We start from the raw sequence: 261,789 nt of genomic DNA, 5'->3' as shown, positions 1-261,789 counted from the left end.
GCTTAATCACGTAGGACAAAGACTCCATCCTCTGTTGCTAGCCACAGGGCATGCCAAGCCTCCCCCTGACATGAGGGGACTGCACTTGTAGTTTCTGGAGCCGTTGCTGACTGATTAAAGTGCAAACAAATATTCTTCCTGCAAGCATACTCTTCCACTGGTGGGAAAGCCTGGCGGTGACCATGTTTACACGATGCCATGCTAACACAACCTCAGGACCTCTTAGAGCTTGTGAGTCTAAGTGTCACAATACTGTGTTTAGGATGAGCATACTTCTCTGTCTTTGATTACTCCACCAAGTTTGGTTGATGTTGTAAAAGACAGTGTTAGACTCCGGAGGCTTAAACTTGTCAATATCACATTGGGAGCTTCCCGGGAGAAGCGTAAAACTATTCTGCCATTGGCTCTGTTATCCCACAAGACCTTGAAGCCATGAAGATATGTCTGTGTGTCGATAGGATGGATTCACTACAGCCACCCTACCTCTTTGTTCAACGGGAGCTGTGGGGAAGAACACCACGGAGACGTGAATCTATTAGGAATGCCACGGTTCCGGCATTCAGCGTGGACTCTAAATCGTCTCGGTTCTTTCCCATGAGGAACTCTTACCCAGATTCTCCAGTTAAAAGGAAGACGAACTATTGAGACTCAGCCTATAGACCTCCACTCCACAGCTTCTTAAAATAGAAGGGAAAGGCTCACAGATCAAAGAACCTTGAATTAGCAAGATGAAAAGACACCGTTGGTTCTTCCCCCGTTTTCTTATCTTCCGTTTTGCCTTTACTTAGAGGGACTTTTGATCCGTCCTCGGACATCTCTGAACTTTCAGAATGGCGAGAGCAGCTAAACAATGACTAAAGATTGAGCCACCAAGGACTTGTATTTTATCAGTTTTTGTCTTTGAGGTCTTCCTTACTGCAATAACTCGTGAGCCTCTTTTCTGTGAATATTTCTAGATTTTGCTGGGACAGGCCTTTCTGTTTTATTACGGACATTAAATATTTGTGTACGGCTTTCTCCCAGTGCCTATTTTTTTTCCCCTTTGCCTACTTTTTGTGTTTCTCCTCTTCTACCACAACTCATTTCCTCCATGGTTTTTAAGTTCTGTCTTAGTGAGTAAAACTGATCTATTCAAAAGACGATTAAAGTGGCGTTTCCAACCAGCCAGCACAGAATGACCAATTTTATAAATGATGTTGGGGAAATGTTGCTACCCATCTGGAAAACATAAAGTGGTATTTTTATCTCATGAAATCTATAGAAATAAATTCCAGATGGATTAAATCTCATCGTTGTAAAATGAAAACTATAAATATTGGATGGAAATACGGAATGGGTCTTGAGCATGTAGGGGATGGGCAGCATTCTCTGAAGTAAGACCTGGAACCTAGAAGCAACTGACTGGCAGCCATTTCTACGCCAACGTCTCACATTTGTGGTAAAATGTGTCATGGACATACCTCTTAGGAAACTATAAAGACCTAGCGTAGTCAAGAAATAGAAAGGGGGATGAGCCAAAGGTGTATTTATTCATAAAAGGTTGAACATTTGAAAAATGCTAAAGGCTATATAACAATTTAATATCTACCTTGAAAGTAAATAAACTTAATAGCATGTACAGGCAATCAGAATGCAACAAATTTTTGAACAAATTTTCTTTACAGTATGAATTAAGGCATCAAAATGAGTAAATCTAAACTTCAGAAGTATAAGAAAAATTTCAAATAATGTTGAGTCACAAATGAGTAAATTACCATATATATATTTATTATATATTCCTCTATAGATCTAACATCATCTCCATGTTAATAATGACTCTGTTTTTGCATGTGTATATGTGTGTGCTCCACATGCATGCATGTGTTCTAATGTATAAGCATGTGTGAAAGCCTTCAGCCACTTTTCACCTATTATTGGCTAAGCTAGGGTCCCTCCGTGAGCCCAGCACTCATTAACTAACTCAGTCTAGTTAACCAGCTTCCCTGCCTCAGGATCGCCTGCGATCCACCGTACCGGAAAGCGAGTACACGAATCCTGGGGATTCAGACTCTGCTCCTAGTACTCAGAGGGCCAGTGCCTTACCCACTGGGCAATGTCTGACATCCAAGTCTCTAATTTACAGTGACAAGTACTGATTTTAACAACAGGTTTCCTGTTTTAGCAACTACTTCTAATTCTAAAATGTCTCATAATGAAATAAGCACAGAAGAATAGCTGGATTATGTTTTAAAACAGACAAATGAGGCACCGCGTTCAGTATATCTAACTACATTGCGAGTTACAATAGACCAGAGAATTTTACTCTGACATCTGACTAAGGCAAGCCAAAAATTTGAATGGAATGAAGTCAATAAATATACTGAACTACCCAAGGGATTCGGCTACATGATAAATCACAGGCCAGGAGTAGAATAGTACGAATAGTTTAGGTTTTGTAAAATATTAAATTGGATCTCTACTTCAATCCATATGTCGAAAACGCTTCCAGATGGGATCAAGCGATTAAAGATTAAAATTTTTTTTAAAAAAAGAAAGAAAATGTTGCTTTTGTACTTCAAATGGCAAGAATGACTTTTTAATAAGACATAAAACAAGGATGCAGAAGGGATTCACACAGCAGCTCACGGAAAATTACACATCATAAGAACATCACAGGCAAAGAGCTGTACATAAAGCAATAATCCAGGTGGATGGGCTCGCCATAAGTATACCTAAGCAAGAGGTTTCCTAAGGAACCAACAGCTCCCATAAATAAAAAAATAATAATAATAAAATAAGTAAAAAGAAAGCTAAATGTCATTAAAAACTCAAAACGTAAGCAAAAGTCTAATGCATATGTGTCAATACAGAGTTAATAAAATAATCAAATAGACCACAAGGAATAATAAAATAAATAAACAAGTAAAAAAATAAACTACGAGTAATCACTCCTCACTCGTTGTGTAGAAAACGTTTAGCCCATGTTTTATTTGAAGATGCTACGGTATCGGAAGCTAAGAGAAGTTAGGTACCACTGTCCGTGGGTAGTGACGGCACACACTGGTAGAATTTTACAATAGAACTCGGAGATGAAAACGAACGTTTGTCATCTGACCTAGCAAATTCAACATGGAAGAAACCATCCTGAAGAGTATGTGTTGGAGTTTGCTGCGATTTCGTTTTTCTGTTCCTCGTTATCTACCCAAGGCATTCTCTGATTGCCTTTCATAAAAATGTGATGGCCAATTAGCTGAGCAGGAAGTGGATGGCAGGACTTCCTGGGAGGGAGACAGGAACTCTGGGAAAAAGAAAGAGGAAGAGGCTTTCACCAGGCGTTGTCAGAGGAGATGGATGTGACTATGGACCTGGAAGGTATAGCCGGCCATGAGGCTGGATGGGCTTGGTGGTCCAGTTAACTTAGATGAGCTAGCTGATAGTCTGCCCACACAAGACCCGAGGTTTGGAATATGAAAAGGTCTCTGTGCGATTATTTAGGGGAACTAATTGATTAAGGAATAATTGGCATCGTATTAATTTCTAGCCTTAACTAGATTAATTAATATTAATTAATTTTTAATATGTAAATAGTTTTAATTACCATCCTTTTTGTATGAATGTATGACAGACCCTGGAATAATGAATAAATGATGGGAGCATGATTGCCTATCAATTTTAGAAAGATTGGTTGATCTAAAATCATTGATAGGATCAGTTACTTAGAGCAGCACTTCTCAGCCTGTGGCTGTGACCTCTTTGGAGGTCAAAGAACCTGTTCAGAGGGGTTGCCTAAGACCATCGGGAATATCAGATATTTACATTATGATCAGGTAGCAGAATTACAGTTATAAAGTAGCATTGAAAATAATTTCATGATTGGGGGTCAGCACAACATGAGGAACTGTATTAAAGGGTCGCAGCACTAGGAAGGTTGAGAACCGCTGGTTCTCTGGAATTTGTTAAAATTAAGGATGAAAGCAGCCTAGCATGTTGTTCTCTTTGTGTTGTTGGCACTTTCATAAGAAGCTAATACACGGGGTTGGGGATTTAGCTCAGTGGTAGAGCGCTTGCTTAGCAACCGCAAGGCCCTGGGTTCGGTCCCCAGCTCCGAAAAAAAAAAGAAGCTAATACACATGAAACAATTATTATTTTTAAAGATGATGGGTTTTCTGACTCTAATTTGTTTTTAATGTTTTTTTGTTTCTTTGCAATATATTAAAATATATTTATCTTCATTAAATTATGATTTTCATTTTTACCTGCATGTATTTATGTGCATGATGTGCATGTAGTGCCTATGGAAGCCAGAAGAAGGTGTCAGATCCTATGGAACTAGAATTCTAGATGGGCTCTGGGAACCAAATCTGATCTTCTGCAAGAGCACTAAGGCTCTTGATGGATGAGCCATCTCTTCAGCCTTGTGTTTATGGGTTTGTGTGCGCGCGTGTGTGTGTACATATATGTATGTATATATACATATACACATGTATATATACATATATGCGTGTGCATACATATACATATATGTGTATATATTATATATACACACATACATATATATGTTGGGTTTTACAAATTGGCAAATTACATTCAATACTTAAAAGAAACTCTTGTTTTCTTGCAAGCTTTTCATGAGTCTGCTCTCTTGTACAGACACTCTGATATCATCTTATCGATAAAGTAGCTATCATTTCTTTTCAATGCAAGAAAATAAAGATCTTACCATTGTAACGGAGAAAATATCCCACAAAACCCTTGATAAATCAAGGGCTTAGACCATGTCTAATTCTGTTTGCCTGGTGAAGAATTGAACACATGGGAAAGGAAATCATAAGTAGATCTATAATAGCCTAGAAAATCAAGCTGACTAAAGGGTTCGCTGGGTTCTGATTGATAAGCACCACAAAGATTAAATTATGATTGCCAGTCTGACAAACCCTTACTGTGGGAGATTTATGGAGCTACCAAAACTAACCGTACAGAAATTTAGCTTTGAATCACATACCCAAGCTTATTTTCTGGAGAGAGACTGGGTATTGAATGGAGCCTTAGGCGGTAGACGGGGGATGTATATGTCTGAAATAATCAACGTGTTGGTTTCCAAGTCCATTTCACAGCCCATCTAATTTGAGTATGTGGCCATTTGATTTTGTCAAATATTTACCAAATGTACAATGGGTTGTGGTGCACTTCTAATGGGTCATATGTAAATCTGATCAAATCATGGAGCAAAACAAAAACTCGTAAGCCAACCATATGTCAGATCTCACATATAGACTTTGTATCCAATGAAGAATCTGGGCCAAGGAAAATTGGATCTGTAAAGCAGATATGTTTTCCCTGTGGAGAACATTGGCTCCTGCCAATAGTGTGGCTGGAAAAATACTGATGGCTGTGGTCCTGGTATCTTGGGGGGTTGTTCCTTCCTTCTGGTAATGATTGCTGCTTCCTATTATGTAAGAGGTCCCATGTGACCTGTATGACAGCTAGCAGCTGCATCGAAAGCTGAAATTATGTCATCAGATCTTTTTGGTTTCAAATGGTTCAGGTGACTGGTGGGTTTTACCAGTCTATCTTGATCAAAGGACTTTGTAGATGCTGGCTTTGCTGTCTCTCCTGTTGTCCCTCTATGTATCACAGCTGCAGCATGTACACACTATAAGAAGAGCACACCGGTTCTCCTGCTCAGGTACCCACGACAGACTCGGATGTATCCTTTAACCCTGCTCTTTGTTCTCGAAAGTCTTTCCTAAAGAGCCCTCGGTTCTGCACGATGTTTTGGTTGCTGTTTTCTTAGTATGCTCCTCTCCCATCTTTAGCCAGCCATGGATAAACCCAGAGTTCTGGAGAAGAACAAAACAGAGAGAATGAACATAGATTGCAAGAGAATGAACATGGATTGCAAGAGGGATTTATTTGATTGGTTTACATAACACAGGCTGGGGGCTGGGCCATCCAGTCATGGTCATCTGCACACCGGGGAGAATGACATGAGGTTGGGTGTCTGGGCAGTCACAAAGGCGTTGCTGAAAGCCAAAGGGTTTCGTGGGGAATCCACAGTCTTCAGTCTAGTTTGGAAGGATGAAGAAGCTGGCTTTCAGTGTTGGTGAGGTTTGGTGCCAACACTAACAGCAACACAGCAGATGTGCTTACCAGCAAAGAATGCAGGCGAGTAGGCAAAAACAGCCCTGCCTTGTGCTCAGATGTATTTATATCTGGGATCCTACCCACTAAAGGTATTGCTTACTCTAGGGGAGATCTTAGATCAGGAAGTAGCTTCACAGAAAGATCCTGCTTAGTTGATTCCAGATCCAGTCACACATCTCTGACCCAAGTACTTTGGTTTAATTTAGCATTTCAACCTTTCTTCTCGCCAAATTGCTACCCTTCTCTAATCAGTCTAATCTGTCTGCCCGATTTCAGTCTACAGAATAATTTCCTAAGCTGCTTTCATATTCATGTACCTCCTCTATTTAAAACACTCTTAAAAAGCCCACTGCCAATCAAATCAAACTTAATGTCCTAAGACATTCCCAAAGACCTGCTAGTCTTGATCCTATGATTCATCTCCATTCTCTACAGTGCAGTCCATAAAGAACTTTCCTGTATCTCTCATCGTCTTCCAACACCATGTGCTTGGAAGCAAAGCTTTTTGTGTTTTTGTTTTGCTTTTTTATTGCAATTTCCCTACAAGTCCCATCTTACTCAGTCGGTTCGTGTCTAGTTGTCATCTCCTCTCATGAGCAGCCCTTGACAGAACCTTGACAGCCATTCATCCATGCTGGAGCAGAGCACCCAGTTGTATCTATTGATTTCTAGAGTTTCCAATGGATCAATAATGCCAGGGAAGATCAGGTGGACACAAGGCCATGGCTGCTTATTTATCATAGACCTCAGCTATAGATTCAGAAGCAACAAGTCCAAGTTTGCTCTTTCTGAGTCTGAATCAGCTGTGTATTTCCTCCAGTGTTCACCAATCCATTACTTCTATTTAGTCTGCCTTGATATTGCCTTCCCACTGATTCCTGGTCCCCACAAAGATGCCGATTACCACTTCCTGTGGTGTTTCTCAGTTACAGTTCACCAGCTTGTGGGCACCACCCTTTACAAGAGCTTCGGAAGGCTTAGATCGTGTACTGCACTTTTCTGCTTCCCAGCTGAGGGGCTCTCCTCTTTCCCCGAGGTTTATAGCTCGCTGGACTTGTCTTTATCCGACTGTCATCATCTGTACTGTGACAGTGTAATTACAATTCTTATCTCTGCTGTCGGGCTTGCAGTGCCTGGAGACCTCAGGTTGTGTTTTATACTCCCTTACAATAAGGGAGTTATGTTCCCAGAATACACTGGGAATTTTTTTTCTTTAACTTTCTGGTACTACTTGGCACACCCCTGCCTCAGAGCCAGGTATTTCTCATTTGACAACAGTTTACATTGCAAGATCCTTGGGGGAGACTATCACATTTCTCTTTCCCCAGTAGTCTCGCTTACATTTGTGTTATACATTTATTCTAATATACATACACACACATACATATATATAGAGAGATTGATGAAGAGATGATTGATATATATGTGATAGACAGATGATAGAAGTTAGATGATTACAAGATATAGAGATAGATTATAGATCGATAAATAGGTGATAGATGGATAAATGATGATGATAAATTATTATAAATAAATCATTATAGATAGATGACAAGTAGATGTTAAATAGATGATAAATAAATGATAGACTGATACATTATAGGCAGATAAATGATAGATGATTGGTAGATGACATAAATGATTGATATATAGATAAATAAGTGATGGATGGATAGAGGATAGATAACAGATAGATGATTGATTGATAGATGACAGATTGATAGATAGATAGATTTGTCACATTAGCTCCCCATTACTGTCTCTCTTACCATGCTCAGCTTTCATTCTGTATAACCTCTTTCTTCTTCCCAACAAGCCCCAATTGTGTGTGTGCATACACACATGTATGTATATGTATGCATGTACGTGTGTGTGTGTGTGTGTGTGTGTGTGTGTGTGTGTGTACACTTGTGTGTTTGGTAAGGCCACTTGTATGACCACAGATGAGATTAATTTGCTGAAGGCAAGAGCCACTTGTTAGTGGTCACACCACTGAGGAATTGCAGTCTCACCTCCATTAACCTTCATTAACTGTCTGCAGCCCCCTGGGCACAGAAGAAGCCTTGGGATCTTCCTATGAGACACAGCTGATGGCCTGGTTTTATGAAGACAACCATAGCTGAAGTGAGTCCATGGCTATGGCAGCCATGCCCCAAACAGCTTTGCCTTGCATTCTTCCTCATCCTCCACCCTCCCACTCTTCCCATGCTCTTTCCTTCAGCATTTCCTGATCTTTGCGGAGGGATGTGATACAAACACCTTGTTTAGGACTAAGCACTGAACAGTTCTTTATTCTTATCATCTTGACCCATGATTAGCCACTGCATTTTTCCTCCATCCACCTCAAACCGAAGCTTCTCTCACCAAGGCTGAGAACAGTGCTTATTTGTGTACAGACAAACATTTAGAAGGCAATTTGACACCATGTCCATTAAACAAAACTGCCTATGACTTCCTCAGTCATAGGGTTTCGATTTTGTTGTTGTTGCTGTTGCTGTTATTGTTTTATTTTGTTTTGCTTTTTAATAGTACAAGACAAAATCTCCTTGCTGTAAATCAGGCTTGAGAGGTCATTGGAAAGTGGTTGATTATACCCCTAACAGTTTTGCCTCTAATACATCTATGGGTGATATACCCTTATTCCCTATGGGCACCATAGTTCTAGGGGGGGCAGTCAAAAGCAATGGCAGAACCTTGTATTGCTTGGGGGCGTTCTAAAGTCTCCTGATTAGCAGCCCATTAAGGAGGCATCCCTTACCACGCACTGGGATTTTCATAGGTTTCATTTAATAACCCCCTTCATCTTTATTTCCTTGTTAGCATTTTGACAAGTCAAAGTTTCTTGTTGAATTTATTCATAGTGTCTCACTTACCTACAATAAAAATGTGGATTTCAAGACTGTCTGACTTGTTCATCTCTGTCTGTTGGCAAACAGTAGTGGCCCACACACTCGTGTTTCATGTGCGTGCGTGCATGCGTGTGTGTGTGTGTGTGTGTGTGTGTGTGTGTGTGTGTGTGTAGACAAAATCTCCTTGCTGCAAAACAGGTTTTAAATGTCATCAGAAAGTGGTCGCTTACACCCATAACTGTACCTCTAATGCATCTATTGTTACCGTTATTGTAGCCCATGGGTAAGTTTATTGTTAACTGCTCCCTTTCAGCAGCCTAGCTAACACCATGAAGTCTATTCAGCAGGGAGGGAGCTTCCAACCAAGTTCTAGTTTGGTTTCTTTATGTTTTGCAACATGTGGCAACTTCAGCAAAGGAGACTTGCCATAGTTACGGTGGGTGCTTATTCCCTGACATTACTATTACTGTTACTATTATTGTAGCCCATGGGTAAGTTCGTTGTTAACCTCTCCCTCTCAGCAGCCTACCTGGTACCTTCAAACACGGTGAAGTCTAGTCAGTAGGGAGGAAGCTTCCAACTAAGTTCTAGTTTGGTTTCATGATCTCATGTGTATAGTAATTCTTTTACAGTATGAGAATCACACTTTACAGTTATATGTGTGAGTATATTAATGTGGCATCATTGCTTGTGCATTTCCTGATGTGAACTGTTTTTCCCCCTTAAGGGCATTCATTCCCATCTACTCTCTACTCCTGAGTATGAACTTAGAAAAGATCCAGTCAGAAAAAGCACAGACTTTCCCACCTGAGTCCTCCCCAGGTCTCTGCTGTTTCTTTGTGGCCTCCTTGTATTTCCCATGGTGAGATGGGAGCACCACTCACCACTCCTCACATTTCCCATGGTGAGATGGGAGCACCACCCACCACTCCTCACATTTCCCATGGTGAGATAGGAGCACCACTCACCACTCCTCACATTTTCTCAGCATCACCGTCATTCCCTTCTGCTCTGATGGGGCTGGTTGGTTCTTCATACTCAGAATAGCAAGACCCATCTTCGTGACCTGGTCCTGCCTCTCCTCTCACCATCTCATTGAGAAGCCGTTTATCATCACCACAAGTTTTCTCATAGATTTCTATATTTACACACACACACACCTGAGCTCACAGCATACACAGACTCAAATCGTCTCTTGAATCCATCTTTTCTTGCCTTCCCTGCTTATCAACAGAAATTCCCTCCTTCTAGTCATTCCAACTCAGTGTTGGGGCGCCTCTTTGGTCAGCTTTCTTCCTGCACTTATTGAATTCTAGCAATCCTGATTTTGTTTTACAGTTAACACAGCTGTATTACTTTCTTGGATTTTGTAGGTCACACGCTCACAGCCACGATGTCAGGTGTACAAGCATAAAGAAGAGGGCAAAATGACCTCAGATCCCACCTTGGTGTCATGTTCATTATCAGCAGTTTGTCAGAAATCATCTTGTGAACTAGTAAAGATAAATAATGGTTGCTGGAAAGATAGATGGAAATGAGATGATACATCGCTATTAAAGACAAAACCGCATCATGCTGCAAGAGTTGGAGAAAGTTATGCCTTAAATTTGTAGTCTGAAAAACTTCAGCTCTCAACGTTCTTATTATGGCTTCTCTGAAGACCAGCATAGCCTCATTGGGAAAAAAGAAAAATGCCTTAGAACTGTGTGATTTTTTTTTTCAGAGTTGGGGACCGAACCCAGGGCCTTGCGCTTGCTAGGCAAGCGCTCTACCATTGAGCTAAATCCCCAACCAGAACTGTGTGATTTTGAAGCTGGGCCTAAATGCTTTTACCCTGCGGTAAATGGAAGAATTGGGACTTTATTTTATTCACGATCTATTCCCCTGTGCACACTGTTGTGTTACATGGAGTATATATACATATATGTGCACGCGCGCGCGCGCACACACACACACACACACACATATGAATGGTCAATAGTATCATCAGAAATTTTTTGAAGACAGATCCTGTATGAGCCATTGACCATCCTGTGAGGAATGCACAGGTAAGTTAGACACTGCCCATGGTTTGCAGAGATATATGTCAGCGCTATTTAAAAACACCCACTGTAACCCGTAACCCTGTAAGCTTTACTCTGAGCTGCCCACCTTCATTCCCGGAAATATGTCCTTTGGTCCTCGGGTTTTGTATGGATTCTGAAGTTCCCGGCCTTGCCTCTGCACTTTGAAACATGAGAGGCCAGGCACATGGGAAAGGAGATCTGAGGAAGATGGTTTGAAGGGCATGAGAGTTGTTTGTGTTTTGAAAACACATTTTTTTTGTAGGCTGATGGCCATTGAGTTCTGTGCTATGGCCGCTGTCGGATCCCCAAACGTTGCAACATCTCGTCTTGAGCCTTATACGATGTTGACAATAATCTACCGTCTTCCTTTCACAGGCGAGTCCTCTCTTCTGGCAAAGGCTTCTTTCTGAACTCAGCCGTGTTTCCACATTCAAAAGTCAAAAGCCCATTCATGTGCAAACACGGCGGGGTATACTTAAAAGCATCATGAGCACCTTCAGAAGAGTCCAAAGTGAGTTCCTGGGAGCTTTCCAGGCCAGGAGATACCATTTTGTCACAGACAAGTGAGCAGCAAAATTTATTTTTACAGAAGAGGGCTAAGAACATCGCAGAGAACACCACCACCACCATCAGAATCCAACAATCTCAATCGTAGCAAAACTATTGTATTTGAAAATGACAATTTCTCTAATAAGAACGCTCTCTTATCACTTTGCACAATGCTCGCAATGATATTTAGGAAACGTGGGCTGGAAAGCCTTAAAAGAAAACGCAACCTGAGGGCGATTGTCAGTCTACATAAGAGCAGGCGTCCACCCACGCTCTTTAGGTAAGCACTTTTCAACTGCATGATGCTAATTTGGATACGAGAAAACAAGTAAGCGGACGCTGTCAATTTTGCCTGGGAGTCAACAGCAGGAAAAAAAGCAACAGTTGGTGTTTCTGAGTTCCCCTTTGATTCTTGACAAATTTTCAAAAATAGACGGGTGGAGCTCACAAACATCGCTGCCTCTGAGGTGCTCCTGACTCTGCAGACTGGACATGTGCCACCCATTCCCTCACAGTAATTTGGATTTTAAACTCTTATACCTGCCCGTGAAGTGGCCCCGGCAAAACAACCTGGCGATGGGCTCTGTGTTCACTGCGCTTCCCTAGAAGACTGCACATCCAGGAGCGGATCCATTTATTATACTGTATGTGGCATCTCCTGGGTGACAGCCACATTCATCAAAGCTCCGTTCCCGGAGAAGGGATAATGTTCAGGAAATATTTGAGCAGCTATCTTTCTTGCCCCGTGGCTCTTCGCAAAGTTAATTTTAAAAAACCTCCTTTCTACCAGTCTTCCGAAGAATACAAATTTTGTGTCTCCAACTTCTTGGAGAAGCCAAAGCAAACAACTATTAAAACTTTTTTTTTTACGGTACAGATCCATCAAAAGAGCTCTTTGTTTTAGCATCCTGCTTTGATGTCCTATCAGGGGCAGCCTGCTACTGACTTACCATCACAGACGACTCTATTTTCCAGGTATATTTTGAGTCATGGGCTCTCCAAATATTGAGCTCAGAGTACAGTATTCTCTTTCCTTAGCTTTCAAAAAGCCGAGAACAGGGTAGGTAAAAGACAGTCACTGGGTTGGCAGTCACAACCCAACCAAGGGCAAATTAAAGATCAAAATGGCCTGTATACAAAGGCAATGTAAAAGAATAGAACAAAATTAAGCACCTTCAGTTTTTACTGTCACATCCTGAGTCCTTGAAATAGTCTTACCTGCTGCAATGTGAGAGTTCAATTTCGCATTTTTAACTTTATTTCTGCAACCACTTTGGAAGCAAGTTTTAGATAGATTCCTTCAGCGAGAAGGAATGAGCACGTGTCAAAATTAAGTATTTTCTTCTCTACTGATTTGAGGTTTTCTAGGCTTAAGTCTAACCAGAAAATTTCATCTGTTGTTTTAATAACGGCATCCAAATGCACCCCACAATAGAGACAACTCCAGGAGCTAGGAGATTGTTCAGTCAGTAAAATGCTATTCTGCAAGCACAGACTTGAGTCTGTATTACCAGCATCATGGAAAAGCAGGTAAAAAACCTACATATCTGTAGTCCCGAGGACCAGGAGTGAAGGCAGGTAGCTCCTGGGAGTTCATTGGTTAGCCAGCCTAGCTGGATACGGTAACAGGAAGGAAGTTCTGTGAGAAACCCTGTCTCAAAATAGAGAGCAATCAAGAAAGGCACCTGATTTTCACACATTCACACGTGCACACACACACACACACACACACACACACACACACCACCATACCACATGTGCGCGCGCAAAAATCCACACTAAGGTATACCATGAGGGTGTACACACACCTCTTCATGCACGAGCACAAATCCACACTAATGTACACCATGAACATGTACACACACACACACACACACACACACACACACACACGATGGCATACAGGTGACAACTATGCCCGTAGGTGTGATGAAAGTGGAATTATAGTGTAAATTCTTAAGCCATTAACTAGTTTGCTATCAACAGCTTCCACCTCAGAAGCAAGGCTCGACCGGCCCTTTCCAACGAAATGTTCAAATTGCCCACGTTTGTTTGGAGAAAACGCTTGCTATTGTCTCTTCGGCACTGGGACTAATTAGGTCAGAGCATTTTCTTTTGATTGTCTCCCTTTTCTGAATTTAATGAAGGTGGAAAAAGAAATAAAGCTAATTTTTCCACCACATGCTAGAGCCCTCACCACATCTGTAGGACAATTAAGAGCATCCAGAGCACTTGAAATGGACAGGGTGGTGGCAGGAAGTAGGCGGGGCTCTGGAACAGAGCTTGGGAGTTTCCAGGACACAGAAGCCCCGCTTCCCTTGCAGCCCAGCCCCTCCACGTATGGGCTTGAAGAGACCCTCACGGTGAGTCTGCGCATCAGGACTCTCCATCAGGAAACAGAAGGTCCCCTTCTCAAACCTCATCTGCATAAATTGAAACTTATTCCAACTGGCTTGTCTTTGCCATGATGTTCCTCAGCTCTTCTGTCCTGGCGTCCGCCCCACTCTACCTTCTCCTTCCCCTCAACTCTTTTCCCCTCAACTTCCCCAGGCTTTCTCAAATCAAATTGGCATAATTTCCCTCTGTGAAAGCTCAATTGGTGACCTTGGGAAGTCAGAGCGGCTTCCAAAAGGAATTCATTACTGCGCTGAGGTGACATTGGCTTTCATGAAAAAAACGAACGTTCTGAAACAAACTATCAGCTTTGGAAAAATAATTCATCACATTTTCTTTTGGTGGGGAGGGGGATAAAATGTCTCGCACTAAAAAGGACCTCTCGCGTCGGTATCCTGGGTGACCTGTCTTGTCATGAAAGCGTTGTTGGGACAGTCCGCTGTTCGGAAGCCTGGAACATGGAAGCTTTCATGCCGACTTTCAGGAGAACAAGGTGAATCATGAAAAAACTCAAAATTATTCTCCGGTGGTTCTATTGAAATGATTCTAATTGTTTCTGAGGGTGCACCTGGGAGACGCAGTACACGGGACAGAGACGGGAAGTGGAGTAACTGGGCTCTGTCCAGTTCGGTGAGTGATGGGGACGGCGCTTCTGTGTCCCTGTCCGTGGACTCCTCTCACTGGGCAGGGACTGCCACAGTTTGCTTCTTCTCAAGGTGACAGAATACATACCACTTGCTCCAGGATTTAAAGGCTAACAAAATACCTTCCATGATTTTTTTTTCTCAATTTTGAAAGATTACCTTGAAAAGCTATTTAAGTCTAAGATTAATGTCTAGTCCGCAAGGAAGCTTACTGGGTAAAGTCTCATGCTGCCAGGTCTGACCACCTGAGTTCGATCCCCAGAATCCACATGGTAAGAAGTGACACCTGCAACTTGTTCTCTGGCCTCCACATGCTTACTATGGTACCATATGTGCATGTGCATACACACGCGCACACACATGCACACACACATGCACACAGGCTAAATCAGACTTAGGAAAACATCCACGTGTCGACTAGCTTAAACCTTACGATCGTGCCATGTTTGCTTTAGACGTTTACTTATTTCAAAGAAGGTGGGGGTGTCGTTTTAATATTTTTAAAAATTATGTATATGTCTGTGTGCCTGCGGTGGCACATGTGTTTGGATCTAGGAGCCAGCAGTGATGGAAGATGGCCTCGGATGCTTTGGACATGGGTTTACAGGCGGTTGTGAGCTGCCCAATACAGGTGCTGGGGATTGAACCCGCAAGAGTAGGAAGTGAATGAGCCATCGCTCCAGCCCCATTTTTCTCTTCTTTCCTCTTCTTCTTCCTTCCTTCTCTCCTTCCTTCCATTCATTGATTCATTCTTTCTTTCCTTCCTTCCTTTCGTTCATTCTTTTTTCCTTCCTTTCATCCATTCTTTTTTCCTTCCTTTCATTCATTCTTTTTTCCTTCCTTTCATTCATTCTTTTTTCCTTTCATTCATTCTCTTTTTATTCATCCTTTCCTTCCTTCCATCTATTCTTTCTTTCCTTCCTTCCTTTCTTCTTCCCATTCATTCTTTTCTTCCTTCCATTCATTTATTCTTTCTTTCTTTTTATCTCTTTCCTTCCTTCCTTTCATTCATTCATTCTTGTCTGTCTTCTTTCTTATGACTGCATTTAAGTCTGAGTGATGTGCATGTGCACACACTTACTCGGGTGGACTCACGGAGGTCAGAGGACAGCTCTGCAGAGTCATTTGTCTTCTTCCACCTTTATTTGGTCCCAGGAATCAAACTGAGATCACGAGACTCGTGTTGCAAGTACCATGAGGCCGTCTTGCCCATACCCGACCTCCTCTTCACAGGAATATATAAATTAGGCAAGGATGGAGTGAAAACCTTTTTATCCTTTTTCAGTCACACTCCCCTCTCTCCTACCCTAGAGACAAACACTCTCATAAATCAGGTGTGTATCAGTCTTCAGCTATAGAGTTTTATTGCCTATCTTTTTTTTTTTATTCTTTTTTTCGGAGCTGGGGACCGAACCCAGGGCCTTGTGCTTGCTAGGCAAGTGCTCTACCACTGAGCTAAATTCCCAACCCTTTTATTGCCTATCTTAATATGTCATATCTGAAACACACAGTTCTACTCCTGTGTAATGGCACAATTCCAGTTTGCATCCTGTCAGAGTCCTGGCACACTCATGAAAGCCCCGTTCACTTCCCCTCTTCAGCTTGGTGGTCTCCAGGTAAAGGGCAAAGTAATGGGTAAGAAAAACACAACTTAGTTTGGAACAGGGACCTATAAGCAGAAGTGTAAAAGCTGGACTTCCAAGAAAGCCTGTGTTTCTTGATATGAGGACATGAGTTCAGATTCATCCTTGCTTTTTATCCTCTGACTCTGGGCCTAAACAAACATGCCTTGTCTGGCACAAGGACTATTAGTTATCTTATAATCTTAAAAATGAAAGATACCAGAGAAGAAACAGAATAAACCATGAACCCTGTGGAAGGGGTCCTGGCTGCTCATTGGAGTCTGTATGAAAGACAAACCAATTAAACATTTCTACACATATTCTGCCCCATTCCCCTTGGACCCCAGGCCGAGTTAGTTGCCTGAGTCTCCAGTCCCTCCCTCTGTGGGCTCACACTGATCTGTGCCATCTACAAAGCCACCTTCAGCTACACTGTAACAGAACAACTGGAACTATTGGATTTTAGAACAATGCCATTAATACAATCCTATTGGGTTAGGACTGCAGCCAAGTAGTCCTAACTCACAAAGCCTTACTTTGGAGAATTTTACACAAATGCCAATATCCTACCAAGTCGTTCTGAAACTTACTTTCTCCACTACATAATTTGTTTGTCCCCTGTCTACCATGACACTGTGTAGTTTTGTGTGTGTGTGTGTGTGTGTGTTTGTGAGAGAGAGAGACAGAGACAGAGACAGAGAGACAGAGACAGACACAAACACACAGAAAAAGAGAGAGAGAGAGAGAGAGAGAGAGAGAGAGAGAGAGAGAGAGAGAGAGAGAGAGAGAGAATGGCTGGTCACAGCACTTCATGAATGCTGGAAAGTTACCTCTGAGCTCTATCCCCAGACCTCTGTTTGCCTTTCAAGACAAGATCTCACCAAGTTGCCTTGGCTGCCTTGACTAGAGTTCAGAACTGTCTTACCTGCGTTACATTCCTTCTGCTTCAATTGTTCCAGTCGCGGTGATTAAAACCCACATCAACAGGCCTGGCTATATCTTGTTTCACTATACATGTTCTTATAACCAACTCATTTCTTATGGGTATTTAGGTCATATTTGACTTTTTAGTTGCATTTGTTTATATTGTCACAGAATCCTGTCCACCTGCACAGGCAAGGGTTTCTTTGGACAGACAGACAGACACACACACACACACACACACACACACACACACACACACACACGAGGGCTCTGGCTGACAGCTTGGAGGCTCTTATTAACTACCAGGTGGCTTTACGTTGACAGTAACTGAACATCTTCATGAAGTCCGCTCTGATGTTTGAGGATGTATTTGTGTTATACACCAAAAAACTCCATATACTTAGGATTTCCTTTACCTTAAACATGGATCACTTCTTTGCAATGAGAATATTCCGGATCCTCTTTCCTGGCTCTTTTGGATTACTGACTAAAACACCATTGACTGAGTCATCCCCCACTTTTAATCAGGGTTCAGGTATTCTGCATGTCTCTCTGTTATGTGGTTCCCAATAGTCGTTCTCGTCAAGTAGATTCTTAAAAGTCAAATTATTTGTGAATGATTATTTGTCTGTAGTTATATATAAATGTTTATAGTGGCAATTTGGGGACATCCATATTGGGTCAAAAGTTCTTGCTTCTGTTATTTCATTTGTAAAGGTTTTTTTTGGGGGGGGACTCTAGAATGAGAAGTAGCTAAAAACGATTCTGATTCCCACAAACTTCATGTTTCCTTCTTTCCTTCTCCCTTTAGAGGTAAGACCCTCAAATGGGGACTTTTGACCTCTGGGGCCAGGTCTTTCTTGCTGTTGGATTGTCCTGTGTATCACAGGACATGGAGTGATTGATGTCAGTGGCACAAGCCTACTCAGCCACGAACACCAAAAGTGACCCTGCATTGCCAAGTGTTCTTGTGGGAAATGTCATAAAATAACCCTAGGTTTATCACTCTAAATGAATACATTGAAATGGAGTCTGAAACTCACTGTCCTCCGGCTGAGATCGGGGAGCACCACAGAGCTGCGGTGGTGTTAAATTGGGTGACAGCAGTCAGTTTGAATGTACACAGATCAGTCTATGACCACGATGTAAATCGAGATCGGCATTTACTCATCGAAGCTATTTTGCACTGCAGTCAATTAATTTTAAGCAGAATATAATTGCCTCTTAAAAGATAAATGGGGGAGAATTAGATTCTATAATTTGTTGTAGAAATTGTTTATGCCTGAGCTGACAAATTTCAATTTTCCTTCCACTTTTTCTTGTCCCCCTACCCCCTTCCTCTTATAGAAAAGACAGGGAGGCGGCCGGGCAGATGTGTAGAGATAACCAAATGCAATAACAGCTGGTGCTGAGACAGAGGAGATTCAGGGGTGATGAGAAAACCGCTTACTGGACCCACACGCTGCAGAGGGAATGCTGTAAATTAGCCCTCCGTACTTTTCATGACCATGAGGAAATAGGAAACCTGGTTGGTCACAATCCCCGGGGAGCATCTGTCAGGGACAATGCTGCTGGTACAGAGACCTAGGTCAGACAGGAAGTCATCCCACGGGGCCTGACAAAGGCACTCTGTGTACCCTGCATCAATCAGCATCCTCAACAAACACTGTAATAAGTTGCCCAAGCTTGGAAGAGGATGTAATTGCCTTTGAAAATAAATACTGATTGTAATTTACAACTCTCGTGAATACTCCCAAAATCACCAAAACGGTGTGTGTTTAAGAATATTCTATATAATACTTTAAAAATAACTCTTGGGGGGTGTCTGTTTGACATTCTGCAGGTTTTTTTTTTTGATGAATTTATGTCTTTTTGACTCTCCTCTTACAGGCCTTTAAGATTCCATGATTTGTGCCTTGACTTCCTCCACCCCCACCCCAAATACTCAATGGAGCCATTGTGGGGTCACTGTGGCTTGTGCTACTAACTTAATAGCGATTTATGTAACTTCATTTCCCCAGTCAGCTCAGTCGCTCACACACTGTAAGTCTCAGGGGCACCTTATAAATTAATAATTGTTAAAAGTCTGTAAGAATAGCTGTGAAACCAGCAGAACCCACACCGGGCAGGTTTCACTTCCTGTTCCAAATTGCTAGCACGGGTCTGTTAGCCAGCAGGGCAAGACAAAGCCTAGGACGTCTTTGCCGACAATACATCCTTAAAAGAAGATTCTACAGACTGAGTCCAGGCGAGATAGCTAAAAATTTCATTTTCCTGTAGTAATCCAGAAAACACTGATATTCATCATCTCGTCATTATTTCACTATCGTCACAAATAGTGAAAAGTTGGGGATGCATAAATAAAACCCTGCCCCAGGGGCAGCCTGGAGCTATATCCCAGCAAGTTACCATGTGACTGTATTAGGAGAATTTTAACCATCATCAATAAAAAATGAGCATTACCGTTGTTACGGCAGTTTCCACAGTGACGGCTGTTTCCGCTATTACATCTCTTAATAAAAGGGTGATTCTCTCCCCCCATTATACGGTGTCAACCCCTCCACCTTTCCGACATGAAAATATAATGCACAATCTTACATGGACTCTTCCCTAGTGGAGACGCATTCCCATGGAGACAGAGGCATGGCCATAAGGATACTAAACTGTGGACAGAAAGGACAAGCAAATTACATTAAAAAAAAAGCAATAACAACCCCGAAATACTTCCATCCCTTTATCCAGAAAGGAATGGAGCTGAATTAAATTGGATGAAAATACGTATTTTACAGAGTGAGCCTGTGATCTTTAGTGGCAGAATTAGGCCAGACCAATGCCCTTGATGCTACGCTGGACATACTGTCTGCTACCCCGATAGAAGCAAATCCCTCATTATGCTCCAGGCTTGCTGGGTCAGGCCTGTGCATAGAGAATGAAAGCAAGATATCTTCCTCCCTAGCAGTGTGGTGGGTAGAGGCCCCTTCCTCTACAGTTCATTGTATTTCCTCCCACTAAACATTTATATTTCTGTTATTATAATTATCATTACCATCATCACCATCACCACCACCACCACCACCACCACCACCATCATCATCATCATCATCATCATCATCATCATCATTACTATAACCCAATGGGCACAAAGGTATAGACAATACTGAAGGGTAACTCCTTAAAGAGTATGCACAGGAAAGTTCCAGAAGACAAGATCTGGAAGAGCATTTCTGAGTTACGATCCAACCCCACCCCTCCTTAGCTATCTCCATTTTTGATGGCCTTCCACTCTTAGTACAAGGGCATCTGACCAGCTGCCATGATTCCCTACTCTTAAGAAACAGTGGGTGCCATGTCTGCACACACTCTGTTTATAGCCAATCGGACTTTAGGAATCAGATTCCTTTTCCCTCCCGATGGATTTAGCAGGTCAGTGGTGGAAAAGCTTCATTCTTTTACGGACAAAGAATCAGAAAAAGCTAACCTGCCCAGAGAAAAGAATGTGAGAAAATCAAATACAAGAGACAAAGGAGGGCTGCTGACTTGTTGCAGGGGATACAGAGACTTTCAGGGAAGGTCAAGAGATTGAGGTCAGGACCTGGAACCCAGACAAGGAAGGAGAGAACCAGTTTCTACAAAACTGTCTTCTGATCCTCGCATGTGTGTAATGGCATTCAGAGGCCTACACACATCTACACCAAATACAAAAATGAATGAATGAATGAATGAATGAATGACATTTGGAAATGGGAGCTGAGATTTAGTATTTTAATAAGCTTCCTGAGGGGAGGGGAGAAATCATCATTGTGGATCCCCCCTTTACAGTCCCCATGAGGTCCCACTGAGCAGCATACTTCTCCTCAGATGTGGTGAGAGTCCAAGGTCTTGGTGCCAGGGTCCTGTCATGCTTCTGAATCTGTATAGGGTCTAAAGCTGCAGGTATGTGTCTTAGGGTTTTCCTGCTGTGAACAGACACCGTGACCAAGGCAAGTCTTACAAATGACATCATTTAATTGGGGCTGGCTTACAGGTTCCCAGGTTCAGTCCATTACCATCAAGGCAGGAACATGACAGCATCCAGGCAGGCATGGTGCAGGATGAGCTGAGAGTTCCACATCTTCATCTGAAGGCTGCTAACAGAATACTGTCTTCCAGGCAACTGGGATGAGGGTCTTAAAGCCCATACCCATAGTGACACATTTACTCTAACAAAGCCATGCCTACTCCAAAAAGGCCACAGCTTCTAACAATGCCACTCCCTGGGTCAAGCATATACAAACCATCATAGTATGAAAAGCCCTAAAACCGTTTGAAACCTTGACTTGCCAAGAAATGACTTCCTAACCCAGGACCTTCTCAGGGTCATCCATAGGAGAAAAGGGACTCCATATGTGGATTCTGGCAACCATGTGTGAACCGTGGCATGTTGGTGCACACATGTACACACACTAAAATAAATACATAAATGAAAGTTATAAAAATTAAAGTATAATCTTTAAGATTAAAGATTTGGAAAAGAAACAAAAGGTTTTGTTTGTTTGTTTTTTTAAGGCCTGATGGATGTTCTTGGTTTTCTGCAATCAGTTTGGGTCGACGTTATCTTTTATCTTCGAAGAAAATGCAATCAGTGGCGAAACATCACTTATCTATAAATGAATTCTTACAAACACATGGGAACTTCTAAGACAGAAAAATACAGAGATTATAGTGATAATAATTAACAAATTATGCTTTGATGTATGAATGGGAAATAAGCATATCAAAGATAGAGCATTTATTAAGGTAGAGCATTTATTAAAATAGAGCATTTATTAAGTGCTGCTTTTTGCTGTTGCCAGAGCTTAAAAAAGGCTAAGATTAATAAGAAATAAATCCTTGACAAATGCATTTCAAGAGATAAATGGATGTAGAAATAATAATTACATTGAAATTTAAGGAAACACAAATGCTTACCATCAGGAAATATAAGAAAGAACTTGGAATCTGTCATATTTCCAAGGATACTTTTCAGTAACTAGTAAATTTGGACCAAAAAAAAAAATCTCTCTTTGACAGTTTTCTACTACTCTTTTTGAAAATTTAACTAATCCTATAGTCTGTCTGTTTGGCTAAGCAACAAATTAGACAAGGAGATGGTGTTGCAGGACATGCTTTGACAATCCAGCACATCCCAAGGGTGAGGCCACAGTTGAGAACCATGAAGGCCATGAAGTGTGGTGTAAAGAAAGCAGGACATGTAATTTCCAACAATCCTTCCTATTATTTTCCCTGCACATAGCTGTGAAGTCTTCCCTTACTGACAATAGTCTCAACTTCTGTGGGCTAAGTAGCAAACATCTGTACTTAGCCCACATAGTCTTAAAAAAGTAAAAGCCTTTCCTGTTTGCATTAGGGTTCTCTAGAGTCACAGAATGTATGGAATGTCTCTATATAGTAAGGGAGTGACTTACACTCTGTAGTCTAACTCCCCAACCACAGTCATCAGCAGCTGTGAATGGAAGCCCAAGGATCTAGCAGTTGTTCCAGCCCACAAGTCAAGCAGGCAAAGAAGAGAAACTCTTCCTTCTTCCAATGTCCTTACGTAGGTCTCCAGCAGAAGGTGTGTCCCAGATTAAAAATGTGTATCCCCATGCCTGGATCTGGCACTTGTTTTATCCCAGATGACCTTGAACTCAGAGATCTCCTTGCCTTAATCTCCTGGGATTCATAACCACTGTGCCTCAAGATCTCCATGCCAAGATCCAGGTCAGAAACTTGTATCTCCCGGCCTCAAGATATGGATTACAGGTGAGCCTTCCTGTTCTGGACTGCAGTTCATTCCAGATAGAGTCAAGTTGACAACCAGGAATAGCCACTACACCGTTTAAAAAGAGAAGGAAAGAAACAACTGTCATGTGTCCCAGTAAAATCAGTTCCAATGGTAACTAATTTATACCATGCTCTTATACTAGGTAAAATTTTTTTCATTTATACTAAAAAAATACCATCAGAGCCAAGATGCATAACAATGGTCTTATCTACGATCACTGTCTATGTGTTTGTACTTAATCCCATTAGGCCCTGAAGACAGTGAGTCTCTATCTTTTCTCTTCATATAAATGGGATAATAGACGCATAGCCTTCTTGCTCCTGCCTTCTTCCATTTTGGTGACTCAACAAATGTTTGTCTAAATTGCAAGTGTATGACTTTTGCCTTTGCTGACTTATTCCATTGTACGGCGCTGTGACAACTTTTGTATTGTTTCATTAGTTTGAAGGCACGTGATAGTTTTAACGCCTGGGGAAATTCCAAGCAAAAGTGCTTTGCCTATTTGCAGGAGGTTAGTGTATAATTATATCTAATTCTCTTCGATAAATACCATTGGTTAAGAAAAAAAGCATAAAAGAAAGAAGAACAAAGCAGACTTCAGTCCTCTTGTCTTGTCAGTGATGAACCATACTCTATTGACAAATGCACTCACACGCCCCTGAGACCAGAGATGCTCTGATAATCCCATAGTCACATCCCAAACATCTGTCTCTAAAGCCTTCAAACCATCCTTGCCTTCCAACGGCTGTATTCTTTAGCCCTTAAGCAGGGTTTACAAAGGAACTTAAAATCATGTCAGTGCTTAACGAGTGCAGATGGCACTTGTAAACTCAACCCACATGAAACCTCACCTACCAGCGTTACACTTGCACATCAAGCTTAACAAAGAAATAAAGAACAAAAGAGGCCATTCCCTTCCAGGAAGGAGAAACCACCCAAAGAGGATCCAACAGGGAAACTTCAGAAGGTTCTGGTTTCTCTGCCTGGCGTGTTATGAAAGTTCCCTAAAAACAATCGTAACTTCATAGGATCCAGCAGGGACTTCCCAGGTAAGTCTTAGATGATAGGCTAGTCAAGAGGAGATGGAAAGTTATAAAAACTAAAGATTTTAAAAAATACAGAGGTGCGCCAATGTTTACGTGGCTAAGAAATGGGAGGCCATATGTGGGAAGAAAAGCTATTTCTACATAGAACCATCAAATATTCAGTCCGTTGAATATGGTCATGGGATGTTGGATATATAAACTCAAGATGACACGTCATGAAAGACGCAGCTAGGGGGACAATTAAGAGAGAAATCTGGAGACAGAATCCCCAGACTCGGCTCTCGCCCTGAGGAGTTACCGTCTTCTAAGATAACTGAAATCTTTTAGAGAGTCTGGGAGGGTACTGTGTGTGTTAAATTACTAAGAACTAAATAAATGGTTTTTATAGATCTGTAGGCATTTCTTCTTTTATGTTATCCAGATGCCTGGGGATAAATGGAGCAAACAGCACGCAAATACATTCAAAGGACATTAATTAATCAGCAAAACGCTTGTAGTTCAACATCAGAATTAATGAAACTTGCTACGGACACCTTTTAAATTGATTGTTACAGATTATAACCAGAAAGCATAAATGTTGAGTCAATGACCTTGGGAGTCTATTTTAACAGTTTTAAATTTTTATTGTTAGGGCCTGGCTGTTTTCTGAGTCCAAGAGGCTACCGGAAAGGATAGCACTTTTCAAGGCTAAAAAACTCGGCCTCAGCCTGCATTCCTCTGATTTTGAAACTTACTCATTTTGAAATCGCAAACCAAGCGGGTGCTTGCTAAGGGTATCTCGGAGGTGACCTCAGATTCCAAGTGGGTATGGTAATATGTGGTTGTGGTCCCAGATCTAGGTCGATGGAGGCAGGAGGATCAGAAGTTCAAGGTTACCCTCAGATACAGGGAATCTGAGGCTAGCCTGGGCTATAGGAGACCCTGTATCAAACATTCAAAATGAAATAAAACCTACATTTGTGGAAAACGCATTAGAGGAGCCAGGAAATTAGACAGAGATAAAAGACAATGAGAAAAATGTAGCACAAAAATATTAGTTTAAAAATGCAAAACAACAACAACAAAAAAACAAAAACCCCAGGGCTTATTAAAGGTATACAAGAGCACAGAGAGATGTATAACAATGCAATGGTAGCTCATTAGAGTGTGGTACGGTGCACATTTGATTCTATGACTGAAAATACAGCCCACAGACACAGACTGGGGACTCTGGAACATTTCAATTTAAAAAAAAAAAGAGTGATTGCTGCAGTCTTGTAATTATTGGGACTGCTGACCAGTGCTGTTTAAAACTCTCTGTAGTTCACGTTCATCATCCTCTTGTATAAAAATAGGGAAATGGCATGTACTGCCGTTCACAAAGCAGGGTTCCTTGTATCATCCAGCCTAATTAACTGGTTAGAATAGACATCCATAAAAAAACGCAGGCTAGCACTTCAGGGTCCATTATCATCACCCTGTGAAGTTGCTCTCCTGAGCTGACTGATTTCTCTCCATCTGAGACGGAGGACCCATGCTACACTGAAAGAAGCCTCTGCCCTAGTTCTCCTTCTCTCTTCAGTCCCCTCAGTGGCTGTGACAGGCTGCTAATGGGTCATGTAATGAGCTAAACTCCCCAGAAGGTTGTGTCATATGGTTGGACTTTGGGTTTACAGCTTAACACAGTTTGTTCCATCGAAATTCATCAGTGCGTGATCCGGTGTGTGTGCTCTTCTAGAGAGCACACTGTAATTAAAGCTGGTGAACTTTAAAACATTTGCTCCATAAGGCAACCAACCCCCCAAATCATATCAAAAAAGAAAAAGAACAGTGGATCCAAGGAGAAACGTTTTCAGGTAGATGTGTAACTCAGAGCTTTCCTACTTGTGCATAAGCTCCCTGAATTAACAACTCTAAGAGTCAAATATACTTATTAATACCTAGACCACATAGCTAGGCATGTTCTCTGACTAGCGCATCACCTAATATCTTGTTTATTTTAATCAAACTTCTTCCACATGTTTGGTTAACTCTGCTCAAGTTCTCCCCTCCTCCTCCTCCTCCTCCTTCTCCTCCTCTTCCTCCTCCTCCTCTTTTTCTTCCTCCTCCTCCTCTTCCTCCTCCTCCTCTTCCTCCTCCTCTTCCTCCTCCTCTTCCTCCTCCTCTTCCTCCTTCTCTTCCTCCTCCCTCTCCTCCTCCTCTTCTTTCTCCTCCTCTTCCTCCTCCTCTTCCTCCTCTTCTTTCTCCTCCTCTTCCTCCTCCTCTTCCTCCTCTTCTTTCTCCTCCTCTTCCTCCTCCTCTTCCTCTTCCTCCTCCTCCTCTTCCTCCTCTTTTTCTTCCTCCTCCTCCTCTTCCTCCTCCTCCTCATCTTCCTCCTCCTCTTCTTCCTTCTCCTCCTCTTCCTCCTCCTCCTCCTCCTCTTCCTCCTCTTCTTTCTCCTCCTCTTCCTCCTCTTCCTCCTCCTCCTCCTTGGTGAAATATGAGCTTCTTTCTCTCCCAACAATCAATCTTCCTACCAGATCTTCCACCTTCTATTTCCTGCCTAAGCTTATAGGCCAATGGGCATTTAATTGACAGGTGCTGCATCCATACAGTACACAAGAGATTCTCTCTACATGTTTGCATGATGCACGCTGAAATGTATTTCAGGATAAGCATTTCCAGTGTCCACTGGTCCTTTCAGGAAGACTGTCAATATTGTTTGGAAGCTTGCAATAGAAATAAGCCATTTTTCTCTTTCCTCCTTAAAGAGGATTTTTATTTTACTTGCAGAATATATTAATATGCCATGGAATTTCACTATTTTAAGATATGTTATCAAAAAAGATACTAAATGAGAGTCTTGGAATTCACCACGCTGATTTTTTTTATTTGTTTTGCAACAAATCCCTTTTGGCAGGCAACTTGGGGGTCTTGGATATCATTCCAAGTCTGGCTTTCCCCAGCCGTAGGGCTGGGGGTGGCAGGAACAACTCCTTATTTTTATTCCAATATGTCTCGTTGTGAGCAAACAATTTTTGTTCAGTTGCCAAAGAGATATTAGCTACTACTTTATTTAGAGAATTAACAAACTTCCTGCCGGGCCTAGGAGTAAAAACAAATACATATATATATATATATATATATATATATATATATATATATATATTCATATGTTTTCAATTGAAATGGCAACTAATTGTCAAAGATAGCCAAGATAATGCAGAATTTATACTAGGCCCTTATAAATAATACCTGTATCATAGAGATAAGGGACAAAATATATTGGCTATTCAAACATTAGTATAAGGCTTACCAAGACAAATTCTTGTTAAAACCAAAATCCAAAATCAAACCAAACCAAAAATCAAAAGCTAAATGATGGGCAAAGAAGAACCCATTCAGCCTTATTCACGGTCTCACATGAACAACTAATTCACATACAAGAATAAGAGTCCATGGAAACCACTCCACATAACTGTGCATAAAGGAAGCAGACCATATCAGAGGCGAGACAGTCTGACCCCCAATATTTTGGAAATTAAAAAAAGTAGTCACTAAACAATAAAGCATAAATTCAATGAGTCAGCACACACAAAGATGAGACAGCATTACAGGAGAATGCATGTTAGAGCTGGTTCCGCTGATGACGTCATACAGAACGCATCCCATAAACCAGGAAAGATTTCTACCGGATCACGAGAGCAGCCGTTGTGAAGGAAACACCAGACGATCTGAGAGACTCCGGGAAGAATGGAAAGACGAAGGAAAGTACTACAAGACTCAAGCATATCAGCTTGTTGTGAACAGTGACGTCTTTAAATCTGGCGCGACTCGATCAGATGTGCTGGGTAGCATGCAGAATAATAACGAATCAAATCAGAAGCAAAATAATCTTAGAACCTACAAGAAAATCATTAGCTACAGAAGAAGAAAAAAATGATAGAAACTTCCAGGAAACTCTCTTTAGCAGTAGACATCCCAGAAGTCTGTGAAGTTGTATAGTAGAGGCACTGGGCACAATGGCTGTCGGGCAAGATTCTATGTCCGGCTAAATTTTAAATATGAAAGAAAAGGAGTTTCAACCACATACCCAGTGAGAGTGTTCATACACTCAGCTCAAAGAATAATTAATTTGAAAAAATAAGAAACAACTCAGATGTTGACAGAATGTAATTGTTTATTGACTGCTAAAACAATGTGCTATTTTGCACATTTTTACAAGTAAAAGTATAACTTTAATTGAAAATAAGAGAACATATTGAAGAAGTATTTTTAAAAAATAAGCTCTATATTGTACAGGACAGAAAAATGTCATACACATGAGAATTTGTTAGGTAATGTTAGTAACTGCACTGCTTGTTTTAATTCAGAGTATCTACTGATATGATATGATATGATATGATATGATATGACATGACATGATATGATGACAACTTCTAAGCCAATAGAGGAAAATATTAGACACCATTAAAATTTTTTATTATCTTGAATCAGAATAGGTGAAGAAATTAAAAAAGGGAAATGGAATGAACAGAAAACCCAAAGTCTGATGAGAAAATAAATGTAAATACATTCCTCAGGCTGGGTGGCACTTGCTTGTATTGCTAACACTCAGGATATAGAATATATACCCAGGGGGATAGCTGCACATATGAGACTAGCTAGTCTAATCATGATATAGCATTTTTCCAAGCCAGCTATATTGGAAAAGACTAAACAGATCCATAAAGGTAAGAGATCAGGCTTCCGACAATTGCTCTCTTATATTTATTAATCAACATCCAAGCTAAAACTACCTTAGCAAACTAGAAGTGGATGGATAGGTAGGTAGATAGGTAGGTATGTAGATATATAGATAGATGATAGACAGATCAATAATATATAGATAGATAGTACATAGACAGACAGACAGACAGATAGATAGATGATAGATAGATAGATAGATAGATAGATGATAGATAGATAGATGACAGACAGACAGACAGACAGATAGATGATAGATAGATAGACAGACAGACAGATAGATAGACAGACAGATGATAGATAGATAGATGATAGACAGACAGACAGACAGACAGACAGACAGACAGATAGATAGATGGACTCCAAATGTACAAACAATAGGAGAAAAATTCAGATTACTTTCGTAAAGTGCTGGTCTGATGTAAAATCCTGACTAATAATTATGTGAGCATGAAATTGAAACAAAGGGTAATAAAAAGGAATATAATTCTTAAGCCATGCACCAGAATCATGACTCTGTATCATGACTACAGGAAGCCGGCCTGCATCTTTACAGAGTCTTTTTCTAAGTTAAACTCCAGCAGAACTGAAAGGTCAAACTTTGCAAACAGCAGATCATAATGAAACAGCTTCACTCAATTGTCAGAAGCTGCATGGGCCGAGCAGGCAGAAGGAAGACCGCTAAGATGTGAATATTTTGAATGAAGTACAAACCCAGAAAAAGTTTTAGAGACAGGGAAGGGGGTGGAGGGAGCAGAGAGAGGGGGAGAGAGAAAGAGAGGGAGAAGAGGAGGAGGAAGGGAAGGAGGAAGAGGGAGGGAGGGACAGATGGATTTACAACAAAGGAATATAAAACATGCTTTCATTCCAAGCGCTCAGGAAACATTACTTGCATTAATATATTCCACATTGTCTGACTCTCCAAAATTAAATTAAATTAGTAATCCAAGGGTAAATAGATGCTTTCTATTAGAATGTTTGAAATTTAGAAAGCGTGTCTAAATTGCTTGTAGAAATTTTGAAATATTTAGAGCTGAATAATACAAAATGCATTAAGCAGTGATGAAAAATGTTTAGTGGGCCTTTTATTTAGAAGGAGATTTGAGCCTTGCATGCCTTCGTTAAAAAGGAAAAAAAAAAAACAAGAATATTTTGAAAGTAATGGATTCAGCTTTCAAATCAAGCAAGAACCAACGACAAGCTCTTAAATACTAGAGAGGAGAAATCTTCATAAATAAGGAAAATTTTAATTCAAAACGAATAAGAAAAACAAATCAAATTAACCAAACTAAACATTCTTGTTCAAGGAACTAATAAATAATCGCACTCCCAAAAGGAATGAGTAAGAAAAACAGAGGAGTTGAAAACATTATGAACAAACATGATAAAATCACAGATATATTTATTTTTTGAGGTCATAAAGGAGCATTGTAACAAAAAGTAAGAGATACTTGAAAACTTGATGAAATACAGTATTAATGTTTTATTATTTATTATCTTTATTTTTGAGACAGAGTCTCACTCTGTAGCCTTGGCTGGCCTGGAGATCACTAGAAATACAATATTTGTAAAGAAAATGGCCAAATCAAAACCAAGAAACTGTAACAAATGGCCATTAAAGGAACTTAATCTAGAATCAAAATTATTGACTTCCTATCTTATTTTCCAACAAAATGAATTCCAGGGCATGACTACCCTTAAGACCCATTTTGTTCAAACATAAAAGCCAGTAAATACAAAATATTTACCCAAACAGAAAAAAAGGAGGAAACTGCCAACTTTTTTTTTAACAAGGCAAGAAATAACCTTAAAATCAGAATCAGACAAGAACACATATAAAAGCATTAAAATTATGAGTGTAGACAGAAAGTTCCTAAATAAAACCAAAAAGTAACATGAGCAGTCAATCCACAGAGGAAAAGGCTTACAAGCATTTAACTCAGAATTTACTAGCATTTGTGCAAAAACACATAATTACAACACAAAGACAAAAACATAGGCTTGGTAGATGGCTCACTGGTTAAGAGTGAGCACACCACATGCTGAGGGCCTGGAGCTCAGTGCCTGTGCCGTACCCCACAACTGTATCTCAGGCTTAGGGAATCTGACGCCCCCTTCTGGCCTCGACAGGCACCTGCAGTCATGTGCACATACACATGAACCACACTGGCATACAAAAAGACTATTTACATAAACGGTTACAAATATCTAGGAGGTCTGACAATACGAAATATTGGCAGAAACAGAAAGAAACAGGATATCTATCTTTTGGTGGGAAAGTTGTAAATTGCCACGAATGAAAATATTTTGTTCAGCAGTTGGGTAATATCCAATACAACTGAAAACCAATGCACCTTTGTGAACTGAAGCATTACACCCGTGTGTGTGTGTGTGTTTGTGTGTGTGTGACTCTGTGTGTGTGTTTAACTGTGTGTGTACTGAATCACTATATGTGTGTACATGTGAATGTGCAAATGACAGCACTGTTGATTTGTGTGTGTGAACTGAAGGACTGTGTGTGTGTGTGTGTGTGTGTGTGTGTGTGTGTGTGTGTGTGTGAACTAAAGCACTGTTTCTAATAACAACAAAATACCAAATTATATCGACAGGAATCTACAAGATCGCTGAAGATGAGGGGACAGAAAGATTGTAAGGTGGTAGATGGCCACAAGGAAACGGCCTCCCAGACACAACAGAGCAGTAGTGTATGAACTCAGAGCAGTTGCATGCACAAAATTCATGCACAAGCCCAAACCAGACCTAATTCCTTCTTGGAGGAGGGAGGTGGCCATGAAGTGTCATCTCTAACTCAGGAACAAATAGTACCTAATGGCTGCTGGGACGGAGAGAGTCAGTCCTGTTTTGAAGAGTAAACTCCCTGGAAAGTTAACCACACTCTAGTCAGAGACCACACATGTAAGGATATAAGAATAATATACATTTCACATAATGAGCTTAAAAAAAAAAGAGGACACAAAGTTGGATGGATGGGGAAGGGGGTGGATCTGAAACAAAGCTGGGGAAGGTGGTGGCTATGGACAAACAGATAGTATAAAACTCTCAAAGAACTGATGAAAATGCAAGTCCCAGGAAGTAAAGACTACAGAGTAAGAACTTTAATGAGCTTGGTTAAAAAGAAGAAAAAAGCAAAATTTTCAACTCATTAGTTGAGAATATTGCAAGAGCAAAATAAATACATAAATAAGTGGATAAATAACAGGTCAATTTACTTAGACAAATAGGGCCCCAAACAGCCCCCCCAGTACCAGTTGTGCAATCATTCGGCTTACAGCCATTTAATTTCATGAGGGTGCAGAAGTACAGAAGGAACTTAGCAGAGACTAGATTTGCAGCTGTACATGACGGCTCAAGCCTGTGATGCAGAATCGTGGAAACTGAGGTAGGAAGATGGGAGTGAGGTGGAGATAAACCTGACCTAGACCTTTGCTTCTAGTCAAGCCTGGGTTATGGTTTAAGAGCCTATCTAAAGAAAACAAGAAAGGAAGAAGGGAGAGAGGGAGGAAGTGGAGAGGGATGAGGGGAGGAAGGGAAGGAAGAGTGGGGAAAGGAACAAATCATATTTTGATCCTTTCCTAAGGTATGAGAAGACAAAACTCTATCCGTTCTGATACCCCATCATCCACATAGTAAGACAATCTTAAAATACTGCATGGCAAGCATACATTGCATGTGTGTATGCACTATCATAAAATAGGATGGATACAGGTCCCATTATTTCTCCCTACTGTAGAGTAGTGAATGTAGGTAGGCAGTGTAGTTCATGTAGACTATACTAAGCCAAGGGCAGTAAGTTGAAGACATCAAACGAACCTTAGCCTGCAACGTTTTCCATTTGTAATGTGTTTCTCAGTATGCAACCCCCATGTGAGGTGAAGAAATGAAACCTCTCTGTGTTCGCGTGGGCTGAAATGGCTTTAGAAACAAACATAAGGCATTAAAAATGAACCTACTGTGTATAGAGAATAGAGGGGATCTGTGAGCATCTCAAAAGGCATTGGCTGGTTTTTAATAATGTTTTCTTTCTGTGATGGGCTAAAGGAGACCCATGGATGATGTGCGGAGTTATCCCACAGCCTACGAATACGATCCATTCTGTAGCTCGAGGATCTTGCAGGGATGGTGACATTATAAAGGGCGGGACATCACCCTTTAGCATCCTGGTTGGGTCAACGTTACCACAATGGTCTTCATATGGAGAGACACGGGTGTCCATGTCAGGATAGGACAACAAAGATAGAGCCTGAAGGGGCCTAGTTACAAGCTAAGGCATGCTGATAACCTCTCACACATGGAAAAAGGGAGGAAGCCTCTCCCATAGATCATCCAGAAGAAGAACATCTCTTCAATGGCTTGATTTGGACTTCTGACACCCAACCCTATAGGACGCCAAACCTACACCACTTTAAACTACAAACTTGGAAAATTGTTTTCCAATTTTTCACACTAGAATAGCAACATTACAACATTAATGATAATAATAATAATAATAGTAATAGTAATAGTAATTGCTAGAATCAGAACCATCCATGGACAGCTAGAAGAAGCTGTTTACATCCAGCTTCTGAACCCAGCAATGACATCATCCCTGGGTAACTGCTACCCTCCTGCGTCTGTTGCCATGGCATCCTTCGCACATACCCTGTGTATGCATTACCTGCATCACCTGTGTGTCACTTGCATTACCTATATCATGGCCTGGATAAAAGGCAGGGACCCTGACCCATAGCTCTCTCTCACTCTTCCTCACTTCTTGCCCTCAGCTCTCACTCTCCTCCATCGGGGGCTCCAGTATCAGTAAAGGCCTCTCACATGAGATCTGACAATAATAATAATAATAATAATAATAATAATAATAATAATAAATTATCTTGACAAGCAGAGCCAAGATGGCTGTTCCTTAATGTTAAAAGACATCTGAGTAATACACTGTGAACATCCTCATGGCCAAGTGTGGATTATGTTCCTCTGAAATCATATGTGAAACAGAGACAGAGACATCCATTATCCCTTATTTTACTTAATGCCACATTGGAAATTCTTCCAAATGCTGGGATGCAGGAGAAATGGACGCTGAAAATCTTGAGGGGGAAGAAAGGAAATCTCCAAGATTTGCAGACGGCATGTTGAAGAAAGAAGATCCTGAAGAATCTGTAATGAATGCTGAGGTGGAGTTGTGAATTTAGCAAATCAAAAGGGCATGGGGCTCTTTGAAGACCTGGCTAATTTCATAGCCATTACAGTCAAAGATGAGTCTGGTACATTCTGTTATGTCAAAACTTAGAGCAGTGCCCACAAGTAGGAGAGGGCGTGTCCCGATGCTAACCAAGACAATCCGAGGAGGCGCCCTACTGTCTCTATAAAAGAAAATGTATTCTCGGAATCAGTAGAAGCAGGCTTTGACATTGGATAAAATAATCATAAGCCAGTCACGACAGCAAGCAAATAAAGAGGAGAAAGCCATTTTGTTTGATACAAGCTTATATTAATCAATTCACACAAGTGTCACAAATGCTTCCTTAAACTATTGGACGGATAGCTGAGAAGGACAGAGCCTTTGGATTTAAAAGTATCTCATCACACTTCATTGCGAGTTATTAATTGAAGAGATATAAATGTCATTGAGCAATTAATGGCCATTTTACAGTGAACATGATGGTCATTAAATGATCAAACTTAACTCCATTTACAGAGGACAGATTTATACCTTCAGACATGTGTAAGGGAACGTCTAGATAAACTGAAAGTTGGTGGAGGGAGGGAGGTAAATTAGGTAGAATATGGTAGAGAATTCATAGACAGATAAATAGATTAGGTCTATAGATGATAAATAGATTATAGATACCTTATCAATAGGCGGTAGATGAATGTATCCAGAGATAGATAATATCTGATAAAGACTATACACAACTGCCTGACCACCTCCCCAGTGTGATGCTGGCAAACTGTGAAAATTAATTCACATCAAATGTATTAATTTAGTGAAATTGGTGAATAATCTCTACATGGAAAATTTAGAAAAATAAAAGGCTATAAATTTTATGTATATATATACATATACATTACCACATTCATGAATTAGAACATACACTCGTGTACAAATCAGTATTAGTCCTAAGTATACCTACTATCTAAAAGCAAGAAAATAAAAAGAAGTCATTCACTCAAAAGAGAATTTCATATGTATTATCAAAAATGTGTGCAGAAATGCCATGTTAAGAGTGACCAAAAGTGAATCTGGGCATGATGGAGGGCCTGAGTTCAATTCCAAGCAACCACATGGTGGCTCAATACCATCTCTAATGAGATCTGTTGCTCTCTTCTGGCATGCAGTCTCATATGCAGGCAGAACGCTTTATACATAATTAATAAATAAATAAATAAATAAATAAATAAATAAATAAATAAATCTAAAAAAGAAATGGGTGGAGAGAAACAAAAGTGAGAGGAATTAAAACACTTAATAATGTGTGATATCGCTCTCACTTTCTGTTGATCAAAACTATGAAATGAGTCCATCAGAGACGAAGGTCTGATTGGGTACTACACCAGTAAGTGAAGTATTATGGGATCTATACAAAGATAAGCAAATTGGTCAGGGAAACACGCTCTCATGTATGACTTGTTATCAATCTGTACTAAGGAGCTCTGGGTGAAAACATAGTTTTGAGTAACCGTTGCTTAGTCAGTTGAATTGTCTTACATGGTAAAAGCAGAATTGCTTTCACTAACATCAGCTATTAGCCTGACGATTTTGGAGACCAGACAGCACAGTGAACGTCCATATTAACATCAGAATTCTGTCACGTGACTGACAGGCTGAGGCCATTCTTTAGTGGACAGAGACGTTTCCCCATTTTAGAAAAAATGTGAGAGAGGGAGGGAAAATAAGCAGAGCATTGTAGATAATTCATAGGCAGGCAGATGAATAGAATAGAATAGAATAGAATAGAATAGAATAGAATAGAATAGAATAGAATAGAATAGAATCAATGGATGGATGGATGGATGGATAGGAAGATATTTGTCAAGTAGAAATAAAAACTTAAAAGGTAGACCAGGCTATGCAATCATAATATTTACAATTTGAAAAAGAGGTATGAGTACATATCAGGAATCATTTCCAAGTAAGAAAGAAGTGAACATTTGATTGGAGCACTTAGATACAACCCTCCATCCCAACAGACCAGTAAGCATATCAGATAAGGATATGGCTTCATGGGTCAGTAGGGAAAGAGGCACGATTATCAGTGACTTCCATACCCAGGAAGAAAACAAGGCATTACGTAACACACCGTTCTACCAAGTGCACTGGTAGCTCTAATAGGTAGCTGGTAGAGGTGCGATTCTTAATGTCTGGATTTACGTGTGAAGAAACAGAAGTGATACAAGACCTGGTTGAAAAACACATGTAACCATGCCTGTCTTACCAAGTCCATTTTTCCGTTTTCTGTGACATAACATGGACTAAAAGCAACTTGACATGAGAAAGACTTTAGCAAGAAATAGTTTAGTTGGAAGAAAGACTTTAGTTGGCTTACAGGTTACAGCCTACTAGCAAGGGAAGCCAAGGCAGGAACTGGAGGCAGAGACATAAGCAGCGATCAGGAAGGAGCACTGCAGGCTGGCTTGCCCCCTCTGACTTGCCCAGCAACATTCTCATACAGCCCAGTCTGCCTGCCTAGGATTGGCGCCACCCGTAGTGGGCTGTACCTTTTTCTACTGATAGCTGTAGAGAAAATGGCGCACAAACTTGATCGCAGGTCAGTCTGTTAGAAGCAATTTCTCAGTTAGGATTCCCTCTTGCCAAATGACTACAGTTTGTGTCAAATGGACAAAAACAAAAACAAAAACAAAAACAAAACAAAAAAACTAGGATAGTTGTCGGGTTGTTTGTTGTAAAAACTGTGAACTGTGAGAGATTGCTGCCAGACTATCAACTTTGTGTACTCTTAACTGTCAAGCTCTTCTGCAAGGAGTGGTGGGGAAAGAAAAGCTGGTTCTCTGAGTCTCTGACTCAGTCTCTTCTAGTGCATGGGTGCTGCTTCCAGTTTTATTATATTTAAGTTATTATAGCATGATGGCTCTTGGTGGTATCATCATCATCATCTTATTATTATTATAACTGTTCATGTACACGTGTGTGCCCATGTGTATGTATAGGCACCTTCATGCTGAGGTCAGAGAACAACTTTCAGGAGTGGGGACTTTCTAAACGTCATTGATCCAGGATCCCTCCCATTTTAGCTGTGCCCTAGAGTAGCCTGCCTGTGAGCTTCTTTTGAGTCTCCTGTCTCTACTTCCCATCTCGCTGTGGAAAGAGCTAGGAGTGCAGACGTGTGCCTCTCCCTATGGCTTTTTTGAGAGTTCTGAGGTGCAAACTCAGATTATCATGTATGTGCTGCAAATACTTTTACACACTGAGCCATCTGACCAATTCTCCATGTCACCTTTTTAATATGATAAAGCCATTGTCATTGTACTTTGTTGCACTTCTTTGTCCTAGCTGACTTTGACAAGTGTTCTCTTTTCTCCTATCTGCCCCTCTTCCTTGCATTTGCATATACCCAGACACACCCAAACTTCTCAAACAGTTATGAATAGCTGAAAAAATGGTTTCTTACCCCGTTTCCCAAGACCCATTAGAGAGTTTAAGTTTTCCCAAAGACCAAGACACATGCCATTCATCACTGGGGGTGCTACTCGGCCCATAAGGAGCCAATTTAAATTTCTTCCCACTAAGTAATATGGCAGGTCACGTCCTGATGTCAACATTTGCTCTGAGTTCTTTCCACTCAGTGGGGTTTATAACATGTGTAAAGTATTTTCTTTCTTGGCTCTTCGAGAGTGGGTTACATATGTATGTAAAAGCAAGAAGGAAATGACTGTATACTTTTCCAGAAAAAAATAAAAGCCTTTTCAAAAATGAATGATCGCTTTATTACTTTCTCAGATAAAATTAACTCCATCACTTGAAAGAAATGCAACACTCATATTTAATGCAAAGTATTGAGATGAGAGAATGAAATATGTCTATATTTATAATTCATCACAACATTTTATATTCAATTTTCACTTTGCTAAGATGCATCCATCACTGTAATTTAGAAAAATAGAAGAATCATTAATACTTTACGGAGAAATGTCAGGGGATAGGCGGAAATCCTTCTAGCCCAGGTTTTATTTCAACACGTCATATTTTCAGTTCTTTGATGAAGACAAAAATCCCAAGGGGGAAAAGTAAATGTTGCAATATGTCCTCTTAATACGTAAGACATAAAGAATTAACCATCTAAGTTTATAAATGTAGTCGAAAGCAGCATCTGCCCTCTGATCCTGCCCTCTCTGGGGACTGGCCGCAGGAGCTGACCACTGGAAGAATGAGAGTTCATTTTTCCTTTTGAGTCCTGTTTCCATGAAGAGACAGCATCATGTCTCTAGGGATTGGCCTCAGAGCAGTGTTTCACAAATCACTTCCCATATATCAGTCTCTGCTCAATAGGCTATAAGTCGTTGGTACTTTCTGTTGGCAAAACCTCGGGATATCTATAAAGTGGAAGGAAGTGGTTTCCAGCAGGACAGCCTACACAGACGAAGGCGCATGCGTGCACAGTGAAAATGGTCCACGTCTTCCTACCGAACTCTCTTTCCTTCTTGACTTTTCAACCCTGCCGAGGAAAACTTAGGTTGTAAACATAATCTCAACTGAAACCTACTTTACTTGACTCAAATAATTCATCAACAATATCACAAGATTTCTTGGCTTTTAAGCCTTCGTTTTCTGCTCACTGCCTGGCTGCCTTTCTAGTAAATCTTTAATTCTCCACTTGGGCCCTCTCAGAGCCTGATTCCAACTTGTCTCGTATTAGAGATGAGAGAACTGGATCCACACACACACAACTTGCTCTACATTAAAGTCTTTGAAGCTGGTCCTTCTGGAGATTTGGTTTCTGTAACGGCTAAGAAACCACAAAGAGCATAGTGCAGGGACCATCTATGCAAAGAGAAGGGGCCGTGCCCCCGTCATTCACCATTGTAAATTAGATTTCCCTAAAATGATGTTGCAAATATGGGATTTATTACTTCATGTACAAGCTTAGATCTAAAATGAAATAATCCAAATGTAAAAGTAGCTTTACCCTTTAGGGAAAAGGTAGCATACCTCCGTGTTCACAGGCAGCCAGAATCCAAACAGGTTCAACAAACAGCCATTTAGTGGGGGGTTTTTCTGATGAGTGACACGTAAAGATCCAGCCTGGAAGTTTAAAAACCATGGTAATGAGGTTTGGGGATGAAAATATGTTGGAAAAACTTCACCATGGAAGGGTCATGCTGCTGAACAGAAAAGGTTAGCCTCTGACTCAGTTTCCCATTGCCTTAGCTTCCTAAATACAAAGGACAGAGAGAGTCACACAGAAATCAATAAGATACAGATGACTCTGAGGACCAAAGGCTGAGACAAAGGTGAGGAAATAAAACTCAAAACCAAATAAGGCCAATGTTCAAGCAGACAAAGCTACTAACTATTGTCTTTCTTTTAAACCAGAGTTCAGGAAATACACGGCCTCCAGCTGTTAAAATACATGGTGAAGCAAAAAAGACAGGGAGCTTCTTCACTTACATAAAACCCAGCACCTATTGTGGTAAAATAACACCAGTGGTTGTGGAAAATCCCCAACAAACCCAATCCCCTCATTGGAAGAGAGTGCTGAAGGCCAGAGGGATCAGAGTGCATAGCCATGCTCTCCCAGCATTCATGGAGGATGCTAGGACCAGAAATGGTGTCTCCCAGAAGCCGATGTTCCTGTCCACCAAGATGCTCCAAAGAGCGTGCTTAACTTCTTAATTTGCTGGCATCCATTACACAGTTATTTTAAGCATCATATGGATGTGCCAAGGATCTCGTTTTGTTATGAGGATGCCAGATACTGAGGCGTTACACAAGAGAAAGAAAATGATATTCTTGGAGGTTAATTTTTTTTGAAAACCCAGTATCAAACATTATTTACAAAATTAATGACAATAGCTAATTCCCATGAAGTTAACATGAGTGAAAACTTTGGAAGTGTGACTTGTTTTTCGTAGGTTCACTTTCTTTCAGTGCCTTAATTCCTCCCTCTGGAGTCCCCAACATAACCTCTTCTATCATTTTGCTTCAACCAACCTACTTGAATTTTCAACATGGCTGACTGTTTTGATTTGTAGGTTCTGGTGGGTGTCCCATCATCTCTCTAAACAAGAGCTTGGGTCACAGAGGATACAAACTCTCCCACAAGATAGGCACCAAAACCCAGCCTTGGGGATCCGGTGTCGATGGAATCAAGTGAATGGTGACATTAATGCCCAACACACGGGAGGAATTTTCATGAATGAAGTCTGGGTAGAGCAAGTAACTTGGAGAACAGAATGGAGGACACATTGACTCTGTTGACATTTCCTTAGAAATGACTGCTTGTCCAGATGTTTGAAGAATGCATGTAAGTTTTCGTACATTATAAAACCTTCTAAAGCAAGCACAGCATAGTCACTTAAACTACTATTACTTAATTATTATTGTTTTCAACTAGAAAATTGTGGGGTTTTTTTTGACATAGGATACCATTAGATATGAAGGAAATACAATACAAATTTAAAATCTGAAATGGCCGTCTCCACTCCATTCTAGATCTGACTTCTTTGTACCCTGCCTGACATATGACTTTCAGACAAAGGGCAAAGCCTGTACCCTGGGAAAGACAGTGCGAAGGAGATGAAAAATAAGAGTTATAGAGCAGCAGGAGATATCTACAAAGGGCAATCTGATAAAGATCAATTACAAAAAATATACAGTGAACTCACTAAACAAAATTTAGAAAACAAATCATTAGATTAAAAAAAATGGCCAAAGGCTTTCAGCCATAAATATGTGACCAGTGAGTATTTAAGAGCAGACTTTCCTCTCTATCTCACCAGGAGATATGAACAGAAACGCCAGTGAAAGATTAATGAAGTTTAATCTTGGTTGTGGTTAGTCTGACCACATTGAGAATTAACTAAAACCCAAGATGCAGGGCACTCCCATAAGGGATTTTCCTCACCTGGTTATTTGAAGCAGGAAGACCCACACTAAATGTAGGCAGCACCTTCTGGTGGCAGCCTGGGATAAAGAACCTGGAATGAGGAAGTTTTGTTCTTTGCCTACCTGTTTTCATTCTTGCTGGCAAGTTCATCTATGCTGTTGCTGCAGCAGTACTTCCCTCAGATTCTTCATGATTCTAACAAACACTGATGTGTAACATTTCTCAAGTGTTGGGCCCTGATAAATAATGTGAACGTCTACTGCTGTCCAATGAACTCTCTTGAGCTCTGTGCAAAATGGCGGACTCCCTTTACCAGCAGGGCTTCTCCTTCTCTGTGTCCAGGGAGCCCAAAACCCCCACACTCTCTACCTATGAAATTTCTCTTAGCCTTGGTTAGATTACAAGTTCAGCTTCTTTTCCATCTTTCCTGATAAGAACCTGTCCAACAAGCACCTTGAATTCCTGGAATGCCCCCCCCATGCCAATGAGGTCCCCTAAGTTGTAGCCAATGATACATAACCACCCTTGAAATCCCTACCCCTCTCCCCAAAATCTATATAGCCCTTGATTCGCTCCCATGAGCGTTAAGCTGCTTCTTTGAAGCTGATCCTGGTAGTCATTTCCATTGTACTCACGGGCAATCAGAATCCTGTTCTTAACTCTGTTTCCTTTGTCCTTGGGGAGAAGGGAGGATCACACTCATAGCGTCTTCTAAGAGTTGGGTGCCAGATTGGGAATGCTAGGATATCCAACATCCCTAATTATGGGAGATGGAGGACCACAAAGGTGATTTTCTCAAGACCAAGACCAACCATTGCACCTTGAGATTTCCATGAAGGTAAAAAAATATAGCTTCACATTTTATTCCAGTGGAAGACCTATATTGACCCTTTCCCCCTTGGGTAGAAAAATGAGCATAAGAAAAATGATCAAACGCAATGTACACATGAAGTTTGTACGACTTCCATTTATGATAGCCGAAAAGTGCAGGCAAGTCAAGTTCCCATCAAGACATAAATAGGTAATGCCTAAAATGAATACACAATGGAGTATTACTCACCCATTAAAAATGTATATGTATTGGCACATGTTATTGTAGAAAACATGTTTAGTGAAAGAAACCAGACACACACACACAAAAAAACATATATTTTTATTTGTAGGAAATCCATAGATTCAGAAATGCATATTGGTAGTCATCAAGAAGAAAGAAATGAGGAGTGGTTACTAGTTAGTAATATGGCTTTTCCCTGCTGTGATAGAAAGATGTGGTACTCAAGAGATGATGACTGTAAAACTGTACAAAAACACTGTGAAACTCTTTGTCGTTTATTTTGCATTTAAAAGTGGGATATGCAGTAATTTTTATCATATATATTTTACTAATAATGATAAAACCAGAAACAGAATCATTTAATTTACCACAATTTGGGTGTTGAGTGTCTCCCAAAGGTTTCTGGGTTAAAGGCTCACTTCCTGTTGTGGCAATCTGTTGGAAGATGGTGGGTATTTTAAGAGCTGTATCTTTGTGAAGGAGCTTAGTTCACTGGGGATAAGTGAAGAAGTTCGTGGGTCTGGTATATCCCCCTTTCTCTCTGCCTTCTGTCCAAGTTTGCTCCAGCATAGGACCCCACAATGATGTGAACCAGAGACTCAGAGCCATGACCCAACTAAACATGTCAACACAGTGAAATGAGCAAACCAAAATAAAGCTTTTCTCTTTATAAGCTGATTAAAGGATTTGTCATCGTGATGAAAAGCTGACTAGCAACAAGTCACCAGGATGATTGTGAACTCTGTAGTGGAATCTTCAACAAGGTTTAAGTATGACGAAGAAAATAATTGAATTCCAAGTAAGTACTTCCCTACTTAGCACCAACCCTGAAGGGCTACAAGTGATTCAGACATAGACCACAAAATGAGGTACCTGGATCCCCCTCTCCAACTACCTTTGAGAGAAGCAGCTGTTTGGGACAGAAAGAAATGGAGCTCATGGGAACTTAATAATTTTGACAAGAGACTGTTCAAGCTAAAAGAGACAATTATTGTCAACTAAAAGGCCCATAGATACTGTAATTGGCAAAGTTTTGGGGTGTTGAGTATTTCATTTTGTTTTTGCTACAGAAATGGCTGTTCCAGAGTGAGACGAACAGCTGTGGGAAATCAAAGGATAATTACATTGAGCATTGAGCATCTGTATAGTGTATGTCTGAGACCAATTCATATGGCAATAACACAGAACATAATACACTGGACACCATAGATTATTTTCCACTCTTAACACCTCACAGTGGGAATTAATCCAATGCTAGTTTTGGAAGGAACTATTTATATTAAAAAAAAAGATTGGTTCTTGCCTGTGCACTACCATGCATAGACATGTGGAATCAAGAGCCACCACTGAGCAAGGCAAGGTCTTGTGACCTTTCTGTTTCGGTTAAATGACATCATGATTTACATTAAGAGCGACCCCTCCCCTCAAGGTCCAGGGGCGTCCTCAGAAGAGGAGCCAAAAAGAGCGTAAGGATGGATGCCTTTAGGGTGTTGTGATATAACAGACATGAGCACATAAGAACTCGCAGCTGCTGGGACAGCATACAAAGGATCCAGCACAAACTCAAACAACACAAAACCACAACACTATGGAGAAGACACAGACGTGAAGTCTCACCCCTAACTGAGGACTGGTTGCCATTTGGCTGCTACTGGGAGAGGAAAAGTCAGGGCTTTGTGTTTTAATGGTATGATACTTGATATATGGACCACACTCCAAGGAGGACCCCATGCCCAGAAATTGTCAGCCTCCACAAACCAAACACAGTGAAGAGAGAAGGAGAGGGAGGGAGGAAGGGAGAGAGAGAGAGAGAGAGAGAAAGAGAGAGAGAGAGAGAGAGAGAGAGATTGATTTACTTTCCTCTGAAAAATGAGTTTTGTAATTAATTTCTTGGTAATCTGAGACGCCTAATAATAGAGTGTTATCCCATCACAGTGATGCCAAATGGCAGGATTTTGTGGCATGGAGCCCATAGAGATGAGACTGGGCCATGTATTAAAACAGAAGGGCAAAGTCTACTCTACTTGAGTAGAGTAGCAGAAGAGAGTTAACACCTGTCAGAGTGAAAGTCCAGCTAAGGATCTATTAGTAGAAAGAGCAGCAGACTTTTATTTGACATTTCGTGGGGAGCTAAATTATAGTAATTGCCCATTATTCATGGTCATGGTTTCAAAAATGTTCTACTTTTTTCATCTAAGCACACTGGACTGGCACTTGGTGGGCTGATGGACAGTCAGCTTAGGAACTGCTGAGTCCTACATCCGACTTATGAGAGGACAGAAGGAAGAGCTGTGCTCAATTTGCAAAGAATACATTTGTATCCATATCCATATATATGTAGAGAGATAGAGATAGAGATGATAGAGAATGACAGCATAGAAGAAAACCATCCCTTTTGATGGGAAATAGCCTAAGTTAACCCGCATGCCTGGGCTGAGCATGTCTCAAGCAGATCGAGTATCTACACACGGAGCTTAGAGGAGTCTGCCTCTGGGGTTCTAAGGCAGCCACAGGGACTGAATGATAAGAAACCATCTGCTGTTCTGTTTAGGTCACCACTGCAAACTCTGATGAAAGATTTAGCATATGTGACCTTCAGGTTTCTCCCAGGCAGCTGTTATGACACCACGCACATCAGATGTGTCGTCTTAAGGAAAGCTGATGGCTCAATTTCAGGACCTCCAAAATGACTACTTTTTAAACTCTGAGCAAATGAGGAGGGGAGACTTTAGGTTGATTCAGTAGCAGGTCCGCCCCACACCCCGCCCTTTAATATTTGTTTTACTTTGCTCAGGCATTAGAGTCTCCTGGTTTGCAAACATTCTGGCCTTGTAGCCTAATCTGTTGTCTTATGACAGAGCTGTTCAAAGTATGCTTTAACAGAAAATAGGTTAAAACATCCATGTCTCCTTACATGGGAAATAGAAACAGGCAAATCACTGGGGGTTGCTAGCCAGTCAGATGAGTCCATTTGGTGAGTTCCAAGCCAATTAAAGGTTCTGCCTTAAAAAGAAAAGCCAGAGGCAGCTCCTACAGAACTCTGCCTGAAGTTGTCTTCTAGCCTCCATATATAAATATAAATTATAAATAATAAACATAAATCTTATACATACATGTATATATGTGTATATGTATATATGTCTGTGTATGTGCACACATGTGGACCAACATGTATTCCCATACACATAAATCCACATCAAAACACATTGAAAAGAACACAAACAAGCCATTTTCCACATATATGGAGGTTTCATCATTTTTTTTATTTAAATTTTTGCAAAGATATTTTCTCTCTGGCTCACCTTTCTTAGAAGACCAGTATCGGTCACAGTTCCCTGCTCACCGACAATCTCTCCAAAACTGAATTTTACTCTGCAAAATTTTAAATTCCTTGCTTTTTTTTAGTTTCCATGACTGTGCATATTCTTTTTTTAAAAACAGTTGTGTGTGTGTGTGACTGTATGTGACTATGTGTGACTGTGTGTGTGTCTTTGTGTGTGTGTGACTGTGTGTGTGTGACTCTGTGTGTGTGTGTGTGTGTATGTGTGTGCATGTGCGCACACGCACAGTTACCCATGGAGACCAGAAAGGAGTGTCAGATTTTCTGAAGCTCACATGTGGGCTGTGTGGAGCTGTTCAACATGAGTGCTGGGAATTGAACCTGGATCTTCCATGAGCAGTGCATTCTCTTAACCTCTGAGCCCTGTCTCGAGCCCTTATCTTGGGTGTACTCTATGTTGTGAGCATCTCTCCATCCCCCCCATTGCCCTTCTATGGAGCACAACTCCCCATCAGCCTCATTTCCCTTCTTCCCACTCTACTCCTGGTAATCCTCTTTGTCTCCACTTCTCCATTCAGGTCACATAAGCCTCCATGTATACGATTTTTGTGTCTGTATAAAACCTAGGACTCACGAATGAGAAGAAAACACATTTACCTTTCTGAGGATGACCTAACTCACTCAACGTGATTACCCCCAGTTTCATTCATTTTCCCAGAAATGATCTTCTTTGTGGCTGAAAAGAGTTCCATTATATAGGTAGCTCGTAGTTTTCTGTTGCTTGATGCCTAGGTTGCGTCCTCATGGCTACGGTGAATAGTGCTGTAATGAGCAGCAGATGCTGAAGTATGCAAACATTTCTCTGAAATGTCAACATGGAGTCCCTTGAATAGCTACCAGGAGTGATTTGACTGGATGGCATTGGGGGAGGGGAGACTGATCTCTATAGCAGTTCTACCAATCTTCAGTCCCACCAACAGTGTATAAGTGATCCCATTGGTCCATATTTTCCTTGTTGTAGCTTTCTTTCATATTCTTCTCATGGCTAATGAATGAATATATATATTCACATATATATATTCACCTGCACCAACAATGCATCCAGCACAACAATCATCTCCAAATGATTAAATCTTAATATAAGACCTAGAACTCTGACTGTCATGGGGAAAATAGAAAAAAAAAATTCAGGATATAGGCAAAGCCTGGAACTTTCTCAATAAGATTCTGAATTATCAGAACATAAGGCCAATAATCAAAGAGGACCTCATGAAATTCAAAAACTCTATGTAGCAAATGAAGCAACTGACTGAACATAAAGAAAGCCCGAAGGATGGGAGAAAGTCTTTGCAAGGTTTATATCCAAGAGATTATTAATATCTGGAATCTACAAACGGATCAAAAAAAGAGATCACAAAAAAATCCTCCAGCATCCCAGTGGATAAACTGGGCTGATGAGATGAACACACAATTCTCAAAAGATGAAATTTAACTTATGTTAGGTTGGAGACTGCACACCTCCTCCTCTAGGGTCCAACTTGGTAAGTCTCCCTGAACTCCTCATCCACATCTTCTCTCTAATCTGCCACATCTAGCATGAACTCCATACCCAATGATCCAACCTAGTCTGCCCTCCCCTGCTTGTACCACAGCTCATCTCTAAGCTTATTCCTGAACCCTCCCTAAACATCCCCCAACTCATAGACTCTCCCACATCAGGTCTAACATTCCCACCCGATCATAACTACCCTACAGAACACAGGCTTGGCCCAGGAAGCCATCCTATATACCAACCTAGTTCCCTTTGTCTACCTGGCTTCATTCCAGCATTGCCATTTCCAGCTTTAGGACCCAATCATCTCGTATACCCTCTCTTCTGCTCTGACCTGTTCTTTCTAGATTAGACACAGAACTAACAAAAGAAGCCCATATGTCCAGATATCATAGGAAAACTACCAACCATATGAAAGGTGAAGCAAGTATCTTCTTTCTAAAATTTACCAGCCAGGCTACAAGTCATCCAGAAATGTTTTTCAATGAGAACTTTCTAGACGAAGCCCAGAGCACATATTTTAAAAGAATGATCATAAACCTGAAATCAAGGGGTTTAAAGAAGACATAAAGAATGACTCACTAGGATTAAAGAGAAAGAATTTAAAAAGAGTAAGTGCTTGAGCGATGCCCAGGAAGAAACATAAAACTATTGTGGATGATAAAGACAACCTAGGAATTGAAAATGGAATCCAATAAGAAGATAGAAACACTTAAAAGGACTCAAGCTGAAATGAAGAAGAAATTGAAAAGTCCAATAACTCAACTAGAAAACTCAAAAGAAAGTCTTAAAGGTAAAGGACTCAAGCAGAAAATAGAATACTACTACTTGAAGATAAAAAAAAAAGCTGGACCAAATAAGTGAGAAATACAAAACATTAACAAAATAAAAATGCAGGAAATGAACTTTCAGGAAATATTGGACACCATGAAAAATATAAACCTTTGATTTATACATAGTTAAGGGAGAAAAATCCCAAGTAAATGGCATAAATCAGATCTTTAAAAAGATTATATAAGGAAATACAAAGCCATTAACATATAAGAAGCACGCAAAACAACAAATAGATAAGACCAGAAAAGAAAATTTTCATTACGTCTCATAGTTACTACATTAAGCATACAAACAAAGTAAGTATCTTGTAAGCAGCAAGAGATAAAAATGCAAGTCACATAAAAGAAGACTCATCAAAGTGACAGCTGATTTCTCAATGGAAATTTTAAAAGTTAGAAGAGTCCTCAAAGAATATGACAGCCAACCTAGAATTATACACCCAGCAAAATTCTGCGCCATGATAAAAACACCCCCAAAATTATAGACTACAAATCAAACTTAAAGAAAACATAAGAAGTAAATTTCAAAATAGAGAGAGAAATGAGCATAGCAGAGAGACTATGGTGAAAAATACAAGGCCACAATTATTAAAACACAAAACACCATTAAGAATGCAAAAAAATACCCAAATCAACAACACAATAACAGTTAACACATTTAAATAATCACTTTTAAGTCATAAATTTAAGCAGTTCAGTTCTTCAGTGAAAAGACATGGGTTGACTGAATGGATTTTAAAACATAATCTATCTACTGTTGTCTACAAGAAACAAAGCCTGCTTTAAAGATAGGTGCTATCTTGGAATAAAAGGTCCAATCAAATGGGATCAGAAAACAAGCAAGCAGTGCTCTTCTGGTTCCTAACAAAATAGACTTCAAACTAACACTACTCAGAAGAGATAAAGAGGTAAACTTCACGCTGATCAAGGGGAACGCTTAACCAAGAATACATCACTACCCCAAATACCAAATATCTCTCTCTCTCTCTCTCTCTCTCTCTCTCTCTCTCTCTCTCTCTCTCTCTCTCTCTCTCTCTATTCTCTCTCTTTTCTCTCTCTCTCTTCTCTCTCTCTCTCTCTTTCTCTCTCTCTCTCTCTCTCTCTCTCTCTCTCACACACACACACACACACACACACACACGGAGCATTCACAAACTCTCTGAAGCTTTTAAATGAGGGTTTTATGAGTAGAGGGAGAAGAGGGAAAGAGGAAGAAGACAAAGGTGGAGGAAGCCATCATGGACCAGGACTACATGGCCAGGAGAAGCAACAATAACAGGGGCTTTATAGCTGGAGAATAAATTGATATAGCTCTAAGCCTGCCTGATCTAGGCTTATGGCTTGTAAATAAAATATATGGTTTGTGTGTCTTTTATACATGCTTGTTAGGATAATAAATTCCTTACACACACACACACACACACACACACACACAAACACACACACACATAGGGAGGTGGAGAAGAGGAGGAGGAGGAGGAAGAGGAGGAGGAAGAGGAGGAAGAAGAGGAGCTGAGGACGATGGCAATGGCTCGATGACTATAGGCCACTATTCCTAATGGACGTAGACTCAAAAATGTGAAGAAAAATGTTTGCAAACAGAATACAGACATATATCAAAAAGATTACTCACCTTGACCAAGTTGGCTTTGTCCTTGAAATGCAAGGATGATTCAACATATTGGAAGTCAATAAGCCACATAAATGGGTGAAAAGACAAAAACCTCACGATCATCTCAATAGATACAGAAAAATCCTTTTGCAAAATTCAATATTCCTTCCTGATAAAATTATTAAAGAATGTAGGGCTGGAAGAAACATGCCTCAACATAATTCCATGTATACTTGAGAAACCCACAGCCAACAACATTCTAAATGAAAAGGATTGAAGCAATCCCAATGACGTCAGAGAGGAGCCAGGGGTGTCTACTAGCACCACTCCTTTTCTGTATTGTGCTAGAAGTACTAACTAAAGCAATAAGACAAGGGAATAAAACTAAAGAGATACAAATAAGGAGAGAAGTCAAACTAAACCTATTTTCAGGTGACATTATTCTACACAATAGAGACACCAAAAAGTCTACGAGTAAACTTCTAGAAATGATAAATTTAGCAACGTGGCAGCATATAGAGTCAACTTGAACAAATAATATTTAAAAAAAAAAACACCAACAGCGTATTTGTAATATGCTGAGAAGGAGATCATGGACATGCTCACATTCATAACAGACTCAAAGAAAGTAAAATATCGAGGAATAAAGCTAAAACACACACACACACACACACACCACAGAGAGAGAGAGAGAGAGAGAGAGAGAGAGAGAGAGAGAGAGAGAGAGAGATGGAGGGAGGGAGAGAGAGAAAGAGAGAAATGGAAAAAAATACCATGATCATTGGTAAAAAAAAAATATTGTGATAATGATCACTTTACTGAAAGTGATTTACAGATTCAACGCAAAAACTCCCTCTCATTATTTGCAGAAATAGGAAAAACCTGTTTTTAAATTTAAATGGAACCACAAAAGACTCGAGGTAAACAAAAGCAATCCTGAACAAAACAAACACACTGGAGGGGTCACAACTCAAGATCTTAAAGGATATTGCAGAGCCAAAGTGATACAACCTGGAGATTTCATCTTACCTCAATCATGTTGGCAAAGATTAAGAAAACAGCCATCAACAAATATCCCTCATTCACTGTTGGTGGAAGTGCAGACTCGTACAACCATTATAGAAACTAGTATGAAGAATTCGCGAAAGCCAAAAACAGAACATACGTCCTACTCCGTGGATGGTCATGCTTTAACATTAGCCATGTTGTTGCTGCTCTAGTCCTGGTATTTAGGGAATTGAAACAACCTAAATGTCTTGATAGTGAAAATATGGTACATACCCACTATAGAACACTGCTCAACTGTAAAGAAGCGTGAAATCAAGAAACGTTTTAGGTCAGTGGATGGAGCTAAAATATATCATCCTTAGTAAGTAACTCAGACCCATGAAGACAAATATCACGTAGCCTCTCTTACTGGGGATTCTAGCTCCAAAGCTTCAGACATGAGGAAATACTCTGGAGTAAACATCAGCTTCTGGGAGACACCATTTCTGGTCATAGCATCCTCCATGGAAGCTGGGAGAGCATGGCCACACACTCTGATCCCTCTGGCCTTCAGCACTCTCTTCCAATGAGGGGATTGGGTTTGCTGGGGATTTTCCACAACCACTGGTGTTATTTTATCAAAATAGGTGCTGGGTTTTATGTAAGTGAAGAAGCTCCCTGTCTTTTTTTTGCTTCACCATATATTTTAACAGCTGGAGGCCATGTATTTCCTGAACTCTGGTTTGAAAGGAAGACAATAGTTAGTAGCTTTGTCTGCTTGAACATTGGCCTTATTTGGTTTTGAGTTTTATTTCCTCACCTCTGTCTCAGCCTTTGGTCTTCAGAGTCATCTGTATCTTATTGACTTCTGTGTGACTCTCTCTGTCCTTTGTATTTAGGAAGCTAAGACAATGGGAGACTGAGTCACAACTATGAAATTTGATTGGTTTTCTTGCCCCTTTTGACTTTCTGTTTTCTGTGGTTACTCAGCGTTGTGGAGCCCAGTCCCAGTGGATAGGTCTACAAAACACTCCCTCAGCTAAGGCTCAGGAAATGTTGTAGAAGAGGAGGCAGAAAAATTGTAAGAGCCAGCGTATCGTGGAGTTGGGTGTGAGGCTGTGTCTCTTTGTGTCTTAGTTAGGGTTTCCGTCGCTGTGAGAAAACACCATGACCAAAAAGCAAGCTTAAAACTGCTTTCCAAGTCCAAAGTCCCTAACTCTATATTCTTCTGAACAAATGGTCAAGCCTATCACAGCAATACCCAACTTCTGGTACCAACTTCTGTCTTAGGTTTTATTGCTGAGAACAGACACCATGACCAAGCCAACTCTTATAAGGACATTTAATTGGGACTGACTTACAGGATCAGAGGTTCAGTCCATTATCATCAAGGCAGCAACATGGCAGCATCCAGGAAGGCATGGTGCAGGAGGAGCTGAGAATTCTACATCTTCATCTGAAGACTACTAGTGGAAGTCTTGCTTCCAGCCCGCTGGGATGAGGGTCTTAAAGCCCATGCCCACAGTGACACTCCTATTCCAACAAGGCCATACCTACTCCAATAAGGCCACACCTCCTTGTCCCTGGGCTAAGCACATACAAACCATCACACTTTGTAATGCCAAAAGATGCACCCATAATGTCTAAGCAACATGACTTCCCAAACATGAGCGGAATAACACAAGAACAGTAGACATGTCAAAGTGGTCAGGGGAAAGCCTATGTGTCCTTAACACTACATAACAAACTACAGGCAACTAATTAATGCTGGACGGGGAAGTACTCTTCCTCAGGGATCAGCACACTAATTGGAGGTCTAACACCAAATGGTCAGCCCTGAAAACATATAACATTATACAGACTCTGCATTGTATTTATGTATTTATGAGTGCATATGTAAATACATGTGTGTATGTATGTATGTATGTATGTATCTATGTATGTAAAAATAATAAGAAAAGAAGCCATGCATTAGAAAGAGCAAAGGGGAGGGGACTATATGGGACGATTTGTGGGAAGAAAATGGAAAGAAGAAATTATGTAATTATAATTTAATTATAATTTGTGGGCATCAGAATTCACACATTCACTATTGCTGAATGTGTTGGTATTCTGTGCCATGAAGATTTTTCTACTTCTGAGCCACACAGTTTGATTTACATGGCAAAATCCACCTTGTGGGGACCCTGAAGGCCAATCCCCCCCATTCCAGAACCCCACCACATAGGACTGCTCTCACCACAGGTGAACTGCCACTCTTCCAAGAGGATCATTCTAACCTAAAGCACATTATGCAAATCAGATGGGAGAAAAGGAAATGGATATCTAGTGTTTCTACTAATATCCTAGGGGGCCGACCAAGCGGCTAGGTGCTATTTGGTGAGTAAGATCAATTTGATCAATAGATACAGATGAGTTCCTAGATTAGCTCACGGCCACCCCGGAGGACCTGACCAGGCCTCCAAATAATCGTTAAAAATAGCATTTGAAATCTTGCCATCACATTAGAAAGCTTGGTGCCTTCCAACACAGAGAGAAGTATAACTTTTAACTTAAAATGAGAAGTTTTGTGGTTCTGAGGTATGAATGAATGGATACTTCTCAGTAACTGCCAGTGGGATTTGGTTTTTGTTTTGTTTTGTTTTAGGAAAAAAATAATGACAGCAGTTTTCTGGTACCTCTGCTTTAGTAATCTTATTTTTCACAGAAATTAAAAAGAAATCAGATTACGGCCTTCAGGTAGCACAGTGACTCATCCATGGAGGGAGAAAAATACGCTATTGACTTCCCAAATTAGTCTCTCATTGTGGTCTAATCCTCCACAGACTCTGAGACCTAGTTAAATAAGCTTTTTTTTCTCTCTCCTTTTTTTTTTTTCATTTTATAAGAATTGATGGAGCAATTCGTCAAGACGATCATTGAGCTTTTGTTATTTTAATTGTGTGGCTGTCGATATTTTTGTAGGGATTCATTGGACATTGCTCTTGATACAATATTAAGATTGATTTTTTTCCCTCCCTCTCAACCCACGGTCATTCAGTTTAGAGGGTGGAATTCTTAGAGCAGTAGTCTGCTGCTTCACGGGATTATATCTCGCCTCTTGGTGAAGGCTAACACTGAATGCTTTAGCCCCGCCTATATGCTCTGAATAATGCATTTCGTTGCAACCTGTTACTCTTTGTGCCCTGTCCCCTCACCACCACATCAATACATACGAATATTCTATATTCCAACGATCTCTCGCTGGCCTGCTGTGTCCTGGAAAAGTGTTACTGAAAATAACATGAAAATGGAGAAGAAGCTCCATCTCGTGTAAAATAAATTCACCCTCAAAGATAATAAAGGGATGATATGCAATATTGACTTGAAAAAAAATCCATTTTCCCAGGCCCTTTTGCCCAGGGGTGGGCTATGTGGTCGTTTATAATCTCACTGTCCTATGTGTCATTTGCAAATTTCTTGTAGAGAGGGGTGGGGGGAGGGGCCCTGAGAAGCAGTAATTGAGACAATGCTAAAAACTTTAATTTGGCGTTGCCTCCTGCCTTTGTTTCGATTGAGACATTGCTGAGGTTTCCTGAAGAAAAAAAAGAAGAAGAAGAAGAAAAAAAAAAGAACTATTGGGAAATAGGGGAAATGAATTATTGCCAGAAACACAAACACAATGACGGCTGAATGTATACATTAAATTATCCTCCTAGGGGCTTTTTGTGAAAAGCCCGTCTGATAATGCACTTCATGCATTTACATCTTGGAATTTTAAAAGGCCCGTCTGTTAGTGGGCCTTCTGAATGGGTTCTCAATTGCACAAATGCTCTCCGTCGCGCGCAAAGCAATCTCGTGTTTTGTAAGGCCGCACACTTATTGCGCTGCCCACATGGGACTATCGGGGCCTATTGGTTAGCAACAATTGCCTTTGTAATGAAAAATATTGTTTTGTATCAAAGAACTGTTTGAGTCTAAAGGAGAAGCTTTTGCAGCCCGCCAATCATCCGCCATATCCGGAGGATTATATTGTTGGGAGTTTTATACAATTTACATGCAGAATATCACAGTGACTGTGGTGGGTTACAGAAGCCCACGGGTGTTTTCACTCCGCTCGGGTTGCGTTTCCCGACACTGCTGACATCAGAATCTTTCTGCAGTGGGAGGAACTGGCCCCCTCCTATTTTTAGAAAACTGAAGTCTGTCCAGCAATTGTTACTCTCTGTGTTGACTTGAAATAAGCCTTCCTTCCTGATTTCAGGGAGGGAAAAAAATCCTTCTCAGTTCAGCGGGGCATTAAGAAAAACAGTTATTACAAATGTCTGCCCTTATTATAGGTTTGGAAAAGCAGCAAAATGGAATGGCGTCCTAGATCCTCAGAGCAAGTCACTACTGAGTTGCGAGGAACAGGATGCCGCTGAGATATCTGTAAGACAGTAGTGATAGATGTTGGGTTTTTTTCCTATGGTGTTAAGATCTGCTTTCTCATCCGTTTTTAAAATCACGAAGTTGAGCTGGGATGTAGGTCAAAAACGTATTCCTTATTTCAAATATAACAACAACGAACAAGCAAACAAAACCCGGCGTCTATAACTTCCTTATAATACGCTTATGCCATAGCAGAAACTAGTCAGGCGGCCCAGAGAATGCCAGTTTCATCCGACAATGTATTCGTCTAGCTAGTGTGTGAGAGTAACTTATTTCGAAGCCTGATATGGGCAGATGTATTATTTGATAATAGGATATTTAATGAAGGGTTAAGTGTTACCAGACACTCTTGGGATCTCTGAGGCCCATTTCTAAAGGAATTCTTATCTTTGCCTTGCTCGAGATTAATTCTGGTTATTAACAGAAAGAGACATTTCATGTTAATCCAAAACATACAGACTTGATAGTTCAAAAACTGAAGAGTAAAAGGCACAGATGGAAAAGGCCTTAGGATGGTGCAGAGAATATTACTAGTCTCATTCATAAAATAAAACACGTGATACCGGGAGTGTTCACTAGAGAAACAGCGCTAAGCATCAAAAATATATGTGGGTATATTTTAGAACATACAGGGCAGCTATGCAACATGTAGCATACAGTATAAATAGATGTTTTATTATAATCTATTATTAATATATTAATATGATCAACATATTAACAATATCATTAATATATTAATATTGTTAATATGTTAATAATAGTAATATTATTGATAGATTAATATTATTATTAATATGGATATTAATATATTAATCATATTTTCAGGTTTCCAAAAGCACACAGTGTGACCACAAAACGACGCCCAAACTCTCCACTTCCTAGGCCTCTGTCTTTCATTTCCAGTAATTCCAGAGTCATAAGCATTGGTTGAGGCCACACACTTCCTCACTGACCCAGTGAGCTAGCCTAGGCTGCTGCTGTCAGCTATGTGATTACAGAAATGTTAACGGCCATTGACATGGGGGAACTCAATCCATTCGTTCCATTTTCCTGTGTGACCAAAAGAACAAAAAAATCAAACTATGTTTAGTTTACGGGGGCAAAGAAACTGGTGTAGCGTTTTCTGGTAATCTGTGGAGTTTCCAGAGTTTTTGACTAGAGAGGAAACATGAGGACAGCAGGTATTTGGGGCAGAAATGGTTGGAGAAAAGCCAAGATTGAGACCAAATGCAGAAATAAGAACCAGGGGGTTAGCCAGAAACTGGGAATGAGCCAACAGCGCCCTCTGACTGACGCATGCGCACAGCAGCAAAGCTCACTGGAGTCCACTTCCTGGTCGGGCTTTATTCACTTATTGTGCTTCTGTCACCCAGGTGCTTGAAAAAAAATATAGAAATCTTACACAGGTGACTGGTTAAAACATTTTCCAGGAAGAACTGAGTGAGAAGTTTGACTCAGAAATCTGTGGAAGGACAAGACTGGACCCAGCCCCCAAACGTGATGAGGAGAAAGCCACAAGCACCCAGAACCCTCAACCTTTCAATTCAAGTGGAGTTTGAATATGCAGTGTGCCCCCATGGGCTCATGTGGTTGAACACATGGCTGGTAGCGATGACCTGGAAGGTTGCTGAACAGAAAGGAAGGAGAGACTGGGAAGGAGAATTTAATCCTTCTGGGGTAGGCCTTCATGTTTTATGACATTGTCCCCTTCTTGACTCCCTCATGGTAGATGCTACATGACCACCTGCCACCATGGCTGTAGCTGTAGCCCTTCAGACCGAAAGCCACAGTCACATCAGAGCTTTGCTTTTGTCAAGGTGGTTGTCGTTGTTGGTGCTGTTGCTGTAGTTGTTGTGACAGCAATGAGAAAGGTAGCTAATGCAGTAAGAAAGAAGTCTGAGGCGGGAAACACAGCCCTGGTTCAAGCCAGAGCTCTATGTACTCTTCTTACATCAGGGATGTTGGCGTTACAGTGGCGGGACCGATATACCTGGGGTGGGGGTGGGGGAGGGTGAGGAAGGAGAGATGAGTATATTTCTAGGAAAAGACAGTCAGGGCTGGAAGTTGGAAGGCAAAGATACAGGCATGACTGGGTGAGAGCATCACTGGGGCATACATGAGAGGATGAGGTAGAAAGCAAGAAAAAATGGAAGGGGAAGCATTTACATATGACGTCATATCCGACAGGAGTTTAGAAACGGCTGGCATTTTGCTTATTCGCCTTGCTGGTGAGTTTTACTCTAACAAAGCCGGTCCTAGAAATAATTATGCCTCTTGTATCTTCTCTTCCACTTCTTTTCCTGGTCCTGCCAAACCTTAGGTCATCAGTGATGCACTCGACACTCCTGGCACGTCAACATCAGACTGTTTGATCTGCAAACTGTTTATCTTGCTGCTGCTAGGATTATGTTACAGAATGGGAGTTGCCAGTGTGCTAAACTCAGGAAACAGATCCACGTCCTGGAAGCTAAAAAATGGGACAGAAGCAGCGGTTTTGAAACTGAGCACAAGAAATATGAGCTTTATTGATTTCGGAGACACCTCAGAAGTGTACTTTGGGTTCAGACCTTCTCTTGCTTCCCCATCCTGATTTCTGTTCCCTTTCTTTGACTCCCCACTCCTTCTCCCCCTCCCTCCCTCTCTCCTTCCCTTAAAGCGTATATTGATTTCTTTCAATGTTCTAGCCCTTGGTTCAGAGGAAATTGCACTGATAAAATACTTGACCAAAGCAACATGGAGTAGGGGGTGTTTATTTCAAATCATGCTACTCCCTGGGCTGAGCATATACAAACCATCACACTATCTCCTAAAGATGCCAAGTTCATATTTGATAATATGTAAAATGTTTTCTCTGAAATTGGAAGTGTTTCTTTGAGATCATAATGACTGTTTAAGCCAAGATAGTAAGAAAAATGAAAGGAAATTTAATAACCCAGTGAAAAGAATAGAAGGGGTCATGTTTTACTCCAAAAATTTTCTATGAAGCCAGTGGGCCACCGGTCCTGTTGTGAATGGGTTAGCGTAGCATCTTTCAGTTGAACCCCTGGTCCAGTTCACCAAAGCTCTGCTGGTGAAACAACTTGAAGGTGGAGATAGTTGTGTGCCTGAGTTTGAGTTCAAAGTAAATGTTTGTCTTGTGGTTCCTTTAATCATCCACCCTTTGTTTAAATTCTCTGGCAGTTTGCATATCAGTTGCTACTCTCTCTCTCTCTCTCTCTCTCTCTCTCTCTCTCTCTCTCTGTGTGTGTGTGTGTGTGTGTAAAACCTGTTATCAGAGGGAACACGTCTTCTTAGAAACATGTCTTTTTAAAATACGTTCAGTGGTTCGTGGTCAAAACTACGATGACCAATAGTCATCCAATAGTTACTTCAATAGTCTTTTTAGGGATTGCACAAAGAATTGATTTAAAAAATCTGCCCTCAAATAAAAGGAATCATCAGTAACAAGGGCTTTGAATATTAACCACTGTCGAATATGCAAATGCTACAAAATATATATTCCTCCGCATCACCAACTCTCTGACTTCAAATTAGTTTTATTTTTCCAGTTAGTGTTAGCCCAGTTGACTGGCATCTGTCAGAATGAGGCTGTCCTTCTCGGGAAAGGCAGAAAACTTTATGCCAATGACATGATGTTAGGCTAATACAGATTACAGATAGTGTTTCCCCAAAAACTGGAGACGTACGTTTTACCTCTCCACTCTGCTTAGAAAATCGGTAATCTAAAAGTTACTTAAATCTTAGTTTCTCTCTAACATGTGATAGCACAGACTACATAAATATAAGAAGGATTAAATGACGTAAGCAATGTTAAGAAGAAAAACACTATCCATGTCTACAGACATATTGGCCCCTTCTTTTTATTATTTTCTTTTTATCAGATCAATTAACAAGCCTTGACCAAACACTTAAGTTGCTCTCTGACCTCGAATGCTATCCATTAACTTAAAGAGAAAAAAAGCATCCAGATACCTCAAAATACTGACATCGAGAGGTTGTAAGCCTCGTAAAATTTGATTTTATATAAGGTTAGGGAATCTATTAGTCGGTTTCTTGTTATTGTACCAAAATCTTGTTATTGAACCAAAAAAAAAAAAAAAAAAAAAAAACCAAACATGGATACTTTTAAAAAAACAAACCATTTCTCTCCTTGTTCTAGCTGGGGCCAGAAAGTTCCGGCTTGGGTCACTCCATCTGCTGGTGCCTCTTTCGGCTAAACAATGGGCCCGGGAGATGTTATCAGTGTGCAAGAGACTGAGAAAATATCCATTCAGTGAGACAGATTGGAGCAAGGAGCAGGGATTCTAGCTTCCTTTTTTTTCCTGTGAACTCCTAGAAATCAAGGAGTGTCCACTGAGAACTACTTTAAACCCAGCACTGTTAGACCCCGCCTCTTAGTTACTAGACCCCGCCTCTTAGTTACTAGACCCCGCCTCTTAAAGAGCAGCACCACAACTTCACAGCACCGGGGAACAAACTTCAAGATCAAACACAGAACACAAAACACCATGTGACTTTCCTGTTCGTTGTTTGTTCCTTGTATGGCCAGAAATCTAATAAAAACGCAGCGAGTTGGGGTTGGGGATTTAGCTCAGTGGTAGAGTGCTTGCCTAGCAACTGCAAGGCCCTGGGTTCGGTCCCCAGCTCCAAAAAAAAAAAGAAGAAAAAAAAAAAAAAAACGCAGCGAGTTAATGTCTGAACTGTAGACCTTCATTTCATCTAGGGCAAAATTCACGTAAAAGGCTCTCCACTTTGTGTGCCGTGGGGGCAGTAGTGTTTAATACATTCACAACGTGGTAGCCTCTTGCCATCCCGCATTTCTGCTTTCCCCTTCCAAAGACCCCCAAACTCACTCCCCATGCCTCTCCATCTCCAACTCAGGGGATCACTAATGTACCTTCTTTTCCTGTCAACCGTGGCATTTTGTAAATGAGAGAGAAGTTCAGCCGGAATCCCATGTTACACAGGCAGTAGTGATCTGGGCATCTCGTCAGAGGAGATTGTCCTCTCTACCACACCATTATGGTGTTTCATGGAGCCGTCGCCTAAGCAGCTTCTTTAAGAAATGTAGCTCGTTTTCCCCCTTTCTTGGGTACATATAAGACTGTCATATTAATTATGGTTCCACTAGCTCGAGTGGATGACTGAAGACTATTTCCCAAACGTGTCCAGTAGAAGCTAGCTGCACGGAGTCATAATGGTGTTTCGGGCTCGCCTTGGAAACATCACCTTACGTCATCCTCAGCATATCTGTTGGGGGGGGGGAGGGGCAGGGGGGGGACTGACACGACATTTTCTAGCTTTTTTTTTTTAGGTGAATGAATTACAATAGAAGGACCTTAAGTCTCCTACTCTTGGTTACAGAGATGATGAAGTCAGTATGGTCATCAGATTTCCTTTTGAGCGGATGGTTAGAAGGTGCATAAAAGATGTTCACCAATGTTCTCCAGCGCAAGGGGGACTTCTTTGAGAAACCATTAGCAGTCTGTTCAACTTCCGCGAGACTTCTCATGGGCAAATAGCTTGTTCACTGTCATAATTATTACTATGTGTTCATGCATTATACATTGATCTTATCAATCTCCCACTCCACCATCCTATTGGCCCTATGTCCCCAACTTTACACACGTTATTTTCCCACAGTCTGATTAGTACTATCCCATGTGCAGAGGTGAAGGCTTCTCTTCTGAGGCATGAACAGTTTTCATTTATTTATCCACTTTACATTCGATTGAAGCTCTCTCTCCCAGTCCTCCCTCCCTCACATGGTCCCTCTGACGACCCTCCTCCCCTTCTCCTCTGAGAGGGTGAAGCCCCTCCCTGTATATTCCTCCACCCTGGCACGTCAAGTCTCTGTGGGGCTAGGCACATCCTCTCCCACGGAAGCCAGATAAGGAAGCCCAGGTTGGGAACATATCCCACAGACAGGCAACAGCTTTTGGGGTAGCCCCCTACTTCAGTTACTAGGGATCCCATGTGAAGACCAAGCTGCATATCTGCTACATATGTGTGGAGAGACCTAGGCCCAACCCGTGTATGTTCTTTGGTTGGTGGTTCAGTCTCTGAGAGCTCCCAAGGTTCAGATTAGTTGTGTCTGTTGGTCTTCCTGTGGAGTTCCTATTCCCTTTGGAGCCCCCAATCCTTCCCCCAATTCTTCCATAAGAGTCCCCACCTCTGTCCAGTGTTTGACTGGGGATCTCTGCATCTGTTTCAGTCAGCTGCTAGGTGGAGCCTCTCAAAGAACGGTCACGTCAGGCTGCTGTCTGCAAGGATAACAGAGTATCATCAGTAGTGTCAGGGATTGGTCCTTGCTGATGGGATGGGTTTCAAGTTGGACCAGTTATTGTTTGGCCATTCCCCCAGTCTCTGCTCTGTCTTTGTCCCATCTTTTCTTATAGACAGGATAAATTTTGGGTCAGCAAGTTTTATGGGTGTGTTGGTGTCCTTATCCCTTCATCGGACACCTTGCCTGGCTTCAGGAGGTGGCCTCATCAAGTTCCATATCCCCACTGCTATGAAACTCAGCCTTCATTGACTCCTGGGAGCCTCACACATCCTGGCACATCCTTGAGATGCCCCTCACCCCTTACTCCCCAAAGCTGAAGATTCCATTCATTCTCCTGGCCCTCTGGCCCTCCCTCCTGTCTCTCCCCATATGTGAACCTGAATCTACCCCATTCCCTCCCCCATCCCCTCTCCTATCCAGTTCCCTCCCTCCATCTGTCTCCTGTGACTATTTTATTCCCCTTTCTAAGTGAGATAAAGCATCCTCACTTGGGGCTCCTTTCTTGTTTAGCCTCTTCGGGTCTTTGGAGTTTAGCATGGTACCTGTATTTTATGGCTAATATCCACTCATAGTGGATACAGACCACGCATATCCTTTAGGGACTGGGTTATCACACTCAGGCTGATAGTCTCCAGTTCACCCATTTGCCTGCAAAATTCAGGCTGTCTTTGTTTTCCATTGTGCAGATGTACCCCATTTTCTTTATCCATTCTTCAGTTGAGGGACATCTAGGTTGTTCTCCTTGCTTCACCAGCATCTGCTATCACTGAAGTTTTTGATCTTAGCCATTTTGATTTGCGTTTCCCTGATGACCAATAACATTGAGCATTTCTTTAGATGCTTCTTGGCCATTCAAGATTCCTCTCTGGAGAATTCTCTGTTTAATTCTGTACCCCATTTTCAGTTGGGTTGTTTGGATAGTTGGTGCCTAATTCCTCAAGTTCTTTCTAACAGTAATTCCTTTCCCACAAAGAAGAGAAACTTTTCCTTCTCCAACAACCATTAACAGCAAAATTCCTCAGCTAAAGGTCTCATGCACGCCACCCCCCCAAAACCTCAAGACTCAAGAAACATCCTAGAAAACGAGTTGAAAGAAATGCATGAGCTGGAGAATGGAGAGGCATCCTCTGGATGCCACATGGCTATTATACACATGAAATCGGACACGCAGTACTTACGTGGCTAACACATTTTGAAACAAGATGATAGCATGCAGTATGTATCAAGCATTTGACCCAATGAGTGAATGTGTCAGCGATCATTGATACACAGTAACTAAGCCAACCTTCAGTTCAACGCTCTATGAGCATTAATAACGAACAACAAAAAAAGAGCCACCTCTCCCCACAGCCTCAGGGAGCTGCCCCGCCCCCCACCCTCACGGCTCCCGGTCATCACCGCACTGCTGTGGGTTAAGTTTATCTCTATCTAGAGTTCATACATAGGGTCATACAGTGTGCAGCCTTCAGGTCTGCTGCTCCAGTGACCCACCTCCTCCAACCAGGCCAGACCAACTCTGACCAGGTTACACCTCTGGACACCTGTCAAGTAGTACCACTCCCTAATGACCAAGCATTCAAATACATAAGCCTGTGGAGGCTCATCCTATGCAAACCACCATAGGACCACACCAGAAAGCATTTAGAGAAATGTGGTAGTGTGTGTGTGTATGTGTGTGTGTGTGTCTGTGTGTATGCATATGTATGTGGATATATGTGTAGTAGGTGTGTACATGTGTGTGCATTTGTGCGTTCTGTGTGTATGTAGTGTATGTGTCTGTGCATTTGTGTATGTGGTATGTGTGTACATGTGTGCATATATGTGTGTGGTATGTGTGTATGTGTGTGTGTGTACTTTATGGTCAGGCTTTAGGACAGACTGACCATCGGACTTCAGTGTATAGATTGATGGCAAGTGCTTTGCTCAATGTAATTAATTAACCATTGATTAGATGTTGGGTCTTACGACTATTAACCTTCCAATTCTACAGAGCACACAAGCCATACAATGTATTATTTTTGCAATTATCTTTGTCATCTGTCTCTCTCTCAACCACCATCCGGAAGCTCCTCTTCTCTGTTACTGTGCTAATAAATTAGGGGTCCCTTAAGTGGCTTTGTTCAGATTCATTTTCTTCCCTCACTTAGTGAGCAGACATCCACAGCTGCTCCTCAGCCTTAACCCATCTGCCCGGAGACGCACTCTTACAGACAGCCATCCACAAATATTGCCACATTGGCAGGCTGGCTATTAATGGGAGCAGGGATATTATTACTATTATTACTATTACTATTACTATTACTATTATTATTATTATTATTATTATTATCATCCACTGATTAGGAAAGAGGCCAGATTAACAATACAAGGGCTCTGAGGTCCCTTCTATTTTGCAAATTGTCTGTTCGCATAATTATATTTCTAGGAACAACATTACGATACATGTTACGCTCATCGATGCGGTTGTCGGGGAATTGACGAGGGCCAGCTATGCTCTGCATTTTATGAGGCAAAGCATGAGGGGAGGGAGAGCTCAGACTTGGAATTAGGAGATAGTCTCACTGTATAAGGAAACCTTACCAGCTGGAGCCACAGTTCTGAGATGTTAGTGCACACGTGGAATCTTGCGGCACATTTAAATGCATGGATTGCACAATGGTCTTCCCGTCCGTATGTTGTCCCCACTGACACAGTCAGAACCTGGTGATATTCTGTATTTCAGTTCAGAATAGGGATGACTTTTTTAAATTATATACTAGCTTTTTAAAAAGGGGGGTTACAGCGTTTATTTATGTGTACATGTGCGTGTGTGGGTGTATGTGAACGCTCGCGTGTGTGCCAAGTGAGGTATTTGGTTCTCCAGAACTTGAGTTAGAGACAGTTGTGAGCTGCCTGAAGCAGATGCTGGGAATCGAACTTAGGTCCTCAGCAAGAGCAGCAAGTGCTCTTATTCAATGAGCCATCTCTCCAGCCTCCTAAATACCTTTTTAATGGGACATCTTAAGAGATGACACATTCACAATTACTTGAAAAACTCTCACTACCAAAGACTTAGGCTATTTCTGTCCCCGAAAGTGAGAGAGAAAACTTGGTTCCAGTTTGCTTTGAGGGTAAATCCTAAAGATGCCTAGAGTGTGAAAACCATTGCGTTGCATCATGGGAATGGTTTAGAAGTTCTACGGAGTTTCTGCATGGAGAAAGGCTTCACTCCAGCAGAGGAAGACAGATGTTGAGCCTGACATCACAGCTGAGATTACACACAAATACAGGATACCAGGAGCCAATCCCTAGCGACCACAAACATGCTCTAGAAATAGAATCGTGCGATAGGAAACCCGGGTAGGACTCCCACTTTTCAGCCCATATAATGACCTAGAGATTCATCCAGGCTGTCATGTGTCTCATGTCCGTTAAGCAGCACACCTCCTGATGATGGCTTATCACAATTCTGCTTAATTGGTCTGTAAAAAGAACATTCTGGTCCTTTCCAGTTTGGAGAGTGTAAGCCTCAACAGTCATGTACAAATGGAGAGAGGGTTCTTTTTCAACCCAGGAGGCTAGTTACCAGACTTACGGTGAGAATGTATTTACTTTTGAAAACAAACCATGAATTATTTTTCAGAGTGGCTCCGAGCTCTGGTGTTTGATCAACAGTATTCGGGATTCAGTTTCCCAGCGTCATTGGAAACACTGGGTGTTCTATAAATTAATTTTACCTGTTCAGAGATATGAGGGCATGTCTAGACTGTGGGTCAGTTTGCATCTTCCTGGTAGCTAGCGATGCAGAGTATGTTTTCACATGCCTTGTTGGCATGCCAGGCATGTGTCTTTCTTCTTCCCGTTTCTGTGAATTATATCTTCGCGTCCTCTGTCCCTTTTCTATGTGAACTGTGTGAATTTTGCATTCCTATGGGTTGAGGGTGATTTCCATATTTTAGGCATGGTCTCCTCTCAGGTAAGTCATTTGTCAATGCTTCTGCCAATCTCCAGCCTATTGATCCTCTTACCAGGCACGTTCACTGAGAAACATTTATACTCTCCTTATAAATATGTATAAGTGAGTCCGGGGAGATGGCTTAGCTGTTTAAGCATACTTTCAGCTTTTCTCAAGACAACCCAATATTGTTTGCCAACACCTGTGGTTCACAACTACCTATAATCTAGCTGTGATGCCCTCTTCTGGACTCCTTGGGCACCTGCACACACATGACGTGCACTTACACAGACATGCAAATTAAAAAACACTAATAGTTTATATATTATATTGTATTATATACATTATATTTATATACATTATATTATATATTATACACATTATATAATGTGTATGTTTTATATACATATATTATCCAGGCATATGTTTCCTATATGTTTTCTAAACTGCTGAGACAAAGACACTGGTATCAGGATCAGAAATGCTGCTATCTACCAATCATGTCTTGAGAAAGCAAATGAAACAGGATGCATCCTGCCATAGTCTACATCAGGTTCTGTGGAATAAGACGCATCCGAGGCTCAGGCGATCTCCCAGCAGACTGGCCATGCAGGCGGCCATGGAACCAAGATCCTCAGAGCACTTTCACTCAGGAGAATAACTGTCTGCACAGGACGGAGATGAGGAGCTCTAGGCACCGGGGACTCAAGGAGGGAGAAGAGCGTCAGGGTGTGACGGCTTCTCCAGATAACAGCCTTGGTGAGGTGTCTGTGTCCCCACATCACAGTTCATCCAAATACACTTGTTGGGAACCCAAATCAAAACTTGGAAGGATTGTCCCTGATGAGACGCAATGGAAAAGGATCAGAGGGAAGTTACAGGGTGTGAGGAGGTCTGTGGTTAAGGAAGGAACTTGAGAGCATGGGCAATCTCTGGCTTTTGCATCTGTGTGAGTCTTCCTTGTTTATTTTTCATAACTGATTTAAATATTCCGCGAGAGTCAACATAACACAAAAATAGGAATCTTCCTTCCAAGTTTCATAGTCTATGTTATTTATTCCCAGTTCCAACTGGCAGGTGGAACTCCGTAGCTAGGATAAACACTGCTGACCTGCTTTCTGTGTCAGGGGAGCAGCAGGTGACTCATGTGTTTGCATATCTGGTTCTTTAAGCCACTAGATGAGGGGATATAGTTTTCCTAACTAGCGTATACATATAAGCATGCATCATATATGTATGTATGTATACATATATGTATAAATATATATGGACATTTGTATATATATAAACACACACACATGTCCAAATATACACAAACCACAAGCTGAGAAATCCTAACTATAATGAACAATCTAACTTATAAAATGTGCTTGTCTCTACAACACCAGCCATACATTTATCAGCAACAGCTTTGGGTTGGGTCTAGAAAGTAGGTCGAAGGTTTAATTCAGTGGGACACCTCTAGTATTCAGAGTTTTGTTTCCAGGAAACACTTTTAAGATTGTCGTTTGAACTTCAAAGATGGAGCTATTTTGAAACTATCGAGTTATAATACCTAAATTATTCTACAAAACTACCCTTTACTCCCTAAAACATACACACACACACACACACACACACACACACACACGCACGCATACAGCACACACATGCACAGGGAAACATACACACAGAGGCACATATGCACACAGGCACACTTATACATAATCACACAGAGAAACACAATACACACATAGACACACAGCACATACACACATGCATCCACATACATACAGGCACACCTACATACATACACACAGAGAGACACAGTACACATATACATACAGACACAGGCACACTTTCACATATGTATACATAGGCACACATTATATACCAGAGACACACAGGGGCACATACATGCACAGAGAGAGAGAGAGAGAGAGAGAGAGAGAGAGAGAGAGAGAGAGAGGGAGGGGCAGGCAGACAGACAGACAGACACAGTGTTCTGAGCTTTCAACAAAGAAACTTTCCTATTGTCAATCAGCTTTGGCTATCCAAAGACATTTTTCCCTGGGAAACAGTTGACGATTCATTATAGGTGAGGAGGATCCGCCTTCACAAGGAGGGACCTCAAGATGCCTGTTGGCCCACTGACCTCTTGGATTCTAGAGAATCTCCTCCTGACCTATGTTTAGTGACGATGCAGACTTCCTTCTCCTAGCCCCTCATGACTGCTTCATCCCAAATGATTCCTGCTGGTTGATGTGAGATCTACAGTCATTGTCCCGTCACTCTCAGACTCTCAGGGGCCGTGGCTAGTACTCATTCTGTCTTTTCTGACGCTGGGGGAACCAGGGGAGAGGGCAAACTGACTTACAGACCAGAATGTGCAACAGCAGGCAAGAGGTGAAGCCACTTAAATACATTCCAGATCCATCTTCCTGAGGCCACAGCAAGAGTAGTCTCCTGATTGACAGAACAATATCCCCGTGGTTCACGGAGCGCACTGCCAGGAATATATTTTATGAGTTAAATGCTTACAATAAAACATTAATATAATTTATCCTAAGAATGTCTGCTGAATCTCTTTCCCTCTTTGATGGCAGAGAGGGAAGTCAGGGGCAGTTTGCCACAGTGATGTGATACCCTGGCAAGAAAACTCTGTGTGCTATATCACAAACATATGGTCCTGGTGATGGTTTCACAGTCTTTTAACTGCATTTTCCCCATTTGGAGGGACCTCTTCTAGACAAGAATAATATGTTTTCTTGTCAACCTATCACAACAACCATTAACACATGTCTCTGCTTCCCGAGTTTACATGGTTAAGAAGTTAAAACTTAACCTCAGATTTCTTCTGACCTAAGTTTCGATTTTGTAGTAATGCCGATCGTTCTAGCTTCTCTCTGGTGAGGTAACTCGGTTTGCCTCTCAGTTAAGGAATTGCTCCTCACGCCCCTCCTCCGCCCACAGTTAACATTCCTCCAGTTACAACTGATTAAATCGGGATGTGCACAGAGTATGGCAACCTCGATGGTAAGAGGACTCCAAACTTAAGGTCAGGACTTAGCCTCCCGTACGACAAATCTGGCTCGCAGATGTGTCTTATTAAGCTTAGAAAGTATTCAAGCATTTTTTTCTAAATTAGCGGCCAAATTTTAAAAGTTGATATATTGCAAATAGAAAATGAGGTCTTCAAGTTAAAAAAAAAATAAAGTTTAGCAGCCTCGACCTTCATTGGTTACATTGTTGCTTAGTCATTTTTCAGCTTAGCCCTCATCTATGTGGCAGGGCCTCCCTTAGTTCCCTTGTTTACGTCTACCCTACCTGATACACATTCGTCATTGACACTGGAGGTCCCAAACCTTTCCATATTGGAACAAGCAATACTCTCTTTTGTTTCCAATTATAAAGAATTCTGAAAGAGTGAACTGCATTGAACCTGAAAGACAGTCCGGAAAGACTGACAACCATCCCTAGTAATAGGAAGAATTATTCCTGGCAGCATCCTCGAGGTAAATAACATTCTCTTGCCTTCTAACTATAGGAAGCACATTTTGCTCCCATGTAGTGATTCCATCACGACAGGGAAAGGCACAGACCAGACACAACTGCCTCTGGGAGCCTTTAGGGGACACCACCAGTGGCAGTAGAGCCATGAGCTGGCCACTGGTCTCTGAGCCTCCTCTAGTTCCATGGAGGTATCAAGCGTCCGTTGGGGATGTTAAGTGGAGTGCCTGCTGACTAGAAATCCAGTTTAAGTTGGAAAACATTCCATGAGCCTCCGCGTCTGCAGCTGGCAGAGACCTTGACTGCCTAGGCTGAGGGTTAATGCACATCAGTGTCATCCTTCAGAACCTACACACCGCAGTCCTGTAATTAGATTTGTTACAGAGTTTGACTCTCTTGTCCCAGAGGGTTTGATTTTTTTTTTAATTCTGATATCACATGGCAATCAGATGTATCATTTTCCTCCCGGTAAAAATATTGATTCATTTAAAAATAACTGTAACATCAACACAAACTGTTAAAACGGACATCTTAAAGCAGGGTAGTGCTTTCGAGGTGATTCTGAGACTGATTTGCTAAAAGCATGACTCATGCATACATACACATTATGTATGTAATCTCCCTGAAGTCTTTATAAACCGCTAGAAAAAATGACAACTGTGGTTGTGTAAAAAATAAAAAGCGATAACCTTCAAAGCCTAAGACAGATGTAGGCAGACTTTTCTCCTCTGAAGTTCGGCCTTTTTACACGGACCAGGGTCTGGCAAAGAAAAAGCCTGCTGGTCACGCTCAGCCTGACGCTTATTTTTGTCAATAAAGTTTTATTGCAACACAGCCAACCAATCGGTGGCCGATTGTTTGCCACCAGCTTCTATGCAGTTCCGGTAAGGACTGATTCCAACAGGAACTGCGGTCTCCCAACCCTAAAGATTCACTGTGGGGCCCTTCGTGGGAGAAGGAGGTTAACATCCGTTATCAAGTCTCCCAGGCACTGCCTGCATCGTGGTTTCTTGCCAGTCAAACAAAAACTAAGCGAACCACTAAACAGGAAAGCCACATACTCCCTGTCTGGGGTAAGCCCAAGAGAACTTTGTTTTCCTTTTTTTTCTGGCTGGCCTAGTTCTATTTTTACCTCTCTTTTTACCTTGCCATGAAACGGAATGCCCTCCCACAAAAGAATTTCTTGAGCCGTAGAGAGTAACCTGTGTTGCTTAGGGAATGAGGTCAAATGTGAGTCTTGTCGCCTCTATAACTGCCGGGGAGATGGCTCAGTGGTTTAGGGTGGTTTTGTTTTTCTCCTGAGGAAGACCCAGGTTCGAATCCCAGTTTCGAATCCCAGTTTCTACATGGTAGTTAACCATTTTGAACTCCAATTCCGGGGGACCTGACACCCTTTTCTGACCGCTGTGGGCACACCAGCCATGTATCCGGTACACAGACACGTGCACATTTAAATCAAAAAATTTCTAAAAACACGTTTTTTCAAAAAGCTCCAAATTTCCTGAAAGCTGCTAATAGCTTTGTGTCAGAGAGTTCTAGACCACTGCTGGCTTCCTCAAAGAGAGCAAGAGGGAGCAAACGCAAGAGAGCTATTTGTTTAACTTTGTGGAAATGTTTCGTTTTCTTTTTCCCACTTAGGGAGATGCACGGCGGAGCCCGCCATTGTGGTTTGCAGTCTTGACGCACTGGTGAAAATCTGGCCCAGCGAGCCGATTTGTTCATTACTGCAGTGGCTCCCACTGTCCTTAGCAATTCATCTCACACAGTCTGCAAAAGTGACGGTATTACTTCTGCTGCGAGGATTTATACCTCCAAGAGATATCCTGGAAATTACATTCTAGATGACAGAAGAATATATTGTTGCTAAATATAATTTGTATATATCGTCAAATGAGTGGATTTCGCTCAAAAATTGAATATACTGAGGATTCCTGTTGCTGGCAGTAAGTCAGCATAGATACCGTGAGACACAATTCTTCACTTACACCTGAAAATACTAGATAAGATGTGAACATTGCTTTAAATGAAAAGGCAAGGTCTGGCAACGTGGCTCGGGGGGTGGAGGCACTTGCTGCAAACTCAAGCTCTCTGAGTTCGAGCCCTGGGACTCACACAGTGCAAGGAAAGAACTCGTTCCTTTAAGGTGCCCTCTTACTGAGATCAATGTGTGTGTCGTGGTGTAAGAGCATCATGGTGTACATGCAGCATGGGATACATGCACACCACATACACACACACACACACACACACACACACACACACTCATATACCACACACCACACACACACACACCATGCACTCACATACCACACACCATACATACACACACCACATACACAACATCCCAGATATACACACCACACATCACACACACACCACACACACATACATACACATCTCACACACACACATGACACATACACCACACACACATACATACACATCACACACACACACGACACATACACCACACATATACAACACACACATACACACACAACACACACACAACACACATACACACTACACACACACATATCACACACATACACACACATACAAACACATACCACACACACACATACACACACACACACACACACACACACACACACACACACACACACAATGAGCTCTCCATGGAGGAATCCACAAGAGCCTGCAACTGAGCAAGGATTACAAGAACTTACTCTCCTGTCTCTCTTCTGCCTACCACGAAGCTTTCTGGATCTCTCCAGGCATCTTTAGTTCCTCATCTGTGCTGAACTTTTGGCTCCTGCCCTCCCTCACATATACAAGGTTATGATATAAAGGTCATTGCTCCCTAGAAGCAAAAAACAAAAAACAAAAAACCCAAAACAACAACGAAACCAGAGCAAGTAGGACTTGATGTTGAAAACATCATTTATGCTAATATACAATCAAGTAAAACAGGTTGTAGAGTTAGAAAAATATCTGAGGTCTGTGAGGGAAGACTACAGCACTGATAAATAGAATCGTAGAACTAAAAAACCAAATAAAGCCTAGAGATGGCTCAGTGGCTACAGCAGTTGGCTGTGCAATCATAAGGAGATGAATTCAAATTCTACTTAAAAAACTATCCAGGTGCAGTGTCGTGCAGCTGTAACCCCAGCCCTAGGGGAGGGGATGAAGACAGGAAGGCCCTGGGGTTGTCTGGCCAGGGAGTCCAGATGAAACAGTGGGAGTGGGGGGAGTGAGAGATCCTACTCCAGAGGATAAGATAGGAATGATAAAAAAGGACAGGCTTTTTTATCTTCTATACTTTTTTATACTTCTAACCTTGAGATGTATTCACCATGGATGAGTGAGTGCATGTGCACACTAGTACACACACATATAAGTACACACACATACACATACATATACACATACATACACACATACACACATGTACATACACACATACATACAAATACACACACATACACATGCACACACACATGCACTCACACATATATGCATACACACATACACACATACATGAATGTACACATATGTACACACATACAACGCATCCATATACACACATACATACACACACATACATACACAGACACATAGACATAGACACATACACCACATACACACATACATACACATGCATTCACATACACACATACACTCATACATACACGTGCATGCACACATACATACACACATATGTATACATATACAACACATACATACACAATGACACACATATATAGACACACATACATACATATACACATACACACATATGTACACACATACAATACATACATACACACACACCTACCATATACACATACATACACACAGACATGCACATACATGCACATGTACAGATATACATACATATATACACACACATACATGTACACACAAAGAGAAAGAGATTCAGAAAAAAGGAGTAATAATCACCACGTTCATGGATAAAAAGGGTGAATATTATGAGTTCAGTTTTCCCTCGTGTGACCTAGACACCCAATACAATCTTAGTAAAAACCCTAGTGACCTTTTCTGTGGATTTAAATCTTAGCCTGAAATTTAGGTAATGCACAAAATACATAAGAAATGATAGGAAGAGAAAAGACGAAGGACTGATGTCACCAACATCCAGCCTTAGGTCAGAGCTGCAGACCTTGAGGCACTGAGGAGCTGGAAAAAAAAAAAAAAACAAACCTACATGAATAGAATCCAGCAAGAGAAAGAGACCCACAGAAGCACAGGTAACCAATCTATGTCGAATCAGCAAGAGTGGGGCTGGAGAGAGCGCTCAGCTGTTAAGAGTACTGACTGCTTTTGCAGAGGACCCAAGTTCAGAACTCAGCACCCATGTGGTGGCTCAGAACCACCTGTAACTCCAGTTCTAGGGCACCCAGCAGCCTCTTCTGGTATCCAATGGCACACTGCACTCGCATGGCACACAGATGTGCAGGCAAAACTCTAATAAATACAAAAAATGAAATAAAACAATATAAAATTTTTAAAAACAGCCAATGCAATTGCAATGTGATGGAGACATTTTCAACCAGTAGGACAGTGGACCACTGCGTGAGAATAAAATAAATCAGTACACAAACTTACTTCCTGTATAATTTCCACTTGAACTGGACAACAGAGCTCAAAATAAACTTGAAATAGATAACTCTTAATAGATGAAGCAGAAGAAAGTAGAGATGAGAGTGGACGCACACTGTCTCATTAGCTAAGACGTCACAGGCTCAATCTAGAAAAGGAACACGGTACACGGTCCTTTGTCAAATTTAAAAAGTTGTATCTTCAAATAAAAATGCTAATGCCAAGAGTTGGGGGAGGGGCTTGAAGAGGGGAGCGGAGGGGCCTGAAATGACTGAAAATACAGACAAATCTACGAAAGGACATTGACACAACATCAAAAGAGCAACTGAAACTCATCAGTAAAACAAACGACGACCAGGAAACATACTCAGGGAAGACAAATGAGCACGGGGTAATCACAGGTCATCAGGGAATGCTCACAGCAAGTGCGCTCACAACAGCTACAGAAACCATAAATGACTGACACGGGTTAGGAAGAAGAAGTCAGAATCTGGAGGGTGTGTGTGTGTGTGTGTGTGTGTGTGTGTGTGTGTGTGTGTACATGTGTGCATTCACGCATACTTGCGCTCATTCACGCATACATGGGCTCACGCATACTTGCGCTCATTCACGCATACATGGGCTCGTGCAGGCATGCACACACCACAATCAACGCATTTACGGAGGTCGGAGGATAACCTGCAGTGATCTTTGTTTTCCATTGTGTTTGAAAGAAGTTCCCTTGTCTCTGCTGAGTGCAGCACACTCTTTGGCCTGCCAGCTTCCAGAGCTGCCTTTGTCCTCACCTTCTGCCTCACCATAGGAGAGCTGGGATTACAGAGATATAGTTCACCTGACTCCGCATGGAATGCTGGGATTGCAGAGACATACTTCACCCCGCTCCGCATGGAATGCTGGGACTGCAGAGACATTCTTCACCCGTCTCCGCATGGAATGCTGGGATTGCAGAAACATACTTCACCCCGCTCCGCATGGAATGCTGGGATTGCAGAGACATACTTCACACAGCTCCGCATGGAATGCTGGGATTGCAGAGACATACTTCACCCGTCTCCGCATGGAGTCATACTGTTATGCTGCTTACATTACAATGCTCTCTGTGTACTGAGTCTTGAGGATTCTTAAAACAGAAAAAAAAAAAACCCTTCTGAATGATCCTAAAGAGGTAGATAGGGGTTGGGGATTTAGCTCAGTGGTAGAGCGCTTGCCTAGCAAGCGCAAGGCCCTGGTTCAGTCCCCAGCTTCGAAAAAAAGAAAAGAAAAAAAAAAGAGGTAGATAAATCCAGTGTCTATTTCTCCAAACCAATAGACTGGCAATGCCAAGACTCAACCCATATTAACACATCTTCATCAGGTATCAGCTATGTACCGTTTGTGCTTGGGAACAACTGTGTAACAGCGCAGGCTGTACCCATAGGAGGGGAACCATAGGAGGGAAGGAGGTACATGGAATATCTCAGTAGGCTCCTCTCTAAAAGTGAGTCTAAACCCACTATAAAAATATATTTTAAAAAAATCTTATAAGGAAGGTTTGTGCGTCAATATTGAACACTGCTAAGTACCACTCGGTAAGGTTCCTCTGAGCGAGCATGTAACTAGAACTCAGATAAGAGACAAACATTTTGAGTACTCCCAGAAGATAGGTAAGTCTATACTTATTTCTCTCCATCTAAGATGCTGGGTCTAATCAAATTGACTTCCACCATTTTAAATGTATACAGATGAATCACAGTAGAACATATTTCTTAATACATGCCTTCCCTTGTTCTACTTCACATGTATGACACTCTGTTTGGCTGCTTGGACATGGTAGCCTCCTCATTTTTAATATGTTCCATTGGGCCAGACGAATAAGAGCAGCTTTCGTATTGATTCTACTATGTTGGACACTTTGGTTGTTTCCAATTGGGGACGCTATAAATAAAGGAGCCTTCTATGAACATTCATGCACATGCTTCTGTCTTTAAAATCCATTTTACATTTCTATTCCTAAAAGGAGAGCAGTAGGGCTGTACAGAAGTGAAGATGCTCCTCCAAGTCAAGGTTTTTAAGTGGTTTTCCAAAGAGGTTGTATTGGTTTACGATCCCTCCAGGAGAATGGACAAGAGCCAGTCCTTTCATACCATCAAACCACGCAGTCTTCCCCATGTTAGCTGCTTCTGTGGCTATGTCCAACTCGGAAAAGCATGTACTTTAGAATCAGAGAGATTTGATTTTACGCCCTTTGGGTCTCTTCCTGTCAGAGTATTTGGTCACAAGCAAGTTATACCTCCTCTCTTGCTCTTATCCCTACCCCCTCTTCGGAGTGGCATCTGAAGTGTTACCTTCGTACAAAGTGGGTGTTGGCAATGGAAGTGTCTGTCTTTGTGGAAAGTGTGTGCAAATGACAAATGAATGTGATACACATAATATCACAACTTTCTCTTAAGTATTACCATATGCTGGTGAGTATTTACCCACAATGGGGAGCACTGCACACTGTACGCATGGGCAGGAGTCGTGAGAGCCAACCCCTCGCTTGCCTTCTAAATGGCTGGCATCCTGTAGAATAGGGGTGATGGGATAATCTTGCCACTTTCTTCAGAAGATTGGGCTGCTCTATCTAATTAAAGTAAGGAGATAGTCTAGCGCTTTAAGGTCATGCTAGAAAGAACTCATGTTGGAAATATCACTGGGGCAGATCTGAATTGGCTATTTCTATTGCTGTCTCTGGGCTCAGATAAACCCCACACCATGTTACAGTATCTTGAAAGAAATATTCAGGAGACCTCAGAAGCCAGCAGGTAAGGGCACATGCTTTTATTTTCCACAAAATTAGGAGCAAGCAACGGCCGTTGGGGAACATCAATCATGCTTTTCAAACGTGTTTGCTATGGTATCCAGGCATGAATGTGGTCATTTGTCAAAACTCCACTGCACCTTTGCCCACGAAGAGGTGTCATGTTGCCATGAGAATCAAGAAGAGAACTTGTTTATAATCTGCCTCCTTACTCAGTTTACAGAAACCAAAATCCCCTTCAGTATCAGAAGAATGAGCTCATGATTTTAAGGAGACATGGAGAGAGCTTCACGTCTTCCCATAGACAGTAAACATCTAACGGTTCCCTAGACTCCCTGCGTTGTCTACATCACAGCAAGCGAACACTTATGTAGGAAATAATTCACCACAGAAAGTGTGGCTGTTTTGTAGAAGGGGACCATTCGATCTCCTTCTTTTGCTACTTTATTGTTGGCCAGGGAGGGAGAGAGTGGCCTCTGTGAGTGTTTTTTGCTGTCTGTGAGGGACCTACTCTCAATTTGGTACACAAACATGAGCCCCAAGGCTCTCAGGGAAACACGTGCACATTTCTCCACTTTCAGTGGTAGTCGTGGTTGTCTCCCCAATTCAGGGCTCTTTAGAAACCTGGGAAGAAGAAAGAAGAAACCGTGGAAGACCTATTCTCAGCTAATAAGCCCACAACACATTTTTTTCCTCAACACAATTCCTTTAATTTTTAAAGGCTTGTATAGTTAAAAGGAATTGGAGCCCATGTGTTTCTTATTCCTGGGCACTGACATCATCAAAATAGCCTCTTAAACAGCTGGTTGAGCCCTTTTTAATAAAGTCCTCTTATGACTCGTTTCTTTTGGAAAACAGAGTCTCTTTTTGCCAAAGACAAATGAGCCAAAGTGCCAGAAGACTTGGATCTTGGTCAAAATCTCAGACCTACAAGTTGATATTCTTTGCACCCGGACTCCTGATGCCCACCTCCATGGAGATGAGCAATTAAGAAGGAAAGGTGTCAACTGAAGCGAGTTCATGGTCAAACCCACCTTCAAGCAACTAAAGAAATACCTACATTGGCTGCTTGAACAAGGGCTAAATCTGAAACAAATCAGTGTCCGATATGTACTGGATTATTGCAGAAACACGATCCACTGCCAAGCAGTTAACTTCTCCCTGTTTCTGGTTATCATGAGTAAACCACAATGCCATACTCTCCAGAGGATACAAGGGCTGATATTTGCGAGATCTGATTGTTTTAACAGTCATTTCAGAGACAGTCTCTTTGGTAAACATTTGAGAACTCTCTCCATAGTGCATTCTCTTGCATACTGTGTCTGCACACATAATGGGATATTTATGAATGTAGATACTTACCTAAGGATTTTCTCCCTCTTCCAGTAACAACATTCTTGTCTAAAGGCATGAGTACTGTTTGAGAAAGTGAAATTTTAATCCGGGCTCAAAGCGTGCGAAGGAGTCCAGCCTCTAAATAGATCCATATGTTGTCACGGAAACAAAACAATTCAGTCTTTTTGGCCTTAACAATGGAGCCTGTTTTTCTCCTTGTCAAAATGAGTATAGCCAAGCAGTAATCAGAGAGATGCATGGTGAAGAGAAGCTGGATTTTATGGGAATCTGTGAAGCGAAGCAGCGTTCGGATTCCTGCAGCCTCCAGCAGAAACTCAGGCATGGGAGTTCTATTTGAGAAGCAAATTCATCTGCCTTCAAGAATCTTTACAGAGAGTATCACTCAAGTGGGAAAATTAAGAGAGAGAAAGGAAAGGGGATGAGTTATTTGAGTTTACTGTTCAGATTTTAAATGTGTGTGTGTGTGTGTGTGTGTGTGTGTGTGTGTGTGTGTGTGTGTGTGTGAAAAGAGTTTACCTAAAGCTCTTACAGCAGCTGAATAAGCAAAGAAAAAAATTAAAGTAAAATTCAGATTTACAAAACAGATGATGCCTTACACGAATGCGCCTCTGGTTCAATCTTTGTCATCTGTATATTTTATTTTTAAAACTTTGTTTAAGAGGTTAGATTGGAAGCCATTTTTTCCCCTCCGCCGTTGGTAGATATCAAAACCTTGGGATCTAGAGGTCTGTGGAAATGAATGGCTTTCATTGTTAACAGACAGTCAAAGAATTGTGAATGATTCGCCGCAGGGTCCATTGAAATCTGAAATGTCATTGTGCACTGAGGGGGCGGATCAAGGTTAGGGGCTGAGTACAGAAGGGGCAGGGGAGGGGGAGAGTCTCACTGAGGCATCATCCATGTCCACTGAAGTTCAAACAAATTAAAGGGTTGCCTATGACAAATAGAACTTGATTTATACCCATCAAATGGCTCTTTGATTGCACAACCTGAAACACATCTCTGCATTATTAAGCAGACGTTTGTAGAAGTGTTTTATGTGTTGACTTTTCAGGATAATGTAGAGAATACCACTTAATAATGTCCACGAAGCTGCCAGATTCTCTGACTTAGCTGTGTGACCTTGGCAAGTTAACAAACTTCCCACACTACAGCCTCCTCATTTATAAAGCAGTAGCATGATATATAGACACGCTGTACAAGAATGGATTTTTAATAAGCTACAAAGATACCAACATGTTTGAGTATAGTGCATAGACATCTAACTATCCCCTCGATCATCCCCTTCCTCATCTCTCTGCCCCCATCCTGGGACCTTCCTTGCATCCTCCACAGGACATCCGAGGTTGTCAAGACTAGAAAAAGGCCCAAGGATCATGTCAATCTATCAATAATAAAAATGAACTTACCTGTAAATAAAAATGAAATGATTTATTCAAGGCCACAAAGCTATGGAGCTAGCTGATGGAGCAGAACAGTTCTGAGTCAATGGTTTATGACCAAGAAATTAAGATAAGATTTGATGAAACACTATTTTAACCTCCACCAGTTTTCTTATCTCTAAGATGGGGCTTAAAGCACTCTCTAGGTCCCCATATGACCATGCAGTATTGGCATATAGGAGAATGCTTGAAGCCCACTTTCACTAAAAAAAAAAAAAAAAAAAGGTATGGATTCTCTTAAGCCATCACTGCATGGCCAAGTCTACTTAGGATGCCTTAGGATTCCATGTTTCTGAGCTCCAGGTTAACTCCCCCATGGTCCTAGGACACCTAAGCAATCTTGATACATAGCTCAAGAAGTAACAAGCCCTTGAGGTAGGCCATAACGGATGTTCCTCATCACTACCTGTTACTCATCACTACAGATAACAAAACTGAACATAGCATACCCAAGAATACATATGAATGATTATGAATGAAAGCTGGCGGTGCCATCGGCCTTACCAAGAGAAAATACATCTTCTCCAAGACATGATGTGGGGTCTCCCTTTTCTGGGTGTTTGTTAGCCAACAGCCTACAAGGGCAGAGGGAACAGAAGAGGTGAGTATGGGTCAGTCTGTTTGACAAAGGACTTCCAGGAAGACAGCTTCAGTGAGACAATTCTATTTTAGTGTTCCAGGGGTAGGACACATTAGGGATCTTAGAGGTTTAGGTGGAAGGAGCTGATGAGTCATAACACAACACAACCTAATTATCATATGGGTGGAAGGTGGGAGCGAGATTTGTGTACTGAGACAGAGAACCCTACACTGGGTTATTCTTCAGATGAGACCAGCCATCTATGCTTGGAGATACTCTCCAAGTAAGGTTAGGCAAAGAAAGGGAAACTCCACTGAAGAGGAGAGTCCTCCATTTTGTCCATAGACAGAAGAGCTCTTTGGACATGGTGAAGACCTTGATAGCAGGGTTCTCCAATAGCCTGATTTCCTTGAGAAACTTCTATCTGCCCAAGAAGTGAGGTCCACCACTGAAAAATGGCAGGCTTTGAGTGAAAACCAAGGAGTGATTGTCCTAACCCTACTTATTTCTCTGTGGGAATCGATCACAGATGGCAGTTATCCAAGACACTTTAGTTCAAGGTTACAATGGTCAATTTCTGGGGGTAAATCTACCCCCTGAAACATTGTTCTATATCCTGGATGTGCTCACTTTGGGGAGTATTGTCAGTTCCAGAGCTCGATGGTGTTAAAATATCTATTTGAAAACAGACAGATGTTTAATTAGTGCTTGATTTCGGTTGACAGGCTTCCATTTCTTCAGGTGTCCTCAGAGTAAAGCCCGGAAACTGTTACCTGAAGAATGTCTGAATTTCTCCCAACTGTTCCAGACCTGCATTCAGCATTCTGGGAGTTCTTGGCCTGGGATATGAAGTTAGAGACTCCCCTGCTGGGTTTGATTACAGTTGCAGAGTCACAGATTTGAACAGCTCTAAGACTCTCTTCTAAACCTGCACATGAATACAAAAGACTTTCTTTCTCCTTACCAAACCTGCCAACCAGGAAGTTGGCTTCTTTGTCTGCCCCTCCCACACCCCACCATCACCCCTTACCCTATATCCATCTGAACAACTATGATATCAAATAGACTTTCTTGAAACAAAGGTCCTCTCTTCATTTGCATATTCAAAGGTCACTGTACAAATGCAAATTATTTAATAACAAAGCAATGGTCATTTGACCATGTCTTTCCAGAGAGTCAGATAAAATAGAAAATTACTTCTGTTTTATTTATTTTTTTATTTTTGCATATAATACTATGAGGAGGAGATAAAAAGATGAGCTACTGGTTAAGCTCTGGTTAACTCTTTTTACCTCCAGCTTCCGGTCTTTGCATAGCCACTTTCTTACTTAAAATGGAACCCTTGCATTACGGCCAGTGTTACGAGGGGCATAATTGACTAAGACATCTCTTTATTTAAGGTATTGTCATGACAGGCAATGAGAAATGGCACCATCCCTCAGCTGTAAGTGACAGGTGCCACTATATTAGTCTGACGTCTTTGTATTTCTCTGCCCTTGGTTGTTTTTTCCCCCTTCTTCCTTTTGTTGAAAAATTGCATTTCCTTGTGTTAACAACAAAAAAACCAAAACAACAACAAAAAAGAAATAGAAATATATTCCATGTGAATTCTGTGGTCCTTCCTCTGCATTAAACTGCAATTGTTTCCTGGTTTTAAAAAAAAGACTGAAGGATTTCCTGAAAAAATAATTCCACCAGAATGGGTACTGGGTCCAGCTCACTTTTTATTTCTTCTGTGTGCTTTTGTGATTGATGAGACTGCAAAGGACTGATAGATTTGCTGTGGAAGCATCTCCAGAAAGCTCCTTTTTATCTAAACAAACTGCAATTCTTCAAGGAGAGAGAGAGAGAGAGAGAGAGAGAGAGAGAGAGAGAGAGAGAGAGAGAGAATAGACATTTTAATTTGGCATTTGCCTTCCTGGCTTCGTGGTTGGTTGGCATGGCTTGGAGGGGAGGGAGCTCAGTTAATGGACTCAGCTTTGCCTCTATACTACTAAGAGGACAGCTTGAATGAGTTATTTAAGGTAATAGCCAGGCAGAAATTTGTAATTCAATCAGGCAAGCTCTACAGTCAGCCCTTTAGAAGGGTAATATAAAAAGAATGTGGGCTTTGGTTCCTGCACACCTGAGTTCAACACGCATCCCCCCCAAAACCTCTTGCTCCTCAACCCCCCATCCCTCAGCACCCTCCCCCCTCAGCATGGTTAGCACATGCATCAAGCTTGGGTTTTTGGAGGCCCATTTGCTTCTAATGAGAGATGAGGGCTGAAGGACAGTCTTCACAAGAGGAAGCAACAGGCTTATTGAGAGGAGCCATGATGGGTTGGAAAAGAGTACGTGTCAGAGATATCTTTGCAAGGAAAGCCCTAACAGTGTCAAACTGAAAGACTGAGTTCCGTCCATTGAGAAGCTGTTGTTTCTATAACCTATAACTGACCTGGAAAAGAGAAACAGAGTCTTCGGTCCTTACGATGCGTCAGGCCTCCTGATAGGCATGACTGTCTGTATTCCACACAGGAGCCACCCAAGGGACTTTGTAAGCAACTGGTGTCATTGTGGGAATCCACAATGTGTGTTGATCTGCTGGTTGAGAAAGATAACTAGTACAGGCTGTGTTCTTGTTCTCTTTTACGGTGATAATAATGTCTGAAAGGTCAGCATGTCATAGGTCCTATGCAGAAGTGATCCATCTCACCTTTCAAGTCTTAGGTTCATTTTAATCTGACCACATGACCAAACTCACAGAGATATGCCATCACAATAACAAGTAAATAAAAACACTTTTTTTTAGAAGGCATTTATTTATTTAAAAGTGTGGTAGGATTGGGGCTAGGAGTGAGGGGGAAGCCAGCTTCATTCTGGAACCTCCACACCTTTTTCATTCTGTGGGGTCCTGAACACAGTTTAGAATCATCCAGGAACTCTGAGGCCCAAAGGTGTCTTCTCTTATTTCCCTTTAAACTGTCTCCAGGCAAAGTCACCCCCCTCAAATAAAAATCACGTAATTGGGCCAGGAGAGATAGCTGAGCTCATAAAAGTGCTTGTTGCCCAACCCTGAAGATTGGAGTTCAATCCTCAGAACCCATGAGAAAGCAGAAGTTGAGAATCAACGCTGCCAGGTCCTCTTCTGACCACATGACCATACTCACAGAGAGATGCCATCACAATAACAAATAAATAAAAACACTTTTTTTTCAGAAGGCATAAGGGGGTCCAGACATCCTAAGCCATAGAAAGTAAGACTGGAATCACACCTGCATCCTGCTAAACTCCACTCATAGTAGCATAACTACTTGGCTTGGAAAGCCAGAAGGTATGTCAAAAGAACAGTGTCCTGTTGAGATCTGTAATGGTCTTTCTATCCACTTCTGATGTTTGAGTCAAATAATGGAGTTTGCTTTGGAGGCATTGAGTCTTGAATATGAAGGTCATCCTTCAAGCCTGACCTCCTGTAAACAGTAGGTTGGATAAGATATGGTCGACAAATTCTCCATCAACTCAAGAGACAGAGGGAGAGCAGAGGGACTTCAAGAGAGAATGCACAGAATTTGGATGTCTATCCACGACCAGAAGCAGCAATATCTCCTAGCCACAAGTCTGTCAGTTCAGTAGTCAGGGACTTGTTCCTGGTGGACAAAGGGAATAGCATGTGTCACCGGCAGCTTCCTGGAATATTATTGAATGAACCAATGAATATATGGATGGTTGGAATAAGTGTTACTTGGCTATGAAAAAAATATGTGCTTCCCTCGGTCTGGGCTTCTGGGGCTTGGAAGAGTCAAGTCACTGATATTGAAGTAGAAGATCTGAAACTTTGTCTGTTGCATTATATGATGGGGAATGGAGAACATAGCAAGGGTTTTGCTTTTGATGAGTTAATTACCTGTTATTAGCTCTTTAATACTTGACCTGAGACTTTAATTGGTTGAGAGGTAACAAAGACAAAATAGGGGCCAGGCACAAGGGAAGTAGTCCATGAGCCTTGGGATTGATGGTGTCCACATTAATGTGATGTCACTTAATCTTCATATATTTGTATCTATCATCTAATCTATCTATATATGTACATATACATATATATTAATGAAGATATGTATACACACATATATAAAGTTTTTATTTTTATTTACAATTGTGTCTGTGCAAATATGAGTACCCAAAAATTACCAGAAGAGGGTGTCAGAGTCCCAAGAAGAGTTGGAGTTAAAGGCAGATGTAAGCTACCCTATATTTGTCCTGGGAACCCCACCTCAGTCCTCTGCAAGAACAGTACATAGTCTTAACTGCTGAGCAATCTCTCCAGTCCTGTATTTGAGTATTTTTGCCCACTCGCTGGTTGCGACATTCTCGGTGCATTCAAAGTTATCAGCCAACTTATGAAAGGTTCAACTCATTAGGAAGCTGAAAGAATATAGTGTTGCCAAGTTTCTAATCAATCAGTCAGTGAGCATCCATCACGAGCTGTGTGCTGAATGCTGAATAAGGCAGTTACTGCAAGATAGAAGAACATGGTTCTGCATTGGGCAATTTTATATTTAATTAAGGAAATTATCTAAACTTAAGAGAAACTTATTAAATATCAAATATATACTTAAGTGTTATGAATTGAATTGGTATATACTGAAGGGACCCAGAGTGACCAAGGTCATCTTACTAATCAATCAAGAGCTTCTAAAGGAAACTACATTTGCTCTGACATCTTAATTATGTTGTGTGCACACCTACTGTGTGCAAGTCTCTGTGCTTAGCACTACAAGTCCTGTCTTATTTGACTTGACAACTCTTTAACACAGTGGTTGATAACCTTCCTAATACTTTTACCCTTTGAAATATTTCCTTTTGTTTTGGTGACCAAACCATAAAATTATTTTTGTTGCTATGTCATAGCTTTAATTTTGCTGCTCTCATCAATTGTAATATAAATATCTAATATTAGGATATCTAATATTTAACCCCTACGAGAGGATTCATCACCCTAAAAAAGTCACAGTCCAAAGGTTAAGAACCACCTCTTTTTACAAAACATAACTTTGCCCCACTTTAATTTTGAGAAAAGGGATGAATTAGAAATATTATCCAAAATATCAGCTATCAACACAGCGAACAGCAGACATTTGAAATGGATATTTCTTACTTTTCTCATCCCTGTGACATAGAGGAAAAACATATTTTGCTCAGAGTTCCTTGGTGGTGAAAGTGTGGCCACATACACAAAGGCAGGAGAGGTCTTGTCCATACCTGTGAGTCCTTACACCTCAAGAGGGCAAGAAGCAAAGAGATCATACTGGAAATCAACAGGATCCCTAAGACATGCCCCATAAGTGACCTATGACCTCTGCTGCTGGAGTTTCCATAGTTCCCCTAAACACTGCCACCAACAGTAAGCCAACCATGGTTCAACCTTACACCAAAGTACATGCATGAGTCCTCATATAGCCTGCATTTCCATATAGGAGAAACTGCAAAGCACCCTTGCATAAATGCTAGGGCTGAGCAGCTGCAAAGGGATCTCCTGCAGGGGTACCTAATCGAGGACTGCCTGAGACATCAAGGATTGCTGGTGTCAGCCAATCGGGAAAGACTATTTAGAAGAGATGCTTTCTTGGGACCAACGGGATGCAGGTGGAGGGTATTAAACGAGCTTGCCTCAGTGTTCAGACAGCTTGCTGCAGTGTTTCCAGGAGCCTGTGTTGATTCCACACCACCTCACTATCAACCCCCCATGGGTAAGTAGGGTCAGGCAGCAGGTGGTCCAGGGCACAGGCAGCATCTCCAGAGACTGCATCAAAGTTGAAGTAGACTTAACAAGGGGGACTGTGTGCATGAATGTTAGGAATCGAGTAGAAGATGGCCTGTATGTTGGATTTCAATACTTTTCTTTTTGCTTATGTCAACTAACTTTAGACTTACAGGATACAAGAATGATACTTCTTTTATTTGCTTTAGCTTTCTTTCCTTAATGTTACCATAGCACGAAACTACATTGCAATAACAAAAGAAAAATGAGGCTGGTGATACAGATCAGAGGTTAATAACACTGTTGCTCTTGAGAACTGAAGTTTGGTTCCCAGCACCCATATCAGCACTCCACAATTGTCTGTCACTTAAACTCTGAAGGTCTTCTGCAGAGACTTGCATTCTGTGTACATACTTACACTGAGACACATATCTAAAAGATCTTTAAATGAGAAATTGACTTTAACACATTCTTTTCACTTATACTTTAGATCTGATTTAACATCTCAGTTTTCTCAGCAGTATTCTTGTACTCCAAGACCTTTTCAAGGACCACATATTGTATGCTCCCGTGGCTTCTCCTTGGTGGCTAATAGCCTATGAGAGCTTTGTGAGGTTCTTACATTTCAGTGGCTTTGGTACCAAAGACTGTTCACCAGTTAATAATTAACTGATAAATTAGCTGTTAATTTATGGAATATATACAAATTTACATATTTTAACACTAAAACACATTTTTTGGCAATTTACCACAAAAAAAAATCAGGTGTGTCTCAGTCTGTCCTAGCTCAGGACTCATGATGTTCGTGAGCATTCTGACCAGACTCCGCCACGATTCACATCAGAAAATGACTCTCTTGGTGTTCACTGCCTTCTCCAAAGCAGCATTAATTCCTCAAGGCTTTAATAGACTCTATTTCTCTCTCCTCCTACATTTAATAATCAAAACACAACTGTGGAAAGAACTGTCTCTTCTCCCAAATTAATTTATTTGATTATGTACATAAGCAATTTTCATGGATATTTGTTGCATGGATTAAATCCACTACTGTTCTTACTGTTTCTAAATCGATTCGATTGGCTGTTTCCACTCTTCCGCATTTGTGCATTTTTAACAATCTGTCCATTATTTGTCTCCTTACATTTGGGTACATCCAAAGTTTGCTTTGTAGCTTTTTCTAGCCCTAGAACCAAGTAACTCTTGTGGTTTCATGCCAGGTATTCTTAGAGCTGGGTTTTGCCACCAATCCCCAAACCTCTTCTCATTAGTGAGAAGTTTTATTGGCATGAGGGTAAAGGGTCAGGTGGATGGGACTGAGGCAGGCTCCCACTTGCATAAGAAAGGAGCTGGGTGCTCTCAACACTATTAGAGGTTTCATAAGGCAAAGCAAGGGAGTGACTGGCCATATTATAAGAAAATTCCCATGCCACAGATTTAACAGGAGAATGGACAAAATCTTGAGACAAAAATTAGCGGGGTTGGGGATTTAGCTCAGTGGTAGAGCGCTTGCCTAGGAAGCGCAAGGCCCTGGGTTCGGTCCCCAGCTCCGAAAAAAAAAGAACAAAAAAAAAAAAATTAGCAAGTGCAGGGTCTGAGCCTGGAGTGGGAAAGACTAGTGTTCTAGCAAAGGTGCCAGAGGAAGGAAGAGAAGAAGGAAGCAGAACTATCTGAGAAAAATAACAAACGGTTACTGTCAGTGACAGACAGAAGGTGGGCAGGGAGGGGAGGGGTCTAAAACCTCCCTGTTTGTTATCTTAGAGCTCTGAGTGTATAGAGTTTTTACCAAAAACACCAGGAATGATTGACTCTGTGTCAGAAAAACACAGGCTTCAGTTTTGACGTATTCAGTTGAGGAGTTATCAAGACACGCTAATACGTTAATAGAAATAATTCCAGCAGACAATGGATGCTATCCTACTAAAGATAGATGCCGTATTTTTGAATTCCTAATGCTGTACCTCTCCTGCAGTGCTTACTAAGAATAACAACAGTTAGCACTCTCCAAATGCATACCTTATACCAGGCTAATGTCAGGCATTTTTATAGACTTGACCTTGTTCACCGCTCATAATAATCCGAGTCACATAATTTTCATATTTTAGGTGGAGAGAGTGAGGCAGAGGTTAGGCCACTTGACCATGGAGACACAGCGAGTGAGTTGTGAAATCAAGATTTGACTCACTCAGATGACTTCGGTGTGCCAATTCTTAATCAAGGAAGAGATTGTTAGGAATAGAGGAAGAGGCAGAAATACAGAGTAATAAAAGAAAGAAATATTACAATAAAGACCAGAGCTTAGTCTCAGTGAAGGAAGAGGACATGTTTAGAGTAATGGGGCTCTTCCTTAGGACTGGAGGGATTGTGAATGCCTACAGTGAAAAAGAATGCAAGGAACCTTAAAGGAAACCAGCCAGAAAGAAGGAGATTGTTCAAGAAGGACAAACAGAATACAAATAAGATAACAGATAGCAACTGTTGTACTAGATGTAAATATGCTAAAGGCCCCTCTTTTTAAATAAATATCAGACAGGCATCATAACTATATGTGCTTTATACAAAAGGATATAAGAAAGTTCACACACACACACACAACACACACACACACACACACACACACACACACACACACACCACACACACACACTGCTGAATACGCCATTCAGAATTCAGGCAGGTGTATCAATAGGAGTAGAAAACAGATAGGGATATCTGTCAGTATATGACCTACTATTAGGAGCATAATATCATTAAGTGTGTGTACCTAGCCAAACATATACAAAATAAACAGCAAAAAGTAAAAGAATTAAAGGGATAAAAAGCAACTGTCTTCTCTGAATATCTAACATAAGCCTCCACGTAACTATTATATAGAATGAAACAGAAACATAACAAAATATATCTGAACAGCATGGACCTATAAAGAGGTGAATTAAATGATTATATCTTTCCAAGATTATACAGAAAATTTAGCAAAATTAACAAGATGCTGAGACCTCAGGTAAACTTTAATAAATTTCAAAGGACTGATATTAGAAAAATAAACAAACTTGGAACTTCTACATGGAAAAAAATCATGGTAACTCTGCCCTTAACCTGAACTGAGATGGCTGGGGTGGAGTTTTAGTAAGCTAAGATGTATGTATTTCCATCATTGTCATAGAACTGCATACAAGTACTTATTGAATGTAAAGTTAAATACGAATTAAAACTTTTATTTAAAAAGGTTGGTGTTCACTTATAGAGAAACAGTGCTAAAGTCAGTATTTAAAAAAGACATCAGAAAACTTGCAAGCATGGGGATTAATCAATGTGATTACTTTAAAACCTATACATCAAATCAAAATCCAAAGTAAATACACACTGTCAAGGCCAGGCACATTGTGATGACATTACCTAGCTACTGGTTGCAGCTATATTTGCTTACATACAAAATGCAGCCTGACTAAGACAAAATTTGGTACCAGGAGTGGGGTATTGCTGCCTAGGCCTAGCCATGCTTTTGTTTGGAAGAATGTGGATTTGGGGACTTTGGGTTCGGAAAGCGGTGGAGTGCTTTAAGTGAGATTTAATGGGCTATCCTAGTAGGAGTATGGAAGACTTTGTTCATGAGAGTGATGTGAACTATGCAGTGCAGACCTGGCCCAAGTGGTTTCAGCAGAGAATTTCAGTATGTGGCCTAGAGATTGTTTGTGGTATTTTGGCTGATTTTTTCCTTGTCTGAAGAGTCTACCTAGGACTAAGGAAAAGAGAATTGTATTAATTATATTGACAAAGGAAGTGTCAAAAAAAGGCCTAGCAGAGACTTTGTTCTCTGGTTTAGTCTTATGAATAGCATTTCAATGAAAAGAAGCATGCTGAGAAAGGAAAGATATAAAACGTACGGTTCAAGTAATAAAGGGGTACCAGGAAGTGAAATGGAGATGAATCCTATGTTCTAGGAGATTAACAGACTAAGGGAGTAGTAACTTTGTGACAATATCCCACCCAGCTAAGCTTATTGTTTATGTGTTTGCCATTGGACAAGGAATAGTTATATCATATAAGGTATTATTATTATTCCTTGGTTATTATTTTCACTTGGACTATTAATCTGGAATGAACTATAATCTAGAAATGAAAGACTCGGGCTTTTGATTTGGAGCTTGAGACATAGTAGCCATGAAAAGCTTGGGCATAGGCAAGGTGGTATAGTTATTTTATTCCAGGAGACAGAAGCAAGCAGATCTCTGTGTTCAAGGCCAGTCAGGACAGCACAAGATCCAAGTAGAGAAAAGCTTAAGTACAGGCAGACCACACTTTGATCCCAAGAGACAGGCATGGATATCTCTGAGTTCAAGGTCAATCTACCGAGCAAGTTCTAGGACATCCAAACTTAGGCATTGAAGGAGATGGGAAACAGAAATCTGGTGATAATATAATAGAACAAGGGTGCCATGATCCAGCTTTAGCAAGCAGCCTAACTGAAGCTTCAGCCATGTGGCTCTAGCTTTAGAGTCAAAATTAGAATTGTTTCCTGGGCACAAAAATAGTTGTGTTCCAGAAATAGCCAAGGTTGTACCTTGTCCAGGAGCTGTACTTGGTAATGTGTAAGAGTCACCAAAGTGGGACTAGTTTTGAAAGCATGAAGCTGAGGCTGGGCATTGTGGAAAGCCATTGGTGAAGGTGCAGCCTCAGTTGCAGTTGATGGCTCAGGACTGAAGGGATCACGCAAAGAAGTTGAGGCTTGACACCATGAAGAGAGCCTATGAAAGGTTATTGGTGAAGCCCAGTTGCAGCAGAAGGCCCCAGTGTATTGGAGATGCCAGAACCATGGGATGATCACCAAGAACAGCAGCAGCAGTGGAATGGATCAATCTGAATGCCACAGAGGGCAGAGTTTGAGATGTGGCCCAAGCCCTTTGGAGGAGCCCAGAAGATCATGTGTGGATCCCAGACATTGGAACAAGATGCTGTAACTTTGAAGTTGCCTTGGATACCCCAAGATGTTCTAGGTGCCAGAGATCTGAGCTATCTGCTGAGGAAAGCTGCTAACAGGGAGTGGTACCAGCCCAGGAGAAAGAAGTTTGTGGCACTCAACAAAAATGAAAAAGAAGTCAGAGATCTAAAGACCACCTTGACATCCGATATAGAGATGAAGCGTTTGGAGCTTGCTTGGCTTATTCCCTGTCTTGCTTTAGGGATTTCAGTTAAGTGATTGGATGAATCTCGGAAGATACCTTAAACTTTGGACTTTTAACATTGTTGAGACTGCTATAGACTATGGGGACTTTGAAAGTTGGACTAAATTATTTTGCATTATGCTATGTTTAAGTATGGCCCCCATAGACTCATATGTTTGAACAAGCCTATTGAGGCCAGGGAGTGGAATGCAGTGGTTTGAATATGCTTGGCCCAGGGAGTGGCACTATTTGTAGGTGTGGTCTTGTTGGAGTAGGTGTGGCCTTGTTGGAGGAAGTGTGTCACTGTGGAGGTAGGCAATGAGACCCTCTTCCTGAACATGTTGGGGCCAGTCTTCTCCTAGCAGCCTTCAAATGAAGATGTAGAACTCTCAGCTCCTCCTGCACCGTGCCTGCCTGGATGTTGCCATGTTCCTCCCATGATGATAATGGACTGAACCTCTGAACCTTAAAGCCAGCCACAATTAAATGTTGTCCTTTATGAGAGTTGCCTTGGTCATGGTGTCTGTTCACAGCAGTGAAACCCTAATTACAGTAACAGCTCAAAACAAAACAAAACAAAACAAAACAAAACCCTCAGGATCCAAAACAACTACTTCCTAAATACAAGAATGATCTGCAACAGAGGAACAGCACATATTGCTAATGTCTGAAACCACATGGATTTATGACCATAAGTCCCACAGAATTTAGAAAGATAAGATAAATTTGTCGATTTAGATGAAAGGCACAAATTCCTTGAAAAATATGAAAAGACAAAACTGGAGCAAGGAGAAAGTGAGAGACCGGGACATGGTGCTTCTGCACAAATAGCCCTGATTCCAGAGTCCCCTGCACAAAAATGTGTGCACAGATCTCACATCTCCCAACCATTTAAAGCAGAAATAAGGCAAGCCTTACCAAAAGCCTTCCAGGGATAGAAAATATAAACCCATTTTCTGAGGCTCATGTCCCTTGAATACAGAATTGAATGAAGACATTGTGAGAAGAAAGACCACGTGCTCAGGAACGTGGATGGAAACATCTTAAAATTTTTAGCCAGTGAATTAGGGCCAAGTTGGAATCTCTCCCGGAATATAATATTCATTCATTCAATATTTGAAAATCAATGAGTGTAATTCACCATTTTAGCAGAATAAAATGATTATTAACTTAATAAATGCAGAAAGAGTGACTGAAAAGAACACCGACAGCCGTTGTGACGAATGTTTGCAGTATCTTAGAAAGGGCAGATTCCACTAGCAGCGTCTAAAAGGAACTTGCTGCAAATTCTATGTTGAGCAATGAGATCTTGAGAGATTTTCCCCTGAGATTAGTAAGCGAATAAGGCGGCCATTACTGTTTCCACTCGCCACTGTAAGGGGCCCATCCTTTCACTCCTCTCCAAAGGAAGCCATAAGTTGCTATTCTTTACTGAAGACACATTTGGCCACACATGAGATCCCACAGGATCTTCAGACAAACCAGTGATTTCACAGTCATCAAATACAAGGTCAACATGAAGAAATCAACCATCTTTTGACCAGTTAGAAGAAAGAAGAGGAAACCTATTAAAAATGTTAAGAGCTCTGTATCAAAACTTCAACACACGAGCTGGCGTAGGAGACCTAAACAAATAGCAGATTTGTCAACTAAAAATCTCACGTGATACATGTCATTTCTCTTGCGCCCAATTGTGCATGCCTAATTATCATAGTCAGAAATCTAGGAGGGAGATAGAGGAAGGGAAGGAGAGACAGAGACAGAAACAGAGAAGGGGAGAGATAAATGATCAAATTTCACATAGAAATCCAAAGAGGTATTCCTAAGGGCTTTTAACAGGTTGAATTTTAAGAAAGAGTAGATGACAGCCTTATTGCAAACATATTGAACAATATCCGTCTCTCCTGGATCTTATTCATGCAGATACAAAATAGCATAATTTGGTGATGCTGGAGGTATTTTCTCTTTGTATCTCACCACCGAGCCCCTTTCTCTCAACGCCATCATGTTTGATGAGTAACACTCGGCCATTTTTTTTCCAATCAATGTGTCTTTTTCTTTTCACCCAAACTTGCACAACCTGACAGATGATGTTAAAACAGAAGCCTGTGTTGAGTCCTGGGCACACCACATTTTAACTACGGGGCATTGGTACTGTTTGTCTCCTCCTTTAGGGAAATTTTCCGTCGAGGATCTTCTTCCTCTGCTCATGTCTAGTCTTCCCTCAAACCACTTTCACTGTGAGATCTTCTTGGCCGACCACACAGAATACAGTTGGCTTATACAACAGTCCCCTCCTAATAGGGTTTCAGCTTTTGGGTTGAGGATACTTAACCTGCTCGATCACAGTTGGTCACACTACAGTATCCAGCACATAACTACCTGTCACAAAGGATCTGTTAGATGGGGTAAAGAAGTGTGCACATTAATGACTTGAATGTTCCTTTAAAGTTTTGTCATGGTTTCGCAGGGAATGGCTATTGTAATATTTCACTGGCTTTTATGGCCCTATTCCTTTTCCGTGTATTTCTCACTCGAGGCCATGCTGAGACCTTCAGGGGTCCATAAAGACCACATTCACAGTCTAGCTGGAGGGTTCCACAGCACGCAGAGTGAGGAGAATGGAGGACCATAACTCTGCCGTGAGAGGAGAACGTTTTTAAAGTTGGCTTCGATATTTTTTTTACTGCATTCATAAAGTGTTTAATGAAAGCGTGATAAAAAAGAAGAGTGGTTTTATTTTAAAAAATAGAAAGTTCTTGTGTTGACTTAAGGGTTCTTCTTTTTTGGCTTGATATTCAAAACCTGGACAGACAGGAGGGAACAAAGATGTATTCCAAAATAACTGATTTCCTGTGTTATTTATAATCTATAATGGAACATGCACCCCAGAAAGTAGGTTATTTCTTTATGCACATATAAATTTGAAATTAATACAATAAAAAGCTGGGCATTTTTGGCTAAGGAGGACAGTAGGGTCAGATGTCAAACTCATAATAAAACATTGCTCAGACCAGCCCAGAAACCTACTCTCTGATCTTTTTTTAGGGTTTTTTTTTTCAGTAAGATTTTCTGATAACTTTTTCCCTTCCTTTTAACTATTTTTATAGTTTCATTCTTAAAAGACTCATTTTCTGTCAAGAGTAATCATTCTGACACACAAAAAAAAAGAAAATAGAAAAATCTCTCAAACACTTCAACAATAGTTGGGTTTTGTTAAGGTCTTAGCTTTGAAGAAGATAAATAAGAAAGTCCTTGGGAGGAAAAAATGCCTAATCCTTTGCTCTTTTATTATTTCTAGATGCTCTGAGTAACTTTAGCATGCTAGTCTGCAAAATGGTACGTCTTGAATTAATATTAATCTCAAAATAATTACCTTTGAAAGAAAATGTAACACTGGCCAGTTTCCTACAATTAGGAGAATCTTGTTTAATATGAGGAAGGGGAATGTCTTTTAAAAAGACAAATGTAATATATAGGGCCTTGTGGGTACTATGCACACATTCTAAGGTTTCATGTGGGAAGTATGTCAGGGTATAAAATGTTTTGGTAAACGTTTGAGAGAGAAGGAGAAGAAAAGAGAGGGGGCCATAAAGGGATAGAGGGGGAGGCAGAGAGAGATAGAGAGAAGGGGAGAAAAGGGGAAAGAGAGAAGGAGAGGGATGGAGGGAGAGAGAATGGGGAGAGAGGGGGGAGGGAGAGGGAGAGAGAGAGAGAGAGAGAGAGAGAGAGAGATTATAAATCTGTCAGGTTGTCCTCTTCTGTTCTTACTGCAAGGCGGGAGGCAACTTGACATTCTAAAAAACATAGGATTCAAAGAGGATCAAATGTGGGTTCAAACCCCAGTTCCGGCATTTCCTGGGTGTTGAACTTAGGCAAGTTCCCTAACCTCTTCGGGCTTTCAGTGACTCATCAGGAAGATGCAGCTGGGCATAGCTGAGGGAGGGGCCCGTTATGAAGGTTAAAAGACCTGGTCGGTGAAGGCAGGAGAGGTGGGTCTGAGCTTAAGAGCATGAATTTTGCAGACACCCTCCGTTCAGTCCCCAGCATCCATGTTGCACTATTCACAACTGTATCTCCATCTCCAGAGACCTGACACCTTCTTCTGGCCTCTGCAAATACTTGAGAAGGACGGTGATTTGTGACCATGCCTAGGACACAGTCGCATGTAACTTATTGTATTCCCCCTCCTTCTTCGTTTGCCCTGTGCACGTCTGTTTTCCTACCCAATATAAATCTGGCATCCATTCTTTGACACTAATGTGTTCACTTTGGACCATTGGTGTAAACGCAACTGGAGCTTGGTGCTTACACACGTTTCCTGTCCAGTTGAAATATTAATAGTTACAAATCGCAACTGAGAAACGTGTATTACTTACTATAGCATTACCCTAAGCCAAGAAGAGGAAAGGAAAGAAAAATCAAGTATTTCCCAATTCTGCACTGTGACGTGTGTGCTCTCCTAACCAATATTATACAAAAGATGAAGACAATGAAGTGTCTAGCTTGCCTACAACACACAGGCATGAATGTGAATGGTTAAGAATTGAACCCAGGGCCTGGACTTAGAATTCTTCCAGGTGGCCTCCCATTTACTCTAGCTTGATTTCAGAATTCAATCTGAGATGATACTTTAAGACATCCATCCCTTGCACCTGGGGTTGGGAAAGGTCTAAAAACATTCCCACCCCTCAGCTCCTAGCATGAACCAGCCACAAGCTATGAACCTGAGAGGTGGTATGTCCCAGCTGCATGGTAGCTCTCTGCTGAGATAGATTGTGTTTTGCCTGGCTTCTCTTAAGAGGGGAAGAAAGCAGTCGAGAAAAGTGATTGCTGGAAATAGCTCTGAGTAACTTCCAGCATCCATCGCTTCTTGTCAAGACGAATCAAAGTGCGCATGAATAGATAAGTGATGGATCCGTGTCACTTGCTGGATATTTTCTCTTGGCAGGTACTGTGTCAAGCAGTGGACTTGGATGAGGACCTGCTGTGTCTGTGAGTGACGAGGCAATGCATCTTTTCATTGCACAGTGGTGTAACTAAGACCCCCCAAACGTTGCTCCAGACCCCTCTGTCGGGATGAAAGTCTTGAAGATAACCAATGAAGACAACACCTTCTGGTGAGGCAGGTCTATGAGTTCGAGCCCCACCAGCTGCCTCCTGGATCTTGGCATCACACTACAGGGGTGTCTTGCTCGGGTCTGAGAGGTGAGTATAGAACCCCTGGCATATGTTTGCAAACTCCCAAGGTCCTCTCTAGAATTCACTTTGAGAGGAGTGAGGGAGCTGGAGAAATGTTGAGGATGCTGGAGAAAATTTGGAACTGAATCAAGGAGAATTGAATAGCGAAAACAAAGCTGTTCCTTAAAACGTCCGCTCAATTCTCCCTCCCTCACCACACTGGGGTGCTCTGTGCAACTGATCCAATTGAAAACGGGCTACAGAAGGTGCCACTGTCACAGAGGACTTTGATTTCAGCAAGTCCATAGGAGTCCAAGTTTAGACACTGATTTGTTTTATAAACAAAGTTACACCCTTAGATCATGTATGCATCCAGCTTTAGCCTTTGGCCATATTCCTCATCATTCTTGTGGGACATGTGTTTATTAAATTATAGCCCATGCCCTGTTCTGTGCTGTGGCCAATTTATGTTGAAGATCTGAAATAACATAATTACTTAAAGCAAATTCTGAATGACATATTATTAAATTCTCCTCTGTTTTCTTTGCCTCCAAAGGAAAAGTGTTTCCATTTTCTAAATTTCAAATATTTATCTCCTTAAATCTGGGTGCAACATCTTTGATACATGCACAATGATACCATTAAAAGTTGTAAGTGTAATTATTCTGTCAGATGTGTCTGTCTCCATTCTTAATCTTCCTCCAGCATGCTGGGCTCCAATAGAACCATGCTGTTGGAATCTCATAAATCACTCCTGCAGACTTGGAATATCCTACCATACAAGGGAAACCCTGGAAGAATATGCCGTGTGGACATGTTGTATATGCTATCGAATGTACTTTTGATATTGGACTTAATCATCTGTCTTTTGAAGTCAAAAAACAGGTAGTTATGGTAACATCTGATGCATACAGAGAAGTTTCTCTCTCTCTCTCTCTCTCTCCCCCTCTCTCTCTTTCTCCCTTCTCTCTCTCTCCCTCTCTCTCTCTGTATGTGTGTGTATGTCTGTCTGTCTGTCTCTGTCTCTCTGTCGCTCTCTGTCTCTGTCTCTCTGACTCTGCTCATCTCTGTCTCTGTCTCTCTCTGTCTCTGTCTCTGTGTGTGTGTATGTCTGTCTGTCTCTGTCTCTGTCTCTCTGTCTCTCTGACTCTGTCCATCTCTGTCTCTGTCTCTCTGTGTGTGTATGTCTCTCTCTGTGTCTCTCTCTGATTCTCTCTGTCTCTCTGTCTCTCTCTCTCTCTCTCAATATTGATTGATCTGTCTACTCTACGTGAGATCAAATCAATGCAAAATTATGTTGACAGAACCCAATAGCACCCGCTATCAGCTGTCCTTTATGTGTTGTGTATCTCATCTCTAAAGCTCCCAGCCTCTCCACTGAGTAAATCGTATCAGCCTTTTTTTATTAAATGCAAAGGCTCTGGGGGAATCAGAGAGTTTAAACAGTCGGAGGGGGTCAGCCCGTTAGTGGCAGAGATTGTGACCTAATTAACACAGGTTGAAAAACACTTCGGGAAAGGTCGATTTAAATAATTTGTCCAATCTCCACTCTGAAATTCTAAATTACGTGGCTTTAACAACTTGTCCAAGGCCGTTATTTCCTCCAGGCTTTGGACATCTTAAGGAATGGAGACTAACATTTAATTTACTAAGTGCATACATCCTGTTATATTTAATGCTAGATTTTCTTTCTGCACGCACTACTTTCTTTAACTGCTTTATAAGCCATTTGGAATGTTTCTGCATAGCCCAAAGTCAAAACAATCCCCGGGGGCGGGAGTACGAAATCATGTGGAGGGGATGGGTCTCCAGTCCTGTCTTGTGTCTGTGTCTTCTGTCATGTAGAATAATGATTCAACTGCTGACTAGGTCTGTCTCAGTCATGGTGACTTGCATCCAAAGGGAAAATTCAAATAGATTATACATGTGGATGACAAACTCACAGGCAGTTGTTAAACTGTCAGATGCATATGGTCAGTAAAGAATGGAGAGACAGAAGAGGCTGGGTGGGTAAAAGTGTGTGGGCATCCTCAGCAGCACCCATGTAGAGACACAGCCATGTTTTATGTGCTGAGAGGCAAAGACAGGATGATCCTTGCAGCTTCCTGGCCAGACAAGCTAGTTCTACTCCAGTGAAAGCTCATCTCATAAAAAAACACAGAGAGCAATGGAGGAAGACATCTGACGTTGATCTCCACATGCACAGGCACACGTATCCACACATGTGTGTATACACAAAAACATACAGCATCACCTAAGACACACACCAAGGCAAGGATGGAAATGAAGTGTGAGATAGAGTAAGGAAGCAGTTTGGCCACATTCTGTTCTTGTCATTCTACTCAGTGGCCATGAAGGGGGTCTCTTTAGTCCTTCCTTCTTCTCTGAGTTTCTCCAAATGTGAGCATCTCCCCGTGCTGGCTGCGGCAGATGGCAATTAGGTATGGAATCTTCCGAAATGGATGCCTATCACTGAAAGCCACATGGATCCCTGAGAAGGAAACAGCCACTGGTTTGGATGCAGAGTCTACCTGTAAAAGGTGATAGATCACTAAAAGAATTGTCAAGAATAACCTAACTCCTATTTCCCAAGCCATCTGTGGGAAAATGCTATGGTTTCTTTGGGGTCTTCTAGGCTAATGTGTTTGTAAACAAAGAAACATTAATAATTAACAATAACCTCTGGATCCATGCCATCCCATGACCCATACTCTGGGTAACAAAAAGTTATACAGCACACATTAGTTAGTGTCAATGGCAGTTCCAAGTCCTGTTTTGAATCTCTCCCTGAGTTCGAGAGATGGCTCAGTCATTAAGAGTGTCTGCCTGTGCTTAGCTCTCAGTTTCCCACTAGGTAGCACATAACCACCTATAATCCCATATCCTGGGAATCCAACACCCTCTTCTGGCATCTGGAGATACCTGCACTTGTATGTACATGCACACATACACAAACACTTATAGACAACTTAAAGTATGAAATAAATCTAGGACTTCCCTTTCTACTCAGTGGAGGACTCGTGATACATGTTGGATGCTCCTGTTGTGCCCAGTGGCTTTTCTTAGCAGCCTCGTTCTCTCCTCTGTGCTCTATAGCCCTCATCCTGGCTCAGGAGCTCTCTGCTTGGGTAACCTTTGAACCTCTGCTTTGAACCACAGTATCTCTGGATTTCTGGCATTTTCTTTCCTCCTTCCTGCAGCCCACCACCTTGGGTCTTTTCTCTCACCATTGATAAGCTGATATACGGTTGGTCGGAGAGTGTGCTCTGAGACACATGAATTTATAGTTCACTCCGTTCAATGGAATTCAATGAAAACATCTGTTGCCCAGAGACGTCTACAATGAAGGTGTTTGTTTGGGAGGATGTTATAAGAGGTACAACCCTGGGTCTTGGATATTTTATTGGGTCTACTGTTTGAGAGTACATTCTGTGGTGACTGGGAAAGCATGCTGGTAGGAAACTTTTGCCACTAAGATTCCTTGTCTTCTCATATCCAAGGGGGAAAATAGTAGAGTGACCAGAAAGAGAGGCTTGTTTCAAGTTCACTTCTGACCCATTTCCTTCAGTAAGAGGTTCCACCTACTAAAAGTCCCATCAACTAGGAAACCCATCATTCAAACACAGGAGTGTATGGGGACATTTCACACCAAACCTTCTTATTAGAGTTCTCCTTAGCTTCACGAGGCTCTTCCTTGTTCCCTGAACATGCTATTCATGTCTTCATGTGCTGTCATGATATTTAAGGTTACCTGAGATACCTTCCTCTTGACTACCCACCTTTCTAGACCCTGCCCAAGCTTCATCATCACCCTATGGCTACAGGAAGGAAGTCCTCCCCAGGGACACAAGAACGTGCCCTATTCAGACATGTGCTGCTCTTACAGCCTCTACAGCCCATGGAGCAGCGCCTCAAGTGTGACTCTTAAACCATTACAACAGGATGTGTCTTGTCCTCCTAATTGATCTATTGACTTTTTTTTCTCCCATCAGCCCCTTCACTCGTTGGCATTATAAGAATCTGTGGTCAGCTAGCACCCCTTTCAGTTACCCGAAAGGTCTCAGGGAGGAGCTTACGGTCTTACCACCACCCTTCTTCCATTTTGTGATATCCGACAATCCCATTGTCCATGGAGGAAGAGGATGTGCTGTTATTAGACTTACTTCAAACTTCTGTACATACCCTTTTCCTCTTTGACGTTCATATGAGACTTACGTGTTAAAATAGTATACATTAAACCAGAGCCTCCAGGGACTAAGCCACTACCTAAAGTCTATACATGGACTGACCCTGGACTCTGACCTCATAGGTAGCAATGAATATCCTAGTAAGAGCACCAGTGGAAGGGGAAGCCCTGGGTCCTGCCAAGACTGAACCCCCAGTGAACTAGACTGGTGGGGGGAGGGCGGCAATGGGGGGAGGATGGGGAGGGGAACACCCATAAGGAAGGGGAGGGGGGAGGGGGATGTTTGCCCGGAAACCGGGAAAGGGAATAACACTCGAAATGTATATAAGAAATACTCAAGTTAATAAAAAAAAAATAGTATACATTAGAGGTGGTTCAGTTTGGTAATGCCTGATGTTCCCCACCACGTGATTTGACCATAAGACACCTCGGTCTAAAGGCAATGACATCCATCAAAGCTACTGATGCTGAAAATATACCTGGAGAGACACTAATTGGGTTAAAATTCCAAGGTTCAAGGGCTACAATCGAAATTACTGCATTTTTGGCAGGTAGTAGCATTTATTATTATTATTATTATTATTATTATTATTATTATTATTATTATTCCTTGTAGGCAAGTGTGTCTGCATGTGGATATGCATGTGTCCAAGTGTCTGCAGAGGCCAAAGGCGTGGAATCCTCTGGAGATGGAGTTATCGATGGTTGTAAGTCTCCTGGCATGGACGCTGGGGACCAAACTTGGATCCTTTGGAGGAACACTGAGTGCTCCTAATGGCTGAGTGGTCTCCCCGGCACCACAGTGGCCCTTTCTAAAGCTCCCATTACTCAGAGATCTGTACTGAAGTATTTGTGGTGTAACAGTGGCATTTTCTTTATAATGCTCTCGGAAATCAAAACAAATGAAAGACATTAAATATTGACAAAAGGTTGATAATTAGTGAACTTAGAGATTAATAGGTCTAGGATTTATTCAACAATCTGGTGGTTCTGCACTTAGAGAGAAAGTCTGACAGTCACATTTTCAAACTCTCCAATACCAACTTAAATTCTAAGACCAAATAGGCAGCATATTAATTTTATTAAATTAGAAGGAATCTTTGCTTTCCTTTTGCTTTTTTTATTTTTTAGAAGAGGAAATCAAAACCTCCTATCATTTTTTGAAATTATAATGCACACCTCCGGATAGAAGTTGAACAGACATTAAAATTCACACCTCAACTCCCTAGACTCACTTCGCAGATTTATTAAATCCTAGATCGTGGATTTCCAGCAAGACAGAGAGCAGAGGGGGAAGAGGGAAACAGCCATGGCAAACAATTAAAAACCAGAAGGAATAACTAGATCCTATTCCTGGGATGGCTGTCAGCCACTCCCAATTGTGAGAGCCTCCCCAACCATGGGGCTTGGAAGTATGCGCCCCAGGCTGTGGTTCTCAGAAAGCGCCACATTCTAATTAGGATAACTGGGCTGGATGTGTTCTAATGGCTCAATCCTACATTTGGAAGGAAGGGTCTAAACATGAATGACTAGAGACAGATGCTGATCATCATGGGTTGCAATGAGAAGTTATCAAAGGAATGTGATGCACCTTGCATCTCATGGATCCTTCAGCCGGATCACCACCTTGAGTGCCACTTGCTTTCCCAGCCCCCAAGTGAGTCCGATGCTTAGGTCGCCGCACTCAGGTCACCATAAAGCTCATCCTGATGAGGTTTGTTCAGGATGCTTGCCCGGGAGAACCCCTAGTGTTCAAGGCTTCGTGATTTTTATGCCCTTTAAGAGACTAGTGTCAGCAGTAAGAGCTAATATGGCAGACTAGGGCTTACTCTGTGACTGGCCTCCCACAAAGCACTGGTCACACATTCTGCACTGGAGAGATGCTTAGATTAGACCAACCGGTCTGGGGCAGCTCTGTGGGGTGGAAGATGTTATACACAGCTCTTCAAGGGCTGAGGGGACTGGGATGGAGAGAGGCTAAGTGACCGGTCCAAGTTCAGCAGTACCACAGCCAGGGTGAGCGTGAAGAGATTGGAATGTACAGATAGGGCAGCCATAATAAGGAGTCGCTCTGCGGGTTGGGTAGAGGAACACTATGCTGCCCTCTGTTTCCCTTAAGATAGACCGACACCCAAAGAGTGCCTGACTCTGTACAGATCCTGTGTTGTTCTCTCTGGGTGGCATTGTATTCTCTGAAGATTCCTTCAGTGGCGACTTTGGGCAAAAATTAGCCCTTAAAATGTTTCGGAGATAGAGAGACAAACTTGGGCGCTCAGGTTATCTGAACTGGATTCCTGATTGGAGTCCTGGGTTTCTAACGGTGTTGCGCAGATATCTCAAGGGCTAACCGGAAGGACAATCCTGCCTCGGGACTTCAAGCTTCCTGTTCGCTTCTGATTCGGAGATAGGTTCTGCCCTGCGGTGTTCCAGGCATGGAGAAAGCAGAATGTTTGCAAGCTGCCAACCCACAACCTACAACCCACAAACCCACCGACATCCCCAAACAGAGCACCACCTTGTCTGGGGAGAGACATGGGGATGGGAATCTAGGATTTAAATAAATCAAATTTTGAAATCTGGGTTCTTCGAAGCAGGAAAGGGATTTGCTGGATTGGCCCCAGGGCTTCTTCTGTCTGCGTCGAGCAACATGCTGATTACAGGGTAGCAGTTCCCACGCATCTACAGTCTGGGACAGCAGGATTCTTCCAGAACATTCCAAAATACATTTCCAGCCAATCAAAGAGTTAAAATTGGAGTTTCTCCTCACTTCGGCAACAGATGCCCACCTGAATATGCTCCTCGAATCACTGAGGCAACTCCACACCCCCCCCCCCAGGATTGACAACTTCCCCTCTGTTGCATTTGGAGGGATTATTTACATTATATTTGAATGTATTTTAAAGAGAAAAAAAGAGGAACTGGAAAGATGGCTTACTGGTTAAGAGCACTGGCTACTCTTCCAGAAGATCTGGGCTCAACTTTCAACAAGCAAGAGGTGGCTTATTACCATTTATAACTCAGGTTTGTGGTGGATTCGATGCTCTCTTTTGGCTTCTGCAGTCACCAGGCATGAACATGGTAGGCATAGCCACAGGCAGGAGAAACACCCATACAAATAAAGTTAGAAAAATGAGAGGAATGGATCCATACTTAGCACCCTGTACAAAACGCAGTTTCAAGAGGACCTCAACATAATGCCATATACACTGAACCTGACAGATGAGAAAATGAGGAGTAGCCTTGGACTCATTGGCACAGGAAAAGATTTCTCTGAACAGAAACACCATTAGCACTGGTGATAATACCAACAATTAATAAATGGGACCTCGTGAAACTAAAAAGCCTTGGTATGGCAAAGGACACTGTCATTTGGGCGAAGCAGCAGCCTATAGAATGGGAAAAGGCTTTTATCAACTACCTATCTGATGAAGAAGGAGGGCTAATATCCAAAAATACAGAAAGAACTGAAAAAAAACTAGATATCAAGAAACAAATAACCCAGTTAAAAATACAGAACACATCTAAACAGAAAATTCTCAAAAGAAGAAACTCAAATGGCTGAGAAACAGGTAAAAACACATTCAGCAGCATCCTCCATTGTCGGGAACATCTAAATCAAAATTACATGGAGATTTCGTCTTACCTTCTCTCTTCCTTGTTTAACACACACACACACACACACACACACACTGAAAAAATCATTTATAGTATGTATTACATCACTGCATTCAGGGTGAACTGTCCTCAATTGATAAGTGAATTTACTAGAGTAAATTCTCTCTTTTGAAAAACAGGTTCTATGAAGAGGCTGTGCCTTGGTTCCTGTACACTCTACGGGTTGAGGCAGCCTTGGGAAGCAGCCTATAAACGCTTGTGAATAAGGCTGCTAATGAAGACACCAAAACAATAGGTAAGCAAAACCAAGAGTACGTCAGCTACCACCAAATACCTTCCCAGCCCTCCAAAATTGTTGAGGAGAGTCTAGGAACGTCAGACAGGGCCTTCTGAGAAGATATAGGCAGATGGAGTATGGGGAGAGAGAAGATAGCATTGGGTTTATAAATATTTACAAAACAATCATTAGGCTTGTCGGGAACATGCCGTTTCTCTCCGAACCCACTGCTGGGAAACAATCACGCAAAGTATAAAATTACTCAAAGGAGGGGGAGCAGAGTTAATCGGGATTCTCAAAACCAGCCAGTGTGCTTCCTTCATCCTCTGAGGAAGGGTGCGGTCACTAAACTCAGAGGCACTGAGCTCAGGGGAGGGAGTGGAAGCCAGTTCAGCCACAGACCTCCAGGATCACAGGGCAAGATCCCCTCTGTGACTGCATCTACCAGCGTCCTCTCTGAAGTGAGGTGCCTCGAGTCACATCAGCTCCTCTCATCTGAGTAGCATGTAGTGACAGTTCAGACCTTGTCCCAAATGCCTCCTTTCAAAAAGGCTCTTTTCAAGTCTCGAGGATGTAGCCTTATGCTTCTGTAGAGGGCTCGCTCCCGGTAGGCAACGTTTGTTTCGTTCCTCTTGGTTCTGCGGCAGGCTTACACGGCTCAGAGCCTTCGTGGCCTGTGGCTCTGCTTGCCAGCACTGGCTCCCAGCGGCCTCTGCATGCCAATCGCAATCTCCCAAGTGGTGACTCGATGGGCGGACTAGAGACCAAAATACCCACAGAGTTTCGTCCTCTTCAAAGCCACCATCCAAAGGTCTGGAGGCTGAAATGACCCTTGGGCACAATCTGTCCTGTCTCCTTGTGAAAAACTTCCGGAGGTCACAATTATATTGACACACTCTGGGCAATTTGTGTAAGACTTCTGTCCACGGTGACAAATGAGCTCAATTCTTGCCATTTCAAAAAAAAAATGATTTAAAAATTATATGCTAATTTAAATTCACTTTTTGTTTCTAGCCTGTGTTCTTTTCTTCCTAAAGTAACTAAGTAATTAAAAAATGGACTCCCCCCCAACCCAGAGGCTCCCTGTAGACACCCCAAAATCTTGTTTCCTCCTGGTGGGGTGGAAATAACATCATTTCTACATCCACCTTACTCAGACATATATAAGTATTGTTTCCCTTGCCTCTAGGTTTGCCCTAAGTATTTTCTGGACATTTCACTGTCTGATGCCCATGGGAGAGCTGTGAGGGAAGGGGTTGGTTATGACCACGTGATGCATGCACATGTATGTTTTTAATATGTGTGTGGGCATGCACCAATTCCTGCAGCTGGAGTCACAGGAAGTTGTGAGTCACCTACTGTACATGCTGAGAACCCAATCCAGAGCATGTGCTAGAGCAGGAAGGGATCTTAACTCCTGGGGTACTGCTCCTGCCCTAATAGCCACTCTTTTGTGCATGGATCAAGGGTTATGTTTGGTATACATCCAAATACATGATAATTGAGCTACAGAAGTCAGAAGAAGAAGGAGGAGAAGGAGGAGGAGGAGGAAGAGGAAGAGGAAGAAGAACAACAAGAAGAACAAGAACAAGAAGAAGAACAAGAACAAGAAGAACAAGAAGAAAAACAAGGACAAGAAAAGAAGAACAAGAAGAACAAGAACAAGAAGAACAAAAACAAGAAGAACAAGAAGAAGAACAAGAAGAAGAACAAGAAGAACAAGAACAAAAAGCAAGAGGAGGAGGAGTAGGAGGAGGAGGGAAGGGTAAAGGGGAGGAGGAGGAGGGAGGAGGAGGGAAGGAAGGAGTGAGGAAGAGGAAGAGGATGAAGAGGATGAAGAAGAAGAGGATTGAAAACATTGGTAGTCGAGATACATGTGAAAAATGTCACTGGCTTTCCCCCCACAGCAGCCCTGTCCATCCCACAGACAGAGGACTAGGAGCATGCAGATAGGCTCACCTCACTTCTCCAGCAGAATGGCTTTTGTTTTGTTGGTTGGTTGTTGCGTTTTGGGGTTTTTGTTTTGTTTTGTATTTTTGACTCTGGGGTAATTTCTTTTTTTAATTGGATATTTTATTTATTTACATTTCAAATGTTATCCCCTTTCCCAGTTTTGCCTCTGCAAACCCCCTATTGCATCTGCCCTTACCCTGCTTCTATGAGGGTGCTTCCTCACCCATTCACCCACTCCTGCCTCACTCCCCTAGCATTCCTCTACACTAGGGCATCAAGCCTTCACAGGACCAAGGGCCTTCCTTCCCATGGACACCAGATAAGGCCCCTTCAGCTCCTTCAGTCCTTCCCTTAACTCTCCCATTGGGATCCCTGTGATCAGTCTGATGGTTGGCTTCGAGCATTCACATCTGTATCAGTCAGGATCTGGCAGAGCCTCTCAGGAGACATCCATATCCAGCAGTGTCAGCAAGCCCTTCTTGGTATCAGCAATAGTGTCTGTGTTTGCTGTCTGTATATGGGATGGATCCCTAGCTAGAGCAGTCTCTGGATGGCCTTTCCTTCAGTCTCTGCTCCACTCTTTGCCCCTGTATTTCCTTTAGACAGGAGCAATTCTGGGTTAAAATTTTGGAGATGGGTGGGTGGCCCCATCCCTCAACCGGAAGGCCATGCCTAACCTCTGGATACGGTCTCAAGTGGTTCTCGCTCCCCTTTGTGGGGGTATTTCAGCTAATGTCATCCACATGAGGTCTTGAGAGGCTCTTGCTTCCCTGGCATCTGGGACTTTCTGGTTGCTACCCCCAGTTCTCCATCCCCCATTGCTGCACACCTCTGTTCAATTTCCTGACCCTCTGTATATGATCTCCATCTCCTCCCACACCTGATTCTGTCCCGCTTTCCCCTCCCCCTCCTCGAAGCCTCCCAAGTCCCTCCCACCCTCTACTTCCCTTATTTTGTTCCTCCTTCTAAGTTGGACTGAAGCATCCACTCTTTTGTCTTTCTTCCTCTTGAGCTTCATGTGATCTGTGAGTTGTATCGTGGCTATTCCAAGATCTTTGCCTAATATCCACATATCCGTGAGTACGTACCATGTGTGTTCTTTTGTGACTGAGTTACTTCGCCCAGGATATTTTCTAGATCCATCCATTTGCCTGCAAATTTCATGAAATTATTGTTTTTACGAGCACAATTGTCTTAATTGTGTAGTAGAAATTAGACAATTTCCATTGTGTAAATGTACCACATTTTCTGTATCCATTCCTCTGTTGGGGGACAGCTGGGTTGTTTCCAGCTTCTGAGTATTATAAATATGGCTGCTATGAACATAGTGGAGCACGTGTCCTTATTAAATGTTGAGCATCTTTTGGGTGTATGCCCAGAAGTGGTATAGCTGGGTCCTCGGGTAGTACTATATCCAATTTTCTGAGGAAGCTCCAGACTGATTTCCAGAGTAGTTGTACCAGCTTGCAATCCCACCAATGGAGGAGCTTCCTCTTTCTCCACATCCTCACCAGCATCTGAGTTTTTGTTCTTAGCCATTCTGACTTATGTAAGGTGGAATCTCAGGGTCATTTTGATCTGCATTTCCATGATGATTAAGGATGTTGAACATTTCTTTAAGTACTTCTCAGCCATTAGCGTTTCCTCAGTTGAGAATTCTCTGTTTAGCTCTGTTCCCCCTTTTAAATAAGGTTATTTGGTTCTCTGGAGTCTAACTTCTTGAGTTCTTAGTATATATTGAATATTAACCCTTTATTGGATGTAGGTTTGGTACAATGGGATGATCTCCTATGCTCCAGGATTGGTAGGATTAATATAGTAAAAATGGCCATCTTGCCGAAAGCAATCTACAGATTCAATGCTATCCCCATCCCCACCAAAATTCCAATTAAATTCTTCACAGAGTTAGAAAGAGAAACTCTCCAATTCATTTGGAATAACAAACAAACCAAGACAGCAAAAAGTATTCTCAACAATGAAAGAACATTTCAGGAAATCATTATCTCTGAACTCAAGCTGTATTACATAGCACTGGTGATAAAAACTGTATGGTATTGGTACAGAGAGAGGCAGGTAGATCAATGGAATAGAATTAAAGACCCAGAAATGAACCCACACTCCTATGGTCACTTGATCTTTGACAAAGGAGCTAAAACTATCCTGTGGAAAAAAACAGCATTTTCAACAAATGGTGCTGGTTCAACTGGCTGTCAGCATTTAGAAGAATGCAAATTGACCTATTCTTATCTCCTTGTACAAAGCTTGAGTCCAAGTGGATCAAGGACCTCCACATAAAACCAGATGTGCTGAATCTAATAGAAGAGAAAGTGGGGATGAACTTCAAACACATAGGCACAGGGGAAAATTTCCTGAACAGAACACTAATGGCTTATGCTCTAAGATCAAGAATCAACAAATGGGACCTCATAAAATTGAAAAGTTTCTGTAAGGCAAAGGACACTGTTAATAGGACAAAATGGCAACCAACAGATTGAGAAAAGGTCTTCACCATTCCTACATTTGATAGAGCACTAATATCTAATATCTAAATAAAGAACTCAAGAAGTTAGACTCCAGAGAATCAAATAATCCTATTTTAAAATGGGGTACAGAGTTAAACAAAGAATTCTCAATTGAGGAATCTCACATGGCTGAGAAGCACCTAAAGAAATGTTCAACATCCTTAGTCAGGAAAATGCAAATCAAAATGACCCTGAGATTTCACCTCACACCAGTAAGAATGGCTAAGATCAAAAACTCAGGTGACAGCAGATGCTGGTGAGGATGTGGAGAAAGAGGAACACTCCTCCATTGTTGGTGGGATTGCAGACTGGTACAACCACTCTGGAAATCAGTCTGGAGGTTCCTCAGAAAATTGGACATTGAACTGCCTGAGGACCCAGCTATACCTCTCTTGGGCATACACCCAAAAGACGCCCCAACATATAACAAAGACACATGCTCCACTATGTTCATAGCAGCCTTATTTATAATAGCTAGAATCTGGAAAGAACCCAGATGTCCTTCAACAGAAGAATGGATACAGAAAATGTGGTATATTTATACAATGGAATGCTACTCAGCTATTAAAAAAAAAAGACTTCATGAAATTCTTAGGGAAATGGATGGAACTAGAAAATACCATCCTGAGTGAGGCAAACCAGTCACAAAAGAACACACATGGTATGCACTCACTGATAAATTGATATTAGCCCAAAGCTTGTAATACCTAAGAAAAAATTCACAGATCATATGAAGTCCAAGAAGAAGGAAGACCAAAATGTGGATGCTTCATTCATTCTTAGAAGTGAGAACAAAATACTCACAGGAGGAAATACAAGGACAAAGAGTGGATCAGGGACTGAAGAAAAGGTCATCCAGAGACTGCCCAAACTGGAGATCCACCCCATATTCAGCCACCAAACCCAGCCATTATTGCTGATGCCAAGAAGTGCTTGCTGACAGGAGCCAGATATGGTTGCTGCCAGAGCCCTACCAATACAGATGAGGATGATTGCAACTAACCATTGGACTCCAATGGATGAGTTAGAGAAAGGACTGAAGGAGCTAAAGGAGTTTGCAACACCATAGGAAGAACAACAATATCAACCAACCAGACCCCACCGGAGAGCTCCCAGGGACTAAACCACTAACCAATGAGTACACATTAAGGGACCCATGACTCCAGCCACATATGAGGCAGAGGATGGCATTGTCCAACATCAATAGGAGGAAAAGTCCTTGGTCCTTTCCCCAATGTAGGGGAATGCCAGGGTGTTGAGGTGGGATTTCATTGGTGGGAGTGAAGGTATGCTCATAAAAGCAGGGGGAGGGGAGAACAAGTATGAGAGAAAGGGAGAAAGGGGTAACATTTGAAATGTAAATACATGAAATATCCAAGAAAAATAAAATCAACATCTTTTCTTCCTTGTTGCAAATACTTCCAAAAGGAAACGAAAGGTGTGATTTTCCTGAATCAATCAAGTGATTGACAGGACAGAGTAAATAAGACACTTTTTCACAGAAAAGAATCAGCCACAGGAGAATAACAATTCTCCCCAAACCCCAACCCCTGATGCCAAAGTTCAGTAGGGATTTGATTCAGCCAAAGGTAGGTTTCCAGATTTGTATCTTCAACATCATCCTTGGGACGTGATCTTCTTAGGGAAATGCCTGAAATTAAGGATCAGAGGAAAAAACATACACCATGTGGGAAATCAGAGCCACACAGCCCTGGTGAAGCATGGTCAGTTCTCTTCTAATCTAGAGTTGAGTGTGGTAGAGCTGTGGGAATCACGGGCTTCTTTCTCATCACAGATGAGGTGCACCGAGACCTGGAGTCAGGAAGGACCTGCCTTCCAGCAAAATATGAATGGTTCTTCCTTCTCCATTCCAGAAGGAATCTTTCTTCTTCCCAAGACCTCAAGTAGAAATGCACGAGGTGACTTCAGGAAAATGAGCTCCATTCACACTTCTTTTCTTGGTCCTCTCATTGGTAGCCTCCTAGTATGAACCTAAAGCCATGTCTTCAACTGCTGGGTTGAAAGGTGACACTTCCAGTCTTTGTGTTCATTCCTGATATATGGCTCCCTTATTATGTCCCTAAGATGCTCTGTGTGTGTGTGTGTGTGTGTGTGTGTGTGTGTGTGTGTGTGTGTTCCCTTGCATTGGTTAAGATGTTCTCTCTCTCTCTCTCTCTCTCTCTCTCTCTCTCTCTCTCTCTCTCTCTCTCTCTGTGTGTGTGTGTGTGTGTGTGTGTGTTGTGTGAGCACACACACATGCATGTGATCTGTTCATGTGGTTGAATGCACATGTGCACACAGGTACAAGTGCATATGTGTGCGTCCATCCATGTGGAGGCCAGATGTTAACTTCAGAGATCTTCTTTACTTACCCTGCACCTTATGGTTTTTCACACAGTGTCCCTCACCAATGGATTCCAGAGGAAGCCATGTCTCCACATGCCCAGAGCTGGGATTACACACAGTTTCTCCTGCACTCAATCCCCTTCCTTTCTACTACTCTTCTCAACAAAAACTGGTGGAATTTTGGGGTGGGGTGTGGGGTGCTCAATTGGTAAAGTGTCCATCTTGAAATCACAAGGCCTTGAGCCTAATCTTTGGAATCCAGCACACACAACACACACTGAGCCACTTTCCACAAACCTCTTGTTTTCGTGGCCTTGGTACCCATCTGCCCCTCATTGAACTTCTCTTTCATTCTTGAGGAATGTGACCTTTCAAAGGAAAGGACCGTTGAAGTCCTCTGGTCTCTGCTACCCCTCACCCCTGGGGACAAGGCATAGCCAGAGAAAGCCCAGCATGGAGCTCCCTAAAATTCTGTTGCCCAATTTGACATTCATCTCTCCATAAAGATGAAGTAAAATTTAAGCTTTAGCTCTTGGGTCATCCTGAATCATGGTTCAGTTACTCAGTAACTGTGCATAGACAATGGCTGTTGAATGGACACTTTGAATCATTGTTTGGGTTACTCAGTAGCAAGCATAGACCATGGCTGTGGAACGGAAAAGGAATGTTTCCATCATGTTGGAAAGCTCTCTCCCAAGTAATGAACTCTGGGGAGGATGGGAGTGTTGAGCACGCCTAGGGTTGGAGTCGCTCCTGGGATACACTGGCTCTAAGCCCAGACATCACCTCCCAGTTGGTCCACCGAGCTCTATGCCATCAGCCTGCCATTTGACACCCTAATTTTCTTTTCAGAAAATTTAAAATTTAATCCAAATATCTCTGGTGAGTACAGGTATAGGAAGATAGTATTTTGAGAGAGGGGTACCTCATTTTTAATTTTAATTAATTGTTTAATACCTCAAGTTTCCTTTAAAATATTTTAATTAATTCTTGGAGAATTTCATGCCAAATATTTTTATTATATTTACCCCAAATTCCTCCCCTTAACTTCTCCCAGGCTCACCTTTGCCTCCCTATAACCTCCAACTTTGTATCTTGTACTTCAAAAAAGTCGTTTAACAATACATCAACTTCAGTCTGCTATCTATATACTCCTGGGTATGGGGCCAGTGAATGAAATGTTCTTGGCTTACTAGGAGTCACCCTCAAAAATGAACCCTCCTTCCTTCCCTCACAAAGCCATCAACTGTAATTAGCTCCTTAGTTAGTGCTAGGGTCTCCTGAACCCCTTTCCAGCCCATGACAAAATGTTGATCCTGCGAGCTTCTGCAGGGAACCACAGTTGCTGTGAGTTGCTGTGTGCAGAGGTCCTGACATGCGGGGGATGCTGTTCTTCTCTGATCTCCCTCTGACCTCAGGCCCTTAAATCCTTTCTCCCCACCCCACCCCCACTTTTCTGTAGTGGTCCCTGAGCCTTGGGAAGAGAGCTTAATTGATATTTTAATGTGTGCATAATATAAAACGGACCATTTCCAACATACAATTTACTAGTACTGTGTATGTCCAAAAGGTTGTAGACTAGCATTATCTCCTTAAGGAACTTTCATCACAATGGCTGTGCTTGCTAAGCAGTCACTACCTCCTCCTTGGCCCCTCTCACTTTTAATTTCTTCCTTAGCTCCAGTACTCTACCATGTCCAAATAATCCACATAAGGGGAATCACGGGATAATTATGATTTTAGATCTGCCTTTTTCACTTAGCACCCTGCCTTAATGCTTCGTCAATGCCCAAGTGTGTATCAGAATCTAGTTCCTCTTTCATTGTGACCATATGCCGCTGTGGGTGAATATTGTATTTGGTTTAAGGAAGGAGCCATTTCAAAATAGCCAAACAAGGGTAGCATTTTATTTTGCTTGATCAAATTTTCTGCCTTTCCACTACTCTTCTCACTCCAAAGAGGTAGGATTTGGGTGGCTCAGCTGGTATATTGTCCATCTTGAAAACATAGCACCTTGAATTCCATTTTCAGAATCCAACACACACACACACACACACACACACACACACATTTGACCTAGGCTCATCATATATTCATATATTTTACAGTTATGTAGCTTGCTTCTTGTGATACTTGTAACAGTGGGGGCAGGGGTTATCTCTGACTCTTTGACCTGCTTTAAGGGCCCTGTCCTCTTCTAGCCCCATTGCGAGGGAAGGAGACCAGTCTTACAGCAACTTGATATGCCATGGTTGGTTGATATCCCCGGGAGTACTGCCCTTTTCTGAAGAGAAATAAAGGAGTTGTAGGGGTAGAGGGGAGAGGTGCTGGAAGGAGAGGAGGGAGGTGAAACTGTGGTTGGCATGTAAAAGGAAACAAAATAAATATATATATTTTAAAGTTGGGTCTGGTGGTGGTCATATAATCCCAGTTCTGGAAAGTGGGGGGAATTCTTGGGACTCACTGGTTCATCAGCCTTGGTAGTGAGAGACCCTGACTCAAAATAGATATATATAGAAAGAAAGAAAGAAAGAAAGAAAGAAAGAAAGAAAGAAAGAAAGAAAGAAAGAAAGAAAGAAAGAAAGAAAGAAAGAAGGAAGGAAGGAAGGAAGGAAGGAAGGAAGGAAGGAAGGAAAGAAAGAAAGAAAGAAAGATAGATAGATAGAGGTAGGCAGATAGATAAAAATAGATATAGAGATACGAAGATACATGATGGATGGAGAGAGAGAGAGAGAGAGAGAGAGAGAGAGAGAGAGAGAGAGAGAGAGAGAGAGAGAGAGAGAGAGAATGTTGAGACCCATGTATGTATACCCTTACACACAAGGTGGAATTGTTTTTCTATTTTCTGTCTCACAACAGAAATACTTAAAGTTCTGCCTCAGGATGTTCTCTTCTGTAAGTAAAATCACTCCATGGGGCTTGGCATGAAGGCAGCGAGTGAAGGTGTACGAATGCTCAGTTTGCTGTGATTGTCATTCTGCTGGGGACACAGCACATAGAAGTCAGATTGAGTCCAGGCGTCTGAGCATGCGCCTTACATTGAGTCCGGACTTCTGAGCATGCGCCGGACTGCAGTTCCTTGTTCCTGGCCCGGACACTGGTGGGGTGACAGAGTCTATTGATCTGATATCTGTGACAGACTCTCAGGGTGTTGGAAAGTACACTGTGTTGGGATCAGCTCCCGGTGTCTACTTCTGCTAACTTTTCCGGCTTTGTGTTTGGGGTGACAACTGGCTAGTTGTCTTACATCACGTGACACTGCTCAAGCATATGAAAGTGGCCCTTCTTTTCCATCCTTGCTGCTTCTCGGACAATCATGCTGACCATCCCTACTTGTTTTACCTCACTGTTTCTAGGTCTGTTCTTACAATACATTCCTTTCTCGGTGCAGTTTATCTAGCTCAAGACCCTTATCAAATGTGGAACCCTTGGGCATGCGGCCCAACGTGGGACATTCTTTTAATGTTGACAGCTAGGTAGAGATACATAAAGAGTCACATTATATAATCCTTTCTATGTAGAGAGGCTTTGAAGGTTTAAATACACACATCTACTTTCGCTTGAGTGTTCACAGACACACAGACACACACACACACACACACACACACACACACACACACACACACACACACCTGATTTCAGACCAGACACTGTATTTCAGGGGCACTGGGAAAGGGTTGGTTGCACTCTCTCCAATCTTTAACATCTCTGAAGAACACAGTGTTCTATTAGGTCAGCCCCTAAAAGGTCACAGTGATGACATGATTCTTTTGTTTAGCTGTCGAGCTGGACATGGAAATCAGTGGTGAGTATGACCTATTGCCTTTGGAGGCTTCCCAGATGAGGCCAGTCTCTTAGCCAAAGAGACATAAGGACTCCTGTCTTACTTTGAACATTGCTGTAGTACCAGCTAGACACCAGATAGTTACACAGACAGACAGACAGACAGACACACACACACACAAACAGACACACACACAGAGACAGACACACACACACACACACACACACACACACACACACACTGAGAGAGAGAGAGAGTGTGTGTGTGTGTTTAGAACCTTGGTGTGTCTTAGGTATATTTCAAATAGATTTTAATATTCAAACTTATAAACCCACCAAACATTGTCTCCCCTTGCTTCTTCATCTACTCTTCTCTACTATACACCCTTTCCCTTATAGCCCTCCAAACATGTTTTAAAGGCAAGTAAGCAAAAGTTGGGTGGCACATAATTTGGGTACAACATAAGTTGGGTATCACATAAGTTTGGTAGCCCATAAGTTGAGTGGCACATAAGTTGGGTACACATAAGTTGGGTGCACATAAATTGGGTATCACGTAAGGTGGTTATCACATAAGTTGGGTATAACATAAGTTGGGTATCACATAAGTTGGTATCACATAAGCACGCCCAGGGAACAGAAGGCAGACAGCTGAGAAGAAAGCTCTCTTCACTTGCAAGGGCTTGGGTAACACAGGGTTGCCACAGACCAGCCAAGCTGCCTGTGTTTGCTTTATTACAAGGAAAGAAAAGAATCAGAGAAGCAGCTTCAATAATAAAATGACCTTCCCCAGCTCAGTCTAATATCTGGGGAATAGAACCCTGTGTTCCAAAGGCAGATGCAATTATGACACACGGTCCACAATGTTTTTCTTTGTGAGGATTTGGCCTGAAATTGAGGTGCTACTGGGAAGGAAACAAATAAATAAGGTTGAAGACTCCGAGATTCATGAGAGTTAAGTGGAAATATGCTTGTGGCTCAGTGTCTGCCTTCCACCATTTCATTACCGGCTTAGGTAGAATATCATTTGGAACTTAGCAACAAGAAGTCTCCCAAGCCTTTTTGTAGGCCATTTTCAAATTTAAGAACAGAATCCAAGTCCCATGAGCTTGCTTTTCATTAACTTTAGAGAGAAACTCTACTCTCAGAATGAGAGAGTGGAGCCAGGATGTGGGTTCACCAAGCTCTCAGAACAGAGTGTTTTGCGGTGTGGTTTGCTACAGTTCGTTCGTGGATGGTTGTTTTATGACATTCGAAATACGGCTTGGTCTCATGTAAGCTGACTTTTGGGTTTATTTCCTGGGTGTTTCTTGAAGCTTTATGACAATGAATATATGAAATATTTAAAATGTTCCTTGTCCCCTGCCATCAATAGGTACTGTCAAGTCATTTGGTTTTTGGATATCTCTAATGTTAAATATTTAAATATGAGTACAACTGGATTACAGAGAGCAGAGGGAAACAGGAAGCACCCCAGTGGAAGGCTAGACATAAGAGGTGTTCCTAGACCTTGAGAGATCAGAGATCAGTGGTGGAGTGTTCATGTAACAGGCACTCAGATGGGACAGTGTAGATATATCATAATCTCATTTAACCCTCATGAAAATCTTGGGAAGAAAATTCCAAAAAGCTAACACACAACTTAGAAAATTTGACATCAGCAGGGAAGTTGGGGGGGGGGGTGCCACTATTGAGATTTGGATCTGATTTGCCTAAGATTATGCCTACATGACTGTCTCAGCTACGTTGCAAACTCTTCTCACTAGATATTGGGGGTTATGGTCTGTAATATCACAGAGTGACCCCAAGGCTTCTCCAAATGACGATCTAGCTGTCTTCTGCAAAGTGTTCCATGACAAGTGGATGGCAAGAGCAAGAAGGGATTCTAGGCAGCTGAGACAAATCTAAGGTTACCTGTGCAGCAGAAGGTGTGCAAGCTACTCTGTGCAGAAATGAGATGTCTGATCAATAATAACCGTGTCAGGTAACCACTCCTCTAGTGCTGACGCCCAAGAACCTGAAACATCTAACACCCCCATTGCTTTGAACCTCTCCTTGACCCAAATTACCTGCTAGAGACAAGTTGGGGGCAGATGGATGCGCTTGGCTCATGGTTTCAGAGTGTTCTATTCATGGCTGCTTGCCCCGTCCCTGCTCTCCCCAGCTGTGGTTCTGTCGAGCATCAGGGCAGCTGTCATGAGCATGAGGTAGAGACTGGAGTGTTTCACCTCATGGTGTACAGAAGGCAGAAACGAGGGAGGGAGTAACCCAGTAGTAAGAGATGCCTTCAAGCCTCCAGTGACCATTTCACTCAACTGGACTCATCCTCCCAGAAGCTCCCAAAATCAGCATTGAGGAGGAAGCATTGGACACGTTCCATATTCAAATGGTGACGTAGCTGACCGGGAGGCAGAAGTTCCTTTGCCTCTGGGTGTCTGCTCTAAATAGAGGCATTAAATAGCTCCATGTTCTTAGGTATCGCACAGCTATAGAAATGATCCCCTGAGAGAATTACTATTTATACAACATCTTCATCTTTAGATGCCGTACCCCAAAGAGAGTTGCTGCTCATGAGTTTTTCTGGGTGTTTACCAACAAGCGTCACTCTTTTTTTTTTTTTTTTTTTTTTTTTTTGGTTCTTTTTTTCGGAGCTGGGGACCGAACCCAGGGCCTTGCGCTTCCTAGGTAAGCGCTCTACCACTGAGCTAAATCCCCAGCCCCAAGCGTCACTCTTAATACAACTAAGTTCATATTTGGGACGGCAAAGATACACATCATCAAAGCTCAAAACCTCCCAAGTCAAAACTCAGTACTGGGCTGCACTGGAGTTTGTTTCTAGAGGAACTAACTAAACATGACCACTAGATGGCACCGGAGTCTGGGTTCATCCTTCTGTTTCCAGAACAATCTCTAGCAGAACAACTGTCAAGCCATCATAAGTATCAGAGTCAGTTGTTTGTTTATCTGATGTGGTACAAGGCATTATGGTTCTTTTTTTGAGCTCCAGCGTTTCCCTTCTAATAAATGAACACAACTCTGACTCTGATGCCAACTCTTGACAGGTGTATTTTAAGACCCCTTAAAGAAAGCATTCATGTTCCCACAACTGAAACAATCATTGTAATCTGCGTTTTTAAACACCGAAGCATGGCGTGCGCCTAGCAAAGCTGCAGTTGAGCTGCTCATCTTACCGCGCTCATCTGGATTTCGTCTGCAGCCTAGGAAGTCACCCAATAAACGTGACTGCCAATGGCGCCGTGCATGGATGTGACAATAAGCAAGTGAGGAGGCACGATCGGTTTATATGCCATGAAGAAAGTCAGTGAGAAACGCGCAGAACATGAATACAAGTGCACGCAAGGGCCTAGAAAGATGGCCCAGTAGCTGAGGACCCCGCCGCTTTTCCACAGGACCTGAGTTCAAATCCCTTCCCCTGTGTGAAAATCCAGCCATGGCCAGATGTGCACCTATAACCCAGGACTGTAAGGGCCAGAGGCAGGAGGATCGCTCGGGCTTCCTGGGTGCCAGCTCAGCTCCTAGTTCAGTGAGAGACCCTGTCTCAAAGAACTAATGTGGAAAAGTAATAGAGCAAGACGCCCAGGGTCCTTCCTCCTCTAGCCTACTCTCAGAGGTACCTACAATTACATACTTACGTGCACCCACACTGTATATACATACACACATACATATACACATGCATATACATACATAAATACATACATATGCACATATGCGTATGTATAATTTAACAAGGCAATTAGCTATCTTCCTAGTGACATTTGAGAGGTAACTAGAATGCCAAGATAGAACCAGCTGTTGGAAAGCCAGAATGTTGGAGAGCAGCTGGGGAAGGTGGAGGAGTCAGGAGAGGTGGGCAGGGCACGTTATAAAAGGATGGACCTGCCTTTTGTAGTTTGTTCGGCACATGAGCCACTAGGAGTTTTTTTAAAATAAATCAACAAGAATCGTGGAATATATACCTGGTAATATATACCTCAGGGATAAAGGAACTTCCTCAATGTGTAAGGCCCTGGGTTGAATCCCAAACACTGGAGACCAAATGTCAGTCTCACTTTAGGTGAGCGAGTAGATTTTATGACACCCAATAACGGTAGGAAGCCCTTAATGAATGTATAATGAACACATTCCTAGCACCCACCAGGGCCTTGGTCACCGAGAGTCCTTTTCAGTATTACTGCGTTTATAGAGTTTCTCTCGGGCTTCAGACCGTTTCTCAGATTTGAGGGCCACCAGAAGGATCGCAAGCATGGCTGGCTGGCTGACACCCTTCACCGCCTCGGCTTCTGATCCCTTTCTCTCCTCTGCAGTTCCGACTCAGGGGATTTTGGATAGAACCCAATTGGTCCTGTCTTCCCAGCTGCTGTCGCCCACCCTTGGAGAGCGGGTACTGGGAGAGGTTGGGTGTAGATCGGCTTGTTTCGGTTGCATTATGACCAAGCTTCTGGGCTTCGGAGGCTACGTTCTGTTACTAAGAGGGCCAAGACGCGAAAGCCGCTCCACTCCTGACCATGGGGCACGTCCCTCTCTTCCTTCTGAAAAGTGTCCTACTTTTTATAGACAGCAGTTGTGTCCACTTATGTAATGAGCCAGGCTTGGCTTAGAATGAAGCAAAGAGGTGCTTTAGACAGTGATTGAAGGCTTCCCATAGCTCTACGTGATGTTCAAAGAAAATATCATCTAAAAATCAACGCAAGCAAACCTCCCCTGGGAGCGTCGCTGAGGAATTAGCGTGCTAGACGCTTCTGGAAAACATCTCCACTCGCGTCCTATCCTAGGCGTCACCTAAGCCTTTGCTTTCCATCACGCAGCAAGCTTCTATGGGCCTTTGACAAATGCTGTCAGATACTGGCCCACACCGCATGCTAACCTCCACTCAATATCGCCTCTCTCGGGTTCTCTCTACTGTCGACAGGACACCTTACTTTGGATCCGTACTCAGTGTGGTGGGATTCGTCAGCTCAAGATTCCCCACACTTCCTCTGGCACTAGAGGAATTTGGGCATTTATTTCCAAGTTTCCAGCACTTCACCTCTGGACCTACTGAGCCAAAGTCTTTGAGCGAAGGTGCAGGTGCCTGGTAATCGGTCATTCTAGCAAGTCACCAGGTGATTTTTACAACGCAGGTTTAGAAAAGCCCGTGACCGTGGGTCTTTGTTTTATTACCCAGTATCAGTGTCTTCAGAGTTTCTCTCCAAGATTCCCTTGATTCTCCCAAAGCAGTGGGTCTCAGCCTTCCTAAAGCTGTGACCCTTTATATACAATTCCTATATTAAATTTTATTATATTTATATATATATAATTTTATTATATTTAATATATATACAATTCCTATATTAAATTTTATTTAATATTAATATTAATCAATCTATAATATTGATATATGATATACCATAGAAATACATAATATATAATTTTATATAGTCATATGATATATAACTGAAATATATAATTTATATAGTTAATATTAATAAATTAAAATTTAAGATTAAAATTTAACATTATATTATAAATGTATACTATATCATATAACACTATATACTTATACTATATATATTAATATGTACCAATTACATATTAATTTATAATTTAATAATATATTAATGCATTGATATATGATAATATGTATGACATATATTATATAGAATAATTAATATATGCTATAATATATTGATATTACATCATATTTTAATGAATTTAAATTTTAATGTGTTAATGCTAATATTTTATTTAATAATACTTAATACAGTTTCTGTATTAGACTTGGCGACCCCCAGCCATAAAATTATTTCATTGCTACTTCACAACGGTCATTTTGCTACCATTATGAATCTCAATGTAAGCATCTGATACGCGGGATATCTGATATGTGACCCCTGTCAGGGTTGGGACCCACAGGTTGAGAACTGCTGCACTAAAACTCAGGGGCTTCCCTTCGTACCTGTTGCATGTCGGGTTCCTGATCGTTCTACTGCTTTCCCATCTTCACTCAAAAGACCTCGGTTGAGAGTGTCCGTGAAAGGCGAAATTATGGCGTCACTCTGGGTGCATTTTCCTGACTCGAACATGTATCAGAAAAGAAGCAGGTGCTCAATCAAGGTGATCAGAACAACTTACGTTTCTTCTATTTTCTGTCTTCTGAGAAACTGGATGTCACCTCTTCATCAAGGAGCAGCGTTCATGGGGCTAAGGATATTTGCCCAGTTATAGAATGGGAATATACAGCCTTGGGTATGCTCTATGTTTGCCTTGGTTCTTACAGCTGTTATTCTAAGAGAAGTGGACACAAATGAAAAGGAGACACACTGATGTAGTAGATTCAGGAGTGAACATGAGTCTTAGAGGCTTGACAGCATCAGGAGGAGGACAGCCTCGCCCAAAGGAAGCATGGGTGTGTGGTCACATCTCACAATGACAACAGAATCCTTTTCAGATGAAGCTTCTCACCAGGGCGCATGCGCCCCACGCTGGACCGTCTCCATTCCCATAGTCACCGTCTCTCACGGTTTGATTGAGTTGAGCTCTTTTACACATCCATACCCCAGGCTCCAGAGGGCAAATGCTTGAGTGGGAATCTTTCACGTCTCCAGGTGGTGGCAGCTGAGGCAGAGGTGCAAACGGAGATGTGTCTTTCCCAAAGATCACCCACGGTATGCTTTACCCCGAACCTAATGAGAAGGGAATAAATCAGGGTCTGTGTCAACTTTGACTTCCTAGTCCTGAGGACCAGATGTTTTGACTTCATTTTTTTATCCTTGTGAGGTTAGTTCTTGGCCAGATGCTTGCCCTTTCTGATGTGCACTCATTTGTGTGCATGGGGGTGGGGAAGGAGAGGAAGGAATACTCACCAGTTTGTTGGCTAAAGTCTAGACTATGAATCGGGCAGTAGACTTGATCACCACTGTCTTAGTTAGGGTTTTACTGCTGTGAACAGACACCATGACCAAAGCAACTCTTGTAAGGACAACATTTAATTGGGGCTGGTTTACAGGTTCAGAGATTCAATCCATTTATCACCATGGAAGGAAGCATCGAAGTGTGCAGGCAGACCAGATGTAGTGCTGGAAGACCTGAGAGTTCTACAACTTGATTCAAAGGCAACCAGGAAGAGACTGGCTTCCACAGGCAGCCAGGAGAAGGGTCCCGTCTGCACTGGGTGGAGCTTGAGCATCAGGAGCCCTGAAAGTCCCGCCTACATAGTGACGTACTTCCTCTAACAAGGCCACATGCCCTAATAATACCACTTCCCACGGGCCAAGCAGTTTTAAACCACCATAACCATTCGATAGCTACATATTTCATTCCACTTTAGGTGCCAGACTGCCTGTGAGAAAGTCAAAAGAAAGATGAGCGATGTCAGACAAGACAAATGAGAAAGACCTGCTGCAGAATTGAGGCGACTCAGCTAAAATCCACTCCCGGGCTTGCGGAGTCGTAATTCTCCATCACCAACCCCTAGGACAGGAGGCTGGGCTGCACTCACGTTGATCCCTGCACTGTTGGCTTGGTAGAGAATATTTAAGATCATCCAGTGACATCTTTTTTTAAATGTTTTTCAGCCCTGATTTGAACAAATTCTTCTCAAAAACCTGATTAGCTTTCAATGACTATTAGAAAACTACTAAAACACACACACACACACACACACACACACACAGATGGATCTTGGAAACCCTCAGCCTTGGGCTGATGGTTGTGGTTGAAGAGACTCAAAGTCCAGTATGAAGATAATCATTCTATTGCTTTCTCTCCGAGTCCTAGATGAGAAGTACTGTGAACACAGGATTATTCACCAAGTGAGCCTCCAGCAAAATGTCCTTTCTAGTCTACAGCCTCGGGTCTGCATATGTCCGCTAATTCAGCCAGAGTGAGGTTGGAAATATTTTTTAATTGCACTGATTTAATTATGCAGATTTTTGTCACTGTTCCCTCAATAATATGGTTCAACAATTGTTTACAAAGATTCTGTGATGGTTTGTATGTGCACAGCCCAGGGAATGGCACTATTAGAAGGTATAGCCCTGTTGGAGTAGGTATGACCTTGTTGGAGTAGGTGTGACACTGTAGGTGTGGGCTTTAAGACCCTCCTCTTGGTTGCCTGGAAGCCAGTCTTCCACTAGCAGCCTTCAGATGAAGATGTAGCACTCTCAGCTCCTGCACCATGCCTGCCTGGATGCTGCCGTGCTCCCACCTTGATGATAATGGACTGAACCTCTGAACCTGTAAGCCAGCCCTAATGAAATGTTGTCCTTTATAAGAGTTGCCTTGGTCATGGTGTCTGTTCACAGCAGTAAAACCCTAACAGTATCCTCATGACTTTGTCTGTTACTTGTCGTCTACAGACGATCTAAAATGCCACCAAGAGGTCTGCAGAGATGGCTCAGTGGCTAAGAGGGCTTGCTGCTCTTTCAGACGACCCAAGTTTCATTCCTGGAAGCCATATCAGGAAGTTCACAAGCACCTGTAACTCCAGGTCCAGGGAATGAATCCATCACCCTCTTTTGGACTTTGCACATACCTGCACATATGTGATACCTATGAACACACACACACACACACACACACACACACACACACACACACACTCACATATCCTTGCAGTATAAAGAAGAATGTGTACACAAACCCTACAGCACTGCCTATACAGGACTACGACATCCTCTGATATAGGTATGCCTGTGCCCTGAAATCAGTCTGCATGGGCACCGCGGGATGACTGTTAAGTACATCCAATTTGTACAGTTTCAGCCATCTCTATTCACACAAATGCTTAAAAGCAGGAAAAGGGACCTGTAAAACTGCACCGCTGCGCCCCCTAGTGGTTGCATTCAGTTAATTACCTGTCTACTGTAGATCTACAAAAAAATACATATATTCTTTTAATCTAGGAGCGTCCTGAGTCCACTGTTCACCAACACATCTGAGGCAAAGGGAATCTGGTGGGCTTGACGAGCTGGCAGATGTTTAGGCTTCTCCTGCCAGGCATGATAAGAAAGCACTCGACTTCCATGCACTCTCTGACCCCACGCTCCACTCCGGTACTGCTTAGAGGCAGGGATGATGGAAGCGACAAACGCACGAGTTGATATGATGCATTGCATTAATATGTGGAAGCAAAAACATAGCATTTTCTCTTCATTTTTTCCCCTTGCAGGTTGCATATTGTTACCTGGAGTAATTTGCAGCCCCTGAGAAAGGATGATTTTACTGGCCACTTCTGACAGACAAATTGTCTTTATTCCTTTGATTTCTTTTATTCTGCTATTAATAACACTGACATTTGAAGCTGACTGTGCTCCATAATGTAAGTCTGCCTTTACAAGCATTCAGGCGTCGTCGTTCATGATTCTGCTTCCAGGAACCTATATATATATATATATATATATATATATATATATATATATATATATGTATATATATATATATATATATATATATATATGTAGCAAATTTTGTAGCTCCGACTAGCCTGCTGTTCTCTGTCAATCACCGCGTGTATCTTTTAATTAAGTAGAAAAGAGCTCTTAAAAGCACACATAAGCCAAGGAGACTCTCTATCTGGCATACAGCAACATCTCATTTGCTAGCAAAAGTGCAGATTGACAGAATAGACTAGATCAAGAAAATTGATCGTTATTCATACACTGGATTGAGTCAATATATGTAAATCCATCCCCTAGAGCCAGCAGGCAGGGCGACGCTTGGTGTGCAGAAACCGTCCACCGCCTAGCTGCCTCCTCATGTACACACCAGCCTGTTCCCTTAATGCAGCGAGATTCTAGTTCTTTTCCTCCTCTTTCCTCAGAAAGCTCTTTTGTATTCATAACAACTGCAGTTTGAATGTGGTTTGCAGAAGAGAAACTATTTCCACACTGCCATCTCTCCAGTCAATACAATTTGCAGTAAATACAGTTTAGGTTAGAGCCATGATACGGATGCTGTGGGAATTTCTTTGTGATTTTACCCCGTTTTTTTTTTTTTTTGAACTGTTTTAAATGTTCTCCGCTTTCAAGTCTGTGTCTTTAAAGTGAATGGTTTTCACAGAGCTGTTGTGAGGATCAAGTAAAATAATAGATTTGAAAAAGGCTTTGAAAAAATTAAAAGCATTATGCAAATGGGAAATGATTTTTTTTTGTCTCAAGGTCCTTTTACTTAAGGGCAAAGCTTCCTAGCTGTTTGAAAGCCCGCTGTAATCTTGATTGAAAATAGTTGAAGATTCAAAGTGCCTGAAACAGAAGACTTAACAATATGAAATACAAATTATGTATTTAGATATCCCTTAACATTTCTCTCAGAGAGGAACAGTTGTGAGCTTCATAGTATCAAACAAGAGTCATGTTTCTACTCTCAGGAGAAAGACTCAATACATGCGAATCTGTGTCTTTCAAGAGCTCTGAACACTGCCGCCTTTGCTCTCCAGACGAGGAAACCCATGTGGGACCGAAGCCAGTAGTAATTTAGGAGGTCGAAAATTGCAGGAAGACTAGATCTCATATATATGTATATATACTTATATACATATACATATATGTGTGTGTATATATCATAATATTATATATGATAAATTAGAGATTAGAGATAGAGATAGAGATAGATATAAATATACACACATATACATGTGTGTGCATGCATGTGTATGTATATGTATGGAAAATATGAAGTTACTTTCAGATAATGTGTGTGTATATGTGTGTGTGTGCGTGTGAGTGTGCATGCCTGTGCACATCTCTGTGTGTCTATGTCTGTGTATGTGTCTGTGTGTGTATGTGTGTATGTGTGCCTGTGTCTGTGTCTCTGTGTATGTAGATGTGTGTGTGCTTATGTCTATCTGTATGTGTGTCTGTGTGTGTATGTCTATGTGTGTCTTTGTGTGTATGTGCATGTGTCTGTGTGCATATGACTGTGTTTGTGTCTATATGTATATCTTTGTGTATGTGTCTGTGTGTGTCTTTGTGTGTCTGTGCGTATATGTGTTTATGTATGTGTGAGTCTCTGTGTGTGTCTGTGCATATGTATGTGTGTATGTGTGTGTGTGTGTGTGTGTGTGTGTGTGTGTGCCACTCTTCAGGTGAATTGACACTCATGATGCCAGGGAACTTCTTTTGCAAATGGTAGAAGTGTGGAGGATGGCGATTATAGAGACATAACAGGTCCTGAGAGGTAGTTCTGGGGCTCCAGAGCTAACTAATGAACAGAGTAACTAACTAACTAACTAACTAACTAACTAATGAACGAAGTAACTAACTAATGAATAAACAAAAGAAAGAACTAAGTTGTTAGTTCATTTACACCCAATCAAGTCACAAGTCACATCACATACACACACACACACACACACACACACACACACAGAGTCATAGAAGAAGCAAATGTGTCACTTACCTACAGAAAGTGGACGGAGATGGCTACAGTCTTCTGTTAGAGTAGTCTGTTGAGGGTCTCTTAGTTCTTGATCCTATTTTTAACAAAACAACAAAAGGTGTTCTTCTGTCATCTCCTCTTTCCCAGATATGGTTACTGTTTCCGGTCTACCTGCAGTATCCCCCCACCTGGCGTTCTTCCAGGGCCTCTATGAAACCTCATTGACCATCCTGGAGTTTCTTTCCAGAAACTTCTGATCACCAATGCAGGAAGACGTGCTCTCCATTTTAGCCTGCTTTGTCTCTTTGTAATCCTGACTGTTGAACACGAAGTTCCTTAAGATCTCATCCTTTCTCTTGTGTGGCTTCTATCCAGGCAGACAAGTCCCCAAGCTGTCCTCCAGGGCCAACCTTCTCAATATACCTCTGATGTGTTTTCTTATTGTCTAGAGGTCTTAGCTCTCCAAACTGTATTCAGCCTCAAGCTCTGGTCACTCCATTTCCACAGGCGAGCAACTTTGCTTAGCTCTTAACCTCGCACTTCAGTGAGGACATACTTCCCATCACCAGCTATGTGGTTATCCTAACATGCATGTTCTATGTGAATGGCAGGGCCTCTTGGTAATCTTCTAAATATTGCTTTATAATGCCATTAACATGCCTCCCTGTGTCCTTCTAAATTAAATATTTCTGTACATAAGTTTATGCATCTATGAACTCATGGAATTAAACTTATTTAATATGATTGAATCAATGGCTGTGTCCTGTCTAAGTACCTCATCTCCCATCAAGAGACGCTACTGACAGATGTCTGTGTCACTTTGACATAACCTTCACCATCTTTGATGGTGCCCTTGTTCTGTGATACATTGCAGACTCAAAATAGAGACTGTTCAAGTATTCAAGACTAGAATCTCCTGGTTGGACATGATTATTTCTGGTAACTTGGACACTTGTCCATGCCTTTCTAGATCTGAGGAAAACTAGAAGCCAATAGTGTTATTTTCTGTGGTGGTAACAAAATACTGTGAGGTTGGTATATCCTGTTCAGCCACCTCTGCCTAGGGAATGGTGCCACCCACAATAGGCTGAGTTCTTCCCACCTCAATTAATAATACTGAGTCTGACCCCTACAGAGAGGCAGGCCCACAGGCCAACTGAATTTTGATTGTTCCCCATTCAACCTCTCTTCTCAGGTGGCTCTGTTATGCCAAGTTGACAGTTAGAACTATGCACTGCAATAGATCACTACAAAAGAGCAATGATGTACAATTGGGTCATGATTCTGAAAGCTGGTGACAAACACTTTGGCAACAAGATCCATATAAAGACACTGGGCAGACCATAGCGTTTGGAGAGATAGAATGAGAATAAATCTCAGGCAGAGAAGACAATAAGGTGGCCTCGTTTTATGACAACTCATTGCTGTGAGAACCTAGTAGGGCTCTTCAAGAACTACAGTAATCCCTTTTGAGGGTGGAATCCCCAGTCGCATCACCACCTTCTGCTAGACCTCAGCTCTTTAAGTCCCACCACTCCACAGACAGCTTTAAGCATTTCCTTCAAGCACTTGAATTTAACTTTCAAATTGTGTCCAGTTCCTCCTTCATATTCTCTCTCTCTCTCTCTCTCTCTCTCTCTCTCTCTCTCTCTCTCTCTCTGTAGGGGGACGTATGTGCTTGCTTGTGTGAGTGCATATGTGTCTGCCTATATATAAAGGCCAAAGGCCAACATTAGGGGCCATGCCTTGGGCACCATCATTCCTTTGAAAGGCAGCATCTTTTAGTGTCCTGTGTCACTGATTCAGTGAGACTGGCTGACCAGTACCCTCAGGGATCCGTGAGCCCCATCCTTCCCATCACTAAAATCACAAGCAAGCTCCACCAACCTTCTTCCGATTGGCTTGTTCGGTTCCAGGGAGTGAACTCAGGTGTCGGTGCTTATAAGGCAAGCATTCCTGAATGATTTCTCTCTCCAGCATGATTATTTATCTGTATTGTCAGGTCATGTACACATTACACATTAGGCTATGTCCCTCAGAGTTATTTCTTGTCTTCAATTGTACGAGGAAATTGATATTTAATTCCACTCGTGCCTAAGGGAAATGTGGCTGTTGGAAACCTTTTTTTACATTCTGGGATTTTTCTCTTATTTTCAATCTATTAAGGGCTAATACTTTTGTAAAACATGAAGAAAAGAAATGATTAGCGAGATGATTCATGAGCTTGGATGTTCCAGCAATGCCAAGATGCCATGTAAGACTCAAGAATGCTTACTCTCACATGCTGTTTGTTCCCACTGTAGTTTGGTAAGAAGAACGAATGAGAAAAATATTGTCTGGGCCCTCAATGTGTGTGTGTGTGTGTGTGTGTGTGTGTGTGTGTGTGTGTGTGTATGCGCATGCACTCAGTGTTCACAGAAGCCATTAGAAAGCATCAAAGTCCCTGGAACTGGCGTCACACAGTGGTCAGCTACTCAAGCTCGGTGCTGGGAACCAAATTCCTCCTGCCAGACAGCAAGTGCTCTTAATCGCTGACCCGTCTCCCCAGTGCCTTTCTCTATGTTCTTGTATGTTGGCATCAGTCGACAACAGGTTGTTTTTCCTTAACAGTCAGTTTGGCTGAACAAGAGATTTGGGGCTCACATTTATTTCCATAGCTACTCTAAAACATTGATAAAATATTCTTTGATCACACAAGTGCTGCTGTTAAAAGTTCTGCTGGCTGTCTCACTTCCTTCCGTGGGTCTTTTTTTTTTTTGCCCCCACCCTCTCTGCGGGTCTTTTCAGCAGACGGCCTGAATGATGTTTTCTTTAAAAGAAATATATGTGTGTGTGCATGTGTGCTTGTGTGTGTGCACGTGTGTGTTCATGCATATGTTTGCGTGTGTGTGCATGTGAGTGTGTGCGTGTGCATGTGTGTGAGTGTGTGTCTGTGTGTGTGCGTGTGTGAGTGTGTATGTGTGTGAGTGTATGTGTGTGTATAAATGTGTGTGTAAGTGTGTGTGAGTGTGTGTGTGAATATGTGTGTGCATGTGAGTGTGTGTATATGTGTGTGTGAGTATGCATGTGTGCGAGTGTGTGTGTGTGTGAGTGTATGTGTGTGAGAGTGTGTGTGTGTGTGTGTGTGTGTGTGTGTGTGTGTGTGTGTGTGTGTGTAAAATTCAGCTGGGACTTGAGAACTGGTTCAGTAGTTAAGAGCATTCATTGCTATTGAAGACCGAGGTTAATTTCTCAGTACGGACATCACAGCTCAAACCTGTCTCTGAGTCCAGGTCCAGGGGATCTAGAATCCTCTTCTGGCTTTTGAGGGCACTGGCCATACATGTGGTACACAGAAACTCACAAAGTCAAAGACACATACACATTAGACAAACACAGACAAATGTATGAATATATGGATGGAGAGATAGACAAATGTATGTATGGATGTATGGATAGGTAGATAGATGAATAGAGATAGATGATAGATAGATAGATAGATAGATAGATAGATAGATAGATAGATAGACAGACAGACAGACAGACATATGTATGAATATATGGATGGATAGACAGACAGACAAATAAGTGTATGAACATATGTATGTATGGATAGATAGAGACATGATAGATAGGTAGATAGACAGATGATTTTTAAGAAACAATGGCTTTGACCATTTTAGGTTAATATTCTAGACCTCTTGATCAGTACTATCAAATTATCTCCATTTCAGGAGCATTTTTAAATGGCAACTTATGTCCAGCAACTAATAGAAATAAGTAATTTGTTGTGCTTTGGAGACTTTTAACAATTTGTTGAAACCACCAGCCCCCATCTCAGAATACTTTTAGATGCACAAGATTGAATGCACGGAATTTCGAAGGAAGCAAGTTATAATGATACAGCAATCATATCAATAATTTAAATGTATGATATAACAGCAATCCACTTCTCCTCACTGTATGTGTATTTTCATTACACTTCATTATTAAGACATTAATATGGTGCGGGTTTAGAATAATAAGATCTAAATAGAGTCACGTGTAAGCCTAAGAAGCCGTTGTGTTGAATATATTTTTGAGAACTTTGATTTGATACAGAGTGACTATGTGTGTGTGCATACGGGCACATTGCACATGTAGATGTGTGAGCAAGTTTGTTGGAGTGTGATGCATGTGCCCGTGCTTGTGTGTGCCTGTACATGGCTACCCAATATGGCTGGAGGTCAACCCAAGGTGTCCTTCCACAGAAGTCATCAGCACTGTTCGTTATGATGGTGTCCCTTACTGGCTTGGACCTCATCAGACAGACTCAGCTCACTGACCAATGAGACTCAGTAACCATCTCTTCCTACTTCCACGGCTCTGCGACTACAGTGTAAGTCACCGTGGCCTGGAGATTGAACCCTGGCCCTCACACTTGCATGGCGAGCATTTTCTGATTGAGCCATCTCCCCAGGCCTACACGGATGGTGATTGTATGAAAACCTTGGGGCGCGGGGGTGGGGGTGCTGTTAAGACTCTTTGGTGCACTTGTTGGTTTTGTTGAAAACTGACACATTCCAGCTGGTCAGTGGGACGTACAACTTTGGCTGCAGTGCATTCCTGACGGAATTCACGTGCCAGAAGTTTAGTCTCCAGTGCGTCAATGTTGAGGTGCGGCTTTTTAAGGTCCTTTGGCCCTGGGGAGATGGTGCAGGCCTTGAGAGGGTTTGGTGCTCTTGCAGGGGAGCCAGTTAATTTCCTAACAACCACACAGGGCTACTCACAGCCACCTGTAACTCTAGTCCCAAGGGATCTTACGAAGCGCTCTGGTCTCTGCAGAGACACTAATAATAGATGCATAAGTACATATGTACAGACAGACAGACAGACAGACAGACAAAACACTCATACACATAAAATCATAAATGGAAATAGATACATCATTTTAAAGGTAGGGTTTAGTAAAAGTAATTAACTCCCTGGGCCACTGGCTATAAGGGTCTCTCGGGGAATGTACTCTAAGTGTCTCTCAGGGAATACACTGTCCCAAGAGTAGACTGTTGTCCTTAACATAAGGCGTGTTCCCTACCTCTTGAATACAGCTGGTGCTGTTTCCATTGCTGGTGTGTATTGTGGGTCAGTGGGCAGGAGTGGGGAGGAGCTAACCAGAGGCTGAGCTCAGTCTCCCCATCTTGGGCTTCAAGGTTCCAACGCTATGAGGTAAGTGAACCCCTTTCACTGTAACTGACCAGCTTCAGGTTTTTTTTGTTACAGTGATGGAAGTTGACTTACATGCTAATTGGGCTCATGAGTCTGTGTGAATTTTATCCACTGATCCTGAATTCCATAAATCCTGGGTTACACATCTTTGGTTTTGATTTGTTGAACTATCTAAGGTCTCCTAACATCTCTGATGCTTTTTGGAGGGGAGAAGCTTTATTCATATCACAAAATTATTTTTAAAACTTGTCTCTCATATCTCATTTGTCTTATCGTGTTGTCTTTCCTGTGCTCTTGTTTTTGCGTTCCTTGGCTCGGTTCCAGTTGGACGTGGTTTTTAATGATTTTGTCTGTAGGAAATTTTACTTTATGAATATTTTCTTTTTAAATCACCCACAATCACCCTGCTTTATGCTTTCCTTTGGTCATCAACTCTCAAATCATCTACCACCAGCTTGGTTCTTGTAGTTCATTTTGAGTTTTGGTTTTGACTGCTACATAGGCATGCCTCCTTCTGGTGGGCTTCACAAGACTGGAGGGGTGGGGGGAAGGTGTCATGCTGCTATCTTTACCAGGCTGCAAATTGTTCCCTCTTTGGGGGCTAAATAGGATTTTTTTCTGTGCTTTTTGGAGAGAGTAGAGTTCCAAAATAACTTCTCTAGAAACATGACCCTCAAACTCCCTTTTCTTTCTGCTTCCTCTTAAACTATCCTGACAGCTAAGGAGCCAGGAACAGGTAGAGATGGATGTGTCAGCTCAAAGACAGCAAGTGAATCCTTTCTCAATGATTTTGCTCTACTCAAACCATAAACAGGTTAACAAATGTCGGTTCACCTTGGAGAGGAAGCCTTTCATTATTCAATTTGCTAATTCAAATACTATTTCCTGTTGCAAATTGCCAACCACAAAAAGCCCATTCAAGGAAAATGCAACTTTGTTGCAGTGAATCTCCAACTCCCATTAGTCCTTGCAAGGAAAACGCAACTTAGTTGTATATTTATAAACCACACTTTATATTGGGACAGATCCACCTCTATAATACTTCCTTCCCCTGCTACAAAATCCCTGCTGCTTGTGGTTTCCCCAGGCTGTGTGCTTCTGCTTCATCTTCCTTTCAACAACTCTCCACTGTCATCGGCCATTCACCATCTCCTCCAAATCCTCCTCCCCGCCTTGTCTTCCTGTCTTGCCCGGAAAACCCACCTCCTTATTTTCCGCCCAGCAATTGGCTATTTGTCATCCTTCCCAGCCAATCAGGTAATCAAGTGAAATTCCTCTAGTTTCCACATACAACTCAAAATAGTATTTCATCAACTAAGGACATGGTTGCATCAAGTTGAACAGAGAAATTGACTCTCCTGGGCCATAAGCTCATGAGAAATAATCGCGGTCACCACTGTCGTCATCAAGGGCATCATCACCACCACCATTACTATCCCCATCACCTACGTAACTAATAATTAGTAATTTGAGGCTGGGTTTTGGAGGGAGAGCAACCGGTAAACAGATAACACAACCACTGTAATGCAGAACAAGGTTAGCTCCTCATCTAAGGGCTCGAGGACTAAAACAATATGACTGCTAATTGTTTGGTGTAGCATGTCTCAGAGCGGCAGACGTCTAGCATATTATAACTATTTATATTTATATTTTCTTTTTTAAAATGATGGGTTTGTTGTCCTCTGTGAAAGGGCTGTAAAATAAATCTAGACTCTCTTACCTCTGTTTTGTTCCAGTACTATATACTACGTGTTCTTTATAAGTTAAGTATCTGCTATTCATCTCGGCACACATTTATCTCTACAGATAGATGGTGTCTGGCACCTTCCTGATAGTGTGTCACGAACTCGGAGAGCATCGCTGTGTTTCCCATCTCCTGTCCCAGAATTCTCTACTTATCATTGACTTCTCCTGATGTTTCTAACAGGAATCTATATCCACCTCCACACCAGGGTTATACTGTGGTACCTCTGTCTCTAGCTCAGTGAGCACTGTCTACCCTGATCACAGGACATGAACAGCAGGCACCAGACCATTTTTGAATCTGATAATCAGACAGGCTGTTTAAACCTACAGTGTTTAAGTCACATTATTTCAAGATATTCATGATCATTCTGCTATGTCCCCTAAGGGATTGGGAAATTAAGCTCTGAAATTTAGTCATTGTCATGCATATGAATATGAAATATGAATTAATGAGAACCCATTCGAAATGCAAGCCAGGGGCTCCTTCACCGTTATCCCTGTCAGGCATAGTGGTGTGGGGGTAAGTTGTTACAAATCTGCTTTAGCTTGCTAGTGATTTTCTTCTCAGAAGCTCCCAGGTTGAGAGCAGGCAGGGTGAGACAGAGTCAGGCTTCACACAACTGTCTTTGTTCCTACCACAACTAACCCAGGTTTTCCACAGAGTCCTCGGGATGCTTCGGAAATAAGAACCATGCTAATAAAATCAGCATATGAAAATTTCTCCTCTCTAGCACACAGATGGGTTTGCTTCATTTTGCAGACACTAATGTGGTCACAGGCTACACTCTTCTTGGCCAATAATCACTTTCTCTCAAACCCTTCTCTACATCTGTCTCACAAGTCCATGGCTTTCTCAAAACGCTGCTAGGTCACGCTCTTGAGTTCTCTGAAACTAAAGCCAGGCTTTGAAAACTGGGTCACCTAACAATGAATATCCCCTAAATGATAATGTGTCTACTTTGATAAAAAGAGATCTGTAATCGTATGTGCTTGGCACATATCAGATAAAATAAATACTTGATCGATTTCTATTGTGAAGTATGTGTATGTGTGTTTATATCAAATTTCTCAAAGTCTTTAATGTGCACATTTAAATATTCACATGCTTCAAACAGAAACATTGGAGTATTTATGTTGAAAATATTGACAGGAACCTTTTTTTTTTCAAGAAGAAAAATTAGCACCGTAAGGGCCAAGTGCTACACATCTCCAAAGCATATCTATCAAAGTTTGAAATTCATAAAAGTTGTTTTATGGCCTATACTGTGAGTGATTTTAGGGATGTCTTCACAAATTGCTTAACAGAATGGATGTTCCTCATACATTTGGTGGAAATTCCTGCTACAGCTGACTGATTTATGATATCATTCATCTCTAAAGTTTCTTTGCTGATTTTTTAGTTCAAGTGACTCACGTAAAGATGACGGTCGGGTCCTGAAGCCTTCTTTCCTTGTTGTATCAGTCTTAAGCTTTCTACTGCTTACTTTATAGAACTAGGAACTCCAACATCAGGGCATAGATGAAGTTGTGACACCTTCTGGGTGAACTTTGCTTTTTACTAGTATGTAGTGGCTTTCTAGGGTACCAGTTGTAGAAAATGTAGTTCTGAGGCTGTAATGGGGCCGAGGAAAGAAAGATGTCAGTAAGGACACGAGGGGTAATGTGAAACGGGAGGACTGGGGTAGGAGGTAGAAATGAGGAAGAACATATTTCATTAAAGGTTCACAGTACAAGAGGTAGCAAAGAAATGCAGGCTATTCATAAAGTCTTTTTCTGGTGGAAGACGAGCTAAAACGCAGCAACCCAAATACAAAAGTGTAGCAAAGTTTTGAAAAATAAAATTAAGACTTTGAAAATGTAATGAAGTAGAAGGACTTGAGTCGGCATTTTTTCCTCATTGGTGCCATGTGGTTCCCCTCTCCTTGGGTTGTCTATGCTATCAGTCAGCTTTGGGCGAGGCTGATGGCCTCAGTAATTCCAACAAATTAAGCCATGCTTCCTTCTAGGTGAGGATAGATGGACAGAAGTGCACTCCCTGGTCTGAGCGTACCTGGTTCCATTGCCTGCCAATCACATGCAGGTCCTCTCCTATTTTAGGGATTATTTCTAAGCATAGAGTTTTACGTGGGTGAGGTTCTGGGATATGGACAGCCCATCCTTCTTTCTTTCCAGCATACTTTCCATTTTCTTGTGCAGTAGCCCAGGGCTAGTCTAGGGGGTGGAGGTGCCTTCCCTGCCATTCACTGCCTCCTGGTCCCAGCGTCAGGCTCTCGTCCACACTCCTACCTCAGTCTCCACAGGCTGTGCCAGTCTGGTCCTTTCTCGGCTAACCAGCCTCACACTGGTTCATCCTTCGCTCCCGTTTCCACAGCCTGGACCCTTTCTTTGAATCAAGGGCCAGCAGTGCATGGTGGGAATGCTTCCCTGACCACATCACCTGACTTGGGATGTGTATGAAGAGAATGCTGTGGCTGGATGCCGGCAGCCTGGCTGCCTCTAGGCAGAGCTATTCCTACTCTGGCTGATTTCTGTTTTCTGTAGTTCTCTTAGAGGAATAAAACCTATAATTATTTTATTCCAAAGAATTTCATCGGCTTTTAAACAGATGTGGTTCTTCATCCATCACCGTGCCTAAGAAGTCTTTCACAGTTTTCCTAAATACAAAACTCATATAACTTTATCATGAAAACGTTGAAAATACAGAAACGTTAAGGAAAGATTTAAAGCTATATATACTCTCCAGAAATAACCAATATTTGTTTTCTTTTCATTTCCTCTCAGAACTGTTTTAAATATTTTATTTAGTTGTGGTCACACGGAATGTTAAAAATTCAAACGTCAAGTTCAAACCTATTCTTAAATTTATAAATTTTATACCATACATAAAACATGTTGCTAATGTTTTATTGTGGTGTGTTTAGGCAAGGGATGTGGTACATGCCGTCAACTTTGCAATCACTGTGTTCTCACGTAGGCCTCAGGTGCTCCATGCTGTCTGCAGAAGCTAATGCCAAAGGGCAAGCCAACACATTCCCCTGCCTTTCTCCAGTGTCAACTCTCCTTCAGTCCTCAGACGTAATGACTACTGAATGTAAGGTTTCCGCCAACATTTACTACTGCTTGATGTTCGAAACCATAAGAAAAGCAAGGGTTGACTGGTGTTTAAGTCATCAGAATTGGAATTGCTATATAAGCAGTCTTCACTCATTTTCATTTACCCCTTCAGTATTCCCCCCCCATAACGCTAGATGCAGTTCACACTCAGATATGGTTAATAATATTCTGTCATCTGCCGTAAGCGGTTGTCTTATTGTCTAACTGTTGCTGGATGCTATAATGTTTTTTCATTATTAGTGACACTGCAGTTAGTGGAAGTGGAGATCATAGGTATGTCCACTGTCATCTGCTTAACGTCACCATGCTTATTTCAAAAGAAGCTGTATTCTGCACATCCTCATCCACAAGATGCCAGACGACCCTACCTATTTCTTACAGGTGGAGACAAACTCAAATTCTTCTCGCCTCTAATGGATATCGTGGTGGTGTTATTTAGAATATCTATGAAAATGGAAATGAAATCATTTTCATCTTTATTAATTTGAGAGTCAAATCTTGCTTTTGTGATGTGTCCATTGGCATTGCCCGGATAGCTGGGATTTTAGGATACCCATTGTCTTCTTAATAAAATAATATGTATTCAAGGGTGGAAAAAATACATTTCTAGGAAAAAGGCTGACCTAAAACCTCACCATTTCCTGGTTAAATTACATTTCTAGGGAAAAGGTTGACCTAAAACCTCATCATTTCCTGGTTAAAAATCATTAACACTTAACTGTGTTCCCTTCATAATGTTTCAGTATCCAGTGTTGCTTTATTTAATTAAAGTAAGAAGAATCTGTGAAGAGAAGCTCAGTGACAGAATTCCCCAGTGGGCTGGTTGTATCCTTTCCACATTAAATCTCAATAACTGGGGTTATCTGAGACACAGACCAACTGTCACTCATTGGCGCCAATGACAGCTAGAATATAGTTCATTGTAACTTTTAGTTTTTATATAGCACAAAAGCAAGACCCTAGTTGAATCTCCATTTGTTTGTTTGTTTGTTTGTGTTTTCTTTCTACCAGAAAACACAGAGGACTACGAAGGCAGATACTGTGAGAACTGGACACAGCTACAATTGAATTACAGTATTCAATTGATCATTGACATAAGGAGACTTACTAGGTACAGAGCCTAGGATCCCTCCTTTTGTTACTCGTGTTTTATTTCTTTGGATGTTTCTAGACCATTTCACATCCTATTTAAATAACAAGGAGAGGCCATTAGGAAGTAGTTTACAAGTCTTGGAACAAAGCAGAAGAGCTTGCTAATACTGTTATATATTAAATAAACTGTTTTGTTTTGTTTTTCTTACATCTTGGGTTACAAATTTTCCTCCTCCCACATAAAGATTTTCCTCAAATGTTTGCATTTGCTCTTACGGAAGGGTGATGATCGAGCTCTTATTTTTTTTAATTGATCATTCCATTTGTTTACATCTCAAATGATATCCCTTTTCCCTGTTACACCTCCACAACCTCCTCCCCTTACCATCAGCCCTTTCCCCCTCCCCTTTGCCTCTATGAGGATGCTCCCCCACCTACCACCCACTCTTGCCCCACCGCTACAGCATCCCCCTACGATGATCTACCTTTACAAGGCGATATTTTTCTTCTGCACTGTTAAATGCAGGCTTTGACTTTATTCTTCTAATCCAAGGGTGTTGAACAGCCATGTACAAGTAGGAGTCTCTGCTCTAGTTGAAACATGGGAGTCACCACGTTCCCTCTCCACCCTCTGCCCTTATAGTAGCATCTCTCCTCCTCTGTCTTTATCATTTTCTCATAATTTTCTATCGATTCTTTGTGAATATCATATCATGCAGCCCAATGTCACTCAATCCCGAGTCCTTCCATACACCCTTGTAACTTCCTGGCAAAAGAAAACAAACAAACAAACAAACAAACAATCTTGCCTTGGAAGCTGCGTTGTGTCCCACAGTACTCCTTTTAACCCAAACAGCTTTCCTTGAAAATGTTCATTGCAGTGAGCCACTGGTCTGGCTCAATAACTTCTGCTACACCATCAATACTAGACCTTCACCACCAATGCTGGACTCCTCTTGGACATCCTGCCATTGGCCCGAATCACAGAGATCCTGCAGCTTTGGGTCTGCAGGACCAGCCCTTTTACATGCTCCATCAGCTCATAGGTAAGATGTTGGTATGAGCCAGCTCAAATCCCTGGTTCTGGACCTGATGAGCATTTTCGGTCAGCTCGGCAGCTCTCTCATGCTCACGCCATCAGGGCCAGCTCTCCTACACCCACACCACGAGGGTCAGCATCCTCAGGGCTAGCTCTCTCATGCCCATGGTCACTGCTGGCATTACCAGGAAATGACCTGTGAGGGGTAAAGACAGCTCAGCGCTGCCCTCGAACATCAACAAGGCCTTGGGCAACAGCCCAGACAACAGATGTCCCCACGGCCTTTGGTGGTAACACAGTCCATGAACATGGACACAGACCTCTGCTATGGCAGGGCCACGGACCTAGAAATGGCCCTCAGCAGCAGCATGGCCTCATGGACTCAGGTGGCAGCACAGGCCTCTCACATCAGGCTGCTCCTCACCACGGTCAGTCTCCAGTTCTTTCTTCGAAGCACATGAAGTGTTCTCCTTCTCTCTCTCCTGTCTCTCCACCACATCCTTGCTCCTCTGGCTGTCTTCTACCCAGCCTGTGCCCTACAGCAGTAGGCTGGGCCTGTGAAATCTGGCTCCGTTTCGGTCTCTTTCTCTTTAAGTGTTCCAGCGCTGGCCTGGTGCATCATGGGATATTCTTCAGTGTCTTGTTCTGTTTCTTACTATTTGTTTTGACGTTGCTGTTCCATTGGCAATGTCCTTGGAGCCATGGTTCTCAACCTTCCTAATGCTGAGACTGCTCCATAGTCCCTCACGCTGTGGTGACCCACAACCATACAATTATTTTACTGCTGTCTCATAACTGTAATTTTGTTACTGTTATGAACCGTAATATAAATGCCTGATATGCAGGGTATTTGATATGCAGTCCCTAAAGGGATTGAAACCCACCCACGGGTCGAGAACTACAGCTGTTGAGTCTTCTCCTCACCCAAGAATCGTATGCCTCTCATTATCATCGACTGTGGCTCTAAGTTACAGATCTATGTAGTTCTAGGGTCTTGATTTCCATTACTGATGATGCAAATTTCTGGGGTTTTCTGTAGACCTGAACACATCATCTTCTGCCATCTGGTTCTCCTATGTGTCTACACCAATCATGTCTTCTCTTGGATTGCCGATCAATATGTTCTTTCGTTCCTGTTTGTTTATTTTTATTTATTTATCTTTGTTCTGCGACCAGTAAGAAAAGACGCCTGTTGATTTTTACTTATAAAACATGAACATTCCCCTCGTTCCTTTTCTTCGTGCATATAGTTTGACTTCTCTGTACATGGCCCAGCAAGAACACCCAGGGCAGTAACTCTTTGTGTCTTTTAGACTTTCTCTGCATTATTCTTCCTGTCTAAAAAGGAAACTCTTCCATTTTCTACGGAGCAGATCTTGGATGTTTTTACAAATGAATCTATAAATGGCTGGAATATTGTAATGTTTATTTGATGGTATTTTAATTAATAAATTAATGTTTATTTTTATTTTCAAATAAAAATTTTTCTCACCAGGGAAATTGATATGATTATATGATATGTGATATATAGTGTGTGATATATGATTGATATATTACATATGATATATGGTAATGTGGTATATGATATATGATATACAGTATATGATATAATTAATATATAATATATAATAATGTAATATATTTATATAATATATAATAAATGTATATTTATATAATATATAAATAGAAACACCTAATTTAAATAACAAAGGGCTCACACTAATAAGTAGTTTGCAAGTCTTAGAACTTGTCTATTCGTCCTTGAATGAGAGACGAGAGAGTTTGGTTTCCCATCTCATTCTCCCTGACTTTACCTGAAATCCTCCTTTCAAGATGTACATAGGCTCCCTGGGAGAAATTCACTAATCTTTGTTTTAAATAAAACAAAGAAACAAAGATATTCTAACAGTTGTATTTCAGCATTATGAGGAAAATACAGATGAGCAACAATATTCTCACTTCTATTCCTCAGCTAGGTCACTGAAACTCCCCTTGCCATCCCTCTGAAGGCCCAGTGTTTCAATCAGGATCTTTTTGTGACAATCAACAATTTGGAAACTGGCTTGGGCTCATTGAAGCCTAAAGGTAGATTGAAAAATACCAGGAGCTCAGGAGTTGATAGGCAACCTGGAGATCAATTTCAAAAGAGATGGAAGAAAAAGTGGCCTCCTGGGAACCTGGAATCAAGGGCTTCAGAGACTTCCAGAACAAGCCACAGCTAGAACAATGTGGCTACCTAAAGGGTGGTTAAACTCCAACGGATGCGGCAATGTCTGCTTGTTAGTTTGTCCAGGAGTCAAATTCCAGAGAGGAAACATGGGTCCCATCTGCCTGGGATATCAGAGTTCTTGATTAGTATCTCACCACACAGCATGCCAAGAGCAGAGTAACTCTCTGGGAACCAATGTACTGACAAAGGCTAACAGACCATGAGGACCCAACATCCTAAGAACGCCAACTTCAGGCAAGCATTGGTCTGAGTCTTTGAAGGTTATCCATGTTATCTTATCATCCCAATTATGCTCATTGTTAATGTACCTTAAACGTGTTCATCAGCTTAATGGTCTTGTTTTGAGAGCTCACATCTGAGCAGGTAAGAACTTTTTAAATCAGATAAATCAGGAGTCAAAATGTGCCAGCTCAATGCACTTACTATAGTGATCTTCAACAAATTATTTAAATTTTCTCAGCCTCATTTTCCTAATGGATTCAGGAATTTTTCAAGAATTTAGTCAGAATGCAGTATTCTTAAAGGCTTCACAAGCGATAGATTATTCATCATTTTGGCTATGGAAATTTGTATTGGTGATATATATATAGAGTGATTCATATTAACTTGTTATTCTCCACCTCAGCTCCAAATAACATCTTGAAACTATTCACTTATACTGCCAACCTGAGGCAAAAAGGAGAGACAATCCTCAGTTTCCCCAGTCTTTATGCCAGTTGAGTAATAAGCCAGTGAGGTCCTGCCCAGTCAGTCTGTAGAAGGGACATTGTCTATCCCTAAGGAAACTGGGAGAAAGCAAGCAACTGAATCAAATCAGAGCAGTTACGGGCATGGCACAGGCTGACCTGCTCACAGAGCATTTGATAAAGTCTGTCTAGGTTAGATTAGATTGTATCTAGCAGATGGGGCATCAAAGTATACTGCATAGGCACACATGGTTTGGGGCTTGGTTTTGTTTTGATTTTGAGCCCATGGGGGACATTTTCATTCACACTACCATGCTTGGTAAGAACAAGCAAGACCATAGTGGCTCCACTCTTTGAGAAACATAGAACATGTGCATTGCTGCCCAGAATGCTATAGGCAGGGGACAGGGTGCAGTGCTCTACCATTGAACTCTGGAACCACATGGCCTTACCACTCAGCTGCCAATCAAAGGCAAGGCATCTCTGCGTTAAGATATGATCATGTTCCCACTTCCTTTCTGCTACCCTGTTATTCTGCCATCTCCTGGGATGGAGCCCTGCACATCCTACTAAAATCTGAATTGCTTCTCTATCTCCAAACGATCCCAAAGAAATGGAAAATGACAAAGCTTGCACACCAAGCTATCTTTCCCCCGCCCCCATCATTTTACTTCTACTTTACTGAGGTGGATATTAGGGCAAGAAACTGGGTCTCCTGAGTTCTCAACTTGAAGCTTTGTCATACAGGTAACTGCCCTGCCATGAAGAAGCAGATGAAGACATCATTCCCTCTGTACAGTGCATGCAGGCTGAATTCTCAATACATGTACACAGTTCATGGGGGGGGCTTGGTCATGGTTCCAACTGTGCATCCATGGGCAGAGCTGGACCCCAGAGGAATACAAAAGACTCTGTGGCGGCTGGCCTCAGCTTCTGGTGAATCTTCCTGCTTCACAGCACAGAACGGCTAAGCCCTGCAGAAGAACCCTGCTGTCCCACAATGGAATTAGAGGCATCTGGTCTGTCCACCAAAGCCTGCTGCTCAAGAGTCTATCTCTTCAGTATAGCATTAAGTCATTGAAATGAGTCCATCTCATTTTCATCTAAATACACGTTGGGGGAAGCTGTCTGTTTTCGTTATTATCGATAGGTGAAATTTGCCTTGCCTGGCACATTTGTGCACGTTGATAATAGCTGAGGTTTTTTTTTAACTGAATATTAATAACATCAATCTATTTGTTGACACAAACCACATTACACCAAACTCTACTCTAGGCCCCATAAACACACGAGCTGTTTTAATCACAGCATTTTGTCAAATGGGAATTATAACATTCACTTTGTCGGTAAGAGGCAAAGGCTTAGAGAAGTTGTCACCTACAACCCAGCTCTCAGCAACAGTGGGCAACAGAAGTAGACTTTACCTGTGGTTGTGACCATCACTTTTTCTACCCCTCCCCCACCCAGCAATGCTGCCATGGTGACTGCTGTCTAAGCCTGAGTACTATCCTTATACCAGTATGTCCTGGTATTTCTTAGACCTTATTCCATTGCCTGACAGAAAACTCTGCCTGTTTGTGATGGTTTACATATGCTCGGCCCAGGGAGTGGCACTATTAGATGGTGTGTGACTTTGTTGGAGGAAGTGTGTCACTGAGGGGCTGGGCTTAACACTGTCCTCCTAATTGCCTGAGGATGCCCAGTCTGTTCCTGTCTTCCTTCAGATGAAGATGTAGAACTCTCAGCTCCTCCTGCACCATGTTCCTGCCTTGATGATAATGGACTGAACCTCTGGACCTGTAAGCCAGCCTCAATTAAATGTAGTCCTTTATAAGACTTGTCTTGGTCATGGTGTCTGTTCACAGCAGTGAAACCCTAACTAAGAAACCACTCTTTCCCATATGTGTGACACACATAGGTTATGATTCATGCTTACTAACACGTGACCTAACTTAAACTCAAGAAGTGTGTGTTCTAAGAGATGCTGAGTAAGAATGAAATGCCTCACTTACACACCATTTGGAAGATGGGGAAACAGAGGTACAATGATACAAACCAATGGCTGGCACCAAAGGAGCCATACTGTGGGTCTCCTTGCTCAGGAAAGGATCCACATGTGCTTAGAGAGAGCGTGGATGAAAACAACTCAGGGTTCAGATCTTGACTCTCCCTGGGGCATGTGAACTAGGGTAGAGTTTCCTCATTTCTCTGAGACTCCCCATTTGCAAATGGAATTGGTGTTTACCTACCTTGCAGTAAGAGTGGTGGCTGCTGGAGATGAACCACGAAAGTGCCATTGTAGGTGCCTGGCACAGAGACGTTATTCACAGAGTGGTAGCTGTTCTGTGTTTATTCCCTGAAGCACACAGTAGTTCTTTTCTTAAGTATTCCATATTGTAGTGGGTTGCCTTGATGCTGCTTATATTCTTTTTTTTTTCTTTTCTTTTTTTCGGAGCTGGGGACCGAACCCAGGGCCTTGCACTTCCTAGGCAAGCGCTCTACCACTGAGCTAAATCCCCAACCCCTCCTTATATTCTAAGGCTAATTTACATCCCCCAAAATGTTTGCCCCAGAGAGTCCACACGTAGGCTAGATGCTAGCTAAGTGACCCTGCCCCCAGTTCATTGTGATTGGTAAATAAAGATGCCAACAGCCAATAGCTGGGCAGAAGAGACATAGCTGGAATCTAGATTTCCCGGGCTTGGGACCAAGAAGAAGAAGAAGGTGCAGGAAAGGAGGAAGGAGAAGCTGTCATGGGTTAAAGGTCAAAAGAGAGTGGCCCTGAGGGCTGTCCAGTTGGAGTTAAGAGCAACCCAGATAGAACCTAGTAAATAGTAAATAACTCAGGGTTATCAATAGGAAAATAGATTCTAACAGCACGGAGGGTAGGCAGCTGCCCAGCAATTGTGCTGCTTAAGGCTTATTAAAATATAAAGGCTATGAGTGTGTCTTTTATTCAGGAACTCAACTACCAAAGGCGGGGCAGAAACCCCAGGCCAGGATTTTAATAATTTAATACTACACCATATAATTTTCTCAGTGTAGAAAACTAGAGCTGTTCATGTATGAAACAGTTCATTCTGAAGGCTTTCATTTTTTAATTTAAAGGAAGAAAAAGTTTAAAAGTGCTGAGCAAATATTTCTACCATCCAGTCATTAAATATTAATCGATGCCAAGGCGTTTGGAGGAGCTTTTAGCCGTGACAGGTGAGCTGAATTAGAAATTCTGACTTAACGAAGCCTCCCCACCACTTGGGCAAAATGTCAAGGTGCCAGGTACGAGGGAGAAATATTAGCCAATAAACACCCTTCGAAGGAAGGTTAGAGGCTAGAAAATTGGGAACAAAGCAAGGATTCTCTTCTTTTCTCTGGAATTGGCTTTCCTCTTTGGCATATTTGAGCCCTTTCTGAGGCAGGCTTGATTCTCTAAGTGGTAAGTAGGGATGTCCCTAACCACCTTGTTTAGACTGGGCTGCGGAATGATTACATTGTTGCAATGATGAATCGGGAGTAGAGCAGGATCTTTCACCGGCTCCTTCAACAATGCTCTCTCCAACAAGCTTTATTTTTATATTTGACATGCAAGAAGAACACGGAAAAGAACACACTGACAGGGCCTTAGACATACATCATGCATCTTCCTAACATAGATGGATGAGTGGAAAAGAATATATTTAGAGAGTTCCTCTTAAGAACTCTGAGGGAAATATATAGATCCACTACCAACAGGTTGACTTATGATTCATAGGAACGTTCTTTACAAGCAAGGGACAGAGAAGACAGCATCCATCCACTTCTGGCTAGTAAACAGATGAGAAAGATTAGCAGAAACCGGTGTGGAGTCCGTACAGCACTTGCTGATGGCTCACGGTTCCTGACTGTCTGTTCTAAGAAATAGCATAGATGGAATTTCTCCACAGAGATGCATTGGTCTTGCACCATTTCAAACTAAAAGTGAAAGGAACTGCTATGGATGTCAGAGCTGGAGACACAGCCGTCCAGAGAAGGGTGTCGAATGAAAACTGAGATGGACTGTCACGACTCCTCCAGTAGCTGTGTGTAGCAAGAGAACCACACAGGACCATAGATGAAAGCACAAAGACCTGAGGTCAGATCCCCAGTGCCCATGTGGACAGCCAGATGCTGTAGTTTGTGTACCTATAGTCCCAGTGCTGGGAGCTTAGACAGGAGGTCCCCGAGGCCTTCTGACCTGCTAGTCCAGCTGAATTGATGAGCTCCAGGTTCAGTGAGAGACCCTGTCACAAGAATTAGGTAGACTGTGACTAGGAAGATACTTGACATTGACCTTTAGCTTCCACATGTACACACACACATGAACATGCAAACACAAACACACATACACACATATACACATACATACACACTCAAATACACACATACACATACACACATACATATATGCATACATATACTACATATACATACATGAACATACACAAACACACATACATGCATACACACATACACATATACATACACACATATTAACACATGCACACACACAAACACACGCAAATACACACATGCACATGTGTACACACACACATATAAACATATATGCATACACACAAACATGCACATATACACACGCACATACATACACATAAATACACAAACACACACATGCACACACACACATGCACAAACACACAAACAAACAAACACACACACACACACACACACACACAGAGGCATGCACACACCAGCATTAGACAACAGAGATAGAGAAGATCCCATCTTCAATGATCCCTGTACTTTCCTAGAAAATTCCCAGGAAACACAATTCACTTCTCCCAGGCCTTCAATACTGCTGGGGACAGCTTGGAGTCATCCCTTTCTGTAAGTGCCCCTCTTAAGTAGCTATCTCACCAAACAGCATGCTTCCTCCATGGAGCTGCTATATCCAATGACTGGCCCGTGTTGTGGTACAAAGCAACATCCACAGTTGTCCCATCTCTAGAACCCTGACGCTGGGACAGCATCCCATCCCGACTTCTCACCAAGTTCAGCCTTACCTACAGCCCCCTCATGCCAATCCCATACACACGCCCTGATAAATGAGAATCCTCACCTCAAAATTCACATCCGGGGACACAAAAACGGTTCCTTTTATCCCCCAACTAACATGGTGCCCATATAACTTAAATTTCTACTCCCATAAAAAAACCCAAAAACTTCTATGAAGCTTTGGAAATGCATAGGTGCAACCAACCATTCAAAACATTTGGAAACCAAATCACTGTTGATTCACTTTTTGAGGCAGCAAGAAAACAGAGACAACGGAACGCACCCCCTGACACACTCCACCTCTGGGCTTCCAAGTGCCAAACGGGCTTTTCACTGACTCGTTTTCTCCTTCATTTTGTGATTATGTACCTACTTCAAGATGATGGCAGATAAAGGGGGGAGAATCCGAAAAGCAGAAATGTTCAGAAGGCAGTCTAACTCAGCTATGAACCCTCTGAACAATCGATCTGCAAGAGAGAAGTCCCCACCGTGCCATAGTGGCTCACCTGTCAGAGCTAAACAAGCGTTCTCTTTGGATTGGAGGGTTTTTCCCACAAAGGGAACCCATACCTGGTCCTAAAAATTTAGTAAAAAACCAATGGCCGTAGAAGTCGTGGGCCCTAGTGGGATCCTTACTACTGTTGTTTAGATACCTTGACAGGGCAAAACTGTCTTCGAAATATTTACATTTATACCTAAGCCAAATGCTCCTTTCAGCCTTAATTGTAGAAGCCTTTCTTTATAGGCAACAGGATTTAATGAGACTAAATGATGCTTGAATGCTCGCCCCCCAAAACAAGACAGTTATACCACCCTGAAACATCAGAGGAGAGGGTGTGGAAAGAGTACGAGAGTTGGAAGATGAAGAGCAGGCCACGTTCTGGATAGGACACAATCATTCCTATCAGAACCTCACAGCAGCAGCGTTGATCAGGCCTGGGTGCGAAAGAGACAAGTGGGGTTCTGGTCCTCTCTGCTAAATGAGTCGCTACTGATAGATTCCAAGAGGATGAGTCATGAACTTCAGTTGTGTAACCACTAGTGAACTCACTGGCATCTAATTCATAGTTCCAATCTATATCTGTATAGAACGTTCTACTGAAAAATCATCTGCTCTCAAACCCAAAGTAAAAGGCACGTGGGTGAGAATTGTATTGGAGAGGGGTCTTGTAGGGAGTCGTAGCAGAGGACCTGGGTGAGAGAAGTCAGAATGCATTATATGCACATACAATTAATACATTCAATTAATGAAGAAAGAATATATTCAACCAATAATTCTTTTTTTTTTTTTGGTTCTTTTTTTCGGAGCTGGGGACCGAACCCAGGGCCTTGCGCTTCCTAGGTAAGCGCTCTACCACTGAGCTAAATCCCCAGCCCCTCAACCAATAATTCTTAAAGTACCAGTTGAATTTTTTGTTTTTACTCTAGAAAACACAAAAAGGTTAAGAATCAAGTATCTGAATCAGCTTTAGGACGGCAAACCAGCCTGGATTTCTGAGAGTGGTCATGAACCCTTCAACCTGCAGCCCTGTGGTGATAGAGGGGTTGAAGCAGGTCAGAGGCTGCCACAGCATCTCACAGCGGGCTTGGAGCACTTTGTTTGAAGGCTATCAGCTTCTCCTACTTCCCTCGGTTTTTCTCTCACTTCCTCCTCCGCTTCCCTCTCCTTTCCTCCCTCTCTTTGCTCCCTCTGCCTTGCTTTCTCTCTCTCACCCTCTCGCCCTCTCTTGTTCCCCTCAGTCCACTGGCTTGTCTTACTGTCTGGCATTTCTATCTCATTGAATCACGTATGTTGAAGTTTCGGCCCCAAAAAACACTGCCTTAGGAAAGAAAAGGGACTTTATGTCTGTGGGTGCTAATGTAATCCAAATATGGTGAACTAGTTTGCTCTGTGAAACTTAATTTGAGAGAGAGAGGGGGGGGGAAGGGAAGGGAAGGGAAGGGAAGGGAAGGGAAGGGAAGGGAAGGGAAGGGAAGAGAAGAGAAGAGAAGAGAAGAGAAGAGAAGAGAAGAGAAGAGAAGAGAAGAGAAGAGAAGAGAAGAGAAGAGAAGGAGAGAAGATTGCCCTTGGCAGGACTTGGAGAACAAGATGTGGCCCTGTGATTTTCACAGAACTACTGTTTAGTTTTATATGGTATTAAAGTGCTTTTGGGTAGTAACAATTTCCTCCTGTTGGGAACACTGTATCAGATTTCCTCTAACCCATTTCAAAGGAAAGCAGGCACCAGTTCTTCCAGAAGACCTGAATCCTGTTCCAAGTATCCAATTCAGGTAGTTTGCACCCTTCTGTGACTCCAGGTCCTGGGATCTGATGCCCACTTCTGGACTCCATGGGCACTGCACTCAGGTGGGAAAACGCACATACACTCAGGAATACATACAACTAAAGTTAAAGATAAATCATAAATCCCATGCACGTAAGAGAGAAATATATGAGGGAGATATGGATGGATGGGTGGGTGGGTGGGTGGATGGATGGATGGATGGATGGATGGATGGATGGATGGATGGATGGATGGATGGATAAATACATGGATGGATAGACTGGTGGATGGATGCATGGATGGATGGATGGATGGATGGATGGATGGATGGATGGATGGATGGATGGATGGATAAATACATGGATGGATAGACTGGTGGATGGATGCATGGATTGGTGGGTGGATGGGAGAGTAGATGCTTGTGTGAGTGGATAAATGAACAAGTCATGAATCTTAAGGTAACAGGACACACCTGTTCTACACTTCCTTGTGAAATCAGAATTACATAAGATAGAGTTGGTCTGACAAGTCTGTTCTAACGAAAAAGAAAACATCTAAGTGTGAGATCCCCATGGACTTTCACAGGCAGTGGTAGGATTTGCCGTATTCACAGGAATAATTATTGAAAACTGAATTCTTACACCATTCTGATTGAAGTTTGCTTTGATGGCTCTGTAGGAAGAGTGCTAATAATAATTATCTCCAATATTTTATTGCAAAAATTCAGATATATTAAATGTTAAATAACTTTACACAAGAGTATTCCCATGCCTCAACTTAAATTCTTTCATAAACATTTTATACTCTTACCACTTGTTACTCTGTAAGCCCATCCCCCACTTATCAGAGCATCTTACTTATTATGTATTTCAAGCCAAATTGCAGACATCACAACCATGTCCATAAATCCTTCAGCTAAGAGTATAGTCAGGGTTCAGCATTTATTCCAAATATTTTTCTTTGATGTGAAATTAACCAGCCACTGAATTTTGACAATTGCAAACACCCGTGTTTCTCCCAAACCTATCCCAGATAGAGAACATTACCAGTAGAGTTTGAGAGTGTGCAAATGAATTTATTTATAGCCCCACTCAAGAAAAATGCTGGTCTGGGGCTAAATGAATGAGTTTTAAATGCCTTCAGATTTCTGGGAAATTATCTTAGACTTGCTTCCCTGTGTCTCTTTCAGTGATATCTAAACTCCAAATTCAGTGTTGATGAAAGGGTGGGTGTTATGTGTCTATAGATGAGGTCCAGTAGGCTGGTAGCTACCTGTTACCTTACATGTGTTTCCATTACTTAAAAATGTACAGACAGATGCACATAGCTGTCAATAAAACATGTATACAATAGGCCTTAATAAATTCAGTTTTTTACTAGAAGTTTCCCTCAACTTTTCAGGGATGGGGCGGGAGGGACAGCCAAAGGACTCCTTTGTAAGACAATGCACACTGCCAAGCTGAATCCAGAGCCAAACTCAATTCCAACCACGTGGCACATACAAGTTGAAGCCTTTCCTAAGCACAGGGCTCCTTCTTAAGTAGCAGTGCTGACTAATTGCTTCCATCAGGGTAATTGCTCCTAAGAAAAGGGTACAATTACTTCTCCCAAGTCGAATATTGACATTGTTTAATGAAGAATTAAAGCACGCTGTGGTAAACTGTGTGCTCATGGGGAATCGAACAGTTCCCAAACAATCTGTTTCCCAGAACAAATCCTTAAGCCTTTCTGGTATTCTCTTAAGCATCCCTAATGAATCTAATAGGCGGTTCTATAGCAGGGAAGATTTCAACCCCATCCATGGAACTGAGTGCCAATCACCCATCATCAGCCAAGCACCAAAAAGCCCAACCTCATGGTCAAGCATCAAAGCCATTGCCTCGCATTCACCTTCTTTCCACAAACACAGGCGTATCTCAAAATGGCCCTTTTCGGTCATCATTACAAACAAATAGGAAAATCATAGTGTTTCTTGTGTAAGCGGCAACACTGAAATCTTGCAGTGTGGAACGGCTGACACTGAAGCCACCACTGTGTTGACTGGGGCCCAGTACGTCCACCGGGAAATGTTTGTCCAGAAGTACATTGCATCATTTATTCATTGACTTCATACTGAAAAAGGAAGGCTTCTATGGAACGTGCTATTTCAGTGTCTGTGCGGGCTATAGTGAAATCAAAGAGGAATTAGTAAAAGAATCCACCATCAAGAGGTAACCAACTCCAAAGGAAATGCTATCTAAACTCCATTGACAAAATTTTTATAAGAAACTATGCTTTATTACACAGCCCACTGTCTAGGAATTCCTTTAAGACCAAGGCACTGTGGCCTAGAAAGAGATTCGGTAGCTAAGAGTACAATGCCTACTGCTTGTGCAGACAACCAGAGTTCAGTTCTCAATACCTACACTGGATGGCTGACAAGGCTCTATAACGCTAGCTCCAGGCAGTCTCATGCCCTCTTCCTGCCTCCTTGAATACCCACAGTGATAAACACACACACACACACACACACACACACACACACACACACACACACACACAATTGAAGAAGTACAGAACACAGGACTGCTCAGATGCCCGTTGAGTAGACTGCTATAGTTCACAGTAGACTTCTTCTTTAGGAACTGATCCAGCTGACAGAAAGTGATCTGGCTGATGATGACCTTACCTAAGAGCACTTGCCTTCAGCCAAGGGTAGTGTCCAGGCACCTAGGACTCTTGGTTCCACTGTACCTACGAATCACTGCTCAGATCTAGGTCATATCATAGACTCACCCAAGGCTTCTCCTGCATCTTTCGCCAACTCCTCTACCCAATCAAGTGCTTGTCATTCATCACAAATGTCATTCAAAGCCATCCTTACTCAACTGCCCCCATGCAAATCTCAACATCTTACGGTTTGTCTCCTAGGAGACCAATATAGGATGGCCCCCTACCAAAAGCTGAGTTTTAGACTACATCCCTAAAAAGGAATTTAGCACACAATGCCTTAGTGTTCTAAGGTTAGAATTCCATCACTGGTACCCAAGCATAAGGCAATTATTTATGGTTCTGCTCAAGGAGAAGAGAGATGGAATATGTGATAGAGTGTGGAAAAAATGACAGACAGCCTCGTTAGTTCTGTAAGAATATCCCCTGGGTCCTCCAGAAAACAGAAAAAACAGAATGTCATACCCAGGCCCAACCTCAAGGACTGGTGGGCTGGCTATATTAGAATGCTTGTTACAGTAGCAAAATCACTCTGCTTAGGACAAACTGGGATGTTGTTCATTGTGGTGGAAGGATCTTAATGTATATATTGAAAAACCTTGAATCCTCAGGTACCATTCTTTAGTTTGAACTCTGCATTCACAAACAGAGTACCCCTCCCTGATAAAGGGGAATCTTGTTTCCCTACCTATAAGGGGTAGAAGGTCCTGTTTGGGGAAAATCATGTATAGACTGTGATTCCTCCCATCTTTCCTCATGGATACTAAATAATGAGAAAGTTGCAATACAACACAGTTGGGGAAGTTCTGTGCCCAGGAACAGAAGGTAGACACTGGAAGCATGCAGAGTCATTATCTAGGCACCATGGTCCACCAGGGACCAGAGAATCCATGCAGACCATCATTCTGAAGATGTGACAGTATCAAGGGATTCAAAGATAAAGTTGGAAAAGGGTGAGTTTATCTACGTGTGAGTGCACATACCGTATGTAAGACCCCAAGACGTGATGAAGATGTGCTGTGGGCATAGCTCTTTGTAGCTTAGATAAGGCAATAGCAGATAACTAAAAAAGAGAGAGATGTACAGAGGATAAAGGCAGTGATCAACAGCTCTGACGGAGTAGACGCGACTGCATAAGGCCAGACAATGCACAAGTCAATAGCAATTTATAGAAGAGCCGAGAGAACAATCCATTTACCAAAGGACTGGGGAGCAAAGTGCTGAGAGATTCTTCTAAAGCTAAGTGACAAGAATCCTTCATAGATGAGAGCTGTAATGTATTCCACTGGAGAGATGAGCTCCTTGACGACAGTGATCAAGAGAGAATTCCGAGACAACAAAAGTCAGGCAGCTATACTTAACTGACAGACCAGAGAGGCACAAAATTACCACCGTGAACGGGAAGGTCAGAGTGCTAGTCGGAGCGCCTACAGAGGACCATGAACTGAGGGGAAAGAATGGTGGTGTTTTCAACATCAAAGTGGTAGGTAGAGGGTGAGTGGATTGTTCAATATGTAAAATCCTTGCTGGGAAAGTATGAGAATAGGATTCTAGACTTGGCGTCAGAAGAACTCATATAAAAAGCCCGATGGAGTTGGGCTCTGTAATTCTGCAGTTTTGGTTGGTAGTGGTTTCTTTAATAGTGTCTGTCTAATAAAAAGAGATGTTTCCTTGTTGAAGGGTCAGGACTGCAGTTATCATTGGGTACAAGGGCGAAAGTTTAGAATGCAGTCAGGGATTATACTGGCTTAGTAAAGCAGTGGTCGTAGGAACCGTTCCAAGATTCATGACTTCACTAGCCCTGAGTTTCTGGTAGTTTTCCAGGACAAGGCATAATTTCCTTCTTATTGAGGGGGTCTTGGGTCCAATGAGGTGGCTGGTGGCTACTGCTGGGATATGTGTGCCCATATACCACTCCTGGGTTGTAACCATGACATGCTGGCTGCTGTTGTTCATGGATATCATGGCTGGGTAGGACTGTTGGATATTTCCCTTGTTTGAAGCTTCTATGGCATCTTCTGGTGCGTTGAATGCTAGTCCTCAGGGTAGAGGCTTCCAGGTCAGGGCCCTCCGGGCTTTGCATGTGTCTTCAGTAATAGGGACTCACCTTCTGGGGAGGGACAACCAAGAGCAGCATCAACAGACTGCGTGTCTGGGGAATCTCTTGCATAATTTTGGCCAACAACTCAAAAGAGGGTTTCTCAAGCTTCATTTGGTAGATGCTCTCTAGCTCTTGGAGGAAGCATTGTAAGCCCACGTGAGAAATTCATTAATATATATGTATGTATATATGTATGTATGTATATATACATATATATATGTGTGTATGTATGTATGTATGTATGTATGTATACATATATATGTGTGTGTATGTATGTATGTATGTATGTATATGTATTTATACACAAAGTTACAGGTATCATGGAATATTTTTAGGTAGTTAATAATAGTATGATTCCTAACAAGTTTTCAGACATCCTTAACCTCCCCACTCCTGCTTCTGAATTTATCTCCATCCATCTCCTAATTAAAGCGCCTTATTCTATTTCCCCATTGGATCACTTGTACTGGGTACTCACCTCTCTACTGCTTCCAGCCCCACCTCTACTGTGACAATAACCCCCTCTTACTTTCCGAGTTTCTGCAGTTCCTCCAGAGTACACACTCACATCTGAGGATTTGGAGCTGGGCGCCTCTGAAGAGCGGAAACCTTCCATGTTTGTCTTTCTGAATCGGGTTTAGGACACTCAATATGATATTTTCCAGTTCCAACCATTTAGTTGTGAAGTCCGTGGTCCTTTCATTTTTTAAATAGCTGAATAGTTTTCAGTAGTGTTTATACACTTCCATTGTCCACTTGTCAGCTGAGGGACATTTGTGTTCTTTCTGTGTCCTAAACACAACTTCTGAACGCAAGGCTCAGGAAACATCGAGGAAGTCGGGACAGGTTTGTAAGAGCCGAGAGAACCAGGGAGTTTGCCGTGAGATGCGGTCTCCTCATAACTTCAGAAGCTACACTCATAAAGTCTCAGCAGCCCAACTGCCTAGACCTCAGCTAAACAAAGACAGCAACAATGGGCACGCAAAGTAGCTGGGGAAAAGACTAAGGCCTCAACCCTGCACAAAGAAGGATAAGAAACTAAGGAATGGTGAGAGCGGGAGAAATAGTCTGCCCCAGGGGAAAGCATAGCAATTGGTTGTCCAATACTAAAAGGTCTGCTCTAAAAATATAGACAAGTATCATTGCACAGACTGAGCAAGTTGAGTTTATATATTTAAGTATACATATATGTATGTATGTTTAAATGTATATATGTATGCATGTATATGTGCATATATGTATATACCTATGTATGTATACATGTGTATTGTGTACATGTATATATGTGTATAATATATATGTGTGTATATGTATATATGTGTGAATGTATGTGTATATGTGTGTATATGTGTATGTGTATATATGTATATGTGTATGTGTATATATGTATATGTGTATGTGTATATATGTATATGTGTATACATTTCTGTGTACATGTGTATGTGTGTATATATCTATATATCTATATATGTGCATGTGTATATGTGTATATATGTATGCTTTATGTATATGTATATATGTATGCATATGTATGTATGTGTATATATATGTATATATGTATGTGTGTATATATGCATATGTGTGTATGTATGTATATAATATATATGTGTGTGTGTATATATATATATATATATATATATATAGAGAGAGAGAGAGAGAGAGAGAGAGTGTGTGTGTGTGTGTGTGTGTGTGTACCTTATGTGACAACAATTCAGAAAAACCAAAGCTATGAACTTGAAAGAGAGCAAGAAGGAGTACATGGGAGGGCTTTGAGGGAGGAGGGTCAAGGGGAAAATTATATAATTAAATTATAATCTCAAGAAAATAAAGGAAGTAATTAAAAAATAATGCAACAACATTTTCGAAGCCTGATGGGCACTAGGTAGCCAGCCTGGAATCCCAGCACTTAGGAGACAGACACAAGGAATCCCCAGAGAAAGATGACTGGCCAGAGTAGCTAAAGCAAAAGAGCAGACAGTGAGGCAAAAAGGAGTGTGGCATCCACGAACCCAAAGTTGCCCCAGAGATGCTTGGCAGACATTTATATCACACGGCTAAATGCCTCTGAGAGCTCAACATAACTGAGGATTAGTCTTCATTTCCCAGCTTGAAAGTTGTGTTGTTAACCCTAATAAGCTTAAGTCTGCTCTCCGTTGATGGCAGATGTGTACTGTGGCTCTCCTGTCTCCCCCTTTTCTGTCTCCGTCACCCCGGAGCTCCCTCTTCACAACCACACTCCTTTCTCCTCATCTATCTCCCTCCTTTTTAAAATCCCTTTCCTCTTGCTATGTCTCCCCCGAAAAGAGAAAGAATAAAAAGAGCCAAACTCACCCAAGATAAACAAGAGCGAGTCCCAAGGGAAGAGCCATTTTCCTCCCTGTAATGACTTCGGATTCATCTGTAATAAGGGCTCTCTTTGCTTGTTACCTGTTATGATCTCAGGCAATCCACAAGCAGCATCTTGGATGGTACAGTAGCATGAAACCTTTCCCTTTTGATCTAGTAGGCAGTACCTTTATATGTCCACCGGCATATTCGAATGAGTGCACCGTGGGTTAAGTAAACAGTCACACAGCTCTTGGATTTCTTGAGAACACAACCATGGCTCTTGACCCTTCTTTCTTCTCCACACGCCCTCCCTCCTACTTCTTTGACAATAAAATGTACACAATGAGGATTCAACTGCCGTTTGTGAAGTTAATTCCTTTCCTGTGTCTGAGTATGCTTAGTCCCAGAGGATCCATCCACAGTTAGATTTAGAGCGGACTTGGCAGAGGCATGCTGGGTGGACGTCACCGGATCTTTTCACACGTCCCCTTAAAGCAACGTGAGTGAAGGAACAGCGATCAACGCAAATAATGTCGCCGAATAAAGAGTCACAGACTCAAATGTTAAACTATACAAATGAAGGCGACTGGGAGCAGATCTACGGAAACAAAACTCACACATCCGGTTCGAAATGGGAGTTGCTATCCAAATCTAACCAATTTTAGCCACGTGCTACCTTTCGGGTTATAATGTCCCCCAGAGACTCCTGTGTTTGAACAGTTGGTCCTAAGCTGCGGGTGATGTTTGGGGACGTTAGGAATATTTAGTTCGTGGAGCTTAGCTGGAGGAAAAAGGCCCTTGTAAGGCCGGTCTTGACGTCCAATAGCCTTGCCCTACTTCCTGTCATCCTTCTACTTCCTGTTCCGTGAGGAGCTGAGATGCAGAACCCTAGCCATGTGTGCTGTCCACGAATCTCCTGTCTCTGTAGCTTCTCTACCACGCTGGACTTAACCCTAGGACCGTGAGCCAAAATAAATCCACCCTCTTTTCAACTCTTTTCATCAGATACTGTTTTCACAACCTCAAAGTAATTAATACCTCGGGCAAGCAAAAAGGCCTGGGTTGGTGGGTCTTCTTCATTCTCACCGGGCCTTGAACCACATCTTCACTCTTAAGTGTTTTAGTATGACTTTTAATCTTGTGGGACAGGAAGGTCCAAAGCTACACCGATGCTCACCACCTCAGGCTGAAAGAGAGAAAAGCAGCATCGCTTTAGCCAGCCACAAGATCTACGAGCTGAGAAGTAAACCACGGAGTTCGACAGCCAAGGTTGAATGGTTGCTTGTTTGTGCCTGTCATCGGTCTAAGTGGCTACACGGACTGTCATGTCGTAGATGGCAATGATATAGAATTACTGCAGTCCCTAAAATATTTTGACTGAGGATGCTACATTACATTAGGTGTCAAACATAAATCACGCCGCGTGATGGATGCTGCCTCCTTGTCTATTTATCTGCAGATACTGAGCACATCCCTTAATGAGATAACCATTGAGAGGACCTCAGAGGTCCCAACAAGCCATCTATGTGCGGATTCCACTGCTCATAAATAGTTGGTATCAGGGAGGGCTGGTCCTATTTTTAGTTTTCTCGTGAATTATTCATGAGAGAGCTGGAGACTGTGTGATTTCACTAACCTTTATTCTGATTCCACTTACTATACCTGTGTATTCTGCAAACTGCTTCCTTCCTGTTCTGTTAATTTAGCTGGTATCAGCTTGGGTGAATAATAGGCTGGCTTCCTCAAAATGTCACTGTGTGTGTGTCTGTGTGTGTGTGTGTGTGTCTGTGTGTGTGTGTGTCTGTGTTCACTCAAATGGGTGCATAATTTGCTCCCTGGCTGTCGCTGCAAATTCACAAACCCAGAACTGGTCTTTAAAATCCATCCTCAAACTGGGGTCATAGACTCAAATGGAGTTGTTCGTCTTTCTCCTAAGGAAGGGAACAGCATCTTAAAAACATTCCCAGGGCATTTGCTGACTTGTGTATGAAGGAAATAATTATGACCATAACCCCCAAAGCATTTGGCCCATTTCAAGCTGACTGTGGTTCTGGGCTTGGGTACAGTGTATACAGAATGGGTCGGGGCTACACTACGCTCCAAACAAGAGACTCCCTTCCTTCTTGCTGTTTTAAGGACTCACGACACATTGGGACATGTTTTATTCTATTCTGGCATTACCAAACTGATTTCCTTAGCTAACCGTGACCCTGGGGCAGAGACCTTTATTTTTATTATTTTCCAAACACTTGTGAACAGAGAAGTAGGGATGAAGGATGTTTGCTGCTGTCCTTTGGCCTCTCTGTGGCTGCGGCAGCCCACTGACTCTCAGAAACCCCTCTGGCTGTGGAACACCATCAGGCTCTCCCCTTTCCTGAGAGAAGCTTTGCTCAGCCCTTCTGCTATCACCTAGGTGAAGCCGATGCGTCCAGTGTGACGTTAACAGAAGAAAGAATGGAAAACAGAGTGCAATGCTGGCGGAAGTGAGACCCACAGGTAAGTCCCTTAAGTCACTTCTCTGCCCTAGTCTCTCCCAGCACCTTACTGCAGACAACATCCAGCTTCAAACAAAATATTCCAGCCCGGAGGTTTTCCATTTCCTTGGCCTAGAAGGTCCTTATCTTCCTGGTAGAGTCATGGCCGGAGTCTTCTTGTCATCTGTTCTCAACTTTCAAAGGCCACTCGCCCAAAAAGGACGTCCCCAGCCACATATCTACAGGCCTGGGGCACACACCAATGTGTGCACACAGTTCTCTGGCTTCTCCCTCTTTACGAACCACCCCATCACATCATCCTCTCGTGTTTGACAGCACTGTCCCATGCTCAGTTCCTCTTGTGTTCACTTCCACTCCACCCATCATCGCATTACCCAATATGCTCCATGAAAACCATACCCAAGTTCTCTTAATCCCTCACTGTGCCCTCAAACCCAGAATAGTGCATAGCACTATTGGAAGTATTCGCTGAATCTAAGTGAGGCCGTTCACACCTGTAACCTGAACTTATGAGTCTGAGGCAAGGGTTGGGGATTTAGCTCAGTGGTAGAGCGCTTGCCTAGCAATCGCAAGGCCCTGGGTTCGGTCCTCAGCTCTGGAAAAAAAATGAGTCTGAGGCAAAAGCCTGATGAATGCCAGGTCAGCCCTGAGTTACATAATGAGTAAGTTGCCCAGTATGGTCAAAGCATCTAAGGCTTGTCTCGAAATATTTTAAATAGACCCAATAAATACTTGCCAGATCATTGACTCCCTGATACTTTAATAGTCGCTAGTAATCGTCAAGAGCGATGACAGAAATCCCATAAGTCATGGTGCAGGCTTCCCACTCAAAGTCAAAAGCCCCAGGCTCCTCATACGACTTCACAGTATCTCAAAATGACTACGGCTACAAACCTAGCTTTCTAGATGCAGAATCAGGTTGAGAGTGACCACGTCCTGGAACACTGATGTCAATCCTCCTGCATAGGTTGGCGTGTGTTCTCATGTCTACCCAGTCATCTCTCTTCCCCAGCTGATATGCACTACTTCATTTGAAGAGCTTCCTCACATTAAGAATCTACAATGGTGTTTGGGTTTAGCCATAAGCATAGCTTTAAAATGTTGATTCAAATGTTCCACGCTTTATTAGATTATAGAGTAACATTTATTAACTCCTGAATCTCGGAGCTTCAAGCTTCTCCCGAGTGTAGAAAGCCCAACGTTTCCCCAGGTTTCTTTGGTCACATTTTTTTCCAGGAATCTCTGGCAAGAAGTTTATGAGTCTCACAGCTACCCTAATTGTGGTTTGGCACTCAGCCTTCCCCGCAGATCTTTGCTTGCTATGTTGAAATGTTTCTATTCCCCATGACTTTGGAGACAAGACTTGCACTTGGCGTGTTGAAAGCAAGGGCAGAAATCATCCCCCCACACCCCACCCAGCTCTCTCAGGAGAGCCCTTCGCAAGGCTAATTTCTGCTTTCCTTTTTCGATGTTCTCCGTTTTACTTACTAGGCGCGCTTTTAAAGAATTGCTTTTATTTTTTAAATACGTTTATACATATGTGATGAGGTTTGTGTGCGCACACATGCGTGCAGTGATCACGGAGTCCACAAGAGGGCGCCAGCTTCTCTGAAACTGGAGGTAGAGGCAGTTATGAGCCCCCTGAAGTTGGCGCTGGGATCTGAACTCTGTTCCTTTGCTGGAAGAACAGTAGATTCTCTTAACCACTGAACCATCTCTCCATCTCTTTGATTTGATTTGAATTTATTTTATTTTATTTTATTTTATTTTTTTCGGAGCTGGGGACCGAACCCAGGGCCTTGCGCTTGCTAAGCAAGTGCTCTACCACTGAGCTAAATCCCCAACCCCTTATTTTATTTTTTAACCTTTAGCTGGATAGTGCGTCAGGGGTTTAGATTTTTATCCTCCGTATTGTATTTAGAGCTGTACACTTCCCCTTGCAAACAGCATGTTGCCTGTGCATCCCACAAATTTGGATAGGTCGTGCTTTCATTACGTATTTCCTAAGCTCCCTCGCGATCTCTTCCTTTCTCTGTGTTACTGTAGTTGGCAATTTGTGGTTTGATTTTCAAACATTGGAGGATTGTCTAGATTTGGTATTGATTTATCCTTTCAGCTATTTATGGTCAGATTTCAACTCCTTTCAGCTTGTTGGGGGTTGTGGCCCAGAATAGCAGCCGTCTTGGTGAATGCATCCTCTTCGCTTTCAGAGAACGTGTTCTCTAGCTCCCTTTAGTGTCTGCGCTGTAAGTTATTTTCTAGTCTTTCATAGTTTACCCTCTGTATCTATCTTATAGACGCCTTATGAATGTAATGGGATCTTGAAGGCTGAACAGATGGCTCGGAGGTTATGAGCACCTAAGGCTCTTCCAGAGAACCCAAGTTCTGTGCCCAGCATCCAAGTCAGGCAACTCAAAGCTTTTTGTAACTCTAACACCAGGAAAATATGATGCCTCTGGATTCTCGGACACCTGGGCTAATGTAAATCTAACACACTATTTAAAATAATAATTTAAAAAATCTTTATAATGGGGTCTCCCTTTTACCAAGTTTGATAACCTGTCTCCCAACTTTTCAATGTTCCTATTAAAGTCTGCGTTTTACCACCCTGTGCCTTGTTCTTTCTCTTTACCCTCCATGTCTTTCAGAATGAGTGTGGTTTGTGCTTTTAGCGTCCCTTGGTTCTGGCTCTAAATTGCCTGTTTATATGCTAGGCTCGTTCTGTGGTCTCTAAATACATCCTTGGCTTATCACGGCTTGACTTCCAATGCCTCAGCACTTCATAAAATCAAACACTGGGCACCAGGCTTCTTTGGATACCCACCATGTCATCTGCATTCCTGTTCTCAACCGCATCACTTCCATGCACACTCAGAGCCCTGCAGTGCAGTGCAGTGCAAACTCTACGTAACTGGTACATTCCTCCCGCAAAGAAAGTCCTCCACGCTCCTGGGATATTTATGACTGTGAGTGTCCTCTACGGATTTATGTACATACACATTTCATGTGATGTCACTCCGCCAGCAGAGCTCCCACACGTCCTACGGTGCACAGCTTTTGTTTTTCCTGGGTGACAGCTCCCTTTGTCTTCATCGGTAAAAGAATATTTTCCTGGCTACCTTTTCTCTTTGCTTCAAGCACAAGGAACTCTTTCTCCAGTCTTCACTGGGGAGAACTTAGGTAAAACTCACAAAGGTGAGCATCTTCCCTCTAAATCACACAGATGGACCGACAGACAGACAGATGGACAGATTGACAAACAGACCAACAAATATCTGTACACGTGTTGGCGTGCACGCACACACACGCACACACACACACACACACACGCGCGCGCACACACACACACACGCACACACGCACACACGCACGCACGCACAGTGGAATTTTTCTATGGTTTCAATTTTTGTATTGGTTATTTTATTTACATTTCAAATGTTATTTCCCTTCCTGGTTTCCCCTCCACAACCCTCCTATCCTGTCCCTTCCCACCTGCCTCAGTGAAGGTACTCTCCTCACACCGACCCACGACCATCTCATCGCCCTTGCATCCCCCTACGCTGGGTCATCGAGTCTCCAAAGGACCAAGGGCCTCCCCTTCCTGATACCACATAATGTCATCCTCTGCTGCATATGCAGCTGGAGCCATGGGTCCCTCCATGTGTAGTCTTTGGAATTTTTTTTTCCAGAGCTGGGGACCGAACCCAGGACCTTGCTCTTGCTAGGCAAGTGCTCTACCCCTGAGCTAAATCCCCAACCCCATCTTTGGAATTTTTAATGCTCAACTCTACCCAAAGAGCACTTTAAGTGGGTAGTCAATGGTAATTTAAGTTTCCTTGTACGTTTGCGACTGGATCCCAGGAAGGCTTGGAATTGCAATCTGTGGTTCTGTCTTCTAACTGCAAAGAGGCAGTTAGAAGTGTTTCCAAGCACTTAAGAGAAGTTGATGGCGTATTGCTTCATTCTACTTTGCTTTTCCTGGTTCTAAGAGGCAACACATGCCAGACCATGCATGGGATAATTTCTGAGTACTTTTTATACTATGTGTAAAATTTATGTGACATTTGTTTGTTTGCTTGTTTGTTTTACATATTTAGTACTATAAATCTTTGAACTTGTGGTTTGATCTGAATAGAATGCTGAATTTTGCTATACTTTTTGAAATAATGGTGGGTTTCTGTTGTCCTCTATTCATAGTGTACATAGTTTACATTTTGGTTTTGTATGTTTGAATCTCATTTTCAACCTTTTGGCTCACTAGTTTATTTCTGCAGGAGTCCGGAATACATATCCCATCATAATTCTTAAGGTTCTTTTAGCATTTGCATGATTCCAAGTTCTATATTCTTAGAAAAAAGCTCTGGGGACGGTTTGACTTACAGTCCTTTGTGTTCGTTCTTTCATGTCTGCTGTGATAAAAAGAAATTCTTGACAAGGTGACTTGAAGAAGGTAGAGTACATTTGGGCTCAGTTTTCCAGTACATTGAAGTCCTGGGGGGAGGGAAGGCTGATGGTAGGAGCTCGAGGCAAGTGACTGAAGTGACCGCACTCCATTTACAACCAGCAAGCAGAGAGAGAACAGTTCTGGTGCTCAGCCCAATTTCTGCCTGTTTCACCATGCCCAGGCCCCCCAGATCATGGTGTGGTATTCCCCACGTTCAAGGCAATTGGACCACCTTGGTTCTCTTAATCTGGAAGCTTCCTATGTATGAGACATGCCCAGAGGTCTGCTCCTGGACCCTGCCCGGTTGACGATCGATGTGAAGCATCACGTCTTTCTTTCTCCAGAGATGTCAAGTCTCCCAAGCTGCTCTCGGCTTGCTTTTGTAAGTGTAGGCTGTCATGTAAGCAATGGGAAAGTCAAATGCAGAAGAGCACAGCTATGTCTGCAAATGTACATTCTTACGCTTTTAATTTTAGCCATCTGAGGCCCTAAAAAGTACAACCTCTCTATCTCTAATTCAGCACAACTTCCGTTTGTAGTCCTACTTCCTGTGTATTATAATGCTAAGTGCAGGCCCTCTGGAGTTCCCACATAGATACAAGTGATGATACTCTGCCTTGCATTATTTCTGATTAGTGAATAAAGAGGCCGATAGCCAATATCTGGGCAGAAGAATAGGTGGGCTTTAGGGTCTCCAGGCTTGGGGTCAGAGGAGAACCATGAGGGGGAGAAGGAAGGAGAAAGGAGAAGCCACCATTGGTTAGGTGAATTCATGAAAACCTGGCCCTGAGGGCTAGCCAATTGGAGTTAAGAGCAGCCAAGATGAAAAAATGAATTATAATTTGGGGTTATGATGAGGAGAGTAGATTCTAACAGCATAGAGGGTAGACATCTGCCCAGCTCTTGTGCTGTTTAAGTTATTATTGTAAATATAAAACGTATGTGCATTTTATCTGGGATCTAAATGGTCCAAGGTGAAGTAGAAACCCTGGATCGAGATTAAAATTTTCTTCAACAGTCCAGCATAAGGCCAGGGTGACCAGGAAGCACATTGGAATGTGCACCTTCTATCGAAATCAAGGCATGCACAGCCAGGTCTGCAACAGCTGTGTCGTGTATGGAGAACAATCTTCTAGTTGTTAATGACAGGGAAGTTCCAGGCCTTTTCATCCCTCCTTGGGAGGTAACTTTTCTTCCACAGTGACTCACAGTAGTGATGCCCATTTATTTCAGGAAAACCTGCATCAGAGTCCATAGACCTCAGCATCTACATCTCTAGCGTGACCAGCATTCGCATGGTCTATCATATCAGCAAATCTTTGCAAAGAGTTGTGTATTCTTGGATACATTGCACATGATTCTTCAGTCAGAGTTATGGTTGAGGTCCACTCGGCATTGCCAAGGCCACCCTTCCTCAAGGTCTCCAGCAGTGTCAACTGACACCAGTGTCTTCACGTCTTCAGGCTCCAGGGTCTTTCTATGTGACCTCTGCTTTGAGGATAGGTGAGGAATTGATAAAACTTAGCAATACTTTATCTGCATTGTTTTCAGGGATGGGTTAATAGAATCTTAAACTCGAAAATGATCTATTTTAGGACTTTACTTAGGATAAAATGCTAACCAAAAGAGAACTGATTGTGTGTGTGTGTGTGTGTGTGTGTGTGTGTGTGTGTGTGTGTGATGTTCAGCTCTTGAGTCCACATTATTTTTAATATCTTCAGTGTGAAGACCATCTGTACAATGAGTTCATGTCCATTTATTTATTTATTTTTTATTAACTTGAGTATTTCTTATATACATTTCGAGTGTTATTCCCTTTCCCGGTATCCGGGCAAACATCCCCCTCCCCCCCTCCCCTTCCTTATGGGTGTTCCCATCCCAACCCTCCCCCCATTGCCGCCCTCCCCCCACCAGTCTAGTTCACTGGGGGTTCAGTCTTAGCAGGACCCAGGGCTTCCCCTTCCACTGGTGCTCTTACTAGGATATTCATTGCTACCTATGAGGTCAGAGTCCAGGGTCAGTCCATGTATAGTCTTTAGGTAGTGGCTTAGTCCCTGGAAGCTCTGGTTGCTTGGCATTGTTGTACATATGGGGTCTCGAGCCCCTTCAAGCTCTTCCAGTTCTTTCTCTGATTCCTTCAATGGGGGTCCTATTCATGTCCATTTATTATATCAAAAGAGAAATAGAGAAAGCCCTGAATTGTTGAACCACAACCATTCTAGAGCTTAATGTCTCTAGCTCTAGAGACTCATGGGTCCTGGTGCTAAGTCCTGGGGTGCTGTCTGGAGAAAGGACCTTTCCAAAGCCGGAGCTATAAGGAGAGTCCATTTCTGGGATGACGGTGCGTGGAGACATCTTTCCATCTTCCATCTTCTCGCCGTTTCATCTGACTTGGTTTATAGACATATCTGGTTAACTGCATTTCATTTCCCTGACATAAAACATAACTGAGTCCTTGGATACCCCATACATGTAAGATATTGAGAAAAATCCTCACATGTCCCTCTCTCCTGTCCAGAAGTGCACTGTTACGTAGCTCACTGGGTTTCCTGCAAGATCACACAATCCCTTTTTTTTTTTTAAAAGGCCCAGAAAAGATAAGATTTAGATTTTAATGATTTACTAATTTCATTTGGTTGAGTTTTATATCACATACTCTCTGCACGTCTGTGTTCTAATGACTAGGAGAGGCATTGTATTAAAAGCACAGGAGAGATGTCCGGGTTTTTTAATCTACCATATAGTCACTCCTTTAGAAAAATCCTCTAGCGAGGGCTTGGATATGACAAAGCAGCAGATAGACTGAACGGTGTTGCTTTGATTCTAAAATTAGAGCATTGTGAAGGCTTTCTAAGACATCCAACTATGTTATTATGTGAGCCTGTGCGCCAATTCCATGATTAGCAGTTTCGCTCTTCTAATTAAAGTGGGGATGCACGAGGGTTGCTCTGCTCCCCATCCCTCCTATAATGATGGCTTTGTCTCTAGAAAACTGAAGCCATACTGTGGGGCTGTGTCAGAAGTCATAAAGATGAAGTCTTAATATCATCCCTCCCTTAAGTGTGGGTTTGATCAGTGGCCCACCCCTAAAGAATAGAAGGAGACTGTCTTAGTTAGGGTTTTACTGCTCTGAACAGACACCATGACCAAGGCAAGTCTTACAAGGACAACATTTAATTGGGGCTGGCTTACAGGTCCAGAGGTTCAATCCATTATCATCAAGGCAGGAACATGGCAGCATCCAGGCAGGCATGGTGCAGGAGGAGCTAAGAGTTCTACATCTTCATCTAACAGCAGACAGAAGACTGGCTTCCAGCCAGTGAGGATTAGGGTCTCAATGCCCATACCCACGATGACATACCTACTCAACAAGGTCAGGCCACACCTACTCCAACAAGGACACACCTCCTTTAATAGTGCCACTTCATGGGTCATATTCAAACCACCACAGAGGCATAGGTAACAGGATGTGCAACTCAGGAGTACAAAAGTCTCTGTGTGTGTGTGTGTCTGTCTCTGTATGTGTGTCTGTCTGTCTCTGTGTGTGTGTCTGCCTGTCTCTATCTTTATCTTTCTGTCTGTCTTTCTATATCTGTCTTTCTCTCTCTCTGTCTCTCTCTGTCTCTGTCTCTCTCCATCTCTCTTTCTCTCTCTCTGTCTCTCTCTGTCTCTCTCTGTCTCTCTGTCTCTCTCTCTCTCTCTCTCTCTCTCTCTCTCTCTCTCTCTCTCTGTGTGTGTGTGTGTGTGTGTGTGTGTGTGTGTGTGTGTGTGAAGAAGAAGAAAGATATTCCATCTTCATGACTAATGTGATTCACTATTGCTAAAAGGTCAGTCTTCCCAACTTGGTTTATAAATTCAACACAATCTCAATCAGAATGCCAACATGTTGTCATTGTGACTAGGAGTGGACTTATTCCAAATCTGTATGGAAAGGTGAGTGATTCAGAGTAGCCAAAAGGATGCTGAAGAATTGCAACATTGGAGACTGGCATTTCCCTACTTTAGAGATCACAGTGACAACAGAAAAAAAAATATTCACCAAAAGAGAATTCACCTCTCTCGAAAATGGTGGAAGTGACTGGATAAACGTGTGTAAAAATAAAATTAATTCATGATCTGCAGAGATGACCCAATGGATGAAGAATTTGATGCACAAGACAGATGACTTTAGAAAGGATTCCCAGCACTTACAAAAGCCAAATCTGGCAGCGTTCATGAGTGAAGACAGGAAAAAGGGGAGGGGTTGCTGACTTGCCAGCGAAACAGAATGGATGAGCTCCAGGCTCAGTGGACGTGGACGACCTTGTCTCAAAAAATAAAGGTGGAGATGTGAATAAGCAAGAGAGCTGATGTCAATCTCTGGCCTCCACATGAGCCCGCATAGGCAAACGCCTTATAGACAGACATGCTCACACACAACACACACAAAAGTAATCCATATCGTGTGTGTAGCTCTTAGAAAGGGCTGAAGTCATAGTTATTCTTGTCTACCATGGTCAAGAGTCTTTCATTCCAAAAACTGCTGAAAAAAAGAAGGGAAGGAAAGAAGGAATCTAAAATTAGTCATAGTTAGGTGGGAAGTTTAAAATTGTATGAGTTCTGGAGATAACCCTAGAGTGAATCTAGAAAATGTCAGGCTGACGGTGACTTTAGATATTGATGCAACCCTAAAGCCACAACCCAAGACACAAATAATTGATTGGATGGAGTTCATGAGAATTAGAAATATCTGCTTTTGAAAAGATGCTGTAAATAACAGTGACAAGTGACAGGGTGGCAGGAAACCTTAACAAAACACAGATAAAATAAATGCCTGTGTCCTGAGTTCACAGGAAATCTCAAATCACACTAAGAAAATGGCTACCCAAATGAAAACGGATAGTCTGAAGGTTCACCTTGCCAAACATAGAAGTTACCAGGAAATGAGCAGACGGAAGCATGTGAGGTGTGAACTATGACATGTGACCCCGGAGGAATGGGTGCTTGAAAAAGAGACCTCCCTGTTCCACAGCAATTAGACATCGAAAAGGGAAATACAGCCAGCACCGAGTGCAGAAGGTAGTCTAATGAGAATATCTGGTTTTTTAAAAAAGATTTTTCTTTTTCATTTATATTTATCCCTATGAGCACACACCAATAAAGATGTCCTTTGAAGCCAGAAGATGATGGTGTCAAATCCCCTGGATCTGGAGTGATGAATTATTTTATGCTGCCTGACGTAGTTGCTGGGAAACTCTGCCAAAGTCACAGGTGCTCTAACCACTGGGCAATCTCTCCAGCTCAAAACCACATCTTTAAAGATTCTAAAAGGTAAAAATACTAAGCTTAAAATAATATCTTGGTACAATATGATAGTAAGGTCTAGCTGTATTCCAAGATGTTCAAGGTGTGTATCACGGGCGAACACCCTTGATCTGCAAGCGTACGCTTAAATAATAAGGACATTTATGCCCTTACATACTACAGTGTATGCACAACAGTTGCCATTGACAACAGCAGCTGGGCCCAGCTAAATACTTAGCTTCTCCACGGGAGTCGTAGCCCCGGACTGATTTAAGGAAGCTTGTCTGAGTTAGACCTTCCCTCAACGTTGTTTTGCTCTCAATAAAAAGGAAGCTTTTGTTCCATCAAATTAAGTTTGATGTGTTCTCCCTTAAGTCAGTGCAAGACAAAGGACAAAGGGCAAATGGCAGAAGCAGGCTTCAAGGGGGGAAAGGGGTGTTAAAGCCCTCAAAGGAATAAGACAAAGCAAGGAAAGGGCAGGCAACCCGAGCCTCTCTCTTATGCTGGGGCTTCAGCAACAAGTATCTGGTGATGGAAGTTGATGTGAATTCCAAGCAGAAGGCAGGAGATAGAGGGAAATAAAAGGGGGGCTATTTTGAAGATGACCTTTTCTTTGACACATCAATAAAAAAATAATCTTATTTTTCACCAGCCTCTGTGGAAAGGTGTTTTCATCCACACCTTTATCCCAGGAGAACTTTTCTTCTTTTTTTTTTTTTCTATTTCTATATCAGCATTGAATGCCAGCTAGATTCATCTGTAATAACTTGAAAGCAGAGTTGAAAAGAAGACGAATCAGGCTTGCACAGAAAATTGTGCTCGCCGGGTAGGCCCTGGCGGAAGGTGGCCACTGTGCCAACAGGGGAAGGGTTAGGAGTTTAAAGAATAACTCTGAATTCCAGCCTGGGAGTGACTTCTTCCAAAGGTCTCTGATAGGCGGTGGTTGCAAGTTAAATGTTGATAAATAACACGGTCCAGGGTATCTCATGCCTTTGATGATTTTCTTCCTTAAATTCTAAAAAGAGTTTATCAGACTGGATCGCTCTAAAGACCACAAATGTATGAATAGCAGTCTCCAGGATAGTAAGAATGCCGTTCTTCCTTCTGAATGTGGAATGCATTTAAAGTGAAGGTATTTTATGTCTTGGTTTGGTTTGGTTTGGTTTGGTTTGGTTTGGTTTGGTTTGGTTTGGTTTGGTTTGGTTTGGTTTGGTTGGGTGTGGGGCAGGGTCTTTGGAGGCAAATCCAAGATGGCTTGGAACTCACTGTGTAGCCCAGGCTAGTCTCAGACTCACAGGAAAACTTCAGCCTCAGCTTACAAGTCTTGGGGTTGCACATATGAGCCCCTATGCCCAGTCCAATGGAAATGTTTGAACCGAAGTTTCTGACAAGAGAAGTGTCAATCCCAGAGAACACTCTTGTACCACCAACCGCCACCAGTGATTCCTTTGTTTAACAAACACAAGGTTGGCTGATAAACAACCATCTTACATTGATGTACTCTCTAAAGGAAGAATTGATTAATAATAATAACGATAATAAAGAATGCTAAAATAATAAAGTAAGAACAATGCCTGTTCTCATCGAACCCTCCACACTCTGTAGTAGACATTATTATTTTCAGCCTGCCAATAGAAAATGGATGCTTTGGAGAAGCCAAAAAGTTGACTACTAGAAGTCAACTGCGTGACTATTAACACAGGATGAAAAGGAGCTGGAGTGACCTTATGCCTGGTTCTTCCATCAAAGCAACGGTGGGTACGGTCCTCCATTTTCCCCTCTTCTCCCTCTCTAGTCAATACACTCTGCTGTGTTTTGCTACCCTAAATGTTTGGGTGCTGGACCAAAGGGCAATGACATATTCTATCTAAGTGACTGGCTACAGATACTCTACATGGGCATCTGAATTGCATTCAGAAAGGCTTAAGCTCAGCTCTGTTCTGCCAGTTCACTGCGCGTGTGCGAGCGAGCACACACACACACACACACGTGTGCACACACAGACACTCGCACACATTAACTGGACTACAAGACTTGTATCAGTTTCTCCTGATAACTGAAAGTTGAGATTAATGAATCCAGGTTGTTACTTTTTTAAAGAGTTATTTACCATCTATAAGTACACTGTAGCTGTCTTCAGACACACCAGAAGAGGGCATCAGATCCCATTACAGATGGTTGTGAGTCACCATGTGGTTGCTGGGATTTGAACTCGGGACCTCTGGAAGAGCAGTCAGTGCTCTTAACCGCTGAGCCATCTCTCCAGCCTCAGGTCGATTCTTATATTTGAAAGTAAACGGGTACTGTGTTTCCAGGGAAGGAAGATAAAGATGTAGCAGCACTTGCCTTGGGGGTCAGGTAAGCAAGGCTCGTTGAGAGCAGGAAACGGAAATAATAAGAACGTATGCATGCCAGCTCCTCAGCTCCGGGTATCTTTCCTACTTCCCGATAAACATCTCACTACAGGAACCGAGAAAGCTCTGTTCACTAAGGCGGTTAAAGGAGGTGTTACATCAATGGAGTACGGAGTGATGGATGATTGGCAAGGATATCCTACATCAGCTGACGTTTGTGTCATGCAAAGCCACCACCTCTTCAGATAGCAGACAGACGTGCTCTATTGTTAGATTACGATACAATGAGCTTCTGTGAAGAGTTGTCATTCATGTAAATGCACTAATATACATACTCATATACCAAGGGAAGAGAAATCTGGAAGTGCTAAGCATTGATTGATGTGGTGTGGAGAGTGTCATATCTACTCCAAAGACAGGAGTTTCATACCTGTTATCGTAATCCTGGGTAAAGTTTATGGTAGGGGAAGCCATAGGCTCTGGGGTAGGACATGATATCACTATGTTGCTAAATGGTCACATTGTCAATTTATAAATACTTATGTTTATACCCTCTGACCTGGGATGCTCTCGACTGTGGTTGGAGAAACTTGAATCTGCAGTTCACAGCAGTCAGAGGAGAGATGTATAACTGCTCCCGGGGCTGTGGGGAGACTGAGCACGCAGCACTAAATGGGAGGGCCACGTCAAACTCGCGACCACCACCACCCTGTGCCAGGGTTCAAGCAATACCACAGGAGAGGTAGAAAGAATCCAGGAGCTGAAGAGGGGGGAGGAGTGTGAAATGCATGCACTGGGGGTGGTGCTCTCTGGGCACCACCTATTACCGAGGAGTGATCAGCAGTGGATGGCTACCTGGGAGAGCAAATCATTCTTCTGGGGGGGATGGGATCACACATAAGGCTTCCTGTGCAGTGGTACATGGTCCTGCATCGATGCGCGCCTGGGTAGCACTGACTAGATTTAATGGGTAAAAAGGAAAAAGAAGAAGAAGAAGAAGAAGAAGAAGAAGAAGAAGAAGAAGAAGAAGAAGAAGAAGAAGAAGAAGAAGAAGAAGAAGAAGAAGAAGAAGAAGAAGAAGAAAGAAGAAGAAGAAGAGGAAGAAGAGGAAGAAGAAGAAGAGGAAGAGAAGGGGGAGGGAGAAGGAGGAGGAAGAGGAAAAGGAGGAAGAGAAGAAGCAGCGGGAGAGAAAGAAGAAGAGGAGGAGGAAAAAATGAAGAAGAAGAGGAAGAGGAAGAAGAAGGGGGAGGAAGAAGGTTGCTGCTCTGGCAGGACACAAAGGGCAAGATTGGGAAAAGTGTCCCCAGAAAGCTGCCATTGGTAAGAATGCTCTACCAGATCCTCTAAGACCACGCTCAGTCACCACATCAGGGCGCTGGCAGGAGATAAGACTGGAGAGGAGGCTCCTCCACGAGTATAGCAGACAGTGATGAACCTGGTCATCTGAAACCCAAAGCCAGCTGTTTGCCCTCCTACATCCTTCTGTCCAGCTCTATGGGGAACAGAGTGAACTGTGCTAACTCCAGGGCCATCTCCAAACACAGCATCATTCCCCAGAACACGTCTATGAAAAGAACGCTTATGCCGCTGTTGTTCACATGCCAAATTTTGCTTTCAAGAAAGAGGCAGAGCATTGCCGGGGTCTGCCATTTTGTTTTGTTCAAAGTGTCTTCTATTAAATGTGCAGTTTCTGAAGATGTGTCAGAGAGTCTCTCTATTCTCTGACTGACTACACTGGGCCATGAAGAATCAGGTTGAGGGGTTCGTTCATAGCTAACATCCAGCCAGATTGCTGAAAGGGAATCTGTCATATGGCACATTAGCATTTTACGCTGGAAATATAATCATCCAATGGATACTTACTGGGCGAAAAGACAACTGGAAACTTTATATGGCATTTCAGAAATACCTGGAAAAGTTATCTTGCTAGTATTTACTTCTATCCTGATTCTTGGCTGAGGGTTGAAACATAAGATCCAGTAGGATGACCTCTTCCCCAGTGGTTTAATGGTTAGAATTCAGTGTTCCTGCTGCCATACTGGGGGTTCAAGTCCCAGTCAGGGAAGTACTTATTTGAGGAAAGAAGACTTAGCACTTAGAGCATGAACTCGTCTTGCAGAGGGCCTGAGTTCAGTTCCCAGCTCCCATGCCGGGGGTGCACAGCAAACCTCCATGATACTCTCATCTGACCTCTACAGGCAACTGCAGACACTTACAGATACACACATATGTATAATTAAAAATAAAAATAAGTCTTCTATAAAATAAAAATAAAGAATCTATAGGATGTGACAAGAGTGGCTAATAGAGATGATAGTTTTCTGCAGGGACAAAAACAGTGAGCAGGAAATAACAAGGCATCTTCTGTACTTTTTTTTAATTGGATATTTTACGTATTTATATTTCAAATTTATCCCCTTTCCTGGTTCCCCCTCCCATTTCCCTTCCCTTTGCTTCTATGAGGGTGCTCCCCCACTAACCTACCCACTCCTCCCACCCACCTCCCTGCCCTGACATTCCCCTACCCTGGGGCATCGAGCCGTCACAGGACCAAGGGCCTCCCCTCCTTTGGATGCCATCCTCTGCTACATATGCAGCTGAAGCCATGGGTCCCTCCATGTGTACTCTTTGGTTGGTGGTTTAGTCCCTGGGAGCTTTTGGGTGTCTGGTTGGTTGATATTGTTGTTCTTCCTATGGGGTTGCAAACCCCTTCAGCTCTTTCTTCTCTAACTCCTCCATTGGGGTCCCTGTGCTTGGTTGGATGGTGAGCTGCAAGCATCCTTTGAATGAACATTAGACACTGTGACTACTCATGTCTTAAACCTAATAAGGGGCTGTGCTGGAACTGCATCTACAAAGATTGTGTGGTTGCCTCAAGTGAGACAGCTCTCAGAGAAACAGAGACTGAACTGCACCATGGCCAAATCCAGGAAATCAAATATTACCTTAACGTCTAAGAAAGTGGCCCAGATCCCATGGTTCGTGCAGGAGTGTTTTAGTAGCTGGAGCAACTAGAGTTAGTTGAAAGTGCCAGTTAGTTGAAAGACAGCACATAGCAGAGTGCTATTCAGATAATGGCCACTAACTCTCCCTAGGGTTAAAAGACCCTATGCCTACTGTCCCTTTAGTCATAGCCTGGGGCTGGGATAATAAGGGATTATTCCTTGAGCATTTGATGAAAATCACCACCAGCTCTAATATTTGAAGAGCTCTGAGTTTTCTTTCCCCCTTTTGAATAAACAGATTGAATAATTTCCAAGCATATTAAAAGTATCTAGTAGTTTAAAAAAAAAAAAAGCAGGCTGAAGCAGCAGGCTTTTCCACCTGTGCTCAAGTTCCCATAATGATGCCTGAGACTGAATTATTTATGAATATTTGCCTGGGACAATTTACCCTCCCACACACACCATCGTTACCTTGTAACTCGGTTATCCCGTTTAGCTAGTCTAAGTGCCATTTGTTAGCAACCTTTCCTCAGGTCGTCTGCCTCAAAGCACAGGGTGAATTATCTCTTGCCTGACTCTATCCCAGAGTTCCTCTTTACAGGAACTCCCACCTCCTATTTCCTGCCTCAGCTCATTGGTCAATCAGCTTTTTATTGACAGGTAATGCTTTCATACAGTACACAGAGATTCTCTCTATAGCAGGCAGACATAAAGATACCACAAATCTAGGCAATGGATTATCAATTTGTCTCTAAAGACACAGACTTACCTCAAGACATGGGAAAAAAATACAAGTATCTCAATTATGTCAAAGAAATTTTTAAAAAGGAAAAAATTCTTATTTTTATCTGACTCCCAGAGTAATAGTTGCAAGCTGTGCATAGCCATTTAAATGATGTTGTTTGGGCTGGGAAATGTGGCACATGCCCGTGAACCCCAGCACTTGGAAGGCAAGAACAAAAGGATAAAGAGTTCAAGGTTGTCCTCCACACAAGGCTATGTGATAAGTTCAAGGCCAGCCTGGGCTACACGAGAGATTCCATCTCAAAGGAATGAGCAGTTCAATCAGAGACGCAAGTTACAGGGCAGAGAGTTAGTAGATGATTATTTTTAGTATTTATTAAATGTTGCACATAGTGAGAAATGAGAAAAAAATAAAAGAGAACCAAACAGCAATATCAGCATCACTAATGAAAACTGAATAAATGGGCACAAATACAACCAGAAAAGGAGGAAAGTCCCTGAATACAGAGACAGGAGGAGGGATCATTGGACCCAAATGACTTTAGTCAAGTTTAGGGCAAAATTAAATAAAATTCATACTCATTGGGGTATGATATATGATAAATATGATGCATGATATATGATGTATGATATATGGTATATAGTATATCATGTTTGGCATATGCCATATGCCATACCACATATTTAATATTATGTATTGCATATTGCATGTGGCATCTTACATATTTTATATATCCACACATATAATGCATATATCCATATAATATATATACTATGTGATGCATATATCCACATGATATATAATATGTGGTGTATTATATATATCACATGATTTGATATATGACATGATCTATAATATAAAATATATAATATATTTATATATTATATATGTGCAATAAGTAATATATAATGTGTATTGTGTAATATGTAATATATAATATATAAGAATATAATATATATTGGGTATATATGGGTATATATATCAATTATGTAAAAGAAATTTTGAAAAATGAAAACAAATTCTTATTTTTATGTGATTATAACATGTATGTGTATATATATATAAATCCTTATTTGTGAGTATATATATAAAAGAAAGCAAAATTCTTGATTTTATGTGCTATATATATGTATATATTTATTCATTAAATTTATGAGGAGTTAGGGATAAGAAGTGAATGGAAATATTATTGGCCCCATAGTCATTTTCTCAGTAGGGAATAACATGAGATGAAAATTATAAAAGGTTGAGAGTAGAAATGGTAACCCACCCATATGGTGGTCCCAAACCACTTCAATTCTAGGGGATCAGATGCCTTCTTCGGGCCTCTGATGGCTTCTGCACATGTGTACACTTAGGTACACCCATAAAGGTACAAATAAATAAATGAATAAACCTGTTTTTTGACTGTTTATTGGACAGACAATTCAAAATAAAACAACCTTAACTGAACATAAGTGGGGAAAAAAGGAAAAGTAGAAACAGGGGGTGGGGAGGAACCCATCATTGTTAAAATTGTGAGCGGATGCAGTTTGATCCACTTGAGTAGCACACAGGTGACCACTGAGTCCCTGTTCTGATTTCAAGGGTTACTGGTTCTCCACTGCATTCTGATCTCACACATGTGAGGCTGTGATATGGCTCAGGGTAGAAGGCTTGCCCATCATGCTCAAGACCCAGGGTCCATCACTCAGCACGAGAGAGAGAGACAGAGAGAGTGAGAGAGAGAGACAGAGAGAGAGAGACAGAGAGAGAGACAGAGAGAGACAGAGAGAGACAGAGAGAGACAGAGAGAGACAGAGAGACAGAGAGACAGAGAGACAGGGAGACAGAGAGAGACAGAGAGAGGGGTGGGGGTAGGGAAGGAGGGGAGATTACAACAGGAAGAAAATACATCTTTATTCAAAAGATGGTGGCTACTTTCTAAATAATGAACTGAAACCTCAATGTAGAAGATTAACCTTGAAAGCCTGTGTTTCTACACAAGCAAAAGGCAACAAGACTAGCAGACCAATGCCTGAAAGCTCCAAAATTCTGAACCCTTGTAAACCTTTTCTCTCCGCAAGTTACTATTCTCGGATATTTGTTACAGCAATCAGCAGTAAACTAGTAGGAGGGAAGAGAGTACGAACTTTAAAAAAAAATGTGTAGATTTGTTAAACATCAAATAAATGACAAGAAAATTAACATTAAGTATAAAAAGAATCCTAAAATATAACAGACATGGATAGATAGAAAAACACATCTCTATTTTTGGACCATTCTCAAATACTACAGCATCTTGCTAGTCTTTTATCAATGTTTCGATCACCAATTAGTTGAATTTAGAAAGTAAAAAAATAAACATCTATGACCAATGAGAGCTTCTCATGTACAAAGTTAAAGTCTTGGGAAAATTTGAAATTCTATTTAAAATTCTATCCTTACAATTGAAATTAAGTTATCCCTCCCAGGTGGATTCTTCGAAGGGGTGCCTTTTTTATTCAAATGTGTCCATAGGGTTTCACTATGTAGCCTTGGATGGCCCAGAACTCATAGAGGTCCACCTGCCTCTGCCTCCTGAGTACTGGGAATAAAGGTGTGTACCATCACACCCAGCAACAGTATTTTAAAAGCTAATTATAAAACAGTTGTATAAAAACGAGCAAGCTGAAATATTGTACAAGTTTTCTGCCAGAGGTTTTGTTTCTTGTATAAAGGATGCCGTGGGGCTGAGGGTCAGTAGACCTCACCTGATGCCATCTCCTGCCCTCTCTGAGGTGCTGGGTTCAAGCCCTGACCATAAGCCCACAAGTTCTATGCTGCTACTACTTATCACTAGGGCCTCATTTAACGACTCCACATTTTTTTTAAATGTGACATCAAAAGTAAGATGATCCTAGAAAAATCCAGGCTATATTCACTTGCTAGGAAAGTTGTTTGGTCAATACCATAATTCTAATAAAACTTACATTTGCACTGTCGGGGAATGGGATGATTCTTACCAGTGATCTCATTTCTCATTAAACGAGAGGGTCCTAAATGTGCACACAAATGACTGCTCGTCAACTACCCTCTACCTTCCCACTTAGCATAGAGTGAATCAAGTGAGTCTGGTTGCTGGCACCCACAGTTCTTTGCGACCCCAAGGGTTGAACAGATCATAGGCATTCAAGAGTGAGGGCCCGAGATACTAATGACCACAGGAGTTAACCTCCCGACCTTTGTTGGCAACAATCGTTCACTTTGACTCATGTTTTGAATGAAGACATGAAAAGAAACAATGTCAACTCCATCAGACATACTCCTGACAAGTTTCTAAAGGCTGGCTTATATAGATGACCATTCGATATGAGCATCTTTTTCTCATCTAATTTATTTCTCCTATAAGTCGAGTATGTGGATTCCTGGGAACGTATACGCTTGGATTGTTGGATTTCTATTCATTAGTGCTTTGCAATATTAAGCGCGTTTTTCTCTATTTGAGTCTGAGCCAATTACACGATCCCAGCAGAGAACAATTTTTTCCTCAATTTGAAATGCCTTAAACAATAAATGTGAAAGTAACCACTAAACTGTAATAATGGTGTGATTAAAAAAGACGTTATTCAAAATATTAGTCATGAAAATGCCTAACCTTTGCCAGGTATTTTATTAATAACTGTCAGGTATTGAGCTGAGTATCTTAGAAACGTTGTCTTTATTTAATCCTGAAAACCATCCTAGGAGAAACGTCTACTTGTGGCGATGAGGCTGGAGAGCCCCCCACAGTGGCAAGGCATGGGATGGGCGAGGCCCTCTTATCTGTGGATGCCCAGTTCTCTAAGGCCAGCTCAGTGGGAGACCAGCTGAGTGCCCAACCTGCCATGGTGTGTGTAAAGATCCTTCCACACACCATACTTAAGCCATTAGCTTGACAGATTACAAGCAGAGAGAATCAAATTCCCGTCTTCGAGATGTCATTCCGAGTCTTCGCCGAAAACTTCTGGCAAAGGAAAATGGAAATTCACATGTAGTTCTGCACACTACAATGTGAGCTCTCACAGACAGGCAGATTTAAGCATCAGGACCTTAAGATGTCAGAGTGCCTGAGCACCTCAGATACCCTGGGCCTCCTCAGGTTCCTCTGACCACAATCCAGAGGGAGTAACTCCTGGCCAAAGGCTTTATTCTGTTCACCAAAGCAACTCTGGGTTCTATGAAAGGGAAAATGTCACTCTTCAGTTTTGCTGTATTGGGTCTAAAATGAGGCATGAGTTTGAGAGCTTTTTCTTTTGAGGATCAACTAAATCTTCACGTTCTCAAAAGACGCGAAGGAAGAACTTACCAAGTTTAACAAATTTCTCCCCAATCTCTGATGATTTGACATTTGGAAATCTTATTATATTTTGCTATTCTGTCCATTTATTACAATTCTATTAATTTTGGAGAAGCCTGTCATATTCTATTTTCACCCAATAAATCACACCGAAATGATTAAATATCTTATATTTAGCAATTAATAAAGGACTTTGATCTTTTCCAAAAAAACCACTCTGGAACTGCCAGGGTAGTAAATGACTCACTCTTGACTGCTCTCAAATAGAAAAGTCACTGAGAGAAAAGAGGGACTTTCTGTTCTCAATTAAAATGAAGGCTGGATTTTAGAGGGCATGAGAACATGCATTTTAGGAGACAGTGCTGTCTTTATCAGGTGCTGTTAGAGTCCGTGTGTTAAAAGTAGAAAAGTCATACACCTGGGCAGCTTGAGATCGCCAGACTGGTTTCATAGCTGAAGTTTCATTCAGTTTTACCTTCTCCAGCTTTTAGGGGAGCACAGTGAGTTGTTTGGGGAGCCTCACTCACCAGAGAAGCAGATCATCCCCTGACACAGGCATGTCTAACCTGGCCTGGGTGTCCAGAATCAGGCAGGGGACGAGCATGACTGTGATTGCTCACTCTCGAGAGTCCACTGCCACCTCTAAAGTGTTTTTTTTGGTAGTGTGGGAACAGTAGCATAAACTACTGTGGTACCAACACTAGGGAGGCTGAGGCAGGAGGATTACAAGCTGAGGCCATCCTGGGCTACATGGATCCTGTCAAACAAGACAACAAACAGTTGAGGAGAGAGAAGAAGAGGTGGGAAAGGGAGTGGGAGGAGGAGGGAGGGGGTAGGCAGGGGGAGGGAGGGGAGGGGGAAGGAGAGGGAAGGGGAGGGGGAGGGAGAGGGAGAGGGAAGGGGAGGGGGAGGGAGGGGGAGGGAGAGGGAGAGGGAAGGGGAGGGGGAGGGAGGGGAGGGGAGGGGGAAGGGGAGGGGGAGGGAGAGGGAGGGGAGGGGGAGAGGAGGGGGAGGGAGAGGGAAGGGGAGGGGAGGGAGAGGGAGGGGAGAAAGGAGTAGGGGGAGAGGAGGGGGAAGGGGGTTTCTTCCAAACTGCCCTCCACTTGAGCATCGTGTTCAGTGTGTTCAGAGACGTGGGATTCAGATATTCAGAAAATGATGTCCTTCTCACAGCTGAACCTTCCAACTGTCAAAACTGGTACCAAACATATTGAAATTCCAACTTCAGGTTTATCGTTCATCAGATACTTGGCTATGCGAAAGTTTTGTAGCCTTTGATTTGTTTTTGTTTTTTTATCAATACATAATAATTATTTATGTTTATGGGATAAAATATAACATTTAAATATCTACAAGGTGTAATGATTAGATCAAGGTAATTAACCTGTCTGCTGCTGTCTTAGCAGTTTTGAGTATATGGTACACTCTCGTTAGCTACAGTGTGCTGTGCAGAGACATCTAAGCTCCGTCCTCCTACCTGCAGGTTGGTTCCCTTGCCCATCTCCTGCTGGCTCACTGTTTTCCTTGCTGTCCCAGCTTCCTGCACAAAACAGAGAGAGATTTTAATTTTTTTCAGTATCAGTTTCATCTTTATAATAATGAGGACATTGAATTTATTTCTTGGGGTGACGACGCCTATGCTGCCAGTGTGTGAATATCGGGTGTAGATATGCGGGATTAAAAGAAAACATGTACACGGGTCACCCATTTTCAGAGAGTGCCACCAAGGCTTTACTGAGATCTCTTTATATACCCGTGGCAAAAGCCGTGGAAAAAACAAGGCAGGTGAAAATCCCCAACCAGGAAAACAGGAAAAGTCTGTGTGGTTGAAAGTCCCGGGCCCAACCAGGGGCATAAACAACTTCTTAACAACAAGCTGGAAGGCTCGGTGCTGGGGAAGGGTGCCATGGAAAGTCCCAACCCCAAATCAGGGGCCAAGAGCAGCTGCCAAGGGTGTAAACAACTTCTTGCTATGGCAGGCTAAAAGGCTCAGCAAGGGGGAAGGGAAACACCAAGGTAGGGCCCAACATTGGGGAACATAGATATAGAATATGAGCAACTGAGACATATATGTGTGTGTGTGTGTGTGTGTGTGTGCATGTGTAAATATGTGTGCATGTGTAATTACATGCATACATATTTGTGTCCCATTTGTATGTTCTATGTGTACATATAGTAATATATCTATTACCCTACTTCTGTTAACCCAAAATATATACCACATATGCAATAAATCTATACTATGATACATTATAGATTAATCAATATGGCTGAAGAAAATATGATAAATGATAAATTATGCCAATGTGTTATATATATGTGTGTGTATGTACGTGTACGTATATATGAGATCTATACACACATATACATATACACATACACATACATATACATACAGGATATGTCTACATACCAGAATGTATATTATATATATATAAAGACTATATAGAGAAGTGAGGCACCACAGGGTCCTGTCACAATGGATTTCCATCCTTGCCTCCTGTCTTCCCTCTCCCTCCTTTGTCTTCCTCCTCTTCCTCTTCCCCTCCTTCTTTTTCTTCCCCCTCCTCTTTGCTTCCCTTCTTCTTTTCTCTGTCTTCCTCCTCCTCCTCTCCCCTGCCTTTGACACTGAGCCTCACTCAGATTTAAGTATCCATTTATCTTGAATGTTGTGGGGATTTTTGTGTTTTGCTTGCATGCATGTACATCTGCACATTGTATGCGTGCCTGGTGTCCGTGGAGGTCAGAGGAGAGCGTCAGTTCCCTTGTAACTGGAGTTGCAGATGGTTGTGAGACACAGAGAAGGTGCTGGGAATCGAACCCGGGTCCTCTGCAAGAGTAGTCAGTGTGCTTAACCAGCGAGCCATCTCCCTAACCCCTGGCGCCCACTCTGTGACCCACTTAACTGTAGGTATCAGCCGCTAGGAAAGCCACGCCCCTCTCTACACATTAAATAATTTCTGTCAAAAAGCAAAATATGTTTCAGGGTTTACACTGTCCGCAGATCTCTTTGAAGAGCATCGACATCTTAACAAAATGGAATTTTGTTTTTATGTAAATTTAAAATTTGAGACTATACATTTCCTCATTAATGAAGTCTCATTGGCCTCAGAAATGATCTGCAGTCTTAGTCGGGACTTCCCGACCCGCCATCCATTGCTGCACATCCTAAAAGTGCTGTATTTGCAGTGGCTGTCTGAATGGAAACTTGTTCTTAATTTTATTTTCCTACTGGTTTTCCAATGACTTGTTGTGGTGATGTGAAAATTAAATTATTTGCTTTCCTGGAATTCAGGAACCTTACTACATTATTTTTATTGGTTTGGTGGTTTTTTTTTTTAAATTGTTTGTTTTTGTAACATGAATCTTTAATGTTGTCTTTAATTTGGTTAAAGTTAAGTTAACTTAATTTAATTTTTTAATTCTTGGATGGTGTTATTACCTGTGAGTAAAGTGTTGTTGTTTGATGATGATGATGATTATGAGAAGGAAGAGGAAGAGGAGGAGGAACAGGAGGAGGAGGAGGAGGAGGAGGAGGAAGAGGAGGGGAGGAGGGAGAGGAGGAAGAGGAGGAAGAAGAGGAGGAGGATGTTTTTCTAATTCTCCCTATCCAGTTTTAGAGAATTTAACTGTTTTATGCTCTCAGACATTGTACAGGCTGGGTCAACTCTACCTAGAAGGGAGACAGTGCAGGTATATGTCCTTCTCGGATTCCTGGTTTGTTAATGCTCTAAAGGTAGCACTGCTTTGTTGGTTGAAGTCTCTTTGTCAAACTTAATTTTCTTCTATTCCTAGATTAAGAATTTTTATATGCAAATGAATGTTGAACTTTGACATCTGAATATGGAATGACTTATCCCACAGCTGTCTGCTTTTCCAGTAGATATTGAGTTACATTGATTTGTAGGGTTTTGTTGTTATTTTGTTTTTGATTTTTTTGTTTTGTTGTTTTTTTGGTTTGAAAGACTTTTTAGTTGTTGATTTTTTGTTTGCTTTTTGGATAGTTGTTTTGGTTTTGTTTGTTTGTTTGCTTGCTTGCTTGCTTGTTCGTTGTGTGGCAGCCTAGTCTTGCAATCTGAAGATAGTTTCGTATCTTCTATCCGTTCCTGTTTTGTTTGGGATTTTCCTTTCTGCTCCGGTAAGACTGTCTTTCCTTGCACTTTCATCCCAAGCCTTCATCTTCATCAGATTCATCTGTGGGAGTCCCTCTTGCCTCTAAAAACAAACATAGACATGCTACTTTTCCTCTCTGCCCAAAGGTTAAACAAGAAGGAAGGCCCAAGCAAAGATGCTTGAATCACACTTAGAAGGGGAAACAAAGTAGTCGTAGGAAACAGATGGGAGGAATGGGTGGGAGGAGGAGGGAGGGGAATGGGGAGGCAGGATCAGGTGTGGTGCAGGGAGGGATAGGAAAGAGTCCTAAAGGGCCAGGTAAATGAATAGAAATCTGCAGCTGCTGGGGCAGGGTTGGGGAGTGTCTTTAGGAAGTCCCAGAGGCTTAGGATAGGGGAGACTCCCAGGAGTCAATGGGGGTGGCCTTAGCCAAAATGCCCAACAGTGGGGGCATTGAACCTGAATAAACCACTTCCTATAGGCAGGCAGGACCCCCAGTGGAGGGAATAAGGACACACACCAACTTTCAACCCCAAATTTGTCCAGGGACAGGGAATGGAACGGAGACTGAAGGAATGGCCAACCAAGAACCAGTCCAACTGGAAACCCATCCCATGGGCTGAAGGTATTACTGATGCTATGTAATGCTTGCAAACCATGGCTGTCCTCTGAGAGGCTCTACCCAGGAGCTGACTGAAACAGAGGCAGAGATCCACAAACATCAGACAGAGCTCAGGAGTCTCATGGAAGAGTTGGCTGAAGAATTGAAGACTCTGACAGGGATAGGAATCCCACAGGAAGATCAACAGAGTCAACTAAGCTAGGCCCCTGGGAGCTCTCAGAGACTGAAGCACCAACCAAAGAACATACATGGACCACAGACGTGCAGCTAAGTCTTCATGGCTGCCTTGTCTGGCCTGAGTGGGTGAGGATTTGCCTCATCTGACAGACTTGATATGCTAGGGTTGGGGCATATCCATGGGGGGACCCACACTCTCAGAGGACAAGGGAATGGGGATGAGGGAGGGATGGACTAAGAGGGGGAGCAGTATTTGGGTTGTAAATCAATAAAGTTTTATAAGAATACTATTATCGTCTCTTAGAATATTTTATTTACTCATTAATTTGTCCACTTATTTGTTTATTTACTTATTTAGGATTTTTCGAAACAGTGTTTCTCTTCATAGTTCTAACTGTCCTGGACCTTGCTCTGTGGACCAGGTTGGCTTCAAACTCAGAGTTCTGCCTGCCTGTGTCTCCCACTACTGGGATTAAAGGCCTGTGCTACCTCTACTTGGCTCACCCCTTGAAATATTTCATAGGATTCACTGCTGACCCTATGTAGGCCAGAGGCATACTTTGATTTTTTTATGGCAAATTTAAAGTTTTTAAATACAGAAATGCAAAGACATTCTACTTCTTGCAGACATGTTGAGTATTTCACATTCCAATATGTTTTAGCTTTGGGGCCAGAAAGATGGCTTTGAGATAAAGAAATCTTAGTGCTTTGTCAGAGGTCTGGAGTGCAGATCCCAGCACACACAAGATCAAGTTTATGAATGGTCTGTTAACTCAAGTTGCCAGAATCTGACACACACGCGCGCGCGCGCGCGCACACACACACACACACACACACACATTAATACATTTTATCCAAAGTTGACAAAAATCTTGTAAATATTTTCTTATCTTCCTTATGATTTCTGTCTTGCCCTGTGGGTAATTCAGAAATGTGAGGTTTAATATGCAAACATTTAAGGCTTTTTACTTCACCGTTATTACTTTTAGTTGATTTTACTCTCGTTTTCCTGAATTTTGATATGAGCGGACATAGCTTGCATTATCCCCATTTTTTTTTTCTTTTTTCTTTTTTTCGGAGCTGGGGACCGAACCCAGGGCCTTGCGCTCGCTAGGCAAGTGCTCTACCACTGAGCTAAATCCCCAACCAAGATTTATTTTATTTATATATTAGTACACTGTAGTTCTCTTCAGACACTTCAGAAGAGAGCATCCCTTTACAGATGGTTGTGAGCCACCATGTGGTTGCTGGGAATTGAACTCAGGACCTCTGGAAGAGCAGTCAGTGCTCTTAACCGCTGAGCCATCTCTCCAGCGCATTATCCCCATTTTTTAATTCATTGTGATTTATTTTATTTCTAGCATATGGTCTACCCTATTAGCACTCCATATATGCTTAACAAGCCTGCTTCCTCTGCCATCCTTGAAGGCTCACACGCACATTGTCATTTTCCTTATTTATTTTTTTTAACCGGGCTACAACCAGAGAGAGGGGGTTCCAATTCCCAAACCATGTACCTTCCCCAAGCTGGCACGTACCTCACACAAGCTGTGCCGGTGTGACTTCACCGGTTCACACCTCTAGGTGTATAAACCTGGAGGATGAAGCCTCTCACGTGAGTTAATCAGACTATCGATGACGTTAGACGCCTTCCTTCATCTCTGATGACGGCCCTCGTTGACGTCTTGGCTAATGTGCCTGGTTCCATCCTTCCTGCGTAGATCTCCTGTGTCTCGGTCTCTAGCCTCTCACGCCAATAGCGCATGGTTCAGATTTTGTGCTTTCCGTCCAATTTGGCCATATTTCCCTCTTTCATTTAGCATCAACACTTGACGTAGCTCATGACAGAGCTGAGTCCTGTTATTCGGTCTCCATTTTCCCCACGTCTCTCCCATCTCAGAATCTTCCTGTGGCTAATTTACCCGATGCTCTTGACAAATCAAACAGATTTGTAATTTCTGCCCCGTCATTTAGCTGTCCCTCTTTTTGTTTCAGAAGAATGACAACACGTTCCGTAATTTGTCAGGTCTGCTTATAATAAACACCATGCAACTCATAGACATGCAACCACTTCGGCGCGGTCGTCTTTCAGAGAAATTAGGAGAGGTGGATGTTTTTGTTCATGAATTTCCATTTCTTATTTAGTCAGTGGGACTGAATTACCCTCTGCTGACAGGCTCCGGTAAGGACTCATAATGTTACGGACAGCAGGCTACCGCTGACATTTATATGAAAATGTTATTCAGTGAATCAGGATAATCAACCAATCTGTCCACACGGCACCTTTGAAAACAATGATTTCTACACTCTACAAGGGAACGAAGGTATTTACTCCTCAATGAGTACCCCTGACTCTATCCGTCTCTCAATTCTCCTGTCACTGAGGAAGGGCCTGGGCTCTCTCAGCATGTCACTCCCAGGGAAGGCATTTAATAGAGGAGGTCTGATCCCTGTTAGTTCCTTTGCCCTGCAATCACCAAGGCCCTGTGCGTTAAATATTTCAGCTGCACACAGATACGTTTAGGGGACTGGAGAGGCTGCTCTTGCAGAAGAACCAAGTTCAGTTCCCAACACCTACATGGCGGCATTCAACTGCACATAACTCTAGCTCCAGAGGATTCAAAGCCCTCTTCTGGCCTCTATAGTCAGTCTCTCTCTCTCTCTCTCTCTCTCTCTCTCTCTCTCTCTCTCTCTCTCTTCCTCCCTCCCTCCTCTCACTCTCTCTCCTCTCTCTCTCTTTCTCTCTCTCTCTCCTCTCTCTCTCCTCTTTCTCCTCTCTCCTCTCTCTCTTCTCTCTCTTTCTCCTCTCTCTCTCCTCTCTCTCTTCTCTCTCTCTCCTCTCTCTCTTCTCTCTCTCTCCTCTCTCCTCTCTCTCTCCTCTTTCTCCTCTCTCCTCTCTCTCTCCTCTCTCTCTTTCTCCTCTCTCTCTTTCTCCTCTCTCTCCTCTCTCTTCTCTCTCTCCTCTCTCTTTCTCCTCTCTCTCCCCTCTCTCTCCTCTCTCTCTCTCTCCCCTCTCTCTCCTCTCTCTCTCCTCTTTCTCCTCTCTCTCCCCTCTCTCCTCTCTCTCCTCTCTCCTCTCTCTTTCTCCTCTCTCTCTCATCTCTCCTCTCTCTCCTCTCTCCTCTCTCTCCTCTTTCTCCTCTCTCTCCTCTCTCTCTCCTCTCTCCTCTTTCTCCTCTCTCTCCTCTCTCCTCTTTCTCCTCTCTCTCCTCTCTCTCTCCTCTCTCTCTCCTCTCTCTCTCCCCTCTCTCTCCCCTCTCTCTCCTCTCTCTCTCTGTCCTCTCTCTGTGTCCTCTCTCCCCTCTCTCCTCTCTCTCTCTCTCTCTCTCTCTCTCTCTCTCTCTCTCTCTCTCTCTCACACACACACAGATACATATGCACACACTGTGTCAAAAAATATGGGCTATTGCAGAGAAAACACCATCCTGAGTCCAATTCAGCACACGTTTCCTGAGCACTTGCCACTGTTTAACAGACTCTAGGAATCACAAAGTTTGCCCCAGTCATAACCCTCAATAGAATCATGGTAGCAGCTCACTGAGTGTTTGCTGTCATTGATTGTCCCATGGCCTTATTTCATAGTAGAATGTCATCTATCATCAAACATACAGAAAGCAGCACGCACTGCCTTAAGTTCATCAGGATGCTTTTGTATCATTTCTTCAGTGCCACCAAAGCCCTTATGAGTTTTAGAGGTGGGTGGGGAAACTGGAAAAATACAAGACTGGCTGTTTGTAGATGCTAAAGGAAGATGGGGGATTTCTTTCTCTTCTTGGGCTTCCTAAGATATTTCCATTGTTCAGTAAATGGCACTGTTCTCTGGTCCCAGGAGCCTATTTTTCTGAGTTTGTTTTGAAACATGGCAAGGGCTTGAAGACAGCTGCTACTGGAAGCATTGATGGCTTTGTCCTCTTCAGTGAGCAGCTGAGAACATTAAGACATAGCAGCTCTTCCCAGGAGCTACATCCAAGCTGAAGGAGATTGGAACAAGACTCAACTCAGGAACACAAGAGACAGCACCTGTTAAAAATAGACACACATTTGCGGGAGGCTAAATTAAGATCCACGGATAAACAAGTCAATGCCAGTTAGAAGGAAAATTCAAATAGGGCAGAAGAAAAAAGCCCTGACCTCATTGTTTATTATATAATCAAGGGTAAGAGCAAAGTCTGTAGCACTTTAAGTCTGTCCTTGGACGTTGATTAGTGGTGTTTTCTGTGTTCTGCTTAATCTTACTGAGTTTCATAACTCATAATGGAAAGCAAAGGTAGATGTATAGCACCTTTTAAAAATCTCCAGAAGAGTTAAATACTATTGCTAATAAATATTTGTCATGGTGGGTGGGTACAGTAATTCTCAAGAAGTTAATACGCGTATGAGAAAGATGGTTGAACCCTGGCCAATAATGTCTGACCCAGGCCCAAGGGGAAGTACCAATTATAGGTGTGTGTTTTCGAAACCAATATTTTAGAATGCAGCTTATAACTGACCACAGTTGGAGCTTCTTGAGAGGTGGCATTCCGTATTGCATGCAGTCTAACTATGTAGACAATGGTATGTCTTCTCTCATAGTACCAGGATGTAGAAGATGTGGTTTCGCTTTTCAACGAGCCTCTTGCCGCAGAGGAGGGAAAGGAAGACCACTCAGAAAGACGAGGGATCGTGTGATATTGTAAGTACCATGTGGTATTCAAATAACCTTTCAATCTGGGAGGAGATGTGATGTGGGTGGTGGACACGGGAGAGAAAATTTATAGTGAGCCTTGAAGGATCTGTAGAGGAAAGGTGGTGTCATGTCACTGGAGGTGACATGACCGAAGACAGAGACCTGGAGACAAGAAAGGAAAGGAGTCTAGCATGCTTTCCTTTGTACATCTCCATGATAAACGGCGGGTACCTAGGAGGAGAAAATTATGACATTTGGCTAGAATCCTTCACGTGTGGATGGGATGGGCTGGGGAGGCACCTCTGAACAGGTAGGTGCAGAGATCTGTGAATGGATAACATGCCTGTGATTCCACACATGGGAGGACTTCAGGATCTCTGTGAGGTACAGACACCAAAAATCAGTAGAACTCTCTAAATCTCTCTCTGCCTTTCTCTCTCTCTCTCTCTCTCTCTCTCTCTCTCTCTCTCTCTCTCTCTCTCTCTCTCTCTTTCTCTCTCTCTCTCTCCCGCTTTCCTGGGCATTGTTAATTCTGTTTTATAAGACATGATCTCTAATTGGCCTAGGATTCTCCAAGTAGGACAAGATGGCTGCCCCAGGAGCTACAGGGATCTGAGCTTCTCCACCTCCCCAACCTTGGTACGTCCCACCACCTCCAAGGTAGGTCACTTGTGGGCCACAGCAGAAAGCCAAATGCCTGAGGTACTTCACCTCCACACTATGAGACAGCTCATCTCCCCATTTGTAGATGGGGAGAAATGACAGCAATAAGGTCTAAGGGGCATAAGGGTTTTTTGGTGTATTCCTGGGACCCTCTGAAAAGGATGTGAATGAAGTCGCCAGGCAACAGAGATGGGGGAACAAGGGTGAAGACTTAGAGAACACCTGTATCCAGGGAGTGGGGTGAAGAGAAGAGAAATTAGTGGAGAAGAAACAATTAGAGGCACTGGGGTGACTGCCCAGGTCAGGTAGCCAAGGAGAAGTAGAGTACAACGGCATCACAGCTCCATGGGAGGATAAACGTTAAGTTATGATCTGAGCCATGGGTGATGTTGAGCACATGACATCTGTAAGAGGGTCAAAGGCACAGCCACAGAGTCAATACCTATATGTGAAGTTTAGAAGCAGTGCTTGGAAAGACACTGGTTTTGTGAGTTTGGCAGCCTATCTGCAGTAGAGTTCTGAGAAAAATCCCAAAGCCAATTTTCTCTCCAAGGATGAGTCTTTTAACTGCTTTTCATTCCAAGTGCTTTGAATGAGCGTGGTTTAACTCTTATTACTTAATATCCTGATTCATAATGTCCTCCAGATCACCCAGTTCGGCCAGGAATATGGGTGTGGTGGTTTGAATAGGTACGGCTCCAAAAGACTCCTGAATTTAAATGTTTGCCCCCACGGGGAATGGTACTATTAGGAGGTGTGGCCTTGTTGGAGTGGGTGTGGCCTTATTGGAGGAAGTGTGTCACTGTGAGGTGAGCTTTGAGGTCTCCTATGCTCAAGCTCTGCCCAGTGTGGAACACAGTCTCCTGCTGCCTTTGGATGAAGAACCCTCGGCTCCTCCAACACCATCCCTGCCTGCACACCACTGTGCTTCCCACAGCGGCAATAACACACTAAACCTCTAAAAGTGTAAGCCACCTCAGTTAATGTTTTCTTTTTAAGAGTTGCCTTGGTCACGGCATCCTTTCACAACAATGAAAACCCTAACTAAGACAATGGGTGTTTGCCTCCAGATTTACAAAACAAAACATAGGGAATTAAGCAACCAGGCCTCACAGTTAATACACAGTACAAGGACCCAGATCTTCTATCTACCCATCTGATGTCATTTCTTTTGCTCCAAACACACTGTATAGGTGTGTTGCTGATCTGACTCTTTGTGTCTGTCAATAAAAGATTAAGGTCTATATTTAAATCTATAGGAAGAGGAACAGTCCTCACGATAGACCAAAGACATCAAAAGTTTCTTTCCAGCATGGGAGGCACAGACCTATTAATTTGACTGAACTCCTCAGACCAGCCAATACATGCATTGGTAGAGATCTGGGCGCTTGCCTTTCACCTTTAAGTCATGGGGGACTATAATGACATTCTCAGGGACCTTGTTTGCCTGGCATCTTTTCTATCAATGCACAGGGAAGAGTGCAGACAAAATTTCAGTTTTCTGACTATAGCAAATCCAAGGTATGAGGCTGGAGAGATGGCACAGTGATTGTGATGTTTGCTGCTCTTGCCGAGGACCAGAGTTTGATTCCCAGCACCTACACTGGAGCTGCCAGCAACTCACCTCCAGGAGATCTGAAGCCTAACTCCTTAGGGCAAATTCACAACCACTCGCATACCCAGGAGTAAAACTAGAATAAATCTCTTTTTAAATCTTTTTTTCTTTTCCCTGACTAGATAAGTGGGTGTCCCCCATATACTTCTTTGGAATATTCAGTTCTTTGCTGATGGCCACAGTCTTCCTTCCAACTCCCTGTTATAAGTGGCGAAAGCTGAGCTTGACTTTTGGGTAGGAGATTTACCAAGGAAGAAAAATGGGTGAGACGGGAAGCTGGATTCCTATCTGCTGCTTGGAAACAATCTTTTTAAGGACTACACAAACTTCTTCCTCTCCATAACCTCGATGAGGATATCTGCCTAGGTGAGGATTGTGACTGTTGATTTGGATGAAGGCTCCTTACAGGGTACAGTGACGTGTATAGATTAGCGACATCTGCCCTCATTACAGACTACTCAGGACAGATTTAGCATCCGCAGAGAGTGAAGGAACAAGCCTCTTAATGTCTTTACCTCACACTGTTTTCCCCTCTTCCTTCTAGATGCCCGCGTATGGTTCTCTTTTTCAACAATGCCATTTCAAACTAAATGAAAGGCTGAAATACCCTCCAGTTTCCCTGATAATACAAAGTAAACCTCCATCCAAAGCTAAAATCTATGAACATCACTCAACAACTCTTGTTGTTGTTGTTGTTGTTGTTTGATTGACTGGTCTTTTTCTTTGTTTTTTCATGAAGGAAACTCTGCAAGGACATATGACGCCTTTTAACTCCATCGAATTGTCGCCTATCATGGGTTATAAAGACATAAAATGCAGTTGGGTACATTATAAAAATGAGAAACATAGTCAAGAAAACAAAAGGAAGAGAGAGTGTGGGCATAAAAGCGTATAGTAAAAAATTGTAGGAAAGGGACCACAAATGTGATTTCATGCCCTCAAGCAGAAAGGCAGAAAAATGACTGGTTGTGAAATGTATAGCGTGGCATTAGACGAGAAGCCAAATGCTGGGTGAGACACAGCTGTTGTTGCCATTGTGACTGTAGATGGCTTCTCCCCTGAGTCTTTGTCAAGAAACAATGTCACGGTCATCCCAAGAGACATTCTACAACGGGTCTTGGTAAGCCCATCTTCTGCTTCAAAGCCAAAATGACGTCCCAACGGACAAATGTTATGTTATTCTCGGCTTGTCATCTCTAGGTACATGTGTGCCTTCTGGGTAGTATTGCTTCCAAGAACTGTGCTAGTAAAGTATTTGGCACTCAGTCCTTAGAAGGAAGCAAGACCTTGATTGGTAACTTTTGTTAGTTACTGTGGTATAAATACTCCTACTGTGGCTAGGTCCAAGCCACCAACAAGACGTCACTGAAGATGTATGAGGAAGACTGTCCAGCATACAGACACAACAGAAACGGATAACCTCAAGCACATTTAAAAGAGAAAAAAAAAAAAGAATTAGGGACGGATGAGTTCTGAGTACTAATGTTTTAATGTACTTTGTTTAGTCATAAGCTTGCATAATCTAGTTCTTAATTACTGTGTGGAGCAGTCGCTGGCAAATGCCCGAATATTTACCAGTTGGCTCATGCAGAGCCCACTACGGGTTGGTTCTGAAACCCTGAGACTTCTGAAGTATGACAAGCTCTGTCCCCAGCTGTCTTCTCTGGGCTCATCTCTGGCTACTTGCTGCCTCCCACCTTCTGCTCCAACATTCTGAAGTCTTAACGAATAATCTAAACTTGTTTTCCTATCGGACTTTTGGATGGTTCTCTTTGACCTCAAGACCTCCACAACAACTCCCCCCATACGGCAAACCTCCCCTTACACATTTCTCTCTCCAGAAAGTCTTCTCCTGGTCTATCACCTTTGTCCTATAATGAAGAATTAGGTTTTCGAGAATCTGACCTTTGCCCTTGACTATTGTTAGCAATCTAAAGCCCTTGGGAAGACCTACCTGATAAGAGTGCTTCTGGTTTGTTTTTTGTTTGTTTTGTTTTGTTTTGTTTTTGAGAGCAATCTCAGTAGTGAAAGTCAACAAGGAGATGTGTGAGGGTGGCTTTGAACCCTGGGATGTCTCCTTGATATTGACAGATGCTAGGAAGGAAGGTTCACTGTGGGTGTCAACTTTGTTACCGAACCCTATTAAAAACCCTGGATATTAAGGCTTGGGTGGGTTTTTCTGATCACTTGGGCTGCTGGAAGAAATGTGTGCCATCCGCCATTCCCCTAGAAGAGGAGAGCAAATGGCCTGAGTGTAGATCTCCCCTGGGCTCTATCCCATGGACTGCTTTCCTTGGCAGCTTTTATCTTTATTCTTTGTCTGTAACAAACCATAATTATGATCACAACACACTGCAGTGGGTTTTGTGAGCTAATTATTGAGCACAAGGTAATTTGGAAGCCCCTAAATGCAACTAGGATCAGAAATGACACTAACTCTGGGGACTCCCAAATTTGGGTAGCACTTTATGTGTTTTTGCTTTCTGTCATATCCGAGGTCGCCTATACAACCTGGTCTGCCCTGTTTCCCTGTTAGAGGAGAGTTGTTGAACTTTGCTTGCTAATTCTTCCTCAGGACCTAGCCAGCCCCTAGCCTCAAACAACGAACATTGAAACGAGCTCTCTAGACCATGTTATCACATTGCCATGTTTACATGAGTTCCCAAGACTACTTCTGCTTTTAACACAAATCAGTTAAATAACAGGATACTGATGACTGGAAGGCTGTTCGGCGACATCAATTCTAGGTGTGGGAAAAGGCACATCTGTATAACACTCTATCTTTTATCACATCTCTTCATTAAATAAGTGAGATCACAGACAAGTGCAGGGTTACTTTTTGTTCCAGATGAACGTCCATTACACTGTGGCTCAACTGGCCCTCTGAGGCCCAGGAAGGCTTGTGTTCTAGGGTATACGTGGGCTCCAGACAAAAGGCCACCTGAGTCCAGGATAAAAACTGACAAGGACCTGAGCAAAACAAAGGCATTTGACCAGGATGCCCAGCTCTGCTTTTACAAAGTCGAACACATTATTAAATTCCCTTTGTTTGTTGTCCACAGAAGCACAAAGACCTCAGAAGTTAACCCGGGGCTAGGGCAGAAAGCATGAGAAGCCAAGTCCTTTTCCTACCTGACACACAGTCTATATCTAATGAAGATCAAGGAAGGCAACATGTTTAAGGGCCCTGGAGATGCCTAATCATGTGTAAAATATTAGCAAACTGGAGACATGTGCTAATGGGCGGTTGTGTAACGGTGTTGGGTTAGTTAGTAGGGAGCAGAAAACATGCAGCATATCACTTGAGCCCAACAGGTAGCGGTGAAACCTGGGTCAAAATGACATCCGTTACTTTCCACAGTATTTATTCTGTGCCAGACACTGGGAACAACTCTCTGTTGCTGCATTTTGTCCTCGAGACTCCTCAAGGAACTATTGTCCCAATTCAAAACCGCTGACATGCCTTTTGGAAATTCTTTTATTAGTGTGCATTAACTGCACTAAACAAGGTGTTTCCTCAAAGGTTTTCATACAAGCATAAAATGTATTTCGATCTCCGTATTTCTTTTTACTGCATGTGAATGGATGAGGGCAGTGTATGTGTGGGGGATTGTAGGTGTACACACGGCTCTACACCCTCATTCTTCCCAATCATCCCCCACCTTAGTCTTTGAGGCAGGGCCTCTTGGTGACATTTCTACTAGACTGGCTAGGCAGCAAGCTCTAATGAGTCCATTTGTTTCCATTCCTCTAGTTCTGGGTTTACAGGAACACACTGCTCACTGGAGTACAGACACACTGTATACTAAGGTTAAATATACACTGTGCATTGGAATTACAGATACACAGGGTACACTGGGGTTACAGACACACACTGCACACTGAGGTTACAGTCACTGTACACTGAGGTTACACACACTGCACACTGAGGTTACACACACTGCACACTGGGGTTACACACACTGCACACTGGGGTCACACACACTGCACACTGGGGTCACACACACTGCACACTGAGGTTACACACACTGCACACTGAGGTCACAGACACACTGCACAGCAGAGGTACATAGAAACACTGCCTATGGGTCTTGGGGATCAGAACTCAGGTCCTCATGCTTGCACAGCAAGCAGTTACTAGACCATCTCCCAGCCTCTGTTCATGAGTCGAAGAGAAATGGAAACAGATTTAAAAATAAGTCAGAAGTAGCACTCAGTCACAGTCACAAAGTTCAAACGTTGAGAGTCCCACCCAGGTCTGTTTCTGTAAAACTGACTTTCTAACTAACATGTAGCACTGCCCTTCTGGAGGGAGAGCAGATGCAGGGAACATTTGCAGTCACCAGGCAGATACAACTAAGGATTTTGTTGTGGTTCACATCACCATTCACACAGGGATAGGTAGACTGAGGAGGGACTGATTACAGATTAACAGGAACTGAAACATCTGCCCTTAACCCTAGCAAATGCTACAGTGCCTATTATAGACCAGACCTTGAAGACAAGGAAAAGATTGCCTTTTGGAAGCTTGGAGTTTGGGGTCTATTTTAAAATCCATTTGAGCAGGGCACACAGACAAAAAAATTAATTCATGACAACTTGTTCTCAAGCTGTGAATTTGGGAGGACGTTTGCAGGATTCATTAGCCCACAGATTCACACTCACACCTGTGTGGGGGCTGTTTTATCAGTTCCCGGAGCAAGAGGATAAAATACATGAAGAATCTGGGTCGTGCCTTTTTCTCTAGCTGGTGATTTGTAAATGCCAGTGGAGGAAGCTAAGGAGGGTGGTCAGCAGCCTGTGCCCTTCAGCTCCCTCCTACTAAATCTTTACTCTTCTCTGCAGTCATGTGTGTGGTCTGCTCCATATTCACCTTACGAGAATCGAAAACACACACACACACACACACACACACACACACACACACACACGCGCGCGCGCGCACACCCAGCATTGTTAGAATCTTATTCCTCTTTACATTCTCTTGACGTTTCCTGGTCAATGAATTCCACCCAAGACCTTATTTCAAGGCCATTGTAATGTGAATGATTCTACCTTAATGCTGATACAGGCCACTGTGCTACTTAATGCTACTGTGACCTACTGATGTTCTACACAGAAAAACTCAATGAGGGAGACGGAAGGATTCACAGCTCTGTCCTTCGATCCTAGTGTCGCCAGGTGGTAACATCCATGTGTAAATTAATCTTCTGATTCCTGCTCTGCTCTGCTCAACTCTTCAGGTGCTAGTCCAGTTTTTTTTTTCCCCTTATGACCCTTGGTGGTTTGAATAAAAATGGATCCCATAGGGTCACTCACAGGAAGTGGCACAATTAGGAGGTGTGGCCTTGTTAGAATGGGTGTGGCCTTTGTTGGAGGAAGTGTGTGTTACTGGGGTTAGGCTTTGAGGTTTCCAGCACTTGAGCCAGGCCCTGTGTGTCCTTCTCTGCTGACTTCTAATCCAAATGTAGAAATCTCAGCCAACTTTCTAGCACACTATTTGACTACTTGCCCGGTGCTTCTCATCGTAATGACAGAGGACTAAACCTCTGAAATATAAACTAACCATAGTAAAGTATTTCATTAGGGGTGCCAGGGTCATGGTGTAGCTTCACAGAAATAGAAACCCTAACCGAGACAGACCCACAGCTGGTCAGCCCAGGTCTATTAGTGTCTCAGGCCCAGAGAGCAATGGATAGACTTCTCCTTGCACAAGTGGCGTGACGTTCACCCCACTCCTAGCCAGCTGGAGACTCTAAGAATGGGTTCACATCTTTACAACGTGTTCCCTGGAAAGTATCCTACTAGGCCACTTGGGCTAACTCACATTCCAGGGAAAATGGACCAAAACAGATGATCTACACTTGGTGTTCCAATCTACCTGATGAAGAGCAGTCTTGGCAACTGTGGCATTGACAAAGAGTACAGGAGGAGAAACTTCTCAGCAATAGAGGAGACTGAGCAAGTGTTTCAGTTAGGCCTTGATATCTTGTGCAAACGATGTAGGCAAGATGGCGTGGTCCAAGGAATACCCTTCATCTTCCTCTTTGTAACTCCCCAGAGGATTCATTCCCCCAGTGTATCACCTAGCCCATACTTATAGCAACCTCACACTGTCGTTTGAGGTTCCATGTATTTGATCTGTCAAAAATTCCCATCTTCTGCTGATTTTTTTTTTAAAAGAAAAGAACAGAAGCTGGAGAGGAGGATAAGGTTAAACACTTGATGAGCTCTAAAAACAAACATGAAGGCTAGAATTTGGGACTGGAGAGATGAGCCAAGGCTTAGGAAGACCAACTGCTCTTTGCAGAGGACATGTTTTTGGTCCCAAACGCCTCTATCAGACTCACAATCATCTGTAACTTGGTCTCCAAAGAACCTGACACATTCTCCCTGACCTCTGTGGACAAACGGGCACGTGCACGTGCGCACACACGCGCGCGCACACACACACACACACACACACACACACACACACACACACGAAAGAAAATAAATCCACATAGAATCCAGGTAGACATAGTGGCCTACAGTCCAGCCCGTGGGAACTGAACAATGACAGTGGGTGTCTAGGGCCAGCTGGTTTGCTGGACCAACTGAATTGCAAGCTCTGGGTTCAGCAAGACTCTGTCTCAGTGAATAAGGCAGAGTGATCCAGAAAGAATCTACAAGTCACACTCAGGCCAATTCAACGGGGATGCACCCACCCTCTCACATACAACATGACAAAAGAAAAAACAAAACAACAATAAAACCAGAGAATCAAAAATGTGTATCAATAATTCAGGTGAGCGCCTCAGTTTCCATGCGTTGGATAGGAACTCATGTATTCATGGTCCATTTAAAGATGGGTAATTAAAATTAGATAAAGACTCCAAGTTGGACCCAGGTTGATTTATAGAAAGAGAGCTCCAAGATGGCGGTGGGTAATGTATCTCACTTTGTGGTACGCTCTGCTTTGGCATGACATCACCAGAGGCCTTCGTCTAATCATGGTCTCTAGGAATGGGTTTCATTTGTTTCTTCATCTTTCTGCCTTTTTTGTTGTTATTGTTAGTCAAGGTCTATAGTCAAGGCTCGTCTGGAACTCATTAATGTAGCAGAGGTTGGCCTCAAATTCAGTCTCTCCTGCCTCATTATCCCAAACGCTCTAATTACAGGCACATGCTACCGCATTCTGTGAATAAATTCCTTTTCTTTATTAATTAGATTATAGCAACATTTAAAGCAACACAAAATGAACTAAATTGGGTATAAAATGCCAGGATGGTTTTGTAGATTATCTCGTGTACATTCTCAGTATAGCGTCGTTAATGTGCAGCCACACCAATGTGAAAACTTAGAGAGACATTTCCAAAGCAAGGGCTACTTGAGTAGATCACATAGCAGCTGTATTCTTCCCATTTAAAAGGACTTGCCAAGTAGGGACTTTTTCAAATACTGATTTGATGAGCTAGCGAAAGGCTTAGGAGAAGTGTGTGATAGAATCATATTTATATGACAGTGAATTTTCTAGGTGGCAAGAACATGAGACACACTTTTTAAAATAGCCAGATAAGGGGAGGAAAAAAAATCTTGGTGTGCGCAATTCGTACTTGAAGTGATGGCTCTGTCTTTGAAACCCCAGGGAAAGTGGGGTGTTTAATGTGTCTTCCAGACAATTACAAAGCGTCCCTTGATCAAAACTCTCTGCGAGCAATATTGACAAACCCGCCCGGCCACAGGAATCTCCTAGAGAGAAAATGATCTATGAGATTACCTGCTGGCGGGTTCATGGGTCAGATTGTCGATATCCAGTGAAGGGTCATAGAAATAAACGTTCGTTGCTCGCCACGCTGACGTCTGTATTTATGGTGCTCAGAAGGCAGTTAGTCAATCAAAACCAGTTAGAGCAATTACAGTTTTCCCCAGCTAAATGGGAGAAAGAGAATCTGAACTCTGTGTGATGAGACTTCAATGCAGCAAGATAATCCAAATTTGCTTTTTATTCATGTGGAGGGAATTCAGTGCTACTTTATCTTGTCACTTGTAATTGTCTGATTAAATGAACACCATGGAGATGTATTAATGTAATGAAGTCAAACACTCAATTAGGTTTTATTTTCTCCCCCATTCTCGCATTGTTTAGCATTCCCGCAGGATCAGAAGCACAATGGCGTTCTCCCTATTGAGTCGAGCTCCTCCGTAGTTGGCAAATATTTATTCTTTTATCTATGTTTCGGCTGGCACCGCAATGAATGGACTCTTTTTTTTTTCCCCTGTCTTGACTCCTGCTGTCACACAATATATTGTGATGTTGTTGAGCATAACAGTATTTTAGAGATGACATAAATCACTCATGCAAGACAGTGTGTGCTGAATTCAAATATCGAATCTCTTTGAAGGAACAAGAAAACGTATAAAGGGCGATGCCCAGAAGGGGCCGTGATGCCTGCAAGTTGGCACAGAGCTTGGATACACTCTGCTGAATGCTGTGACGAATCATAAACTTTCTGAAGGGTTAAAAATAGCGGCCCAGAGAAAGAGCATCAGCCTTTGGGGCCAACACGCAACGACTCACAGAGAAGCTCCTAGGGAAGAGATGGGGCTCCAGATTGGGGAAGAACTTCCTCCAGCTACTCCCTGGCTATATAACTTCCTGTGAGTCACTATCTCGCTGTATCTTCTCATTGTTGTGACAGAGAAGCACAAGCAACTTAAGAAAGGGAGAGTCTCCTCTGGCTCACAGGTTCAGGGGATATAGGTCAACTCAAGGGCACGGCCTTGGGAGTGAGAAGTCAGCTGTTCACGTTGTCTGGACAGTCAGGAAGCCCAGAGAGCACGGGAAAAGGGGCTGGGATATAAATCTTCAAGGCTCACCTCTAGCGTTGTATTTCCTCCAGAAAGGACCCGCCTCCAAAGTGTTCTATGGTCTTCCCAAATGGTGCCACCATCTGGGAACCAGTACCTAGGCCAGTGCGAGAGAAGTCACATTCAAACTGCAACATTCCCTGTGGTGGTTTGAATAGGAGTGCCCTGCCACCTACCCCACCTCCCGCCATAGACTCAAGTGTTAGAGTGACTGAGCCAGAAGTGGCCCTACCAGGCGCTACGGCCTTATTGGAGGAGGTGTGGCCTTGTTAGAGGAAGTGCGTCACTGTGGGGGCGGGCACAGTCTCTTACGCTCTAATTAAGCTCAGTATGGTACGTAATCTGCTCCCGGAAGATCAAGATGTAGAACTCTTAGCTCCTTCTCCAGCACCACGTCAGACCGGCTATTGCCATGCTTCCCACCACAGTGATTGTGGATGAACCTCTGAAACTGTAAGCTAGCCTCTGTTAAACGCTTTTCTTTATAAGTTGCCTTGCTCATAATGTCTCTACACAGCAATAAAACCCCAACTAAGATATTCTGTAAGCCTCTATTATCTTATGAAAATGATGGTCAGATCCTCCTCGAGTAACAGGAGTTTTAAATCCCGACATTCCCACAAGGCTTTTGATGGTGTGAAGATAGTAGGCACTCGGCAATGTTGGCAACAATGTTATTATTAAAGTACTGATTGGTGTTCAGCTCAAAGAGTCTTATGGGTTCCAAGTGTGCAAGAGAGTTGATAGCTTCAGCCACAAACACATGATCACTGCCCTCAGGTCTGGGGTTGAGTTCTAAGCTTACCAATATCTCAAAGATAGACTGCCCTGAGTACCTGGAAGTAAGGTTGTAAGTCTCCTTAGTGGACACCGCTCTCGGTCTGCCCGCTACTAGGATCCATTATATGAGGAAATGAGGGGGTCTTTTAAAAAGCTTTTCGGTATCGTTCTCTTGAACTTTCTCTTGAACTTGTACACCAAGCGATAAGTCCTGCCTTCCTAATATGACAGTGCTTTTTTGCCTAGGCATGTGTGCATGTGTGTGTGTGTGTATGTTTGCATGTGTGGTTCTAGTGTGTGAGCAGGTGTGCATGCAGAAGTGTAAAAATGCCTGCTGAGGTCCAAGGTTGACGTCAAGTATCTCTCTTCATGGACCTGTACCTGATAGATTGCCCCAGTCAAGGGGAACTGTGAGGGGGAAGTGAGGATGATTTTAAGAAAGACAGAAGACTCAGATCAAAAGTTAGAAATTGGGAGGCCTGCAGGTCTAGACCACACCAGCCTGAAATGAATTTCTCATAGCCTTTATATACTTTACAGTATCGTGGGAAGCAGGGTCACAAGCTAGTAGAGGCCCTGGCTGACTTACATGGGATATCTTTTCCCATCTGGAGGTCTCCCTATTCCTCCCTGTTCCTTCCCCCCAAGATTAATAAAACTTTGTATCCCCTTGCCTTAAGCTTCAAGCTTCCCCTTATTGTCCCATGCGTCAGCAGGCCAGGACATCTGCCAGCAGACCCTGGCCTGCCTTGACTCTGCCTGACAGGGGGGCTTTCACAGAAGCAGGCAAAAATTGCTCCTGACAATGTATGTATCCGAGCCTCTTGCTGAACCTGGAACTCTCTGTTTTGGCTCTTCTGGCTTATCATGGGATTCCCTGTCTCCATCTCCCACACTCTAGGATTGTACTGCCAGTACCACCTGGCCTTTATATGGGTTCTAGAATCTGAATTCTACCTCTCATGTTTTTGCAGTAAGAGCTTCGCCCACTGAGCTATCTCCCTAGACTCTGGCATGGTCTCCTGAATCTCTCTCAGCTGTCACCCCATCTCACTGTCACCCATCTCACTGTCACCCCATCTCTCTGTCACGCCATCCCACTGTCACCCCATCCCACTGTCACCCCATCTCACTGTCACCCCATCTCACGGTCACCCCATCTCAGTGCCACCCCATCTCTCTGTCACCCCATCTCTCTGTCACCCCTTCTCTCTGTCACCCCATCTCTCTGTCACCCCATCTCAGTGCCACCCCATCCCACTGTCACCCCATCTCAGTGCCACCCCATCTCTCTGTCACCCCATCTCACTGTCACCCCATCTCTCTGTCACCCCATCTCACTGTCACCCCATCTCTCTGTCACCCATCTCTCTGTCACCCCATCCCTCTGTCACCCCATCTCAGTGTCACCCCATCTCGCTGTCACCCCATATCGCTGTCACCCCATCTCACTGTCACCCCATCTCACTGTCACCCATCCCACTGTCACCCCATCCCACTGTCACCCCATCTCACTGTCACCCCCACTGTCACCCCATCCCACTGTCACCCCATCCCACTGTCACCCCATCTCACTGTCACCCCATCTCTCTGTCACCCCATCTCTCTGTCACCCCATCTCAGTGTCACCCTATCCCTCTGTCACCCCATCTCACTATCACCCCATCTCACTGTCACCCCATCTCACTGTCACCCCATCTCACTGTCACCCCATCTCAGTGCTACCCCATCCCACTGTCACCCCATCTCACTGTCACCCCATCTCACTGTCACCCCATCTCACTGCCACCCCATCTCAGTGCCACCCCATCTCGCTGTCACCCCATATCGCTGTCACCCCATCTCACTGTCACCCCATCCCACTGTCACCCCATCCCACTGTCACCCCATCCCACTGTCACCCCATCTCACTGTCACCCCCACTGTCACCCCATCCCACTGTCACCCCATCTCACTGTCACCCCATCTCTCTGTCACCCCCACTGTCACCCCATCTCACTGTCACCCCATCTCATTGTCACCCCATCTCTCTGTCACCCCATCTCACTGTCACCCCATCTCTCTGTCACCCCATCTCACTGTCACCCCATCTCACTGTCACCCCATCTCAGTGCCACCCCATCTCACTGTCACCCCATCTCAGTGTCACCCCATATCGCTGTCACCCCATATCGCTGTCACCCCATCCCACTGTCACCCCATCCCACTGTCACCCCATCTCACTGTCACCCCCACTGTCACCTCATCCCACTGTCACCCCATCTCATTGTCACCCCATCTCTCTGTCACCCCATCTCACTGTCACCCCATCTCTCTGTCACCCCATCTCACTGTCACCCCATCTCACTGTCACCCCATCTCAGTGCCACCCCATCTCACTGTCACCCCATCTCAGTGTCACCCCATATCGCTGTCACCCCATATCGCTGTCACCCCATCCCACTGTCACCCCATCTCACTGTCACCCCATCTCTCTGTCACCCCCACTGTCACCCCATCTCACTGTCACCCCATCTCACTGTCACCCCATCTCACTGTCACCCCATCTCAGTGCCACCCCATCTCACTGTCACCCCATCTCAGTGTCACCCCATATCGCTGTCACCCCATATCGCTGTCACCCCATCCCACTGTCACCCCATCCCACTGTCACCCCATCTCTCTGTCACCCCCACTGTCACCCCATCTCACTGTCACCCCATCTCATTGTCACCCCATCTCTCTGTCACCCCATCTCACTGTCACCCCATCTCTCTGTCACCCCATCTCACTGTCACCCCATCTCAGTGCCACCCCATCTCACTGTCACCCCATCTCAGTGTCACCCCATATCGCTGTCACCCCATATCGCTGTCACCCCATCCCACTGTCACCCCATCTCACTGTCACCCCATCTCTCTGTCACCCCCACTGTCACCCCATCTCACTGTCACCCCATCTCATTGTCACCCCATCTCTCTGTCACCCCATCTCACTGTCACCCCATCTCTCTGTCACCCCATCTCACTGTCACCCCATCTCACTGTCACCCCATCTCAGTGCCACCCCATCTCACTGTCACCCCATCTCAGTGTCACCCCATATCGCTGTCACCCCATATCGCTGTCACCCCATCCCACTGTCACCCCATCCCACTGTCACCCCATCTCACTGTCACCCCCACTGTCACCTCATCCCACTGTCACCCCATCTCACTGTCACCCCCACTGTCACCCCATCCCACTGTCACCCCATCTCACTGTCACCCCATCTCACTGTCACCCCATCTCTCTGTCACCCCATCTCTCTGTCACCCCATCTCTCTGTCACCCCATATCGCTGTCACCCTATCCCTCTGTCACCCCATCTCACTATCACCCCATCTCACTGTCACCCCATCTCACTGTCACCCCATCTCACTGTCACCCCATCTCAGTGCTACCCCATCCCACTGTCACCCCATCTCACTGTCACCCCATCCCACTGTCACCCCATCTCACTGCCACCCCATCTCAGTGCCACCCCATCTCGCTGTCACCCCATATCGCTGTCACCCCATCTCACTGTCACCCCATCCCACTGTCACCCCATCCCACTGTCACCCCATCCCACTGTCACCCCATCTCACTGTCACCCCATCCCACTGTCACCCCATCCCACTGTCACCCCATCTCACTGTCACCCCATCTCTCTGTCACCCCCACTGTCACCCCATCTCACTGTCACCCCATCTCATTGTCACCCCATCTCTCTGTCACCCCATCTCACTGTCACCCCATCTCTCTGTCACCCCATCTCACTGTCACCCCATCTCACTGTCACCCCATCTCAGTGCCACCCCATCTCACTGTCACCCCATCTCAGTGTCACCCCATATCGCTGTCACCCCATATCGCTGTCACCCCATCCCACTGTCACCCCATCCCACTGTCACCCCATCTCACTGTCACCCCCACTGTCACCTCATCCCACTGTCACCCCATCTCACTGTCACCCCCACTGTCACCCCATCCCACTGTCACCCCATCTCACTGTCACCCCATCTCACTGTCACCCCATCTCATTGTCACCCCATCTCATTGTCACCCCATCTCTCTGTCACCCCATCCCTCTGTCACCGCATCTCACTATCACCCCATCTCACTGTCACCCCATCTCTCTGTCACCCCATCTCACTGTCACCCCATCTCAGTGCTACCCCATCCCACTGTCACTCCATCTCACTGTCACCCGATCTCACTATCACCCCATCTCACTGTCACCCCCACTGTCACCTCATCCCACTGTCACCCCATCTCACTGTCACCCCATATCGCTGTCACCCCATATCGCTGTCACCCCATCCCACTGTCACCCCATCCCACTGTCACCCCATCTCACTGTCACCCCATCTCACTATCACCCCATCTCATTGTCACCCCATCTCTCTCTCACCCCATCTCTCTGTCACCCCATCCCTCTGTCACCCCATCCCACTGTCACCCCATCTCAGTGCCACCCCATCCCACTGTCACCCCATCTCGCTGTCACCCCATCTCACTGTCACATTTTTAGCCCATTTCAGAGCCTTTGATTCTTTGTGGCCTGAACTCCGCCCTCCCTGTTTCTTCTAAATTCTTATGACTGCTCCGAGTCTCAGCTCTGGTGGCATCCGAACTGAGAGGATCGTCTGTAACTCCTACCTGAACCGCAGACATTCTAAAGCAATTCCTCCCAAGGAGTTTTCTCTTTACACATATTTTCCATTTGGACCTTAAATATTTTTGAGACTTGTCCTGCATCTATCTCTCCCCCACTCAACATATAGACCTTGAATTAAAGAGCCAAGATTAGTATTGGGAAAATGCATGTATATGCGGGCGCATACACACACACACACACACACACACACACTTGCAGTAGAGATTAACAAGCATCAAAAAATGCCATAGGCTCATAAGCCACGGATGCTGGCACAGTAATAATCCCTGGACAAATTTGCTCTAAGAAGACTGTAGGTTTGAAACTAGCCTGAGTTAAATATCAGGACCTTTTCTATCATGGCCAGGACACAGAGGGAAGGCGCCATCTTGGAGGTAGAGTACAGGCCCTCTAAAGCTTCAAGCCTATTCTGCCATGACGAATCCCTCAACCCTAAGCCGAAATGAATCCTTTCTTCCTTAACTGGCTTTTGCCAGGTGTCTCGAGACAGGATGAGAGGTCTGAGAGATGTCTCCAGGTGAATGAATGATTCCTCCTGAATTTTTGCTCTTTTGTTTCCTCTTTTTCTTTTCTGACCTCACAAGGCATCTGTGAGATTAGTGGGTTTCCCTCGAGCATGCTCATCAGTGTCTCTGCTACAAGACATCCATTGGATCAGGACACTTGCCTGTGGCCACCACTACGTATAGACTCTGTGCCCTTTCCCCTTCTTTGTGTGCTTGCTCTGAAGGAAGTGATCATTTGTCTTTGTAGAAATATCCTCTGTCTGGCCACGACCCATTTAACATAATTCCGTGGGCTTTTGGTTCCCTCCAGGTTTCTGTTATGTGTGAGCATCTGAGAGCTCTTGGCTTTGTGGCACGATATTTTGGGAGGTCATTTCACACACAGCACAGGCAATAACCTGCCAATGGAAAGAAATATCTGCCATGCCCAAATGTCTCATTTGTTTGTTTTGTGAAATGTTTTTTCCCTTAAATATTTCTTCCTCCTGTAAGAGCACCAAGCACTTGTTTTCCTGCCTACTAATAGCTTTTTCATGAACACTTCTCTCCTTCTCTGCCCCCCTCCCTCCCATCCTCTCCCTCCCCTCCCCCTCCTCTCCCCTCCCTCCCGTCCTCTCCCCCTCCGGTCCTTTCCCTCCCCCTCCTCTCCCTCTCCCTCCCCTCCCCCTCCCCTCCCCCTCCTCTCCCTCTCCCTCCCCTCCCCCTCCCCTCCCCCTCCTCTCCCTCCCTCTCCCCACCCTCTCCAGCTTGTAAATCAGTACCAGATGTTGAAAGATACTTTCTCTGATTGGTGTCCAGAGAAAATAAAAAGCACACATCACTTCAAGACTGACCTGCATGGGGGAAACAGACTTAACAAAGGCCGCCAGAATCAAACGCCCTGCAGATGGCACGAAACAAACCACTGAGAAGCATTTACCCTTGACCTTGCGTCATTCCCCTTCACAGCTGGTTACAATGTTAATGTTTCAATTAAGAAGAGAAGATAAAGGAGAGAACAGAAGAGTCATGAGGAAAAGGGTTGTGCTTTGTGCTGGTCCCCTGGCTTGTTACCTAATCCTGGCGTGGAGTTAGCTGAAGGAGGCCACAGTTCTGTGGGATGCTGAGGGATGTTTTAAGGAGGAAGGGGTTACTCGGGGATGGTCTCCAGCATGCAATGGTCCAACTTCTAGTCTTCAACTTCACAATGGTGCAAAAGCGAGACATGGTCAGTAAGATTGATAGTTTAAATCCTGAATTTTGGACTTTTCGCAGGCTAATCACCTATAATCTGAGGCTCTCTCCCATGGCTCGGCAGTGGGAAGAGCTCAGTTGTGAGATCACAAGAGGATCCTCTCCTTGGACCATGTGCCTGTGCTCAGTAGTTAAAGATATTTAAATGCAATTTTTACTTATGGTATTTTCGACTCGGTTATATCGGGATATAGTTCATCACAAGTAAAGGAACATCATCCATACCCACAGAACTCGTATATGGAAACGCAACCTCTACTCTAAGGTGACATATTAGAATGCCAGGCCTAAGGAAGTGACTATCCCATGGGAACTAGGCCAGGATTAGAATGCTTGTGAAAGGGTATGAAAGAGCTAGCCATGCCTTTGCCTCCCTCCCGGGCATTGTCATACAATATGGTATTCACCTTTCTCTCCTGGTGAGGGTACCAGGAAGGAGCCATCTTGGAAGCAGATCACGGGTATCACCAAGACCCCAACTCTGCTAACATCTTAGATGTTATAGCCTCCAAAACCACAAGAAATGACTTCCTACCTTTATAAGTTGTCTGATCCAGGGTATTTTGTTACAGCATCACGCATAGACTTAAATACCCTGTACATTTGAGATAGGTTAAACTACAGACTAAATTTTACGTCAAGAGACATATGAAGCCCCAGCCTTTCTATCTACACAGAATGCTTTTATTGCTGAGTATTTTATAAAACTACTGCCTTTTTGCATGGCCTTGTGTGGGAAAAACATTTTGCTAAACACATAGAAATTTACTTTAAAAAATAGAGCCTATGGTTTTTAGTGTTGTTTGGTAAATAGCATTTACAAAATGTGAGCATTCTGCCTAGCATAGTGTACATGGTATAGAAGAAAGTCAGCTCTTACCTTTCTGCCTCCAACACACACACACACACAATTATATGGCTGAGCAAATACTTTGAAAGGTACTTAATGAGATCTTGCCAAAGGGTGGCTGAAAACAGTTTTGAAAAACTACACGAGATGGTACCCTGATCCCGGAAGGTACCACAGGCTACTTGTAAGGGAGAGATAGGTAATGAAATCACCACAAATGGGTGTTCCCATCCTTGTTTTTCAGATGAGACATTGTATAGTCTTCCAGTGATTAAACGCATATTTACTCATGGTCATGATGCCAAGTCTTATTCTGTTTGTGTGGTCCCTACGCTTTCCCTGAACCACATTTCTTCCACCACTAGAATGAGACCAATCCAGGAAAGATAAGATCCCAAAGAGGTGGAAAAGGAATTTGAGTGGAGTGAGAGAAGGGGAAAACAGATTTAAAAGATATAAAACCAAGAAGGAGAAGACATTGGGAATTAAAGAGCAATGTTCCCATGTATGACAGAGGAAAAGAATTTTAGTGGTTTTTTTTCCCATTTAAAATTTCATTTATTTATTTTGGGGGAGGGGCACATGCTGATGTGTTTATAAAAAGATAAAGAGAGGATATGTCCTGGGTCCCTGATTTCGGGACCAATGTGTTTTAAAAGATGGGGGTGTGGTGTGTGTGTGTGTGTGTGTGTGTGTGTGTGTGGCCGGGATATGTTCTATAGAACATATATGTTTTCCCCTGGGGAAAGGGGGTGCCTCAGTGAGTCCATGCTGAGGCGTCCTTTCCCTCTGAGGGACCAGCCACACGATGGTATAGTATAGAATAGTTTATTCAGGGCATAGGGAGGGAGTTAAGAGGGTAGTAGGGCAGAGCGAGAGCGAGAGAGTGAGATTGCACTCGAGAAGACGAGAAGAGAAGGAGAGGTAGAGGCCGGCCATGAGCACATGGAGAGAAGGAGGGAGGCACATGGGGAGAGAAGGGACAGAGGGGGAAGAGGGTAAGAGTGAGAGCGAGAGCAAGAGAGTGAGAGAGCGAGACAAGAGAGAGAGAGAGAGAGAGAGAGAGAGAGAGGAGAATTTTAGGGTTGTAAGAGTGGGAAATTCAGTGTTGGTGATGGTAGAAGACAAAGGGAAAGGGGGAGTCAAGGGAAACCAGTAAGATTGTCAACTAAGCAAGCATCTTATGGTATCACGTGTCTTGAATAAAGAGTAAACCCCTCACCCTACACACCTGCTGTTAGGTTTTGTTACATCTGCACCCGGCACCATATTGGATAATGTACCTTCCGAATGCATAGCTGCCACCCAGATAAATGTGTTAATTGAATTATTAGACCAAGAGAAACACTGAGCATAACTTGGGACCCTTGCTGATTACCTTGGGGCATTGTGAGATGTTCAAGGGCAGCCAGTTGGGAACTGATGGTTTGGATGGTCCTGATAAAACCAGGCTGAGTTCTAGGAGGTCTCAATTAGGAAACCAGACGAGGGGCCCGGGTTTTATTGTTTTTACTGAGCCTGATAAACCACCTAAAGTGGTTTCCTTTTCTTCCCCTCGATCTCCTGTCACCCAGCCTTGTCACTGGCTTGCAGTTGCTATGGAGATGGCACAGGAATCCTGACTGGTTCCTTCAGAAGAATCTGTCTTCTTCCCAGGCTGCCACGTTTAAAAGCAGCATTCAAATTATTTATGAAAATTGTGTCAGTGTACCCTGTGATAACTGTAAACGCTGCTCTTTAGATTGATTGGAGGGCGTGAAAATGACACTTCCGATTTCGTCTTTCTTCCACGTTTCTGTATTTAATCCACGTCTAATGTAATACTCAAGTTTCCCTCTTTCTGCTTCTTTCCCGATTTTTTCTTCTTCCGTGTGTGACGTCCCTGTTTGGACAGTTCCTTTCTGAGTGAGCACACACAGTTGACTTAGCCGAAGATAGACCCTGTCTTCCTTCTATGTTCCACAACTCACAATCGTGTTAAAGGATTTGAATACATGAGAAAAGTTCTCACTGCTTCAGAAATAGTCTCTTCCTCTAAATTTATGACCCTTGTGGGGGGACCTGGGGCACAATTCTGGGGTGCCTCTTGCTACATATCACGATGATAATGACCTTAATAGAACAGAGAATTCGCTTTTACCATAGACAGCATCCTCTTTTTTTTTTAACTTCAAACAAAATCTTGGCAGTTCTCTGTAATTAGAAGCATTGGAGGGGAGTCTTCGTTGACCCTAGGTGTAGATGACCCAGTTCTCATTACCACACAAGTGCTGATGTGTGGTAAGGATTGAAGACTTCCTGCCTCCAATTCCCTCAAGATCCAATCCCATCCTTCTATGCCGATTACTTTATGCTCTTGGTACACGAGACTTGGCCAGTTCTGTGGAAAGTGATATTTTCCAAGGAATAGGACACCTTAGACATCCTAGCATCTATAACACTTAAAATGTATTTATTTATTTATTTATTCATTCATTCATTCATTCATTCATTGGAAGTCTCCATAGACACATATTTGAATGCCTGACATAATGGGTCATGGCTTTGAGAGGCATTTATCTTGAGGAAATCTCAAGGTTCAAAAAAGTTGCATTGCCCAAGAAAGACGGCAGACTAAGCAGTCCAGCCATCTATCAAAGATTTTGATTGGTGGATGACAGACGTAAACATCTTTCTCTGACTTTCCCTTTTATGCTCAGCAAGTTTGAGGAGCGGCAGTCAGCAGTCGAGTCTCTGTTGCCACCAACTTGGATGCCCTGGCTGTTTGTATTTGACAGCAAATTTAAATTGAAAACCTTTTAAATCGAAAAAGGGTTCTTATTTGATTAGCAGTGGTTCATTTGGGCATCGCTTATCTTGGGGAAACAAGCTCTAGGAAGGAAGATATGTTAGTATTTCAGTAAAGGATCCAACTCTTACAGAGTCATGACATACCACCAGAGCAATGACTATTACTCAGCTCAGTTTCATGAATAATTGTCTTCTGGTTAGTTGTTTGCTCGATTGCTTTTCCGTTGGTTTTAAGATTAAGGCTCACTAAGTAATCTGCATGGTCTAAAGCTCACTATGCGGACCAGGGTGTCCTTGAATTTGAAAAGATCTGCCTGCCTCTGCCTCCCGACTTCTGGGCTTAAAAGTGAGCACAGTCACGCCAGGCAATGATAAAAGTTTCACGGTGGCACAATGATTCCAGCTCATTCTGTCTGTATTCTGCCCGTGGCTTCCCTTACGCTGCATTGTGGGGATGAGTCATTACAATAAGTACTGAAGCCTTCAGAAACTGAAATATTATCTCACTCTACATGAACGAACTTGCCCACTCCTGATGTTTATCATTCCTTGAACAGTCTTGGGTTTATAAATTCAAGGTAAACATCATTAAATCTATTTACTAACGCTGGAGTTATTGTGGGAATCGCTCCATCTCTCGGAGAGGCTGTGGTTTGTCTACATCTCTAGGACAAGTAGATTTTCCTGCAGAACTTGGCCCATAATTAAGAAGTGCATTCAACCTTGGCAGTGACATGGTGGTTAAAGCCCATAACTCAGCAGCCTGACTCGAGTTGAGGGGGAAATAAGGCTTGTAACATGCTGTTTTCTGTCCCCTGGATGGAGCCTTTACTTAATGATCAATGCCACTGTATGCCTTTCCAGAGTAGCTCAGCCCCGTGAAGAGCAGACAATCTGAATGAGGGCCTCACTCCTAAGTCTTTATGATATTTATAAAATGTTTTAAATTTTTTATTAAAACATTTTTAAATCTTTATTTTATATACATCTGTGTTTTCTGTGCCTATATGTCTGTGTACCATGTGCAAGTCTAGGGCCCACAGAGGTCAGGAAAAGGCATCAGGCTCCCTGGAACTGCTCTTACAGATGATGTGAGCTGCCTCGTGGATGTTTAGAATTGAACCCAGGTCCTCTGGAAGAGCAGCCAGTGCTCTTGACCATCTCTTCAGCCCTCTTCATGTTCTTTTCCAAACAGACTCTTTAAATTGAAGCTAAGAAAAGAAATTACTGGTTCTCAAGACTAAAGCAACTTTCCTACTAACTTAGGGTTTAACAAAAAGTCTGATAGGACTGTAACTCATGACAAAGTACATGTTTCTTTAGGAACACAAGTACCCCAAAACTTAAAGCAAAAACCACTGCATGTGTGTAATTTTGCTTAAATATTTTGATGTACCAACTTACAGCAAACTGAAGAAAAATAAAACAATCCTTGAGATTGTGACTCAGGATTAAGGTGGCATAAATACCCCCTTTGTGTCAGGCCAAGTACAACCAGACCAAGTCAGCCACACCAAATACAGTCTCACCAAGTACAACCACAGAACCAAGCAGAGTCACACCACTAAGTACAACCCTGTCGAGTACAGCCACGCCAAGTACAGCTAGACCAAATACAGTCACACATCAACTGCAGTCACACCAAGTACAACCACATCACCATGAAAACCACACCAAGTACAGCCGCATCATCAAGTATATTGGTACAGCAAGTCTATCCAAAGCTCCAAGTACATCCATATCACTAATTACATCCATACCAAGTACAGCTTTTCCAAGTACAGTCACATCACCAAGGACAGCATCACTAAGTATAGTCAGTTCACCAAGTATAAGTGACATCACCAAATACAGTCATACCAAATTCAGCCACAGCAAGCACAGTCGCATCACACAAACATTGACCTAAATACAGCCACACCATCAAATGCAGTCATATGACATAAGTACAGCCATATCACTAAGTATAGCCTCACCAAGTACAGCCACACCAAGTGTAACAACAGCACCAACTCTAGCCAAAGGATCAAGTGAAGACATACCAAGTACAACCACATTACCAAATACAGCCACATCACCAAGTACAACCACATCACCAAGCACAGTCACACCACTAAGCACAACCATGTCGAGTACAGCCACACCAAGTACAGCTAGACCAAATACAGTCACATCAAGGGCAATCACATCAAGTACAACCACATCACCATGATAACCACACCAGGTACAGCCACATCATCAAGTGTATGGGTACAGCGAGACTACCCAACCAAGCCTCTCTCAAGGAAGCAAAGGCTTGAGACCAACAAAGTGTGGCAAGCACCGGTCACTGTCTGTTGAATCCTGTTAATACTCTCCAAACATCACGGGTCTTCCCTCAGCAAAGCACCATGGGAGTCTGCATCCCATGACACAACCAAGAATTTCCACTCCAGGTCCTCTGCAGGGGCAGTCTGTGGTCCTCACAGCAGAGATGTTTCTCCAGCTCCCATTTCATCCCCCAGTTTTTCCTTTAAGCATTTGGTGTTCCTGGTGCCATCTGGTGATAAGATGACAGACTGGTTTCCAGGGGAGTGTAGAAGGCCAGTTCAAGATAGTGAATTAACAGCTTTGTAACCTTCAGTGGCGAGTGAATTTGGTCATTGACCAAATTCTAGGAAAAGTGTGATTATAAAAGAAAATAGAGTTCCTAAGCAAATTCAGCCTCAAGGGAGTTTGGAACGCAGCAGTCCTCAAAGCTCTTAAATTTGGTCAGCCCCAGTTTGTCCAGTCGATGTAAGCTTGCGAATTGGGGTACTGTTTGAGCTTTTAAAATGGATGCTCTTCATTCAAAATCAAATCATATTTCTGCTACAATGAGCACATACCATACCTTCTCTGAGCTCAGAGACAGAGCAAACACACAGGCTCCTCGAAAGCCAGATGATTAGTGGAAGGTTTTCTGCAACCTTTTTAATAATTAAGGAAAAGAGTGGGAAGGGCACGAACTACGTTACTTTAACTCCGTTTCCTATAAAATAACTGTCTTCCCAGTTCTCCAGACAAAATTATCCGTCCACGGCCCAGACTTTGAAAGCCATTGCCAGCAAAGGCAGCCCTTTTGTTCTAATGGCATACTTTCTCATTCCACAGCCTGATGAAGGTAGCTGTAAAAACCGCAGGTGGGGGCGGGTATCTCGTGTCATCTCTGGCCCGGACTGAAAGTTATCCTGCGGGTGACAACAGTAGTTCAAAGTCAAATCCACTCACTTTCTCCTGGCCTTCAACGCCCTCAGTCTCTCTCTTGGTAAAATGGAAGAAGCGGTCTTTTCCGTCTTACCATGAGCAGCTCTAACTATGACAGTGGAGACACACTTTCACACAAGCCCCAAGGCAGGGAGCACTGCGATAAGACAGTTTCATTCCTTAATCTAGTCCCTCTCCTTAATATACCTTCTTCATCTATACCCAAAAGCATAGAAAGCTTAGGCAGGATGTCCTTAAAGGGCAAGGTTCAGATACACATTTTTCTGCCCTCAGAACCCAAGGTTCCTTTACCACCATACTATTCTACTTACGCCATTGTATTACGATCAGCTAAACGCTGGAAGTTACAGAAAGTTCTGCCAGCTCTGGTTGTAGCTTTTCCTGCTACTCCCCCTGCTCATTCTTGTCAAGGTGAGGCAGGGGTTGGACTGTTGAGGAGGAAATCACACAATTGTCTAAATATTGATTATTCGGACACAGGCAGATGAAGCTCTGTTACATTAAATAATTAAAAAAGAACGCACCATCCCACCTAGTGCTGACTACCTATTCTGGTCCCAGCGGTCTCACTGTCTCCATGGCTAGCCCCATGCAGTGACCACCCATCTCGCGGTTAGCTGTCACAAATCCCTGCAACCTGGTAAAATCAAAACTCTAGAGGTTTGTAATTTATCAGTTAGACTTATATCAGTAAATTCTCAATCCCACAAAATGCCGAAGAACTCAGAGCCAATTGATATTAAGTTGCCCACTTAGATTGGACAAATTGTCCTGTAATAATCCATCCCTTGTAGGATATTCAAAGCTACCTGTGGCTATTAAAAACCACACGGATCTGGGTCGTCCTTCTCTTACTTCATCTTCGTTCCTTCCTTCCCCCTCCCTCCTACCTCTCCCACTCAGCCCGCCTTCCTTTTCTACTGTCCAATCACAGACAGGCTCCGCCTACCCTCTGCTTAAGGTCAGCCATCCACAAAGCCCCAGCATGGGAGGGGAGATCCAGAACTTCAAAGGTCCAGCCGCCTTTGCTGTTAGCTCTCAGACTGTATTAACTCCAGGCAGACAGAAAAAGGGTCCTCTGTGTGGCCATTTGGCTTCAAGACTGCCCCATCAAGTTGTGGCTCTCTGAGTGCACACCAGTAATGGGAAAAACTGCTGGCGTCACTCTGGCTGGTTGAAGGCATAGTGTCCCACTGTGGCGGCGAGTGAGACAAATGGCCGCCACTGAGACAATGTCACCTACGCTGGAATATTTTCCTCAGTACTGTCTTTCCTCCCAGACGTCCTTGCTAATTGAGCTTTAATGGTTTGCATGCTCTTTAGTTCATGTTACCCAGTTGATTATTTAGCTGAAAGAGCGAGATTAATTCCTCATTCTTACCCCCATCCCCAACCCCTTTTTCTTGTATTTCTTCCTCCTCCCCAACTAGCAATATTATCGCCATCACCATCGTCATCATCTCCATCACCGCTGCCGCCGCCGCCACCGTCGTCATTGTCGTCGTCACCACCACCACCACCACCACCACCACCACCACCATCATCATCATCATCATCATCATCATCATCATCGCTCCCCCACCCTCACTGTTTCCCTAAACACATTTCCACTTGGATGTTGCCCAAGCACGCCCTAGAACTTCCTCCAAAATAGTTTTTCCACTCAATGAGTAAGATTGAAAACCCATTCCCACAACTCCTGTATGGTGCAAGCGGTAATTTTTTAAGGCTACCTGTTACCCAAAAGAGGTGTATTTTTCTGAAATCATGTATGATTTCTCTCCCACTCGTCTCACGCTACCTGATTGAAAAAAAACCATTTTTACTTTTATGGCTTTGCCCGTCACCTTTGTAAATTACAGAGCCAGCTTCCTGAGACGTTGGTGAGGCCAGGGATTTATTTCAAACTGACATTTTTGATGTGCCCGCCTGTGGCCTTATTTGCTCACTGAGAGCGGGAATGGGGATGCTGTAAGATCGCACCAGGCTTTCCTCTCTCCTTCTGGACTGCCCCTTTGCTGATGCGGAACATTATTTCCTCCTCCCTCGGCCAATCAGATTTGCTTTCTGCACCTCTCATCGCCTGGTGGCGCGCGCCGACAGATTCCACGTACGTTAGTTACTTTGACATTTGTGTGCAGTCCTCCTGATGTGGGATAAACCCAAGTCAGATAACCAGTTATTTTGGTCCAGAGAACCAGCTTTGTTGTCATGTGAGATGCACTTTCAACACTCGATCCTAAGGATTGTGTAACGATTGCGTGACGCCATGGTGGTGATTACCGTTAGAGACGAAGTCCCCCGCCCATGATATTGCCAGGACACGAAGCAAGACTCTTTTTCAGGAGAGTCAAACACGAACGTTGTCTATGAGCTGGATGGAGGCACCACCCGTTCTTCCTCCCTGCAGACTTCCAGTTCCACCTGCTTCCTGCTCAACCTCCCCCAAGCTTGGAGACCAGCTCTACTGATAAGTGGATCTAAAGGTCCTTCTGCCAGGATCCCCACTCCTCGGAGGAGCTCAGCCTCCACGGTTCAGCTCTGGCTGTCCATTCGTGTCCATGTGCCCATGGCAAAAAAACCTTGTACTCTTTCCTTTTGCTGCTTCTGTTAAACACTGTTCAGGTGTATGAAGGACTTCCAGATGGTGGCTCTTCCTCCCCATATTCCATATTTCATCAAAGGACCACCAAAGAGCCCTGCGTGTGGGAGATGTTGCTGCAAACTGACCTCTTCGGTATCCTCTGCTCCTAGATGTAGTCAGATTTGGAGCCTGAATGTGTCTAACCCAGAGTCTCAAAGTTTAGCCACCACAGCAATGTATACAGTAGGAGCTCAATAATTGCCTATGGGTAGCCCTTTCTTAGCTGGTGAGTCTTGGGCATAGCAAATTTTTCTCTGGAGGATACATTTCGCAAAGGCTAAAACATTTTTTGTCAGAATTGGCATCTATGGAGTATAAGCCAAAGATGCTACAAGCTAGCCCAAAATGTATAAAATACACACACACACACACACACACACACACACACATCTGTACATACACATGAATATACACACATTCACGCGCGCACACACACGTATACATATGTGCACACGTGCACACACATACACACAGACGAATATGTTCATGTCCATGCCACACACACATACACATGTATGCACATTTACATATGCACAGACACATGCACACATACATGCACACACAGCACACATGCATGCACACATGCAAACACACAGGAATGTGCACACACAAGTACATGTAGACATATACACTTGCACACAGGAATGGGCACACACATGCATGCGCCCACACATGCACATATATATGCACATACACATGCATACACAAGAATGTGCACACATGTACACATGCACACACATATATATATAAGCATGCACACACACGCACACTCATATACTGAGGAATGTACATATACATGCACATGCACACACACCTAAACATATGCATGCACACACACATGCACACATACATGAACACGCAACACACATGTTCACACACACACACATGCACACACACACACATATAGGAATGTGCACACACAAATATACATATATGAAAAATGGTAAGAGTGGGGACCAAAAGCGAAAAGCAAATGTAAATAGTAAACTTGGGAGTAAACAAACATTTTCTCCATTCTCCGGTAACACCCGCTCACAAAACATTTCCTTTCTCTTTCTCCTCCTCATTTTATTTACACAATTATGTCAAAGGCAGTGATGTTTGACACTGGGATCGATCCCTTGCCCACTAATCTTTACCAAGCTCCACTGCGCTCACATCCTCTCCCAGGATATTCTGAAACAGTACATCCCAATGGATTCCTTTGAGCAAAGTCAAGGTAAAAATTGAAAAATAAATTATGTTAATAACTATCCCAGGACAACATGTCCTGGTAGAAGGTCAACAGATATAAGTCAGAATCTTCTCTCAAACTAAGGTAGAATCCTTCAGCTTTCCTCTCATCTACAGGACAGTCTTCCAGAGCATTCTCTCTGGTTGAGCATAAATAACATTTTGCCTACCATAGAGACAAGGATTCAAATGGGACCAACTTTTAGGCTAAGACTTTGGTATGAACTGTAGGCTTGTCTGAGCTTCGTTTCTGGTGAGAAAACTCCCTCACAAAAGCACCTTGAGGGGAAAGAGTTGGTTTTAGCTCACAGGTCCAGATTGTACTCCATCACAGCGGGGAATTCACAGCTTCAGGAGCACAAGGAAGTTGTCCACAGTCAGAAGCAGGGGGCAGTGCATGCAGGCTGGTACTCACTCTCTTTCTCTACTTTTATGCAATGCAAGATCCCCTGACCAGCGACATGGTGCCCCTCACAGTGGGCGGGTCTTCCCTTTTTAATCTTTTGACTCTAAACTTTAAAGTCATGCATCTGTTTATGCACTCGTATGAACTGGGTACTGACTTCAGGTGTGCGTGCATGTGATACACAAAGATACAGACAGATAAAGCACCCATAAACACAAAGTGCCCTTGTGTGTTCTCACTCCACACGGGCAACAGAACCAGATCCTCACGCTCCAACTGCCTCTCAGCCATTTCTTTAGCCCGATAAATCAAAGTTCCGGAAACTTGTAATTTAACAATTAGATATACACGTTAAATTCCCAACCCACAATACACTCACACAATAAAGTCGCTGCCAATTAATAACGGTTTAAACCGCCCACCTAGACAAGACAAAATCGACCCAGTCCACCTGGATCTGGATGTTCCTGCTCTGTTGTCTCCATCTTGGTTTTCTTCGCTCCTCCTCCTAGACGTTTTCCCCGCCCACACTTCCTTCTCATCCAATGATAAGCTTCACCTTATCCTAGACGGGCCTTGCTGCATAATGACATCATCCTACGCAACCCAAGAGCCCATTGTCATTAAGTCCAGACACGGCTTCCAGATCCCTCTTCTCACAGCAACCCAGGGAGATAATATAATAATCTTCTGACCCGGGGAAGAGCAGAGAGTCATCACCTTACAAGGTTGCCTTTTCCTACCCTCAAGCAAATGTTCACGGAGAAAATCCTCCTGTTTGCAAACAGCCCTTGAAGACAATGACTTAGAGATGCAGGAGTATCCCATTGGCAGGGCTCCGGCAAGGGGTTTCTTTTCAGAAATTTCTTCTTAGGATTATGATCATTTTCTTTACCTCTTCTATGTCCATTTTGAAGGAAAACACCTCATTTATCTTTGGGTGACAGGGATGCAGACACTGTAACTGAGTAGATTGCCCCCGGAGGATCAAAATATTTGTGTTAAATGAAATGAGAAACATACTAAGAGCCAGCACGGATCCTCCGGGAAAGGGTATTTGGTAATTTTGAAAAAAAAAAATTCTACTGAAATTCTTCTCTTGCCAAGAAAAGAGGAATGATTTCTATTAAAATGACTTCATGTCTGAATTACTCTCTGCCCCTCGGGAGCGCAGAACATTAAGGCTTTCATACTTGGTAATTTAGAAGTACGGAGGACACCTTATTTGGAAAGCGTGCAGACTTAACGTGAAATGTTGGGTATTAAGTATTTTCACCACAAAAGTCTGCTTTTGAAAACTCTGCACGTAAACTGTTCGGATTAGAGCCCGATTCAGAACTGGTCGTCTGCTTCAGCCCTGTTGGCTCCCTAGCCTGGTGCCGCCATTCCCAGAAGCTACAGGAGACATCTTTGAATTGATGTCTAAGAGCTCCACACTTCACCGATGTTGCCATGGATGTCCTCATGTTAATTAGGCCGTTGGGTGCTTTGAGGCACATTTTATTACGACCTGTGTCCACACTTCCACATGTCTTAATATAGGAGCTACAGAGGCCTACTATGGACATTAGAAAGAAGACATTTAAAAATAGGTTTAACGCTGAACAGCTAGTGCCATGATTAGGAATTATTTGTCTGCAGATGCCAATAATTTCAAAGTTTAGAAGCCTTAATCTACCCAACCTTGTTCAACCCAACCCATGATCCTAAGTATGCGCATGGCCAAAGGTGACTATGAATACTGTACAACACAAAATTATAAACTGATTTTTAAAAAAATAGGTTTAAAGTAATGTAGCACTCTTATGAGATTTTACAGATCTCACTGATGTGGGGTTGCAAACTGAGGCCAAACACAGGTTCAGAAAAAAAATGCCTGATTCCCCCCCGCAAAAGAGTATTTTTTTGCTGTGATCCCAAGTGACAGATCCTGAATTTCAAAAGCCAATACAACTGCTTTCCTTCGGATGTATTAAATATCAACAGAAGGGGCCGGAGAGAAGGCTTGGCAGTTAAGAGAGCATGATGCTGAGTTCAGTTTCCAGAGCACCCATCAGGCAGCTGGATGCCCTTGTGTAGCCTCTGTAAGCACCAGGCATACACACGGTGCACAGACGTGGGCAGAACACCCACCCCTCTTGAAATAAAATAAAAGAGAACCGCTCTTCATGTTTCCTGATTTTCTACAGCAGACACACATGGGTTTGCAAAAAGATCATAACTCTCAAATTTTTAGTGGTAAAAAATGGATTTGACCACTTTCCCCTCCCTGTTTTCAAAGCTTAGGGGCAGTAATTATCTTCTTTGTCCCTCAGCCAGACAATGCCATCTTTGGGACCAATAAAATGACTGGTGGAGGTGTAAGGTCTGTGGCCATGTGTTAAAAGTCCATTATTCTTTGGAATATTAATTAATGGCTACTTATTGAAGTTATGCTAAGGCACAGTCATAGACTTTATTTGAGAGGCAGAATTCCCACCATAATCACTGTGTTAATGGGAATGGGTTAAACAGAAGCAGATGTCAGCTGGCTGGACCTGCAAAATGGGGGTGGGGTGGGGGTAGGAACTGAGTGAGCCTGAGCTATGTATGCATGGGGTCCACTCTCTCTGTGTGTCTCTGTCTCTCTCACACATGAACAAGTTTCTCCAACCCCTTCACCCTGACATACACACACACATATATACACATACACACATACACACCCACACACACCCACACACACCCACACACACATACACACATACACACACATACACACCCACATTCACACACACACCCACACTACACACACATACACACACACACGAACATACACACACATATACACACACACATACACATACACACATACACACACACATACACACGCACACACACACACACACACACACAGGTACACATTTGTCCAATGCATAGAGAAATACATTCATCCCTGATATACAAGGCAGACCAACATCAGCAAATTCCGAAGACAGACAGATGGATGGCAGACAGACTTACAGCGTAGTCTTTCCTTGTATCCTATCACATATCATCCCAGATATTTTAGATCACCTCTATATAAATTATGTAACTATGTGACCGCCATGCTGTATTTTTTATTGACTAATACTTAGGGGAGATAAAGCCGCACATGTCCAATACAGACATTTTAGAACACGTGTGTCCCAGTGGTGTGGAAGATGGCTCCGTTAGTAAGGTGCTTGCTGCACAAGTGTGTCATCCTGAGCTCAGATCCCAGCATGCTCTAAATGGCTGAGTGTAGCTCCCCACCCACAGTCCCACATTGCGGATCGAGGAGCAACAAGGATGATCCCTGAAGCATGCTGCCAGGCATTCTTGTCACTGGTGAACAGCAGAGTTGCTGAGAAACACAGGCTCAAAAGATAACTTGGAGAGCAATAGAGGAAGACACTCGAAGTCAACCCTAGCTCTACACACATGTGTATAACCACACATACATATGTGCATAGGCATGTGCAAGATACATACATATACACACATATACATTTGCATAAACATGCCTATACATACATGCACACACATATACATACATATACACATACACCCACATACACACACACAGACATATACACACATAATCACACATGTACACATTTACACACAGATATACACACATATCCATAACACACAGATACACATACATGCACACACTCACACAAATATACACACATGCACACAGTCATACACATACACACATATATACACACATAATCACATGTATACACAGAAACACACATCCATATACATAACATTTACATGCACATACTCACACAAATATACACACATGCACATACACACATAAACATACCCACACACATACACATACTCACAAATATACACACACACACACACACACACAACTGTCTTATCACACTCTCAGGTCCAGGGCAGCACCAGGCTGTCTGTTATCTCTTTGCATTTGGTTTTTCACTGACTCAGGCTCCGCTCATTCCCATGAATCTACTATGGTCACAGATCCGCTTCAGAAGTCACAGGAAGGACAAACCCCCCAGGCGTTTCTCTGGATGTGGCCACAACTGTGTGCACTGTGGGAGGTGACCAGGAAATTTACCCACCATTCCCCGGGGTAGCCAGCCGCTCCTCATCATGTTCTCAGCGCTGTTGGTAGGAATACACAGTTCCTGTTTAGTGGAAGAGGCCAACAAGATTATTTCACATCCATGAGCAAATACCAGGAGAAAGATGAGGCATGGTGGTACACGCTGGGAACTCAGGCACTTGGAAAGCTGAGCCATGAGGTTTGGGGGTTGAGCCCATCTCAGACTGCAGAGTAAATGCTTATAAAACAAGGCACAACAGCGCCAGTGCAAAGCAAGGCCGTACATCAAGTTACCAACCATAAAAGTATCTGGTGTAGGATAAATGGTGCCCAGGCCACTCCTTGACAGGGACGGCTTTATTATGTTCCCCAATACAATGTCTCTCTCCTTACACCTACCGCTCATTGGATGTTGCTTCCCCTGCCTAAAATCTCAAGATTTGAGAGGCTTAGGACAGGAAAATGTGGCTACAGGGTGAGTGTCAGGACAGCTGAATCACTGATTAAGATTTTGTCTCATTTTTATCATCATCACCACCACCACCACCACCACCACCACCATAATCATCATCATCATCTCCCTAAACAAAACAAAATAAGACTAAAATCTAAAGCTCATGCCAATATTTTTAAGACAGACTTGGGGGTCGCTAACTCCCTTCTCTTCCCATCATGGCACATCAACCAAATCTTTGTTTTTATTTGTTTGTTCCTTATTCATTTTTTTAAGTCACCTAGTTTCTCTAGCTTAAAAAATTAAAAACGGAACACTGCATTTAGCTTTCATGTTCTTCTTGTAATAGTTCGATATAAAAATCAAAAAAATAAGAGTGCTTGATTCCTATTGAAATAGCAGAATAATAGTATAATAATATATGTAATGATATGATATATAATAATAAATAATATAATATAATAAATAATAAATAACATTATAATGTTATAATATAATAACACATTATAATGTAAAGTATAATATATAATAATAGCAAAAATAACAAATTTCATTTTTAATCATACTTTTCATATATTTGAAGAAGGTTCTCATTTCAGCCAAATAATATTCTAGTGTGCGCACACAGAGTTTCCTGTAGCCGTTCATCTCTCCGTGGGAACGGCTGATTTTCTCATGCAAGTTACATTTCTGGTTCATCTTTAACTTCTTACAGAACGTTCACACCGTTCTTGCTCCACCAGTGGCACACAAGCCTTCCTGTTTCTCCACATCTTCCTCAGAAGTCGTCACCTCTTGCTTTTCCGGTCATCCCCATCCCAATAGGTATCAGTTGATTTTCTGGGTTAGATTCCTGTTTTCCTGACGATTACAGACATTGAATATCAGCTCCATGCCTGAAATGGTTCTTTCATGCCACGGGGTAGAAGTCACTGCACGCCACACAAGCTGAGCCAGCAAATGCGAGTCATCAGCGCCTGTGTGTGCCGAGGCCGGACTCGAACTCGTCACACGGGACGCAAGCTCATGGGAGAAGGGACAAGGCTAGACTGTGAAGCCATCGGACTCTGCGCGGGAAATGTCCTGGGTTTCATCGAAGATGGAGAAAATCAAAGCCGTGACTCCATCGCCCTGAAATCCCTGATGCCACAGTGTGTTGCTCAGACAAGGCACCCTCACGTCATCGATGCCCTTGGTGCCATTGGTGCCATCGAGGCACAGGAGCAAGGAGCCAAGCTGAGAAGTACCAGGAAAAATTATTAAAATGCATGATCCGGACGGCTCACAGGTAAACTGCCTGCTCCGAACTGAGCCAATCTCTTTCAAGAAGAAATTTTGTTTTAAAGAATTCTGCTTCAGTCTGGTGAATTGGACGACTTAAATAAAATCCACTTAATAGGTCCCCTTGGGCATCACTTGAAGCCTTCCTTGCTTTTCTTTGGTCTCCCTCCCTCCCTCCCTCCCTCCCCCCCCTCTCTCTCGTGTGTGTGTGTGTGTGTGTGTGTGTGTGTGTGTGTGTGTGTGTGTGTGTGTGTGTGCATTTTTGTATTAGATTTAACAGCTGGGTGACGCTAAGTTCCATAGTTACCATAAATTCTAGGCGACTAAATATTTGAGAGAGCAGAGCGACTTGATGCAATTGCTGAAAACCGAAGCCCGGGTGCAGTTTCCGGCACCAAGTGCGCATTGAGTGCGCAATGTCGAGCGTGGGTTTAGTTTTAGCAGGGATGTTTCTAAACAGCTGAATTCCTGACGCCAACACATCCCGTGTTCTTTCTTTCCTCGCCTCATAGTTGCCCGCTCTTTGACGTCAATCCCAGCTGGTGACCTATGGTCAGGAATTAAAGGCTTGGTAACAGGGTTGGTAGGGTGGGCGTGGCGTCACAGCACAATGTACCTGGAACTGACGGGGTTCTTTAGGTATAAACGTGAACTCCAGGCCAAGAGATGTGTGAGAGTGAGAGGTAGAGCCTTTCCTACGAGGTGAGTGTGAGCAGGGGGACTCAGCTCACAATTAATAATAATCACACATAGCCGTGTCAGGGAATTTGGAACAAGCCAAACGGAGACTCTGCACCTCCTGACAGGGAAAATCAGCACCGCTTAGAGGATTTGGTTTCGATATCCTGGTCCTTTAATTTCTTCTTTGACTTTCCCCTTTCATGTTCATTTCATTATTCAACTATTATTAATAGTGGAATTATTAACATACCCTTTACGGACATTGGTAACTCAAATGGAGGGAGTATGTATCCTGCTATTCCCATGCACCATTTTTCCCTGAGCCCACGTAACACTGAAGATAAACCTATCTTGCCCTCAGAGTCTCAAGGAGGCGAGACAACTTGCCTACCTGAGGGACGGCATTAAAATTCAGAGAAGCATCGTCTGGCATTGAGAAACAGCGCGAATTCCTGGCCTGCCTTCCAGGCCCTGAGGTCAGGTGAGCTTGTCATGTGGAATTTATGTGCCTTCTGGTCCCATCAGTTCCCTAAGTGCAGCGTGATGCACGCACAGGTCTCAGCAGGATTCTCCAGTAGCTGAGAGGAAAGACTGTCATCTCCCCAAGACGCCTGTTCCCTCAGCCTTGTCCTAAGAACAGAGAGAAGTGAGTAGTTAGGAGGGAAGTATGTCTTCCAAGTTGGGACGATGAAAAGAATGACACATATAGACTCTGCACATCTTCAAGTAGTGGCTAAAACGCAACTGTCCAGCATCGAGAGAGCACGCACTGGAATCTGGTGTCTAGCTTCCGTTTCGTTGGGTTCTCCAGCCCAGTCTCCATGGGTTGTGCTTCCACGCGCCTTCACCTCTGCCGGTGGCCCCAACCCAGGCGCACCGTGGGAAGGGATCTCCACTTTCCCACGCGGACACTGCTGAGGATTGAGGAGCCGAGGAACCTGCGTGGGAGTGTCGAGTGCCCACATGCCAGTTCCTTTTGGCAAAAAATGAAAGAGTTGGCAGATCCACCGGGTTTCAAGTGGGGCGATATCTGCAGTCCTCGTCATTAAATGAAATACGAATCCGGGATGGTACAAGATATAGACTTTCCCCCTGGGCTCTATGTATTTACTCCTTTATGGTTTTTTATGATGCTTCAGAAAAGCAGGGTGTTGAGCTGACCTTCCAGGTGTCTGTTTAGCCTTTGCTGTGGTCTGTGGAACAGGCCCTGTGTAGTCAGGAGAAGGTGAGAAGCAGGTTTCCAAGGACAGAAATCCACTCTGCCATTTCACGCTAAATAATGTTTTCTCTCGTGGAATAAAACAACAAACTAACGCTGGGCCTCGTGAGTGGGAAAAACGAAGACAATGATTTTATTTGTACCAGGTCCATTGTCCAAGTGTGCTTCCCATTACACACATGCATGCATGTGCACGTACATGAGCACACACACACATATGCGTACACGCATACACATAAACACATATACACATGCACATACATGCGAGCACACATACACATACACACTCACACACAAGCACACATACTCATACATGCACACACACATACACGCACATGCGCACGCGCACCCCTTACTGCTTCTGCAGAGTTCTACACGTAACAGAGTGGACACATTACACAAAGACACAAGAGGAAGAACTTCTCCCTCTAAAACCGTGCATTCATCCTATTTCTTATCCCTATGCTCAAACACAGGATTAGAAGCAGCTGACCCAAGGACCAGTTTATTCCAGCATACAATTTGAGGAGATCAGACACAGTCCATGCTGGCGGCAGAAGCACACATTCTGTCAGTGATCTGAAAACAAGGTGCAGACAGGAAGTGGTGCTGGGTGGTAACCCCGAAGGCCCGCCCCCAGTGACTACTTCCTCCAGTGAGGCTCCACCCCCTTAATGGTGCGCCAACCCTCCGACACAGTAGAACCCAGTGAGGATCAAGTGTTCAGATGGGAATCCATGGGGACATTACACATTCAAACCGCAGTAGACTGGCCCAATCTGGAATTGTAGAAGACAGGACAGGCCCAGCGCGTAGGTGAAAGGCCTGACCTCCTGGCCACCAGTCAATCAGATGCTGCTGCTGCTGCTGCTGCTGCTGCTGCTGCTGCTGCTGCTGCTGCTGCTGCTGTCTGCTGTTGGCTGTCTAATGGAGGCATGTTCTTCCTTCCAACCTTCAACTACAAGCTGTGGCCAGAGCCGCACTGGGCCGAAGACTCAACAGAAGGGGGAACCATCAGAAAATGGGATTTCAGTAACATGAGGTGGGGGGTGCCTATAAGTCCATTAGGGACCAATACTGGATCACAGAATATTAAGTAACACAATTAACCTGCTTTAGAACCCGAAGTCGGTGGCTTCACACACTATTCAATGCTGTGGGGACCTTTGACACACTCAAAGGAATTAAAATGAAAGGCGGGCTCCCTCTACCTAACATCGCTCTTTGCTTCTCTCAGGGCAGTCGTGTGTGATCCCTACGCATGCCCAGCTCCCTTCCTCCCCTCCTCCGCCCTTTCCGATTGGCTCTTTTATCCCCATCAAAGAACGTTGCAACACCCACCTACACGCTCCCTCTTTGTTCTCACTGTCCAGTTAAACATAATAATTAAAATATCCTTTCTTTCTGGAAGACAGTTCTAGTACAAACTGGTAAACTGCGGCGACGATATCAAGTAAAGTTGTGCACGTGTTGCTGGGGTTCCTAACTGGGTAACTATCAAATTTTAGAACCCAAACGGTCTTCCTTTTGTCAACAGATCCTATTGCGGTCACTCAGATGGTTGTGATAGGTCCCATTCAACCCTGGTTGTCACAGCAAGCTTGTCTACCTTTGCGTTCTTATATTCCTTTATGAGACGTCAACACATTGTGGTAATTGGTACGGCACATGTCTATTAACGGGCTGGCCAAAGATGAGTCTAAAACCACTTGGAGATCAAGAGACTGGCGAGGCAAGAGACGATAAGAGAGGTAAGGCGTCTTTGAAAGAAGTCAGCTCGGAAGATAACGTGCTCTCCTGGCTCATATGAAACCCTGCATTCACTATAAATCTAGCCTAGTAATGCACCCCTGTGATCTTAGCACTGGGAAGGAGGAAGCAGGAGGACCAGAGTGGGAGACTTTCCTTAGCTAGGTGGGGAGTTGCAAGTCAGTCTGGAATACAGGAGACTGTCTTATACTAAAACAAAAAAACAAACAAGCTGAAAGATCTTTGAGACAAAATGAAAGACATGCATTGGAAGAATGTATAAACACAGAGAAATATGTGTAAGCTACAAGACAGCTACATGGCTCATACAGGAATTGCCACCTAAAATAACCTGGACCTGGAGTACTGCCCGCAGAACCTTGTATTGAAGGCTTGGTCTTGGACCTGTGAGTCCATTGATAGAATTTAGCAAGTAGAATCTGGTGGAAGCGAGTTAGTGAGGTCACTGGGGAGTGACCCTGCAGAAAACAGAGGGAGCACAGCCCCTCCTCTTCCTTTCTCTCCCTGTGGGATGTGGTGTCCATCTTCCGGTCTAAGTGGACTCCTCCTATGATGCACCGCCTTCCCACGGACCCTAAAACAACAGTGCCAAAAACCAAGGACTGATTCTCTAGTGGCGTGAGCCGAAGTAAGCCGTTCCTTTATGCCAAGTGATGAGATGCTTCTCTTGTCACAGTGGCGGAGAAATGACCGGCACCTGCTTTCTTCTTCTGCTGTCCACTAAACAGACCCCATATAGACCAAGCTCCTGTCTCTAGTGCTCCCCTTTATCCCCAGGGCTGGAAACAGTGGCAGATAAGAGTAGTGCTTTTGCCTTCCTGTCTTACTTAGTTCTTGTTTTATTAAAGTATCGTCTCTGTAGAGAGATGTACACATTTTACACACACACAAAAAAAAAATCACAGATTTCCACAAACTGATCCCATCCATGCAACCGGATCCCAGAGAAAGAGAGAGACCTGTGGAGATGGCTCAGCGGGTAAAATCCTTGCCGCACAAGACTGAGGTGAATCTGGATCCCCAGATCCATGTAAATCTGTCTGATGGTTTGTGAACCTAAAATCCCAGTGCTGTTGTTGATACAGAGACAACCGCTAGAAGTTTCTGGGCCAGCATGCCTGACATCAGAAAGCAGCAAAAGAGACCCTGCCTCAAAATAAACGACAAGGGCAGCCCGAGTTGCCCTCTGACATCCACACATAGGGAGACCATGGTATTCATCAACAGACGCATACACAAACACATACACAGCAGGATTTTTAATAATAATAATACCTCCAACACTCCCAGCGTCAGAAATTGCTGTACTGTTCATGGTACTCCCACCCTTCCCAAGAGCGTGGTTTATTTACCTTAACTTTATGTGAAAGGAACCACAAATCATGATTTTTTTTTCCCCTCTATGCCTAGTTCTTCTTTTGAAGGGACGCCATTACCTATCCAGCCACTCACGGGGTTCTCAGTAGATCCTAGTTTGGAACTATCCCAGGATAGCATTCACATGAGCACCCTGCACCGTCACCTTTGCTACCCACATTTCTGTTAGCGACGTGTCTCGCAGTAGATTTACATTATAGAAGAAGCTTGTGTTCTCGTATTTTAAGACAGAAGTAACAGTTCAATAATCAATGATCCGAGATACCAAAGAACCGAGATTTTAATTGAATTTGAAGCAGAGTTAATATAATTCAACATGGTGGAACCAAGCCTAAATTCTATTCAGAGAGGCAGTGGAGGGGATGCCCCTGCTCCCACAAGCTGTATGGACACAGCCAAGATGCACCGGCATCAGGACCACTACATGAACTGAGGAAACTGAATAAGATAGTCACAAAATTGCTTCCATGATCTGGTTACAAAATCCTCTAACTCATTTTGGGGGATCAGACCCATGGATGGAAACCGGGTTGGCAAATCCACAGTTAATAATAGTTATTTTATATCAACCTTTCAGTAAGTCAATTAATTATACACAATCAACTAGTAATAATAATCATGTTAACTAATCTTTGCCGCGTGGTGATCCCACATGTGTGTGTGTGAGTGTGTGTGTGTGTGTGTGTGTGTGTGTGTGTGTGTGCCCATGTGCATTCAAACTCATAGAGGGCTAATACCCATCCTGACACCCAAAGAGGAAACTGAGGCACAGAATGGATGACTGTCTGGTTGTAGGTCACCCAGCTGTGACATTCTGAGCCAGCCTCTTCAGTTCTAAAGACCATCTAATTCCAAGCCTTTCTGCTGCTGGCAGCTGTTTCCAGCCACTCTTGATCGAATGCAAACCCCTTCCTTTCCTCTCCTGATCCTGTGTGCTACAACTCACCTGGTCTGAAGCAAGTCACCCAGCAACATGGCTGCCTGTGGGACACAACTCACCTGCTCTCCGAACTCAGAGTCAAAGTTCTGAGTCTCCTAAGATCCTCTTTTGCTCATCTCCGTCTTCAATCATACCTAGAGAGATTTCCTTTGTTAGCATTTTTTGAGTTGAGCAGTGAATGGTCATGCATAGCGTCTCTGTGGAGCTCAGATGAAGTTGCTTCTCTCCTCCCACCAGTGGGATTCTTGGGGGGTATTGAGCCTAGACCTCCAGGGCCACCAGCCAGTGTCTTACCCTGTAAATAATGTTGTTGGCCCTATGTTATTTTTATACAAGTGCTGAAATCAATAAAGAATGAATGATTAAATAGACATAGGGAAGAATGCTCAAAATAATAAATTTATATTTTATGGCCATTCAGGACCTACACTATTATGCAATGTGTGGTGGCTGAAGTATCTCTTCCCAGACCTAATTTAGATCCTTTGCTCCCATATCCTTTGACTCCTGTCTTTATCGTGCTTTATGAAATGCCCCATTGACTTTAAGTTTCTGATTTCTCGGGCTCTAGGTGCCTGATTATTCCTTTGAAAGAACTTTCCAGTCCTGTGTGAAGTTGCCCTAATTGCAGGATTGTGTAACAGGTGACGCACCAGCTGGTGTTAAAGAGGGCTCGCCTTGTCAGCAGAATGCCTCACACACAGTTTGTTATCTGGAGACCGGCCTTTTCTCTCTGTGCTCGTAGGCCTGTGGTTCATAATACTTTTTTTCCCCCTCTAATATTCATATACTTATCTTTAGCTGGTTTTTCTATACAAACACCACCACACTCTTGCATTTCATCTAGTCCAATGTTTAGGGTTGGGGGTGGGCAGCTAGGGAAGGGACCTTGCTCTGTAGAATTTAAGATAGGAAGTGTTTTTATTCTTCCTGAACATTCTGCTCACTTTCCAGTCTCTGGACATGCATACACATACACACATGCCAAAGTCACTACGAAATTGACTATCAAGTGTATTTAATTATTTGGTACTCAAACAAGTTTAAGACTGCCATTAAACATGTGGTAGATGACCATTCCAGGCTATTTGCCTGCTGTGCAGCCGTAGATCTCTGTCTCAGTTACAGTTTTGCTGCTGTGAACAGACACCATGACCAAGGCAACTCTCATAAGCACATTTAATTGGGACTGGCTTACAGGTTCAGAGGTTCAGTCCACTATCATCAAGGTGAGAGCATGGCAGCATCCAGACAGGCATGGTGCAGGAGGAGCTGAGAGTTCTACATCTTGTTCCAAAGGCAAATGGGAAGACGGTCTCCCATGGGGTTAAGAGGAGGGTGTCTCAAAGCCCACCCTCACAGTGACATACTTCCTACTCCAATAATTAGGCCACACCTCCTAATAGTGCCACTCCCTGGGCCAAGTGTATTCAAACCACCACAACCTCCTTGCAAAGACATAGGAAGAAATCATCTCAGCAAACAGTAACCATCATGACTTCTTTTCTCCAGGTAATCCCCAATGCTGTTTCTCTGTTCAAGTCCAACCACAGCCAAACTTCCCTGCAGATATTTTCAGACCTCTCTTGACACCCATGCCTCACCACAGTAGGTATCCACACTCTCACTCTAGACTCTAATAAATCACTGTGTGATTGTTTAATAGGTGTGGACTCACCCGTGGATAAATGACCAGCAGGAAGTCTGGTTTCCTGTTTGACTTTCTTTGCAACTACAGAAGACTCCCAAAGCAAACCAAGGCCCTCTGTAGGGCCTAACAAGTTCTCTTCACCGCCAAGCATCACTCTGGCCCTGCATGACACAGATTTTTAATTTCCCTCAGAACACAGAAATTTCTCTAGCTATTTCTAGCAGGTAGAATTCAGTCTAAGGAATTGAGCACACAGACAAGGGGAAAACCAAGGAGCCATAAAGATGACGGCCCAACCTGGAGATTGACACAACATCCTCCCACCCACCCCCACCACGCCCCTGTAACTCAAGGGACAAGAGCATGCCTGGTCCTTAGTCCTGGAGCCATGGTGCTAAGTAGAAGCTGAGGTGGCAGAGGCATTTCCAGAGATTCAGGAATACAGGTGTCTCCCCATAGGTTCTGGACCCAAGGAAGCAGCATAGGAAAGAGCTCTTCCTTCACATACTCTCTGTGCTAGTGGATCTCTGTATGTGAGCCCAGGCTTGACCACATGAGGCTCAAGGAGTTTTCTTATAAGATAAAAATCCTAAGGTACCTGGAATCACAAGTGCTTCTCACGGAGAGCAAATGTCTAGGCTGCTCACAGACTCTTCATTGATGTTTCTAGCAGAGAGGGCGGATCTCTCTAACCCTGAGCCTGGCTCTGGCTGCAGAGGAAGCAGAAGGCAGACGTGAATGACTAGGATCAGGGACAGACTCCCTGTGGACAAGGCTTGTAAACTCTGAACTCTGTGAACTTTGAACTCTGTGAACTCTGCAGCCACCGAGCAAAAGAAAGTCACAAATCCATGCAGCATTTACTTAAAGTAACTAAGATGACCAGGGTTGTAGGGCGCCCTCCAGTGGTGAACAACGGTACTGCACATGTGCGGTTTTTGCACCTGGTGTCAGTTGGCGGTTAATATGCTAATGAGTGGGCGATACCATGCTACTGAGGTGATTCATTCTCCACCAATCCCTGGAGGACAAGTAGTGGGGTGATAGTGGGGTGACCCGGGCCCCACCAATCCCTGAGAGATTATTAGCATACTATTGTGTATATAAGGCGAGCGAATTTGCTGCTCGTGGTCCCTGTGTCAACAATGAAGGTGTCCTGCAGTAAAGGCTGTTGAGAAGAATCCAACCGTGTTGCGTCTTCCTTGCCGGCTGAGGTGGGTGTGACAAGTGGTGGCCGTACGGGGACCCGAGGACATCCTCGTGGATTTCAGAACCCTTCAGCTCCAGGATGGCGACGTCGGAAAGTTCCCGGTAAGGGACGATAAAGTTCTCTGGAGGTAAGCAGAGAGGATGAAAGCCTTGGTATAGAGGCCGAAAGGTTTGTAAACTAGGTTTGTAAACTACGGCAATGTTGTTTCCAATGGATCCTTTGTGGGTAAGGCTTGTAATTTTGTTTATTTTTTTCTTTGTGTGGGAAGCGGTTAGAGCAGTTAGGACAGGTCAGAGGGTCCTTGCAGAGCAACAAGAAAGTATGTCGGAGGGAGAAAAGGTCTCGAAAGAAAAAAAGAAAAGAAAAGGAGATAAAAGTAACGGAGAGAAGGCAGAGATTAAAAAAAGAGGATAATCAGGACCAGGAAACAAATAAGATATATTCTTCTTTAAAAGCCTTGACCTTAGAAATGTCAGACAATCTAGAAAGCATCACGGACAGCTTAGAGAAAGTGAAACTAAAGGTAGAACCATCGGGTCCCGGGCCTCCCGCAGAGCAACAAAAGGAAGTGCAGGACTCGACCTCAGTTCCACCACGAGACTCATATTGACCCCTCCAATGGGAACTCAGGTGGTGGATACAGATTTTAAAGGCCACAGTAAGCAGAATTCAGAAGGATCTCAGAAATTGAAAGCATGTGCAAAGATAAAGATTTGGGGTAGTGGTAGTGGTCAAAAGGGGACAAGGTAATAATGGTAAAATGATTTTGTGTATGTGTTCTTTTAGAGTTATGTTAAAATCTAGAGAAGCAAAGTCGATTCTCATAGATGCTTTTAGTCTTTGGACCCTGACTAGAGACAGTTTACACTCTAGACAAGAGAGAGAATGGGGTTGAGAAAAACAGTCCTCCCGAACTCTCCACAGATGCTTTGGCAAAAGAAGGAAATGAGCTTAAACTTTTTGGAGCTCTCCTGGGAACAGAAGGAGGTGGGAGACGTCTTGCCTCCTTGCTGGCTCCTATTGGAGAAGTGCTTATTTCTGGTTCTGGGTTCTTTAGGCAGGATGTCTGGGTCCCTTTGGTGGAACACCATCCAGTTCTTTTCCTCTGTGTCTATTGTCTGTCCTTGGTGCACCAAGCTGTCCATGTATGTCAATTTATATCTGGGTTTTGCTTCTCGTTGCTTGAATGTTTTGTGTTTCATGTTTAAAAGAAAAGGTTAAAATTTTAAATGCTGGTTGATTCACCCATTGATGTAGCTTTAACTCCTTTCAAGAAAGGAACAAATAAATAAAAAGTTTCAATTGGCTTTTGGAGCCTGCATCTGTAGCTAGAAGCCTAAGTCGGCTGGGCAAGCTCCCCAGGGGGCTGGCTAAATGTTTATACTAGCCGATCCTAAAGACACCAGGAGCTTCACAGCTTCTAAGGAAATGGAACTGATAGAAAAGTCTTTGACTGTGATTATTGGACTCAACAGGTGACAAGGTGTTTCTCTTAAAACTACAGCTAGAAAAAGTAAAAATGGTGATTGATTTAAATATTAAAGGTATGTGTAGCCACTTCAATTTTGTTTCTGATTGGTTTTAAATGTATAAATATTCTCTACATGCCTTGGTTATGGACTATTGGCTTTTAAGTTATTGGATATGGTTAAAAGAAATGTAACATTGGTAACAGAAAGTTGACATAAAACTGGTAAATTTGGACAGAGTCATTCTAGACAACATGTGGCATGAGCCAATCTAGGGAAACAGGTCTAAATTGGGATGATATTTTTATGGAAATCTTATCCTAGAAACCAGGCTTCTAAAAGATTTTAAGGCAATGTCTCTTTGTTGAGGTATTGGAGACCGCACCATCATGCGTTCATATGTAGGAATTGGCAGTCAAACCTTGTAGCATGAAGGATAGACTCTGTGTTTTGGAGACTGGATTTTGGGATGATGAGGCTGATCTCGAGAAAGAGGCTGCTCAGTGTGAGAGGGAGAGATATGATCCAGACTGGCCACACGCTAGTGCCACGTGGCAACGAGGCAGACAATTAGGCAAGAAAGCGGTTATACCAAAATTACGAAAAGATCATTTAAAAACATTAAATGACTTTCAAAAATTACTAGGAAGCATAAATTGGATTCGACCCTATATTAAAGTGCCCAATGTAGATTTACAACCACTCTATGAGATCCTGAAAGGGGATTCTCAGCTTACTTCACCCCGTGCTTTAACCAAGGAAGCACGATTATCCTTGAGGAAAGTAGAAGAAAGACTGGAAAAGGCAATGCTAAGAAGGTACAAGGAAAAGGAAGATCTGCTTTTGTGTATACTGAGAACCTTTCGTCAGCCTACAGGAGTTCTATGGCAACAAGGTCCACTTCTTTGGATTTATCCCCATATTTCTCCTAATAACACCGTTGAATATTACCCTTCTGCTGTTGCATAGCTTGCTGTGTTAGGTGTAAAATCTTGTATACAGCATTTTGGTATTTTACCCAAGAAAATTATTATACCATATACTACAGCTCAAATAGAAACATTGTGTGCCTTGATAGATGATTGGGCCATATTGTGCTGTAGTTTTGATGGAGAGTTTGACAATCATTATCCTAAAGATCCTTTGCTACAATTTTTCATTGAACATCCAGTGATTTTTCCAAAGGTCACTGCCTTAGAGCCTTTGTCTGGAGCGTTAAATATTTATACAGATGGCTCCAAAACAGGTGTAGGTGCCTATATGATTGATTCTCAAGAACCAGTATTAATTCAATACAGTCTAGGCACCCCCCAAATTACAGAATGTAAAATTGTATTGGAAGTTTTCAAAAGATTTCATGATTCTTTTAATTTAATTTCTGACTCTGTTTATGTAGTTAATGCTGTGCGCTCACTTGAAATTGCAGGGCCAATTCGGTCGAGTAGTACTGTATGTCAAATTCTTTTAGAATTACAAAATTTGATTTGGGCCAGAAAAAATAAATTTTTTATACAACATATTCGAGCCCATACTAATTTGCCTGGTCCCATGACCAGTAATAGCGCCCTGGTGGATGCTAGTACTCGTAGAGAGTTTATTTTTCATGCCGCTCCGGTTGATCTTGCTAGAGAATTTCATCAAAAGTTTCATGTACCTGCCTTTACTCTTCAACAAAAATTTAAAATCTCTAGAGCTGCAGCTCATGATGTGGTGTTACGTTGCCAAAATTGTGTTCAATTTCACCACCCTCCTCATGTGGGGATTAACCCTCGTGGTCTGATCCCACTAAAACTTTGGCAGATGGATGTCACACACATATCTCAATTTGGAAATTTAAAATATGCTCATGTTTCTGTTGATACCTGTTCCGGTATTATACACGCTACTCTGATGACTGGTGAAAAGGCTCGTAATGCCATTAGCCATTGCTTAGAGGCATGGGCAGCCTGGGGAAAGCCTGATAGTCTCAAGACAGACAACAGGCCTGCCTACACTGCAAAGTCCTTTCAGGCATTTTGCCAGACAATGCAGGTCAAACATACTACAGGATTACCATACAATCCCCAGGGTCAAGGAATTGTGGAAAGAGCACATCGTACCTTAAAAGAGCTTAAACAAAAACAAAAAGAGGGAATAGCCAGCGGCCGAACACCAAAGAACAACTTTCTTTGGCTCTTTTTACTCTAAATTTCTTAATTTTGGATGTGCATGGCCACTCTGCTGCGGATCGCCATGCTGCTACTACACCTATAACTAATGCAGAAGTAAAGTGGAAGGATGTCTTAACTGATAAATGATGTGGCCCAGATCCCGTGATTTCAAGATCTAGGGGAGCGATTTGTGTTTTTCCGTAGAATCAAGAAAATCCAATTTGGGTACCTGAGCATTTGACTCGAAAATTGCCTTCTGCTCTTCCTGAAGATGAGACTACGAACCCTACTATTGCTACTGGGAATGGTAATCCAGGTTAATTCGCTCACCCGGTGGGCTATTGCCAGATCCTGGCCAGTACCCATGCCAGTTCATAGCAATTCTACTGTTTTGAGAATAAGACTGGCAAGCATAATTTCTGGCCTTGGTTTCAATGGGTGCTGTCCATTGAGCAAGGGGCATATACATCCCTGACCCCCTTGCTAGGTTGATGGGTGAGAACTTCGTGCTGTATAATGTTTCAGCTACCAGAAAATATGATAGCAGTTTGACCAATATTCAATATAATAACCTCTTGGCAAATAATACTGCCACTAGTACTTCAGTATGTGTTAGATCACCTTTTTTCTTTCTGATAAGCACTAATGTCAGCAATGGTGTTTTAAATTGTAATAGCTCTGATGTAGTCTGCTATTTAGCTGAATGCTGGGATGGCACCAATGACACCGCAGTGATGGTTAAGATTCCCTCCTTTGTGCCAATCCCAGTGGAGGCAAACCCAGATAGCTTTCCTATTCTTAATTTGCTGAGAGCCAAAAGAGATTTTGGAATTACGGCAGTCATAATTTCAGCCATTGTGCTGTCTGCTGCTGCAGCTACCACAGCTACAATTATTATGACCAATCAAATACAGACGGCTGAGACTGTCAATCAGATTGTAGAAAGAACTGCAGTGGCACTAGAGATACAAGAAGAATTTAATACCCATTTGGCATCTGGCCTTCTATCAGCCAATCAAAGGATAGATTTAGTTCAAGAAAAATTTGAAGCACTGTATCATATGACACAGCTGTTTTGCGTTTCCTCCCTTAGAGGTTTATACATTACTCCTTTGCAAACTAACTTTTCTCAGCATTCTCAACAGAACAAAGAAATCTTGAATTATCTGAAAGGAAACTGATCCATGAAAGCAGAGCAACTATCAAGACAATTGCTGATGCAGATTGCTGTCCTCAACAGCACTACGTTGGAACCCATCACAGTTGAAGATTTGACCTCATGGATTACCAATGCTTTCTCCCTTTTTAGGGAGTGGGCAGGCATGTTTTCCTGGGGAGCTATTGTCCTCCTGGGATGCGGAGTATGTCTCTGGCTTTTTGGCTGTTTAAAAAGGGAACATGCCAGACACAAAGCGGTTGTTTACCAGGCTATGACCGCTATAGAACATGGTGCTTCTCCCAATATATGGCTGGCCTCTTTGAAAGATCAAGAGTTCACCCTAGATCATTTTTGTCACAGTCATGTGGAGTCATTGTATCCAGGGACGGGCAACTTTCCTCGAGCTCGGACCAACCCAAGACATGGGGCCCGGTGGCGATAGGGTAACCCAGAGATGGGTAAGGCCGAGTTTGGATGAGAACGACCTAAGACAGGAGCAATGACAAGATTGACGTGACACCCAGATCTAGACCAGTCATTTTATTAAACAAAAAAGGGGGAGATGTAGGGCGCCCTCCAGTGGTGAGCAACGGTACTGTACATGTGCAGTTTTTGCACCTGGTGTCAGTTGGCGGTTAATATGCTAATGAGTGGGCGATACCATGCTACTGAGGTGATTCATTCTCCGCCAATCCCTGGAGGACAAGTAGTGGGGTGATAGTGGGGTGACCCGGGCCCCACCAATCCCTGAGAGATTATTAGCATACTGTTGTGTATATAAGGCAAGCAAATTTGCTGCTCGTGGTCCCTGTGTCAACAATGAAGGTGTCCTACAGTAAAAGCTGTTGAGAAGAATCCAACTGTGTTGCGTCTTCCTTGCCAGCCGAGGTGGGCGTGACACAGGGTCAGCTCAGTTCATGATCTACAGAATCCTGTCTCTCCAACATCACGCTTCCTAGTCGGGCAGGGTCTGACGAACTGCAGGACAGAGTGAGCACAGGATCTTTAGCTAAGATGTGCAGAGTGCTAGGTTCACAGACCTAAACTCAGATGAACACAGAGGAAAGAAAACATCAGATAGGAGGAGGACCGGATGTAGCCACCTCAGATATTCGAAACCTTGGCCCACTCAGTGATAGCACTGGGTCCAGCACAGGTTCCCCCTCTCATAGACAGGCTCTTCCCCTCACCAACAGGCCCCTCCCCTCATAGACAGGCCCTTCCCTCACTTACAGGCTCCTCCCCTCATCTGTCCACTAGAGGATGTGTAAAGGAACTAACTGTCCAGAGTATCCAGCTTGGGACAGGATTAAAGAAACTGCCAAGGTGGAGAGTGTGTCTGAGACCTGAGTGGGGAAGAGGAGCAGTTGTGACAGGGGCAGAGATGCTGGGGGGACGCAAGACGGAAGTGGAAGTGGGCAGGCGGATGCCCCACCTCCATTTTTCCAACCACGGCAGCCAGCCAACAACATGGGTGCCACAAGAAGGGCAGAGAACAATGCAAAGTCCAGCCGAGACTCCATGAGACCTGAGGCTCCGACAACTGAGGAATGCATTTCAAATAATAAACATGGAGGACTTGGGATGTGGCACAGGGGCGGAGGAATCCCCCCTAGTGTATGGAAGGTCCCGGGTTCCATCCCCATCGATGGTGATGATGGTGGTGGTGGTGGTGGTGGTGGTGGTGGTGGTGGTGGTGGTGATGGTGGTGGTGATGGTGGTGGTGGTGGTGGTGATGGTGGTGGTGATGATGGTGGTGGAGATGGTGATAGTGGAGATGATGGTTTTGATGAAAATACAAAATTAGGTGCATGAGCCCATTTGTTCAGATTTTAAAGAGAAATTGCAAGTAATGAATTTTAAGAAGCTTGACAAATGTTCAGCTACTGAAGAATGGAAAATAATCAAGGAAAGAATTCTTCTCAACTACCTGCCTAAGGTACCTCCCTAGCTCACTCCAGTGTTTTTAATTTTTACTTTTTCATTGGAATTTTCATACACGTATACAGTGTCTCTTGATCACACCCTGCTCTTCCTCTCTAACTCTAGCTCTGCCCCCAGGATCTCCCTTTGCATCTCCCTTCCAACTTCACACCCTTCTGAAATAATCTATTTGTTTTGCAAGCCACTGTGTCTGTCTGTGCTGCCCATATGTGCATGGGAGTGCACAGGGGAATCTACCAGTGTCCACACACTGATGAGAAGTGCTTTTCTCCTTCAACATACATCTGAGGACGAGGCCTCTGGGACCCCTCCCCAAGCAACTCACCCCAGTTGCTTTATTTACCTACTGTAAGGGTAGATTTCTGCTCTCAATTCCTATACAGAGACTAGAAAGGAAGCTTGAGCTTTCTGGAATGACGAATCAGATTTTATTCTCCTCACTGAGAGTCGGGATGCATAAAACATGTAGTAAGTCCATGGAAATGTGCACCACTTTTGTGAGATTTACACTTTGTAAATCTGTGCTTTAAAATGCAGGGATTCGGATGAAGTTGACTTTATATAATTACCATACATTTTAAAAACATAAGCCGCTTTTTGGTTCATTACATTATAAAATGTACTCCTGATGGCGGAATGATAAAGCCATCCCTCCACTCACAATTAAATAAACATGGCATCAAAATGGACTGTGGGCGCCATCCCAGAACCCACATGCAAGAAGAGAACCTCTGGCTTCCATGTGCCTGGTGTGACATGCACGTGCACCCACACGAACACACACACACATGCACACACACGCACAAGTACACACATGCACATGGACATGCATGCACACACACGAGCACACACATGTACATACACAGATCCACGCATATGCACACATGCATGCACACACACTCATATAAACATACACATACACACACACAAGTACACACACAAGTACATACATGCACATGGACATGCATGCACACACACGAGCACACACATGTACATACACAGATGCACGCATATGCAACATGCATGCACACACACTCATATAAATATACACACACTACATAAACAATTTTTAAAGAAGAATTCTAAAGTTCCACACTGCGAACCCACACCCAATACCTTCCTTCTGGTTAGTGTGCGGATGATTATTTATAACCATGCACAAAAGCATTTAGAAAAATTGTACAGCTCCCCCTCACGGAACTCAAACTACATTTAGTGAACCCCCTTTCCCTGCACTGAATCTTTTTAGAAGTCGTAAACGTGGTTAAATAAAATACTGATCTGTGAGACCTGACTCTGAAGCAGTCTTCCAAACCTATGATGTGATTTGCCAAAACTGAAGTGTTTACAGCATCAGATACAGCACCCAGGCTGAGCTGTCCCAACGGCATTCCCACGAATATAACCCAGTGTCATATGATGTCACAGCACCAGCCCGGGACAGCTCGAGACACAGAAAGCAGTGCGCTATTCTCATGTGCTAGGTCGTGTCAGAGAGATTAGAAATCAAATAAGGTGTCGGGGGAGGAAGAGTTTATGCATCCGAAACCTAATAGCTGGTAGGTTAAATACATTGAATGTAGGGTTTTTTTTTTTTCCCCTTGAGAATCTATGTGGTCTTAATGTTACCGCTTTTAAAACAACTCACTGTTTGTTCTTCTTTAAAGTTTCTAGAACATTAATCCCTCATTCTAACAACTGATAAAGGATGGAATAAAAGCTCAGTATTTTTCTTGAATTTCTCACATGAACTCTATCCCACAGTAGTAAAAACAGTTGGTGAGGAGAACTTTTATCTATCTATCCATCTCTCTATTTTAGTTATTTTTATTGCACTAATCTATGCCCCAGTATAGTGCACATGTGGAGGTCAGAGGACACCTTGGAAAGTGTCTTGGTTAGGGTTTTACTGCTATGAACAGAAACTATGACCAAGGCAACTCTTATAAGGACATTTAATTGGGGCTGGCTTACAGGTTCCAGTTCAGTCCCTTATCATCAAGGCAGGAACATGGCAACATCCAGGCAGTCATGGTGCAAGAGGAGCTGAGGGTTCTACATCTTCATCTGAGGGCTGCTAGCAGAATACTGACTTCCAGGCAGCTAGTATGAGGGTCTTAAAGCCCACACCCGCAGTGACACACTTCCTCCAACAAGGCCACACCCACCCCAACAAGGCCACAACCACTCCAACAAGGCCACACCTACCCCAACAAGGCCACACCCACTCCAACAAGGCCACACCTACCCCAACAAGGCCACACCTCCTGAGAGCGCCACTCCCTGGGCCGAGCATATTCAAACCACCACAGTGGAGTTGGTTCTTTCCTTCTTCAGTGTGGGTGCCAGGCATTGAACTCAGGTCATGAGGCTTGGGGCTTGGAAGCAAACTATTTTACCCTAACATTTTACCCAAGAATTCTACAGGGTTATCTTTGAATTGTGTATCCCTCTATGCATCCCCGTTTAAATAACAGCTCTAGACAGTGTGAACCAAAAGCTATGTGTTGAATGAGGCTGTGAACAAGGCAATATCTGGACACTTCAGGCAACCAAACACTATGAACGATGATGGTAGTGGTGGTGGTGGTGATGGTGATGGTGATGATGTTTAGAAAGTGTATGCAATATCTGTCAGTAATGCACTATAGCCCTGAGCTCCCATCATCTACACAACTTTTTAAATGTGATCTTAACAGTTGGACGGTGGCCCAGCAGTTAAGAGCTCTTGCAGAAGACCCAGAGTTTGTTTCTGATTCACCCACATAGGGTGACTCGCAGCACCCTGTAACTCCGGTTGCATGGGATCCCGGCCTCTTTTGACCTCCACAGGTACCCACACACATAAATGAATAATCTTTAAATTTCTATCTTGAACGTGATCAAGCATCCTGACTACAGGAAACACGAGGAGCTTCCGGGGTTCACAGGAATAGAACTGCTTAGCACAAGAGGTTCTTTTCCAGGTTCATTGTCTTCAATAAATCAAATGTGTTCAAAAGTGAAGTTGGGGGCTGAGGGCTGGAGAGGTGGCTCCGTATTTATATTGACTTATTGATATATTGATTTATTGATATATGATATATTTACATATTTATATTTATGTATTTATGTTTACATTTCTGTTTATATTCATATATTATGTATTTACACATTTACATATTTATATGTTTATATTTAATATATTTATGTTTATATTTGCATATTTATGTGTTTATGTATTTATATTGGTATATTGATATATTGCTATGTTTACATTTATATATTTATATATTTATACAGTTTTATGTTTATATTTATATAGTTATGTATTTATATATTTATATATGTATATTTTAAGAAGGAGGAAAGTATAGGAAAGAGAAAACTGTTTCAAATTGTTGTATGTTGGAGCTTAGCAGCCAAAGGAGACCCTTAGTGTCCTTTGAATCTAGATTTAAAAAGGAGGAAAAAGGAGGTTCGCAGAGTAGGGGGGATGCTGAACACCGACTGCACACTGGTTAACACTAGAAATGAACACTAGCTTTTTTCTTATCTAACAATCATTAAAAATTACACCTTAGATTACAATAACATAAGGGGAGATCATAAGGCGCCTAGTGTTTATTTCAAAATTCCCCAACGGGGTGACGACCAGACGTGTTGAAGTGGTGTGGATGGAACAGGGCAAAGCCGGTGTGGACTAGGAGCAGTCATGACCCGGTCTCTATGGGTAACACACGTTCAAACCTCCCATGGCTTAAAAAAGAAGTACAAACAAACAAATAAACAAGCAGTTGATGCGAATAACCCCTTCAGAGACGTTCATTCAAGCCGAGGGTCTCTGATGCCAACAGGAAGAAAATTGATTCAAGGTCTTAAACCTTCAAGGGGAACGGTTGATTCCCTCCCTTTGTCTAACTCTGTCCCTGCTTTTCCCAATGCTGGCGTCCCAGGAACCCACGGAGGACCTCACAGCTGGAATCTGACCAAGCTTTAAAAACTAAACTAAAATAAAGCTGGAGCTGGGGTATAAAGCTGGAGCTAGAAGTTTCAAGCCAGGATCAGAGTAAGGAAATTAATCAGAATGTGGTTCTATGGCAACAATTATCTGATGGGCGTGGCTAAAGAGGGGTCACCAAGGCCCTGAAAGCAGACAGTTAATCACAGCTGTCCCTATGCTTCAGAAACGCTAAAACATTGCCTGCCCCTCCCCCTGACTCTCCCCCTGATCCTGACCCTAACCCTTCCCTTCCCCCTCCCCCTGCCTGACTCTCCCTCTCCCTCTGACCCTGACTCTGACCCTGACCCTCCCCATGATCCTCCCTCTCCCCCTGACCCTGACTCTGCCCCCACTATCCTGGGATTCCTCAGGTGTGGAGATTTAATGCCGAATATGTCTCTCTTTCTGCACTGAGACAGTGTTGAATTCATTCGTTTTCAGAACCTCAAACCCCACAGATCAGAAATGTTTTCATATCTGAATAAATCGAGTGTTGAGCAGCGCCACCTATTGGTGAAGCGCGATGTTGCACCACAGCAATAGTGGGAGCTATTTCAGGGCGGAGAAAGGCAGGCAGGCGAGAGAGAGCAAAACCCACCTGAGGAAACTCCATTTTGCAATCTTCTGCCAGCTTGGAATCTCTAGGTATTCCAGCCTGGATAGAAGTGAGGTCTTCTAAGTTCCCACAGAAATATTTACGGTCACTGTGGCTAAGCACATCTTTGGCGTACTGGCGTTGACTAACCGTAATTCCTAAAAAATGAAAATAAAAATTCAGGCTTCTAAAGTTTAAAAAAAAAATCGCTTTGTTCTTTTAAGTGGACAAACCTTACCACATTTTATCTTGACTGACTTTTTTTTTTAACTTCATGTTCTAAGACTCTGTGAAAGTTCACAAATTTAGATTTATAGATTTCAAATTAGTAATTCAGAACTAATTCTGAAGTCAAAAGAAAAGGCAAAAGCAAAGTTGCACATTGTCAGCATGGAGAGGCGCTATTATTAATTGTTAAGCAATAAAACAAAAAAAAATTCTCACCAATGTCAGCAAAAGGGAAGAGACACCCACTGAGGGATCAGCTTTTAACGATGAAAAATATATCAGGAAAAATTGAAAAACAAAACTGTTCCCAGGCCAATGGAAGTATTTCTAAAACACCAGGGTCTTCAAGGAGGTGGTTCCCAGCTCATCAGCATGGGAAACATTTTGCAAAACTTAGAACCGTTTCTAAATCTATCATGTATTTACACAGCTATGTAACATTACATGACATAGCTATATTAATGTCAATGTGTTTAGCTTTAAAGTATACTCCTAAGTATTATTATACAGATCAACGTCATACACCCATATTTTAATGTTACATTATGAAATAACTCGGAGAATGAAGTCAACCGAACAGACTGTGAAAACATCGTGTCAGGGGACACACCCATTCCTTCCCCGAGAAGGGAAACCAGAAATGAGAGACATTCTTGTCATTATTGTGGGGCAAGAGCTGGCACCAGGGACCAGACCCAGAGTCTTGTTATCCCAGGTCCTCCTGGGAGGCAGCATCTACCTCCGAGCTACCATTTCTACCTTGAGGGCCACCCTTGACTTCAATACAGCACCAAGGACCAGTTATAGGATTAAAGGGGGTGGGAGAGGTGGAGAAGGAGAGAACAGAGAGACAGAGTTAGAGACAGAGTGTGAGAGGACGGGAAGGGAGGAGGATAGGGGAGGAAGGAAGGGACTCCACACTTAAATGGTCTTTCCGAAGGAAGGAAGGGACAGAGCAAGCCGGCATCCTTATAGTTAATCTCCATTCTTTCAAACCATGATCAAAATATGTTTCGAGAAGTCCCTTACCAGGCTTAACAGAAGAAAATGACCAACTGTGGGAGTTGGGAAGGAGCCAGAGGACAAAGACTACGGCATAACGAAAGCTGGGATTCCGGGTTACTTTGCAGCTAGCCTTGTCCATAGTGGGCATGAGGAACAGAGGAACTGGAGTCACCAATGGACAGTGAGCCCATTGCTGAGGACGACCCCACACGGCTCGTTGAGCCTGGAGAGGTTGAGCCACTGCCTACATAGAACGTTCACCACCGTGTTCTAGTGTCTACGATGTGGGAGGTTCTCTGCAGGCCCCCAAGGAGAGGGGTAAACACCATCCCAGCACAAACCCTTCTATCTACACTCCGTCCTGCCTGCAAGCTATGGCAGAGCAACGGTGGCACACAGCTTGTGGGAGTGACCACCCATGTCTGGTTTTACCTAAGGCCCATTCCATGAGATGAAAGCCAAACCTGACACTACCTGGGTGACCAGGAATTGGAATCTAGATAGCCCAGGGACCTAGGATAAAACCAAATATGGCTGGTTTAGGGGAAAAAAGTAACAGTGAAATAACTTTAATGATATCCTTTTAGACCCATACATAGATCAATGCCTTATCCAGTTATCAGCAGAGAGGGGTCCTCCTGCAACAGATAGGAAGAAATATAGATACCACAGCCAGTCATATACAGAAAGAGAGAGAATGAGAAACCGAGAGACAGACAGTAAGAGACAGACAGCGAGAGAGAGCGAGAGACAGACAGACAGACACACAGACACACAGACACACAGACGTTTGAACACACAACTCCAAAAGAAATGTCTCCATCAGTCCCTCCCCTCAGAACTCAGAGAACCACATGGAGAGAGGAGTAGGAGTAGGGATAGGGGATGGGAGCTGAGGGCACCAGGAGAACATGTTGCTCTAAAATATCTGAGCAAAGCTCACATGAATTCACAGAGACTGAAGCATCACGAACAGGGCCTGCATGGGTCTTCTCCGGGTCCTCTGCATATGTATGACAGAAAGTATTCAGCTAGTACTGCTAAGGGACTCTTGAATGTATAAACCAACAGCTCTCTGATCTTTGTGCCATCTCTCGGTCGCTTTTGTCTGTCTGTTGGCTTGCCCTGTCCAACTTTGACATGATGAGTTTTGATTTTATTTTCTCATGTGTTGTTGGTTAGGAACCTATGCTTTCTGAGTGAGAGATAGAAAGACGGTGAATCCATATGGGATGGGAGGTGTGGAGGAACTGGGAGCAGAAGGAGGGGAAACTGGACCCATCTAGATAGTACTGTATAAGGAAAGAATCTATGGTTAATTGAAGGGGAGGGAGGGAAAGAGCTTGAAGTCTCTGAGCGGTCAGAACGGGACATTCTTGCTTCTTGAAGAGCTGATCCTGGTGCAGATCTTTAGCTTGTCTCAGGGATGCACAGGGCGCATTTGCTTTGGAAGTGACTCCCAAAAGCCTAAGAGGAAGACTACAGGAAAAGCTCAAGCAAGCTTGATGGTTGCTGAAGACAAAATAGTTGGGCCCGGGAGAGCTTGGCAGTTTGAGTTCGTGGGGTCTGGAAAGGTAGACTCTTAGCAACTCAGTCCAGAGTTTTACTTGAACCCCAGCCTATGAGTTATCAGAAACAGGAAAGGATGAAACCATAACCCTTTTCCCGGGCAGGACCCTGTAATCTGCACTTTCAACATCTACACGCTGAAATTCCAGGGTGACAGACTATGTAGCATTGGTGTTAGAGCCATGCATCCATCCAGATACCAAATGTTCTCTCTGACATAATGGGACATTGGCTAAAAATGGCTTTGCTTGCTTTGGGTAGACCACAGGGATTTCTCTTCTGATGTGATTGATGACCACACAGGGGAAGAAGAGAAAAGGACATTGTCCCTGCCTCAACCCACCCCAAGAAAAAGGCAGGTTTCTTCTTGTCAGAGCTGGTTGGATAGGGCATAGCCACAAAAGTACTAGACCCCCATAGATGGCTCACTCAAAAACCATAGCTAGGCCTGCCCTGCACATGCAAAACATATACAAAATTATTATGTCTTCTTATAAGTTAGTTTTTTATCAGCATTGAACCTACAACTTTTTAAACTCCACACAGTTATTTTCTAGAGCTTGTTACTTCGAGCTCTGAAGGTCATTAGCCCACTCCATTAGAATCATCGGAGATTCAGAGATACTCGAACTTCTAGGTGCTACTCCAGGGACTGGTTCAAAAGGTGGCTAATGACTCTGTAAAGTTGGTGGTTGGGAGGCAGAGGCAAGGTTAGCAGGAAGTCAGCCTGACCTTTGGCTGCATACCTAACTCAGCCTGGTCTACCCAAGACTGATGCAGAGAGAGAAAGAAAGGGAGAGGAAGGGGGAGGGGAGGGGAGGGGAGGGTAGGAGAGAAGGAGGGGAAGGGAAGGGAGAAGGAGATGGAGATGGAGAGGGAGAGGGAGAGAGAGAGAGACAGAGTCAAAAGAATTGGGTGATTTGCTTAAAGACCCCTAACCAGAATGATAGTTCAAGGCCCAAGGACATAGCCCTACCTGGATGCCAGGGTGGCTGCTGTAAATACATTGGCCAGAACCATTTCCCCAGCCAAGGCAGAAATAGTCAGCTTTCACTCTCACCCCTCCAGGCTGCCTTGAGAACCATCTCCCCGATGACCAATCCCTGCAGTGGTGCTGTTCTCACTGCCTGTTGCCATGCAGAAGGTGGCAGACAGTGACACTGTGTGTGTGCGTGCTAGAGCCTTCCCCGATGCAGCACAACGTGTGAACGGAGGATGTCATCTTTATCCCTAGGATACATGGGAAGAAGCCCTGGGCTCTATGAGACCTGCGAAGGAAAAATTACTAGTTTAAACTGCCCCACCTCCCAAACCAGTCTCTGGCAGGTTCTTTTGTAAACACCGTTAACCCCCTGGAACACTTGCATCATATATAAATACACAGTTTTGATATGTAAAATCCGGAGTCTGGGCATTACTAGAGGCTAATATTCATTATAAAATTCTTTCTTAGAATATAGACCATCCAGCCTCCTCTCTCCCCCAAAACCAGATATAATTTACACCTAACAAAACAGCTCTGTAAGACTGCTGGTGCGGAACGCACCTGGATTTGTATTTCTCTGTAACATGAATGTGGTTCTTGGGGGCCAACAGCGGGAGCAAGAAACACCTCTAGGCAATAGAGTTATGCGAATGGCCAAGTCATGGCCGAGTGACTTTGTAAATGAGCCTGGTTAGAGTGGGCTCTACGGAGGAGAATAATTGCATGTTTATGACCTCATTCGGAGCTGGAAAACCCCTCTCTGAGGCAGTGGCGGCAGACACTTGGAGGTGTATTGGACACCAGGCTCAAACAAGTTCAAACAAGGCTCAAACAAGGAAAAAAAATGGAATGGTTTTGAATGAGGTCATTTAATATGAGAAGCCATCTGAACAGTGTGGGTTTACAGGGGCTGCTAAATAAGACAAACACAGGTGCCCATTCTCTGAAACCCAAGGTGCATTTGGGGGAAACATGGCTGTCACATGTGCTCAGGCACCCTGAGGGAGACTGTCCACAACTACGTGTAGTGAAGAAAGGAGAGGGAGGGAGATTACTGCTATGCCTAAGCCAGCAGCCTATGGATACACTGGCAGTAAGCCTCCTCTCCACTCACCGTGAGGGTCTGGGCTTGAAACCCATGGGAAAGTAGGAATAGTGAGAGGAAGGACCTCCATAGAGCGGAGCATACAGTGGGTGGGAAGCACACTTTATCTGTACTGTCAATCATTCATATATATGTGACTGACGACCACACAGGGGAAGAAGAGAAAAGGACATTGTCCCATCCTCAACCCACCCCAAGGAAAAGGCAGGTTTCTTCTTGTCAGAGCTGGTTGGATAGGGCATAGCCACAGAAGTACTAGATCCCCTAGTATATATACATATATATATATATATATACATATACATACACACATATACATCATATACACATACACATACATGCATATACATATACATCATATACACACATACATGTACACATACATACACATATACATCATATATACACATATATGTACGCATGCACATACATCATATATATACATCATATACACATACACACATACACATAACATATACATCAGATATATACACACATATATACACATATACATACACATATACATATATTATATATACATACACATACATATACATCATATACACATCATATACATATACATACACACACACATATACTGAAGAAACCGCAAGGCTCACCAACCCTCCTGAGGCAAGCTACCACGGGAATCTCACTGGCAGTTCTTGGGCGAGTTTCTCTCAATGGCAGCATCATAAGTTGAGCTCAACAATGCTGGATAAGGCAAACCAATGCATGCATGATTAGACATGAAGAATAGCGAGGCAGAGCAAACCAAACCATTACTCAGTGCTCCTCTCCCACTGTCTGTGGGGGCATACTCATACATCACGTACATGTACATATACATATACACATGTGCAGTCTGAAAAAAACACACATTGAAAGATTGTAGAGATGAATGTATAAATAACTTGGAGGCCGGATCCTGAAGTCAGTTATGTCAAACGCTGTTTTGCTGGGGCACACGGGTGAGAGGACGTCTTACTGAAGCAGACTATGCTCCCGGAGCGCACACAGGAGGAAGGGTGTTTGGATATAGAAAACTCGTGGAAGGACCAGTGATGAGGGAGGATAACTATGACGCCACAGACAGTGGGAGATGAGCACTGAGCCTCGGCTGGTTTGCTCTCCCTTTCCGTTCCTCACTTCTAACCACACATGTATTGGTTCGCCTTACATAGAGTTGTTGAGTTCAACTTGTGGTTATGCTGCCACTGAGAGAAACTCGCCCAAGAACTGCCGGTGAGGTTCCTGGGACAGCTTGCCTGCGGCGTTTTGTCGAGCCTTGCTGTTTCTTCAGGATGGAACTACAGCTGCCCGTTCGTGCCTGGCGGCGTCTGCCTGCACAGGGGACTGTCTGCAGCTGCTGTGTCGTATATGGTGTTTGCTACAGGACTGAACTGCTACCCAAGAAGATCGAGCTCGCCCGCAAAGAACTATTGCTGAACAGGTTCGCTTCCCCCGCATCCTACTAACTTTTCTCTTCCACTGCCTCTGCTGGGTGGTAGGCTAGAGGAGAGATTGAACCCTTATTAGAAGTAGGTTGCAAAAAATTATGCTGACAGGATCCTGGTTCATTTTGTGACTGTTTTCCCCAGCCGTTTGTGGTGGCTTGAATGAGTAGCATCTCCCATAGACCTGGGCATTCAAACACTTGATTCCCTGTTGATGGCCATGCTCGGGGGTTTGGGAGATGTGGCTCTGCTGGTGTAAGTCACTGGAGCCAAGCTTTTGGAGTTGAGAGACTTCTCCTCTCTGTTTCCTGTTTGCGGTTCAAACCGTGAGCTTCCAGCTTCCGCCCCAGCCCAAACAAACCCTTCCGCGAGCTGCCTTGATGATGGTGATTTATCACAATAGAGAAGTAACCAACAAACTGCTTACATCCATCTACGCAATCTTACAATGTATGTCTTACGATAATCGCTTGCATGTGCCACCGCTTTGAAGGGTCCGAGAACTTTCCGGTTGGGCATTTCAACTTGATCACTCAGAGGTCGAAGGTGATCCGGGGGAAAAGCTACTCAATCTCCTTTCTCATTGGTGAAGTGGATGAAATGCTGAACGAGCAGAGTTTTCAGAAAAGACTACTCAGCCCTTGGCGGGGTCCATCTTGGTCAGCCATGCTCACCAGCTCTGGGTAACCACCAGGAACGCAGTTTGTATTTGTCAAAGCCAGATGTGTGGTGGAGGTGTAAGACGCCCTCGTACCCATGCGTGCATATATGTATACACACGTGCGCACACATTTACTCTAAAAAGAGTAATGCGGGATTCCAAGGGAGAAAGGTATATATATATATATGTGCACATGCAAACTCTCTCTCTCTCTCTCTCTCTCTCTCTCTCTCTCTCTCTCTCTCTCTCTCTCTCTCACACACACACACACACACACACACACACACACACACACACGGGTGTCATCAAAAGAGAAAACAAGTGCCTTCTAAACTACATTCATTTCAACCCCAGCAATGCTTATTAGATGACAAGCTCACGGTTGGCTGAAGAGACGCTCTTAAATAGGAATCTAAGTTATCTTGGGAGAGTGTCAAAACTTTATAATAAGGTATCAGCAATACACATAGTGTCTTAAACACATAGCACCCCATTTGCATAAATATATAGATGTGTACAGCATGGCGTGTGGCCATGAGTGTGTACTTGTGTACACGTATACATATGTGCATGTATGTGTGTGCATGTATGTGTGTGCATGTGCACACATATGCATTGTGTGTGCATTCTACACATGTGTGCATGTGTGTGATATGTGGGAATATGTGTGCACATGTGTGAGTATGTGCCTGAGTGATACAACCCATGACACAAAGTGCAACCTTCCCACATTTCTTCAGCTCTTCTACTCCTCCGGCTCGGCCTGCAGACTTCCACTCCTAGATGGAGCCTCTCATCTCAAACTCTAGTCAGGAAAAGGTCATCCACATTGTCTTCCCTGGTGACCTGGCTCTTCAGAATCTGGAATCTAAGTGGCAATGAGTCTGCCTGTCAGAGAACAGAGTCGTTGTCACAGATGCCGTCCTCCGATTCCCCACCACTCCTCTCTGTGTCTGAAAATGTTACTGTACCTCCATCAAAACTGTCACTCCAAAGCGCCAAGTTCACCCACCGCTTCCATTACTGGGTCTTTCCACACCAGACTACCGTAGAGCTGTGGTTGTCAACCTGTGGGTCTCGACCTGGTTGGAGGTCACATGTCAGATCATCCATTCGAGATTACAGTTATGGAGTAGCAAGGAAATAATTTCATGGTTGTGGCCTGGGGGCGAGGGCGTCACCACAAGACGAGGAACTGTATTAAAGGTCACAGCATCAGGAAGGTTGAGAACCACTGCCTTAGAGTGAGGCTTCCAGATGAAGTGCAGGTTGTGGGGTTGTATTTAAATTTTAGATTAACAGTTATTTAGCTGGACCTGTGTAGCACAAATCTGTATCTTCAACAGTTCCAGTGTGTGTCACGGGGATCACAAGTTCACATTCTGCCTAGGCAAATGAGTGAGACTGGGTCTCAGAAGGAAAAAGACCAAAATGGCTGGGGACTGTCTCAGTGGTAGGGCCACCCTCCCAAGAGGCCCTTAGTTCAAATTTAAGTATAAAAATGAAGAAAAACCTTGAAACATTTTTGTTTGTATAACAATGTTCCAAACACTGCCTAAGGTATATTCATACTGACAATTATTACAAATCTAAATTTTAAATATTACTGCTTGGGAACACATCTCTCATTTTTCCCTAAATCGGGGATGCTACTACATAAAGGAAGAGAGAGTTTTTAAGTATCAAGCAGGAATCAAAAGGAGATGGGCAAGAGAAATGGTTCAACTCTTAACATATTACAAAACATCCAAGTTTGATTCCAGGCATTAATATTTGGGGGTGGGCAGGGCTTTCTCAATCACCTGCAGCTCTAGTTCCAGGGGATCAGATGCCCTCCTCTGGCTTCTAAGGGTACTGCACACAGGAGAACATACTCACCCCTCACAAACACACTTACATTCATCTTGAAAAATAAATACGTTTTTGAGATAGTGTTTCTCTGTGTATCTCTAGCTGTCCAGGAACTCACATTGTAAACCAGGCTGACCTGGAACTCTCTGAGAGATCCACCTGCCTCTGCCTCCAGAGTCCTTGGATTAAAGGTGTGTGCCACCACACCTGGCAAAAATAAATAAGTTTGTAAAGAGCAAACTGAGAGAAGAAAACATCAAGAAATAGAGAAACAACTCCCTCCTCCCCCAGAATAAGATAGGCCCAAAATGGACCTTCCACACTGTAACAGAAACCGCAAGGCTCACCAACCCTCCTGAGGCAAGCTACCACGGGAACCTCACCGGCAGTTCTTGGGCGAGTTTCTCTCAGTGGCAGCATAACCACAAGTTGAACTCAACAACTCTATGTAAGGCGAACCAATACTCACAGACCTCAGTGGAGAGGCTCCGGCTGTGTGGTCAGGTCTCCAGGGGCAAACTGGGCAATGAGACCCAGATCTGCCAACAGCAAGTGGCCCTGTGTGCTTAGGCCAATGTTCTTTCCCCTATTCGCTCCAAATGGGGTCAGGAGCAGCTACACAAAGACCAAAAGCAAGGTTTCTGCCAGTCAGCGGCCGGAAGCCAATTTTGGTCTGAATTTAATTTTGTCTGAAAGAAAAAATGTGGTGTTAATATTATCCAGTTTTGTAAAGCTGTGCTCATCACTCAGGACGATACAGAAGGCAGCTACGGGGCTGTGTGTTTTTGTTTTTGTTTTTTTGTTTTGTTTTGTTTTTAAGGCTCTGTGATGTTTCTGCTGCACTGTTTGGGAGTTTGTATTACAAAAGTCTCGCAGAAAGAGACAGGTACTTGGATGCTGGTGACTTTGCAGGGAATGTGAGGAGATCACAGGGTGGGAACAAGGGATGTATTGATTCTTCCTGCACAAAAACCTCTCAGGTGACCAACAAGAACAACAACAACAACAAAAAAGTCACCACAGACATGCCTCACCAAAATGTTGGTCTCGGGCGCTAACCCTGTGTCTTTCTAGATAAAAAGAAAACTCTTCGCTTCAGATCTGAATTTGACTTGGTCGCCTTAGAAGTGTTCTTCAGGCCGACCCAGGCCTTGACACCTCTCCTCTGAGTTCTGTGACTTTCTGAGAACAACCTTGGGGCTAGTTTGAGATGAAGCATTATTTTCTGCAATTACTGTTCCCTTCAAAGAAGGAGGCTTTTCTTTACTGCTGATGCGTTATGCCCCAAAAATGTAGAGAACTAGCCCATCCAATACTCCCTGCACTTTCTTCAAAGATCAGAAGGAAGTCATCAACGGCCCGGTGTGGAAGCATTCCCGGGCCCCCATCCTGTCAAATGCTTTTTCTCTTACCACATACTAAAAGAGTATATCGCAGTCTCCTGGATATACTCTGCTTCTGCAATCCTGGTTACCTAAGAGATCACAGAAAAGAAAACGTAGCTCAATCCACTAAGCCCCTCTCAACTTCATCTTCTCAAGTCCTTCTGTGGTTAGAAGCATTTATAGCAGATGCAGGCAAGGATATTCCTGGTGGTTCCTGAGCAGAAGCCCAGCCATCATGTCTGGGAAGTGCTTTACCATCTAACCTGACAGCTGAACTCTTGAGAAAACTTCTTGAGGAAGGATGTTTTTGGAGGGCCGTGCCCTGGGATTTATCACCAAGTCCGAGGTCCCTGTTATAGAACCTGGTGCACCTGATGCTGGAAACAGTGAGGGGTTAATCTTCAATATCTCTAAACTGAGGGCAAAAATGTCAGCTGCAGGCTCCTCGTCCTCCAGAAGAAAGAGAACGGAGCTGAAGACCTGCTTCACAGAGAAAATCTAAGTCGTGTGTGTGAGCGAGGGTAAAATCCTTAATCCTGGTCGGGGAGATGGCTTTGTGGGTAAAATGCTTTTTACCCACATACAGGCTGGAGAACCTGGCTTTGATCTCCTGAGCACACCAAAAAAAAAAGTCAGGCATGGTAGAATGTCCATGTCACCCCAACACTGCGAAAGTAGAAATCGGAGGTCCCTAGAGCTCTGTGGCCAGACAGTTTAGCCTAGTTACTAAATCCCAAGTCCCAGGGAAGGACCCTGTTTTAAAAACCAGGGGGAACACCTCCTGAGAAGCTGCCCCAAAGCTGACTCCTGGCCTCCACCAGTGTGTGCATGCACCTGTGTGTGGAAGCAGACTATTCACACTCCCGCACTGTGGTGGTTTGAACATGCTTGGCCCATAAGAAGTGGCACCGTTAGGGGGTGTGGCCTTGTTAGAAGAAGTGTGTCACTGTGAGGGTGGGCTTTGGAGGTCTCCACCTATGTTCAGGCTCCACACAGTCCAGAAAAGAGATTCCTCTTAGCTGCTTGAGGAAGTCATTCTCTCCCAGTTGCCTTTGAATCAAGACGCAGAACTCTCAGCTCCTTCTCCAGTCCCGTGCCTGCCTGGACATCACCATGCTGACTGCTTTGATGATGGCGGACGAAATCTCTGACCTGTAAGCCAGCCACATTAAATGGTTGCCTTTATAGGAGTTGCCATGGTCACGGTGTCTCTTCACAGCAATGAAACCCTAACTAAGACATACATATACGGGAACACTCACACACCAACATCTGTAGACACACTCACACACCTGCACATTGTATACACACCTGAGCGTATAGGGACCCTCACATACCAACATGTACAGGGACATTCTCACACCTGCACACTCTATGCACACACCCACATAATGATAATAAATGAAATCCCCACTCCCAAGTAGACCCAACAAGCGTAACCTTCTCCTCGTGTCTACCAGTTGGAAACAACAGTTGAGTTAACAGCAGTTGTTCCTTGGTAGAAATGACTGGGGTTCAGACCTGTCTCCATCTGTATGTCACAGATTCTTCTTCAAGGTTGTCCCTCGCCCCTCCAAACCCCCTTTAAATAAAACTGGCTGTTTCTTCCTACTTCTAAATATGCAAACATTCCCAATGAGCATTCTCAGTGTTGAAGATGTAGACATGGAAACAAAGCGGAAGACAGACTCCACCACTAAGAACACCAATGGCTAAAATACAGGGAAATGTGTTAGAGAGGGTGACGTATTTATCCTTAGCTGCTCATGGAAGATATTTAGGAATGACTGTACTCTAATGAAGAGACACATATAGACTGGACTGGTGACTCCTAGACACAGGGCAGATTCTAGAGCCTGAATGGAGGGAGTGCAAAGATTATCCTGGAGAAGTATGTTTCCACAGAAAGTAAGAGAGAATTCAAACTAAGACCAGGGGCTAAGGTAGAAGGCACAGTTGAAACCACTCAATAAATGATGACACGGGAAATTGGTACCCAGATTCTATAACAAATCCATGAGCCACACTGATATAAGCAGATGAATGGATGAATAGGAGAAGCCAGGCAGCTTTCCTGGGAGTTACATAGATGGAGGGTAGAACACAAAAGCAAAGATGGATCAGAAAGTCATCTGTGGATGCTCATGGCACAGAATGAAAGCGAGCGGGATAAGGAAAACTGTTGTTCACTTAGCCTGAAAGTGTCTCCCAGAAAATGCTTGCTAACTACAAAGGGATTTGACGCGGTGACAGTGATGGAAGCTGGTAAACCCTCTCCAGGTTGACAGTGTTAATTAACCATTTAACCCACTTGGGAACAAACCCATATGGCTTCACCTCCCATAGTACATCGAAGGGGACACAATTCAATCTCCTGTCTTCTGGTCTAACCATGAGGAAACATTGGATAACCTCAAACTGAGGAATGTTCTACAGGAAAACTGACTTGTGCTCTTCTCGGGGGTCAATGTCAAGAGGACAAAGGAGAGTCAGAGCTGGTTAAAATGAGGTCATGTTTAAAGTTACAGAGACTAGGAAGTGTGTCATATGAGTCTGAGTCAGATCCTACACTGGGGAAGAAAACCCATGAAGACTTGGACCACTCGTTCTGTGTGTCAGATGCCAACCATCTCAGGTTGAGAGATAAGGATGGGGTTCCTTCAGTCTGTGAACCAAAATATATAGGATTATGAAGTACAGAATCTCATAGTTAACCTGAGAGAGAGAGAGAGAGAGAGAGAGAGAGAGAGAGAGAGGAGAGAGAAGACAATTGCAAATGGGTAGGAGGTAATAATTATTGGGGAATCTGGGTGAAGTCTTAGGTGATTTCTTAAACTGCTCTTGTCTCTTGGTGAATATTTAAATTTTTGTCAAAATAAAAACATACACTAAGCAACCCATTCTAAAATGCCCAGGGGAAACCCCACCTCTCCTTACCCTCCCAATGTAAATAAAGCCATATAGATCATGGGGTCTTATGGCTGGAGGAGTTTTTACGTCTCTCTAGAGACAGCCTGAGCCATGGATGGTTTATGTGGTCAGCTGGATCCTACTCTTCCAAGAAGAAGGGGTTCAGGGAACTTGGGAGGGGACAAGAGAGGATAACAGAGGAGACAGGATCAGTCCATGACTTGCATATGTGAAACTGTGAGTGTATACTTAAAATCTGAAAACTCTAAAACACAGTCTTTCCAAGAAGTCGTTATTCTTGATCATTTAGCCAATTCATTATAGTCTCCGCCTCCAAAGATCCGAAAATAGATCTGAAAATCCTTTAAATTTCTAGACTCTTATTCACATATCCCTATCTTCTAACCTAGCTTCATGGCTCTTCAGAATCTCAGTACACACACACACACACACACACTCACACACACACACACACACACCATGCAAACATGCATACACACACATAACACATGCATAAAACATACACACATGCACACACAGACATAAACACACAAACACACACAAATATACACAAAACATACACAAACACATGCACAAGCATACACAAACATACACAAAACATAAACATGCATAGACATACAAACACACAAAACATACACATATGTGTGTGCATACACAAACACATACACATACACAAACACATACAAACACACATATACACATACACACACAAAACATACACACATGTACACATATACACACGTACAAACATGCACACACGTGCACACACACAAACACATACATACACACACAAATACACACAAAAACAAGCATACACACATGCATACACAAACACACGAGCAAACATACATACATGTAAACACATACACACACACACTATGGCCAACTCCCTCATCTGCAGCTTCCTTCCTGCTCAGGTCTCAGCTCTGACACCCACGCCCATCCCTCATGATAACTGAGGTCCTCAGACTCATTCTTCCAAACACCCTAATCTTACCCCATGGTCACATTTACCTTTCTGGATTTATATTGGCTTTCTTCCTCTTCTACCTCCCTTATCAAGCTTCGAGTTGGTGAAGGCTGAGATCTGGGGTAAGTTTGAATGACAAATCATGAGAACGATGGTTTAGTCTGGGAGATTAATGCCTTTTATTAGGCTCTGAATTGCTTTCAGGTAATCTGTCTCAAAAGCCTTTGGAAAGCAGGAAGTACAGTTGCCCAGGCCCACGGGGGATGTCGGGGATCCTGCTGGAATGCACCTGAAGGTCAGGTGTGGTAAAGGCTTCCTGCACAGCGGGGCTGAGATGAGGCCGGATGTGTTGCATGGGATGAAGGTGTGTCCTGTCTTCCTTGAATCAATCTCCTCATCCCTTCCTTCTCTCTAACCATCCCATAATGTAAAACACCCCCAAAATATCCTTCACTGGGATCCTGGAGTTTCATCTCATACCATCTGTTGAAGAAAGGCCTGTGCTGACTTAGTTTTCTAGTAGTTCCTTTAAACAAACTGACATAAAAAATAGAAAAACAAAATAAAATCGGCCAAGGGGCTATACACGTGGTACTTGAAGTAGGTTTTTTTTTTTCTTTTAAAAGTAGATACATTTTTTTAAAAAAAAATTCACCTAGAAACTGCTCTAGAATGAGCTCTCAAAATGTTGCCAGTTAAAGAACCTCTCTGTGTTATTTCTATTCATGGGTATGTGTGTGTGTGTGTGTGTGTGTGTGTGTGTGTGTGTGCATACATGTGTGTGAGTGTGGCACATATATGTGTACAGGTGCCCATGAAGGACAGAGCATGTTGAATCTCTTCAGACAGGACTTACAGGTGGTTGTGATTCAAATGACATGGGAACCCGTGAAGGCCACCTGGCCACCCTGCTGACATCCTCATTCTTTTTTTTCTTTTCTTTTTTTAAGAGCTCTTGTTTTGATTTCAGAGGAAGGGGGAGTTCAGTACTCATGTGGAGGCCATGCCTGGGAGCCAGCCAACGAGGCCTACTTCTGGAATCAAACTCGGGGACCCTGTCTCAGAACCAGACGAATGTTAAAAAGACTATTATTATAATCTGAACTTTTATTCTTGTATGAAAATTGTCACTTTATATATCTGGGAAGCAAACAAAAGGAATTTATTGTCATTTATACATAATCAAGATGTACTGGGGTATAATTAATTACACGGTGTAGAAAGTAAAACAGAGAGAGAGAGAGAGAGAGAGAGAGAGAGAGAGAGAGAGAGAGAGAGAGAGAGAGAGAGAGAGGACAGCAGCTGGAGCGCACTATGTACCTTGCAAGCATGAAGGTCTGAATCGGCTCCCTCAGATCAGAACCTACCTTAAGAAAAAGCGAGCAAATGCTTGCGGTCTCAGTGCTCGGGAGGCAAAGACAGGCAGCTTCCTGGGACGCCCTGGCCAGCCGGCCCCGCCTACTTCTGGACTCTAGGTCAGTGAAAGACCCTGTCTCAAAACAAGGTGGATGGCGCCTGACCGTGATAGCCAAGGTTGCCAGCTGCCCTGCACATGCTGGTGCACACACATGTATAAACATACACACACACACACACACACACACACACACACACACACACACACATATACACACATACATATGTAAACACACACACATACATACACACACATACACACACACATATATAAACACATACACATACACACATACACCAGAAAAGATGGAATTTTTTTCATCTAGAAAGGTAGTTACAGGGGTTGGGGATTTAACTCAGTGGTAGAGCGCTTGCCTAGAAAGCGCAAGGCCCTGAGTTCGGTCCTCAGCTCCGGGAAAAAAAAAAAAGAAAGAAAGGTAGTTACATTGCAGTAAGCCGAACGCTTTATTTTAGACATAAGACGACTCTAGAGACGATATCCTAAACATATTACAGAATAGGACAATTCTTTATTCTCTTGTCGTCTCCCATGCCCTTCAGTGTGTCTATGCCGGGTGGAGGTGGGGCTTACAAAGTCCCACCCCCACAGTGCGGTCCTATCCCTGAGAGGGTCCTGCTTGTGCTTTCTGAGGGGAAGGGCACAGCTCTGCCTGTCTCTTCTCTTCCTCACCTCTGTGCTCTGAGACTCTAGCCGAGCAGTGAAAGCGAGATTCCGAATCGCATCTCTTAAACACCATGACTTTACCTTCTTTCCTTCAGGGTTCATGAAGGGAAAAGACAAAGAAATCGATGCAGACCCTCTTAAGCACAGGGACACAAATTACTCTTGAGTTAATAATTCACTAGTTTACAGAGCCAAGGGAGACAAAGCAAGATCCCGAGTAAGTGAAATAAAGTGTCTGTGTGTGTATAAATAATTCATATTTTAATTAAAATTGCCTATGGAAATCAAGGCAAACTAAATATCAGCTTGACCAACGTACTTCTCTTACAAGCTTTAAGGAAAAAAAGAGTTATCTGATATAATATTACAGGGCTGTTGAAGGTCCCCAACCACATGTCACGTGACACAACTCGATGCCTGGTTCTATAATTAACTCTCAGTGTCAAGAGGAGGAAATGCTATCAGAACAGCAGGTACGCGCTGGGTTTTGCTGCGTGAGGCGTAATGAGGGTTTCGGATTTAACACTCTAATTCTTGTTTTATTACCACACTCAATTGTCCGTGTATCTTAGGATTCATGTTGTGTGCATCCGCCAAGTCATGTTTCTTTCATTAGCGGGTACAATTAATGTACACCGAGCCTCTAAGTGCTAACCCTCCATGCTTTCTTCTTGTGTAATTCGGTTGGCGATGATTAAAATAATTTTTCAATGGAGACGCCTCAGCTTAATGGAAAAAAAAATACTGCGGCAATGTAAGAAGCATTTGTAAACATTTTCGGGAGGATGTCGTTTGCTGTCGCACAGCAGATGGCCACACAAAGCAGCTCATCCTTGACAACACACAGAGACAGACCCCGGGGGGGGGGGGATGGGCGGAAGAATGGGAGAATTAATGCCATGTCATAAATAGCTTTTAGTCTCCCGCTCAACGTTTTGTTAAGTGTCGGATACCAGGTAGTGTTGACAGCCAATGACTTAGCCTCGGAAAACCTTCAACTAGTGAGCGCTTACTTACCCTGTGCTAGCCCCAGACTAACCATCTGCCACACACTCAGTCATAAGAACAGTGAAACGGTGAGGCACAGGGATGGAGTGATTTCCGAAGGGTCCAGTTCAGGTTAGCCGTGGACCTAGAGGGTCTACCAGCCGCCGCTTTCCTTTCCGTGACGAATCGGACTTCCTGTCCGGGCTTCCTTGTCTTTTTGTCACCAACTCGATGCAAATTATTGAGCTCCTCCTGCTTCCTTTTCTCGTCTGCAAAATATGGAGATGAGAGAAACCTGGGTCGCCGTGTGACTGGAAGAGCAAGTCTACCCCTGGCAACGTTCTGGGAAGTACGCCCGGTGATTCCGTGAGTACCCAGTGACCCTGACGCTGCTCTCGACTGTCTCGGACTGTGTGTTCTTCTGCTCTGGACTGAATCATTTTATGATTTTATGTAGGAAGTCATGCTGTGATGGTACCTGTTAGTAAGTGATGACTGTGAGTAAGGGATGACTGTCTTACATGCATTACTTATCACCATCAGAATCGAAGATTAACCTTCTGGATATCTTTCCTCATTTAACAAGTGATTATCCTATTTCATGTAGATTGGCAATGTGGTGATGGATCTATTTCCTAAGTATGCCCCACTCCCGTCTGCTTGATGTGATGATCCAGACATTAGCAGCAAGATGGATGTAGTTAGATAAAGTACACTGGGTACCCTGTCTGGTGTTTCTCCTAATCCCTTGATCTACGGCAGAGAAGTCTACCATGAGCAGCTGCTCTCCTCCCCCGGGCCAGTGAGCTCCAAAGCAAACACTGCATTTACTACTTACAGATTTCCGAGTCTCCACTCCAGTCCCCTCTTTCCCCTGAGATTCAGTTCAAGCATTCCCTCCCTCAGGAAAGCTTCCAGATATGTTCTCTCTCCCTGCCTGAACTTCTTAAACTAGAGAGAAACAAAGCAACAATAGCAACAACAGAACAACGCACATTATCCTCCCAACAACTGTCCTTAATTCCCAGTTAGTGAGCCACTAGTTTTCAGCTACTGGGTGTCTTTCCAGACTCCTTTGCAGCTACGTATGGCTAAGCTATGGTACACAGTGTATAACCAGAAGTACTGTGCTAACAAGTATCCTTAAAGAGAGGTAGCCATGTCAGTCTTTACCCTGAATCCCAGTGACGGTAAAGACACCAGACATCCAGAACTATCCGCCTCCAAATCCACCTACAAACCTTGTTTATGTGAGAAGGAAATAAACCTAGGTGTCTTCTTCATTAATTCTCATCTGAACTCATCTTTCTCGTTTGGTGATGTAAGTGCCTTTGGTACCTCTATCTCTTCTCTACCACATGATGCCATTATATCCAACTTCTGTACAGCTAGTGCTGTTCCAAGTGTGAATCTCCAAAGGCAAGGACTGCTAATTAAGCATGCGCCATGTTGCCAGCATCCAGGTCGATTTTGAATACACCCTTGATACATAGATGTCACCTGTATGAGAATGTGTGGGAGAATGTAAAATGCAAGTCCTGGTGTCACTTCCCTAGGAGCGTCCTCTTTTGCATGAGTGAGAATGTCTTTGTCAGGCACAAGTTAACAATGCATGATGGGAAAGGGGCACAGAGTTCCATGTCTGGGCTCCACCTTGTGCTTAGGCAGAAGGTCTTTGATGCTTCAAGGGACCAACACTGGAATCTTTGCTTTGGGCATTCAACAGTTTGTCTGGAAACCCTATGGTCTGAAGTCATTCTGGTTGAGTATTTAGGAAGACTTATGACTTTGGGGAAGAAAAGGGCCATGACTCTTCACGGGATTCTAACATCTGGACCAAGGCAATGGGTTCTGATCATGGGAGTCATGAGGCTTGGCTGGGACCCACGGGAAATCACTGACCAAGCTCTTATGTGGGATATCTTGGGTTTTCCAGAGGTTCATGAGTGTGGATTGCAACAGTGATGTCCTTACTGATGTTTGTTTCTGTAGTCTATGTAGACATGGTGTTGTTGGGTGGGGGTGAGGGGAGCTGTCTTGAGTTCTCCTTATTCCTGGAGGAGACAGATAAAGCCAAATGAGGAGGGTGCATGTGGTGAGGGGAAGCAGAGACTGGAATACTGGGTTCTTTATTGCTTAGGCAATAAAGGCATAAAAGCTCGTGCTTCTAGGCCTAGAATTGTTTTATCTAGATCTTACCTTCTTCATATAGAAAACGGAAAGGTTCAATGAGTTGCCTGTTGGCCACAGCTTTTTCATCTCTGAGACTCCTGAAGGAGTGAACATATGGAGAAATATGAGACAGAGAGT

General features: G+C 43.0%; 1 protein-coding gene and 4 long non-coding RNA genes across 14 annotated transcripts in view; 2 read left to right on the top strand and 3 right to left on the bottom strand.

The window, feature by feature from the left end:
• Positions 1 to 37,720: 37,720 nt before the first annotated feature.
• On the bottom strand, positions 37,721 to 59,753 carry LOC102555815 (uncharacterized). The gene is made up of 3 exons (XR_015645170.1): positions 59,427 to 59,753; positions 38,905 to 38,997; positions 37,721 to 38,410 (listed from the first exon to the last, which is right to left on the bottom strand). It is a non-coding gene; the product is annotated as an uncharacterized LOC102555815 (long non-coding RNA).
• Positions 59,754 to 60,217: 464 nt separating this feature from the next.
• On the bottom strand, positions 60,218 to 155,483 carry LOC120098840 (uncharacterized). 4 transcript variants are annotated; one of them, XR_015645169.1, is made up of 4 exons: positions 154,642 to 155,027; positions 125,139 to 125,211; positions 119,698 to 120,424; positions 60,218 to 60,792 (listed from the first exon to the last, which is right to left on the bottom strand). It is a non-coding gene; the product is annotated as an uncharacterized LOC120098840 (long non-coding RNA). The 4 variants fall into 4 exon arrangements; XR_015645166.1 differs by lacking the exon at positions 60,218 to 60,792 and adding an exon at positions 133,462 to 133,658 and having other exon boundaries at positions 119,425 to 120,424; positions 154,642 to 155,483; XR_015645167.1 differs by lacking the exon at positions 60,218 to 60,792 and having other exon boundaries at positions 119,425 to 120,424.
• Positions 150,517 to 191,217, top strand: LOC120098838 (uncharacterized). Of its 3 annotated transcripts, XR_015645163.1 has the most exons (6): positions 150,517 to 151,692; positions 157,052 to 157,134; positions 186,686 to 186,785; positions 187,346 to 187,439; positions 189,180 to 189,423; positions 189,602 to 189,713. It is a non-coding gene; the product is annotated as an uncharacterized LOC120098838 (long non-coding RNA). The 3 variants fall into 3 exon arrangements; XR_015645165.1 differs by lacking the exons at positions 157,052 to 157,134; positions 189,602 to 189,713 and adding an exon at positions 189,797 to 191,217 and having other exon boundaries at positions 151,543 to 151,692; XR_015645164.1 differs by lacking the exons at positions 150,517 to 151,692; positions 157,052 to 157,134 and adding an exon at positions 186,147 to 186,269 and having other exon boundaries at positions 189,602 to 191,217.
• A 50,038-nt stretch (positions 191,218 to 241,255) lies between these two features.
• Positions 241,256 to 261,789, bottom strand: part of LOC147998600 (uncharacterized) — a 24,225-nt gene continuing 3,691 nt past the window's right edge. For 2 of the 5 annotated variants that reach the window (XR_015645783.1, XR_015645785.1), the window contains 4 exons: positions 261,679 to 261,749; positions 260,318 to 260,430; positions 259,510 to 259,748; positions 258,249 to 258,581 (listed from right to left, as the gene is read on the bottom strand). Coding sequence is in view for 1 of the 5 variants with exons in the window: in XM_087598698.1 (XP_087454824.1) it covers positions 259,546 to 259,748; positions 261,679 to 261,749 (274 nt within the window). In the remaining 4 variants the exon portion in view is untranslated. Of the gene's footprint in view, positions 241,406 to 242,247; positions 242,403 to 246,022; positions 246,315 to 247,756; positions 250,143 to 250,225; positions 259,749 to 260,317; positions 260,431 to 261,678; positions 261,750 to 261,789 lie in introns of those variants that run through there. The other 3 variants (XR_015645784.1, XR_015645782.1, XM_087598698.1) reach the window with 3 other exon arrangements.
• LOC147998599 (uncharacterized) overlaps positions 259,537 to 261,789 on the top strand; it is a 40,803-nt gene continuing 38,550 nt past the window's right edge. Inside the window, exon 1 of the long non-coding RNA XR_015645787.1 lies at positions 259,537 to 259,845. This is a non-coding gene — a long non-coding RNA (uncharacterized LOC147998599). The remainder of the gene's footprint in view (positions 259,846 to 261,789) is intronic.

The sequence above is a fragment of the Rattus norvegicus genome, chromosome 20 (assembly GCF_021556685.1).
Source record: "Rattus norvegicus strain SHRSP/BbbUtx chromosome 20, alternate assembly SHRSP_T2T, whole genome shotgun sequence".
Lineage (NCBI taxonomy): Eukaryota > Metazoa > Chordata > Mammalia > Rodentia > Muridae > Rattus > Rattus norvegicus.
The sequence above is the reverse complement of the archived record's forward strand: the minus strand, read 5'-3'. Positions and strand labels throughout refer to the sequence as shown.